At 42.7% G+C, this 288,358-nt stretch overlaps 3 protein-coding genes and 2 non-coding genes across 7 annotated transcripts; 1 reads left to right on the forward strand and 4 right to left on the reverse strand.

Annotated features, from left to right (window-relative positions):
• Positions 1–1,862: 1,862 nt before the first annotated feature.
• Positions 1,863–9,667, reverse strand: Fignl1 (fidgetin like 1). Of its 2 annotated transcripts, none has more exons than XM_052198051.1 (3): positions 9,588–9,667; positions 6,799–6,907; positions 1,863–4,587 (listed from the first exon to the last, which is right to left on the reverse strand). In XM_052198051.1, the coding sequence occupies exon 3, from the start codon at positions 4,575–4,577 to the stop codon at positions 2,544–2,546; it is 2,034 nt and encodes a 677-aa protein (XP_052054011.1). In that variant the 5' UTR covers positions 4,578–4,587; positions 6,799–6,907; positions 9,588–9,667; the 3' UTR covers positions 1,863–2,543. The 2 variants fall into 2 exon arrangements, with proteins under 2 accessions (XP_052054011.1, XP_052054012.1); XM_052198052.1 differs by having other exon boundaries at positions 9,578–9,667.
• Positions 9,668–15,185: 5,518 nt separating this feature from the next.
• On the reverse strand, positions 15,186–103,277 carry Ddc (dopa decarboxylase). Of its 2 annotated transcripts, none has more exons than XM_052198510.1 (15): positions 103,214–103,277; positions 84,598–84,806; positions 80,266–80,379; positions 76,979–77,098; positions 69,062–69,196; positions 67,711–67,854; positions 46,334–46,400; positions 39,319–39,413; positions 35,540–35,607; positions 28,821–28,897; positions 24,752–24,771; positions 21,968–22,066; positions 19,174–19,275; positions 16,272–16,489; positions 15,186–15,582 (listed from the first exon to the last, which is right to left on the reverse strand). In XM_052198510.1, exons 2-14 carry the CDS (start codon positions 84,796–84,798, stop codon positions 16,289–16,291), a joined length of 1,443 nt encoding a protein of 480 aa, XP_052054470.1. In that variant the 5' UTR covers positions 84,799–84,806; positions 103,214–103,277; the 3' UTR covers positions 15,186–15,582; positions 16,272–16,288. The 2 variants fall into 2 exon arrangements, with proteins under 2 accessions (XP_052054470.1, XP_052054471.1); XM_052198511.1 differs by lacking the exon at positions 103,214–103,277 and adding an exon at positions 94,976–95,017.
• Positions 103,278–120,531: 17,254 nt separating this feature from the next.
• Positions 120,532–120,638, forward strand: LOC127696962 (U6 spliceosomal RNA). Its single transcript, XR_007980383.1, has one exon. It is a non-coding gene; the product is annotated as a U6 spliceosomal RNA (small nuclear RNA).
• Positions 120,639–134,979: 14,341 nt separating this feature from the next.
• Positions 134,980–234,258, reverse strand: Grb10 (growth factor receptor bound protein 10). The gene is made up of 17 exons (XM_052198707.1): positions 234,056–234,258; positions 190,345–190,423; positions 173,800–174,019; positions 170,681–170,834; positions 157,897–158,061; positions 154,665–154,821; positions 149,351–149,466; positions 148,636–148,704; positions 148,159–148,296; positions 147,518–147,628; positions 146,569–146,667; positions 141,506–141,583; positions 140,869–140,985; positions 140,112–140,178; positions 139,858–139,945; positions 137,089–137,182; positions 134,980–136,515 (listed from the first exon to the last, which is right to left on the reverse strand). Exons 3-17 carry the CDS (start codon positions 173,991–173,993, stop codon positions 136,369–136,371), a joined length of 1,794 nt encoding a protein of 597 aa, XP_052054667.1. The 5' UTR covers positions 173,994–174,019; positions 190,345–190,423; positions 234,056–234,258; the 3' UTR covers positions 134,980–136,368.
• A 14,394-nt stretch (positions 234,259–248,652) lies between these two features.
• LOC127696940 (U1 spliceosomal RNA) lies at positions 248,653–248,808 on the reverse strand. Its single transcript, XR_007980374.1, has one exon. It is a non-coding gene; the product is annotated as a U1 spliceosomal RNA (small nuclear RNA).
• Positions 248,809–288,358: the final 39,550 nt, after the last annotated feature.

Consider the following 288,358-nt stretch of genomic DNA (forward strand, 5'->3'; position numbering starts at 1 on the left):
TCCAGTATCTTTATACAGAAATCATAAAGGGCTATATCGTAAAGGGCTCAGCTATCTTTCACTGTAACCAATTCTGATAGAGGCTTCATGGAAGAAAGATTCTTTTGGGTTCTGTTTCAGAAGGTTCTGCTCAAGGTATTTGTCAGCAGAGCCTGTGGCAGGGGAGTCTTCACTTCACACAAAGGAAGCAGAAAGAAACCAAGAAACTGGGACAAGTCACCAAGGATAGAACCCCAATGACCTACTTATTATAAGTAAGTCTTACCTCTTAAAGGTTCTGGAACCTTCCAAAATAGCACCACTATGATTGAACATATGAGTCTGTGAGGCACAGTTCATATTTAAGTCCTAACAAGGATAAAGTTTTGGATATTAGGAAATACTTTTAAGATGTAAGAACAGAAGAAATGGCTCAGCGATTAAGAGGTTCTATAGAAAACCTTGGTTTGATTCCCAGTACCCACATACAGCTCATAACTGTAACTCTAGTCCCAAGGGATATGACACCTTCTTCTGGCTTCTGTGATCACTACAGGCAAATTGTGCACAGACATACATAAAGGCAAAACACCCATATGCATAAAGTAAAAATAAAGGTTAAAAAGTTGCCAGGTGGTACTGGCCCCACGCCTTTAATTCCAGCACTTTGTAGACAGACCTCTGAGTTTGAGATCAGCCTGATCAACAGACTGAGTTCCAGGACAGCTAGAGCTGCACAGTGAAACGCTGACTGGAAAAACAAAAACAAAAAACAAAAATCAAAAAACAGAAAACAGTAGCTTAAGTTCTAATGTGACAATCACATATTTCAAAGGGGGAAATTTGCAAAATGTTTTAAAGCAACAAGGTAGATGAAAAATAACAATATACACTATACCAAAGCACAAACTTTAAAAAAAAATAGATTTTATGTGTAAATAAAATCTGATATTTTTTTTGGTCTGAATATATACATGTCTACCATTGTATCTGATGTTTGCTGTAGTCAAGAGGGCACTGAATCCCTAAGAACTTAAGTTATAGTTGGCTATGAGCCACCATGAAGTACAAACTTTCTAAACTCATTCATTAAAAGTATTTCAAATTCCAGGGCTGGAGAGATGGTTCAGCAGTTAAGAGCACTATGCACTCTTCCAGAGGTCCTAACTTCAATTCCCAGCAATCACACTGTGGCTCATAATCATCTGTAGTTTGATCTGATGCCCTCTTCTGGTATGCAGGTGTACATGTAGATTGAACACTCACATAATAAAATTATCTATCTATCTATCTATCTATCTATCTATCTATCTATTATGAGAACACTGTAGCTGTCTTCAGACACACCAGAAGAAGGCATCGGATCCCATTAGAGATGGTGTGAACTATCATATGATTGCTAGGAATTGAACTCAGGACCTCTGGAAGAGTAGTCAGTGCTCTTAACTGCTATCTCTCCAGCTCCTAAATAAATAATCTTTTTTTAAAAAGTTTTAAGAAAAGATTTCAAATTCCATTTCAAGTTGTCATGTTCACAAAAGAACAACTCCAGTGTTAAATAATTATAGCCAATCCATACCAAACAAAACAGTATGTAAAGGAAAATTTCTGAAGACATTTATGATAGCACTCAAAATGATGATAAACTTTAAGTAAAAGGAACTGGCTAAGTACATGCTGGCACAGGCCTTAAATATCACTGCTGTGGGGAAACTGATGCAGGGAGAATGGTTCATGCCAACATGGCTGCATACCACTTGGAGGAGAAAAACAAGCAGACTACAAAAGCATAGTAAAATCATATACATATATGTTGTATACAGGAGTGTTTAAAACAAATAATTTGAAAGAAATTATAGCAAAGTTAAGCAACTCTGTCAAAATGGTAATAAACTAACAATTTTTATTCTTTTTGCTTCTGTCTTAAGTTTCTACAAGAACTCGCTTTACAAAACAAAATGATACAAGTTAAAAACATTTAGTTTGAAATAGGTTTTTAAGTATTATCAGATAAAATAGTAATAGAAAACTTTCCAGATCCCTTAAAACAAGCTACAGTTTTGAAGCAGACTACATTCCTGATACAAGATTATATCTATTGCATTCAATCTACAAGCAATATCTTGCTATTTCTAACATGTTTTTATTAGTTAATTTTGATAGGGAAAAAAGCCCACAAAACAAGTTACAAACCAGCCCAGATCAATATAGTTTACTTTCTGTTGCTTCCTTTCTAGCCTTTGGTAAGATCCAAGAATGCAATGCTGTTTCAAATGTAAGCCATAATAATACTACAGTAACAAAGTTTTTTATTATTACCAGACTAAAGTTCTAATTTGAATTCACTTAGAGACAAAGGTCATTCTATTTAAATGAAATGGGCATATATATAATAACTAGAAGGAAAACATAACATCCTAATATATCAATCCGTAGTCAAGCTGTTATCACTCTAATCTGAGGCACAGAACTCAGGACAGGTAGCACTTGTGTCTGTCTCAAGCTTCCTATGCTAAAGGTAAAGACTACTATTAGATGGCAGCCTCTCCCTTCAATCTCTGTATTCACTTTCCACAACCAAAGGTTTTATTCCAGTTTTCATAAAGCTCCAAGTCTTTTGGAGATACAGTAGGTCGCACAGTTTTAAAAGCATTTTCAAAATCAATATAAGCTATAGGTCGAACTTGATCCGGACTTATGGTAGCAATGTCAGCAGTGTGCAAACTGCGAATAGGACCAAGAGAAGCCTCTCTGCAAAGCTGTGTCATATCTGCTCCAGAAAACCCATCAGACTGCTGCACTATCAGTTCTGTTTCTTCATCACTGAGGCAACACTGCTCCTTAGACATGAGATTAACTACTATCTGTTTCCTGGCTGAAGCTTCTGGGAGAGGAATATAAAGCCTTTTCACCAATCTTCTCCGGGCAGCTTCATCAATCTCTTGGGGCCGATTTGTAGCTCCCACCACAAGTATACGGTCTTCAGAAGATGTAGTTGCTCCATCTAACTGAACCAAAAATTCTGTTTTTATCCTTCTTGAAGATTCATGCTCACCATCTCCTCGTTGAGACAATAAAGAATCTATTTCATCGATAAATATGACAGCTGGCTGCTGACACCTTGCAACAGCAAACAATGCACGGACCATTTTTTCTCCCTCACCTACCCACTTAGAAGTCAATGATGAAGCAGAGATGCTGAAGAATGTTGCTCCAGACTGACTAGCAATACACTTGCCAATCAGAGTTTTACCAGTCCCTGGAGGGCCAAAGAGTAGAATTCCTTTAGGGGGCCCTCGCAATCCAGTAAAAATATCTGGCCTCAACATGGGCCACACGACGATTTCCTTTATTGTGGCTTTGGCAAATTCTACTCCAGCAATATCTTCCCAATGTACTGGAGGCCCATGGTCCATAATTTCACTCATAATAAGTTCAACCATCCTTGGCTCCACATTCTTCAGACGATCATCAGTGAGGTATTCTGGTTCTGTAGACCCTGCCCTATTAGACCTGTGCTTCGCCTTTCCATTCTGCTCACTTCCATCTTGCTTATTAGATACAGGAGGAACAAACTTCCCAAATATCCCTCTCGATCTCCCGGCTCCCAGAGACTTTTTCATAACACCATTTGAAGATTTAGATGTACACTGGGATTGAGGACCCTTTTTTTTTTGATCTGCCCATAATTGTTCTTTTGCAGTTTTAAAGGAAGGCAGGCTATTATCTTCCCTTTGGACACTGTCTTCTGTTTTACTAGGAGCCTTATTCAGTGTTGCATTGGAAAGTATGCCAATGGTGTTAGAGTCATTAAAAACCTTCCTTTCTCGAGGATTTTCACAGCCAGAAGGAACATACGACAGATTAGATAAGAACATATTTAGTCCTGTGCTGGTTTTGGGAAAGCTTCGAATTTCCTTTTCAGTGTTTCCAAATAATGGTGTCATGTGAAATGTTGCAGTGCTTGACTCACCTAAAGATGTTGAGGTGAGACATGTCTTAGTGGTATTAGTTGCCACAGGCAGCAGACCACTCTGAAAAGGGGAACATCTCAGACTACTCCCTGGAATGGTTTGGGTCTTATCTCTGTCATGAACTGAACTGGATAACAGGTCAGCCTCTTCAGAACCTCCACAAACACTAAGCTGAGGAACCTCAGAGATGGTGGGCTCTTTACACATGACTACTGATGCATCAGCAGGTTCCAACAGAGACTCTTTAAATTTCTTGCCAGCTTGCATCATCTCCTGTACACTACTCATTTTGAAAACATTATTTATTGACAATCCAGATTGCCATTTGTCACTGTCAGCCTGTTGAGATCCTGCCAAAGCAAAAATGCTCTCTGCATAGTTATTCAAGCCTGTTACAACATTGTCAGAATCAATAATCGCAGAGTATTTTTCTGTATACCTTTTGAACAGGTTGGTAGCACAGACCTGAGAGATCTCGGAGTTGGCATATGCATACTGAATACGCAGTAGTAGTGCACGGTATGCATCGGCCTTCTGCTTTGGCGTGCATATGCTGGAAGTAACCACACAGTAATTCTTTTGCCATTCGTCCACCTGCACAGAGCTAGAGCTGGACATCTCCATGTCAAAGGTTCTATAACACAAGACAAAATTGAAGTCCAATCAGTATCAAGAAGAAAACAAAAGTATAAAACTCTCTGCTGAAAAAAAAATATACAGGCTGGAGAGATGGCTCAGCGGTTAAGAGCACTGACTAGTCTTCTGAAGGTCCTGAGTTCAATTCCTGGCAACCACATGGTGGCTCACAACCATCTGTAATAAGATCTGATGCCTTCTTCTGGGGTGTCTGAAGACAGCTACAGTATACTTACATATAATAAATAAATCCTTAAAAAATATATGCACAAAAAACTTTAATGGTTCAATTTCCCATTCTTATGAGATAGGTCATCCAAACAAATCAACAAAGATACTTCAAACTTAAACTACACCAGAGATGAAAAAGACTCAACAAATACTTACAGGCTACTGTATCTAACAGGAAAAAAAATTCTTCTCAGCAGCCAATGGAATCTCCTGTAAATTATATCACTTTTTGGATATCATCATATCTCACTAAATACAAAAGAATCAAAATATTCTCTTGTGGGGTGGAGAAGATGATTCCTCAAGCACTGTCCACTTTGTTTTTGAAGACTGGTCTCTCCCTGAATGGGAGCTCACCAAATAGGTTATAGGTTGATTGGACAGTGAACCTCAAGGACCAGCCTGTCTCCTCAGCATGATTACAAGTACCTGCCACCCTATTTCCTGTCCAGATTTCTTACATAGGCTCTAGGGATCAAACTTGCATTTTCATGCTTGTACAGAAAGCACTTCACTGAGACTAAGCTATTACCCCAGACCAGAATTACAAGATGCTATGAAAGTGTGAAGGCAGCTGGGGCGATGGCTCAGCAGTTAAAAGCACTTGCTGCTCTTGTAGAAGACAAGGCAACCACATGGCTACTCAAAACCACTGTGACTCCAGCTCCAAAGGATACCTTCTTTTGGCCACAATACACACACTCCTGCACACACACATATATACCCCTTCTGAATATATAAAGAGCAAAAAAAAAAAAAAAAAATCCCTCAAACTGCCAATCAAAAACTATGCTAATGAACTGAACAGTTCTCAAAAGAAATACAGCTAATAAATACTTGCACAAGTGTTCAACATTCTTAGTCATCAGGGAAATGTAATTAAAACTCTCTTGAGATTCTATCTCCTAGTAGGAATAGTTGTCAACAATAAAACAAATGACAGCAAAGGCTATCAAGGATATAGGGAAAGAGAAACCCTGATTCCCTGGTGGTGGAAATGCTAATTTGTTTGGCCACTAGAAAAAAAATCAACATAAATGCTTCTCAAAAAAACCCTGAGTATTGTACTCTTGGGTATATACTCCAAGAATTCTAAGCCCCCACGCCACAGAAATGCTAGTGCATCTATGTTTATAGCTACACTATTTACAGTAGCCATAAAACAACTTCAATATCTATCAATTGATGATGTATAAATACACAATGAAGTTCTATGTAGTCATAAAGAAAAATGAAATCCTGACATTTGCAGTAAGTCAATGCAATTGAAAATCTTATGCTATGCAAAATAAAACAGATTCAGAAAGACAAATACCTCATTCTCTCACATGCAGAATCTAGATTTAGAAATTGTATGTGCACACACATTTACATGTGTTTGTAGTTCAGAACTAGAAGGGGATCATGAGAAGAGGTTGTGATCTTTAGGGAGTTAAGAAATAGAGCAATGGATCATGTAATAGGAAAGTAGAAAGAGTTAGAAATTGTGTGTATGTGTGCATGCATTTACTATATATTTGTAGAGCATAGAAATAGAAGGTGATCATGAAAGGAGGTGGTCATCTTTAGAGAGGAGGAAACTAGAACAATGGGACAAGTAATAGGAAGGAAGAAGGGATCTAGTGAGAAGGAAGGAACAAGGGAAAAGGGTAGGCAGGTAGGAGACAGCAATGAGGGGAACAAGTCAAAACTAAGTATGAAGATGCCATAATAAGGGAGGGCAGGTAGGTGGCAGCACTGAGAGGAACAAGTCAAAACTAAGTATGAAGATGCCATAAAGAAGCTTTAAATCTTAAGGCTGCTTTCTAAGAAAAACCAGATAATACTAAGCAAGCCACTTACAGTTTTGGATGTTCAGATTTTCGGAAGGAACCACTGTGAGAATCAAATCAGGTGATTATGAAAATGACTTGAAGACTTGTACCCCCTGCTACACAAATGTAGAAACTGAGCTGAGAGAGTTAAAGAACTGACTTACTAGAGAGAACTCTGCTAATCAACGCCAGAAATCAAGGCCAAGTTCCACATGAGCACTATGTACTTTCCCAGGTACTGAATCCTTCTCGATGTTCTCAGCACAGGTTGAGCTGAATGGAACACAAAAATGGTGACATGTTTAATATTCTTAACAATTTATCATGAATAAATACTTGAAACACGATGCTACAAATCTTCCAAATTCTCCCCATCTCTCAATGTTAAAAATTAAAACCTGGGTTGGAGAGATGGCTCAGCAGTTAAGAGCACTACTGCTCTTTCAGAGGTCCTGATTTCAAATCTCAGCAATCACATAGTGGCTCACAACCATCTGTAATGAGATCTGATGCCTTCTTCTAGTGCATCTGAAGACAGCTACAGTGTACTTATATATAATAAATCTTTTAAAGGAGATGTCTTAGCACAAGCCTGCCAACTTAAGTTCTCAGGCCCTACATGGTTCCTGAAAGTAGTCCCTACCATCCACATGCACAGCTTGGCACAAATGTGCCCCCACTTACCACTAAATAATGTAAAAATTATTTTTGTAATGTACAATTTGTTTGCCTGCATACTAAGATTAAAAAAAAATTAAGAAAACCTTTTGGTTTCCTAAGTATTACCATAAAGCAAAAGAATTTCTACATTTGAAATGTAATTCCTATTTATCTGGAAGTATAGCTAAATAACCAATACTTTTTTATGTGAGCTATATTTAATATAGCTTTGGTGGTGGTGGGTTTTGTTTTGTTTTTGAGAAAGTTACTCTATGTAGCCCTCCCTGGCTGCTCTGGAACTCACTCTGTAGACCAGGCTGGCCTCAACCTCAGAGATTCACCTGTCTGCTTCCAGAGCACTGGGACTAAAGGGGTACACCACTACCACCTGGTTTAATATAGCTCTTTTTCTCTGACAATGCTGTGGAAAAAAATTATCACATTATAGGTAGCTGCATATACATCTTTGCTTATAATAGGAAAACTTAATATCTAGTGAAACTGTAATTTAAATCGAAACTGGATCAACAATTCTGAGGCAAGTAAGTAACCCTGCTTTCATCTTATTTTACTCTCCGTTATACAACACCAGAAATTAAGAACCTGAAGGAGAGGTAACTTGGAAAATCAAAGGTTAAAATGATTATATACAATGATTATAATTATCTTTATAGCTTCATTTCAGTCTATCAACTAAAATCACCAATTCTAGTCATTCTAAAAAAAATTGTCCTCTTCCACCACCATCTTTTTATTTAGAAGTCATCTCCCAAGTTTTACTTCCTTTCCAGTCAGTCATATCCTACAACTAGATATATACGAACAAAACAGTCTGCTGCCACTGCTCAATGACAAGTGCTCATTTCAACCACTGTGCACTTGATAAAATTTATAAAGTATGGGCAAGTGAGTTACATTTCAATTTTCTTCTTTAATTTTTCTGATTAAGAATGTTTTGGCCAAGGGGCTGGAGAGATGGCTCAGTGGTTAAGAGTACCAACTGCTCTTCCAGAGGTCCTGAGTTCAAATCCCAGCAACCACATGGTGGCTCACAACCATCCATGATGAGATCTGACGCCCTCTTCTAGTGTCTGAAGACAGCTACAGTGTACTTACACATAGAATAATAAATCTTAAAAGAATGTTTCCACATAGTCCCTGACAAACATTAAAAAAAAAAAAAAAGGTTTGGTCATTCAAACGAGACAGATGGCTTCTGCAAAGAGCTACTTTTCATTGTATTTAGATTTCCTTCAGTACCTAGTCCATGGTATCCACTAAAATAATGATTAAAAACTGGTGTGCCTACTATATGCCAGACATCAGTTTGAACTTTACAGAACTCTAACTAATGGAAATGTAGAGCACAGGATCTGCAGCTGTTTGACCTTCTTTACACACTGGACACTGTTATCTACTGGGGAAGGGTGTGAGTTTGGGTCTGAGTGTCTTTTTACCATGTCAGGGATCCCAGGCTCCACAGCTTTTACCCACTAAGCCATTTCCCAGACCCTGAATTCTGAATGCATACTCTGTTCTTTCAGCAGTGACTCTGAGTAGATCTCTCAAGCTATGTCTGTTTTCACCTGGGGGGAGGGGGAAAGAAGCAGTGTGCACCATTATTTAGCTGACAGGTTGTTGTAATTATTGAAAGCATTATAAATGAGTCCCAAGAACTTAGAAACATAAGAGATTATGAGTTATTATTTCTTCCCTTTGGAAGGTTCCTCCCTCAGGCCATAGCGACAGTGCAAGGCCTCGAACCAGTTATCACAACTGAAAAGTATCCTTATCCCAAATGCTTGGCGTCAGAAGGGTGTCTGATTTCTAAATATTAACGCATACATCAGGTAGGGGACTCCATTCTAAATACAACTCACGTATAGTTAGTACATACATTAGTTACATAACTGTAGATACTATTTTCTGAGCAGGAATGAATTTTTTTAAAAAAAGTTTCATGGTGAGGACGTTATTTTGGGGGTCAAGTTCAGATGCTGGAGCACTTCTGATTTTCGGAGAAAGAAAACACGATACTCAAAATGAGTACACTTAGGTGGGCAAACCTGCTCTAGCCTTCCCAGCAGTCCTAGCGGGAGGTAGCTGCGGCTGACTGACCCCAAACCGGCACGCCCAATGGCGTCCCTCAGCCCGAGCCGCTCTCTCGCCGCGGGCTTCCCAAGGCCACCCTCTCCGAGAACCCGAGTCTAAGGAAGGACAGAACAAAACAAAACCCAAGTAAACGCCCAGCATGGCGACCACAGCCCCGGCCCGCCGGCCTACCGGCGCCCACCTGCGCTCTCTGCCGGGACAGCAGCCACCGAAAAGCGCGCCCTTCGAAGTGCGCCTGCGCGACGTGACGCGCTCGGCCCGCGCTGCGCATGTGTGTTTGAGTAAGGTCGGCGGTGCGCGCGCGGCACGCAGCGTGGGGGCGGGGCCTCGGAAGGACTGAGGTCGCCGCCCCCGCCCGAACGCGGGAATTCGGGTTTCCCGCCCGCGCGCAGAGGGAGACTGATCCCGCCGCGTGGCGATGGTTTTACCTAAGCAGTCCCTTGGCTTCCCGTTCCCTGCAAGCTAAATATGTCCTTTTTGCCGAGCTAGGTGCTGCAAAGTAGGCAGAGGCAGGGAGAGAGGAAAGAAAGCGCAGGATTGTAGAGAGCGGGAGTCCCCTGGGAGGGCGAAACCGACCCGGCGGGGAGGGGAAGGGGAGGTCTAGGCTCGGGGCCGCCACTCCAGAGTCGGCCCGCACCCCTGCGCGCCCCAGTGCATCAGCAGCTATCAATCAGGCTCGAATTCAGGAAGATTTGGTAGAGGTTACAGCTAGCATTAGACGGAATACCAGGATTACCGAAGCGGTAGCTGGCAGGGCTCCAGTAAGAACTGAAGAGACTTTTTCTCTTTAAACTAAAGAAACTCTTTTCTTTTTAAACTAATCGTAGGTAGCTTGCAGTCGCTGATGGAACTTTCCCCTCCTAGCTTTGGGCCCCACCTCGCCCCACCCCCACCTCTCTATTACCAGCCGAGACAGCTTGCAATTTGGGGAGAGGTCACCAAGGGTTAGGTTCTTAATTGTTTGTATAGGCATAACAAGCCACTGGGTCAGGCTCCAAGCAGTCGGGAGCTGATTGTCAGAGAGGGGAGGGGAGGGAAGGGGAGGGGGAGCTCTCTCTCTCTCTCTCTCTCTCTCTCTCTCTCTCTCTCTCTCTCTCTCTCTCTCTCGGGTTTCTTTGTCTCCAACCCTCTTTGCTAAGCCTGCCTGTTTTCACTGGAAAAGATTTAACATTTCTTTTCTTCATCCTATCTCCTCTTTCAAATACTTAACCAAAACTCCTAACCCTGCTTGCCCTACGGCTCTGGGCATTTTCAATCACGCTGAAGACCTTCCTTACCCCATGCAGCCATTCCCAGGCCTGCATTGTTGAGCTTGCCTGCTTTTCTGACCTTTAACTCCAAAAGCATGGTCTCCTCTCTGCCTCTTAACCGGCTCCCTCCTCCAGAGGCTGCCGAGAGGTCTAGCTTGTCTTATTTTTCCCCTAAATTCAAAATTGCCTTTCAGTTTCCTACTGAGTCTGAGTTTTGTTTTGGTTTTTTTAATTATTTTTTTTAAAAGACCGGGAATCCTGCAAAAAGCAACATTATTCCCTGGCATCCGTCTTTTTTAAGTTGGCTTTGTTAGGATCACAACCCAGTGTGTACTGTGGAAGAGTTTAAGGCTTAAGCTATGCAAGTATTTAAACTTGCTGACTGAGAGCACAAACTGCTTGGTAGACTCTTTTTATGGGCAGAAGTTATTGAACTTGCAAGAAAGAAAATGCCACCTAAGCAGACAGAACCCATCCGTGGTGGGAGCGCTTCTTCTCGTTTATGTCTCTATGAGTTTATAAACATACTCAGACAATGCCTGTGTACAGTTCAGTTGGCTAATTTGTTTTGATCAGAGAAATAAAATGATCCCAAATAATATGCATCCTCTACCAGAAAAATAAAATGTGTCTGGGAGCTAGCAAGATGTCTCAGGTGAAGGTAATTACCGTGCAAGCCTTAGTTTGATTTCCAGAACCCACGAAAAAGTGGAAGGATTAAAAACAACTCCACACAGTTGTCCTTTGACCTCTAGGCATGTGTCCTTCTCCCACAAACACACAATAATAAAAAGTTTTAAAAAAATATGTCTGTAGGCAGCGTGAGAAATGGACTGTTGTAGAGATAGGAAAGACGATGGGACAAAATTTTATCTGGTTCTTTCTCTGAGAGTCCCCCAGTATGGTTGGATTTCTCCTGAAATCCACCTCAAACCTGCCTTGGTGAAAGCGGCCCAGTGAAGACTGGAGACGTAGCCAGCCATTCCTTGGATCCGCAGTCCATGGTGGCCGAACGTGAATGAAACGTACAGTCCTAATGAAAAGTTCTCATTGCATGGCGCTCTCCCCACGACCAGGGGCAGAATTTTAACAAGTCTGACAACGTTCTCATTAGCCTTTATGTTCCTGAATGGGGAAACCTTCACTCTACAAAACAGACGGAGCGCTGGTCCTGGGCAGACACAGAGGGTGAGCGCCATAAAGCAGGGGGCAGAGGCTGTTGGAACGGAGCTGACAGGCTGATATCAGCTTACCTCAGCTCACTTTTCTTGTGAGGTTAGAGCAGAGGGACTTAATCAAGCCGAGGTCGTTTGGCCTCTGGCTGCTGTGAATTTCCTGTGTTTAAGAAAAACTGGTCCATGTGTGGATTCTTCTGCTTCTCGTCTGAGCAGGCTGTGGGAGCATGCCATAATTCTCCCTGTTTATTACCTGTCTGCTTTGGGGAACCACACAAGTTTCTTTAAAAAGACCTTTTCAAATCTTACCAGTTTATGCAAGCAACTTACTTTGCTAGTAATTTTGTATTATTTTTCCCATTACTTTTTACAAGGGTATGTTATGCACACAGAGAGAGGTACTCAGGAAACAGATTTTGATACCAAAGAAGTAAACACTATTAATATTTAGGAATTCATATTATTCATAAAAAATTAAATAAAGCAATCCTTAGGCCAAAATGCTATTGGGTAAGTACCATGTTTCCTCAAATGTGGACTTGAGTAGAATACCAGTAATAATACCATTTTTCAGTTTATACCATCGATTGGATTCCATAGTTAAAGGCTCAGTCCTGCCTTCCCTTGAGGTCTTGTCCTATGTCCCTCAAGATGATGATCTGCCACGAGGTGACACCTCCATGACCTTCTGTTTCAGACTTTTCTGTATGCTGACTGGTATGAGGCCAGCCTGACTCGGATCTCCAGTTCTAGGAAGACTGCTCTTTGCTACATTCTAGACAAGAGATGCTCCAGGATAAGTCTTTTGTTGGCTTTCTGCTGTGACCTGATAGTCTAGGGCTTTCTCAACTCCGGGTAGGAGTGCTTGTAATCAGCAAAACCCTGAGGTGTAGCATCTAGCATCACTGCCACCAGAGGTCGCAGTGCTCCAGTGAGCAACTGCAGTGGGCACAGATTTAAATGCACGTGCTGCACGTCCATCCAGGCAGTCTCAATTCTCTTTTGTTTGGTTGGTTTTGATTTTTCAGGGCAAGGTTTCTGTATGTAGCCTTGGCTGTGCTGAAACTCACTTTATAGATCAGGGTGGACTTGAATGCAAGAGATCTGCCTGCCTGCCTGTCTGCCTCTGGCTCCTAAGCACTGGGACTAAAGGCCTGCAGCAATATATGCCTGCCTGGCTTTGGAATACTGAATTCTGTGTGAATAATATATAGTTGGCATCAAAGGCAAGATTTACCCAGGCAGATAAAACGGACCTTGTCCCATAAGCACCATCTGTCCCCCACTGCCGCCTATCCTGAAAAGACTCCTAATTTACTTTTTGTTGTGATAAATAACAGGATCAGAGGCAAGTTGGGGGAGAAAAGGGTGTATTTCATCTTACAACTTACAGTCCATTATCAAGGAAAGTCTAGTCTGGAACTCAAAGCAAGAATATGGAGGCAGTGACTGAAGCGGAGGGGTGGAGGAACACTGCTCACTGACTTGTTTTCATGGCTTCATGGCTTACTCCCGTTGTTTTTTTATACAACTAGGACCACCTGCACAAGCGTGGCCCCACCCACAGCTGACTGGACCCTCCTGCTTCTATCATTAACAGAGAATATACAGCACATCCTGGCATACAGGCCATCTGAGGGGGGCATTTTCTCAGTTGAGGTCACCTTCTCCCAGATGACTCTAATTTGGATGAACTTGACAAAAAATTAACCAGCACATATAGTCAAAGGGAGTCCACGCTGCAAGTGGCCACACAATTTAATAGGAGAGGTGGGTTCTAGAGCCAGGTGGCCTGGACAGCATCCTTAACTTAGATGCCAGTTATCTCTGTGACATTGAAATATGTCATCAAACCTCCCAGTGCCTCAATTTTTTTTCATCTATAAAAAACAGATAGTAATATAGCTTACCTCATGGAATTTTTTAAATGAATATTAAGTTGATATTTTTAAATATGGATAACAGCACCTGGCATAGGTGTGTGGTTTTGTTAACTGGGGGGAAGCTCTTCTTCCTGTTTCTAGGGCTGAGTGTTTTGGTGTCTGAGCACCATGTTGAAGAAAGGCCAGTAGATGGGATATGCTGGTATCGACTGGACACAAGCTAGAGTCATTTGGGAAGAGGAAACCTCTATTGAGAAAATGCTCTCACTAGATTGGCCTTTGGGACATTTTCTTGGTTGAAGATTTATATGGGAAGACTGACCTCACTGTAGGCAGTGCCACTCCTGGGCTGGTGTGGCCTCATTACTATAAGAAAGCAAACTGAATAAAGCAACATTACTCCATGCCCTCTTCATCAATTCCCGCCTTGAGTTCCTTCCTTGACTTCTTTCACTGATGGACCGTGATATGGAAGTGTGGGCCACATCAAGGCTTTTCTTCTCTAGCTGCTTGGCCATGGTATTCTACCATAGCAGGAGAAACTAATGAGACAGTGGATAGGCTAAAAATGAGCCGTAGTTAGACAAGAGTATATCCTTTCTGGGTTTGAACATAAGCTGAGATCTTAGATTCTATTCCGTAAAGATTCAGACAGTTTTAGAAAGAAATACCCCGGCCTTTTAGATAACCCCTACCTCCCCTTTAGGCAGTCTAGGACCCAAGCCCAAGGAATGATGCCACCCACACTGGTGGGTGTTTTTTACCACCTCAAGTAACATAATCAATATTATCTCTCAAGGCATGGCCATAGGCAACCTAAATTAGAAATTCCCTGGAGGGATGTCTCCTCCATGATTCTAGATCCTGTCAAATGGATACTCAATATAAACCACCACACCTGCTAATAACACAAGGGCCTCATGTGAATGCCATTGACAATTCTAAAGTCTCCAAAGGACAAAATTACATGTTGGGACTGGGGAGATGGCTAAGTAGTTAAGAGTACACACTGCTCTTGTAGAAAACCCACTTGGCTTTTAGCACCCACAATTAGATGGGTTATAACTACCTATAACTCTAGCTCTAGAGGATATAATGGCCTCTTCTGGCCTTCTTGAGCAACATGCACACTCACACACAGAGACATACACATACACATACACATACACACACACACACACAAACACACACTTAAAAATAAATCTACAAAAAATAACATTTTTCTAAAATCAGAATGATTCCATATAAAGATCAGAGATTATTTGAGTAAATACCTAGAAATTGAACTCATGAAACCTAAGCAGAACTTGAGTGCTGTTAATGATTCTGAACGGTGACTGACATATACCAGGCTTTCATTAAACACATGATGACAAAATGTCTGAAAGGGTTAGTCAAGTTCACAAGAATGGGTCTGATACAGTGTCAAACAAGGTACTTACTCAATACAGTTAGTATTACACATGGGTTGTTTATTAAGTATTTAGCCACACAGAGGATAAGTTAGCAACCATAGATATAATCTGAAGGGAAAACCATAGAGTGCACTGCAAAGCATTTCTATAAGCTTTTCCTGCTACCAATGAGTTTATGAGCACAAAGACATCTTACTATCAACAGAAATCACAGCCACACAAAGAACAGAAGCTAGAGCCACTGATATTAGCTTTCCACACAGAAAATACTTCTCCCTGGGTAACACAGAAAATGTCTCTTCATTGATAAGTCACTGAAAGGTCACTCAGAGGCTTCTGGTTAATTTTGGAGACACACATGATGCCACATATAACCATGATTTGACGAGGATGGAGTGGTAGTTATTTTTTTCTTTCCAGTTTTCAGATAAACTTCTTTTCAACTTTTGATCTCTATGGGAGAAAAAAAATAGCATGAACTTAGAGGCTAACTTAGAAATAAAGAGAGCTGGCAAGGTATCTCAGTGATAGTGCACCTGCCTAGAAGGCCAAGATCCTGTTCCTTTCCTGATACCACAAAAACAAAAATAAGATAATAAAAATTAGAATTTTCTGTGCTTCTAAATTGACTTCAGAGAAGGAATACGCTGTTTCTGCAGTGGCCCAATACAATAAATCATTTTAACTGAGGAGTTCATGTTACCAATCTGACATCTCTAATGATAAATTTTATAAATTACTCTGGCTGTGATTCTTCTTCTGTGATACGCGGCAATGAAAGCCTGCCTGCCCTTCCTTACCATTGCAGTTTGGGTTTTGTCTGATGGACACATGAAAATCCCATTTACTGTTTTCATGTAGCTAGAGCTTATTTGGATAGTTGCTTTGGTCAGTGCTATTCAGGGATATCTAAGGGGAAAGTATACAAGAACTACACACTATCATATATACTCCCACAGAAACGAATACAAATTCACTCTGTAGAGTCATGACACATCATAGTCTTTCTGCTTCTCCTGACTGACTATGCTATAGTTTTCTCTTCCTCACTGCACAGCCCCTTAGCACTAAGTGGTCATTCTGGGACCGAGCTGGAGTCCTGATGAAGGGAAGACAGAATGCTCGTGGTACAGCTAGCCTACCTGAAGCAGCTCTGCTTTCACTCTTTCTCTGCCCTCAGCACACTGCTTGCTAGATGGCTGATGTGCTCCCAGGCCAGCTGCACGTGGGCAGACTCCACAGTGCGAGCGCACACAGCAAAGCGTAACACGAACTTGTCTCGGAGACGACATGGAACCAAGTGGATTTTTTTGGCGCTGTTTATTCTTTGTAAGAGAGTTTCGTTCAACTGGTTGGAGCCCTGCGGGAATTAGAAAGCAGATCCATCATATAACACAAAGTCTAATAACACCTAGCGATGGTAGGTTATGCAGAAACCATCTTTACTTTTCTTTTATATGTAAGATGGCAGAAAGTTTGATGAAATGACTAACTTGGGCTTAAAGAACTTATAAGATAACTTCTTCCTGTGATAGCATTTCTCCAGGATCTGTATTATCAGAAGTTGACCTTCTTATCCTCCAAGTTTGTTTAAGAAAGATGAAGGTCCCTGGAGGCACTGTCAGCAAATAGATGAGGATAAACTATGTGACCCTGTCTCTGGTACACCAGAGCAGCTTTAGATACATTGGAGCCCACAGGAGGTCTCAACAACAGAGACAATGGAGCACCCCAGGCAAGGCTAGCTGATTCCCAGAAGAATCTCAAAAGGGTATTTGTAAGTTCGGGAATGGGGATTATAGATAATCTCTGTGCAGCTTCTCTAGAAAGAAAATAGTCAACAAGCTGGAGACAGAGAGGCCAGAGCCCTTCACTCCCAAAGTCTGACCAGAGATAAGAGGGCCTTATCAAACAACACACAGCAAGATGTCACTTTCCAGCTGGGCCCCAAGTAGACAGGATGGTAGCTGTTCTCTGCCTTTTTCTTTACTGTTTTCTATAACTGTCACGAAATGGCTTCCAAGCTGCTAAGCCTTTCAGTCTAGCAAAATGTACCAGGGACTGGTTTCGGGTGTCACTCCCTAATCATAAGACCCTTGCAAGGCTGGACCATCTAGTCTGGACTTTAAGGGCCGAGAGATAGGAGGATGCATAAAAAAGAAAGCGTTGCCTCTGCCTGGACCATGGTGGCTGAACACTTGCTGGCTACTGAAAACTGCCCTTGGCCTTGGACAGATTCTCATGCCTCTAGCTTGGGGTCTGAGTGTGATATCTAAGAAAATCTTAACGTGTACAGCGAGGGAACTCGGGCTATTTATATTGTCAGTGTAGATGCTCTGACTGGACAATAAGATCCTATTCAAGGAAGATAATAGAGACATGAGTTAATAGGATGAGCTTTATCAAAAAAACAAAGAGAAAAGAAAAGGAAAGGAAAGGAAAGGAAAAAGAAAAAGAAAAGCCTCAGTGTGAGAGCACACACTTGAAATTCATATAACACAGAAAACAAAAGTCAATTATTTAGGAAAACGTTGTGTGCCGTTTTCAGTTGCTTTAGGTTAGAAAGGGTTTCCATGAAGCAGGACCAGAAAGCAAACAAAAATGATCAGAGATGCAATGAGAAGGCAAAAGTAGGGTTAGAGAGAGATGGCTCAGTGGTTTAGAGTGCTGATTGTTTTTCCAGAGGTCCTGAGTTCAATTCCCAGCAACCATATGGTGGCTCACAACTATCTGTAATGAGATCCAATTCCTGCTTCTGGAGTGTCTGAAGACAGCCACAGTGTACTCACATAAATAAAATAAATACATTTTCTTTTTTTTTTTAAGATTTATTTATTTCATGTGTGTGAGTACACTGTCGCCACTGTCTTCAGACATCCCCTGCTCCACACGCCAAACCCAAGGACATGTATACTTGAGGCATCCCACAGGAGCTGTCAATGGCCGACTTTCTTGGTCATTCTATACATCTTCCTTAGACACTACATTTTATGCTTACAGAAAGCGTGGGCTCCTCTCTGGCACTCACGACGTAATGCTTGGGCTTGACCCTTCTGCACTCTCCCATGCTTAGACCTCATCTCAAAGCTTTAAGAATCAAGATGAAGGGAGGAGATGGTGCGTGGGGTGAAAATGATGTGTCCCAGATTTCTCCTCCTCGTGACTGCTATCTAAGCTTGGACAAGGAGGTCTCCTGAAGACCTTTTGAACTGATTCAGAAACATCCAGTCAAGTGTAGTGGCATGCGACTGCAGACCCAGCTGCTTGGGAGGATTGCAAGTTTCGGGTCAGCCTGGGTAACATCTTGGAGCCCTTAGTTTTTAAAAAGGGAGAAAAAGGAGGCAGGTTCTGGGGATATAGCATAGTATGGACTTGTCCTGCATTCTGTGAAGCTCTGGGTTCCATCCCAGTACTGTAAAAAGGAGGAGAGGAAGGTGAGGAGGAAGAAAACAAAACATAAAACTGTTGGCCTATTAAAAGCCATCTTAGTAATAGCCAGAGCATCTGGTTTCGTTTATAAGACAGTGATGAACAGGGCCTTTTGAGTAACATGGTTGTGTAAGTCTCTGCAAAGATAGCTTACTCCCATGCAGATCTGGGCAGGCTTCCCTCACAAAGAGAACACAGAGCCCAGGTACCCCCTCTGCGCAGGAATTTTGCAGAGGTATATATAGCCAGATGACTGGGACAGTGGGGTTTGTTTATCAACCCGGTTCCCAGATGTGCTGATGCTGTGTGTCCACAGGTGACCTGGTTACTGAGGCCACAGACAGCTCAGCAGAGGATTACAGTTCCAGAGGTATTGGATGGACTCTTGGCATTGGGTCAAGAGGAAAGCATCCAATCACATCAGAGGAAACTGGGCAGCAAGTCCATGAAGGAGAGTCTACTGGGCCAGTCAGCCAGCCAGCATGGCCTGCTTAGCACCACAGGTCATGTTCTGTAGCCCTTGGCAACTGGTACACAACTCTGCTTGTGGATGTCATGAATAATACTTTATCACATTCAACAAAAACAAAGATGGCTGAAATTGGCATAACATACCTTTAGTCGGAAGCAAACCAAGCCAAGAATGACCTCTGAGCAAATTTCAAAGCGAGGGTCCTGGCGTACCAGGGATTCAAACTCATGAGACAGCTCCACATGCTGGAAAAAGGGAAGGGAAACTTGCTGTCTTTCTCATCACAACTTAAGCCTAACCCTGGCCACCAAGTACCTTATAGGGCTGCACATCTATTAGTCATTCACACGTGCTGAGTAATGTCCTGCATTCTCACCAGCGTTTCCCACATAGGTTGAGAAGAAACTCATCTGCCCTATACCACAAGGATTCCAGTTTCCTCAAAAACAAAAACAAACCAAAGTACTCATGGATCTATGTTTTAACCCCCTTTCTTTTATAATTTTATAATTTTATAATAAAATAATAAACATTATTTTAAAAAGTAGTTGAAGATTCTAGAAGGAAAAAAAAGGCCACCTGACCTCCTCATGATAGCTTAGTATACTGTGATAGAGCTTCTCTGGGAAACTGAGGCCCAGCAAGAACAAGTGTCATAGCACAGGCTTTAGTTATACCTGGGCTCAGTTGAGAGTCACATCATCTGTATCTGATGTGGACACTGGGGTGTCCCTTCTGCAGTAAGTGAGGTAGTGATCCCAGCCAGATTCCAACTTACAGATAGGAATCACCTGCCACATTCAAGAGCTGTGTCCTCTGGTGTGATGGTGTGTGCCTGTGATCACAACACCTGGGAGACTCTGAGTCTGAGGCCCACCTGGTCAACATACTGAGCCCTGGGCCAACCAAGGCTACCTACTGAGACCCTATCTCCAGAATAATAAAATAATTAAAAGAAAAAAGAAAGTCTATGTGATCGTATTGAATACACCAACTTATTTAATCTCTAGATGTTTAAAGAATTCAAAAACTGATTAAAACCACATATGAACATCTGACCACTGTCCAAGGGCACACTTAGCTAACTGGAACCTCCTGGCACTCAGCACTGGCTTCCTCAAGGCCCATCCTTGAGGGGAGCCGGAGCACACAAAGCCTGTTCACATAAATGCCACAGAGGCAATTGTCTCAAGTCTTCCCACCAGAGGGCACCAAAGATTCAGGACTAAAATGATCTTCTATTAGCTCACGCCTAGGAACACCATCTTTGACCATTTCTATAGTCTCCTGTGAAGGCTGGATTGGGGCCTTTCCAAAAAGAGGTGTGGTGTGTCTTTAACCTGGCACAGGCTAATCACAGTGAGCTGTCCTGAACTGAGAGTCATCACCACCTTTAACTGATTAAACCACTCGGGGTTTCTTTTTTATCACACACAAGTTGACTCACCCGCCTTATCCCTTTTGCAATTGGATCAGGGACTATCTAGAAATCTACACACACTCTAGGTTTCCAGTTCTTTCCTCCGGGTAGCTTCTCACAATGCTCGATGTTTGCATACATTTCCTTACAACAGTTTTGTGATCTGGACAGATGCCAGTTTGCAGCATGTGACAGGTACTCTGTGAACAAATGCTTTTCTGCATCCTGTCACAAAAAAGGGGCCTGAGACATTCAGCCCCTGCCTTTGGCTGCACATCTGGTAATGCAGTGGGACTTAAGGGGAAAGCTGTCACCACCACAGGCTGGAAACCACAGGCATGCTTGCCTCATCAAGATGATGTTGTGGCTTAGAAAGGACTCAGCTGAAATCATTGGGCCCTCTGCATATGACTAAATGGGTAGACAAGTCCTGGCTCATAGTCAGGCCTTAATTGTTGAAGAAAAAAAAAAGTAGGGTAGTAGGGCTTAGAATCAATTGGTGTTTCCTTAAGGTAGTTTAATGCATATCATGGTAACCTGAATGGCTACTTGGAACAGAAGTTCCCTACTGCTCAGGAAGTCTCCTTAAGACAAAAAGACTAGATGGTATCCATCCCAACCAACTGAAAAGATTTTCTTTGTTTGGGAGGTTTTGTTTTTTGTTGTTGTTTGCTTGCTTTCTTGCTTGTTTTGTTTATTTTGTTTGGTGGTAGTGGGGGAGGAAAACGTGTTCGCACTATTAGTATTGCTCGATCAAAATTGCTGCTGGATGGATCTGTGGAAAACATAAAAATTACACACTGCTTTTAATTAACTTCCTGGAGCTGATAACCTATATTCTAATGAAAGTGTCTTAAAAGATACATAGGATGCGTTTGTGAGAGCCCTAATCGTAAAGACCCAAATTGCAGCCTGATTCTAACACTGTGCTTAAAAACACGCTTTCAGACAACAGCAGATCATGGCCGCCCTCTCTTTCTTTCCAGCCTGAACTTTCCAGCCCAGGTTTCCCCTCCCCCAGAAGCTCTTTCCTATGTAATCCAGACATTTTGACCTCTGGCTCCCCCTCTCCCCCCTCCCTGCATTCTCTCTCTCCCTGCATGGCGGCGGCGAGCAAGCTTTCTCTCCTTCTCTTCCCCCCTTCCTTCTCCCTCCTCGTGGCGCCTCGTTCCTTGGGACCAGTGAACGCGCCCCAGAGCCGCTTCCCAAGAAACCTGCCTTTATTCAAACCTGGTTTGAATTGACTCGGTTCCCTGGCGGAGAATAACTTATCACGTCCATTCCTCTGTCCCCAAAGGGCCTGTCCCTTCTAGAAAACTGTCTATCTCAGCTTGTATATGAAAATTCTGATGTCCTCATGTTTGTGAAAGGGCCTCATGGTGTACTTTACAGAGCTTATCCCTGTCGTTAGGCAATGCATGATGGTGTTTGCTTACAGAGACACCTGAATTCGTTTCTGAGTTTCCTACGACCGTTAGAACATTACGGTCAGATAAACAAAGAAGGCAGTCAGTCACCTTTCGAATGTGAGCCTGCAGCCCCTTGACTCCGTACATTCTGAAAACAAACCACATTTTCAAAGAGCGAAATCTTCGCCCCAGTGGGATCTGCCAGTGCTGAAACAAAATATAAAGAACCCGTCAGTGAGCAGCTTGTAAACAGCAAGGCTCCTTTTCAGCCTCCCGGCCGGCCGGTTTCTTCTAGAAGCTGCCGGTTTCTTCTAGAAGCTGCCGGTTTCCTAGAGAATGCCCGTTTTCCCAGCCAGGATGGCGTACAACTTGATGTGTGAGCTGGGGAGAGGATAGGGAGAAGCTGTCTTCACATCCTGGGGAGATGAGGACAGAAGAAACACAGAACGAGAGGCACCGAACTTTACAATTTTCAATGCACAGATGTCTGCGGCGGCGGAGTATGCCCCGGAGCAGGCACTCCAGGAAGAAATAGGAACGATGTGGTCCTGCCCTAGGCAGCTTCGGAGGGGGCAGGAGGTCATCCAGGCAGAAAGAGAGGGTGCTGAAGTCCTTGTGTGTCTGCCTTTCTCTGCCTGGATGCACTGAAAGTGCACTCTGAAACAGTATCAGCGCCTTTGTCTCGCTGACCTCTGGGGAGTGACCCCTAATACCCTTTTACCAAAGAAGCCTGCCTCTGCTTCTCCTAGCTTTTCCAGACGGTCAGCTGACAGGCTGTTCACACTGGCTCCTCACATTCTTCTTGATGGTGATGGATGATGGTTGGAAATGCAATAAAAGCACGTAGGAAAGGGCAGGCATGAGACACAGGCCTGTCGGGAGGATGGCCTTGCACTACTTCCTGGCTTTCTTTGAAATTCTTTTACTTGAGCTTACAAAGGGCATGCTGGGGGAGGGGAGTTCTTTACTTCTTATCTAGTCCCTAGGCTCCAGTCTTGTGGAGAGAAAGAGCAGTCTCCCTTCTGGGTGGTGTTCTACGGTTGTGAGAAGCACCCTGAACCCCACCGCGGTCTGCCGTCAGAGATACGACTAAGAATTTGCCTTAGATACAATTAAGAATGAGTTTCGTGATGTTTCTAGGAAAGTGAAGTTTATTTTTTTAATACAATCCTGAATTTTTAAATACACTCCCTGAATCAGGAAGTGAGCTACATGAAATTTGAGACAACACCGAATGTATATACGCTGTTTTCTCTATACATATATGCCCATGGTATAATTCCTTTCTGTTTGAGGCACAATCTCATTATGTAGGCCAGCTATGGACTTACTTGGTAGGTTAGTGTGGTAGGCTAGGAGAGCCTCCTGAGTACTGGGATTAAAGGTGTGTACCATCGTACTTTCCTCCCTAGTTTAATTCCTTACTATTAAACTGTTTCTTTATGAAGGCCTCTGGCTTTCTTGAATTATTATGCAGCAGGCCTACAATTTTACCAAGCATATAAAATCAGAATGAGACAATAAGGCCAAAGGATGTGAAAAATGTGCGGATTTTCTTTTTCTTTTTCTTTTCTTTCTTTTCTTTTCTTTTTTTTTTCTTTTTCTTTCTTTCTTTCTTTTTTTTTTTTTTTTTTTTTTTTTTTTGCTTCTGCACAGATTAAGTACCATTGTGGGGAAGGGGATGACATCTGACCTCATGCCAAATTCACTTAAAATAATGGAGGTTCTGCTGGCAATTGCTTACAGACTTGCCAAGCTCTGTTTAACGTAGACTGGGAGCTTTTTCTTTCAAAAGGTCTGGCGTTAGTACCCGCACAAAAGTTGTACAAACCCAAAGTCCACAGCAACGTCAGGATGAAAAGATTTTAAGTGATCTTATTCTCAAACTACTTTTAATATTATTCTCACATTATCCCATAAATTGCGCTTTCTAAAAGGTAACTTGGGTCCTAAATAGGGATGGTGTGTACAAAGTTAAAGGAGAAAATGGAGTGCTCTCCTAGCCATACCCATAGTTGCACAAGTCCTGGCTTTTTCTCCTAGTCCAAGATTCCATGAGACTCTAGCCTGGGGGAAAAATAGACTAAAGATTCCCTGGTAACCTGCACCTGTCAGCCTGCAGCTGTCATCAGAAGGAGGAAGGGTACTCTATGTCTAGGAGAGGTAATCCTGCTACCCCTTATTATCAGTGGCTGACATACTGCCCTAAGAATTTAGACACACTGCTTCGGGCAAGATGCTTTGATAGTGTCCTGCACAGCTCAGCATGCACACCCGCCTCCCCACCCAGCAAATAAGCCAAGGCTTTTTTTTTAGTCAGAGAGGCAGCCCATGAAGTGGGCCCCTTCATTTTCCAAGAGAGGCAACAGATGCCGTGGGCCCCTTCATGTTCCCGGCCTGGCTTGGCTTCTATTCTTGGAAGAAGCCTCCCAGCATGACTTGCGGTTCCAAATTCCTTTCCAGAGCAAAGCTGGGACAACCTGGTGTTTTCAAAATCCAGAAAACATTTGTGGTGAATAAAAAAAAAAATTAAAAAAAATATGGAGAAAGAAGTAAAGTGAGTAGGGGAAAGTCTGCCAAGACTACGCTCTCCTGTCCAAGAAGCTGGCTCTTCTCTGGCTCTACCCGAGCTAGCACTCGCCAGGACGCTGCCCCAAGCACAAGCAGAAGGCAGAGAAAAAGGGCCGCGTGGGCGGTGGAGACAGACCCTTGATGGACGTGGCAGAACTGCTTACTGCAAAGCCACCTAATATGTCTGTCGGAGCACATTTAGAAGCTGCCTCTTGTGGCCTCCTGCTCAGGACTGAGGGACAGGGGAGGGAGCAGCAGCCACAGTAGGGAGCCCTTGGCACCTCAGAGTTTGGATTACAATGGGGAAAACCACTCACTCACCCTGTAGTCCGTGATGAGTCCTGAGAAAAGAGAAAGACAAAAAGCAGCCATTAGAGAGAGGCCATTAGAAGAAAAGGTATCTTTTCTTCCTCCAGGCTTATGTTATGAATGATGACTTTTGTGGCAGACATGAAACTATCCAAGGACTGGTTAGGGCTCCGTGCTCTCTGGCCACCCAAGGGGAGCCCCTGGGTGCAGGGTGCTCAGGACACATTCGGAAGGCTGAATTATTAATGGAGCTGATGATACAAAGAACGATTCAAATAATTAGGGGGTGGAGGGTGCGGTTTTCATCTCCACGTTCAAGGATGTTGGCTGGCATCTGGCACAGAGCAGCTGCTCTATGAATACACTCTGAGTCAAATTCCTTATCCCGGACTCGGTGCCCCCCGCATGGGTTTTTGAAAAGGCCGTTTAGCACTCTAATGGTCTCTGGTGCCTACAGCCCTAGATCCCAGGACAGCTAGAGGAAGAAAGCCCTGTGAGGAGTCACAAACCGCAGTTTCTAGAGTCTCTTGGACACAGCCTAGGGGAAAACACAAAGGCTGGCTGCAGCCCCGCTGGGCACAATAGGGAGTCAGGCACCTTGGAAATTTCTCCCATAAACACGGGCCAAGCAGAGCACTCGTCCCTGCTTTCGAGGCAAAAGCAATGGCAGCATGATAGTTTCAGCTGGACCGACCTAATATACCCACTCTGCACTGCATGGGAGGGCTCACAGTCTGTATTCAGGAGTTCTCAAGTCATTATTTGACTTTCACTGGGCCTCAGGAAAGTCTAGGCCTTCTCTCAACTAGGATAAGGTGCCCATGTTGGTGACATGCATAACTACTGGTCTCAGCCTATCTTTTGAGTAACAGTATCTTCAACTCCCATGCCACACTCTGACCTTTTCTTTGGAGCCTCTTGTCAGCAATGGTGCTCATAAACAAACTTGATGGCAGTGGCATGGTGTCAAAAAATAACCTGATAGTGACTCACAAAGGCCCAAGGTACCTGGTCATAACTGCATGACTCATAAGTGAAAATGGATGTTGGACACCGCCGCCCCGGAGTGTATGTGCCGGAGCTGTCTGATACAGTACTGTTAGTCACATCCAGCTCTTTTAATCAAGTTGTTGTGTGACACTAAAGGAAATTGAAAAGGTAGTTCTGCCAGATGGGCCATCCTTCAAGCGTCATCTTCCCCCACTGTGGGTTAGCGGCTGCCATCTACAGAACTGTAGAGCCTTTCCTCCTTGCAGAAAACACAGAGGAAGGAAGGTACAACTGACAGCTTCAAGAAGATTTAGACACAGTCGCTTCTAGAGCGAGAGGAGAGCATGGGTGGAAATCCACTTCTTTTTGAGTCTGTTTCACTGGGGTTGAGTGGAGGCCAGCCCCAACACCTGAGCTTCTTGTACATTACTCAGAGCTGGCAGAAGACAGTGCTAGCTCCTCCCCACACCAGCAAGTTCCTATGACTACAGTTGTTTACACATCATGGGCTGCTGAGTATGTCTTCCATGTCTACTACATCTTTAACCCTTCATGGTTTATTTTAGTGTAGGCATTTTGTAAATAGGGCCTTTTTGGGGGGTAAGATTTATTTATTATTATATGTAAATACATTGTAGCTGTCTTCAGACACCCCATCAAATCTCACTCATTAAGGAGGGTTATGAGCCACCATGTGGTTGCTGGGATTTGAACTCAGGACTTTCAGAAAGGCAGTCAGTGCTCTGACCTTAAAGCAATAAAATCAGGCAATGCTTAAAACAGTGAGAAATACACTATATTGACAATTGTGGTCTAAATGACAAATGTCTCCCATGGGCTCACAGACTTGAGCATTTGGTCCCCAGTTTGAGGTCATCTTTAAAAAGGTTATGGAAACTTTTGGAGGCAAAGCCTTGCTGGAGCGATTTCATCACTGGGGGTGGGTTTAATAGCCTCGCCCTACTTCCTGTTCTCATTCTCTCTGCTTCCTGGATGTGGATGAGACTGGGACCTGTTCCTGCCTAGCCTTACCTGTTGTCAGGCTTTTCCCACCACAGTAGACACTATCCCTCTGCAACCATAAGCCAAGATAAATAGTTTTCTCAGTTGCTTTTGTTCATGATATTTTATTGTAGCAACAGAAAAGTAATTAATATAAAAATATTTGCATTTGGAACGTTGAATTAGGAAATCTAGTTTAACATTGACTCTTTTTCCACTTTGCAAACAAAATAGATCTTTATTAACGCAGATTATATCTGGAAAGCCCACTTAATGAGAGCAATGATTTCCTTCTTTTGGCAGCAGAGAAGTTAGCATTTTCTGCTATATAAAAATCTCAGGCTGGAGATACAGGCTCGGTTGGGAGAATGGCTGCCCAGCTTGCATGAAAACCTGGATTTGATCCCCAGAATCATAAACTGGGTGTGGTGTAATTCCAACACTAGGGAGGTGGAGGCAAGACCATTATAAGTATGAGGTCACCATCCTTGGCTACACACGGAGTAGAAATACTTGTCAGGGAAATGTGGATTTCTGCTCTCTTGGTGCCCTTCAGACCCCAACCTACACTCATGATTTTGTACTGGAGGCTTTGGCCTACAAAGAAGGAAAATGGGCACATAGAACATGGTACTTTATGTTTTTTGTTTTTTGTTGTTTTTTTTTTCCAAAGAATTCAGCTGCTTTGTATACCAGGATTCAGTGAGGAGACACAGGCAGAATGTCCCCTGCATCTCCCTGTGTCGGGGAAAGTTCTGTCAGTACCTTAAGCCACTGCTCTAATGTCAGCAGGCAGTGACTGTAAAGACATGGTTTAAAGCCAGGAGGTGGCTCATGCCTTTCTTTAATCCTAGCATTTAGAAGACAAAAGCAGGCAGATCTCTGTGAGTTCGAGGCCAGAGTGGTTTATAAATTGAGTTCCAGGACAGCCAGAGAAACTCTGAATCCTGCCTAAAAAAGAGAAAGAGAGAGAAGAAGAAGAGGGGGAGGAAGGAGGAAGGAAGGGAAGAAAAAGAAGAGGAGTAGGAGGTCTGCTGTGGCACTGTTGGAAGGTGCTTGGATCCTTAAGAGGTAGGGCATATTAGGATAGTCTTAGGTCCTTGGAGATGTACATTAAAAATGGATTATGAGAGAGAGCCCACCAGTTTTTCTCCCTTCTCTCTCCTCTGACTTATGAAATGTCATAATGTGAGCACTTGTTTTGCTACGCGCTCCCACCGTGATGTGCTTCTTTCAACAAAGGTTCACATCTACGGGGCTGTCCCATCTTTACTTGAGCTTCTGGAACCACAAGTTAATCGCCTCAGGCATCTCACTGTAGCAACAGGCGGGTGAGGCCGGCTGGCTGACTTATACGGTCACCGTGGCTCAAACACCTCATTGTGTCTGCTTTCTGCCATGGTCTCTGGGAAGCACATGGCTTAATTAGAGGCCACCCCAGTTACTGCGGGCTTCCTGCTATGGCTTCTGAAAGGAGTCTGTGTGCCCCACCCCCTCCCTACACACACACTGCTTCTCTCTCACTGCCTACTTGTCCTCTTCCTAGGCAGTCTGTGCAGACACTGAGCCTCCTTAACTCTCAGGTAATCAGCACCAGGCACGGAGCACAGATCTCCCACCAAATGCAGAAGTATGCATTGATCCAGCCCTACCTAAGTTTTCTTCATATTTTCTCTTCATTTCCTTTCTCTACCAGGTTTCCTCCTTTACTTTTTTTTTTTTTTAATTTTATTTTGCTTTCTTTATGGTATTGATGGATGTTGTGGAAATACTTTTTTGGGAAAAGACGTCGGCAACAGTCGCTATTCTGAGTGTTTTCTGTCTTGGAAGGCATGCTTGTACATGTACCGGGGTCAATGGCTGCAGAGTCCTCCTGTCCTTACTCCACATGTCACTCAGACTCTTGATGATTAGGGGGAAGGGGGGGAGCCTCTGCCCCCAACTCAGCACAGCACAGAAGTTTGGAAAGTAAGCCAGGCAAGCACAGAGCCCCTCCAGTTCTGAGGAAGGTGCTATGGGCCTCTTCAACATTCCAGTGCACCCCTGAAGAAATGCCTAATCACACTGCACCACGAGCGTGTGTGCTCACCCGAGTCCTGGTGACTGTGCTTCAGATAAACAGGGTCCATATTAAAGGCTCCAGTTAAGTCAGTTCTCCTCTTCACCCTGATTTGAGAGAACAAAAGATAAGGTTTGCAAACGCCAGCGTGAATAGAGATACACTAAACAGACGCCTGTACCCCCCCCTTTGGCTATCAGACTTTTAAGAACACGGATTGGAATTTCCCCAGGAATGTCAAGCTGGGGAAAGCAGGGCCAGCCGAAGAGTAACTCAAAAGTCTCCCAGAAGCAGGTTTCACCCAGTTCCGAGGACTTGTCAGACCACTTTTGTAGGAGACAGTGAGGCCGGGCAGTGATGGGCTAGACCACACACTGACCAGGACTGCTTACTTATGCTTATCCCTAGCTCTTTATTTAAACCTGATTTCCACGTCAGGACCCAGAAAATGTGGGGGGGGGGGGTGGGGGGGAGAACACTGCGCCTCTTTGTTTCTCTTCTCAAAGTGGCCACGCTAAGGAAACTTTTTGTTTCTGTTGTTTATCATTATTATGTCTCTTAATTGGCATATTGAGGGTAGGAGAGCAAACCTAGCTTGTGAGAGCTTCCAGGGCCCTTCCAGACTCTGATCCTAATGAACTCACAGTTGCTGGACAGATAGCACCCTCCTGGGCTCTGCACTGTGCTGGCTTCTGTTGCCTCACATTTTGTAGTTGATGTTGCATTTATGTTTGCATTTGCCTTTGATTTCCAACAATCTGTACTGTTTCAGTGTGGCTTTCTGTGTGCTGATTTTAGCCGTATTTTTCCCCGTCTCTGCTACTGGAGATCACACCCAGGGCCTTGCCCATTCTAAGCAAGCCACATCAGCAGTCCATCACGGGGAGCCTCATTTGTATTTCTGATCACTGATGGGGCTGGCTACTTTTTACTAAGAGGCTTTGTATTGGACACTGCATCCAAGTGGCACACATGCACATTAAATAATAAATGAATGAATGAATGAATAAATAAATAAATAAATAAATAATAAAAAGTCTTTTTAAAAATATTCATACTTAGGGCCAGGCATTGTGAGAGTTACATGCCTTTGGTTTTATCCAGCAGGGGTATTTTTACCCTAATGCCTTTTCTGAACCTAATGTGATAACTCTGTTTCTTTTCTTTTCTTTTCTTTTCTTTTCTTTTCTTTTCTTTTCTTTTCTCTTTTCTTTTCTTTTCTTTTCTTTTCTTTTCTTTCTTTCTTTCTTCCTTTCTGCATAGAATACAGTTTATTCAGGGCATGGGGAGGGGAGTTGAGAGAGTAGTAGAGACAGAGAAAGAGAGGGAGGGAGGGAGGGAGGGAGAGAGAGAGAGAGAGAGAGAGGCCGGCCATGAGCACGTGGAGTGGGGGAGGGCGACAGGGAGAGACAGGAAAGCCAGCCGGCAAGAAGAGAGAAAGCGAATAACTGTTTCTTTAACATATAAATGACATTTTCTAACATTCTAACATACATACACATATCTAGAATACACTCATGCTGGACCATTATACTATTTTGTTAAACATCACTGCTTTACTGAAGGAGTTTTGCATCGGAAGACTGGGACCAAAGACTGCTGCAAAAATCATACCACACAACACACATCACACAAGAGATTTATTAACTGAGAATTTAAAAAAAAAGTCTAAGTTTGTGGGGTTCCGCTTTTTCTTTCTGGGCTCCTCACCTGGTTTTCTGAGACTTTATGTTAACTTACGCAACATTTGCCGTTCCCTTTAAACTGCATTTGTGATTGAATCGACATGTATCCTGACTGACTGCAGAACAGCCAAAGTTGAATATTTTACGAGCCTGGTGTATGCGTTTGGGGGCTTTCTATTTACTTTTAAATCAGGTTTGGAAAAAAGAAATTTTGTATATGTAGTTGCGGACATTCTTAATCATGTTCATCTTGCTGTACAATCCCAAAGTTTCTCCAGCCAAATCCTTTCATCGTCAGCTACAACTGACCAGTGTCTGCCTTATTTATTTGCTTCCTTGTCTGTGGTGTCGGGGAATGAATCCAGGACCTTGACTGTGTGAACCGAGGGGCGAACACTGCCTTACAACCCTGGCCTTCTTTTATTTTCTCTTAGTCGTCTTTCCTGAGATTCTTTATCTAACCAGACTGAACAAAGACCGATCTGGCTTTGTCAGTCCTCCTCTCGGCAGCTCTGATAGTAAAAGGACATTGAACTCCATATGAAGGAGTTCAAATATCAAATGAACAGTAAAAGCTTATGAACAAAATAATGAACTCATTAGGAAAACTATTTACTATGCTGTAGTGACTGCCAATTTCAGAAACTTCCATTATCTTGTCCATTTTAATATTTAAAAAAGTCACCCAAAGTATTTATGTTATATTATGGGCAAACTGTTGACGAAATCTCATTAAACAAAAGAGAGACAATTCTATTTTAAAGATTACAAAGCAAAAGACAGAGCAAAGCAAAGCAAAACAAACAAAAACGCCTCCAAACCAACCAAACAATTTGAAAAAAAATCAGGGAGCATATCTGTACATATTTGTACATATTTGTATCTTGTTTTTAGTTAAATCTTAAAACATGCCTGTAAAAAATTAACTTGGGTCTGTGGATTTGCGTCACATTTTGCAGGGTCTATGGGTTGGCCACCTGGAGCTTTTGTATTTACAGATCTCCTGCCTGCCTGCCTGCCTTTGGGTTTGCTTTATTTTGACAGGGCAAAAAATTACTGCAGGGATATGAGGGCTAGCAAGAGATCTTTTTAAAATTATTATTTAGTAGATAGATGCTTGGGACAGTGCGAAAAATCATTGAAAAAGTTCTCGGATTTCACCGTCTGAGTGACTCCCTGCCACCACCTTAAAAGGCGCCATCTCCCCCTAAAGCCCTCTGCAAACACTCAGAGGGGCCCGCCCCCTCCCCAACCCCCCAGCATGCCCCGCAGAGCCCCTCCGTGAAGGCAGCTGGGCAGAGAAATGCCGGATGGGAATGTTGTGTCTAGCTGGTGACCTTTTGCCTTTAGGCTGTACTTTCTGGGCTAAAATTCAGAGCCTTTTGTGGTGTTCAGAGAGAAAACACAGTCAATAACTGTTTGAGTGAAAGTTGAAGCAGAATGACTGCCTAATTTTGGCCCCTCTTCACCAAAACACAACCCCTTTCTTCAGCTTCTTCTGGGCCCATGATGAATGATCCCCCTCGGTTCCCTGAGCACATTTCTGTGCCTGGGAGTGTCAGATACAAGCTGCTTCCTGTATATCTGCTCTTAGATGGTATGCACAAAGTCCAGGATTCTTTCTTACCCTTTACTTAGCCCGGCACTTTAAGACATCAGTCCACCAGGCCTGATAAGGATCACTCTGAACTCTTTCACAAGAGAAAAATCCCTCCCCCTTCTGCCCCCAGCCCTTTCTACCTATCTCTCTATCTGTCTTTCTGAAGGAATCTTGTTTGTTGCACAAGATGGTCTCAAACTCCAGGCCTAAAGTAAGTCGCTTATCTCAACTTCCTGAGTAGTTGAGACTGTAGGTGCATACCACCACGCATTTCTGGATTAAGCCTTAAGCTCTAGCTTCCTTACCCATAAAACAGGGCAGTAATTCCTGACCCGCAGAGCTATTCAGAGAGAGAGATAAGCTGTGAAGTGCTGCAGAAATAACAGGCATTTGCTTAGAAGGTAAAATTCTTAAGCAAAGCCCCCCCCCCTTTTCCCGGCACTGCTGTAAATGTCTGACATAAGGAAGTTTGTCTGTGGCGAGTTCTTTGTTGCTTCTCATAGGGACCAGAAAAAAAGTAGAATTCTGTCCACGAGGCTGGAGAACTCAGTGGTGTGCTGGTTCTTGGCAAAAAGTCTGTTTTTGCCACCTACCCTGGCTCAGCCCTCCTTCAAAAAAAGCTGTGCTGTGAACTACTGTGAAGCTTGTGTTTTCTGGGAGCCTCGTGCTTGGCTGAGTAAGCGGCCTAGTAGGGCTCCGTGCTAATTACGAGAATAACATTTTGAAAATAAGCACGTGTATCAGTTTTTAAATTGAGTAGCTTATTTGAAACAAACTCAAAACCATCCTCCAATGGTTTTTGAATAACCTTCAATTCTTTCTTTCCACCGACTCTGAGGTAGGCATTGTCCGTTCTACCTCTGGGCCTTCGCTCGAGCACACACTTTCTCACCGCTGCCTGTTCTTTCCCTATTCAGATGCCTGGTCAAATGTCACTTCCCCAAAGGGCCTTTTCCTGACCTCCTATCATAAATAACCTGTCAGTGAATGAAAGAGCCAACTCATGGCGTTGTGGGCACTTTTCCTCCTCATAGTTTCTCCTCTGTTCATTCCTCACCCAAATCTCTCTCTCCATCTTTCCCCCAAGCCTTTTCCCTGACAGCTTCCCAATCATAGACCCTGAAGCCGCCATCACCTACATTTTATGTTCTGTCACCTACTATTTTATCTAGTTTCTTAGCTTACATCTGTTATTATTTTATTTCCTGGCACTCCACGGCTAAGACCACTAGAGTATAAAATATTTTTTGTTTAACTTCATACTGCTCAGGCTCAAATGAACTATGAATTTTCTTTCAGCTGCTATCCAAATGTTGACTCTGAATCCTGAAGTAATTAGAAGTTAGGGACTTCAAGGTTTATTAGGTCATAGTGGTGTAGCCTTAGTTAAGAGAATTATTGAATATTTCTTATAAAAGGTACTAGACGACTCCCTCACCTCTTCCACTAGGTGTAAATACAATAAGAAGGAATTGTGTAGGAGAAAATAAACCCTAACTTACATATCAAGTCTACCGGGGCTTTAATCTTAGATTTTCAACATCTAAGATTGTGAGAAATAAATTTGTTATCGACAGAGCCTGTGGTGTTTTTAGAGCAACTTGAATGGACTAACACATGTTATTGGATAAACATACCTCCAAAGGCCCAGAAGATACTTGTCTCCAACCTGTAGCAATATTTGTAGATGGTAAAGCCTTCCAGAGAGGGGGCCTAGTTGGAAATCTTCTGGTGTCACACTGTGCTGCTCCTGTCCTGTCTTTTTGGCATCTTAGCTGGGTGTAGAGCAAACGGTTTCTCCACCATGTGTTTCCTCCATGCTATGTGGACTCACCATAAGCCACAAGTAATGGAATCTAATGACCACAGACTCAAGTTTCTGAAACACTAAACCCAAATGCTTTTCTTCTTTTTAAGTGGATTCTCTTCAGTATTTTGTTATAGTAACAGAAAGCAGGATAGTGCAGAGGGTGGAGTTCTTGCATTCAAGCCTGGTCAGTGATTACATGAGCTCAATCCTCAGAGCCCACAAGATGGCAGGAAATGACTAACATCTAAGTGTTGCCCTATGACTTCCATAAATACTCCTTAGCTTTATGTATGCCTGTATACACACACACACACACACACACACACACACACACACACACACTCACTCACACCACACCACACACACATCACACACACATCACTCATACACACACCACACTACACATACACACACTACAGCACACACACACACACACACACAACTCACTCACACCACACCACACACACATCACACACACCTATCACTCATACACACACCACACCACACATACACACACTACAGCACCCACACACACACACTCACTCACACCACACCACACACACATCACACACACATACCACTCACACACATATACCACTCATACACACACCACACCACACCCACCCACCCACCCACACACACTACAGCACACACACACACACACACACACACACCACAAATTAATAAATAAAATTAGTAAAATGTTATTAAAAATTTGGGTGAAAAGAATGTGAAGAACGTGACAGAAAAGAATTTGATTTTATAGCAGTTAAAGGACTGCAAATAAGCCAGTAAAACAATACATTGATTATTTGGTAAACTGAGGGATTTGACTAAATTTGCCTAAATTGAGTGAGAGCTTTGCCCCTTCCTGTTTTAAAGTAAAATATCATCCATTTAATTACATTACACACAGAGCAACTTTGCAAAGTAAGCATATTGAAAACATTAACCTTACTTACTAACAAAATTCAAGCAAAAGCTTTGCCCTGGTCACGTGAGTGATTAATCAATTTCTTACCCTGATTTTTTTTTTTTTAATTTAAGAAACAAGTTTTGTTTGTCCCTGCAGCAGCCACCATGTCTTAAGGTGTCATTCCATGGGCACTCCACTACTTGATTTTAAAGCTTTTTTTTTTTTTTTTTTTTTTTTACTTAATATAGCCAAAGTGATGACTTCATTGTTTCTAAGAATTCCCAGAGGATTTTAAAGGCACGGTGCTTTATTCTCAGCAAGTACTCGTAAGCATTTAGATTGTTTAAGTCAGAGTTAGATCAAGAGGCTGATGATAAGTCTAAGAATAAATAAATACACAGAAGCAACAGAATTAAATATAAGAATTGAAATTTCCTGGGATTTGCTGTCTGCTCATGAGAGATAAGTCAGATAGCAGGCCGCCTGTCTCCACCTGCTTGTACCTCAAGCTGCTCTGTTGTAACAATGCACTCAGATAAAAGTTTGCAGGCAGAGGGAGATTGTGCAAGAATTCCAGCAGCGGCTCTGAGTTGGAGGCAAAAGATGGACTAAGCAATCATTAGAGCATTCCCTCCATTCTCATGGGGGCCCTGGATGTGTTCTGGCAGGTAGACCTCCCCCTCTGCTGCCACAGAGACAGGGGCCACCACAGGTGACCAGAACAACAGAGAAACTTACCACATGGCCGAGCAGTCAAAATTCACCAAAAGCCACTTGTGGGGATTAAAGTTAAAGGAATCTGCAAACTGTAGAGGAATAAGAAAACGACAAAACAAAACCATTTGCTCATAGCTCTTTATGGGGGAAAGCAAGACCTTGTGTATTCTAATAACTCAGGTTCCAGGCTCGAAGATCACACGAGATTCCCCCGTTCAAAGTACTGGAAATTCAGAATGTTCAGTTTATAAGTGGCATGTCCAGAATATGAGCATTGGGCCCATGAATTCTTTATGTGCATTACTCCTTCAGCTTCCTGAACTATCAAATTTCCCAGAATATGCATGTTATCATGATGACAGGAAAAAGAAAAAAAAATTTTTCAGGATAACCAGAGTTACACAGAAACCCTGTCTCAAAAAAAAAAAAAAAAAAAAAAAAAAAAAAAAAAAAAAAACAAACCCAAAAAACCAAACAAACAAACAAACAAAAAAAAACAAACAAATAAAATAAAACATTTAAAAATTAAGAAAGAAAAAATCTCATAATTAATCTAAAGTTGATTAGAATTTCTCTTTAAAAAAAAAATTAACAGAAGGTTCTTTGGCCAGCATGACACTAGATCCCAACACTTTCCATGTGCCTAAGGGTTTTCCTCCTCGATTTTAAAGATGAAGTCTAAGTTTAGTAAACAGTTGCCAGTTTCTTGGCAGGAGGGTCACAGATAACAACTGCAGTTTTGCTGGCCATGCTTGCAAGGAGAAAATAGATTTCAACTGCCGACAACAGCTAGAAGGCTCCTGGGTCTCAGCTGTTCGCTTCACAAAGGCTGCTTTCTGCCTTTTCCAAATACAGGCCCCGGGTTTCTGTGTTACCGTTGAGAAGCAACAGCGTCTTTGGCGTCGGAGCTTAATTTAGATAGAAGCAAGCCCGGATTTCCTAAAGGGACATTTTTCAAACTTCCCAAAACTTAGCAGTTGCTCCTCTTTATTTAATTCCAGGGACCCTCACTAAGGAGGTAGCAAAGCCCTAAGGACCCGATTGGTGTCAGTGATAGACATGGGGCCCAGCCGAAGCAAGCTTCCATATGGACCCAAGCTGGAGGTGCGGATTCATTTCCTCCCAGGTTTCAGAAAAAGTAATTTTGAGAAGGAGGCAGGAAATTACTGCAAGTTTCATTTGTTGATAAAAGGAAACAAAAGGTTAAAGCGGAGCATTGTTTGCTGGGGATTTTATTAGTTCCCTCCACTGGGGCTGATCTGTTTAAACTTCTTTCATTACGGTACAGTGATATTTTCCTCCCGCTGACAGAGAGGACGGCCCTTATCTGCAAGGGTCGGGCCACAGCAGGATATTGCGGCCGCTTATCTGACCACGGAGCAGCTGAGCCCTCAGCCAGGCAAGGAGAGAGCTGTACCACTAATGGAGGAAAAATTGCAGCGAGTCCTTGTCCCCGTGAGTGCTGTGAATGGTGTCTGCTTTTGATAGGATCTGGCTGCGGTGCCCATCGCCCTGGTGGTCTGACTGTCCGGCACCCCTCTGTGAAAGGTGAAACTTTTGAAGTTGTCAGTTCAGGCCGAAGACGAGCACTGGTAGATCAAGAAACCTTAAACCGGATACCTGAACTCAGGAGCGTCCAGTCTAGGCCCAACTACAGGAAAAGCACAGAAGTGTGACCCTTCTTGCCTCCACTATGCTGAAGGGCAGATGGATTGCATGTCCCTTGTCTGAAATGCTTCCTTATGTTTAAAAGTATTTACACACACGGGGTGAAGTAGGTTAGCCACAGGACCCAAATCTAAACATGAAATATAAGTGTTCTAAGACACAGCTTGGAGGTTATTTTACTAAGTGTTTTTTTTTTTTTTAAATTTCTATGTATGAGACAAAGCTTCATACATAGGATGGAATTTACCACTTTGGCATGATATCAGGGCTTGGGAAGTTTGAGATTTTGGAGCACACTGGATGTTGGAGTTTGGATTAGAAACGTCACACACCATCAATCATTTCCTAGATCCAAATATCCACAAAACTGGTAAGGGGTTTGGCATCACGATCATAGGATCAGAACTTTCCACGTGTTAACACAAGTACTTAGCGATTTTGACCTCTTGCTAACCTCCGAGGATGGATTCAAGTTTAGTATGTATGAAATACTCCGTAAGGGAATACTGACTGCATAAGAGAATGAGTGATCCTAGTGGACATAGAAACCACAATGCTATTGGCTCATCAGCAAGAAGGGGGATTATTCTCAGCAAAGATGGGACAATTTGTATTCCGTACCTTTGACAGTCGCTTTTCTGTTATTACAGTCTTATGAGAATTCAAAACAGTAATTAGAAAATTGATCGGCAAGCCTGACATGCAAGCAGAAAGAGGTTTAGGGGGGAGTTTCTTTTAAGCCCTGATGAAAAATAATGAAAGCATCTAATGCATGCTCAGTTTTCCTGCGCACCACACTCTTCCTAAACCCTTTAAGTGTGATTAACGCAGCCACTCCTAAGGCTCACTGCACAAAGGAGTCATCACTGGTAAATCTACTTTATGATATGATAGAGGATACCTGACCTGCCTAAGGGCACATAGGGATTCCAGTCTGGAAGGGTGAAGCCTGCTTGCTGATCCAGCTCCCCTTACAAAGTGAAGTCTCAGGAAACCTCTTCTTCCAAGAAGAAAGCAATTCTTTTCTGGCTAAAGCACCAACTTCCCTAACTTAGCGTCTCCCTCCTTGGACACACTTCTATAGGAGGCCTCTTAGGGTTCTTCAGTGCATTAATATTCTAGTTGCCAGGTGGAAAAGCTTCCTATTCTATGGACAGCCCAACAGTAGAATTCTGCCCAAGTCTGGAAAGATGGACCGCAGGGCCCATCTGGGTCAAGCCTGTTAAGTCTGCACTGGTTTGTGCTCTGTGGCTCTGGGGAGGAGAGGAGAGCAATCCTGGCTAACTGTTTTCATTGTTACTTCTCAAGAAAGACTTTCATTTGGGATGACAGGATACATTTTGAAATTTTCAGAAGAGTCCATGGGACATTTAAAATGCATGGGTGACTTTCTGTGGAATATTGGCCACTGTGACCGGCCATCTTACTCAGGTATGTGAGAAGAATGTGAACAACTCATTGAGCCAGATTGTACCGGGTTGCGGGTTGACATTTTAAATTATTGTTTGACTGGAATGCATGTATAGCCATTTTATTTTACTCATAAATTTCTTTCATGGCTTTATATGTATAAGTCTAATCTATGATGCACAGCTCTATCCAGGATTTGTAACAACTGGAAAAGGGCTATCTGCCTCAGGAGTGCTTCAAAATTCAGGCTGTGTAACTGGAATGTCCTCAGCCCCTGTCCCGAGGTACTGTATTTATTAAGTTAGTTTTCATTTTTTTTAAATGATGTATATGGGGGCACAGTCTATGTACATGTACGGCATGCAGGGGTGCACAGGTCAGAGGCATCCAGTCTGCTAGAGTTGCAGTTATGGGAGTAGACGCTGGAAATCAAACTCAGGTCCTCTGCAAGAACAGTACACACGTTTATTCCCTGATTAATTTCCCTGGCTCCCTGAGGGCATTTAATTTCTAATAACCATTGCAATTGGCTAGAAAGTAGTTTGATGAAATAAGCCAAAGTGATAAGAGTTGGGGTGTCCAATTCTTACAAAGGGAGATTTCACTGACAACCTCGGGGTAACAGTGCTGCTCAGTGGTAGACTACTTGCCAGGTACACAGGAGGCCCGTAGGCTTGATTTTCAGTGCAAAAACAAAAGGCCTCAATGAACAGCTTACTCACCTCCACACCATTCAGAAGATGCCGGAACTCAGGGCAGATAAAGGCACTGCCTGCATACGCAGCATCAATGTGCAGCCACACGCCCTCCTGGTTGCCTAAGATCAGAAGGGAAAGCTGAGTTCTCCCCTGAGCACACACCCCACCTTGTGTGTCTAGCATACATACCACTTACACATAGCATATCAATAGTACTTGTGGAACAAATAGCTGGATCCCCAAAAGGCCCTCCCGTCAGGAGGCGTGAGAACTTAGGGCAGAGGTACCAACATCTGGTCAACACATCAGCTGCCCAGAGAGCCCTTGGAAAGTGGGGGAAACACAAGCAACCATTGAGCAAAGTACTGAGGCCAGCAAAGCTCCCCTACTGTGCTTACTCACATTCTCTTCTCTTTTCCGTGTTCCTCATTCCACGCAGCACCTTGGGTGCTCTCCCTCACTGCGTCTGCCACCCCTTCTCAAGTCCTCCTTTCAGAAACAGCCTTAAGGCAAGTAGGGCATATAACTCATGGTCTTGGTCAATTTGACCAGATTTGGAATCACTCAGAAAGGCAACGCTCTTGTCTGTGAGGGTATTTCTAAGGAGGATTAACCAAGGATGGCCGACCCACACTAGTTGTGTAGAAAGAGGTCCCAGGAAAACACTGTCACCTTCCGGCCTCAGACGCTCTCTCCCCATCAGCTGCATTTATTGCTGGTGCTGTTCTCTGTCATCTGGCGTCCCACTCTGGCTTCCTCAGCCTTCCCCCATGCACTCAATGCCAGAAACTTTTCTGTTATCTCCAGGTCCTCAACCGTAGACTGGGCCTTTGGAGCAGCCATTTCCTGAACCAAGCAGTGACTGAGACTGTGTCTCTACATAGAGGCAGCCATTGCAGACAATCTAATACATCCCATTTTTATAACATATATGTGTATAGCTGTGTGTACAGGATACACATAGGCATACATTTGATTGATTCTGTTCCTCTAGAGAGCCCCGCAAATGCATACACGAATGTTGCTCTGCCTCTTCCGTGTCCACCATAAACTTAGGTAATTTATCTTAAACTACCCTTGGCTCCTGTCATAAATAACTTATGTTTCTTAACTGAATTTTCCAGCTTTTGCTCTCGCTATGATAAAATACCTTAACAAAAGCAACTTAAAGGAGAGTGGGTTTACTTGGCTCGAGGCTCAAGATAGAGGAGTTCTGACAATGGGAGCTTGAAGCAGACCATCCTGTTCAATCTATGACCAAGAAGCAGAAAATGACAACTATTTGCCCTCAGCTAGCTTTCTGCTTTTTAATGAAGTGCAGGACTCTAACCCAGAGAATTGTGTTACCACTTTTAGGGTGGGATTTCCACCTCAATTAACTTAATCCAGATAATCCTCTAAAGGTCTGGCCAGCAGCTAATCTAATCTAAATGAGGGTACTGGTGTGCCTGGTGTGTCTCCTACCAGAGACCAGAGCCTACCAAGTTGACAATCATCACTCACCTTCTCTCCCACCAGACATAAGAGCCTTAAATCTAGAGTGCTCACATTCTTTGAGGATGAGAACGTCTCCTCAGCAAGCGTGCATGTGCCCTTGGTCACGTAGCCTAAGCTTCATTCTGAAGGTAAGGGGTGGCAGCTACAGCTTTGAGTATACATTAGATGATATCCGTTACTTTGCCTATTCTATCGCTTAGAAGTCAGTGAAAAAAATATTGATTTTCGAGCAGGGCATTAAAGGCACACACCTTTAATCCTAGCACTCCGCAGAGGCAGCTGGATCTCCATGAGTTTGAGGCCAGCCTGGCCTAAAAAGCAAGTTCCAGGACAGCCAGGGCTGTCACACATAAAAATACCGTGTCTCAAAATGACAAACAAAAGAATTAATTTTCATGTGTGGTATAGTAATTTATAAATTGAAATAAATATTCCATGCCTCTTAAGGCCTCTTAAGACTCAGGAAGTAAACAAACTCACAGGTCTCTGGTAGTTCCTGAAATTTACAAAATTTATAAAATGCACCCCCCACCCCTACCCATCCTCCCAAAATTATGTTAATAATCATGGCTGCTAGGAAAAGGAGATTGTCCAGAAGAGCGGCCTACAAATTATGCTGGGAACAGCAGGGCTCAGCGTCTGTAAGATATCAGTTAAGCTGGGGTTGGCTTTTCAGTGATGGAGCTGCCCTTGAGTAATCCATCTTCCTCTGAGAAACTTCTGACCCAAAAGCCTGTAAATGACCCCAATACGGCCAGTATTTCACTAAGTTGGATGTTTGTGGAATTGTTAATTTGGGTCTTTGATTAGTTCCCTGTCTGAGGTGAGTCGTGCTTTTTTGTATCTTATCTGGGAAAAACACCCCAAGAGAAACAGTTCAGGCACCAAATATAGTCATGAGGTAGTTAAGATACGAAGGCTGAGGCTTCGGAGAGGAGAGTAGGCCACCATCTCTGAACAGGCGAAGAGCCTGCTGTCCTCGTATCCGTACAGAATGACGGATCCGCCCCTGAGATTGTCCATACACGATGATCGTTAATGTGTGTGCTGTGAGAAAAATAGGTGATTGTGAATACTGCTGATAAAAGATGTAAGAGACCTTCCAAAGCTTTGATTCAGTTATTCTTCAAAGTAAGACTCTTGGTACATCAAGGTCATATGAATTATAAACTTTGTGGATACCACTATGCCAGGACACTGTCGAGAACTAAGATATAAGAAGACACCCAAGTCATCTGAAGCAAGGGTGAAGGTGTCAGCCTTGCCAAGGGCTCACACGCTCCCCGAGGTGGGTGAAGCAGGAGACACATCCTTAGGCTAACACAAGATGCTCCCCCAGGAGCAACAGGATCATGATGGATGGCCATCACAGCCATTACGCAGATTAACCGTGAGGCCGGCAGAACTTTATACTCCTTTGTAAGACAAGACACGCTGTAATTCGAATGTCTGTTAAATCCTAGCCTCCAGGGTGAGGGCATTGCCTTTGGGAAGTGACCAGATCATCATGGTGGAATTCTGAGATACCAGAGAGACCACTTATATTCTCTGCCATGTGATCATACATAGAAAATGCCACCCATTAGCCAGGCACCAAATCAAAACTAGTGCTTTGTTCCTGCCTTTCCACACACCAGAAGTTTAAATGGTGAATTCCTGTTGTTTACACACCCCGGGGTCTGTAGTGTTGTGCAGAGCATCCCAAATGGACTAAAACAAGATGACGTCATGTTTTCCATGGGTGCTGCTTGGGTCCCACATAGACCTCTATTTATAGAATTTGCTTTTTCCGCTGAGGTCCTCTAACATAGCTCCACAGATGCCATTGTTTATGTTAAGTTCAGGTTATCAGATGAAGGAGTGGGACAAAACAAGATGGAGAGTCTTCATGGGTCAACCACAAGAAGCCCTCATACCTCGGCATGAGGAAGGTAGGGTCTAGAAGGCCATTTAGGCTGCTCTTTCTCTCACACTGCTTCTCCCAATTCCTCGACCCTTGAGAGAAGGTCATGATGAATAAGTCAGTAAAGCCTTAAAAGAGAAAACAAGCCATTTGGCTGCACCCTAAGTGTCTCAGGGCTTGTTTCACAGCACCCAGATGGGAGACAGTTCACTCTGAATCTCAACAACTAAGTGGGGGACAGCTAAGGCTCCTCTAGAATGCATCACCCATAAATCTGGTTCAGTAGGTAGGAAAATAGTCTATACTGATGAATCAAGTTTACAAGCAAAATCTAACCTCTACTCTGGTTTCTGAGAGACGACCTATACACCTCTTTTTTTTTTTTATTTAATTTTATTTTTTGCATGGGGCTTTGGCCCTAGACAGTCTGATACTATGCTTTGTGATGGGGATACTGGGAAATTTTGACTTCTGGAGGAGTTGATCACTAAAGGTACAAGTTGGCCTTCCAGGAGGATCTGAGTAGGACCAAATCCACACAAAAACAAGCACCAAAAGGTTAGGGGACCTCGACTGCTACGGAAATGTCATCACTCAGTACACATGGTTATATATTATATATAGCTAGAGCATTTCATACCCTTATGATTCCTCAGAGTTCACCAGAGGCCCCGTGTGCTCACACTTCAAGACTGTCCTGTGTGTCTTCTCTGCTGATTTTAATCTCTAATCTTCAACCATCCCTGTGAGATAGTTCTCAGTACATTTTATAGTCTTTAGCAGCTTATGGGATCTAAAGGAGTTTGAAGAGTCCTCAGGTTGTAGCTAGTGTCTAAACAAGGGTACTCAGTCGCAAGGACTGCCTTGTGGAGGTTGTCTTCTTCAACTTGGACCAACCCCAAACTCCATCAAGAAATAACTCACAAATACTCCTTAGAAGCTTCTATCTGGGCTTCTCCTGGTCCTAAGAGGAAGGGAGATGGTATTGACAATGCCTCTGTGTTCTGCATCTTCCATGCTTGGCTGGTATCAGCCCCATCATTGAGGTTCTCCAGCACATATACACAGGTAGGAATTATGTGGATGTAGCATGAACACCCAACTGCTAGATATAGGGAGTTACAGATGTCAGGCACAGTACCAGTGAGTCTCATACCACCTTTGACTTCTGAAGCCATTGGCCTCCTATTGCTATTACAACCTGTTTTCTAAGAGCTTGCCTTAATATGCAGAAGCCAGACCAGGGTGACCGTGGCAGCACAACCTCCTTATAGCCCCTCTGACCCTTAGGATGAAGCTGTGGCAGGCTATAGTATACCCATCTCCTCCCTATTACCCTTCCTTGGTGTCCCCATGTGTGTACCTAAGGCCACCACCTATCCATCTGCTATAACTTATCCTTTCCTTAATAAACGCTGCTCCCCTCCCATCCCCAGCAAACAGAAGGCATTGGCTTAGAGACAGTGGGTTACAAAGGCTTAACTATAAGACACTACCACCAGTTAGTAATCGCCCTCACGTACAAACATTGGCCATGCATGAAAGGGTTAGGTGTTGGCCTATTAGCACCCCTAACACTGTCCCAAGAGCAGTCTCTGGGTTTGAACCCAAACTGCAAAGCGCATAGCAGGCTCTGCCCACAGCACCCGAACCGCCTGATAGAGGGAGCTGCAGGACAGCAGGGCAGCCTGAGCTGTGCTCATCCAGCACTGTGAGCATTAATGGCAGGGACCACCTGCTGGCTGTCATCTTCCTGCTCCTGTGGGGAGCCAGATTGAGTTCAGGGATAGCAGCCGTGTAGTCTCTATCTGGCAGAAGACTTCAGTGCTTTAAATCCGATAGCCCTGGGGAATGACATCAGCCGGCTGTTGGCCAGGACATTCAGTCCTTGGCCTGACATCTGAGTCAGAGGACTTCGACTTGCTTGGCTGAGCTTGTGAAGGTCTGCAGCTAACGAGGCCCACAGTTCAGCCATAGCTGTGGATGGCCAGCTAGTTCAGTGTGTTCTCAGCCTGCTGTATGTGGCTGTCTTTAGCCAGTAATAATCACAGTTGTGCCATAGTTCATAACAGGTGGAGCCAAATCCTGAGTGAATGACAAGGCTGTGCCCACCCCGCTTCTCACGGTTGGTGATTAGCCTCACGGTCCTGGCAGTATAAGCAGGTACTACAGGCAGTACATGCCTTTCCTACAGCCTATTGTCTGCAAGAACTCCCCTGAGCTGCACTGTGAAGGAAATATTGTTTTACCATTATGAGAACCATTTTTTCTTTCCAAGTTTTAGATAGGGGAAAATGAAGGTCAGAATTTAAGACATGCAGCTGTAAGCTATAAGCTTCTCTGCCGCTTAAGGTCATGGCCGGGCCCCACCTCCACCATTGTCTTGTGCTGGCCAAGGAACAATGACCCAAGGGAGAAGAGCCTATCCCGAGAAGAGACCACAAGTACAACAGGGGTTAGGAGAGGTGGGAAACGTGCTTGGCCCACACGGAAGGACAGTGGAGCCAAATGCCAAGCAGGTGGCGTGATGTCTGGCACAAGTCGAAGGGCTGAGGTCAGAGAGCTTGCTAGGGACATCTCCACCCGAGCCTTCACGTCCCTGATGAACAGAGAAGGGTGAGCTTCATGGACTGATATAGCCTTGGTGCCTTAGAAACAGTTCCAAGGCCTGCTGAGTTCCCAGAGCTCAAATCAAAGGCGAAATCTTAGAAACACGGGCATTTATTCATTTTGCAGCTAACGCAGAATTCTAGTCTTGATGAGAAAGACAAAATGTCCTGATTGAGGGAAGAAGGAGGCGAGCACGAGGCCAGGAAGTTATCTGAAATGGGTATTTCTTTGTAGAATTTGCTAAATCAATACTAACAGCTATGTGCTCCTTACTGATGGGCATGTCTGAGAAATTTATCATCCCACAAGGCAGTCGTCAGGAAAACCTTGTAGAGTTTTGCTTGTACAAACCTCAGAAGTAACACATGGCATTCTAACTGGTGTTTACCCTCACTGAAAATGCCACACAGCATAGCACAGCACAATAAATTATGTCTGTCTGTCTTTCCTTTGCTTCTTTTGAGATGCAGCTCTGGCTGTCCTGGAACTCACTCTGTAGAGCAAGCTGACCTCGAACTCAGAGATCTGCCTGCCTCTGCCTTTTAAGTGCTGGGATTAAAGGCACACACCAACATTTTCTGGCTTACAATAATTTATTTTCTTTTAAAAAAAAAGATCCTTTAAAGTGGGTATGACTAAAGACTGGATTCAAACACAAACCATTCATGCTGTGTGTATGTCATGGGGACCTTCAAGTGGGAGTAGCTACTCCAAATGTTGAAGAGCTTAGTTTCCTTAATATGGCCACCATATCCTAAACATTATATTAGCACAAAGTGCTTGGACACTTTCTCCCTTTCATAGTATATTGGTGTTGTTAACCTTAGCCATTGTTTAGTTAGTTTGAACTCTGAGTTTGTGGAATTTAAGCCAAAGGGGTTACGTCGTTGTAAATATAAGAGGAGACATACAAATCATGATGATTAGAATTATTGATGATGAGCACCCCTCAAAGTGAAAGGCTGCATTAAACTCCCCGCTCCATGTCAAGAGTACTTTTTCAAAAAGAAAACTAAATTAGATACTTACAGATGGGACCCACTTCTAGGAGATTGTCAAAAGAACAGCAAGATGTGGTTCCCAGTGTAGCAACCACCTAGGAGGTAAAAAACAAACAACCCTTTTATCTCCAGGGTGCTGTGGTTATAACCCAGCCAGTGGCTAGGACAGGTACAATGCTAATGAATATTTACAGGGAGATGGAAACCAATGGATGTGTTTAATCTTTTGATTAAAAGTACCATAGGGGATAAAGAGAACAAACCTATGAACAGAAATCTGAACTGTGGGCTGGGGAGAGGGATCACTGGGTCAGAATGCTTTCTGTGAAATCAAAAGGACCTGCGTTCACATCCCCAGCGCCTACATAAAACCTAGGCATGGTCTCACAAGCTTGCAACCCCAGTACTGGAGGGGCAGACACTGGTGGATGCTCAGGACCTTCTGGTCAATTGGCTCAGCCAAAACAGAGAGCTCCAGGTTCGGTGAGAGACCTGGCCTACAAGAGCAATAGACGGCTGGAGAGATGACTTAGCAGTTAAGAACACTTACTACTCTTATAGAAGACCCAGGTTTGGTTCCCAGAGTTCCCATGGCTGCTCATAACTGTCAATAACTCCAGTTTCAGGGGGATCCAAAGCTACCTTCTCACCTCCATGGGTTCCAGGCACATACATGGTACACATACACAAACACAAGCAAAACACTCATACCCATCATCCATAATGTGTGTGTGTGTGTGTGTGTGTGTGTGTATGACTTTTTAAAACAATGTATGGTAGAGGACACAATATACACACCAATGTCTTTCTGTGGTCTCCACAAACATGTATGGATAGGCTATGAACATGTACATGTAGACATATATATACCTCATTCTCACACACACACACACACACACACACACACACAGCTGTGCAGCAATTTTCTCCAAGATAAAACTATCCACCTTGCAGGGATGCTCCTTAAGACATGGGAAGTTCTAAGGCGAAGTCAAACATTTCATCCTGCAGACAAGCTCTTTTAAGCTCAGGAAGTAAACAACTCAATTGTTCCAGGAAGTCCTTTAAACTGGCCAGACTCAGTAGGCTCCTCCATCTCCAAGCATATATAAACAGAAAGGACTTCTAAGAGAACTCTTGGATGAGATGAGCTGCCTGGAAGAGGCTCAGGCCGGAGGAACCACCTGAAAAGGACACTGCAGGCTGTTGCTTTGCCTGTGCTCCAGGCTGTCATTTAAGCTGGGGGAGGCTTTAGTGATACAGTTGCCTTGAGTCATTTCTGTTCCTGTAACCAACCTTTACCCATACTCTCCTAAGTAGTATACTTACTCAGTAAAACTCATTGGTTCCCTATATTGGACTTTGGTGGTGTTTTTGCTTTGATCTGTCAGGCATTCCCAATCTGGGATGGGTAGATGCTTGTTCAAATCTCCCCAGAAATAGTTACAAACATACACATACCATAAATGTACACAAATTTGAGCTCCGAGCTGTAAGAGTAGGAACTGCTTGTTTTCATGGATGGTCACCCACACTTGACTTACAAAAGGTTTTCAGGGTATGGTGCTTTGGGTAAATAAATAAATAGATAAATAAATAAATAATAAATACATTCATTCATATGAATAGTTATACCTATGCACTACTTTATCAGTTGTATCTGTTGGCACTAAGACCATAGTTCCCATAGAATAAAGAATTTAGGCTGGGCAGTGGTGGCACACACCTTTAATCCCAGCACTTGGGAGGCAGAGGCAGGCAGATTTCTGAGTTCAAGTCCAGTCCTGTCTACAGAGTGAGTTCCAGGACAGCCAGGGCTATACAGAGAAACCTTGTCTTGGAAAAAAAGAATTTAGACATTTACCCCCACTCCCAAGTTTGGTGGTGGTGGTGGTGGTCGGTGGTGGTGGTGGTGGTGGTGGTGGTGGTGGTGGTGGTGGTGGTGGTTGTATGTAAAACACAGCAAGCACATCAGAACACACACTGAGGCCACATAGGATGTGTGAAGGTATGAGTAGAAGGGTTTTCGGAGAGCCATGGCTAGGGTCAGCTAAGACACACCAAAACATTGCTCAGGAGTGGGCTTCAATGTCAGGAGTGGGTGTCAATGTTCTTACTCTGTGATTCTTCTTACACAGAATGGCATTCCTCCCAAAGACTTGCTTCAGTCTTCAAACGTTCTCTGAGAAAGTTCTGTTGGTGCTGGCGATGGTACTAACTGGTATGCTGAGAAATCATGGGGTACTGTGGGTCTTGCAATGGGAAATATGACCTAGAATCCATCCTCTCAGTGCCTTGTGGTAATGTGGTTCATGTTAGCCATTCACATGACCGTCTCTTCCTGCAGACCCACAGTGTTCTTGAAACAAGGTCTTTATGTATGTTGGTGGGAGGTTGTACTTTGTTGGACATGGAGCTGTTGCTGAACTCACCAGGTGATTAGGAAAAAAATCTTGTTTATGAAAACCAAGGGTCAGTCTGGTTTGTAGAGATCATGCTGTTAGGAGAGTGAACTTTCTTCTCAGGCTTGATGGAAACATATAATTTCATGAACCCTTGTGTCAAGTGCATGTCAAGTGTCCAGGGTGTATGACTGTTCAAGTCTCCCCAGAAGTACTGTTACACAATACTCTTTGAACAATGTTTTCACCTCTGTGTTAAGTCTCTCTCTTCAATAATGTTGACTACACTGCAGGACCCAAATTCATACATGGTTATCTCTAAGGTCTTTCTGGCTTCCTTTTACACATGACCACCTATGGTTTGCCCTGAAAGCCAAACCTAACTCCCAAGGAGATAATAGCTCTCTTTCCAGGTAACTTGGCATCTGTGGGTATCTCACCTGGCTGTCGGAGTCCTGCTGCCTACCTAGAATCTGCCTGTGTTAGTGGGAGGTGCTTGGCACTGTGTCTCATAGGCAGTGCCTTTACCAGGGATCTGAGTTTTTCTATAATCAGTTGGAGGAAATGGTGGCAAAACAAGCTCTGGCAGGGCTCTGACAAGTTCTCTGTAATACTCACCTATGTCCATAAAGGTCTTCTCTTCAAAGAACTGTCCTTAGACTCAGCAGAGGCAAACATTTAGATGTAGGTGGAGCTGGAGAGGTGGCTCAGTGGTTAAGAGGACTGGCTGTTCTTCCAGAAGAGCCAGGTTCAATCCCCAGGACCTCTGTGACAGCTTACAGCTGTCCAGAGGATCTGACATGACACCCTTATACAGACATGCCTGCAGGCAAAACCACTAACACAAATAAAAAATATTAAGTAAATTATAAGGTGGTAGTGGTACTTGTCCAAATCCTAGTGTACCGGGGAGGCAGAGGTAGGTGGAGTTTTTTTTTTTTTCCTTAAAATTTATTTATTATATCTACGTACACTGTAGCTGTCTCCAGACACCAGAAGAGGGCATCAGATCTCTTTATAGATGGTTGTGAGCCACCATGTGGTTGCTAGGATTTGAACTCAGGACCTTCAGAAGAGCAGTCAGTGCTCTTACTCGAAGAGGCATCTCTCCAGCCCTAGGTGGATCTTTGTGAGTTCATGGCCACCCTGGTGTACAGAGAGACTTCTAGGACAGCCAGAGCTACATAGAGAAAGTTTCCCCAACCCCCTCTTAATAAATAAATATAAACAAACAAATAAATAAACACAGGCTTTGTGATTATGCGGGTATGATGTCTCAGCAGATCACAAAGTCATCCACTGAAGACAGGTTGTCATCCCTATTCACAGGACCCAAGCCAAGGACCATGTCATGCCATCAGGTATACAATGGGGGCCTGTCAAGGGAAGCACACAACTGTGAGCAGGGGCTTTTCTCTCGGTGCTCACGGGAAGATACAGGCCAGGCAAAGAGGCTGCATTGGGTGATTTTAGTGGCTTAGACTGCCTGTAATGATGTGGTACCTGGCTCAGAGGTAAATATGACAGGGAGACACGAGAACCTCACAGAGGCATGCGAGTGGTGGGTTTGCCACTTAGTCTTGATTCAGAAGAGGTAAGCCCTCTTGGGACATCTTTGCCCAACGATGTCAGAATATCAGAAAAGTAGACAATGAAGACCAGGAGAGGTGACATGGGCCTGCTCTTCTAGCTCTTAGGAGGAGGCAGCTAGACCTCAGATTTGGGCTGTGTCAGCTTAGACTATGTAGGAAGAGCATCTCAGGGCAGGCAAGAAGGCTCAGCACATGAAGCTTCTTGCCACCAGCCTGATGACCTGGGTTTGTTTTCCAGGGTACAATGGGCACAATAAATAAATGTAATATATTTTCAAAAAAAGAAGACCCTGTCTCAAAAGAACAAAAACAAATTTGTGTGTGTGTGTGTGTATGTGTGTGTGTGTGTGTGTGTGTGTGTGTGTGTGTGTGAGAGAGAGAGAGAGAGAGAGAGAGAGAGAGAGAGAGAGAGAAGAATATAAAAGCCTTAGATGTGAAGCTCAGTTGTATTACCTTAGGAAATAAGGCAAGGTAACCCTGGTACCAGAGGTGCCCACCAGAGGTACCAGTGGGCTTCCAGGCTTTCCTGCAGCCTCAGATTCCCCTACATCTCAGCCTAGTTTCTTCACTTCATGCACTCAACATTTTCCACACTTGCCTCATTTGCACAAGATGAGTCACGCCATGGGCCTCAGGGCCTCAGAGATTTTTCTCTGGTATCTGTAATTTAATCCTGATATTTAACTGAATATTAAAATGCTTTGCTTTAGGTACCTGGCTTGGGTTGATTCATCATATGACTCTTAAAATGCTTGTATTATTCGGGGTAAAATTATGCAGTCTCAGTAAAAACAGTTTGGCTTGAGATATTAGTACTGCATTATTTTCTCCATTTTGTGTCTCTTAGAAATGATATATCTGCAGTGCAGCCATTGCTCCATTCCATCTCATTTTCTCCTCTAAACGCTAATTGGCCTAAGAACAACAATTTCTGCTGTTAAATTCATACATGTTAAACATTTGCTTGTTAAAATCAGCTGTTATCCATTACTGAGCGCGCAGAGTTTAGAGGAGGATTTCTGCCAAAAATGATTACTGCTTATCGCCTGAGATGAGTTTGTGGTCAAACATAAATGTTCATTCTTAAATTTGCAGGCAATTATTGATTTCTTCGTAATGAGTTTGAAACAACTGTGCATAAACAATAGCTTTCTACCTCATTCTGCAAGGAGCCTTGATGGAGACTAAAAATGAGGGCTGGTTTTAGTGCTTTGTTGGTATAGGCCTGTTTGCTGACTGTTTCTGGAAAACTCATCGCAATGACCTTAGGCTCACAATCCTTGCCTCATACTTAAGGAAGGTGCTAGAGTAGGTAATTGTCCAAGAGTACACCGGCAAGGACAGATTAACAGGGATACCAAAAGCTACACCTTTGGAAGGCAGAGTTCTGAGTGCTTACCAGAGGCCCCAGTCCTTTCTAGCTGTGGCGCAGTGCTGTGGGCAGGCAGGAGGGAAGATGGCGAACTGGGATGCACGGGCAGTGTTCTAATGGCCTGACCACATGCCGTGGAGCTACAAGTCAGCTTGTCCTAATTCTCAGAAGCCATATTAAAGCTAGCACCTGCTCTGCTCCAGGCTCTGATTACCCCAGCTCAGCATCACTCAGGGCCGCTAACCTGATTTCAGTGTGCTCTGCAGAGCCCTAATCACATTTGTGCAGCAGGAGGGGGGCAAGAGCCAGAGCAAGCCTCTATCTTGAGAGCCTGCGGCCTTCCTGCTGGTGACAGAGCCTGTGTGACCTCCTCCCCTGCTGTCCGAACCCCACCAGCCCTTTCTCCTCACATATATGCCTCGCAGGCATTGCCCTTTGCTGATGTTATTAAGTTGGCTTATTGGAGAAGCCAACTATCATGAAGAAAACAGAAAGACAGACGCTTTATTATAAAACTCAAGCTAGTGCCTGGAAGGGCAGAGTCAGCTTTCTTGGTCAAACTCTGCCAAATATGCCTCTTATTTTTGGGAGTGGGTCTCCAACTCAGGAAGCCTGAAATTCTTGAGGTATACTGAAGGCTACACACCCTTATCCCAGGAGGGCACATGTGACCATTACACATGCACACACCAAATACTTATGACCACTAAGGGACATTAGGACACTAAGACAAGGCGTAGCTACTACCCCTTCCCCATCTGAAGCAGGAGGGTGTATCCCAGTTGAGTCGCCCCAAGCTCCACATTGAAATAATAAACCATTTGTACTGTTCCCAAAAGGCTGTGCTTTTTAACACTGACAAATGCTATCAGCCCTTGTTTCCTAAGCAAAAAATGCAAGGTACCATGAGTCCCTCTGCCTGTCTAACCTCTGGTATAGAGTTGCTTAGCAACAGGCATTATTGATCCTCTTCAAAGATGATTGCATCTTCTACTTTCAACTGTTTATGTAGTTATCATGAAATAGTGCAAAGACTAGGCACATCTGTATTTTTACCACAAGAAACTATTCCAAGAGGAAATAGACCATGACTGGTCAGATATCCTCAGAGTTGGTACAGGCACACTGAGATACAAGCATTTGTTAAATGTATGAATGCATGAATGAACTGTGACCTTTCCCTTTATGCCAATGCATAGGACTGGTGATATCTGTGGTTTCTGTCTGCAAAACAGCAACAGTACCCTCTAATATACATTTTTTTTTTTTTTTTGCAATTTGGGTCTTTAAAGCAGAACTCAAAAAATGGAATAGTGTTTCTCTCTCCCCTCCTGCATAAATACAGGACTTTGTTCGAGTGAGCGGTGCAGTGTTCACTTAATGGTCCTGCGTTTCCCCTCAGCCAATTTCTTCAGTTGAGCACATGAATACAGTTGACCCTCTGTAACTGAGGTTTGATTTTAGGTCGGGTTCCAACAACCTCAAATCAAAATACTAGGAAAAATTCACTCTCCACAAGATAGAACCCACTTTTGACACTGCTTGGGTGGCCAAGAATCTGAGACCACAGACTTAGGGGAAAACTGAATACTACTGTTCTGCTATAGGAATGGAGCAATAAAACGACTCTTAATGACATTGTGCAATACTCATAGATCACTGTCTTGCTCAGCCATCATTAGAGAAGCCTCCTCCTGTAGTAGATGGGAACTAATGCACAGACCCATAATGGGACAGTGTGAGGAGAATAAGAGACTGCTCAGTCCTAAAAGGGAGGTATTCATCAAATTCCTGCCCTCCGGGCTCAGGGAACTATATGGCAGAGGAGGCAAAAAGATTGTAGGAGCCAGGGGGGTTGAACGATACTAAAGGAACAGTGTCTTCCAGACAAAACAGGACTGATACACACATGAACTGACGGAGACCATGGCAGCACACACAGGGCCTGCACAGATCCAAACCAGACAAAATGCCAGAACTGAGACAGAGAAGCAGCTCCCATTTCTGGCCAAAGATCTCTCTCCACTTAAAAACTGCTTGCAAAGGAAAAATTAGTTTCTCCAAAGGAGTCTCACTGAGTATACTAAACACACTTCAGGGCAGTCCTCATGCCTAACAGCAGTTGGTAAATTAAAAATGAACTGAAAGGTATTTTTGGAGATATTTTTTTGTCTCCTATTGCTTTGTTTGGACATTTTTAAAAAAGCCTTCCTGGTCTTTTGCTTGTATTTTATGGCTTTCGATTTTGTGTTTTTAAGGTAGGTGTGTGTGTGTGTTGTACAGTGTGTGTGTGTGTGGAATGTTGTGAGCATGTGTGGTCTGTATGTGAGTGTGTGTGTATGTGTATGCATTTTTTTGTGATCTTTCTTTGTTTCTCTTTTCTTTCTTTCATTGTTCATTCTTTCTTTTTAGTTTTTGGTTTGGTTTGGGTTGGGTTTTGTTTGAATTTTTTGTCTAATATTGCTTTGTTTGGACTTTTTTTTAAAATTTTACTGGTCTTTTGCTTGTATATTATGGCTTTTGATTTTGTGTTTTTAAGGTAGGTGAGTGTGGCATGTGTGTATGTGTGTGCTCTGAGTCTGTGTGTGTGTTCTGTGTTTGTGTTTGTATGTGTGTGTATGTGTGTTCTGAGTCTGTGTGTGTGCATGTGTGTATGCATTTCTTGCAGTCTTCCTTCCTTCCTTTCTCTCTCTCTCTCTTTCTTACTTTCTTTCTTATCTGTTAGTTTGTTCATTTCATTTTATTCTTGTCTTTTTTTATTTGCCTGTTTTTTTTTTTCTTAAGGAACAGAAAAAAGAATGTGTGGAATTAGCCGGGTGGAGAGGTGGGGAGGATTTGGGAGGAGATGAGAGATTCGAAGCTGTGACTTGAATATATCATACAAAAATAACTCTATGCTCAATTAAAAGTGAAAACTTTTAAATATTAGGGGGAAATTCCAGAAGGTTCCAATGAAGCCACTTTAATCTGCTGGGCATAGAGCACCATGTGCTGGATCCTTTAATAAAATGATGTGTAGACATTGTTTAGACATTAGAAATACTTAAAATATGTAGGAAGGTACCAAGGTTGTATGCAAATACCATGGGCTTCCATCTAAGGCTTTTGAGCATTCACAGGCATCCTGGAAACAATATCCTGTGGATAGTGAGAAACAACTGTACTCACAAACCTCTCATTTCTGCACATTTTCCACAAGCCCAATGTATATATTGAATGTAAACATTTCATTACAAAAAAGATTAAACTGAACACAGTAATGCAGGAAACTTGAGAGGGTGCTGGTTAGTTTTTTGTCAACTTGACACAAGCGAGAGTCCTATGGGAATAGAGAACCTCAACTGAGAAAATGCCTCCATCAAATTGGCCCGTAAGCAAGTCTGTGGGGGCATTTTCTTGATTAATGTGTGATGTGAGAGGGCTAAACTCGCTGTGGGAAATACTACCTCTGGGCAGATGGTCTGGATTGTTTAAGAAAATTGAGCAAACCATGAGAAGGAGCCAGGAAGGAGGCCTGCTCCCTGGCCTCTGCTGCACACCCTGCCTCCAAGTTTCTGACTCGAGCTCCTTCCCTGACTTCCTTTCACAGGCACAGAGCCATTTTTTCTTGAAGACTTTTTTTTTTTAACTTTTAACTACACATAGATATGTGGATATGTGCATGTCAGAGACCAGAGGGAGTGTCAGATTTCCTGTGCTCTGCCTGAGGTGGGATCTGGGAATTGAACCAGTTCCTCAGGAAGAGCAGCCAGTGATCTTAACCACTGAGCCATCTTTCCAGCCCTGCCCTTGACTTCCTCCGTGACAAGCTGCGACTGAGTTGAATAAGTTAAATAAACCCTTTCCTCCCCAAGTTGTGTTTGGTCATTGTGTATCACAGCAACAGAAGGCAAACTAGGAAAAGGGGTGTCACACACCATATAGAAAGAAATTAGAAAGCATCAGAAGCAGGACTTCTCATATCCGTCAGCCTTAGAAAGAGTAGAAGGGGGTGAGGCAATTAGCAAAACGTCTGCCATGCAAGCACAGCCATTGGAGTTTGATCCCCAGCTTCTGTGTGAAACAGGGTGGGGCAATACGTGCCTATAATCTCAATATGTGCCGGGGAAGGAGGTAGATCCCTGGAGCTCACTGAAGAGCCAACCCAGCTCCAAGTTCAGGGACACATCTTGTCTCAAAAATTAATAGCTGGGCGATGGTGGCGGTGGCGGCACACATCTTTAATCCCAGCGCTTGAGTCACAGAAGCAGGAGGATCTCTGTGAGTTCTAAAACAGCCCGGGCTACAAAGCAAGTTCCAGGACAGCCAAGAAGACACAGAGAAACTCTTGTCTTGAAAAACCAAAAGTAAATAAATACAAATAAATAAATATAAATAACAATTAAGATGCAGAACAATTGAGCAATTGAAGAAAAAATGTAACATTGACAGCTATTATCCACATGTTCATACACAAGGACATGTGCACATATTACTGCATGTTAAATCACACATATACACATGCACATATACTATACCACACCCAGATTAAAAAATATTAGAAACTCTAGTGTATGTTACAACATGGAAGAATACTGAAGCTCTTATGCTAAGTAAAAATATCTTTCAAGAAAAGAGTTACCTGGAGGAACTTGAAACAATGAAATTGATTCAGGCACATAAGATACAAGACTGATTTCCAGCAACTTGAGAGAAAGAAAGTTACTATCTAACGACACAATATTTCAGTCTTGTGAGAGGAAAGGAGTTTTGTGCATTGGCAAGTGTAACAATTTCACAGAAATTAATCATTCGAACAATCATTAATTTAGTAAGTTATATTTACACACACACAGAGTTGCATGGGAAAATTATAATATTAGCTTTTAGAGTAAAATAGTAGCAATGGCTATTCGGAAAGTTTACAGTGGGTAATACACACCCAGACGGCACCTGGCTTACAGTGGTGCCACTTCAGACTTTTCAAGCTTATGATGCTGGGGCAGTGATACACAGCAGAAAGTTCAGATCTAGTGTACTAAACAGTCCTGAACTACACATTTGGAAGTGGTTAATGTATTTCACACACTGTTTACTTAAAATAATTCAGAGGGTAAGGGGTAGGGGACAGCACAGCAGCAACAAATAGCTTTTCATAATGTTGAGAGGACAGTTCTCCAAGAAAACAGCAGGCCTTATTGATATGCATCCCTCATCAAAATGCACAAACTAAAAATTGATTAACCTGTAGAAAGAAGGAACCCTCACAGTTATAGACTCTTAGTACTCTTATACCAGGAATGGATAGATCCAAGAAATGTAAATATGATAAAGACATCCTTGAATATTTGGGTTAAAGCTTTTATCATAACCAATTGTCTCTGAAATTACTGTAGTGGCATCTTGTAATTGTGTCTATGATATACATAATCTAATTGGCTCACTAATTAAGATTAAGAGTCGTGCTTCTACTGGGTAATTGAGGTAAGAGCTGGCAGACCGTGGAATGTGTGAACTAGTGAGATGAACTCACAGGACCCTGCCAGAGATATGGCCAGGCCGGCAGGACTACCGGGGATCTGGGGTTGGGACATGGTATTGCACCATGGCTGGGCAGGAGAGTTGGCGAGTCAGTCTTCTTTAACACTTCTCGCAACACGAAGTACCATTAATTTATTGGATTTAATAAAATTTGTAAGATACTTCACATAATAATCATAAAATGTGCCGGGTGGTGGTGGCGCATGCCTTTAATCCCAGCACTTGGGAGGCAGAGGCATGCGGATTTCTAAGTTCGAGGCCAGCCTGGTCTACAAAGTGAGTTCCAGGACAGCCAGGGCTAACAGAGAAACCCTGTCTCAAAAAAAAAAAAAAAAAAAACCAAATAATAATAATAATAATATGTAACTTCTTCACATGTTTATATGGAACATTCCCTAACAAAAGGCATAAAACTGGGCCATAAAACTCAATAAATTTGAAAGAATAGATATCATATAAGTTCTTAAATTACAGTGGAATTTAACTAGAAATCAGTTTCTAAAAGATAGCTAGATTATACCCCAAACTCTGAATAAACATAAAACACATTTCTAAATGTCAAAGAAAAATTCCCAAGAAATACTAAAAAGTACTTCAGCTCATAGAAAATGACACTACACTTAAGATAATTTACCAGTATAGTGAAAATGCTTTAGAGAGATTTATAGCATTGAATACATAATCTATAACCTGAGGGATCACCTTAGAAAACTAGTAAAAGAAGAAAATTAAGTGCAAAGTGAACATAAGAAAAGAAAAAGAAATATCAATAAATTAATGAAATGGAGAATAGTAAAAAGTTGATTCTTTGAAATGATCAAATATAAATATGATAGACTCTATCCAGATTAGCTAAGACAAAAAGTGAAGACAAAAATTATTAACATTAAAACTGGAACCATTGCTGCATTGAAAAGATAATAGAAAATATTATGGACTCTGATCTCATAGACATTAAAGGGATAATAAGAAATTCCATGGGCGCCGGGCGGTGGTGGCACACGCCTGTAATCTCAGCACTCTGGGAGGCAGAGGCAGGCAGATTTCTGAGTTCGAGGCCAGCCTGGTCTACAGAGAGAGTTCCAGGACAGCCAGGGCTACACAGAGAAACCCTGTCTTGAAAAAAACCAAAAATAAATAAATAAATAAATAAATAAATAAATAAATAAATAAATGAATAAAAAAGAAATTCCGTGGGCTCAGTGTCCACAAATTTAAAGAAGCAAATGAAATGCATAGATTTCTTGAGAGATTCAATGTAAATCTTACATAAAGATAAATACATAATCTCAGTAGAGATGCATCTATTGAAATTGTGTGAGTAGTCAGTAGCTTTCAAAATTAGAAAGTACCATTCTCAACTGGACTCCTCAGTTGTTCCACTGGACATTTCAGAAAGAAGCATGAAGTGCCATAGCTCATCTATGACATTAATATCACCACAATACCTAACCAAGACAGGACCTTCTGGAAAGGCTACGATAGCCAAGTATCATAAACATAGATGTAAGAATCTGTCATAAAATATTTGCAAAATTAATCCAACAGTATGAAAAGAATTATATACTACAACCTAGTGTGCTTTACTTCCGACAGCTGGAAGAATGTTCAAAAACAAATATCATCTGGCTAAAGAAAATGTATCAAGATATATGATCTGAAGCAAAGTTACCTCTAGGCAAACTAGGATTACGCCATTTCAACTTGATGTTAGCCATGAGTCTCGTGGTAGACTCATGAATCTGAAATAACCAAGAGAGTGTGGTCTTAGAAACAGCAAGAAAGAGCTAGGGAGATGGCTCAGTAGTTCTGACTGCTCTTCCAGAGGTCCCGAGTTCAATTCCCAGCAACCACATGGTGGCTCCCAACCATCTGTAAAAGGATCTGACACTTCCTTCTGGTGTGTCTGAAGACAGGGACAGTGTATTTATATACATAAAACAAATAAATATTTAAAAAGAAAGAAACAAGAAAAATAAAAAGCCACACCAGTGGGCCAGAAATAGGTCTACACATGTCAGCCAAGCAGTGGTTGAAGGAGGAGAAATGGTTGTTTAATGGAGGAAGTATAGTCTTTCAACAGACCACTCTGGAACAATGGCCCATCACAAGGCTCACATATGCACACCCTCAAAGGACTCTAAACATATTTTACTCCTTTCACAAGACTCAGCTGAAAATAGATTATAGATTTAAGTATAGAGTAGGAAACTACAAAGCGCCTAAAATGTAACACTGAGGAAAATCTATCTGGTCATGGTGTTGAATCAGTTGGCTGGAGTCCTTTTGTTCTGTTTATACAGAAATAATGTGTAGCCAAGGAGACAACCTTCAAGTTCTGGGCCCTTTTGTTCCCCTTGGTGTTTTGCAGCAGTGAGTGATGGCCTTAAGCAGGTGGGAGCAGCAGCAGGTGGTACCTTCTAGTGTTACAATCTTCATGCATGCCTTGAATATTGGGACTTTAAGCCCCATACATGCTACAGCTCTTGTGTAAGCCTAGAAAGCTGGGATTTTTCAGCCCTTGCTTGTAATTAGGGTTGATGTTTGTGGGCAGCAGGAATATAAGGGTTTCTCAGCTCCTAACAGCCGACCGTGTCACAAATCTTGTGTAGGCCAAGGAAGTTGGAATTCCTGAACCCCACACTCTGGCCAGTGTTACATGCTAGCCCCGGGGCCTCTGAGACCCTTGGTCCTAACAATCTGACAGCTCTCTGGAATTCCTCTGGCAAACGGGGCCTGCAGTTTTTCTTTTCTGACACTTTATGCCTTTTCTTCTTCTTCCGTCACAGCTGCCCACCACATCACAAAGAGTCCTTAAAGACCGTTTCATTAACACTGATAGCATTGTTTTGTTTTGCTTTGTTTTGTTTTGTTTTGTTTTCATAGTATTTAGCACTCCTCCAAGGAGGGGAAGGTCCATTGCGTTGTACTGGCTAATAAACTTTTATGTGTAACACCAAAGCCTGATCTGTGGAAGGAACGGATAAATTGCACCTCACTAAAATAGCCTCTCTTCTTCAGCCCTTCGTGTCCCACCCTAGCAGCTCTCAGACTGGTCATCCGATTCTTCTTCAGCTGTCAAGCAGCTGCCTTGCCCCCCTCTCCGCCCCGCCCGCCAACTTGCTCAGCTGTCCCTGACACTGCCACTTGGCTCCCTTTGCCATCCTGTTGCTTAGTCCCACTACTGAAAGGAAAGACCACTGGAGAGAGCCCTTTTATTAGGCCTAATGTTGCCACACTAGGGAAAGCGATGCAGAAACAATGTATCGGAGGCTGACAGACTTCATGAGTCTGGAAAGCCGGAGAGAACAACCTGAGAAGAGGCATTAAGGCAGAAACTGCCATTTGTTTGGAACCAAGACAGCCTCGCCTCTTAGCACCAGTCATACCACAGAGACCCGGTTTTGGATCAGTCACAGCCTTGTCTCTTTACCACTAGTCAGAGCAGTTTCTTTACTAGGCCAGTGTGGTGGTTTCCTTTTGGCTTATGTGGAAATGGTAGCAGGGTTATGGAGATAGAGTTTATGGGAGCTTGCGATATCGAACCGTTTCAAACAGCCCTGGCTGAAGCTATCCTTTTCAGTAGTTGGGGCAATCAACTATGGCGGTCTGGTTTAGTTTTAGCCGGATGTCTGTGAGCTGTTCTCAATGGTTGGTGCCGCCATAAGGTAGCTGACTGTTTGACTTGACAGTTCTGTTGCAGCTAAGGCAGCAAGAGAGAGTCTAATTCTGCTAATTAGGTTGTCAAATTGGGCCAGTCTTCTGCATGTTTAGTTATGAGAAAAGGGACATCACAAACAGTGCTTTAAAGACTGTTTCATTAACACTGATAGCATTGTGTTTTGTTTTGTTTTAATAGTATTTAGCACTAATCTAAGGAGGGGAAGGTCCTTTGCATTGTACTAGCTAATAAACTTTTATGTGTAACATCAAAGGTCTGATCTGTGGAAGGGACAGATAAGTGGCACCTCACTAAAATTAGGTATCTGTCTCACCAAAGACAAAGGACCCAAATTCGGAGACTAGAAAAACAAGTTACAGACTGTGAGAAGACACTTGGAAAACACACAAGTCAGTATGGAAACTTTCCGTTCTATTTTTTAACCTGTGAACCTGCACTGTGACTCGAATGTGGAATGTCCCTCACAGGCTTATGTATTTCAACACTTGCACAGATGGCGGTGTGGCTTTAGAAGGTTGAAGGCTATTTGGGACATGGGGCCTAGTTAGGGGAAGTGGGTCATCGTGGGGCAGGCCTTATGGGTTCTTGGCCCGCTCCCTTCTAGCCTGAGCTCTCTGGTTTTTGACTGCTAATGTGATTTAACAGCTGCCTCACATTCCAACTGCCCTCCAAACAGCCCCTGCTGCCACTTGATAGCCTGTGTTCCTTAAACCAGGAGCCAGAATAATTCCTTCCTCCTTGAATTATTTCTGTTAGGTATTCTGTCACGGCAGCAACCCAAAACTGCTCTAACAAAATCAGTGTGTTAAAAAAAAATCAACCCAGGGTTGACATTGATGACTGCCGGGGAGGGAGAGTCAGCTTTCCTTAAGGGTGCGGCCCCTGGTATGTCAACTGTGCTTCACTGGACGGTCTCACCCCCATGAGGATCTGGGCAATGTAAAACAGACTCAGTGGGTTATTTAAAAAGGAAAAAAAAAAAAAACCAAAACAGGCACAGGTTTGTGAGTGGGTTGGGAGGTGTGGGTAATTTATAAAAATAATTAGGGGGAGGAATTGAGGGTGAATATTACCAAAATGCATTGTACAAAATTCTCAGTGAACTCATAAAAGCAATACAGTTAAGAAGAAAAAAGTTAAAAATCAACACAGGAGCTGGAAAGATGGTCTGAGTCTAAAAGCACATACTGTTTCTGCAGAGGATCCAGTTTCAGTTTCCAGCAACCATTACGGAGCAGCTCACAACCACATGTAACTAACCGTAGCTCTAAAGGAATCCAGCCCCTTCTTCTGGACTTTGAGGGCACCTGTACACACACACACACACACACACACACACACACACACCCTTAAAAATGACTTCACATTTTATTAAAAATGTATGGATGGCCAATATTCACATGAAAAGATATTTAACATTGTTAGTCACCTGAGAAATGATTATTATGTCCCTAGGAGATGTTATTACACCTCTATCCATCGAACTACAATGAAGAATAATGGCAACACCAAATGCTTGTGAAAAAGTCAAAGACCCTGAATTCTTCAAGCTGAAGAGTGGAACAATGAGATAGTTTTTGTTTTTTTGTTTTTTTTTTTTAACAAAAAGTACCCCAAAGAAATAGAATTATTTCTCTATCCAAATATCTGTGCATTACTGCTCACAAATGCTTTATGTACATGGGTGGAAAACAGGAGCAACTGAAGTATTTCTCATTAGGTGATAGATGAACAAGTCGTGAGCTACACAGTTTGGTACCAAATCTGTGGTAGAGCAGCCAAAAGGACCTATATGGATGGCAAAGGCACAAAAGTGAGCGAAAAGATGCTGTTCTCAGCTTTTCTCGGACTATGTGACCCATTTGCATAACATCCCCATAGCAGAAACTTGGAACCCCAAACAGATTATGAGGGTAACGGCAAGAAGGCGAGAGCAAAGGAAGGACTGGCAGAAAAGTCAATCCTTTCAGAAACAAAACATTTCAGCATTTTAACTCAGAGAGTAGTTAGAGGATTCTATAGTTACAAAGATAGAACTATATAAGCACAGGAAGCCATTGCCAATTTCCTGGTTCTAACATTATATACTGCAGTTATATTCACACTTGGGTATGAAAGTGTATAAGGTGCAGGATGCCTTCGTTTTAATTTTGTAATCTTAAGAATATTTTTCTTTTATTATTTTAAATAATGTGCTTGTATCTGTGTGTGGATATGTGCACATGAGTGCAGGTGCCCAAAAGTAAAGAGGAAAAGCAAATACTGTGGAAGACGGGACGAGGAAAGTCATTTTCCTCATTATCGCAATGCAAACAACAATAACACTGACACCTGACATCTCACCAGAAATCACCGAAGAAAGGCGATGGGCAGGTATATGCTTCCTCCCCTGGATTTATGCTCAGCTGTGATATTTAGTTTGATCCTTAACTTGATAGGACCTAGAATCACCCTCGAGACAGGCTTCTGGGAATGCCGGTGGGGGTTTATCTTGATTGTGCTAACTGATGTGGGAAGACTCACTGTAACTGCAGGCAGGATCATACCCCTCACAGGACATCTGGGCTGCCAGATGTGGAGAAACCAATCTGAAGCTGAGTATGCATTCATGCATTGCTCTTGACGCAGCACACTTGAACAGTGAGCTCAAAATACAAAACAAGTGGAGCCTTGAGAGATGGCTATGTCTTTAAGAGCACTGGCTAGTCTTCTAGAGGACTGGTGTTTGATTCCTAGCACCCACATGAAGACTCACAACCACTGGAACAGACGATCTTGGTCTCCAGGGTCACTACAAACAAATGGTACTCAGAGTATATCCAGCAAAATGCAAAATAAAATGAAAATCTTTAAAAACCAAACAAAACCAAAAGCACCCTTCTGTTTTTAGGTCAGGAAAATGTCTTTCAAAAGTAAATGGAAAATAAAGATGTTGTCATAGAAACAAAACTAGCAGACCACCCTGTCGATTCACTAAGATAAATTCTAAATATTTTTCACATAGAAGAAAATAAGAAATGTAAAATAAGTGAATGTTAATGACACAGACATTATAGAGTTGTCTAGACTTTTGTTGCCTTGTAACATGGCAATGTCTAACAAAGTTTAAGTGCATGTAGATTTGAATGAAATAATCACACAAAAAGGGGTTGGGGACCTGCAATAAAAAAATAACAAGATAGCCGGGCAGTGGTGGCACTCGCCTGTAATCCCAGCACTCTGGGAGGCAGAGGCAGGAGGATTTCTAAGTTCGAGGCCAGCCTGGTCTACAGAGTAAGTTCCAGGACAGCCAGGGCTATACAGAGAAACCCTGTCTCGAAAAAACCAAATCCAAAAAACCAAAAGCAACAACAACAACAACAAAACCAAGATAAAGTGAAGAGAGTGGAAAAATATAAAAGACTTAAAAAAAATCAAGTATAAGAAAAAAAATATAAGGGCTGGAGAGATGGCTCAGCAGTTAAGAGCACTGACTGCTCTTCCGAAGGTCCTGAGTTCAATTCCCAGCAACCACATGGTGGCTCACAACCATCCGTAATGAGATCTGAGGTCTCTTCTGGCACATCTGAAGACTGCTACAGTGTACTTAGATATAATAATAAATAAATCTTAAAAAAAAAAGAAAGAAAGAAAAAGAAAAACAATAAGAAGTGAGCCAAACAGAAAATAAACAACAAAATGGTAGATAACATTTAAAACCATCAGCAATTAGCTTGGGTATAAATGAAGAACATGGGTAACAATTGTTACAGTACGGTTTTTTTGTTTGTTTGTTTGTTTGTTTGTTTGAGATAGGGTTTCTCTGTGTAGCCCAGGCTGGCCTCAAACTCAGAAATCCACCTGTCTCTGCCTCCTGAATGCTGGGAATAAAGGCGTGCGCTACCACTGCCCAACCATACAGTGGGTTTAAAAACAAATTTTAAGATAAAATTTTAAGAAGAGCAACAATCATGAGGTGCTTACCTAGGACATTCCTAGGTAAACAGGGCTAGAGAAAAAGAGCATTTCCTATCAGCGGGCCACCCTTCAGCAAGAACTGAAACTTCTAGAGATTCCAGCACCATTTATTGAAGATGGGGTTTTTTTTTCTCCAAGGTGGGTTTTGTCTTTATCATCTTTGCCAAAATCAGATGGCTATGGGTAATGTTTTAACTAGAAATTTGATTCTTTCTTATATCTTCCAAAAAGATCAATTTTAAATGCACCAAAGACCTCAATGCTGTACCCAAAGTATCTAGAGGAGACAATGAGAGGCACAGTCCAGGACATAGACCTCTCTACAGGACTCCAGGTGTACAGGAAACACAGCCAACAGTCGACAAGCCGGCAAGCATGAAATGAAAGAGATTCCGTGCTCCACTGAAACCTGAGTGAAGGTGCAGCAGAGAGGCTATGAGAGCATCTTTGCTGGCCATGCATCTGATAGAGGACCGGTGTCTAGAGTATACAAGGGACTAAAAAAGTCTTAAACACTGAACAGAGTTCTCAAATGAAGATATACAAATGTCCAAGAAATATCCTTAGTCACCTGGGAAATGCAAATTAAAACTGCGTTGGTATTTTTCCTTACCCCAGTCACAATGGCCAAGAGATCAAGAAAACAAATGACAATAGGTGCTTTTGAGGGCGTGAGAAAATAGGAACACTCACTGTCGATTGGAGTACAAACTGGAGCGGCCACCGAGGAAATCAGACTGGAGCTTCCTCTAACATCGAGGAGAATTACCATGTGACCTAGCTACATCATTCTAGGACTTTTACCCAAAGGAGTCTAGCTATTATAGCCTACATAGCTACAGAGTCCGAATCTTATATAGTCTTGTATATAATATAAAGAGAATATATATATTCATATATATACATACAAACACACGCGCATGCACACACACACACACACACACACACACACACCTGCTCATCCAGATTCATGGCTGCTCTATTCGGAATACTGAGGAAATAGAATATGCCATCTATCGACTATCAAATGGATAATGAAGATGTGGTTTATACACACAATAGAATTTCATTCCACTTTAATGAAGAACAAAATTCGCAATCAAGTGGATGGAGTCAGATAACTCAGACCCAGAAAGACTAACACCAGATTTTATCTCCCATATGTGGACCCTAGCCACCTTCTTTAGGTTTGTGTGTTTACCTTGAAGTACTTACAGAAACCAGGGTGGTAGAAAAGGACCATTATTGGAGAGAGGGGGGAAGAAGGATCTTAAGGATGAGAGGATAGTAGAATAGATGTGCTGAAGGTGGGTAGAATGGAGCAGGAAAGATTCCATGGGAGGAGAGATGGGGGTGTGGTGTAAAGCAGGAGCTGAGGGAGGAATAACTTGACACTGAGGCGTGTTTAAAAAAGCCTCCTGGAAAGTTGTTATCCCATAAGTTTACTACAACCAATAATAATAATAATAACAATAATAATAATAATAACAATAATAATAATAAATTATGATAATAATGATGATGATGATGATGATGATAGAAAGGTTTAAATGCAGGGTACCCTATACAAGGTGTTAAAGCTACTCCTATGAGCCCTGGGTTCCATCCCCAACACTAAAAAATAAAAGGGATAAAAGAGATTCTTCTAAACATCTTTTTCAAAAGCAGATGCACACTAGAATCTTGCTATTTAATGTGCCTGGTTCTATCCGTGGACATGCTTCCAAAATTCTACAGGAAAGGGGCCCAGAGTCAGCATACCTAAAGCTCCCCTGGGTAATACTGTGTAGCCAGACAGAGTATCCACAGAGCCACAGTCATGACACTCTAATTGCTTCAAACATGACATATTGGTCCCAGGCAGAACATACTGCTGTGGCTATGTCAGGAACATGACAATTCCCAGACTCCAGGTGCATCCCCCCCCCACACACTGGAATGCGTATCTCGGCACAAAGGAGCCTGACGCCATTTGGCTGGTTAGATATTTTTACCTTGGAGGGAAAAGTTACTGCTTGCTCATAAGCCTCACACAAATGAACCAACCTTCTTAGCATCTGCAACAAACCCGGTCAGGAAAGACTGTAGTTATTCTTTTTAAAAATATAATTTTATTCCTTGGCATTTTCATACACGTTATAACCATTCTGGTTACTCTCACAGCGGATTCCCTCATGCTCCTTCTGACCCTTGACATTGCACCTTCCTCTTTAGAAATCTTTCTTATACTCATTTTGCTTTGTCTTGCGACCCACTGATTTTTGACCAGTCTGTCTGTGTGACTATAAGCTTTGAGGCATCCTTGTGCTTACCTGTGGGTATACATGTATCTTAGTTACTTTTCTGTTAGTGTGATAGAACACCATGACCAAGACAAAGAAGGAAGAGTATCTCTGAGCTCACTGTTGCAGAAGTTAGTGTCCTAAATGGCAGGGGCAGCACGACAGCAGGCAACAGGCATTGCAGGAGGGACAGGAAGGTAAGAATTCACATCTTGAGCACCAAGTGTGACAAAAAAGAGTGAATTGAAAATGGTGCAAGATTTTTTTCTTTTCCTCAAAGCTCACTCCTACTGAAAGGCTGTACCACCTAAAGCTCCCCAAACAGTACCAACACCTAGGGACCAAGTGGTCAAATGCCCTACTAGCATTGTGGGGGACATTTCTCATTCAAGTCACTACAAAAAGTGAAGACAATGACTACTCTTCCCAGAACACACACATATACACACACATGCAAGCATACACACACACGTACACATACACACATACACACATGTACACATACACACAGACACACACAGACACACACAAACACATAAACATGCAGAGAGGACCCAGAGGAGCCCACAGTACTGTCTCCACTGAGCACTGAACTTACAAAGAATGGGACCAGGCCAGCTTCCTTGTCCTGCACCAGGGCCTCCTGAAGGGCAGAAGCTCTCATGGAAAAGTTGCCATCCGAAGGGATTGCTTTTAGTTTTATTCCACCAATTAATCCGGCTTTTTCCACAGAGGAGTGTGCCTGCAACAAGAGAGAGCAGTACGTCATGGATGGCACCTGAGTCACGGGTTCTACAGAGCACTTGATCTGGGCTCTTGATGCCCCATGAAGGTGGCAGAGTTGATATCTTCCCTTCCTCCTTTCTGAAAGCACCCCCTTTCCTGGACTTGTTTCCATCCCAGAATAGGAATCTTGCTTTCCAGTCTAACGAATCAAATGCTGCCGGAGTGAGTGCTGGCCCTACATTGATTAAACCTGTGTGATTTGGAATACATGTAGATTTAAGTATATAGCAATTTGCAAACCAAAGAAGACCTTCAGGGCTGTGTGATAAAAATGTACACTCCTTTAACCCCAGTACTTGGGAGGCAGAGGCAGGCAGATCTCTGAGTTTGAGGCCATTCTGGTCTGTGGAGTTCCAGGACAGCTGGGACTACATAGAGAAAACCTGTTTCAACCCCCGAACCCACTTCCCCTCAAAAAACACTAACAAGATAAACTAAAGAAAAAGAAACAATAGAAACAGTTGATCGAGCCAGGCATGGTGGCGCACGCCGGTAATCCCAGCACTTGGGAGGCAGAGGCAGCAGATTTCTGAGTTCGAGGCCAGCCTGGTCTACAGAGTGAGTTCCAGGACAGCCAGGGCTACACAGAGAGACCCTGTCTTGAAAAAACAAAACAAAACAAAACAAAAAAAAACAAAAAACAAACAAAAAAAGAGTTGATTGATGGTAAAGTCAAGTAAATGCCATAAGTGAGCTAAAACTACTGAATTTTTATTTACTTCTAACTGTAGGGTTTGATGAGTATTAAAAGGAACTCTCAAGCCACAAGCTGGTCTGCACTCACAGCAGGCATGATGGTTTTTATCCCTTTTGGAAAAAAAAATAGACTTTGAGAACGTACATGATTTACAAAGCTAGGATTTGGCATCAGGCTGGAGTCTCACTTCCAGTTTTTCCACAGTGGAGCTTTAAAGGCAGGCCACAGGGGCACTGAGCAGTTCTGCACTACAGAAATGGTATCCAGCCAGTTGAGGAGGCTCTCGGTATGTGTATTTTATTTCTGACTAGATCTATCAAGCTCCCACGATAGAGAAAGGAGTTTTTCCACCCTGTGATCCCCGAGGAACAGCTCTTGGATTGGACGTGATGCTATCTGTTCCTTGGATTCAGCTCTGCAATGGAGGGTGGGGGTCCGGGGTGGGGGTGTTGGGTGTCAGGCTTACCTGATCAGATGTGTAAGCGACCAGCTTTTCCATGATAGCAGCTTGTGTCAACTCCGGGGAGACTGCCTGCAGCTGGCGGATGATTTTAGTCCGAGCAGCCAGTAGGGCCACCAAGGTGGCTTCACTGGCACTTCCCTGAGTCCAAGAGAAAAAGGCCAAAGGAAATTTGAAATGTTGCAAAGAAATCCCAGTCTAAACTTTTGGAAGACATATTATTTATGTCCATAGTTTCCTTTAAAAGTTGAGCCAGAAATTGCAAAATTCACTCATTTTTGCATCTCACATCTGCAGGGGCTGGTTTAGCTCTTGTAATTAGTTTGACATTGTTTTATCCATATTATGTCCCAGAGAGCTGACACTCTGATCCTGTAGCATATACAAGACTCTGCAGGTGTTCTCTCATGGGTTCCTTAGGCCTGGTCTGGGACATACTGTCTCCACTTCCATCAGAGGAAGAGATCGATCCAGGGCAACCTGCCCAATCCCTGCTCTGTGTTCCTATGCATGTGGACAGAACAATTTGTATTTGCTTATAACATAGGAATGCGTTTTCCTTGATACGGGGAGGTTGATTTAGAAGGTTTCTCCCAGTTCTTAATGTAACAGGCTGAACTATACTCCCTCCCTCCCTCCTTCTCTCCCTCCCTCCCTCCCTGTAATCCCCACGTACTGAATCCCTAGACCCCAGAATCTCGGAATGTCCTACACTTATAGAAATAGCACCTCTTAAACCAAGCATGGTTTTACACTACACACACGCAGTCTTAGCGCTAAGGAGGCTGAGGCTTGAGGATAACTATGAGTTCAAGACCAACTTGGGTTATATAATGTCTACTAAACCAGCTAGGGCTACAGTTTGAGAAGGTCTCAAAATACCCATAAGAAAAGAAGGGAAAGAAACAAGAATATTAGGAAGCAGTAAAGAGGGAGGGAGAGACAGAGGGGACCTTTAAGTAATAGTTAAATCTTTGAGGTAGACCCGAAATCAATCCGAATGGTGTCCTGAGAATAAGAAATCAGGCAGCAGACATGACCTACACGGAGGTGAAGCCTTGAGGAGGCAGACGTGAGAAGGCAGTAAAGAGCAATTCAGGAAAAGCAATCCTGCTGACACCGCGCTCCTAGCTTTCAACCTTCATGCGGGGCTCGGGAGCAAGGAATGTGCTGTTTCGGCCATCTTTGCTCTGTGCCTTCTTAAGGCAAGCCTGGTGAACCAGCACAAGAGATCCCAAGTGTGTGCTTCAGCCAAAGCTGGAAAGTATTGAGTGCAGCCCATCTTTTGAACTTGAGATCGAGAGAAATGGGTTCAGTGCCCACTGTATTACTTAGCCCATGTAATTTGTAAAATAATCCTATTTTTTTTTTTAGTGTCTTTCATCTTCAGATGGGCCTCTGTAACATCCCACCAGATTTGCAGTGTGACTTGGGTATGGTTAAAGATGAAGCTCCGTCTAGTTTTTCTTGGTACTTCCTAGCATTTGTGTTCAGCATCCCTGGGAAACAAATCCCAGGAGAGACCCATCAGGGTTTTGCTGACACTGAAAGTTTGTAAGACCATGGAGTTTTTCAGATAAGTATACAGTGAATTGTGTAGAGGTGTAAAGTTTTCTTATTAATATTTGACCCCCTTCATCAATCACCATCTCCCACTTTGATTTTTCCCATCTACTGCTTTTACTTATTCTTTTGAATCAAGTCCTATTCCCTGAGGGGTGGGGCTAGCTTTCAAGCTAGGTACACATATTCCTATTTCTGTAGCTGTAATGCATGAGTTCAGATAAACAGACCATGGCCTTCACTCGGCCTCCGAGTGACTCACACATTTCCTTCGGGCTGTACTTCCAACCATCGTCCTGCACAGTTTCAGACTATGCCAAAGAAGGCCAACAAGACTGGCAACCATTTCAGGAAATTCAAGTCTGTGAAGGCAGACAAGCTGTGTCTCCCACTTCTCCTGGGCATCCCATTGTTTTTCTTTCCTGGCTTGCTCATTTCAGATTCCCTGGCCACATTTTAATAGACAATAGATCTGTCTATTAAAAAGTCGATGGTGGGAGACTGGTGTGGTGGTGCATGCCTGTAGCGGCAGAGGCAGAGGCAGAGGCAGGAGAATCTCTGTGAGTTCGAGGCCAACCTGCTCTCTGCTCTACAAGTGAGTTCAGCACAGCCAGGGCTCTCTTTCACACAGAAACCCTGTCTTGAAAACCAAAACAAAATTTAAAAAAAAAAAAAGGATCCTGGTTGTAGTGGCATGCGCCTTTAATCACTGCACTCAGAAGGGAGTCAGAGACAGGCAGATCTCTACGTTTGAGGCCAGCCTGGTCTACATAGTGAGTTCCAGGACATCCAGGGCTATAGAGTAACCCTGTCTTGAAAAATAAAATAAAGTAGATATTTAAAAGATCTGCCCTCTCTTTGGAGCTCTGGACACCTTTATTATAATTCTGAGTAGTTCACTACAGACATGGAGGGCATTCTCCACATTCTGACAGAAATGTCTTTCTTTTTGTCAACAAAACGTAATGTAAGAAATACCAACAAAGTTCAGTGTAAAAAATAATCATCCTTAGAATATTGGATCTCAACATGCCATTGCAAGATTCAATTTGGGCAAATTTGAACAAGGCAAATGTCTCTGTCCATGAGGGAAGGAGGGAGGGAGGGAGGGAGGGAGGGAGGGAGGGAGGGAGGGAGGGAGGGAGAGGAGAGAGGTAAAAAACCCACGCTGATAATCATGCTTCGTGGCAGAGAAACTGGGGGATTGCACAGCTCTGAGCTGCACCAAGCTAAGCCCACACACTAGCTCCTTCGTTTACCTGGAACCGGTTTTCCCCTGTCTTTGTGTGGCTCGCCACCGCCTTTGCTTCAGACAGACAAAGGTTGCCATGGCGAGCCTGCTCTGAGGTGGGAGGGACCTTTTGGGAGAGTCGATGCTCGGGGCTGCTGATGCCCTGAACCGAAAGGTCCTTTCATCTTCTAGGTTTTACAAATGTCACCTCACACAGGGTAAGAAATTGGCAGCTTTTCTTCTACAAGAGCTTTCAAACCCAATTAAGAGACCCATTTTGCAGGTCTCATTTGTCGGGTCTCACAATGATGGTGTGCCATCGGGCTCAGACACCCACTGCTGCACCAATGCTAAGCTGTGATTACAGCTCTGAGGGGATCGATAAGGCAGGCTGCCTCGCGGCCTGTCACTGGGCTCAGTGCTCTTTAAGGCCTCACAAATTACAGACAATCAGCCTCTCGAGCTGAAAAGGGCCAGCCAGCTCCGTGCAGTAAACACAAGGAAGTCTGCTTTCTACCAACCCAACCTAAGTGGGGTGAGCTCACCAGGGCTTTGTTGAAGCCTGGGCTGAGAGATGCCAGAATTAGTCCTAACCTAAGGCTGGGACTTCTCAAAAATGAGATTGTCTTTACTGAAAAGATGGTTTTAACCCAGTGGTAGCATTCAAACCTCCAGACCCCAACCCAAGCAAAGAGCAGGGGCAAGCTGGTGAAAATCCTTGACACTGTCTTTACACACTGCCTTTAATTAGTTTCCGCTGCTGAACTTGTCTGAGCCACAGTTCTTTGCTGTGAAAACTAAGATTGATAATGCAACCAATCCTCATAAGTATTTTGAGGATGAAAATCAATTCAATAAACTTTGTTACTTGTAAAAATTCTTCGAGAAGTACCAAACTAGAAGTTTCATCTTTGGGTGCTAAAGACTCGAAAATGAAACTGTTTTTACTGTAAGACAAGTGACCCAGAAGTACTCTCTTCTGTGGTCTTAGTCTGGTCTTGGTGGAGCACTTAGTTGCCATGGGGAGAGGGCTGACGGTCTTGGAAGACCGTCGCCCCACATCCTACGGACTGTCCTCTGAAATCTCACTCACAGGACTGAAAAGCATAATATGTCATGACTATTTCAGGGGTTGTTTACATAAATTGTGGTACATCATAAATATTGTACAGTAATAAGATTCTCAAAAAAAAAATTCGGACAAGAAGAGGGGTGGGGGAAGGACCAATATGAGAATAACAAGAAGTGTGAGGGAGAGTTATGGAGAAAGAAGGCAGATAAAAATTAAATATAACATGTGTGTGAAAGTGCTATAATGGCCGGGCAGTGGTGGTGCATGCCTTTAATCCCAGCACTTGGGAGACAGAGGCAGGCAGATTTCTGAGTTTGAGGCCAGCCTGGTCTATAGAGTGAGTTCCAGGACAGCCAGGGCTATACAAAGAAACCCTGTCTCAAGAAACCAAATCAAAAAAAAAAAAAAAAAAAAAAAAGAAAAAAAAAGAAAAAAGAAAAGAAAGAAAGAAAAGAAAAAAGAAAAAGAAATAAAGTGCTATAATAAAGCCCACTGATTTATTTATCAACTGAAAATATAAATTAAGAAAAAGTTTAAGCTGGGCGGTGGTGGCGCACACCTTTAACCCCAGCACTTGGGAGGCAGAGGCAGGTGGATTTCTGAGTTTGAGACCAGCCTGGTCTACTGAGTAAGTTCCAGGATAGCCAGGGCTACACAGAGAAACCCTGTCTTGAAACATCCCCCCATCCCCCCAAAAAAGAAAAAGTTTAAATATGGCTGAATAGAAAGAGGTGTTGTCCTTCAAGTCTGATGACCACAAGAAGGTACGAGGGGAGAACTCACTTCAGAAAGTGACTCCCTGTGAGAGTCATGGCATGAGTGTCCATGCACACCTACCATGTACACACAATAGTAATAGTAGTGAGAAATTAAAATATATAAACAGTGAAAAATATAAGAAAAAAATTATGTATTGAAATATGTATTGAATCATCTCAATGTATGCAACCCACACATACAGTGATACTGGACTAAGACTAGAGAGAATTATGCTCTAAAATAGTTACTGTATTTTCCCATTTTACAGTGAGTGCCCATTATTCATAAATACAGAGGGCACAATCATTTTTAAAAGTAAGAAAGTGTAATCAAAGTTGACATGGGAGATAGTAAATTGGCAATGTGGAAAATTACAGTGATACGCAGAAAGCCATGAGCAATTCACTGAAAATATAGAGGAGAAAATGACCAAAAAAGAAAAAAAAGAAGGAAAAAAAGCCTACTGAGTCTATGGAAACTCAAGCCTCTGAAAACTGTTGAAATAGTGTCCTCACGGACATAGGACGGAGGAAATGTCCCGACGTAGAGAGAGAGCTGCATCATTCATGAGGTAGCAGGGTTTACCAAAGCTAAATCTCAGCCAAGATGTGGAGTCACGGTAAAAACTCTGCTCTGGGGTCAGGCCTACTGAAAAGAGTGAGATACTTGCTCGGAAATAAATAAACCATAAGTCCAGGCCATGCCTCGGAAGACAGCTCTGCTGCCTGTGTAGCCCTGGATGGCTGAAGAGTCTCTCTGGAAACTCTGACTTGATTGTTCTTGTCAGGGACGGTAGGCATGTCCCTGGAAAATCAGGGTTCCAGCGTCAGCACCTGGAAAGCCACCAGGGCTTCACCTAGAAGAAACACCTCTGACTGTGTATTTTGGGGACTTTGGGGGACCTGTGCTGCAGCTCCTTCTCAAGCTGGAACAGTATCTGTGCAATGCCTAATTGTAACATTACCCAAGGAAGTTTGGCTGTGCCACACAACCTCCAAAAACAAAAAAGCAATTCTGTGAAGTTATATTGGGACTTCCCTAGAACATTCCTGCTGCCATTTTTAGAAGTCTGGTTCACAGTATCCATTTATACTTCAGTTATGGTAAGCATATATGTACACTTACTTATTACACACACACACATATAATAGTATATTATAGTATAATAATAATCCACATGGTAATGTTCATTCATTCATTCATTCACTCATTCAATAGAATCTCATGTGGCCAAAGCGGGTGTGAATTGACCAAGGATGGCTGTGAACTCCTGATCCTCCTGCTTCTTCTGTTAGTATTACAGGTGAGTCTCAGCCCACCTAACTCTGGTAGTTCATGATTATTAGTTCCCTACTTACAGTGACCTAGATAATGCACAGGGCATAATCAAAGAATAAAAAGAGTGGTTCGAGCCACAGGGACTGCTGGCCTGTCCATTCTAATGCATTAGAATGAACAAGATTTACATTCTCAGGCCCACTGGAGCCCTGCTGAGTTTGACTCTACAGGCAGAGGCTGGGAACCCACTGAGAACAAATCCTTTCAGGGCTCTTCTGCAGACTGCGTGCAACACAGCACCAAGATGCCAGGCCTCTTTTCCAGACCGAGACTGTTTACCTTTCAGGGGAAAGGGGGACTTTGCTAATGTGATTACATTAAGAACCTTGACTTGGAAAGATTACCTTGGATTATCTGAGTGGACCCAATCCTATCACACGGGTCCTTAAAAATGGAGACCCGATTTCACATCTGCAGTCAGAACATGACAGTGAGAGAAAGGTCAGAGAGATGGAACGCAGCTGCTTTGGGAGGTGGAGATGGGAGTTGCAGGCCAAGGAATTCCAGAAGGCTTTAGAACACTTGAGGAGGTGGGGAAATGGATTTTTCCCCTTGGGCTTCTGAGATGACAATCTTGATTTTAGTTCATTAAAATCTAGGTCAGACTTTCAGAACCATAGGATAAGAAGTGTATTTAAAGCCACTAAATTGCATGTAGCACCTTTAAGAAAGAGACCATACATTGGAGGTTAAAATACATGGGAAGTTAAAATAGTCCCAGGACTGCAAACCGAGGACCTTGCTTCCTAGTTCAGTTTGTCTATACCAGACATGTGATTTTCCACAAAGGCATTCTTTCGTCAGCCTTGGTGCTCTCATTCGTAAAGTATGTGGAGCCGTCACAGCTTATCAGTGCTTCTGAGAAATATGTATATATGTATATATATATATATATATGTGTGTGTGTGTGTGTGTGTGTGTATACTAAGGTTTCTTTATTCTAAGGTTAGTAATACTTTATCAGTGTTACAATCATGAGCTTGACATGAGAAAAATAACATAAGGGGCGGGGGGGGGGGTTGATGAGTTAATGTAGTTCATCATCTGTGCTACAAAATGTTTTTTAAAGATTCACATTTGCTGGGACACGGTGGTACATTCTTCTAATCCCAGCACTTGGGAGGCAGAGCAGGTGGAGCTCAAGGCCAGCGTGCTCTACACAGTGAGTTCCAGGCCAGGACTACATAGTCAGTCAGACCTTGCCTAACAAAAAAAAAAAAAAAAAAAAAGGCATAAATTCCACTCATTCACTCTGAAGATCCTGTTGGAATGGAAAATTCACCACGGCTGTCATTTGCATCTGTTGTGTACCCTCATGTAAGCTCTACAGTTGTTTGTGATGAATCCGGAGAATGAATTAAATGTATGCATAGACATAGCAGAAGCTTTAGGTAAGCTGTTGGCATACAGACGAATAACACATACAGCCAAGTAGCACAGACAGCCGTTGAAGCACAGCCACAGCTGTCACTTGTAAAGATAGGATTCTGTGGGGGCAGCAAGACTTTAGGTTCTAGAATCCACAGACACAAGATCTGTAACTTCGAAGCTAGATGCTGAGGGGCGTGTTAGGAGTTGTTTGGGGCCTCAGTTCCCTTGGTTGTCAAATTCACAAAATTCACAGTGAGAAGTCAGGGTGTCTGGGAAGGGCCTAGACATGGCGGCCAGCAACGGATGCCCTAACATCTGCCTATGCTTTAGTCACTGTTTTTTCTACCAGGACAGCCAGTGGAGATGAGTGCTTGTGGGAAACAGGACCAGGATCTACATCCAGTTCCCATCAACTCCAAGAACAGAGGCCCCCAGCTTTCCTGTTCTTTGGAAGAAACCTAAAGGCACAGCACAAAAAAAAAAAAAAAAAAAAAAAAAAAACCTCGTGGGCGCGCTGCTTTCTGCAGCTGTGGTCCTTTGTGGAGCCCACACTCCCAAAAGTCTGCCTTCCCGCTTTCCCCCGCCTTACCTGGATCACTCCTCCCCCTTCCCCAGCTCTTCCAGCCAAAAAGGCCTCTGGCAGCTCCAGCATCTTCCCCAGCCAATCCATCATCACTGTCTCCAGCTCTGTGCAAGCTGGGCTTGCAGCCTGCAGTGGGGGTTGGGGAGAGAGTGAACAGCTAAGCCACAGGGCAGCTGGCCTCTGCACAAAAGACTGACACAGGACAGCATTGTTTCTTCGGTGGTTTTTATTTGATCAATTTAACAAAAAGTTCACATTTTTGCCCCCCAAATCCACCCTTGGTGGAGAATTAATCCCTTGGTTTCTGGGATTTGAGTGTGTCTCCCACATTCATATGTTGAAACCTGAACCCACGATGAGAGTATTAAGAGGTGGGGGAGTTTATGGGCCAGCCCGCCTATGTGGCTCCTTGCTTGTGGACTGGTGGAAAGTGGGTCGTTTCGGGGGTGGATTTGATGGAAACAAGGAAGTTCACCCCAAGAACAGACATTCTTGTCTGTTTCACGAATGCCCACTGAGTGTTGCACGTTCTCTGCTGTGGTCACACAGAAGGCCTTGCTGCCAGATGCCAGTAGCATGTTCTTCACACCCTCGGGTAGACTTCTAATGTTTATAAAGGATTCAGGCTACAGTATTTTGTTCTGCCCCAGAAAATGGATTGAGACAACGCTATGTTCTCATTTCCCAGAGATCCCAGGGAGCCTCAGGGGGTTGGCTCTGCCAGGAGGCCTGGAAGCAGGGCCTGAGCCTGGTGGTGTGGCCAGAACTTTCCAAGGAGTGCATTCTCTGCTCTTCCTCATCTCCTTCCAGATGAGATCCATCAGGGACCCATGAGGGTAGATCTCTATGAGCCCCCTTTGAGTTACCTCACCAACTGAATTATCTCTTCATGACAGGTCAAAGGGTATAAGCTGAGAATGGTCCCTGGATACATCAACTTCCCCAGCCCACCGCGAACACGGTCATGGTTCTAAGAGCTAATGCTAAATCCCAGATTTAAACTCTCTCAAACTCAGATGGGCCTCAAATGCCTGAGCACAGTCTCAGACACAGCTTTTTTCATTCATCCAGATTGGTGTAAGGAGAGTGACCCCATGCCTGCCTGCTTGTGCACGGTGTGCTTGATCATATAACAGGACAGTCTGAAAAGGTCTACTGGAAGACCCTCCTCGATGGCCACGAGCCAATTTTAGAGTTCAGAATGGAGCCGAGGAAATGGGTATTGACTGCTTTCTTCTGCTAGGCAACACCAGACAGCCACTCATCTTTATGTAGTCTTTTATTTTCCCAGTGACTTAGTGTCTGGCCTCTCTACTCTAACTGTACACAGAAGGTGGCTGGCTGGGTACTCTTGGGTCCAGGCAAAAGTGATTTGAGCCTCCATTTTTATGGGTTTTTATCTAAGGGCACAACATGGTGACCAGGGTGTTCTTTTTTATTTTATTTTTTAAATTAATTAATTTATTTTATGTATATGAGTACACCATTGCTCTCTTCAGACAGAACAGAAGAGGGCATCAGACCCCATTACAGATTGCTGTGAGCCACCATGTGGTTGCTGGGAATTGAACTCAGGACCTCTGGAAGAATAGACAGTGCTCTTAACCACTGAGCCATCTCTCCAGCCCAACCAGGATACTCTTGTGCATTCTGGAATTACGACGTATCAATGGCAAGTGGAACTGAGGACTTTCTCCCTGCTGGTCACACGGTTATCCCCATCCTGGTGGGTTCTGCTGCAGCCAGGCTAATGCTAATTCCCAGTAGAGGAGCCAGCATTCCATGTTATGAACCACAGCTATCAAGCAACACAACCTCTGTGTCAGGAAGGCAGGCATTTCCTCACCCAAGAGCACCCTAGAAATGCAGATAAATCAGAGGTGGCTATCAGGTCTCCAGACAAATATGCAGTGGCTTTTGGGACAGCAGAACAACACCAATGAACTCTGCCATGGCAACATTTAATGAAAGGAAAGGGTACACTCAGCCTAGGCCCAGTCTGTTCCCAGGAAAAGAAGGCCCCAAATACCTGACCTAAGAGTAATGGTGACAGTTCAGTAGGAAGGCCACCTCAGCCCTTCCCATGAGCTGTGACTCCCACTAGCCCAGTCCCTGAGGATCCCAGCTGGAAGAAAATCAGGGGCCATGTGGTGAAGCAGTCAGCTCAGCTGGGCCCTGATGGCTGCTGAGAATTCATAAGCTGGGTCCACTTCTACATCCCAGGTCCTTGCTCAATGCTAGTCAATACCATTGGGCTCCAAGGCACAAATATGAGAGATACTCTCTATGTAGAGAATCAAAGACAGTTCCAGGCTTTGGGGAACTAACTCTTCATGGTGTAAGCAGGCCCAGAACCTGAGAGCTGATGGCATCAGGTTCAAATCTTGCCTGAGGCACACAGCTGGGACACAGAGCGCTAGGTAACCTAGGCCAGATGCCTTCAGAGTAGGGAACTAAGTCCTTACTCCATGTAGAGAAGGACCTCACACAGGGAGGGATGAGTAGCCTGTAGGCAGGCATGGGTCTATTTTTAGCACTTTTGCTCTGCCTCCTTGCCCATCAGATAGGCTGGACAGTAGACTGGTGGGAGGCAGATGAATGAGTCAAGGGTAGGAACAGTCTCCAAAGTCAGAGTGCATAGCAATCTTCTGGTCTTGGGGGAATGGAAGCTTCACAGCCTTGAACTGTGATTTTGATTCAAATCAAGTGGTTATTAAAAACAAAACCAACCAAACAAACAGAAACCAAAAAACAGTACTACACCAAATCCTCTTCTCTTCTCTTCTCTTCTCTTCTCTTCTCTTCTCTTCTCTTCTCTCTTCTCTCTTCTCTCTTCTCTCTTCTCTCTTCTCTCTTCTCTCTTCTCTCTTCTCTCTTCTCTCTTCTCTCTTCTCTCTTCTCTCTTCTCTCTTCTCCTCTCTTCTCTCTTCTCTCTTCTCTCTTCTCCTCTCTTCTCTCCTCCCCTCCCCTTCCCTCCTTTCCTCTCCTCTCCTCTCCCCTTTCTTCCTCTCCCCTTCCCTCCCCTCCATTTCTTTCCCTTCTCCTCATTTTCCTTCTCCTTTCCTCCTGTTCTTTCCTCCCCCTTCCCCTCTATCTTTCTCCTTCCTCCCTCTCCCATATTCTACCCAGAATTTCTCTTCCCTTAGAAACTCCCTCCCTGGGATCCAGACTCTGCTTTCTGCCAAGTAGCTCTGCTACCTACAGGTAACAGAGCCACTTGCTCCTGTCCTGTGCAAAGAGATCACTTCCCCATGCAAGAATAGACATCACCACAGTGTCTTAGAGATACTCACCCAGGAGAAACCAATGCAGCCGATAGCACCGCACAGCATGTCTGCGAGCATAGCTGGGTATGAGCTAGCCGTGGGGAAGTAAGCGAAGAAATAGGGACTGTGCCAGTGTGTTACCTGTGGGGAGGAGGACAGTTACTTTGGGACAAAGTGGAAATTCCTCAAGATACCTACAGAAGACCACCTGGACAGTTTCTCAGGTTCCATCATCCCACACTTTCTGTCTGAATGTCACCTCATTATCACTACAGTAAACAGACTCCCTGTTCGTGCTTCAGTATCTTTGCTAGTCAAGAAGGAAATGCTGTCTTCATAAGATAATATGGGAATTATTACACTCGAAGTCTCTAGGTAGGAATGACAGCAAAACCTCTTTGGATTCTTCCTTGGTGCTCTGGGCAAGGAAGCGCTGCACCTGACAACCGAGATTCTAGAGTAAAAAGCCTGGCTTTCTCAAAACCACCCTAGCAAATTCAGTTGCTTTTGTCTATTTTGGTTTTCTGTCTTTTTTTTTTTTTAAGATTTATTTATTTTATATATTTGAGTACATTGTCACTGTCTTTGGACACACCAGAAGAGGGCATCAGATCTTATTACAGATGGTTGTGAGCTACCATGTGGTTGCTGGGAATTGAACTCAAGACCTCTGGAAGATCAGTCTGTGCTCTTAGCCACTGAGCAATTTCTCCAGACCTGGTTTTCTGTTTTAAATACCCAATTTAAAAAAAAAAAAGTTTGAGGCCAGCCTGGTCTACAGAGTTCCAGGACATCCAGAGCTACACAGAGAAACTCTGTTTCAAAAAACCAAAAAAAAAAAAAAAAAAAAAAAAAAAAAAAAAAAAAAAAAAAAAAGCTATTATCTCTCCTGCCTCCTGCAGCACAGAAGGGGTAAACACCTACTCCATGCCAACCCTGGGTTAGGTACAGAGGAAAAGCTCAGATTGACAGGGAAGAGAGCCTCGTGGTGATCTCGGGAATGTCTGAGATGATGGGAACCAGGACAGTGGTGAAGACACACAGACCAGTATTGGCTGCATGAGTAGTCTTTCCCTTGCAATGTGTATGTTGAAACTACATCTCCAGCCCCAAATGGCAGTATTAGGAGACAGGGCTTTGGCAAGGTACATAGATCATGAGAGTGAGGCTTTGTGATGGGATTTGGGCTTGTATAAGGAGATATGAGACTGATCATAGACTAACAATTCCAGAATTTATGGAGGGCATGAACTGTATCCATTTGGAAAGTTTGAACACAAATCCCAGCCCACCACCGAATTTCATTAAACAAAAATTCCACTTTTGAAATATTGAAAGTTGATCTTCTGTGTGGTGGTTTGTAGCAGGCTAAGGAAATATTTCTCTCTGCAAAGTTCAAAATGCTTATATGGTTCTGATCAAAAGTCTCTGGAAAAATGGTCCACTCCTGATTTCCCAAAACCAGAAACTATGTTTCTTTCTGCATCATTAGCCAGGTGAGACTATTTCTGAGTTTTCTCCTCCAGATTCTAGTCAAATAAATGTTTCTTTTTGACTGATTATAAAACAAAACTGTGGTGAGTTTTAAGATCTCTGAAATCAAGATATATTTTCCAGTGTAAGGAACACGCACACAGAAACTACCCTCTGTACAAAGTACAAATTTCTGTAATGAGGCACAGTCTTAGGCTAGTTTAAATATATATTTTTTTAAGGGTATGCCTGTCCTGGGGAAGAGATTTCACAAAGTGAACTGTGGGCAGGGATGGGGGATGGGAGGTGTAGGAGCATTCATTCTTTGCTAGAGTACAAGGAAAGATGATCTCTTCGAGCGAGCGCGGGAGTGGCCTAGATCCTGTCATTATAGAGGCTGGGAGCTCAAATCACTCCATGTAAACATTGAAGTGAGGATGAAAGTATGGGGTCTGCAGGATGTGAGGAGCATTGGGTGTCAGGCAGAGAAGGCGCTATTAGAGGGAAAACGTGAAGTGTGGTGGTGGGGGAGGAGGAGGAGGAGGCGGCCAGAGAGCTAGCTCCCTACCAGGCAGGGTACAAAGCTGCTCTCTGTAACTTAAGAAGCCCTTATCTGAACCCAACCTCCCAAAACTTGAGAAATGTTGAAGCTGCCACGTCTACATGCTTTATTCTAACATCTTGCTACGGTGTGGCTGTGAAGAATCCCTAAAGCGCCTTGTGTTAGAGACTTACTCCCTAAGGTGGAGATACTGAGGGGCCTTGGCTGAAGTGCCCTCTAAGGAGGCCCCCTCCTCTCTCTCTGCAATGTTTTCCAGCCGTGAGTCAATCTCCTCTGCTGTGTGCCTCGGCCGGCCATGATGTGCTGGCTCACCACCAGCTAAAAGCAGCAAGGCCAAAGAAGGGGTCTCGCAGCTGAACCTCCAAAACTACAAGTCAAAATGAACCTTGTCCCCATGTAAATTTGTCATTCCAGCTACGTTACAAGGTCAGAAAGCTGACTAACACGTTGCGCCTTTTTTTTCATAGTCGTTGCAAAGATATAAACATGTCTTTTCTCAGTAAAACCACACACTAGTCCTTTATGTGGCACGAGCAAACCCCGATTAAGAAGACAGCCAACTAGGATAGCTCATTAAAAGCTGGAAGATTCCAGCAAGGCTCATTGCAAGTCTGTCTCCAGGCCTGGGAGTGGGACAGAGCCAGAGGGGGAAAAAAAGTGAGAGTGGAAGAAAATCAGGGTAATCAAGAACAGGAAAGGGGGAGGGAGGGAGGAAGGGAGGGAGGCTCTGGAGAACTTCACCGACTGAGTGATGTGTTCTGCAGAGCAGGAGTGAGGCCCATGAGGCTTTAGGGGAAAAAAAAGAATGTTCAGATAAAAACCAAAACATCTGTAGTGGTAACGCGCTTGTCTTTGCGGAAATGCCTTTATAAAGTGTAATTGCAAAGCCCCATAGAAGAGGAGGCCAGAGACTGCACAAACGCAGAGGGCCAGAGGGCACAGATGGGGCCCAGGACCTCAGTTTCTTTCAGGTACCTGGAGGCTCCACGCTGTCTGCAGCTCTCTCTCTTCACTAGCCACGTCTTGGAAAGGCCAGGGTGAATCCTGACTGGAAAGCACACCCCTCTACTTTCCTCTCTGTGAATAGCCACAGAGCGTGTGGGGTGAATCGTCCCACACTGAATCTGCACAGCACAGCACAGACTCTCCCTTCACCTAACTTCTGGTTAACCGCAAGTAGCAGTGGGCTGGATCTGTAACGCAGGGAGCTAATGCCAGAGCCTCTGCATTTTCCAGCTTTGCTCTGCACAGTAAATACTCCTATAGAACACAGACTCCTGCGGGAAGACGGCATATTTTTCCAGCACTGCGCTCCAGTGTTCCTACTTGGCCTGACATTTGACTGTGCCTCCCTGTACTGGCTTTACGCTGAAAGGCTTAGTTTATTTGCTCGGCTCTCGGGCCAGAGCCAGAATTTTGAGTTATACTCAAAGAACAAATGCCATGGGAAATCTCCTGAAGATGAAACTTGACAAGGGCTGTGAGAGATGTTCTGGAACCGAAGAGCTGACTCTGAAGCCGAGGACTTTGGCTGACTATGTGCCTCCCCAGAGCCTCTGTGTTCTCTGTGCAAACAAGAGCTGAGTATCCATCCACGCTGTCAGTTTCCCGCCCGCCTGTTCCTCAGTCACCTTAAAGTCACAGCCACGTAAGCACCAGCAGGGGTATATGTGCGATGTGCCATTTTTACCAGCCCAGACATCCAACATGAATTGATGATCAGGGTCAGACCCATTTGTTCAAGACCATGTGAAAGGATAGGCTTTTAGGTAAATTGCTTGCTGGGTAAAGTAGTATTCTGGAGACGTGGCACAGAGATTCACAGCAACCCTTTGATCCCTCTGACTATCAGCAATAGCTCAGCACAGCTGCTCAAGTCCAAACAAAATGAAGAAAACGTTCCTCTGTACATGAAAGTTATCCTTTGGCAACTATAAGAAAGATGCAAGTACCTCTATTTAGGATAATTAATTAAACTACTTGCCATCAACCACTAGGAGCTTGTTTTTTTCTTGCTATCAAAGGATAACACGCTCTAGGAACCTGGCCTAGAAGCAAGCACTAGTCTCAGAGGCCTCGGGAGAAATCCATCACACTGCCTTTAGAGACTGTGCAGTCTGGATCTATCCTTTACTATCCCACAATTGCATCATGGACCACCTAACGTCTCTAAATCCAAGTTGTCTCAGCTGAAAGCAAAGCAAGGTTAGGAGTTTCTCTTTAGCCTGCCTGTTGTGGTGGCCCCATGATACCGGAAGTACAGCTCTCAGTGGGTGTTATATAGGCATAAGCCTAGCTGTCATTTTCCTCAAATACATACTTACCCCTGGCATGATTATCTTCTCAATGTCTTTGATTATATCCTCATATGTTTCTGGCTCCTGGGGGGCAGTGGTGGGAATCAGGGGCCGAAGGTAGCCAGGCTCCACATCAGGGTACACTGGACGTCCCTCAATGCCATCCAGATAGTCAGCTATATAATCCACCATCTCCTTGCCTCTCCTCCGGAATTCACGCGAATCCATGTTGAAAACTGCCCACAGAGAGAATAGAAATCAACCAACAAAACCTTATAGCTCTGAACTGGGGGGTGGGGGTGGGGGAGGCAGTGACTCCACATTCTAAAGACCCTCAGTCCCCAGCCCAGCATCCCTTGCCACCTTCTATGTCTGGATGAGACAGACATGCCACTGCATCCACACAGTGGATGCTCATTCTACACCCCACAAGACAGTCAGCAGAAGGCAGAACAGCACCCTCATTTAAAAAGAAATTATTTCAGTAAACTGCAAGAAGCATACAGTTAGGGATCCTTCCAACTGGCTGCCATCGTGGCCTGCATTCGGCCTGTGTGTACCTTTTGTTAGCCTTCTGAATGAAAGCCTTGCACTAGGAGCCCCACTTTTCAGCGTCTTTGAGATGAAGACGATCACGGCAGCCCCTAAGGAGTGGGTAAAGGCAGGACCACAATCTGTGGGAGCTCAGCCCAGAGCCCTGCCCAAAGCTAGATATGTCTTTTCCTGGAATCCCATCTCCTGGTGACCTGCACCCTTGCCTATAATCTGCTTATCAGGATAGATATATGTTCTTCATATTAGCCAAGTCAGACACACAGGCAGCTATCAGAGTTTGTGTTTGTTATCTTCTTCAACATTCCAACAACTCGAGCGAAGCTGACATATGGTCATTTTTCTACCAGGCGCTTACGGCGGCTTACTTGGGCTGCAGATCATGAGACCACCCTTTTGTAGTACATTTCGAGAGCCGTTTTAAACAGTAAAATCACAAGAAAAACAGTAACAATAAAAAGGATGAGGTCAAAACAGATTAGGTGGTAGTGGGGAGAAAGGACTCTTAATTTACATCACAAGAGCTCAAAACACAAGGCAGAGCAGTGCCTTGTACAACCTCAGAGGAATTGTGTGGGTCCTTCCAATGATTCACAAAGTTCCCTGGCTCTACACTTGGTCAGGAAGGCATAGTGAGCCTTAGGTGAGGATTCAGATACAAGTTAGCCTGCTGGAGAATCTGAGTGTCTGGAATTTATGTTTGGTAAAAAATCAAATGTATTTGCAAAACAAAAAGATGGACAACCTGCTCCAATCCTATCATCCCCATTTGTAACATGTGTCTCTCCTGAATAGTTTCTAAATTTGTGAGAGACAATTGAAAGCTAAACAAAGGATACATTTCTAAATCCCTCCCTTAGTCCAGAGCTTTGTAATTGAAGATGGATTTTCCATCAGAGTAAGTACTGGGGATGAGTCAAATCCATTGTGATCAGCAATGGAGCTGACCCTCGTGTCCTGTTCCCAGCACTTCCCCATGATCCCCATTGTCTGCGATGGGAGGGGGGCTGGACAGATTTTGTGATGTTAAATGCGTTCGAAATGATTCATCAGGCACTTTTTTAAAACGGGGAGACAGATTTTCATTCAAGAGTATTGCATAGGGGAAAGAGTTTGACCTCAACTTTGAAACACCAGGGACAGATGGGGAGCTGTAGCCAAAGGGGGATTACTCAGGGCTCTCCAGAGGAGTGGAGCCCGCCATATACATATACTTCTAACTACAAAGGGGAGTTTATTGGATTGACTCACATGCTCAGAGGCTGTTTCTTTCCACAATGGCTGTCAGCAAGCTGGAGGACTAGAAACCAGTTGTAACTTAAGTCCAAGAAACTGGAAGTCTCCGCACAGGATCAACCAACGATCAACCAGAAATCAAAGCCCTTGGAGGTACCACAGCACCCAAATATCACTGGGTGCTGATATTTATTGAGAGGCTGAAGAAGCCAGAGTCTGATGTCCACAGGTCACGACAGCCGCAAAAAACAAACAAACAAACAAACAAACAAAAACAAAAAACAAAAAACAAACCCGAGAACCTGCTAGGGCAGAGCAGTGGTGTTTCCTCTTTTGGCCTTCTGATTCGTCTGACCCAGCCTACTGGTGCTGCTCAGACGCAAAGCTAGTTCTCCTGTCAGTTCACTGACCACCCTCCAAGAGTTTCTGGTAATGTCTTCCCATAAGCACCAAGAAATGTGCTCTGCCAATTTCCTAGGTGTCTCTCACTCCAACCAAACAGCTGATGGCAACCATGAGAGTAGCCGCTAAACCCAGTGAGTAAGAAAAATTACTGAGAACGCAGGAGTTAGTCTCGGGGTTGGGGGTAGCAAGCTGGATCAGATACCAAGGGAGGAAAGAGACGAGATACATATGATTAGATACGAGCAATATCCGCTTTGAGGCCTTCTTTGTCAAACTGGGTTTCAGCTGACTGATGTTGAGCTAGGAGATAGCTGGTATCCAGGGACAACGCGCCTGGTCGGGTTTTTCCTCCCTCCCTACTAAAGGGAAGATGCACAGGCACGATTTATAGATGACCCAGCCTTCATTTAAGAGTTACCATAGGGTGCACATTTCAGCTAAGAGTGCTTGGGAGATAATGGTGATGCATAAGATAAGATATAAATTACAGCAAGGAGGAGAGCTAAACAGGCGGCAGGAGGGAAGCCATACTGATAATGCATTCTGTCCAGTGCCTTCTCACGATGACATTTCTGCATACACACTGGGGCCTGGTTACAATCAGACAGTGTCCGGCCTTTGCTGAGCACTACCATCATTTCCTGTTTCCAGCTCTCATTGTGGGAAAGGGTGGGCTGGGGGGTCAAACTGCAGGGCTGAGGTTCAGGGTCAAGAGATGGCCTACTCAGACAGACCCTGACTCATGTTTAGTGTCTATACACCAACACAGCGTGTGAATTGCTACCACATTAACCCTCATTTTCCTTAACTGAAAACAAAAATCAAGATTTTTGTTTTGGTAATGGAGTACCACCACCATCAATTTTAATGTATTGAATAAATACATAGGACTAGCTTTGGACAGTGGTACTAAGAACTGTCAGTTATGGTAGCTTCCCGTTATTTATATTTTCCTCTTCTGAGATTTCAGTTACTTGCAGTCAGCTGCAAACCAAAAATGTTGAATGGAAAATATATAGCTTGCAATTTTTGCAAAGTTGTACACCCTTCTGAATGGCACAATGGCATCTGTGCCTTCCTGTTCTGTGACACCCCATCCATGAGTCATCCTTTAGTTCAGCGTTTCTCCACTGTGTATACTATCTGCCTGTTAGTCAGCACAGCACAGCAGTTCTTTGTCCAAGTAAGCCTTGTTCTGAGGCAATAACCGCTCTGCTTCATATTAGCAATCTATAGCTTCTTTCTGTGTCTTACTTATTAAATAAGCTTCTGCACAGGTACGGATACATAGGACACATTTCTGCATTTCTGTCCTTAGTTTCAGGGAGCCTCTGTATCTCCCTGTGAATTGCAGGCAATTGTTCTAGCAGCCTTTGATAACAACTTTAAAGCAAGCCTCTTCTCTGTTCCGCATGTTTTTTGTTTCACATTAAAAAACAAAACAAAACAAAACAAAAAAAAGCCTAAAAGTCCTAAAAGTAGAAAACATTTGATCATTTCTTTAGGACAATTTTTTTCTAGAGATATATGGCTTTAGTGTTTTTAAATTATTATACTGTCAAATTTCTCTGAGCACACTGTTTTATCAGGTTACTCCTTTGATGGGGAGTGCTGTACAGTCAGTCACTGAGGTTAATTTTAAACTTAACCCGTCTCATAAGCCTGAATGGTTCTCTTTTAACTGTGACTATTGACATCAACCAGTGCTCTGATGTTGCTTTGGCTTTTGGATTTCTTCATTTATGAATTGCTTATTCACTGCATCCTCCACTTAGATATCAGCAACCTTTGATTTAGCTGCAAGGACCCTAACACATACAAAACTTCTACCCCCATATCTGTTTGTTTATGGTTTGTGACGTTTTCCTCATTTTTCCCTGACCTAATTTGGGATGATTTTATTCTGACTTTTAAGAGTCAGAATAAACAGCTCTTGTAAGAGATTTAATTTTTATGTACCAAAATCTCACAAATTCCCCCTTACAATTTGAATCTCACATGTGATTTTTTTTTTTTTAATGCCTTTAAAAGTAACCATTTTTGCAGTCTCTTTTGGTAGGAAGCTGAAGTCTCTGCATGTGCTACAGACTGGAGAGAGAGGCTCTCAGCCTCCCAGTACACTAGTGGTGTCTTTCTACTGGGAGTAAGAGTTTTATGGACAAGGCAGGATGTGCCAGGGGAAAACAAATAAGCCTCCACAGACTCACTATGAAAGGAAATATTCCTAGTCAAACCGTAACATAATACCTGGTTATTCTTTTCAAACCATCCTGTCATTTATTTGAAGATTATTTTCCACTGAAACCTTTGCAGAAGGTACTTAGAGCAAAGCCTCAAGAGACTCTCACACTCATTTTGGAACTGTCTGATATTCATGGCTCCGAGCTGGGCAAATATTAGCTGGAAGATGTAGACGGTGATAAGGCCAACGGCCTACACTTCTCCCGACCCTGAAAGGGTTTCTGTTGACACAACCTGATTTGTCTCGGCAGCAGCTGCACCGCATAGATTTTGCACGGAGCCCCTGTCTTGGTTGGTGCATATGTGGTGAGCTGGGCACCTCCCTGGATATTTTATCATAAGCGTGACAGTCAGCACAGCTCTATGCTCATGGGCTTTAGGAAGGTAAGAACTTCCAATCAAGCCTTAGTTATGAAATTACTATTGTTGTAACTTTCTGTTCCATTATTGTCCTTTGGTAACTGAGGATAAGTGAATAAATAAACAGATGAATCAGTTCGGCCTTCTAAATGTTTTATTTATGCTCTATCTCATATTGGATCCGACCCTGCTTTATGACAATTCAAACAGCAGCTTATCATATCTCTGGTAGAGCCACAGCTACTGTAGCAACACCCTCAACCACACCCTCATCTGTTCTGTGATCGGATAACTTTAACCATGTCCAGGCTATAGTTTCTGCTCTCTGCAATTTTTCTCCTTGGATTCCTCTGCATTAGCCATTTTCCCAGAGCCCAGTCTAGGTCCCTAGTTACATTCTTACAAATTGAATGGGGGTAGTACAGGAATCCTGTTTCCCACGGGACCTTGGTAAGGAATTTTGGTTGCTGGCCTAAAGCCTGTTCCACTAAGGGACATGCACATCCTGAGAAAGGTTTCTAGCCACAAGAAATCTCTAATAATTTGAAGGAAGACTATTTGAAGCTTCAACCCGACAACAACAACAACAACAACAACAACAGACTCCAAAGTCCCCTGCGCCTTTTTAGACTCTTAAGATGCTGGCTGATGAAATGCGTTTAAATGAATTGTCTGGCCAGCGTTTCTTCCCACTGTGGAGTGTGAGGCACAGGAATAGTCAAAACGGGCTCAAGAGCGGCCTTGGTATGTGCAGTGTCAGGTGACCCAAGGTCAAGGGTGCGTCTTCAATTACCAAGGAGCCTTCAACCTTCAACCTTTTTAAGGTTTCCTGTCAACTTTTGCAAAGGCAAACAGGCATGAAAGCACCCCCAGGAGTGCCGTCGGCGGCAGGAAAGGAGGCTACATGCTGAGTGCCTGCAGTCCAGTCCACTCTGGAAAAACTTTTATTAGGCAGCAGGGAAGTATTGTGCAGGGGAGGGGGAGGGGACGTGAGAATCCTCTCCTCTTCTCTCCTCTCCTCTCCCCTCTCCTCTCCTTCCTCCCTTCCTTCCCCACCACTCTCCCCTTTTCTCTTTCTGCTTTGACTCCTGCATCCCAGCCTAGATGCAGACTCACTATGCAGCTCAGGATGGTCTTGCACTCCTGTTCGTCCTGCTTCCACTTCTCACATCTACAAACCACAACCTAGCTTACTCTACACCAGACACAAATTTGGGTGTTGTAGTGTTTTAAGTAAGAGGGGAAGAGCAGCAACAGGGGCAGCGGCAGCGGCGGCGGCGGCGCGGCAGCAGCAGCAGTTTTTTCCTGGCTGTAGAGGCCACTCTCTCACAGGATCTCGCTTGCATTTCTGCCCTAAGGCTTGCAAGCTTCCCTTTACCGAGTGGAAAGCCTGCTGCGATCTGGAGCAACTCACCATTTCCTTTTCAGTCTTGAGAAGTAGCCTGCACCAACCACAGATTTTTTCTAAAAGTCAGAGCCAGGGGAGATAGAGCCTGCGCTCAGAGCTCAAGTCTACGCTTATGTCTGATTTGGGTGTATCTTTGGATGGCTTGTGTTTCTGGCCACTGGTGAGGCAGGAAAGAAACAAAGAGAAAAGAGAGATCAGCGTCCCATGGCCTTCATCACAGGGATATCTCAATGACCTAAGGACCTTACACTAGATGTCTTGTCACCTGGCAATAACTCTACTCTGGGGTCCAGTATAACCGAGCCACTCCACCAAACCAGAATACCCTGCTAGCAACATCCCGTTTTGGCTGAATTCAGGCTCCGGCTCCTGCTATCACTTGACTAGCATGAGTTCTGAATATCTTAACATATGTTGCAAATGCCCATTGCCTGGCAACAGCTAGAAAAGTGTCCTAAAGCGGCATCAGAACTTGAGACCTGATCATCCCCTGAGCCTCAGGCAAAGTCATGATCCCCAAACTCCTCCCAGGGCATATAAATAATGTACTTCTGAGGCACATTAGTGGGTGAGAGGCACCATTCATTGCAAAAGAAAGCAACAAGTTGGTGCGCCTAGACTGCACTGTTGGGATGTAACTGTGGCTGGTCTTTTACACTAGCCCGTTTGTGCCACTGCGGAAGCCATGGCAAACCAGGCGGGTTAGGCCCCACAAACAATGGTTTTATGAAGTTGCAGAGGCTAGGATTCTGAAATCACATTTGCTTTCATTCGAGGCGCCTATCCCAGGCTCACACTATCGACTTCTTGCAGTGTCTGTAGAGAAAGGAAGGAGGGCTCACCTTAGGACTTCTACAAGGGTGCCTTGTCATTCCCATCTTCCAGACCAAAGCACCCACAAGTCCTCACTCCCTACTACCACCATGTCCTGTGGTAAAATGGAACATACGAGCTTGGAAGTATATATAAGCCACAGCCATAGAATGGGAATGAACTCCATTTCCAACCTGTGAGATACCCATAATTTCACACTCCACACAGAACTGTAAGGATGCTGAAGAGGCTCATGGTGTGCCCGTTCTCCCTACCCTTGCCCTTCTGCACACAAGAAAGGGGTCACCGACTCTTTCCCATTTCCTGTTTCATAACTGTTTTGCATCTAAATATTTTCTTGGCTGACAGTGTATGGAGTTTAAGTAATGATTTTCAGCTCTGTTCTCCCGGAGAAATACTGTTTCTAGTCATATCACCATACTGTGATCCAAGTTATAGAAAACTGAGGGGAAAAAACCTAACATTTGTGACTTTAAAAGAAAAAAAAGACAATATTTGGGACTGAGAGATCCCTTTGTTTTTTTCCTTTTTGTATTTGGCTTTCTCCACATGCCTACGTGCAAAATGAGAACACAGTCACTTCACCTTTCTCAAAACCAGGATCTTACAAGTTACTGTACACCCATCCAATCCACTAGCCAGTAGTCATCTGGTATTAGGATTGGCACTACCAAGGGTTGGATGGAGTGACTGCAGCATCACGGGGCAGGTGCCACCATCAAGGGTATCTGGAAATGATGTGAACTGCCAATGCACAAAACAGATGTGAGTTGCACTGTTCATTTGCATATTGCCTAATCCTTTCTGGAAAAGCTGTAACACTACAGAAAGCTAAGCTCTGCCCTCGGGCATCATAAATGGGCATCTCAGTTGGCTTTTATCACCCATTCAAATTTCAGTTTTAAATGATTAAAAATCTTTTATTTTTTGTTTGCTACTTTTTAAAGTTTAACAAAGAAGCATCTGGTGATTTTAACTTAAGACTTTCTTCTTTCTTCCTGTGTTTTATCACCCCAAGAGTTTGTCTCAGAAGAAATGCTCTCCCCACACTCTGTTTTCTCCTCAATTCGTCCCCTTGTTGCTTCTGTCCTTGACGTCATATCAATAGTTTACCAAGGCTCACGGGCCACTTGCCTTTCCTGTAGGCTATATCCTAGTGAGTGCCTCTCTGTAATAGTCTCATATTGGTTTATTGTCTTTGCAAACACTGACACCTGGCACTGTGGGTTTATTTGGTGCCCTTTGGTACCCGCTTCTGGTAGTCTCAATTTTCTCTCAAGAATGAGGTCAGTGGTAAACACTGACTTCTCAGTTCATCATTATCCCTTGTATTGCACAGTTGCTGGCCTGTCACTGTGTTGCTAAGAACCCTGTATTTCAGGCTCTTCCACATTCAATTCTGAGAATACACTGACATTTGGTTGTCACATTCTGTCATCTGAGAAAGCAAACAAATAGGTATTTCCTAACCTTCTGCTAAGCACATGGCATTCATAGTATCTTAATTAATACTCAGTGAACCCTGTAAGGTGAGGTGAGGATTCTTAATATGGATAACCCGAATCACAGAACAAGCAAGTGTGGATAGGCAGAGTCTTCTCTCCTTCAGAAGGCAGCCTCCTCACAACCAGCCCTTGGCCTGGGTATCCTACCCTGCCTCTGTTGTCTGAGAGGCACAGGTGGACCTCAAAGAGCTCTCCTGCCAGGACTGATGGAGATGTTACCTACAACCCCAAGGACAGTTGCAGTGGTCCTGCCTATGCCTCTAGGTTCCTGCCACTCCCCACTCACAGGAGAAGGAAGAGTAGCTTCAGGAGGAGGACTAAGTCACCATGCTGTCTACTACCATCCTAGGTCCATCTCCATGGGAACAGGCTGGACTAGCTCTGCTGTTCCCTGTTCCCTCCATTTTCACATCAGTTCTGCAGAGCAGTGAATTACCTCCCTTTCAGAAGAGTGACAGTTGGCTTGCATACTCCTGCATAGATCAAAAGTGGTGTGTGCACACAGGCCTGTCCCAGCAGAAAGGCCAGCCTAGTTCCTTACCCCCTCATGCCATACCACCAATGGGATTTTAACCTTCCCTATGAACCTGCTCTACTTGCCAGTGAGATACAACTGTGCCACACACCCCCAGCCCCCAGAGGTCCTTCCTGCCAGAATGTCTAGGATTGGGGGAGAAAAAAACTTAAGATTGTTCTAAAATACCAATGCTCAATCATTTCCCAGACACTTTCTTAAACTTAACACCAGACAGAAGATGAGTTTGCAAAAGTTCAGGGGGAAGTCTTCATGATAATCAATACCTCCAAGAAAGGAAAACAAACAGAATTAGATCCCTGGACATTTCTTTGGCTATGTGGAGTTTTAAAGGAGAATGTAAATTTCCTTATCTTATTAGCACAATCCTTGTGTGGAGGCCCACACACCATCTGCCCAGGGAAAAGAAATCTATCAGAGATGACGAGGTCATATTCTTTGCAGACATCCAGATTCCCTGTCCCTGCTAGTTCTTCATTGCCCCAGGATATCTTGATTTAGGACACTGCAGGGTCTGGCTGGGCTTGGGGAGATCCAGAACAAAGTCTGATTTTCTCTGGCACTCCTCAAAGTTCCAAAGGAGGCCACCTTTCCTGAGATTGTCACCTTTACTTTGATCCTGTTTTGGAGGAGAAACCTAGTGTTTCCTAACAAGAAATTGTGTATAAGGAACTGAACTGGAAGCCTTTGAAGAAAAAAAAAATTAAAAAAAAAAAAAAAAGCAACTAAGAGGAAAACCCAGGTCGCTTGACTAAAGTTACCTTGGAAACTGCAGCTAAGAGGATGTGGAGGGTGGCAAAGATACACTTGTGGCTGCCTTTGCTTGTTTACAACAGAGCTCCCAGATACTGAGCATCTATTGTGTGTCCAGCCCTTTAGGAATGAGATGACTGACAATACTTCACCTGCAAAGCACACCTAGGTCTGCCGCCCCAAAGCTGCCTCCTTGCTTTCTATCTCATAGCTGCAGGAGTCTCCCGAAAGCCTCTCCACTCGCTTTGTCATATTGCCACAATAGTTCAAATAGCAAGGGTTAAAAAGCCATCAGAAGTTCCTAATTCTCTGCTGAACTCCCATAGAAAAGATTTAGAACAGACAGGCAGAGAGAGGCTGGTACCGAATTTCTCAGGAAGTTCCCTTAGCAACCCTGTCACCTGTGCACGGTGGATGCTTAGCCTTCTCAACCAGCAGTATCTCTCTCTCTATCCCTAGAAAGACATCATGACCAAAATCAACCACAGATGCCCACTCCAGCCCCAAGGTCGTTGTCTACCAGAAGTGGGTGCTGGGGTCTGACCCCGAGCCATGGAGACAAAGATCTGTACTCACAGGCAGCTGGAGCCGCTTCCTCTCTATTCGCTCTCTCTCTCTCTCTCTCTCTCCTTGGTGACAGTTAAAAGACACAGAGGATGCGATTGCCATTTATGTAGACAAAGTGTCCGCCTCCCGAAGCCAATCAGCAGCTTTCTCTGCATTATTTACCCAGGGCTTCTCAGGCTCCCTCTCCCTGTATGCTCCTGCTCCACAGGATGGAGCCCAGTAGGGCGGAGGGAACAATGGGGCTTGGAGAGAGGTCCAGAAGTGGGTCCTGGGCTCCCTGTCACTATGTGGAGATCAGATTAGAGACCAGGGCTCCTGATGACTCCTGGCAACTCAAACCCAGGCTTCATTCTAGGGCAGAATCCTGGCTCCGTCCCTGCTGCATCCGCAGGGACCACTGGATGCTACCTGACACGGAGGCACTGAGAATGCCAAACCTAAATCTCACTCAGCTCCTTCAAAGTCCAAGACTGGTTCCTTTGGCCAATCACCATCCAAACCATATTGGGCTCAGTACACTTTTGCCCACTGGATAGGAATGAGGAGAAGCAGACCATGCATCCTGTTAATCAGTGTGGCTTACAGGTCTACCCTTGCCTTCTTTTTAAGGGGTACACATTACCACGTGAATCTAGAACAAAGGCCTTGGCCATGCAGAGGAGGAAGGGTGGAAGAAAGGCTGACTTTAAACAGCAACACCACGCAGAAGCCTTTATCAGAACCAGAGGTGCACATGCACAGAGGATACACACACACTCACAGAGAACATGCTGTACAGAGAATGCATACATGAATAGAAAATGAACACACACATGTGCAGAGAACACATATACATACAGACAGTATCCACACATGCAGAAAGAACAGATGTATATACAGAGAACACACACACATAAACAGAGAGCACATCAGGCTGGTGAGATGGCTCAGTGATTAAGAGCACTGACTGCTCTTCCAAAGGTCCCGATTTCAAATCTAAGCAACCACATGGTAGCTCACAACCACCTTATGATGCCCTTTTCTGGTGTGTCTGAAGACAGCTACACTGTGCTTACATATTATAATGAATCTTAAAAAAAAAAAACAGAGATCACACACACATGCATAGAGGGTACCCACACGTTTGTAGATGGTGTATTCATCATACAGAGTGCACACACACATGAACAGAGTATACAGACTGAGAGCAGAGACATGCACAGAGAACATTCACACACAAACAGATCATACATATGCATAGAGGGAACACTCATGTACATGGGGCACACACAAACAGATGGCACACACATGAAGAGTGCACACACGCATTAATAGAGAGCATATCCGTATGCAGAGAGCACACACGTGGATAGTCAAGAAAGACGTGTAGAGAGAGCACATAGATGCAGAGAAGGTACCTGTGTCCTCCCCTTAGTCTTTGAGCAGGAATTTTTGAGCAGGAATTTCAGATGCTAGTCACTACTTCCCACCTAGGGTGTAGCTCTAGCCCATTGTTCTCCAAGGACCTGCAGTTTCCTGAGAGACACTAGCCACCTGACGCCAGTCTCCTGTGGCGCAAGTGAACCAGCTCTGCAGACCTGTTTCCAGCCTTTGGGGGAAGGGTCTCCCCCCACCTATATATTTCAAGAACCCCATTACACTTTGACCCTTGAGCAGGAAATCTTGTCTTGGCTCCTTGTTTCTCTCGCCATCCTGTTCCTATCCCCAGCTTTCCTTCCAGGTGACCTGGTAACCCGTTCAAATGTAGCCACGGACGGCTACAGGTACCCACCCATGCACAGAGGGCACACACATATGAACAGATACACTCATGTACACAGAGCACATACACACATGTGCAGAAAGGCATGCATGTGCACACAAGAAACAAGCACACAGGTACACAAAAAGTGTGAATGCATATGTGCACATACATCAATACAAATGTATGCATGTGGTCATGCACACGCACACATAAAATGCACATGTATTCAGGCATATTCATACATGGACATATACACATACACAGATGCATATGCAATATACACACGCCGTGTTCAGAATCTAGGTACAGTCCGGAGTCAGGGATTCTCCAAGGAGAGCTGACCATCTGTGATGTGACCTCAGCAGAATCTCTTCACAGGCACCTTTGGGACAGAGGAAGTGGCTTCCGGGACAGTGGAATGTAAAGAGGTGAGGGTGGTGACGCAGGAGGAGCCAGCGTGGCATGGAGGAGGGACCCTGGCCCCAGCACAAGCAGCTCCCTCCACTACCAGTGCAGACAGCAGCCATGTGCACAATGGAGGAGGTAAGGAGATTAGGTCTATCTGCACAGATGGAACACCCCAGCAACTGGTACCATCACAGGGGGTGGGGTGGGGTGGTGAGCCTCACTGAACGAGCAGGAGGCTGACAGCCGCCCCCCCCCAACATACACACATCTTCCAGATTACCTGGATGGATAGAGAAAGTCACAGTGAGGTGGGAAAGGCTGTCACCAAGCCGAACAAATATGCCCATGTTTTTATGAGGAAAAGGAGTCCCCAGCACCAATTTACAGGTGGGGAAATAACGCCTCAGAGAGATTGGGGTACTTACTGAAGATCACATAACCGCAGATAGACATTTGAAGACATAGGCATGTTTAATCTAATTTAAATACTATTTGATGCTTACATGTACGGAAGCACTACGCCAACATTATATAAAATATTTCTATTTTTAAAAAAATTCAGTCAACAAAATGAGATCGGTGACGGCATAGCCCGAGGAAAGTTTGGGGACGCCTAGACATCACTGGGACTGTGCTTGGTGAAAGGGAGCATTCTGAACTTTGAAGCAGAATGTGGGTGTGTCTCAGGCTCATGTGTAGAAATTCTTGCCGGCATTTCTTAGGGAGTAAATTGCAGGTTGGACAGGCAAGAATGAGAATACATAGATGTAAGATTTATTTAAGATTAGAGAGGGAGCCAGGCAGTGGTGGTGTACGTCTTTAATCCCAGCATTTGGGAGGCAGAGAAAGGTGGATTTCTGAGTTTGAGGCCAGTCAGGTCTACAGAGTGAGTTCCAGGACAGCCAAGGCTACACAGAGAAACCCTGTCTTGAAAAACGGGGGTGGGGGGGTGGGGGGGTGGGGGGTGGGGGGAAGAAGATTAGAAAGGGAAAGACTTGGGGTGGCAGGGAAAGCCACTGGGGTCAGGCTGGCAGGCCCCAAGTCTTGTACTGGGATCTGCCTTCCGTGCTGGGGACAGGGAACTCCCAGCTTTTGCATAACAGTCAAGCAGACAAATGCTTGTTTACAGCAGAAGCAAACCAAGAGGAACGGATCTAACAAAAGCAGGGGGGTTATAGGGAGCCACAAGGGAAGATGAGACTACATGGAAATAAGCCAGCGTTGAGTAGGAACAGCCAGAGTTATAAATACTTGAATTCTTCTCTAACAGGTGAACAGACTCAGTGCCACTGTAATAAAAACCCAACACATGTCTCACTCCGAAATAGAAATGGAAAAAGCGGAAGTCCAAGAAAGGCCAGTTGAGTTCAGAGGCAGAAGAGCAAGGGGGTGCAAATAGACTCATGGGTAGTTAAATAGAATAAAGATTCCAGAATTTAAAAAAGGCCCCAGGGTGGAAAATTGACAGGTGCACATTGCAGACCAAAATGGAATGGGTGGGGTGCTAGACGCCGCCACAACTGTGCAGGAGGCTGGACTCTCTCCCTCCATCCTGACCTGTAGGGGCAAGCTTCTAAAAGAAACCAACAGGCATGGCTTTCATGATATGGGAGCAGAAGGATTTCCTAAATGATTTGCTTTTTCAGCTAGCCATAAAAGATAGACAGGTTGGATTATTTTATTTTCCTCCTAGTACTTCAAACTACAGAAGCTCAAAACTAGAGGGAAGCTTTGAGACACATCTTGCAAATTATGGATGGGTGGTCTTGAAATAAAATAAAATAAGAAAAAAGCTGGGTAACAGTGGCACACACCTTTAATCCCAGCCCAGAGGCAGGCAGATGGATCTCAGAGTTTGAGGCTAGCCTGGTCTACAGAACACGTTCCAGGAAAAGTGTTTGTGAGATATGGAATTCAGGATTCTCATGAGCATGTGAATATATCTTTGTGGTTGGTAATCAGAGAAAGGAACCGTTTATTATTAACAGATAGGGTTGAGTCAGCATGTTATAGGGCAACCCTTGTCCTGGCACTTATCTTTAAAGTTTTAAAATCATGTTTATTAGTTTAGGTGGATTTCTAGGTCAATAGTCATGCCTTCTCTGAGTGTGACAATTTGACACAATTTTAGTCTTTATTTTCTGGTGTTCTTTGGCTGTTATGGCAGAACTGGATATGCCTGGCTGTGAAGCTCTCCCAAAGCAACCAATGCTGTTCAACAGATAACTGCTCAATCTATTTTCAAAGTTAAAATAGATTGTTTATAACCTGAAGCAGTGGGAACATTTATTCCATCAGACACAGTGCTGGTATAAAACTGTAATTAAATTGTTTTGGGGGGAAAAAAGCTCTGCTTTCGCTCTTTTGTGGTAGTGATACACTTTTTACTTTTTAAGATATGGCTACCAGAACACCTAAAATTTGAAATTACTCAGGTACCCCGCCCTGAAAATTCTTACTCCTAAACAATACTGAAGAACCTTTACTTTGGAACAATATTGATTAGAAGCAATTAGCAAGCAACCTGATCCTATTGACTTTGAAAGTAATGGTCCTAACATGTTGCTATTAATTATAACTGGGAATTCAGTATCGGATTCATCTTCTTATAATAAATCCTTAAGCGAATCAACTGTTGTATTTGGAGATGAAGCCATATAGTGTTTCTTTTCCAAACTGGTGATGTGATGACTGACAGGTAGTTTGGATCTGGAGGACCCAGAGGACATGGGCTGAGCCCCAGCCATTTTTCCCCCACTCCTACACCGTCCATGGTGTTATCTGGAGATGGTGGAAGCTTAAGGGTTGGATCTATCTGATCTTTGGTCACTAATAACATGAAGGGAATATTGTGGCTCCAGTCCTTTCCTCTTTCATTTATACTTGGCTATGGTGTAAGGGGGTTAGATTTCAGGGATGCTCTATTTACTAGATGCAAGGTTCCATATATGAGTAGAGGGTCCTCAACTGTGAATCTGACTAGCTGTGTGTCAGAAATGTTTTTAGTATTATATCTGCACTGAACAAGCACATGCTCCTTCTTGTCATTATCCCTGTACAGTAGAGTGCTATTGTGAGCAATATTAAATCTCAATCGGGAGCTTCTACCCACCTTTGAGTATTTAGTTCCCGAGTAAATGACACTCAGGGTCTTTAATTTATAATAAGCCTTAATCAGTACTAGAACTGAGCAGATATCTATCCTCTAAGCTATAATGTCTACTTCCCTGTCAATAGCTGCTCCCCCCCCATATAAATTGCTGTATTTTGTCTGGACTGCTCATAGCTCCAATTACCCAGTCTTTGTGGCCATTAATTTTAGATTCTTACCCCATCTCCTCTATCTTCCTTTCTCTCCTCAGACCCCAAGCCCAGAAATCCCAAAGGCTGCCTAGGTCTCTTCTGCCCAGCTATTGGTTTTTGGCACCTTTATTTAACCAATAGTTTTAAATTAGGGGGCAAGGTCACATTGTATCTGTGAATTCTCTGCTTCCTAGGAGCAACTAGGCCTTGGAGGCCAATATTTATCATTGCAATACATATCAAAAGATCAAACAGAGTGTAGTGACAATTTTAGAATTTTGGATAAAGTTTGTTTTAAAATAGCAAAGAACTATTATAAGAATATGTTTTTGTTTTAATCCTAGATACAGGTCACAGGGCTCCTTCTGGTTGTCCACCACAGCTGACTGTGATTTGCCTCCTGCTCTGAGCAGAGGTGTGGTTTTGCCAGCAGCAGACAGTTTCTAGGATTGTGTGACATTTGAAATTGTGGGGACTTTTCAGAGGGTCTGTAAATGCTGGGACCCTGCTGGGTAGGGTAGGTTGTTGGTTGTTGGTTGATTGTTATTGGGTAGGTTGTAGGCTGTTGGTTGTTGGTTGGGCGTTATTGGTCACAGTTTAGTCATGCACAAAGAAGAAACAATAGGAAGAGATTAGACACCCTGAGGGTAAAGGTCAAACTTTCCCTGAGGAACTCACCCCAGCTAATCAGTTAGAGCTGGTGTGATGATCTATCGTTGTCCCTTTCCCCTCTATCTTTTTTTTTCTTTCTTGTCTAGTATAAGGGAGCTGAAATGGCGGGGAAAGGGTGAAGAAGGGTGGAAGAAAAAGAACCCACAAGGCCACAAATGCGGGCAACTATAGATACTAACAACTGCTCACAAGTATTATATAGTATATGTGTCTGAGACATGATTCACAGGAATGGGAAGCACTGTCTGTTGAAAGCCAAATAGGCCACTTTAAAAAAATAAAAGATTTATTGATCGATTTTTGTTAATCAATATATGAATACACTGTAACTCATCTTCAGAGACACACCAGAAGAGCACAGGGCATCAGATCCCATTACAGATGGTTGTGAGCCACCATGGGGGAGCTAGGAATTGAACTCAGGACCTCTTGGAAGAACAGTCAGTGCTCTTAACCACTGAACCATCTCTCCAGCCCAAATAGGCCACTTTTAAAAAGGCACTTGAAAAATTCATGGGTCATGGTTTTCTAAGGGTTCCAGGATCCATCCCTCCTGAATACCAAAACAGTGATATATAGTAAAGACATGCTGGAACTTTTCATTCTAGTGGCATATTTTTAATTTCTCCCAATAATCATATTCTTTCTTCCTTTCTTCCTTCCTTCCTTTCTTTCTTTCTTTTCTTTTTTTCTTTTTTTGTTTTTGTTTTTGTTTTGTTTTTTGTTTTTTGTTTTTTGTTTTTGTTTTTGTTTTGCTTTTTTGGTTTTTTTCAAGACAGGGGTTCACTGTATAACCCTGACTGTCCTGGAACTCACTCTGTAGACCAGGCTGGCATCGAACTCAGAAATCCGCCTGGGCCTGGCGGTGGTGGCGCACACCTGTAATCCCAGCACTCTGGGAGGCAGAGGCAGGCGGATTTCTGAGTTCGAGGCCAGCCTGGTCTACAGAGTGAGTTCCAGGACAGCCAGGGCTATACAGAGAAACCCTGTCTTGAGGAAAAAAAAAAAGAAGAAGAAATCCACCTGCTTCTGCCTCCCAAATACTGGGACTAAAGGCATGCACCACCACCACCCAGCTATTAATATTACTTGAACTTCTATGTGTTTAGAATTGTATTATATGCTTTTTCCCTCCAACATAATACTTTTATTATTTAGTTGGGAATTTCAAACCTACACCCTGATCATACACACTCCCTCTCATTCCTCCCAGGTTCACCTTCCCACCCTTGTTCCCTCCCCCACAAAGCAAGCAAACATGTAAGCAAGCAAACAAACAAACAAAAACTCCACTTGCATTGCCCATATACTCACTGGAGCATGATCAAACTCCCAGTGGCCAATCCTTTAAAGAAAGCTGAGTCCTTACACACACACACACACACTCTCTCTCTCTCTCTCTCTCTCTCACACACACACACAACTTCCAGAAGCCATCAACTGTGAAGTGTTACACTTCAGCATCTTTATCACAGTTTTTAAGGACTCTCTTCAATAGCTTCCTATCCAGACTTTTCCTTTTTGTATTATACTCTTTCTTGAAGGAGTAGAATGTTTGTCATTTAATTTACCAATGCACTGAAATTATTGAATTGAATACACAAATAACTTCGTTCAAATTTGAAAATATCCTTTTCTTCCTCGGCCTTCTAAGGAAGGCTGTCTTGCAGGCAGGGTCCCTTCTAAGGTGGGCCAGAGTTCTGTGAGGGGATTTTTTTTTTCAGATCTGGGAGTGTGAGCTTGGTTGTAATTTTCCCAGGAACCTTGCAAAATAGGTTCTATTAAAACCCCCATTTCCTAGAGGAGCAGGCCTAGGGAATGAAGCGCCTGGTATTGTAAAGGAGAAGCCCTGTCTTCTTTATCTGCCACTGAACTGCAACCCTGAAGTCATCGTGTCTTCACTACCTAAATGTACACAAACATGTGCAACCAACTACACAACTGCATTAGAACCGAAGAGTTTCCCAAGGCTTCGGCAAAGAGGAAGCATATTGTCATCAATAATCCCTGTTCTCAGGAGAGCCAGCCTTTCAGCACACGTTCAGTATCATGGAGCCCAAGAGTCACAATCGAAATGGTACCTTTTCAGCAACTATTGTCTGACAAAATATACTACTTACTTGCTTGGAGTATGGATTCTTCACAGGTCTACTCTGTTGTCAGGATTGTCCAGCTCTGGGAACTTGGTGCTTGGGCAAGTCACTCTCATTGCTGCTTGGAACTGATGCATTTCTCTGCCCTTGCATTTTAGCCTTGTATTGTGGTTAAACATTAATTTCTGATGGTATAAAGGTCAAGGTAGCCTAGAGAAAGCACACGCACATGGGGGTTGGCAGGTAGCCCGTTTTTGGGCTCCTAAGAAAGCTCACCCAGTTAGCCTGATTCACAACAAGTCCTGACAGCATAGCTCTTTCTTACTTCATAACTCTACCATCTAATGCTTTCTCACACAGCTCCGATTTCGTGTTGTTAGCCCTACTAAGTGAGTATATGCTTTTTTATAGGATGCATGTATAAATCTATAACAATAAAAACATGTATAGAGGCAAATTTTTTTTTCATTCTTTTTTTTTATTCAATATAATTTATTTACATTTCAAATGATTTCCCCTTTTCTATCCCCCCCACTCCCCGAAAGTCCCGTAAGCCCCCTTCTCTTCCCCTGTCCTCCCTCCCACCCCTTCCCAGTTCCCCGTTCTGGTTTTGCCAAATACTGTTTCACTGAGTCTTTCCAGAACCAGGGACCACTCCTGCTTTCTTCTTGTATCTCATTTGATGTGTGGATTATGTTTTGGGTATTCCAGTTTTCTAGGTTAATAACCACTTATTAGTGAGTGCATACCATGATTCACCTTTTGAGTCTGGGTTACCTCACTTAGTATGATGTTCTCTAGCTCCATCCATTTGCCTAAGAATTTCATGAATTCATTGTTTCTAATGGCTGAATAGTACTCCATTGTGTAGATATACCACATTTTTTGTATCCACTCTTCTGTTGAGGGATACCTGGGTTCTTTCCAGCATCTGGCAATTATAAATAGGGCTGCTATGAACATAGTAGAGCATGTATCCTTATTACATGGTGGGGAATCCTCTGGGTATATGCCCAGGAGTGGTATAGCAGGATCTTCTGGAAGTGAGGTGCCCAGTTTTCAGAGGAACTGCCAGACTGCTTTCCAGAGTGGTTGTACCAATTTGCAACCCCACCAGCAGTGTAGAGGCAAATTTTTAACAATTTATCTTTTAGAAAACAATTATTAATTTTGTCAAAAAAGGTTTGTCATGTAATAGATCAACCATCAATGTTTTGTAATAGCCAATTTGATTGCTGTTTGAAACAAGGAACAGACATTTTTTACCTTGAAAAGAGAGAGATGTTTAGGTCCTCCCATGGCAAGCTTAAGATGAGGTTAATATAAGATAAAGCCAATTAATATATCCTAACAACCTTTAAAAATCATTTACATAAAAATTCTAAAAGTCCATAGTTAGAAGCAAGGCCTGTAACGAACATTCCATGAACATTATACACTGAAAAATTTAAGATCCTAGCTTTTTGTATTGAAACAGAGACAAAACATTTTTTCTCACATAAGGTAAGGCCATTCCTTGAGGAAAAACCTTCTAATGAAATTGCTTTATTGCTTCTTTAAAGTTAGAAGCAAATGCTTTTATAATTATCAGAATGTAAAGTAAATAACCCTTTAAATCTATAATAATTTTGTATGGAGTAGACAGGCCAAATTTCAGTGCCTTTATAAGTTCTACATAGCCTTATTGACCTTTCATAGATTTGAACTGCATTTTGAACCACACCTGGATAAGTCTGTCAAGAATGTTCTTTTAGCCAAACACTCCCTAGGTGAGACCTGTAAGGCAGAAACAATTTCTCACAAGCTTCCTCACTAGCTTCCCCTGAGGCAGCTCTAAACTATGCATTAACTCAAATGTAAATTCTTCTTTTTTTTTAATCTGCCCAAGGACCCACCTTGAGTTCTTGGCAAGGATGTTATATGGGGTTTCTCAAATGTAACCATCTTCTAATCTGAGCCTTTTATCTAAGACCAGACCCAAACCCACCTGTCCTGCAAGAACATTTTGAGGATTGAATAACAAAAGGAACCTGCAATTTCAGGATTCCCAGAAAAATTCTACTCGTAGTTTCATAGTAGTCAAAGGAGCCTGTTTGCTATCAAATAAATTTCTACTAGATCTCCTTTTTAATCTTGGAGGGTTAAATTTTGCTCCTACCATTGTAGCCAATAAACTTGTGGGAAAGTGGCAATAGGCCTATAATGGCCACAGCTATATCACTCTTAAAATTATCTTAATTACAAAATAAGTTAAGAATCGTGAGCCTTTAACCAAACTGAAAACTGAAAACTGCAGCCAATGACACTGGCAATTTTTATTGTAACTCAATTTTTTCTTGCAATATTAGAGCACAACTACAACTTTGGAAGCAAATGCCAATTTTAAACAATCTATTTTCCTTTTTTTCTTTTTTAATTTTTTTCTTTATTCATATATTTTTTTATTTACATTTCAAATGATTTCCCCTTTTCTGGGTCCCCAATCCCCGCAAGTCCCATAAGCCCTCTTCCCTCCCCCTGTTCCTCCATCTACCCCTTCCCACTTCCCTGTTCTGGTATTCCCCTATACTGTTGCATTGAGTCTTTCCAGAACCAGGGGCCACTCCTCCATTCTTTTTGGACATCATTTAATTTGTGAATTATGTCTTGGGTATTCAAAGTTTCTAAGCTAATATCCACTTATCAGTGAGTGCATACCATGATTGATCTTTTGAGACTGGGTTACCTCACTTAGTATGATGTTCTCCAGCTCCATCCATTTGTCTAAGAATTTCATGAATTCATTGTTTCTAATGGCTGAATAGTACTCCATTGTGTAAATATACCACATTTTTTGTATCTGTTCCCCCGTTGAAGGACACCTGGGTTCTTTCCAGTTTCTGGCTACTACAAATAGGGCTGCTATTAACATAGTGGAGCATGTGTCCTTATTGCATGCTGAAGAATCCTCTGGGTATATGCCCAGGAGTGGTATAGCAGAGTCCTCAGGAAGTGTCATGCCCAGTTTTCTGAGGAACTGCCAGACTGATTTCCAAAGTGGTTGCACCATCTTGCAATCCCACCAGCAGTGGAGGAGTGTCCCTCTTTCTCCACATCCTTGCCAACACCTGCTGTCTCCTGAGTTTTTGACCTTAGCCATTCTGATTTGTGTGAGGTGAAATCTCAAGGTTGTTTTGATTTGCATTTCCCTAGTGATTAATGATGTTGAACATTTCTTAAGGTGTTTCTCAGCCCTCACAAGTTCTGCATGTGAAAAGTCTTTGTTTAGCTCCATACCCCACTTTTTATTGGGGTTATTTGGTTCTCTGGGTTCTACCTTCTTGAGTTCTTTTATATATTTTCTTTAAAATCAATGGCAAATGCATTATTTTTACAGTACAAGGTTTTTCTGCCAGTTCTTATGTTCAAGTGTCTGACAGTGTAACTTAGTAAAGAGACATTATTTTAAATCGTATTTCTTATAAGTCCAATCTCCAGGCCAAGATTCACACAAAACACCATGCCAATTTAGAAGCATCTTAGAGGCCTGTATTTCCTGGGTTGTGTCATGCCACGTGTTGTTAGTTAAGAGGGCTCTGACACTGAACCACCAGTTTTAAACAAACCTTTTCTTAATAACACTATACCTTTTAAATCATAACCAATTAATTTATAACTCTATAGTCAAGATATGTAAAACCTTATACCATTAAGACCAATTAAAAACAAGAATAAAGAGATTACACAAATTTCATAAGTTAAACCAAAGTTTTCCCAAAACTTGGAGGCCTTTTCAAAGTGTCTTTTTCTCCAGCTGTGTTTGACTCCTACTTAAGAATGTGAGGCACCTTAAATTAGCTTCCTCTGTGTAAATTGCAGACTGGCAGGACTGCCAGCAGATAAAGCTTCTTACCATTTTTTTCTTTTTAACATAAAACATAAAAACAACAATCATTCAGCCAATCAAAACAATAGACAACACAAATTGACACACATATGGACAGGTTTTGGTGCACCAAAGACAGACAACAGAGAGGGAACTTGATGTCCCAAAGAGATCAAAATATCTCAACCAGAACTAAGAAGATCTCCAGTAGGTTTCAGAGAGAAAACAGGACGTCTCCCATTTTCCTCTCCTTCCTAGGAGAGTTTTGAAATAGCTTTCCACCATTTTTTTTCTTTCTTTGATACCACATCCTACACATGGAAAAACTGCTTTTCTGAAACCTGCCCGTGAGCAGTTTTTACTTTTGATCTCTCCGGCCACCTCAGAAGCCTCTGACTTCCAAAGAACATTTTCTCCCTCAGAGAGCTCAGCTCGGGCCAGCTGGATAAATTCCTCAGGTGTCAGCCAGCCCTCAGCCGAAGATTCTAATTGCCGAAGTGAAGGGAGCAGTCCGCCCATAGGCTGTGTCTGCGGACTTTAATTTTTCTAAAATTTTAAAGTCAAGGGGCTTGTTTTAGCTCTGGCTTTTTCTAGGCAATTTGTCTTTGAAATAAATCTTGAAGTTAGAGTGACCATTTGTCCCTCCTAAGTCTCATAGTTCCTTTAAGAGGGCTACTTGCTCTCTGTAGCTATCATTCCTTCTTTTTAACTTGAACTCCCCTTTCCCTGAAAGAAGCTTTCAGTTCTCTGATGAAGACCACTTCTTTAGAAAATTAATGGCCCATTTCTTCTGGGACAGAAATGTCAGCTTACCGAGAAATGCTTTTCTCTCATGAGAGGTGAGAGTGCTTCCTCCAAATGGCTTCTTTGCCATGGTGGCCTACTTCTCCTGGGGTAATTTCCATCTGGCGAAGGTCCATACCAAGAGCACCACGTTGGGGTGCCACTTATCCCATCCCACGGGACCTAGTTATTCGGGGAGCCAAGGGGAACCCAAGCCTGAAGAGAAATGGGCGAGAAAGAAAAGCGAAGCCAAGCAAAAGGGTTGTCTTGTCAAGGCTTCTTTAATGAAAAAGCTGAACGCTGTTTTGAACACACCATAAGAGGAAGTAGGGAGGGGCTGAGGGGAATGCTAAAGGCACAGAAAGAGGAAAGGTCATCCAGAGCAGATGTTGACTCCGGCTTGAAGCATCTGCAGTTTTCCTGGAATGCTGCTTCCCCCCAGACCATCCCAGGTGTTCAGCCAAGATAAGGATCAATTGATTCTCATTATGGCCTGGTGTGAAGGAGAGGGTGGTTCAGCTGTGAACCACAAGGTCAGTGGACTCTCAAGGTGAGAGCTGTTGAAAATCTGGTTTCCCAGAGTTTTGTCTCCCACAAGTTGACACAGGCCATGGGATGGAGTGGTCTGTGTTTCACAGTGGGGACAGGAAAGATGTGGACTTGGATCCAAAGAGTCATACTGTCAGAACTGAGGGAGAATCTTCGTGACACTGAGAAGACTCCAGAATATTCAAAGAAAAGAAAGAAAAGGAAGCACACCAAGCATTGGGGTATTCCAGAAAGCACTTCCCTTCCCTTACCTATATGTTAACCTCACTGTGGCTCAAGTATGGAATCCAGACACAAGAGGAAGTAGAGTGGAAATCTTTCTGTTTTCCTAAGGGAAGGGAAGCCCAGGGTTCCAGGAGGGAAAAATGTTGAGATAAGGAAGTTAGACAGGTTTGAGATATGCTAGTGCACATGTATACACATGAGCACATGTACACACACATCAGGAAGCTTCTGGGAAAGGGGGAAACCACAGAGATGGGGTTGTTGGGCATGAAACCCAAAGGTGGAAGACTTTAGTTATGGAGTAGCAGAACATGGCAGATGAGACAGCTTTGGCTCAGGAGAGATGGAAGACAGTAAGCATTCTCTTTGGGAATTAAATTTCCGATGTTCTCTTCTTATCAGAGAGTAAATATCCGTTTGACCTTTCAGTATATGAGCTTCAAATTCAGAAGAGGTGTCTGGACAGGAAATAATGTTATGAGTGGAAGGGATATGACAGGAAATAATAAGAAGCACACAGGTTTAGCAATATGAGCAGGAACATTAAGAACATATCATTTAAAAAGTTTTGCCTCCCAAATAATATTCTCAGCATTCACATAACAAGAGGGGTGCTTAAATCCTTGCATAGCCTCAGGTCTGAGGGGCCTGGAAACAGAAGATCACTGAGGCAGTCTGAGTATGAAGGCTCCAGAATGAGAAGCTTTGCCATCTAAGGACGGAGGACAGGTGTCACAGCTAAAGTAGAGAGAGAAATGTTATCCTCTTCTTCTGCATGTTCTAGTCTTGCCATCAATGTTATGGGTTGTGTGACACCTTGGTGAGAGTTGACACTCCTTATTTATTAGTCCATTGTATTCTTTTACAATTTCATATATGGACCCTATGAATGTGATTCCCCTCCGAGCTAACTCTCTCTTAGTTCCCTTTCATGCTCACTAGCCTCCTTCCCCTACAGATCTCTTTCCCCTTTATATGTTTTGTTTTTGTTTAGTGTTCCATGGGTTTAATCAGTGACATTTGTATCATCCTGAGTTTGGAACTAACCATCAGAGCCTTGCAGTAGGCATACAATTAGATAGGATGTTTTCCTCTCTCAGAATCTTTGATTTCAAATAGACCAGCAGACTCTGTGCTAGGGTCCCAAGAATTTTCCCCCCTCCAAACTGACTGTTCAACAGCCCAACTTCCATAGACCCAATTCTATATACACTGCTGCTGTGAGGTCATGGCTGTATCATGCTTAGAAGATGGTACTTTGTAACCTTTCTCCCCTTCTCTGCCCTTTTCTGGTCTTTCCATCTCTTTCCTAAACCTTAAAGGGGTGGCCTTAATGTGTCATCCAAGGCTGAGCCCTCAACAGTCCTTTATTCTCAGTGTCTTGTCCAGCCACGGGTCTTTTTGTATTTACCTCATTTCTCTGCAAGGAAAGTTTTCTCCATTTAAGACAGAGCAAATCAATCATGTCTCTGTGGGTATAAACAGATACTATGTCTATTAATCTAAGCAGCCGTCTCATGTTACCATGCCACAAGGTCTAAGACCTCTTTAGTCATGGGTTTGGATCAGGTTTACAGTATCAGGCATGGATTACCTCGTGGATAGCAAGCCCCAAATCCACTTAGAGAGTGGTGGCTTTTACCTCCTTAATAGCCATGTCGTGAATGAAGTGATGGGCCTGTCTTGCCTGGCAGGTTTGTATTATAATTTATTGAATTCTCAGATGGGTTAGATGCTGGGTGTTTTAACCAGCACAGTAGTCTTGCACAGTGCCATCTAAAAATCATGAGAGCCAACCACCATGGAGGATTCTTCTAGACCAGCTCCAATTTGATGTCTCTACATCTTGCATCTGAGGTGTATGCATGGAGGTCTACAGGAGTAAGGGCTCATAAAATAGTTCTGATGCGGTTTTGTTTCATGGCCCACTTCTTTTAGGACCTGCATTGTTCAGTCCGGCAGGGTGTCTGTCTTCATAGTCTTTTTTATGATTTTATATGTCGTATTAGCTAATACATTACTGAGTGGTTTTATCACACCCCCTTTATACCATTTGACTCCCTGTTTTTTCCTCTTTCCCACCTTACCTCTACCTGTTTGAAACTTTCTATCCCCAATATACTCATTGTCTGCTCTCCTTTAACCTCTTTGGTACTGTGGCACAATCTCTCCTTCTATCCCCTTTGGGCTTTCTTGGGTTCTTAAGGTGAGGCTGGATATTCATTATTCAGTCTACGTAGTCAAATGCTAATTTGTTCCAGAAATGCTTTCCCAGATACACTCAGGAATAATGCTGTACTAGATATCTGAGCACTGCCTTTTCAGGCACGCTGACACACAGAAATACCACGTTAGCACCATTGACAGGACGGAGAGTTTGAAGGGAGCTGTCTTGGCATTGTAAGATGTTCAGCCACATCTGGACTTTGTTCGTTAGATACCACTTATCATCATTGTGACAACCATAAGTGTCTTCAAGCATTATTCACGTTGTCTGCTGGCAACACGATGATGGCTGAGCACTGCCAAGCGACCTTGCGGTGACCTAGGAAAACAGGAGACCGCTGTTCCTGAGAGGGGGGTGACTGGGCTCCGTGCCATCAGCGACAGCACAGTGTGTGTTACAGGAGCAAAGCTGGGAGTGCAGACTTAACTGAGAGAGCCGGTTTCAGGGTAGAAGGGATGGGGCTGCCCTACAGTACCAAACACGGTGGCTGAATCGCAGAGAGGAATGCCAAGGGAGTCAAATCCGGGCTGAGAGCAGCTGTACATGTGCCATGGCGCATGCGTCGGGTCAGAGGGCATCCCTGAATGCCAGTCCTTGCTTTCCATCTTCAGACAGGGTCTTTCTTTTGTTTGAACTTCCAGGGATTCTCCTGTCTCTACCTCCCATCTTACAGAGAAACCCTGGGATTGCTGCCTGGCATACACTTCCTCACTGAGGCATTTCCTCTGTACTTGCACAGGAAAAACTCAACTTTAATGAAGTTCGTCTTACTTTTCTTCTTCTTCTTCTTCTTCTTCTTCTTCTTCTTCTTCTTCTTCTTCTTCTTCTTCTTCTTCTTCTTCTTCTTCTTCTTCTTCTCTTCTTTGGGATTTTTCTTCATTGTTTGTACTGAGGGGGGGAAATCAGCCTCAAAACCCAGGTCACTTGGATTTGCTTTTGGATTTTCTTCTAGGAGTTTTATAATTTTTGTATTTAGACTTAAAGTTTGTGATGCATTTGGAATTAATTTTGAGAGTAGCGTCAGGGCTCAGATCAATGTCTTTCCTGGTTGGCTGATAGCATGTGGCTGTGCTATCCTGTGTTTGCCCTAGCTCTGCTTGATGGAAACAAGCCACTCTCCTGTTTACATTATCCTAGCCCCTTTGGCAAGGGCCAGCTGGCTGTGTTTGTATGAATATGTTTCTGGGCTGGTGATTTGGTTTCATTCAGTGTGTTATAAATTGCTGACCTTAGCTTACTAGTGGGTCATATAATCAATTTGGAGGGTGTTAAGATCAGCATTTTTTTTTAAAAGAACAGAATCGTGTAGAAAAAAGGAATATTGTACTTAATAGTGAGAATGTTATTTTCTGAAGCTTCAGTTTCAAGTACATACATTTATGTGCAGCCTTTGTCACAATATGTCTTTCTTACTGTAAAGAAAAAGCCCAAAACCCTCTATAAAGAGGTGATACCTCTCTCTCTCTCTCTCTCTCTCTCTCTCTCTCTCTCTCTCTCTCTCTCTCTCTCAGTGTCATGCAGTCTTGGCTGGCCTTGACTCACTATAGAGCTCCAGTACATGGGATCTCACTACCTCTGCCTCTCAGGTGCACGGATTCTAGGTGCTAGTCACCAGGCACACCTAAGAAGTGATCTCTTTCTGTAGAAGTAGAGGGATTCCAGTCTGAAAATTAGAATTAGACAGTAATTATAGGAAGCTAGAGAGAGCAACTCCTAGGCAGCCAGTCCCCCCTATTATTATTTTTTTAATTTTATGAAAATTTCATATATGAGTTACACTGTATTTATATTCTCTAGCCATTGATAGCTCTGCATCTATGGGTGGGACAGTATGAAATTGCCCCCACACAAGCTGGCAAGTTGACTGGTACGCTCCTGTGCAGATCTTGTGCTGGTGACCAGATTGTTGAAAATGCATGAGTTGTGAAGAATTTATCGTAACCTTTCAGGCACTGTCCCAGTCTCATGGCTTCTAACACCTTTCTTCTCCCTGCTTGAACTGTGCTATCCTGGTCCAAGAGGTTTCAGTGGAAGAATTTCAGTATGCCGCCTAGAGAGTGTCTTTGCGGTATTTTGGTGAATGTGGCTGCTTTTTTGGCTTTTGCCTAAACCTTAGGCTAAGGTGAAGGGATTTAGATTAATTGCTTTGAAAAAGGAAGTCTCAAAGGAGCCTGGTGTAAATTCGGTTGTATGGTCACTAAGGTTCACTCTTATGAAGAACATTTTAATGAAAATGAGCAAGCTGAGAAAGGAAAAATGTAAAATATATGGTTGGAGTATTAAACGGGCACCCAGAAGTAAAACAGAGCTGAATCCTATGTTTAAAAATATTGAATTGAAATAAGGGAGTAGTGACCTTGGGGCAAGATCCCACCCAGCTAAATTTAGGTTTAGGTTTGGTAGTATAAGCCATTAATTCCAGGAGGCAAAGACAAGCAGAACTCTGAGTTCAGGGCCAGCCTAGAACCAAACAAGTTCTAGGTGAAGAAAAACTTAAATCCAGGCTTGGTGGACCACACCTTTAATACCAGTGCTTAGGGGACAGGTATGCAGGTCTCTGAGTTCAAAGTCAGTCTGCAGTGACAGTTCCCGCGCTGCCATGGTACAGGCAGTAGGCCTGGGGGATTAATAGAAAACACAGACTCGGATCATTCTGGTGAGGAGAATGCCAAAGCTCTACTGAGGGACCAGTAATATATATTAGAGGCCAAGTGAAAAACAACAGGAAAAAAACAATCCTAGCCATAGGTCAGGCACCTGGGAGGTCTCTACCACACCGGTGGGCAAACAGGAATCAAGCAGAGCAGCAGGATGTTCCACTCTCAGGAAACCTGTGCAAACAGCTCAGCTGGAGGTGTTGAGCTAAGCTCACAGATGCCCAACACTGCAGAGCAAGTTCCAGGACAGCCAAGTTAGGCAGTGAAGGAGTTGGAAAACAGAAAGCTAGTGATAATATAATAGAACAAGGGGAGCATATTCCAGCCCTAGCAAGCAGCAGAACTTGGCAGCTTTAGCTACATGGCTCTGGCTTTAGAGTCCAGAATAGAAGGGACTGCTGGGACAATTGATGTTGGTTAGCTGGAGCTAAGAAATTAGCGGTGATTACGAAGAGACCAGCATCACTGAGGTGAAATCTTCTGGGAAGTATTTTCTGAGAGCACAAAGAAGCTGTGTTCCAGAGATAGCCAAGGTTATTCCTCCTACTGCAGCTGTACTTGGTAATGTGTAAGCGTCATCCAGGTGGCGCTGGTTTTGAAGGCATGAAGGGGTCATGAAGAACAGCTGAGGCTTGGCACTATAAGAGGCCATGAAAGGGCATTGGTGAAGGTGCAGCCTCAGTTGCAGTTGATGGCCCAGTACTGAAGATCATGCAAAGGAGTTGAGGCTTGTCACTAAAAAGAGACCCTACGAGAGGCTACTGGTGAAGCCTAATTGCAGTGGAAGACCCCAGTTTCTTGGAGATGCCAGTGCAATAGGATGATCACCAAGAACAGCAGCAACAGTGGAGTAGGTCAACCTGAGCTTAGAGTGCTATAGAAGGCAGTGCTGGAGAAGTGAGGCCAGCCCTTTGGAGGAGCTCAGAAGATTATGTGTGGATCCCAGACACTGAAACAAGAAGCTGTAAAGTTGAAGTTGCCTTGGAGACTCCAAGATGTTTGAGATATCAGAGCCATAGAATATCTACTGGGGAATGCTGCTAACGGTGTGGAACTGGCCTAGGAACAGAACTTTGTTGCAATCAACCAAGATGAAAAAGAAGTTGGAGATCTGAAGACCACTTTGACATCAGACATGGTGATGGCAGACTTTGGAGTTTGCCCAGCTAGTTTCCTGTCTTGATTTGGGGATCACAGTTAAGTAATTGGATGGATCTCAGAAGAGACTTCTAACGTTGTTGAGACTGCTATAGACTATGGGAATTTTGGAAGTTGGACTAAATGTACTTTTTTATTATACTATGACTAGATATGGCCCCCCATAGACTCATGTGCTTGAACAAGCCTATGGGGGCCAGGGAGTAGAATGTGATGGTTTATATATGCCTGGCAAAGGGAGTGGCACTATTTGGAGGTGTGGCCTTGTTGGAGTAGGTATGTCCCTATGGGAGTGGGCTTTAATACCCTAGTCCTAGCTGCCTTGAAGCCAGTATTCTGCTAGCAGCTTTCAGATGAAGATGTAGAATTCTCAGCTTCTCCTGCACCATGCCTACCTGGATGTCACCATGTTCCTGCCTTTGTGATAATGGACTGAACCTCTGAACCTGTAAACCAGCCCTAATTAGATGCTTTCCTTATAATACTTGCCTTGGTCATGGTTCTATTCACAGCAGTAAAACCCTAAGACACGGTCTTTGATCCACTTGGACTTGAGTTTTGTGCAGGGTGATAAATATGGATCTATTTATGTTCTTCTACATGCAGACATCCAGTTAGACCAGAACCATTTGTTGAAGGTGCTTTCTTTTTTCTGTTGGGAGATGGGAAGAAGGAGGGAAAGGGAGAGGGAGAGGGAGTTGGGTAGCTGAGCAGTCTTTCTTATATGCCAGGTTGGCTTGCACCTGTCAGGCAGAGAAGCAAGCTGTTGCTAGGTAGCTGTTGGGTGGAGCCTAGTAGAATTGCCTCCAATAAGCACTGTTGGTAACTGAAAGGCCAAATGAAAAAGAAGCTTAAGCAAGTGTACCCATGGTGTTTCTTGTCCTGGGTTTCGGCACCAATGAGGGGGCTTAAAAAGAGAGGATGGGGGTTAAAGGAGTGTGGCACAGTGGTGTGGGGGAAGGGGTGCCCAGGCAGGCCCTTGTCCAGGCACCTCTTCTCCCTGAGGGACCACACACATACAGGCATGGTATAGAATAGTCTATTCAGGGTAGAGGATGGGAGTTAGTGGTAGAGAAAGGCAGAGAAAGGCAGAGAGAGAGAAGAGGAGAGAAGAGGAGAGAAGTGGAGGCCATGACCACGTGGAGAGGGGGGAGGGAAGGAGAGCCCAAGGGGCAGAGAGGTGAGAGTATGTGGGAGAGCAGAGAGAGAGAGAGAGCACACAAAGAGCGAGAGGAGGGCAAGTAGCCCCTTTCATAGTGGGTCAGATCTATGCGGTGGGGCATACCTGGCTATTGCCAGGTAGGTGTGAGGTGGAGCTTAGACAGAATACCAACAGTAACTTTTCTGCCCTTGCAGCTTGCATCTGTCTTCTGATGTTATGAATACCAGTTCCTAAGGAGAAGGCTTCTACGTCAGAACCAGCTTGATTTTTTTTTCATGTCCTGTAATCTAAGTGTGCAGCATCTTCAGTAATATGGACTTAACTTTAAGTCTTAGGAGGCAACTGTGTTAGTTTGTCAACTTGACACAAACAAGAGCCCTCTGAGAAGAGGAAACCTCAGTTGAGAAAATGCCTTCATGAGACTGGCTGGGAGCCAGCTTGTAGAGCATTTTCTTGAGTGGTGATTGAGGTGGGGGAGGGGTAGCCCACTGCAGATGATGCCACCCTGGATGGTCCTAGGTTATAAAAGAAAGTCAACTGAGCAAGCCCGGGCAAGGTGTTCTCCCATGTGGCCTCTGCTTCATTTCCTGCCTCCAGATTCCCACCTGTGTTCTCCGGGTGCTTGTAGTCATGGTGTTTATCAGAGCATTAGAAAAGCAAACCAAGAAGTAGCCAAGTGCACTAGCAGTAGCCTGTGTTGTTTAATGGGGTGGGGGTGGGGGTGGGGTTGGGGTGGGGGTGGGGGTGGGGGGCTCTTCAACTCCCATGTCAAACTACTCTAAGGAAGTTGTCCATTACCTGATTCTGTTTTTCTTTTCTTTTTTCACATTTGTCTATGGTTCCTGGGGAAAGCACTATACCTCGTATGGGGTGACTTCATTTATTCACAGACTTATATATACACCTATCATATATTTTTCAGGTTCATCTTTTCCAGGTTTCTTTATTCTGCCTCCTTCCCTCTCCCTCTGGTTTACACGTCCCCCTCTGCCATAAAGTCCTTTGCTTGTTTTTCCGGTTTTCCGCGTCATAGCACATAGTCCCAGTCTTCCTGTCTCTAGAGCTTCTTCTGCCGGCCTCCGCAGTGGTTCATTTCTTAATGCCAGGGACTCAGTAAAGAAACGGAAATAGCTGCTCTGTGGGTGGAAAAGGGAGACGTTTATTCTACACTGCCAAGGCTGTCTGCCAACCAGAGAGAAGGGCGAGGTGGACTAATCTCCACATTAGACAGGAATGGATGAGTTCCTGGGAGAAAGGGAGCCTGTGAGCCGGGGGTGGGGTAGGGTGGGGTGGGTGTGGGGGTGTGGGGGTGTGTTTGAAATATATAACAGGTACTTGTGAGCACTTTGATATATAGAGTAAATGGCGGGAGCCTTCAAGCAAGCACACAACTTGATTTGTTGATCATGTCACAGGCATATGTTAATGCAAGAGCAGTATTCCCCTTTGCCATTGATAAGGAGAATCACTCCTTTTGGCAAGCGAGAACCAGTTTCACAAGTTCCCGAGGAATGCTGGCTTTTGTCTAACTGCCAGAATTTGGGGGAAATGCAGTTTCCTTCAGCCTGGACAGTTTCTACTCTCCCAGCTTCTATAGTAACTGCAAGTTATAAAGCCAAACCGAAAACTTTAGAGCTAGGATCCACAAATAAGAGATAACATGTGGTATTTGACTTTGGAGGTTTGGGTTACCTCATGTAATCTATTTCCCAGTTCCATTCGTTTGCTTCCAGATTTCATGGTTTCAGTTTTCTTTAGGGCTGAATTTCTTTGTGTGTATGTGCGTCATTTTCATTACCTATCCATCAACTGATGGCCAGCTAAGCCGCTTGCATTTACTAGCTTTTGTGAATAAAGTATCAATGAGCATGGCTGAAGGTGTCTCTGGAGTAGGATTTTGAGTCTTTTGGGTTTATGACAGGGAGTTACATAGGTGGGGCATATGTAGATCTATTTCTGTTTTTTTGAGACTGCTCCACAGCGATTTCCGTAGAGGCTGTCCTAGCTTGTAATTCCATCAATAGTGAAACAGTTTCTTCCCTCTTACCCACTTCTGCAACATTTGTTGTCTGTTACTTGCTTTCTTTTCTTTGAGTTTTTTTTTTTTTTTTTTTAAGCTAGTTTCTCTGTCTAGCCCTGGCCATCCTGCTGATGAAATCACAAAGTCATTTTAATTTGCATTTCTCTGATTGCTAAGGATTTTGAACACTGAGTTAGTAGCTTGCTTTATTTATTTATAGAACTATCTATCTACAGATACCAATTTTTTGATTGGGTCATTTTTTTTGCTTAATTTTTTGTTTTGTTTTCTTTTTTAAATGTATATATTCTGAATATTCTCCATTGGACATGCAGCTGGTAAAACACCACCTCCCCAGCCCTCCCCCCCCACCCTCCCCACACACACTTTGTTGGACTCCTCTTCACTGGACTGTTTGATTTGCTGTATAGAACTTTTTTTTTTTTTAATGTGGTCCCTCCTGTCAATTGGTCTCATTAATTCCTAAGTGAATGGAGTTTTCTTTAGCAAGTCCTTGCCTTGCCTGTGTCTACGTCCTGTAGGGAACTTCATATGCTTCCTTGTAGCTTTACGTTTCCACATTAAGATTTTTTTTTTTTTTGATTCGTTTGGAGTTGATTTTGTGTGTGTGTGTGTGTGTGTGTGTGTGTGTGCAGGATGAGAGATAAGGATCAGATTTTATTGTTCTACATATGGACATTTGAGTCCCTCTACATATGGAGTTTTCCCAGCACCATATGTTGTGCTTCCATCCAGTGTGTGTGTTGGCATCCTTGCAGAATATTGGATGTAATTATGTGCACTTAAGTTTGGATCTTCTCTTCTGTCCCATTGATTTACATGTCTGTTTTTGTGCCAATACCATGCTGTTTTTATTGTTAAGGCTCTGTAATATAACTTGAAATCTGGTGTAATAATCCTTTGTTTCCCCCTCAGGATTGTTTTGACTACCTAAGACTCTTTTGTGCTTCTATATAAACTTCAGGGTTGTTTTTTTTTTTTTTTTTTTTCTCTCTCTCTTTTTCTCTCCTTCCATGAAAAAGATAATGGGAATTTTATTAGAACTGCATCAAATCTATAAATTGTCTTTTGTAAAATGATAATTTTCCCAGTTAATTCTCCTTACCCATGAACATGGGAGGTTTTCCATGTTCTAATATCTTCCTCAATTTCTTTCTTCAAAGACTTAAAAGTTTTCATTGTTAAAACCTTTCACTCCTTAGTTAAGCTTAGTTAGGCTTATGCCTAGAGGTTTATATTTTTAAAAGGTTATTTTAATTTTAATCAAGGAGGGAGGAGCATGTGTGTGGGCTTGCATATGAATGCAAATGCTCATGGCGACCAGAGGCACTGGACCCCTGGGGAGGGAGTGACAGTTATGAGTGCCCCAACATGTGTGCTGGGAGTCAAGGTTGGATCCTCTGGAAGAGGAAACCCTTAACAGCTGAACCATGGCGCCAGTAGAATTCTGCTCTTTTCTTCTCTCTTCCCTCTGTTTCCCTTCTCTCCCCTACCTTTTCTTTTTTCTTTTCTTTCTTTTCTTCTCTCTTGTCCCCTCTTCTCTCCTCTCCTCTATTTTCCTTTCTTTTTTTCTTTTCTCTTTCCTCCTTTTCCCATTCCTCCCCTTCTCTTCTCCACTTCTTCTTTGAGGTTACTGTGAAAAAAATCAGTACCCTTTCTATAAACTAACACCACTTTGCGAAAGGCTACTGATTTTTTTAATTTTAATTTTTTATTATATTCAACACAATTTATATTTTATACCAATCATAAAAATGATAGACATGTTATTCATTGAACATAAAAAGATTAAGTCTTTTTGTTTGTTTTGTTTTTAGTAGAGCTTAAAAATCTTGGATCTTAATGTATAAATCCAAAATAAGAACGAGTTTTAGACATTGGAGTTCATTGTGATAAGGTTGTACTTCAATGTCCCTCACATCATCAAAGGATTTTATCTCCATAGTAGCTAAGCTAAGAGTTGACAGTTCTGCTGCACCAAGGAATGAATTGTAGGCACAATTATTTGGATACAGATTTCCTACTATGGTCAAAGCTATTTGATTTGAGTGATTGTCATCATTCTCAGCCCACAGGGACCAGGTTACATTCATTTAAGAAATGGTGTGTGTATTAAGATGGTCTATCTATGAAGTCATTCATCAGCTGTTACAACGAACAATGGTTCTGCTTGGAGGGTGGCACAGACATTAGGTGAGGATAAGATTCTGGTTCATTGGCTGTAAAGCATTCACCTCAGAAAAATAACTTATAAGGTCATCTTCTTCAAAATTGATACAATAATTATAAATATCAAGCAAAACATTCAGTCTCACTCTTTGTTGTTCTCTTACAAGTCACCTCCCAAATTAATTGTCTACAATTCTTTTGGCTGTATAAAATAATTTTGAAATATGTAAGCTGTTCTGAAAACCATAGTATAGTGTAAAAACATCAAATAAATAATCCTACTTATAGAGAGGCTGAGGTAGGGCCATGCTTTCAAGACCATTATGTGGTACACAGCACGTACAAACAAGCAGAAAATATATATGGATTGTACAATATTAGACATATTTCTCCAATTACCAAATTAGACCACTGGGTGACAGTCAACAAATTTCTAATTCCTCATATTTTTGAATTTCAATCATTTAGGATATGTTGGTAATATTAATTTTCATATTAAGAGATATTAAGTGCTCGCTTCGGCAGCACATATACTAAAATTGAAACGATACAGAGAAGATTAGCATGGCCCCTGCGCAAGGATGACACGAAAATTCTTGAAGCATTCCATATTTTTTCATCTGGAATAACAAAAAACCCAGGATAGCTAAAACTATTCTCAACAACAAAAGAAAGTTTGGGGGAATCAGTATCCCTGACCTCAAGCAATACTACCGAGCAATAGTGTTAAAAACTGCATGGTATTGGTACAGTGACAGGCAGGAGGATCAATGGAACATGATTGAAGATCCAGAAATGAACCCACACACCTATGGCCACTTGATCCTCGAGAAAGGGGCTGAAAACATCCAATGGAAAAAAGATAGCCTTTTCAACAAATGGTGCTGGTTCAACTGGAGGTCAGCATGCAGAAGAATGCGAATTGATCCATCCTTGTCTCCTTGTACTAAGCTCAACTCCAAATGGATCAAGGACCTCCACATAAAGCCAGACACTCTGAAGCTAATAGAAAAGAAACTGGGGAAGACCCTTGAGGACATCGGTACAGGGGGAAAGTTCCTGAACAGAACACCTATAACATATGCTTGAAGATCAAGAATTGACAAATGGAACCTCATAAAATTACAAAGTTTCTGTAAAGCAAAGGACACCATCAAGAGGACAAATCAGCAACCAACAAATTGGGAAAAGATCTTCACCAACCCTACATCAGATTGAGGGCTAATATCCTATATATACAGAGAACTCAAGAAGTTAGACCCCAGAAAACCAAATAACCCTATTAAAAATGGGGTATAGAGTTAAACAAAGAACTCTCACCTGAAGAACTTCGGATGGCGGAGAAACATCTTTAAAAATGCTCAACTTCATTAGTCATCAGGGAAATGCAAATCAAAACAACCCTGAGATTTCACCTTATACCAGTCAGAATGGCTAAGATTAAAAACTCAGGAGACAGCAGGTGTTGGTGAGGATTTGGAGAAAGAGGAACACTCCTCCACTGCTGGTGGGGGTTGCAAATTGGTACAACCACTCTGGAAATCAGTCTGGCGGTTCCTCAGAAAACTGGGCACCTCACTTCCGAAAGATCCTGCTATGCCACTCCTGGGCATATAGCCAGAGGATTCCCCAGCATGTAATAAGGATATATGTTCCACTATGTTCATAGCATTTATAATAGCCAGAAGCTGGAAAGAACCCAGGCATCCCTCAACAGAAGAATGGATGCAAAAAATGTGCTATATATACACAATGGAGTACTATTCAGCCATTAGAAACAATGAATTCATGAGATTCTTAGGCAAATGGATGGAGCTGGAGAACATCATACTAAGTGAGGTAACCCAGTCTCAAAAGATCAATCATGGTATGCACTCACTAATAAGTGGATATTAGCCTGGAAAACTGAAATACCCAAAACATAATCCACACATCAAATGAGGTACAAGAAGAATGGAGGAGTGGCCCCTGGTTCGGGGAAAGACTCAGTGTAGCAGTATAAGGCAAAACCAGAACAGGGAAGTGGGAAGGGGTGGGTGGGAGAACAGGGGGAGGGAAAGGGGCTTATGTCACTTTCGGGGAGTGGGGGGCCAGAAAAGGGGAAATCATTTGAAATGTAAATAAAAAAATGTATCGAATAAAAAAAATGTAAAAAAAAAAAAAGAGAGAGAGAGAGATTAAGGAAAAATGACTGTTACTTCCTGTTATTTTTGTTCTTAAAGGTGGAATTATGTCTGTGTGGGTTTGTTGAAAGATTACTTTCTTGCTTTTTCTAGGGTGTAGTTTCCCTCCTTGTGTTGGCGTTTTCCATCTATTATCCTTTGCAGGGCTGGATTTGTGGAAAGATATTATGTATATTTGGTTTTGTCAGGGAATATCTTGATTTCTCTGTCTATAAAAATTGAGAGTTTTGCTGGGTGTTGTAGCCTGGGTTGGCATTTTTGTTCTCTTGGGGTTTGTATGATATCTGCCCAGGATCTTGTAGCTTTCATACTCTCTTGTGAGAAGTCTGGTGTAATTCTGATAGGCCTGCCTTTATATGTTACTTGACCTTTTTCCCTTATTGCTTTTAATATTCTTTCTTTGTTTAGTACATTTAGTGTTTTGATTATTATGTGACAGGAGGAATTTCTTTTCTGGTCCAGTCTGTTTGGAGTTCTGTAGGCTTCTTTGGATTTCATGGGCATCTCTTTCTTTAGGTAAGGGAAGTTTTCTTCTATAATTTTGTTGAAGATATTTTCTGGCCCTTTAAGCTGGGAATCTTCACTCTCTTCTATACCTATTTATCCTTATTTTTGGTCTTCTCATTGTTTTCCGGATTTCCTGGATGTTTTGGGTTAGGAGCTTTTTGTTTTTTGCATTTTCTTTGCCAGTTTAGTCAATGTTTTCTATGGCATCTTCTGCATCTGAGGTTCTCTCTTCTCTCTCTTATAATCTCTTCGTGATGCTTGCGTATATGACTCTTGATCTCTTTCCTAGATTTTTTAACTCCAGGGTTATCTCACTTTGTGATTTCTTTATTGTTTCTAGTTCCATTTTTAGATCCTGGATGGTTTTGTTCATTTCCTTAGCCTGTTTGATTGTACTTTCCTGTAATTCTTTAAGAGATTTTTGTGTTTCCTTTTTAAGGGCTGTTTACCTGTAATCTCCTGTTCTTTCTTTATATATATATATATTTTTCTATATTCTTTGTTTACATTCCAAATGATTTCCCCTTTCCCAGTTTCCCCCTCCCCATATGTCCCATAAACCTTCTTCTCTCCACCCATTCTCCAATCACCTCCCTCCTTTTTCTCTGTCCTGGTACTCCCCTACAATGCTAGATCAAGCCTTTCCAGGATCAGGGCCCTCTCCTTACTTCTTCATGGGAGTCATTTGATATGCTAATTGTGTCTTGGGTATTCAGGCTTCTGGGCTAGTTAATATCCACTTATCAGAGATTGCAACACATGTGTATTCTTTTGTTATTGGGTTACCTCACTTAGGATGATATTTTTCAGTTCCAACCATTTGCCTAAAACTGTATTTCTTTAAGGGAGTAATTTCCTTCTTAAAGTCCTCCATCATCATCATGAGAAGTGATTTTAGATCTAAATCTTGCTTTTCCAGTGTGATGGTGTGTACCCAGGGCTTGCTATGGTGGAAGAATTGGGTTCTAATGATGGCAAGTAACCTTGATTTCTGTTGCTTAGGTTCTTACACTCTGGGTATCTCTAGTACTACCTGCCCTCGCTATGTCTGACTGGAGCCTGTCCTTCCTGTGATCCTGGTTGTGTCAGAACACCTCAGAGTCAAGCTGTCTCTTGATCCTGTGATCCTGAGATCCTGGGTGTGTCTGAGCTGCCTCCAGGACACTGAGATCCTGGTGTGACCAAGCTCCGGGGCGTGTAAAGGCTCCTGGAAGTGGAGCTTCCTCTGGGTGTTGTGGGACTAGCTGTGGAGTTTGTGCTCAAGGTTCTGCTCAGAACTGCCCAAACAGACCAGAAGGAATCGAGACACTGGTCTGGTGAAGTTCCTGTGTGCCTGGGTTCTGCTGGTCTGGCTACTGATTTTTTTTAAGGCATATTTTGTATTCTGCTCTTTCCTGAAACTTTTAGAAGTTTGATGAAATCTTTGAGATCTCTTATGGATCATATAAGATCATGTGAAACTAGAGATAATTTACCTGCTTTTTCTATGTGTATCTATAAGGGAATGAGGCAGAGAAGCAGATAGACTCAATCTTCATAGGCCAAGGTGGTTTTATCAGCACATCAGGAGACCACAGCCATTTTTCAGACTGGAAGTTGAACACATTTAGAGGGGGCTGGGGGACACATATGCACAGCTACATTGCTGCTGGAAAGGTGTCCTATTTATTTATTTATTTATTTATTTATTTATTTATTTATTGTGGGTTGGTGAGCTGAGTGGGATGTTTTTGAAATCTGGGCATACTGTTTCTGCAGGTGAAATGGAACAGTCATTCTGGAGTTAAGCTTTTCCTTCTGGCTAGGAGCTATTGCCTAGGACAGCCTCACTCCATTCTTTATGACCTGAGATTACTGCCTAGCAGTACCATTAATTTCCTTCTCTTATCTTATTGCTCTAGTTAAGGCTTTAAGTTCGAGACTGAAAAGGAGCTGGAATAGTACACACCCCTGTCTCATTTCTTGTTATCTTTAATTAAAAAAACATACACATTTTATTTCAGTTTAATATGTTCATATGTATATTGAGGACTTTCTCTAAAAGAAGCCCCTGAGAAGTAGATTGGCCTGAGAACTTATAACAAAGAATAACACATTCTGGTGTCAGGTTAACATAAAGAAAAAGGTTTGAGTTTCCAATATTATACTAGAAAGGCAGGAATTATGTGGAAGAAAGCAATAGAAGACAAAGACTTTTTTAGATTTGCTTTTATATCATCTTTGTGGTAATAACTGACCTAACTCAAATGTTAAGAATGTTTACTTCTCCTTTTTTTTAAAAAAAGATTCATTTATTTTATATATCTGAGTATACTATTGCTGTCTTCAGACACACCAGAAGAGGGTCTTAGATCCCATTACAGATGGTTGTGAGTCACCATGTGGTTGCTGGGAATTGAACTCAGGACCTCTGGAAGAGCAGTCAGTGCTCTTAACCACTGAGCTATCTCTCTAGCCAGAATGTTGACTTCTTGTTACAAAGGGAAAACCTTTCTCAAAGGTAATTTATGGACCACTTTTAGACAGGAAGGCCAGGATCTAGAAGCTTTTATTTAAAAAAAAAGTTTGAGAATTTTATATACGTGAATAATGCAGGACTAGCTAGAGTCTGGTCTTGTGCTTGGTACCCAGGGCAGTAGGAGTGAGTGAAGCAACACAGAGCTCCTTTGCTAGTCACCAGTTAATATGGCTGTTTACTACTATTTTTTGGTTTTTTTCTTTTTTTGTTTTTTGTTTTGTCTTTTTGAGATAGGGTCTCAGTATGCATTTCAGCATGACTAATCGCTAGTCCCCAATATATCTGAGGTTAGCCTCAAACTCTTGATCTTTCTGCCTTGACCTCATAGGTGCTGGGATTATAGGAGTATGCCAAGCTTGACCTACATACTCCTTTAAAATATGTAGTGCTAGGGATTGAACCCAGGGCTTTAAGTTTGCCAAGCATATGTTACATCACTGAATGAACCATACTAATTATCAAGAATATCCCCCAAGGGCTCATAAATTCAGACTTTGGTCCCCAGATAACTGGGAGATGTTATAAAACTTAAAAGGTATGGCTTAGAGGTAGGAAATTAGTTCTTTGAAGGGCAATGGCCACCTCTCTCTCTCTCTTCCCCCCTCTCTCTCTTTCTCTCTCTCTCTCCCTCTCTCTCCCTTCCCTCTCTCTCTCTCTCTCTCTCTCTCTCTCTCTCTCTCTCTCTCTCACACACACACACACACACACACACACGCACATGTACACGCACACGCACACGCACATGCACACACATACTTCCTGGCCATTGAACCACTATACATCTATACCTCCCCTCTAGGATATACTGGCTTGCCCCAGGCTCATTGTAAAACCTTCAAAACTGTGAGCCAAAATAATCATTTCCTCTTTTCCTAAACAAGATTTCTCTACATAGCCTCCACTGTCCTGGAACTCGCTGTATACGTAGACCAGGCTGGCCTTTGAGATCACCCTGCCACTGCCACCACTGCCACCACTGCCACCGGCTTCATTTCTTCTTTTGAAATTATTATCTCAGGCACTTTGTTACAGTTATGGAATGCTACCATAACAATAGTATATTTGAGCCAGATTTTAAGTAAAATTAAAAATAGTGTACTTCATCGTATGTACAAATTAAAAGCTCATTGATTAGTGCCTGTTTCTCAATTAAAAATGCATCAAGAATCTTTCAAACTTGAAAGAGGCTGAGGAGGTAAATTGGCCTTCCAAAACTAACAAAACAGAAAACACCACTATGCTTTGCCTAAGTAACGCTTGCATCATGACCTCTGCTTTGGCTTAATTACTCGGTGACTGTTCCTTGTCACGGAGCCTTCTGCCCTGAGCCGTGGCCTGGACTGTGACCCCTATTTCAAATTCAGTGGCCAAGGCAAGGCCATCTTTTATTTATTTTTTTAGTTTTACATTTTTTTTTTAAAATTTAATGTTTTACTTTTATTTTCTGTATATTTGTGATTTGACTACATGTGTGTCTGTGTGAGGGTGTCCCCTGGTACAGAAGTTACAGGCACTTGATGGCCCTCCCCCTCTCCCAGATGGGGTTTCTGTGCAGCTTTAGCTGTCCAGGAGCTTGCATTATGGACCAGGCTGACCTCAAACTCAGAGATCCACCTGCATCTACCTCCCGAGCACTGGGATCAAAGGCGTGGCCACCACTGCCTGGCTTCATCTCCATAATGCTGATCACTCACCTTCAGAAGAATCTCCCCTCAGGGCTTACCTTTGCACTACTTGCCCTAGCATTCTGTGCTGTACCCCTCACAGACATCAGTGTATATGTGAGAAAGCACACAGCACTGTCCCTGTTTATCTGTGGGGGATTGGTTACAATATGTCCTATAGATAGAGCAAACCGGCACATACTCAAATCTGTATATTCTCAGGTCCCATATACCAAATGGCATCATATCTGTATATAGCCTAAATAGATCCTCTTGTAAACTTAATATTGTCAACAGAATACCTATAGTACCTAATATAATATAAAAGCTGCATAATAATTGCTTATATATATCTATATCTATATCTATATCTATATCTATCTATCTATCTATCTATCTATCTATCTATCTATATTCCCTATAAGAGGCTATACATATTCAATATCTATGTAACCTTTATGAACTAACTAGAGTGTACAGGTCAGCAACAATGCAACAATTTCAGTTCAGGCTTAGTTAAATCTACTGAGAGTGGTAGATGCACACAGAGGTCTGGCTATAATTCCAACAGATTTTATTACTAAGAGAATTGGCCACAACTTTTATTTCAAGCAACAAGCCTCCAAAGTGACATCTGATTAATCAATATTCAATGGAAAAAACCAAGTAAAAATGTTTTTCCGGTTGTAAAATTTATTGGAAAGCCTTCCGGAAGAGCCATCTGGAAGGTGTGAGTACACGTGTGGGAGGGAGGATTTGACGAGATGATCAGTTACCATCGCCTTGAGCTAGCCATACAGCCCTTTGTCACAGGGCTTGCTGATTCATTTTGTGTACCAACACCAAGGGGTAGTTGTGAAGGTAGCAAAGAGGAGAATTGACAGGAAAGGATTTGGAAAGAGCAGCTCCCTGGAGCAGCAGGGAAGAGTGATTCAACATAAAAAAATGATTGAGCTCCTTAAACCAAACCAAGGGCTTGGGACAATGGCTCAGTGGTGGGGTTCCTGCAAAGCACGTGTGAGGCACTGGTTTTAATCCCTAGAACTATTTTTTTCTTTAAGATTTATTTATTATTATATGTAAGTACACTGAAGTTGTCTTTAGACACACCAGAAGAGGGTGTCAGATCTCATTATGTATGGTTGTGAGCCACCATGAGGTTGCTGGGATTTGAACTCAGGACTTCTGGAAGAGCAGTCAGTGCTCTTAAACACTGAACCATCTCTCCAGCCCCCTCCCCCCCCCGTACTATTTAAAAAATAAAAATAAACCAGACTAAAGCAAAGCAAAGCAAAACAACAACAAAACACCCAGACATAATTAATACATGAATTAGTTCAAGGAATCAAACCTGTAGTTGGAAGGTGTACCCTGTGTTCTAGAAAACAAACAAACCAAGGATAATGATAGCAACCGCCCTTTCTGTGCGGTCTTCCATGGCTTCCCAAAATAGGCCATTTATCCCGAGGATGCCCTCTGGGGCTGAGATTGGCATGGCTCTCACTGCACTTTATTACTGGTGCTGGATCTCCAAGACCCTGATAATAGCCCCACCATTGTGGTGGTCGATGAGATGACACATGAAACCTGTATTGGTTAGTTAGTTAGTTGGTTAGTTGGTTAGTCATCTGAGAACATGTCTCATTAGATTGGCTTATATAGACAAGTCTGTGGGGCTTTTTCTTGATTGATGTGGGAGGGCCTATCTGTAATGCCCAAAATTAACCTGGTAAGTTCCACCTGCCAAAGGACCAGGTAACTTCCTGAAATACTGGGAGTTGTAGTTCTGAAAAAAATAGCAAAATGCAACCAAAGCCTGATGCGAAAGTACTGTGGCCTATAGGTTTGTCTCTATCAGCCACTGCTTATATATGGGGCCATTCAGCTGGAAAATTCTAGGGAGTGGTCCTGATCAAAGTCCATCTCTTGGTCAGTACTTAACATTTAATAAAGTTTGCTTTAAATTCTGCCCAAAATAGTGGAATTGGTTTTTCTGTGGCAAATCTCAGGACTGTGCTATAGGCGATGCCATCCCAGGCCAGGGGGTCCTGAGTTGTTTAAGAAAGCAAACCAGCCGGGCCGTGGTGGTGCATACCTTTAATCCCAGCACTTGGGCAGAAGAGGGAGGTGGAGGGGTGGATCTCTGTGAGTTTGAGGTTACTCTGGTCTATATAGTTCCATCTTTGAAAACCAAAAGTAAATTAACAAAATAAATCAAACAAGGCAGGAGGAGCAAGCTAGTCAGTAGTCAGTGTTTCCCCATGGTCTCTGGTTCAGTTCTTGCTCTGATTCCCTTCATGAATGACCAAACTGAAAAAGCCCTTTCCTTCCCAAGTTGCTTTTGGTCATGCTTTGAGTCTTATCACACCAGCTGGTACCGGGACCATGGGCTATTGCTGTGACAGATCTGATCGTGTTCCCTATCCCACACCTCAGGGGTGGGGGGTGGGGAGTGGGAGCGAAGTGCTGGTTGTGGAAGTGTTCAGAGCTTTGGCCTGGAAAACTTATGGAGTTCTCAGAGCTTAATAAGCTATTGTGGGAGCTGAGAAGACAATGCTCTGCAAAGTTCAGACAATGGAGGCCTGGCTTTGAGAGTCTCTCAGAGACTCTAGCAGGGCAGTTCAGGTGGTGGATTTAGAGGAATCATCTGTAGTGTGTGGTCGACTAGAGCTGAGGAGTCAGCCATGATCAGGAAAAGATCAGGACCACTGAAGTGAGACCTTCACTTGACTGCAGTGGTTCTTAACCTTCCTAATGCTGACCCTTTAACCCTTTCTTCATGCTGTGCTGACCCCTAATAAAATTATTTTTGTTTCTACTTCATAACTGCAGATTTGCTACTGCTATGAGTTGTGATGTAAATAGCTGATATGCAGGATATCTGATAAGTGGCCCTTGTAATAGGGTTGTTTCCTTTGACCCTAAAGGGGTCAAGCCCCACAAGTTGAGAACAGCTGAGAAATCAACTGTGGTTAAGAGGAAGGCAGCAGTAAGAGGAGACCAGAGCCTGGCGGTGGTGGCTCACACCTTTAATCCCAGCACTTGGGAGGCAGAGGCAGGCAGATTTCTGAGTCCTAGGCCAGCCTGCACTACAGAGTGAGTTCCAGGATGGTCAGGGCTACACAGAGAAACCCTGTCTTGGAAAAAAAAAAAAAAAAACAACCAACCAACCAACCAACCAAAAAAAGAACCCAAAACAAACAAACAAACAAACAAACAAACAAACAAACAAGCAAGCAAAGAGGAGACTAGTATCATTGAAATGAAATCTTTTGAAATTATTTCCTCAGGGTTAGCACACAAAAGCTGTGGTCTAGAGAGTGCCAAGGCTGCATCTCACACTGGCGGGCAAACTCCCTAAGTAACTGTAAGAGTGTCTTCTAGGTGCTCCTGATGTGGTGTATTGGCACCGTGAGAGGCCAGGAGAGGTCATTGTGAAGGCTCATCCCAGAGTCTCGCCTTGAACTGCAGGATTTAATTTACATTGTTGAATTTTGGTTTTGCTTTGATTGTGACTATGTCCTGGTTCATTCCTCTTAAAGTATGTAATTTATTTTTCATTTTATCAGAAGCCCACAGTTGAGAGTTTGGACTTCTTAATTTTTTTTTAAAAATTTATTTATCTTTATTTTATATGCATTGGTGTTTTGCCTCCTTGTGTGTCTATGTGAGAGGGTCAGATATTAGAGTTACAGACAGTTGTGAGTTGCCATGTCGGCACTGGGAATTGTACCTCTGTTCTCTGGAAGGGGCAGTCAGTGCCCTTAACCACTGAGCCATCTTTGTAGCCCCAGGAGTTTGGACTTTCAAAGAGACTTTTTTTTTTTTTAAAGTAGAACTTGGACTTTTAAAGTGTTAAAGACTTTATAAAGTTTCTGCTTTATTTTATGTTGTGATATTAATATTAACATGGATTCTTAGGGACAAACCAGAAAGGAAAGTTTATGGTTTAATAGTGATGAGGATGGGCATCAAAGTGAAAAAAGTCAGCTATGTTGACTAATGTTCTGTCAGCCTGACAGAAAGTCATCTGAGAAGAGGGAACTTCAGATTGAGAAAATGCCTCTCTCATACTGTAGGAAAGTCTGTGGGGTGTTTTCTTGATTGACGTGGGCAGTGCCATCCATCCATCCATGGGCACATGGTTCTGGCATGTATAAGAGAGCAAACTGAGCACGGTAGAAGTGAGACAGTGTGGCAGTCCATCATGGCTTTTGTTTGAGTTCCTGCCTTCAGTTCCTGCCCTGGCTTCCCTTCATACTGGACAACTGTTAAATGAAAGAAACCCTTTACTCCCCAAGTTGTTTTTGTTTATGGTGTTTTTTCACCATAATAGAAAATGCACTGAGACAAAGCCCGATACTTTCTGTGAAGCATTTTTCACTGTTCCCAATCTTTAAGAGTGAGGTCTTAAGTGCCAACGTACAAAGTTGTGTGACTGAATTTTCTACTTCAGTGTCTTTATGGTCACCGAAAAAATATCTTTTGAAACAGAGTCTAATATAGTCCAAGCTGGTTTCAGGCCTGATTGGTAAGGTTAGCCTTGACAGAACGGTCCTCCTGCCTCTGCCTCCCAGGTGTTAGAATTATAGGATTATAGGGATGTGCACCATTTGGCACAGAAGATCTACTCTAACCACTTATGAAGTTGTGATAGCAAGGTTCACATGGTGCTCTGAGCATTTTTTCCTTCTTCCCATGTGTGCTGTGTGGCCTCTGTTGTCCTGTTTGGAGGGTCTGATGAGGCCATACACGCCTTGGCTCTCACTATCAGACCTGTGAAGCAGTGCTGTATCATGACGGGATGGAGGTGTGGTGCATTATTGCCCTGCCTTTGAGACTTGTTTTTGTGAGGGAAGCTTATAGCAAAGACAGATTCACGTATGTGGGGTGAGCATGTGGAGGCCTGAGGCCGACATCAGTTGTCTTCCTTGTTTACCCTTGACGTAAGTTTGCTGAAACCGTGTCTCTCACAGAACCCAGGGCTCACCAATTCTGGTTAGCCTGCTTGTCACACAGACTGTCATTGCATTACACATAGGAGGGACTACAGAGCTGCCACACTTGCCTGAGTTTTATTTAGGTTCCATAGACATCAACTCTGGTTCCTCATGCTGACACACACGCACTTTATCCACGGAATCTCTCCTTAGTCCTAGGGACTCGTGCTCTAAAAGTACATGAACAAGTCTTCCAAATGCTGCAGGAGACAATATCCCTTTTCTCTGGGTGGCCAGGGTAGGTTGAGGAGGAGGCATGAAGGTGGAGAGCTCTCCTGTGAGTGCTTATGATAGCAATGGCCAGGGTGTGTATCCATTTTCTTAATTTGCTAATTCCTTTCAGTAATATTATATTTTATTTTGTGTGTATGAATGCTTTGCTCCCATGTATGTGTACCGTGTACATTCCTGGTGCTTGAGAAGACCAGAAAAGGGCATCTGATTCCCTGGAACCGTAATTAACAGGTGGTTATGAGTTGTCTTGTCAATGCTGGAGCAAAACTAGAAGAGCAGCTGGTACCCTTTATTGCTGAGCTGTCTTTATAAGGCCCCTTAGTTTCTGATTGACTAGAAAACCCATGCCCTTGATGTTTTAATGCCTTGTCAAATGTGAAGGTTTGATTTGAGGCGTTTGTTAAACTTTGAGGCTATCTGACTCTCTGAAATCTTCTAAGGTCTATAATTCCCTGTGTATGCCTGCTTGTCCATTGTCCTGGGTCTATAGGTGTCCATGAAGAGGATGCTCCGGTCTGTGTGGAGGCCAGATGTTTAACCTGTGGGGAGGGTCATTCCCCAGGTGCTATCTACTTTGTTTTGTAAAACAGGTTCTTAGATTTGATCCAGAACTGATCAATTAGGCTAGGTGCCAGGGAACTGCAGAGATCTGGTTTTGTGTCTTTAGCACTGGGATTACAAGTGTGTGCCACCACTGATTTCTCTGTGGGTTCTAGGGAACTCATATCCTTTCTTTTTCTTTCTCTAAGACAGGTTTCTTTGTGTAGCCTGGGCTGTCCTGGAACTCACTGTGTAGATCAGACTACCTTCAAAGTTAGAGATCTGCCTGCCTCTGCCTCCCGAGTGCTACGGTTAAAAACATGTGCCACCCCCACCCAGTTGGAACATGTATCTTCATCTTGTGTGGCAAGCATTTTACCAACTGAGCCATATCTCTCCAGCCCAGGCCCATGATTCTTTCTCGTGGGGAGGAGGGACAGGTAGAGGCTGGCCAAGGTTGTCTTGGCGGAACTGAGCTGGCTCCACATCTTGTCTAATTTACACAAGTACTGGGGATCTGAAATCTGATTCTCCTGTGCTCATGGCGGCACTCTTACCACTGACTTTCCCCGCCCCACACCCAGTTTTTAGATATCGGCGTAAGCATTAAAATGACAGGACACGGAGAACGCTTTATTAATGTTTATTTCTAATAACAAGAAACAGAACATCAGTCCCTTATTTGTACAAAAATACCTGAAAGTTTACACAATTAGGTTCACGAGCCAAAGAGCTATGAAGCACAGAGTGAAGCCAAGCACGCAGGGTCAAGGCTTTGTCTGTCAGTTAACACCCTCTGCAGTCCCTGAAAACGATTACATGTCAGGGCATTTTTCCTGTCGCTGCGGTTTGCACTATGACATCACAAATCTACGATGAGCTAGTAGCGCCCTCGGAGGCACAGCAATTGGACAGGCTGTCAGGTATTTAAGTGCAGAAAGGAGCAGACAAAACATCTAAGCTGAGGCACATATTTCTTCAAAGTTTAAGCAAACAATAAAAGAAAAAAGAAAACACGTTCAGAAACTCTTAACACCTAATAATATAACAGAGTCTACTTATTAAAACACTAAAAACTCAACGCATTTGGCATTTTCCTTCTCAACTTAATCCAGGTGGTTACATGGAGTTGTCATTTAGAAAAGAAAATCACGGCAGAGATTACAAAGTCAAACAGGCTCCAAAACACCCCTGAGCTGTCCCCTTTACATTCATGTCAATTCAATACAAAAATAAGTCAATTGTCCTTCAGTCTCCGATTAGGGGGGCTGGGAACCCGCTAACCTAGGGACCAGCTGTTTCAGGTGGAATTCCCAGCTGCCTGTGTGGGCTGGCGAGCTCAGGGCACTGAAGTCTGCTACACTCAAGGCGAGTGGGTCGCAGCCTTCAGCAATTCACTTCAGCAAGGGAAGTACAAAACACTACGTCAAACCAGCTGCGTACAAAATTGTGAATCAGAGTGAAGCCTATGCTTCCTCTTAAATAAAATGCATACTTATAGATATGAGATACGCATCCTAGCTGTCTACTGTAGAGGCAAAGAGAAAAGGACTATGCACTGTGGGGACTGGTCTGTGTAAACTGGAAAAAGAAACCAGGGTTGTTTGTTGTCAGTTTGTAAAAGTTCTGACCTTAACTCAGCAAAACAAAACAAAACAAAACAAAACCGAGTATGGTAAAAATGAAATGTCTGTTATCTTGTCTCTAAGGGGAAGATCAGCGGGAGCCTGCTGCCAGGTATGAACTTGAGAATTCTCTCATTGTCAACTGAACGATTAACTGGCTTTGAAAGAAAAAGAAATGCAATTGAGCACTTATATGTAAGAAAATGGTTAACTAAAAAAAAAGGCAAAAAAGATTAAAAAGATAAAAAGGAAAAAAATTCTTCATTTGTTGTAATAACATCTTGTGGAAACACGGTTGCGTGGTCTGTGAACTACAGTGTTTCTCTTCTGTGGGCCAGCTGGCCGCTGGCCTGTTTTACAAAGCGCTGTCATATCTATCTTCCACTATGCCGTCAACCGCAGCACAATCAGAAGTGGCTCCCTGGGGAGCACTTCAATGAATCGGGACTGGCAATCTAGTGGCTAGCTCAGGTGTGTAGCAGACTTTCTGTGTGGTGTCAAGAAAGGGAAATATGTTCACCACAGTTGTCTGTGTGTTTCTCAATGGAATCATGTCTGCTACTCTCAAGCCTGATAAATCATCAAGGGGACAACAAAAGGTCCTTCATGGAGCTCAGGGGACCCAATGATAACTCCGGCCACCATCTGACTCCTCTCTCTCTTTCTTTCTCTCTCTCTCTCTCTCTTCTCTCTCTCTCTCTCTCTCTCTCTCTCTCTCTCTCTCTCTCTCTCTCTCTCTTTCTCTCTCTCTCTCTCTCTCTGAGGAGGAGGAGGAGGAGGAGGAGGAGGAGGAGGAGGCGAACATCATGCTCCTAAAATCTGTCCAATGTTCACACCACTGTGAGGTACTTCTCACCCTAAGCCAGCAGAGGCAGAGCCTCTGCATACCCTGCTCCTGCTGGCTTAGGGGGTTTTCAGTAGGGTGCAGAGGTCATCAAGCGAAGACTCAATGCCTGTGCCTCTGCAGTGTTTCCTTCTCTTTATCACCATAGATGCTCAGAGTGACAGAGCACAAGGCCAACAAGTTGGCATTTTTTTCTTTCAATCCTTTAGCCCCACCCCCACCCCGCCCCTGTGGGAGAACTGAAATGACTGAGGCTACTGCAGAGGGTAAAGGCAGCGATTATTCTACAACAGTGGGCGGCTGTGAAAATGGGAGGCACAGGGCACCCCAGATGGACTGTGTGGCATCCACAATGAATACCAATGTGTTCCAAGAAGGCTGGCTGACATCAGTCTGAAGCTGAGGTCATGCAGCTGTGCTGTGCTGGGGAACAGTGAGTTTTCCAAAGTAATGAGGTCTCCGGCACTATGGAGAACAAGATACACTAATAATAAACGACCAGACATCAGCACAACAACAACGATGACCAGACTGTGGCAGCTTGACTGCGTCCACAAAACATGCTTGGTGTCAACTGCGGTTGACACCTTTTATTTTATTATTTTATTTAAAAAAAAAAAAAAGCTTTTCAAGTATAATGGGAAGGACTGGGGTGTCTATAATGTAGGAGCCAAATCCACACTGTTGTGACCTGCAGAGAGCAGGATGCCATTTGGAAAACTTTGGGGACCCATTTCTAGGCCGAAGCCTGCCAATTCAAAAATTCTTTGTCTCATCTGGGTTGCAAAGCCACATCCTCTCCTACCATAGGCTGAGTACAACATTGACAACGAAGAAGGAGTGCAAAAAAGTGATCAATACAAAAAGTAAACATCGCGGTTTGAATTGTCAAGGTTATTCCAGGGCAAGAGTTCCTTTCCAATAATTTCTCTGCGGTTTTCACCCTATGTGGCCTAATCAGAATCGTCATTCCAGTTTCTCCCACACTTGCACTGGGTCTCCTCCCTCCCCCAAATTTAAATGACTGACGCAGAGGGAGGTGGTCCTGTTTGATCCGCAGCGGCAAAACTTTATGAAGTCCAATAACTAATTGATGTAGGTCGGTTGGTACCGATCAAAAAGCCATGTTGTTCTGAGTCCTTGGGTGGGAGTGGGTGTGTGTTCTCACCCTCATGCAGACTCTCTTCTCCGTGCCAGTGTTGCTGCCTCTGGCCTCTGAGCGACAAGGAACTTACAAGGCCACGCGGATGCAGTGGTGCTTCAGCTTGCAGGGCAGAACACCTCTGTTGAGCTGGTAGAAGTCGACCAGCTGGATCAGATCAGAGAACTTGGTGTTCCCATCATCCAGAGTGAAGAAAGTCTGCCCGTCATCCTCGCACTGCAGAGACACAAAGCACTTGCCATGTTAGAGGGTGTGATCTTGGGGTACAACCTGTGGCCCTGCAGGGAGACTTAAACTACACTGGACTGTCTCATAATTTCTGTGCTTTAAAAAGGAAAGCAAAGGGGATGAGGAAAGTGTTCTGTGATGGCACCGTGGAATGGACCAGGGGTAGAACTGCTTTATGATCCAGTGACTACGTGGACAGAAGAATATACGCTCCCCTTCGGAGCCACTTAACCATCAACAAGTTCCTTTATGATTCTGAGCAGCCATGAGATACATCCACTCAGGTATGACCATTCCTGTGCTGAGAAGAGCCAATGTCAGATCTGCTGTAAGAGTCCAGTAGCCCTAGACATTCCTACTTAGTTTCACATAAACTGAGGGCTCAGGGCACCAGCAGACACTAAGCAGCATTCCCTCTAGGAGACTCTTGGAAACTGCTTCTCTCCACGTGAAGCTCTCAGCTCCTATTTATAAGCTTGTTATGTTTAAATTGGAAACTGCATTAGAAATAGAACCAGGGGACTTGGAAGGAAGGACTGATCTGAAGGCATTGGTACTTACAGGTAAGATCTGGAAGTTTTTAATCTTCTGGTGATGGCACAGTGTCAGTACGAATGCCTTTGGATTACTCTGGCTGTCACGAAGGAGGAACAGCCTGGGGAGTAGAAAACCAGCAATTTATTATTGATTCCTTAAAAAATCTAAAATGAATTGTCCATGTATGAGCATACATGTATGCATGTGTATACCACCTAGAACTGACTGAAAAAAATGGGCTTGCAGCCATGACATTTTGGTGTTCTGGCACCTGAGTGACTTTTGGTGGCTACAATGGATGCAGCAACCAGAAGGTAGTCTAGAATGTCATTCAACTTTGAAAGGAACCAGGGGCCCTGACAATATGGCTGATTGTGGCAAAGCAGGGAAACTACAAAGATGGAACTGAAATGTTCTGTGTTAGAGAGTCGGAAAGTGTTCAAAGGTTGACAGGGACATTACCAAATTATCCAACAAAGAGAAGCTTTTCCCTAGAGAAGATGCTGAGCACACAAGGGAGAAGTGGAAGACTAGAAAGTGTCTACCTGGGGATAGAAGCTTGAAAAGAAACAATAGTTATCATTGCAGCAGTGCCTTACTCTTGGTACTCTTTACCAATTTTAGCATATGTGAGCACAATATTTACTCTTTACTAAAGGGAAAATATTACTTCACGGTACAGGAATCAGACTGAGACCATCTTCATCCAGTGTCAGATCACCACCATGGGGATAGGACAAATTGTCCTCAGATGTCTCCAGCCTGGAAACGCCGAGGAGGCTACTCCACCATTTCCTGTGTATTCCTGTCTCATATATATGAGCCAACCCTAGCCATGGGACAGTGCCTGGGGTAAGTCCAGACAGCACTTGTCAGATCTGGTGTCTGCTCACACAACGAGCCGACTATAACGCCTATGAGAACCTTAGATGCAGTACCCAAGGTTGTGGATTTTTTCCTTTTATTATGAAGCATACAATGAGGGGTACCCCAAAAATTTAAATGAGTGAGTGGCAACTATATCAGGGTTAGCTTCTTGGATTTTATAATACCACTGTGGTTATATAAAACCACACAAAGCTTCCACTCAGAAATCACTAGGAGTAAAAGGACACTGAGCTATAATTTACTTTTAAATGATTAAAATAAATAAACAATGGCAGAGTGAACATGCTGTCTTGTTAACCACTGGTCCTGGGTAAATTTATATTCTAGAGTTGACTGTATTTTTCCTAAAACTTTTTTACAACTTCTAAATAATTACAAAATAAAATTTAAAACAGAAAAGCACAAAAAAGCCTAAACTCATGCTTTCCCATACCTTCACCACATTAGGAAGGAAGAAAGTTTCCAAGCCCTGCTTGGCATTATGAAGAAGAAATGTCTTAAGACATTAGACCAAACTATCACCAATAGTGGTGTCACCAGCTTGTAAAGTGTGATATTTGAACAGAAGGCAGTTAAATAGTACTGAGAAATCCACATCGGCTTATTATTCCATGGCTTGGTTTATCTAGGCTTACAGGGAGAATGTTATCCTGGACCTAAGATATGTTGCATGTTTTCCTCATATTTGGAATCCATAATAACTATTTATTTTTATCTGCATCTACAGGGAATAAATAAATAGATGAAATAAATCATGTGGCACCAGTCCTATTTGTTGCAGTTTTTTTCGAAACAGGGTTTCTCTGTATAGCCCTGGCTGTCCTGGAACTCACTCTGTAGACCAGGCTAGCCTTGAACTCAGAAATCTGCCTGCCTCTGTCTCCCAAATGCTGGGATTACAGGCATGCGCCACCACTGCCCAGCTGAACCAGTCCTATTTAGTAGGGAGGAGAAGGACTAGTAGAAGACTAGGGACAAGGAGGATAAGAAGGGAAAAATATGGAAAAAAGTACAATGGTAGGTATATATTAAAACTCTGTAGTGAAGCCCATTGTTTTATAATCCACATTTTTGGGGGTGGAGGAGGAAGATCACCATGGATGCTATTGTTCTAGAACACGGTTCACTGCAGCAAGATGACAAAATGCCACGAAAAGAACATGGTTACTCACTCACTGAGACCTGGGAGCTGAGAGCATTCCTTTTGATCAAGACAAGATGGTGGTCTCTGTCTCAGTCACTTCCCTACCTACTCTTTTTGTCTGTACACAGGGCACTGGGATGAGATGAAGGCAAGGGCTGGGAGAGGCCACTGTGATAACAGCATTGTAGCAGCTTTTACCCTGAGGGTCAAACTCTCTTGCTGGCTCTGGCTACCTTGTGACAGCTAATAGTGTGAATACTTGTAGGTCAACCTGCTACATGCATGCATTCAGTCACCTCCTCACTCTGGTCAGTGGCTGCCTTCATCCACATTCTCTGCTGTCCAGAGAGGTTTAGTAGTGTGACAACCTACTTGAGCAGTCACAGCTGTGAGATGCAAGCCTCTTGTGGCTCTAAACCACGGCCATCTGAGGCTGCTCTTCATAAAAGGGAATTTATAAAGTGCACAAATAAAAGGGTCTTGATGATTTCTTTTTTTCTCTTTGTTTACTGCTTTAAAAAGTAAAAGTAACCAGCCTTGTTCTTTTCTATTGAAATTTCAGTGAAGAGGGGGAAGGCACATATGCATATATTTACAGGACAGGAGGGTTAGAAATCACCTTTGCCCTTAACTTGGCAAGGCTATCATACTTTGCTCCCAAGGTAGTTTCTGCAAGGAATTGTGAGTCCTCATGTGAGGCAGAGCATGTTCAGCAGTGAGACCTCAGCAGGTCATAGATTCAATTAATTCAGTTTTCTTACCCGTCCACGAGACCTTGTTGCTTGATGATCTTGTGAGATTCCTCGCGGGAGATACGTCCATGGAACCAATGCTGAGTCCTGTGAATCACTGCAGGAGAGATGCAGAATGGAGGGTAAGACATGGCTCCTATACAGAGACCCTCAAGAGCCCAGGAAGCAACTTTAACAATCTTGGAGCTCATCTCCAGTTTCGTGGTAGCACAGCTTAGAGAGGCTCAGAGAGCAGGGTTCTTTGCCTTTACAGATGTGCTCACCTGAATTCAGAGTCGAATGATGAAGGGGGCTTTGGCTGCTTAGAATATTCATCCGTGTGCTTCGCTTCTGCAAAAGAAATGCTTACGTCAGCAAGGATGAGAAATTGACATACCAAGTCACCCACTGTCCAGGACAGGGTGGCTCAGCAGTGTCCCCTAACCCTTAGCCTGCAATGACACTACCTGACTATGGAGAATAAAGAAGTTACTGGCCAAAATAGTAAATCAAATACATTTTGGATATTTCTAGCCAACTGCAGCTGTGGTGACATGCTTTTTATCCAGATTATTTAGGATGCAAATCCTGGGGACTCGGCAGAGCAGCACAGGCTAGCACTTAAGCTCAGAACACTGCTCTCCTGAGTCTGCACTCAAGACTTTTGCCTTTTTCCCACACTATGGGTGAAGGACTAGGAATGTCTTCTAAGTAGAGCCCTGGGCAGGTGTTCTACACATGGTCTTTAAATTTCAGGTTTTTCAGGAAAACCTGAGATGGGAGATAATCTTTCCCCTGTGGAGTCCTCATGTGAATGTCTGGCCCCGTGCCCTCCACAAACAGCCACTAGTAATTTATCAGCAGGAACAGCTCAGGATAAACTAGTGTAGAAGGCTGACAGCATGGCGGACCTTTGGGGCCAGCTGCTTCCTACACTTTCTCCCACACTCCCTTCCACCAACACCACTAGAGCCATTCTCCTGGCAAAACTTCGGTGTATGTGTGTAAGCAGTTTCAACCAGACTGGGGTTAGTGTCTTACACGCCAGGCATGGCCCTCTTCCAGGGCAGCACTCTGGGCTTCAGCCGGGTTATCAATCACTCTTCCGATTTGTCCAGAAAAATCCATGGCCACAAGAGAATTCTCAGAAACACTGCGCTGCAAAGCAAAGGCCACAGATTCTAAGATACAGGGGAATCAGCCAGGGCAACATGAGAGACCACCCTCTGCCATGAAACAAAGATAAAGACACCAGGAAGGGTGCTACAGAATTCCCTGTGTTAGGTTGGAAGCTCAGTTATCTAAGTGGAACCACACTAAAAATGGCTTTGGATTTTGTTTAAAAAGAAGGAAAGGAAAGAAGGAAGGAAGGAAGGTTGATCATCTCCAATTCTTCACTGAAGACCATGCTTGGGGGCATTAGTTTAGGGAAGAAGACACTTCTATGATATAGCTTGCTCACTCTATCTCCTGGGAATAAGTACCAGAGATTCTTTAGGATTACATTTTGATAACATGCATCTCTGTGTTTTGGGGGAGCAGGAGTGGTCATATTCTCAGTATACCTTCACTAGAGAATGACTTTGGCATCCATGGGTTCCAGATCAAAAGCCAAAGGCAAGGCACACTGCGGTGATGCTCCACAGCCTTGACTGCTGAGGGCCCTGGCTCCACTTACCATAGGTGGGTTTGCGAAAGGAGGGGGCAAACCCTTCCTCTGCGGGATGCGATAGTTTTGGTACAGGAGCATTCCATACTGAAGAGAAGAAACTAGAGTCAGTACCAGCAGCAGAGAGCTCCCACATCCCCAGCCCACAGCAAACCCCACAGCTGGGACAGCACTACTGTAACACGCTGGAGATGGCGCAGAAAGAAACACAAAGGAAGGTAGCCCGTGACCCACAGTGCACACAGCCAGTTCTAGAGCCAGTCTCCAGAGGATAGAGGTTTTGTATACTTTCAACAGCCCTCAAAACACTCCCAAACTATTTCAAAACACGAAATTGGAAAATTATGATAGCAAGTGAGCAGGCACCAAGAAGAGGAAATAAACTTCTGAAGTGGCTACAACATCCTCATCCTTCCTTCATGAGACAAAAGCTCTTTTGTAGGCTTTGGTCCTATAGGAACATTCCTCCCTAAAGTACAAACATGCACAACATGACAACTGTTGAGTGTAAGTCCACTCCTGTGAGAGGACAAGAGAGCAGACAGCTCAACACAAGAGTTTGAAGTGAAAATCACCAAGAATTCCTTCCTACTAATGAGATACTAAACTATAGAGTCAAGAATAAATAAGACACATCATGAGAAAATTGCTAAAAATCAAAAAAACAAACAAACTAAAAACTCCAAAAACCACCAAAACAAAAACAGTTGACTTTTACATAAATGAAAGTCAAAAGACAAAGGATAGTGAGAAATTACTGCTACTAGTGAGCCGTTCCTTCAATAGAGTAGGCAAGACTATGAGTTTTTAGGTCCACACTAGAGCTGAGTTCTTCTAGTTCCTGAAAAGAATGCATATTCAGGGGAAAAATTCATACTGTAAATATGCAGATGATTAAAATAAAATCTGAATACATAAAGTACAACAGCAGGGTGTCTTAGGGGATTTTAATAGGCAGAGAATGATTATCCACAACAAGAGCATTTCAGATAGGTGGTAAAGGACATGGAGAAAGCGCTTATGTCAGCCTGACTGTGGTGAAGGGATCAAATAACATGGCTTTTTAGTAAGTTAAGAAGATGCATGCTGTTGTGCTGGGGTACCCACTGGATAACAGTGGCCTCTGAGTCATTCGAATGGCCTGCCTGATATACGTGCTTAACTGAGGGCTCTGAGCCAGACCACAGAGCCTATGTTCAGAATGTGACTCTTGCTGGGTCTGGGGCCTTACTAGGGACTAAGGCAGGCCACATAAATAATGGGTCTATAGGGCCAACAATGCATAGAAATTGGGGTCTACACTAAGGCCTGGGTGAGCTTCTCTGGTCAGTAAAGCTTTGGGTAAGTTATTATACATTTTAGTCCGCATGTTCAAGTACTATATATGTGCCCGACTCCTTTCTTCTGGGTTACATTCAGGCTGTTAACGCACACCTATTATTCCTTTCACTATAATAATGCATATAGGAGCTTTGCTGAATTTGTAGCCCTAGCTCATTAATGAGGGGAGGGAGATCTAGAGGGCCTCTCATCACAATTCCCGGTGATACTCTAACTCAGAAAATCTAAAATATGTACTCTTTTGAGCAACAATATAGCATCTCAAGTAGAAAATCCCAAATTTGATTTTGGGATTGAATGTGATAGGTCAGGGTTAAAACCTAGGCAAGTGTGTAGAATTACTTCAGGCCATGTACAAAATATATGTATGAAACAAATGCATTTCATGTTTAGACAAATTTTCCTAGGTCATAAAAAGCCAAAAACCAAGTATTTTGGACAAGGGTCATTCCATCTGGGATTATACAAGTTTGGGAGTATAATACTCTTAAATTTGCCTCTGAAATTCTGCTGTAATTGTAATCTGTGGTACATTTATAATAACTCAACTGACATATCTTCTGATTTTCTTTTGTCTTTTCTCCATGATCTATGAATTATTTTAAATAGATCATTTTTATATGTAGGTATATAATAATACTTTATTTGTACTGGACTTTTTAATGCAATTTTTTTACCTCATTTACTAAGGAAGTAGACCATTTTCATATTTATTGTTTGTAGTTTAAAGACTACAAATTTACACTGTTTCTACTTAAGAATATAAGGACCTACATGGTGGTAGTTGTATTCACATAACCTCTTTCAGTTGTTAAGCCATTAGCCATTTATGTACCAGCTGTGTATAGAGTCACCGTCTTTCACTTCCCTTTCTATCTTAGTTGACTGGGCTTTGAAGATACATGTAGAGTCCAATTAATGCCATTTCCTTTGTGTGCCCCACCAACATTTCCTGCTTCATTGCTGTGCAGCCTTTCACTTCCTATTCACATCAAATTAAATGTGACTCTCCCAAACAGCAGAGGATTAAGGTAACAGTGCACCGTTTTGTTTCTTTGTATAAAGAGACAGCAGCCATGTCTCCACATTCAGAACTTGCCATGTTAGGAAATATCCTTCTGGGCTGGCGAGAGGCCTCGATGAGTCAAGGTGCTTGTCACCAAGCCTGGATTTGGTCCCCAGATCCCACATGGTAAAGGAGAAGACTACCCCAAGATGTCCTCTGACCTCCATACACATGCCCACACTCATTCCCCTAGAGAAACTAATTAATAAATTAACATAATAAAGAACCATAAGCACATCACTGAGGCTCACAGTTTAACATTACAAGTGGGGTTGAGTTTGGGGATCTAATGAAAGGAATCCATTTGCTTTGTGAGTCTATTGTGCATTGACAGATTTCCTTTATTACCTAGTTTCCATTCTGGCCATTAACCCTGGAAGACCCAAAACGTTGAATAAAAGGACAGATCTTTTCTCTACTAACTTAGTGAGACATATAGGTTCTTCAGTGAGGTTGTAGACAAATTTACTGCTTTATGCAAGGGTACAAAAAGGTTTAGAATCATGGTCAAAGAACGCTTCAGAGAATGCACTTCGACTCCAGAAATACAAGACAAAGTTAAAGAGATGTTTTTGAACAGGAGGAAACTATAATCTCCTGGAAGGCACACCCTATTTAGCATAGATGTTAAGCAAAAGTAATCTATTAAATACAACTAGACTCAGCCCTTCCATGGGTCCTGGATTGGACAGTTCTTTTCCCTGGTTCAGATGGGGCAAAAGTCAGTATAGGCTTGACCAATCCAGCTGGGGATGAGATTGTGTTCTTACCCCTTCTTCAGGTCATAGAATCCCAGGCTGTGGCTACTCTCCTTGCCAAGTTCCAGTAGGCCAAGGGTAAGGAATATGTCTTTGCTGTTATAAGCCACTGAGACTGGAGATGCTTCCTAAGTCATAATACTCTAATATACCTGATTTAAAAAAAAATCAGGCCTTTTATTTGCTCGTTATATTGGGCAGTTACAGATTCCGCCCAGAAATAGGGAAAAATTTTGCTATAAAAATCTTTGAAAACCACTAGCTTTGGCTTTTGGGAAAAAAGTGCAAGGAAAGGTCTAAAGCCACAATGCTTACGTTTTAGATATGACAAAGAAATGCATTTGGGGGAGGGGAACCTCCAGCTGCCTAACTACCATCTATGCACAAAAATTAACTGAAACATTCCACTTGGTCTCAATAAGTTATAAAACAAAGGGCATTTTAACATTCTTAGGTGAGGAGGCCATCAGCTCAGACTGAAGGACTACAAAGCTGTACTTTCCCTATGAGCACAATTGGCTTGTGGTTCAATTTGTCCTACTGGCCTTATCTTTCATTTTTGCCATGAACAGGAGACAGCTCCTTTCAGTAACTGAGACTGCCTGTGGGAGGGAATGCTTGCATCCAAGGGAAGATCTCTTAAAGAGAGGTTGAGGACACTAAGCTACCCAAGCCATTCTGTAGTTCTTGGTCTACTGCTCTCCCTGGCAGTCGGAAGGCTTCTCTGGCCTCTTTAGACCCAGTACAGCCTTTGTTGTGCATAACCTTCTCACTGCTGAGAGGACTTTGATCCATGCATTAGCTGCTTCAGAGCACTGCAATGAATTTCTTCTTTGTTTCCAGCGTGCTGGTTCTACTGTCAAAGTGCTTTTGCAGAGGAGGCTCCTCATGCCTCTTGGTGGTCTGCTGTCTTGCAGAACATGAACCTAATTGCCTTTTCAGGGTGGGGTAATTTAAAACCAAAGCAACCACAATGACAGGCTCTTGTGCTAACTCAGCAAGACATTTTGTGGGGGAGATTTTTTTACATCAGTTTAAGAAACTTTCAGAAAAGGAGGGAGAATAGGAGAAGTAGGTAACCATTACAACTTTCTAACCCTTTCCAAGAGGAAGGTTTCAGCCCTGTGTCCAAGAAATGATGAAGCACAAAATCTGACCCTATGTCCTGCATTGTCACTATGTAAATCTGTGCCACTGAGCATGGCAACGCCTTTCTGCTACACAAAAATGGAGGCCATCCGAATGCTGCTATATACTTATGTTTTAACTAACAGTTTTTATAGAACATTGATCAACTTTTTATTTATTCTTGCATTCTTTTTTTTTTCCTGTGTAAAGTCTAAGCCGGCCTCAAACGCAGTAATCTTCCAACTGCTGGGGCTCTAATGCTGGGATTCTGCTCTAACACTTCTAACTGCTGCATTAGATTCTAGGCATGCGTACCTCACCTAGAAATCTCAATATTTTAACACATACAATGCATTCTTTTCATGGCTGGGTTATATCCTATCAGTTTGATGACAGACTTTGAACACGCTTAGAACTGAGACTTGTCTACTGCAGGGTAAATTTCTTACCCCTTGATGCTCAAAGGGCATTGGAAACATCTAGAGGCATTTCTGGATGTCTCCACTGATTGGGGCATCTTGTAGGAGAGATCTACAGTGGTCAGAGCTGTCTTTAGCTAAAAAAGAATCTGTTTCTATCAACACTTGATAATGTTTAAGTTGGAAAACCTGGTTCTACCTTTTCTCATGGTCTGAGATCTTAGATCTGTAGAAGAATATACAACTACAGTTGATAGATCACATTTGTTGAAACGCCATAGCATTTTTGTGTCAGGATAGACCCACATCCAGTTGCTTGTTCTGCATGAGGTCAGCCAACTGTACCCTTGAGTTATGTACCTTGAGGAGTCTGAGGGCTGTTATCCAGCAAGTACGGATCTGCTCATCTTCGGCACAGAGCAGACGAAGCTCCTTTATCTCGGTCTTCGCTTTGTTTGGCTACAGGAGAAACAAAAAGCCGACTAGTGAAACTGTGCGAACTCACACATCCAATGTTAGAGAAGGCTGTCCTTAAACCTTAGAAGCTGATACACCATGGTGAGATCCAAGTACAACTAGTCACTGGTGATCTAGCTCCCACCTCTCAAGTATCCATGAAGGTTAACTAAATGACAATGAGTATAAAATGATTACAACAGGTCATGCATAAGAATTCAGGAGATTGTAGTCATCACTATGATCAACACTGCCACAGTCTCACCAAGAGGAAAATGAACATGGTCTTGGCTGTGGTGTGTGTGTGCATGTTTGTGCAAGTATGCATTGCTTGCACCTATGTACACATTCACATCTGTGTGTTCTAACTACAGGCATACATCTGTGTCCGTGTGTCAGTATTCTCATATACACACATAGCGGGTAGGCAGTATTGTGGTCAATCCTCATACCCAGAGGCTCACATAGACAGTACACTCAGTAGCTGCAGACAATAAGGTGTCTGGTCAGGAGTCCCCTCTTTAACCAGCTTCTGCCTCTCCTTATTATGACCAGGTAAAAGCTGCAGCCAGTGTAGGAGGTTAATGGCTACCTGGCCTTAAGTCACTGAGGCCTCTTAGTGCTCTACAGAGCATGTGTTTACCTTCCTCAAACAACTGGGCTATTAAAAAATAAAACACAAAAAACAAGACAACCCCCCCTATCAAATCCTAAGTGCACAGTGAGGCCAGAGTGTTAAAAAAAAGGTTTTTGTTTAGAGCAGAAGGATCCACAACCAAATAAATACTGGCCATGAGAAAATTCTTTTGCACAGCTTCCAGTCCTAGCCCACAGACAGCATCCTGTGGAGTACCTTGATGCATATCCCATATTCATTGGGTGCGTTGTACTGCTTCTTTGCAGCAACCACATAGAAGATGCTGCTTTCTTCCAGGTCAGCCAGCAGCTGCAGGTGTCTGGGTTCCTGCAAAACAGCAGTTAACTAAACTGTGAGGTCATATTTTCTGGAAAAAGTCTATACATTTTCCCCCTGGTCACACACACAGAACTGAAAGGACAGCATGAAATCTGAACAACAGCATAAGCCACAAATGCTAGCTTTATGTTACAATAGACTCACTTTGTTTTTATGAGCTATGCAATTCTTAACATTTGCTTCAGTAGAGTAAAAACCATACTTTGCTTATGAATACAGGACAACAATCCAGCATCTATCGTATGGCCAGGTTGGATCTAAGTTCCAAATTATGAAAACCAAGTATTCCCCTGATTGACTGAGTCAGACAGGAGGGTCTATATTCAACCCACAGTAGGGACCCAGGGCTGACCATCCAAGAGGAACAGGAGCTGTTGTGTGATTCCATCCAATTTCTGACAGGCCAGCACACTGGGCCCTGTGTATAAAGTTATTATATAAAGTGATCATTAATTAGCTAAATGAGGGTCAAGCCCACTTAGAACACCTAGGGAGAAGTGGAGTGTTCTAAGACTTACTTTAGAAGTCCCCTTGGTGGAATAATAGAGGCCAGATCTGCGCAGGCACACATACAGCTTCTTCCAAGACTTACGTCCCACCTCCTTCACCTGCAAGAACCCCTGGATCTCAGGGCAGCTGCTGGAGTTCAGGAAATTCTGTGAAAGAAAAAATTTTAAAAATTAGGCAATATGCACATAAAATAAAGGAAGCAGATATCTTATTACATATAGTTGACATTTTCTGAATCACTGGGGAATCACTTTGGGGAAGGTTAGGCAAAATTTTCTTCCTTCAAACTTCTTAAAATCCCAACAAAACTGGTATTGTGTAGAATGAAGCAATTAGTATTGAAACAGAAAGAAGCAAATGGCTCCCACTGTGGTATAGCAGGAATGCTGCTACTTTCTTTAAAAGATGGAGCATTTCAAGAATCTGCTCCTTATTTCAACCTCCAGCAAGTCTATTTTAGCAAGAATGCAGTGTTTGTTTAGTACCTGCAGAAGCTGCGCCTGGCCACCGTTGGCCTGCTGGCACCAATTGACCATCTGATCCGGGAAGAAGTTCTGAGAGACAAGGAGAAATGAAGGTATTATAGTCGCATAACTGCCAATATTACAATTTCTCCAGGTATGACCATGATCCAATTGTATTTTAGATAACAGTCCTTCTCATTCTTTTATCAGTACTTGTACAAAAGAAAACCAAAGCAAGCCAATAAATAAATAACATGGTGACGGAAGTTCTGCTAAATTACCCAGAACTATTAGATTTCTTTCTTTTCAAGAAAACAGTGAAGTGAATCCAGAAGCAGAAGTGGGCACTGCACTCCCCCCCCCTCTGCCCCCAGCTGACCGTCAGTCTGCTTGGTGACTCAGGTCATGAAAGCTCCTTTCCTATTCTGTCACATGACAGGCACCTCCCCACAAATGAAAAAAAAAATCAAGGAGTGATGTCAGCATGCCAACATACAACAAAGACAGTATCTGCTATTTGCTGAATATTTGATTAATTTGTTCCAGTGTGACCATATCTATCCTTGGAGGAAGGAGACAGTCACCATGACATCTGGTGATGATTGGGTCATGAGACCTGTTTAATTAAATAGTGACTCAGCTTCTTAAACCCATGTACACATAAATCTCAACTCACCATCTGACAATCAGGTTTTATTCAACCAAAGTATAAATTCTAAGATTTCAGGACACTTACCACTGGATTCTTAAAGAACTCATACTTCGCATAATTCTTTCTGAATAAGAATTTACTCTCACTTGGCATGGTGCTCTCCACTTGGACCACGATCTCATGGTCCTCCAGGCACCTCTCTGTAGGGAGAAGCATCACATGTGAGATGTGAATGAAACTTCAGGGCCATTTCACAAGCTCAAAAGCTGTTTTTTTTTTTTTTTTTTTTTTTTTTTTTTTTTTTCAAAAGCTGTTTTTAAGCACTGAGATGAGTCTGACGGAGCAATACAAAATTTAACTCTCTAATTTGCTGACAGGTATCTAAAAGAGGTCTTAAAATTCACTAAAACACAAAGTTCGGGTTAGTACTGGCATGTGTATATTTCTTTTACAATTGGAATTGACACAGCATTAATGACAGAGCCACAAAAGACTTTACCCTTATACTACAAAATTTCAACTCTCATTTAAAGACAAAGGAAAAGCAAAGACAGCAGGTATGAAGGACTTGCAAGAGGCAGGGCAGGTAAGACCACAGGGCATATAGGTAGTACGACCAGAGAAACACCATAGTATCTCAGAGGGATATACAATGTCCTCATTGTTCACAGCTACTCAGTACTGGTCATAGCATGGAATGAAAGCATCAGTTGGGTTTTCACCTCCGCCTTCACCAGGTAGATTACATACACCTCTTAGAACACCTAAAGTAAGGATCTGGAAAGACTGGTTAGCCCCTTTTCTGAACCTCTGCTTTTACAGGGGGCATGAAGAACTCAGCCTGCTCCCTGCTGATGTGAAAAACATGTTCAGAGGAGCTGTGCGTTTTTGCTGCGGAATGGACATCAGCACTCCTCCCACAGAGCTCCTGAAAAGCCATAATGAAGGTGGTAGTGACACAGAACTGACCACATAAGACAGCAGGGTAAACTGTATCAACAGGTCTACCTCAGGCTATTTGTCAGACCTGATGCCAGTCAGGTATTCACAGCTTAAGTGAACAAGGGCATTCTCTATCCTGAGTCCCCACTGTCTCATGAAGCCAGGGCTGAATCTCTAGAAAAATCTCATTTTTGAAGGAAGGGAGACGTAGGAAAAGCCATTTTAAAGAATCTCAGAATTGGTAGAAAGAATTTCTATTCACAAAGGAGAACTGTGGCTACGGGCACTGCTCTATGAGGACTGCTCCTATTACTAAGAGCAGATTCTGGGCCAATGCATCTTTAGCTGCCTCCTTTCGAGAAGGAGACATACTGGCAGAAACATATTTAAAAGCAGAATCTGTTCCCATTGGCAGCTACATATCTCATAGGGCATAAAAAGCCATGCTTGATACAAACCTAGAACAGTTTCCATTTACTTCAATCTGGGAGAATTCTCTCGGGAACACAGGAATGATTGTGTTTATACAAGGGTTATATTTCTTCAAGACGTATGCGAACAACCACATACAACTTAAGCATTAACTAAAGCTGATGCATGGTTTAAAAAAAACAGTCAGGCTTAAGTTCATTCATTTTAAACAGACTTTCTCGTCCAAAAACACATCAGCAAATTCTTCAGGAGCTTTACTCAGAGAAAATATTCTAAACAAATTTAAAACAAAACTCAACAACCCAACAACTTATAGGTGGTTGTTTTACAGGATAAAATATTTTCACCATTTAAAAAACAGTAAAACAGAAAGGTAGCAGCCAGTGGCTAGCTCTAAATCAAAGTGTTGTGCTTTCCAAAGAACCCTGAGGAGGCGACCCTGTGGGGAGCTTTCTAGCTAAGGCCAATGCTGTGCTCTATATAGCTCTGATCTTAGCAGGACCTGCCTGGGAGAGTCCTGGGGAAGCTGCACACATACTGCACGTACACAGGGGAGGGGTTGTTGCCTGGGGAAGGAGGCAGGGGAAACTGGGCCCCACTGTGGTTTCAGGTAACCAGTGACTGCCAAGCTAGCCCATGTAGCCTTGAAAGATCATGCTTTCCCCCCTGCTAGTCTGTGGACCCCAGAGGGGCCTCACTGTGGCTCCTCATGCAAGCCAGCTGCAGGATCAATTCCAGTTTCCTTCCCCAGGAAGCTGGGAAACTGTGGAGAAACCCTGCTGAGCCCTTGTTCAGGGCCTTATAGCTGGTGGCCTCAGACTGCCCTGGAATGTAGGCATAGATTTATCACTGACTGTTCCCACACATGGAAGGCTGAAGAAACTCCAACAGGTAGGGGATCTTATGGGAAGTGCTTATCAGGAGATAGTATATGAAAGAATAAGGGGACAGGAGAATCAGCTCCCCTAACCTCCCAGAAACTGCAAGACACTGCAAGTTTACCAGTTGCTAGGTATTTTGTGAAAGAAGGCACCTCAGAGATAGGTGCCACCAGAGGTGACACTGGGGACTGGGAAGAACCATGGGCTCCTGGCTCACAGGCTCTCTCCTCTGCTTACTCACAGGTACAAGAAAGACAGGGAGGGACACTACTGTTATTGCTTCTCCACCAGCTCACTAGTAACCATAGTAGGTCATTATAGGCTCTTCTAGCAAAAAGGGAGCTGGCTCACACAGGCTATCTTTGCAACTGTGTCTACTTTAAAGACTTCAATGTCTGGTTAAGGTTCCAGTACATCAGCTGCTAAAATCAGCATAGTAATTGTTTTGAAGACCTTAATTTGAGGTCACTTATGAGCTAAAACTCAGAATGCTATCCTTATGCTCCTATTTGTTTCAGTTGTGGGTCATAATCTGTTTTAGAATTTGCCCAAAAGACTTGTATACTATACTGTTTCCCTGTGTGTCCTCCTCCCTAATAAGAAGGCTCAATATAGAATTGCCCAAGAGAGGTATTTCCATGGAGACAGTGATTCCCAGGAATGTCGGGGGCAGGGTGGTTCCCACTGAGCATAGGTGAGGCCCCAAGCTTCAGGCCAGGACCCAGACACTCACTCTAGAGCAACATCCATTACAAAGAGCCTCCCACAAGTCTGTGGTTCAGCCCTAAGCAGCAGGGAGGCTGATGCTAAGGAGGGCTTTCTGAGGGAAACCACCATGTCTCTCCACCAGTAGGACCCTGACAAGAGACTGCTGTGCAACTGTGGCAGAAACAGGGTTTTCTTTTAAAGGACTAATTATCTATGTTCTTTGTTGTTTTAATTAAATGATAGGTTGAATCACCATCATCACCACCACCACCACCACCATCACCACCACCACCACACATACACACACACACACACACACACACACACACACAGAAAGAAACAAGAGAACTAGAAGGCAAAAATGGAGAAAGGTTGCTCTCCTAGCTCAGATGGTAAGTGTGTTCTACTGTCAGTAACAAGAGAGGAACCAGTGTGGAAAAGATGCTCATGAAGAATTGTCTGAGCACACATCCAGTCCTTCTAGATTCTCGCCCTCAGGAGGCTCATTCATTTCTTTTTTGTCAAATTTTAACCCAAAGGTTCCTGTTTCTTTTAAAATAATTTAATTTATTCTTTCTTTTATATTTTCCTCATTTTAGTTTGATTTCAAAAATGAAATGTTATTCGTTTTAAAGTACACCAGTGTTCTTTTAAAGACTGGCTGAGAAAAGTGCAAAGGGACAAAAATGCCACCATCAGAAGGTTATATATGCATGGGTGTCCTCTTTTCTACTTCCTCAAAATAAGGAGCTCTTGTTCTAGTTCTTCCGAAAGACTTACTGTGTAGTTTATGTACTGTATGGTAGGTAGCTCCACATCGAGGAAACCCTTGAACTGAGTGCAGTTTCCAGGCCGTCCCTGTGTGTAAGACCTCTGTGTGCATCTGTACAGATTTTCTCTGTGCATGCCATTATACCCACAGACTGTACACTACAAGTACCTGCCACAGTGTAGTTCAGTCACTATGGAGCAGGTGAAGGAATATGGCAGAAGGTAGGTAATTACAATTGGAAAGGCTCCGTTGTCACACAGATAGGCAGTAGATGGGAAAGATGAATGTGATGGTTAATTTTCATGTCAGTATGGCTACATTTAGAGTCATTTAAAAAACATGCCTTTGGGCACAATGTGTGAAAGGGTTTCCAGAGGGGTTTGAGCCAGGAGGAGGAGACCCAGTCTCTGTGGAGAACTCCCATTCTGAATGCCGGCAGCACCGTGCCATAGACTAGGGCCCAGAACTCAAAGGAAGCAAGGCAACCTAGCAGTCATCCTTCTTTGCCTCTTCTCTGTAGATGAAATACAACTCTTCTGCCGCGGCCTATCCTATCCTAGACTCAATCCTCAAACTGTAAGGCACCCCTCCCACCCAAAGCCCCCATCCATAAGCTTTTCTGTTGCAGTAATGGGAAAAATAACAGAAACAACCCACTAGAGTTCTGTGTGATTACAGCAAAGCATTACTTGTATCTGAAAGTCCAAAGAGAGGTAGAAATCGTGACTCAAGCTCATATCACATTGTCTATGCTTAAAAAACTGTATATTATCTGCTGGAAGAACACCAACCAATTCAATGAATATTTTAAGCCAAGAGGTTGCAATCCACTTTACTATTGTTTCAAAGGGTTATAAAAGCAGAATTTAAAACTGTGAAATTTGACATTTCTCTTTTAAGACATGGAAGACATAGGAAAATTATAGCTTAATTGAGTGAAAATTCTGTTTTTAAATACCTGCTTATGATTTTGCAGGCTTCAGACTTTATGCAAATAAGATTTTAGGCAAAAGTCTGACAAGCTTCTTTACCTGAGATGAACCAACTGAGTACAAAAAAGGGACCTAGTTTCAAATGTTCTACAGTCTAAAAAAGCTCTTGTTCCAGACAAGATACAGACATGTGTGTGCCTGTGCAAATGTGCATACACGGTACATACATCGTCTCACAAAGATGCTATGTAAGCATTAAATGTCTGAGACGCCTCTGTAATATTATCGTGACTCCCTCCCTTCCTCAGAGGAATCATGGCTCCCTTCTTCCTGTCATCCGAGTGAGCTATTCTTTGGCTTGGGCAGCTATAATCCAGTGGTCGATGGGCTCTAACACACAGGTGGGCAGCATGCTCACTCCCTCTGGGCTTTGGACATCTAGAGAAGAACCAAGTCGTAGAGGACTGATGACCTAGGCTAAGCCTTTGGGAGGCTACTGCTCTGAGAACTGAAGGAGAAATTCTCAGTGTATCAGAGGGAGAGGACTTGGAAGGAAGAAAAGTGATATATTAGTAGAAAGGAAGGGGCTGGAAAGAATGGAGAGCAACTATTGGCCACCAGCCAACACAGCAGGAAATGATGAGACATTTACATTTGGCTGTGGCATACCCATTTGACCACACACTGAAGTACTCAGGTGGTGTTCCCAAGTCAGGAAACTAGTTCCCTACCTAATCCCAGTTGTGGGTGGTGCTCCACCAGAGTCCAGCTGTTGTCATCCACACAGTGACTTCTGTAAACCAGCAGCTGGCACAGGTCCCTGGCTGTCATGTCGGTTAGAATCTCCATCACTCTGCAGGTCCCATCTTCACTAAAGACTTTGACATCCTGCAACACACAACCGGGACAAGTGCATGTGAATCAACTCTGCAATTACAGGAAGGAAAAACAGACAAGATAAAACAAAAGTAAAGACATGAGTGTCAACACATGGACAAGTGGGGTTTCTGGCTCCACAGATGTGGGTCAAGGGCTATGGGATCCCCTTTCCTCTCTTTGGAGGAACTAGGGAACCTCATAGGCATAGACAGTACTCAGCCAAGCTAGTCTAGCTTAGGGAGTAACTCACTAAAACACTATAGGTGGTTCTAAGCTGGACAGTTTAGACTTGTATAAACTCAGCAAATGTCTGAGTTGACCCTCCTTCTACCCTAAATTGTAATAACTCTTTTCTCTCTATCCCTAGAGTCCATAGGGTCTGCAGCTCCTGTTAGTTCTACACTCTTCATAGCTCCTGAGAGACAGGAGGAAGCTGAGATAAATGAGTTTGGGATATGCTAATATTTAGACTGATAAAAAAGGGCATGGAAGAATTCAGTCATGAAATTGCTTGGACTTTCTCCTACAAGATTGAATATAAGCTACAGTTTCCAGGTCCTATTCAAATCCATGGAAACCAAATAGTTCCCGGGGAAAAGGCATAGAAATCTTGGGAGATTAAAAAAAATTCTACCTTCTCCAGTTGATGGGGATGCAGTCTTTAGGAGATGTATTTAAACAAATAAAAACAACTATAACAAACCCTAACAATAACAACCCTCTACCAAGGACCTCAACAGCATGGAAAGAGGGACATGGTGGCATTTTTAATTGTGACTGCCTACTGCCTGGTAGATTGTTCCTGGTGTTTTCCTACCTTCCCTGGGAGGCTGGGCTCACTGTTTAGCAAAATCTGCCTTTGCCTGCTTGCCATCTTTCTTGCCCCTGAGGTAGGAATCACTTCAATAGCCTACTCATGCCCTTGCTAGCACTGATATAACCACCTGTGGGCTCTCTCCTCCCACTTCTCTGCCGGGGGACTGGGGCTGAGGCTGATGAGAACCATGACACCAGCAATGAAACAGCATGACTGGCTGCAAAAATCTCTGGGTGGTGAAACCTTAGCAGGCCACTTAGGCTGCTGGAGCTTTCTGACCCCCCCCCCCCCACTAATCTTTGTCCCCAACTGCCACCATCAGTGGCTACTTTAGTGCTGAGTCTGAGACTGTTGATTGTCCTGATAAACAACCTCCAGTGGCCCAGTTCTCTGGTCCCTTTCCTAGTTCATGTGCTTGGAAGGATGGCTCTATGGAAGGGAGTCAAGCCAGCACTATGGAGGTACTCTGACTCTGGGTAGGAATTTTATCTACATCATCTTGTAGAAAAGGCCTCAACTGGTGAAGGACAAGGTAGCACAAGGCTGGGGAGAGGAAGGTCATATTCCTCTGGCCTTTGAACTCAAATATTGGGGTAGAGATACTTTAGTGGTTTTGGGAAGGACCCTTCTCTATATAAAACAAGCTAGGGGAACCCAAAGGACCTCTCTACTCCTGCCACTTCCTGACTAAGAAAAATCTTAGGAGTTTGCGTTGAAACCCTCTTTTACTTTTAAAGAAAAATACCACTCCCTCTTTTGGAATTTATGTCTCAGTTAAAGTTTGCCTGGACCAGCAGAGCAGATGCCTACACACAGCTCACATGACTGACTCCGTCTAGGAACTAACACTTAATTCAAATCAAGAAAATATGTCTGTGGTCTCTAGGCAAGAACATTCTTTCTAAAATGCTTTAACATAAAAGAAACAGAAATTTGGAAAGTATAAATGCATTTGGTATTCTGGTTTGCAGTGTACAGGGCCTCCTAAGTCAGTGAGGCTTTCCACTCCCTAGATTGGTCTCCTAATGCTCTTCCTTTCCTAAGCTTTGAAACATTTATGTGGTTACAGCAAACACTGTCTCCTCCAGGAAAGTTATGTGGTGGTGAAGTATGTGTCTCATGTCTCCCCAAGTCTACTCGCCACTCTTCCTGCCCAGATCAGCCGTGGCTCCATGCTTCAAAGTCTCTTTTCAGCCCACTGCATTTTTCTTTAAACTCTTTCTTTTTCCTTCAAATGCTCCAGTCAATCCCTCTCCCTGATCTATATATAGTCTGGGCAGTACAAACTAACACGTACTCTGTCACAGGTTTATCTCTCCTGCTTTGAGATTGCTGCAAAAAGCTAGGTTGGCAGGACAGGGCAGTACGTGATGGGCAAAAAGCTAAGCCTTGCCTCCCTACCCCTGAACCCCAAAGCCTGTGACAGAGAACAGACAGAAAAGTACACACCTCCCGTTATAGACTCTAACTGACACACCATTCTTTGGCTATTTCCCCCAAATCCACAGGGCTTGCTGCCCACAAGCCAAACAACCTCCAAGACAGAACTCTGGAAAAACCATTACACATACCAGCAGTGTTGATCTGGGTAAATGTTGGAAGAAGCTACAGAAGGGACGTTTTGTAGCAAATATATAAGGCACAAAGCTAATGCTGTGCGCAGCTCCAATGTCCTTCCATGGAATATTTTAAAGAAGGGTTCTAGATGAAGCATTTTGTGCCACACTGTCATCTATCCCTTTAGCAGACCTCTGAGTTGTGCTGGGGCTCATTAAGGAATCAAGTAAGGGTTGTATATTTCATAGGTCTATGCAAGAACCTGGGCCAAGAGCTCCTGGGAGCAGCCTGGGCCTCTTAGGCACACTGAATGCTCTCATTTCTTACCCAGGATGGATACAGAAGGTTCTCTCAAAAAGAGCAAAGTTCTGAGCCCCTAGCAACTCATTTCAGCAGGGTGAGAGCCGTAACCCTGGCAGCTATTTTCCATGGGAGGGTTGTCCAGGGCATACATGGATCTGCAGCGCTGGACGGGGGTGGGAAGCTAGAGAGGCAGAGTTCTGTCCTGACATCTAGGGAGCTGCCTTAGCCTCACCTTCTTCCTCTGAACCCTGAAGCACTGTTTTGACAATGACTGAGACACAGAGCCTGATGCTCCATGTCTGCAACTTTGGCAATGGCAAGATGTGTTGGCCTGACAGTTAGGGCTGGTACTAAGCAGCAGTTCGAGAATCAGAGAGAGCCACAACTCCCTTCAAAAGTTACCCGACCTTTCTGAGCCTCAGCTTCTCCATCTGTGGAGTGGGCATCCGTGCCACTGGATTCACAGGTTCGGCTGGAGTCTGGTTCTTAGATTGTCTCCTTGAAAATCTCGCAGTGGTCTTTGTCCACAGACCGGGACGGGTGAGTTTCGACAGGTGAAATCCTGGAGGGAACTTGATAGAGAGATGGGGAGGAAGGGCACTAAATACCTGTTCACCAGCACACCCAGTTCTTAGAAAGCAGACCTCAACTGGTTAAGGTGCAATGGAAAAACATCACAAACAAACAAACCAAATATTTAATTGCTTTAAAAATAAAACAGTAATGTGAAAGAGACCAGGCACAATTACATCAACAGCATAAAACTCTTCAAGGGGGATGGAAGTGCTTTTTTGCTGGATTGGCCCACTACACACTCTGCTGAAAGGGCCCTGATGAGGTAATAAAATGTTCCATTGTTCCCAGACTTTAGTTGTCATTTCTTATACATTCACCATATAGAGGAAAGAACAAACACCCCTTTCTTTGCAGACTTAAAAGAAAGGTGTTTAGGAAGAAGTGGTGTTGAGGCTCATCTGCTCCGTGGCCCCAAGCTACAATCTGGGATGTCTGGCTTTTTGTCTTCATGGTCCCCAGCAGGTGAGCAGTATGGGGGTCCTTTGGCTTCTCTGTTCCCAGTCTTGGCACAGATTCTTACCACAGCTTCCTGTAATAGACCTTGCTGCTGCTGGCTGGAACCTAAGGAATCTTGTTACTGAATTCAAAAGATCTTCTGACTTTGGCAGTTAAAACTGTGCCAGAGGCTCACCTTATAAAAATAGAAAACAGGACACTCGAAGCTCTGTGCCTCTCTAGCCCCCCTCACCAGCTGTCTGCAGTGCAAGATGTCCCTAAGTAGACGGCCTGTTTGCTGGAGTACAGGCTGATGCCCCAGCATCAAGATGGTCCATTCTTCCCAGACACTACACAGTAACTGTAGCAGTGGTGGGCATCTGAAAGCAAAAGCTTTTGAACCCTGAGTTGTCTTTATCTATCATGTCTGTTTAAATGACTCCTATATCAAAAGATCAAAAGATCTATCAAAAGGGTCAAGGCTAGATGTAATCAGAGGACCAGAGGAGCTCTGGGGAGGGCATGTATGGAATACTCAGGGAATCCTATACTAAGGCTCTGAGCAGTGACTGTTTTATTTTGAAACTGCAGGACCTAGAGGGACAAAGGTAGAAGAGTCATGCCCATGCAGGCAGAGGAAAGCTAGCCTAAGGCAGGCGGCATACCAGCCTCATCAGAAGCTTTTCTGTAGGCAGCAGAGCTTTCTTAGTGACAAAAATAGTTAGTCCTGGGGCAAGGGTTTGAACGCAGGACTCTCTGCTCTAGTTGGCCTTTTTCCTCCACCAACCAGCTGCTCCTTGGCACTTTGAATCCTTCTTGCCACAGAGGCTCCAAGATTTTTGAGCTGAGATGTTTCTCATAACCACAAATAGAGGGAGGAGTGGGAGACTGCCTCATGACTTGAAGTTTCAGGATGGGCTAAATTAATTTTAGTGAAAATATAATTTAATTGTATAAGTTACAGCACTGGTCTGTCTAAGACCTGAAGCTGCAGCACAGGACTCCACTCCCTGGCCATGGTGGCTCTTCAACCATAAGAATACACACCCCCGCTGACTGTCCTTCAGCTTATTTTGAAAGTCTATGCAGTTTCATAGAATCTTACCAAGTACACTTTTCAATAAGGTTTGCAAATATTTTAAGTCTTTGGAAACCCCTTACAAATGAGACAGTTTTAACTATCACTAAAAATAGATCTCAAAAATAGGGCTCTTGGGAGACTTCTCTACAGTGAAAGGGTCTCACCGGCCGAGTCTGCTCTGCACTGATCCTACCTCAATAGACAGGATTATCTGGATGAATAGATTTTGTTTTACTTATCTGTGTATTTAACTCATCTGAGATGCATAAACTGCTATTTTTTGACAAAACTGATTTTTATATTTCGGCACCAAATCATATCAAATAAAACTGAAAACTACTTAGGAAAAAAAAACCTGTTAGTGAACCGAAGATGAATCAAACAATGCTCCCTTACCTCTGTGACCCCCAGAGCTGCCTGGGACAAAGGATAGCACTAAAAGCTACTATATGAGCTTTTCTATAATTGTGTGCCTGTGATAAAAGTTCATTTACAGACATGGTACGAAATTAACAGCTCATAATAACAAACAATAACAGCTCATAATAAAACAAAACAATTCTAAGGATGTACTGTGGTAAAAGTTATTCAAGTAAGTCATTGCTCTTAAAAACATTTGATTTACTCTTACTTACCTTTTTAGTTAAAGAAAGTATTTTACAGCTTCTTTGTCATTTCCATGTGGCCAGGATCACTGTTATTGGGCTTTAGAACTCTTATTAAATAAAACAAGGGTTGCTTGAACTCAAGAATTGTGATACCAAAATATAGTCACGTTTGCACATGAACATATGAATATACCTATATAACAGCAATATGCACACATACCCAAATACATGTATAAAGATGATGTATAAAGACAAAGACATATATTAGCTTTATATAGAAATGACATGATTCCCATATCAAACTGGAAAAATACAGTAAGGAACAAAGGGGAAATAAACTCGGCTAATCACCGACAGTTCACAAACTCACAGAACATTCTTCTGCACAGATATTTATAAATAGAAACCTTGACAGAATTGTAATCATACTGCACACACACTTTTAAGCTGGGTTGTACAGCTTCACATTACATCAGAGACACTTCGCCATGTCATCATGCTTCTTCAGTGCCTCAGAGCTTACAAGGCACTGTAAGGAGTGAGGACCTCTCCTGCACTGCCTGCTGCACCCCTGCTTTTTGTTCTTATTATACAATTATTCAGATTGTCATCAAATATATATCTTAGTGCATATGTTTATTTTCTTAAGATAAACTGCTTGACATCATGCCTTGCTAAGACATCTTTCTATTAAGCTTAAATATTTTTCAAGGACTTTATTTGGCCAGACATTTTGGGTAAAATGCTTAAACTTTTGAGGAACAAGCAAATCATCTCCAGATCTTCAGCTTCCCCAGTTCGTGGGTATTTCCCCTGGTGTCCACTTCTCATACCTGCCACGTGAGACAGAGACTTTCAGCCCACATGTCCTAGGCATGTTCCTAGGCCTTGCTACTTGCTGCATGTATCAACACCTGTGATTGGATGTTCTTAGCAGTACAATTAGGATGATTCAACACACAGCATATCATACAAGCAGTGTATGAAAGCACCTCACAAAGAGTTTGCACTTAGCAAGTGACTCCAGACAATCACTGAATGTATTAACTGATACCACACACATCTTCCTAGATGGCTATTTCTAGGATTAAACATCAGGTAATCCAAGCATAACTTGCCACTGAGAACGCCACTGACAACACCTCTGGCCTGCTCCGCAGATGAGTTTTCTGGGGAGCAAGGAAGAAACTCAAACCAAGAAATAACTGTGTGTGCTAATTCCTTTAAGCCAAGGAAACAAGGGTCTGTTGAGTAGAACCTTAGAAGGCACAACCTCAAAATGGACACAGACCCAAAACTAATGGTACTCATTTTACTCCTTTCTTCTAAGTGGTTGGCACTCTCAGAGTCAAAGAGATTTTCAGGACAGATACAAAAGCAAATGACTCTGCCTCAGATCTCTTGGTTTGTCCCTTTGCTCCAGACAGGCTCAGTAAACATCTTCTAGAGTTTCTTGAAACTACAGAAATAACTAATCAGCACGATGGACTGTCTGGCCCTCTGCCTTCACATCCCTGGCCACTGTCGCCCCATAGTCCCAGTGATGTGAGGCCACTAGTAGGAATCTAAAACCAGACTGCAACAAGTAACAGGCCAGGCCAGGGGCTAGGCCACCAAATCACATGCCCTCCCATTTCGTTCCAAGGGATGTGTGTGTGTGTGTGTGTGTGTGTGTACATACATACTCATGAAATAATGAGTCATTTAGCCCAGCAATGAAACTGTTAGGATCTCTACCGACCCCATCTATTAAGTGACCAAAGACATATATGTACAAAGACAGTCACTTTAGCATTGTCTATTATAGTAATAAGGAAAGAATTTCAAACAATGAAAATGTTAATCAGCATGGTGCCTCTATTTGACAGGACACATAACACTGTGTATCAAGTCTATGAAAACTATACAGAACTGTCCATACTGCTCACCTCTGTGAATTAGACTGTAGTTAGGACTTTATGGAGAGAATAGCCCATGTTTAACAACAGTGGCAAAACACCTACAAAAGCAGCTTAAGGGAAAAAGGTTAGCGCACAGTTTCTGATTAAGATCCAGTGACAGCAGCTTGAGGGAGTTGGCCATACTACATGGATAATCAGGACCCGAGAACAAGGAAGAATGCACTCTACACTAGCTCACACCCTCCGCTTTTTATAACATAGGATTCCTTGCCCAGTGGATGGGTCTTCCCACCTCAATTAACACAAGGTAAGATAATGCCCCAGAGGTCCGACTCCTAGAGGACTCTAGATTTTGACACTAACTATTACAACCTTACTCTCCCTCTCCCTACCTTATTTCCTCATTAAGACAAGGTCCTATGTAGCTCAGGTTGGCCTTAAACTCACTATGTAGACAAGGATGACCATGAACTTTCCTATTCATGTACCCCCCCCACCCCCCGAGTGCTAAAAATACAGGTATAAAGCACACATGAGTTTTAGGTAGTGCCCAGGATTCACCTAAAAGTCTAGCCCAGATAGCTTCTTGTAGTGTTCGCTTCACTCTTTGCTTTTATTACAAGCATTTATTGTTTTTGTAATTCTAAAAAGTCTGCTGTACTTTGGCTGTGGTTTGTTCTCTTTTGGTTTTTTGTTTTTTGTTTTTGATTGGGGGGGGGGTCCTGAATCAATACAAATGGAGTCTATCTATATGAAAAGAGCTAGACTCTAGTGGGTTTGTTTTATCTGAGGTCCGTTCCCCAGTGAATAGGTGGCTCTTAAAAGACCCACAGATCATTTCTAAGTGCCGTGTACAAAGCCTCATCTTGCTGGGCTCTTCTGGGTCCTTTCACTGGGCCTGGCCAGTGTCAGTAGCACAGACATAACTACAGCAGTGACAGGGTGGTACATGGGGTGCATATGTCCAGGAATGGAAGACAGCTCTTTGCAATGCATAGCATAATTCTAGTACAGCTGCCTTTATTAATGTCAGCAAAAGAGAGTGAATTAAAAAATCTTGTAACAACTTCCAACTGCTAGACTGAAACTTCGCCTGAAGTTGTAGCATAATATTTTTATAACCTAGAAATCCCAAAGAACTTAGGAATATACAACTACAAGTATAACATTTCTTTTAAAAAAAAGAGGTATTTTTTATTTGTAGTTTATTAGACTTATCATAAAACAAACCTAAAATGTAATTTAAAATTTTATAAAAGTTTAGGATTTTGAGTTGGACTGGGTGAAATTTTGCAAGTTATTTCAGGTTCATTTGCAGGGAATGAAGTGAGAAATGCATTCTAAAACTGATTCTCTCAGCTGATACTCCAAGGACCTATTCAATGCCAGGCACTAGGATTCTATGGGTTTGCCCCTCCAAGAAATGTCTTTGATCCATGGATCTTCATTTAAGTGGGTGTGGGGTGGGCAGACAACAGAGGCAGAAGCCAGGCCTGTCGGATGTTAGAAGGTGAAGGGAATGAAGTCTTATTGTCGCAGTTTGAACTGAGTGTCTCCAAAGGTTCATGTGTCCAGGACTTGGTCCCTAGACTAGTGAAATTTGGAAGCGTGGATGCTTTGGGTGGTTCTGCAGCCACTGTGGGCATGCCCATCAAGGAGACATTGTGGTATTGAGTTCTTTGTGCCTCACTTGACAGCAGCACCTCCACCCCAAGGAGGGCCATGTAATCATTGACTAGACCCTCCATAACTCTGAGTCAAAATAACCTTTTTTATCTTTACAGGTTGGTACCTCAGGTTTATTTTGCTGAAGTGGTGGCAAGCTAACACATTTATTGTTGTTAAAACACTATTTTGTTGTGACTCAATGACCAGAATTCATATTTATATTCCAGAGTTAAATGAAAAAGGAAATACCATCGCTTCCTCTTTCAAATACTTATGATATTGCTGCCACTGCCCTGGTTCCTTTCCAGGGCTTGGTGGAGAAAATGAGGATGGTGCGAACAGCACCACTTCCAGGGATGAAAGCTGAGGAATGAACTGCTCACATAGATAAATCCACTACACCAGGACACTATAGAACTGTTAGGAACCTACTGCTTTGATTCAGCACAGAATGTCTGCGGATGAAATTACAAGAAGGAAACTACTTTGAAGAAAGGTGGAAGATAAACAAGTAGTCATTTGCATGTAGTTCTCTAGAGAACCTGAAGACATGTAATTATTAACCTTTCCAGACGAGGTCAACATCTGTAGTCTCTTTCCTAGAAATGTGGGGACTTGGCCCTCGTAGCCACAGGAGGGTGTTTACTTCAGAGGGAACTCTGCTGAAGACACTCAAAACACCCTTGCTTGCTTGCTTCCCTCCGGGATTCTTGATCATTGTTATGTTTGTTCTGACTCCACTCCACTCAGGCTGGTTAAAAGAGTGAGGCGAATGTCTGGGAGGACAAGTGCCCAGACATGGAAGAGGGAGGAGGGAGGTGCCATGCTGGGCAAAAAGATGCCTCGCAGCACAGGCACTGAGGTGAACAAGGCCCTTGCCTCAACCAGCAAGGCAGTTTTATACTTGGACTAATGTCTGCTACAAGAGTAAAGAGGCTAAGGTTTAAGGCTTGGTAGTGGTGGTGAACTTTTGCCAGTTGTATGGGATACCCTCAGCTAAGACAAGAAGCTTTCAACTTTGTAATTTCATGAGACACATCTGTTCTAAACCAGTAGGACCATCAGAAGTGCCTCGGAGTGTGAAAAAATAAAGCATCCTCTCAGCTGCTTATAAATCAAGCGTGGCCTACCTTAAATGTTTGTGATTTTAAGTTTCTTCAGTCTGGGGACTGTTTGTATATATACAATGAATATATATATACCTGGGAAGGAGACAAAGTCTAAACATAAAGTTTATTTTTCAAGCATGGATTAATCCTTAGCCTGAAGGTTCTTTTATACAATAAAACAATAATTTAATAGTTAATAGTTTAATGAAGTAGCAAAAGTGGAGTCTTCCACTTGTGGCCCGAAGAAGCATTTTAGATTTCACTTTTGGATGAGAAATGCCCAGGCTGCATCTATGAAGAGCTGTGGGTGTAACAAGCTGCTGTCCCTGCAAGGTAAACTGTGGATTCTAAGGCAAACACAAGGAAAAGTGCTGTTTGAGGGCAAGCAAGCGAGTTGGCAAGCCAAGCCATCGCAAAAGGGATGCTAGCCTGTTTTCTGGTGCTGAGATAGAACACTGACCAAAAGCAACTTGGTGGGGAAAGCTGCGTGAACAGGTTCCAGCCTATCGCTGTGGGAAGTCAGGCAAGAGCTCAGTATGGCAATGACAGAGGAAAATTCATTCAGCTAGCTTTCCTTATACAGCTCACACACGTGTGCCTCTGGATGGCGCTGCTCAGGCGTGGGCTGGGCCTTCTCCATCAATCATCAGTCAGGACAATCTCTCACAGACATGGCCACAGGCCAATCTGATCTGGGCAATCTCTGAATTGAGCCTCCCTTCAGATGACTCTGGGCTGTGTCAACTTGACAGCTAAAGCTAACTAGGACAGAAGCTAATCAGGTAAAAAGTTCACTAGCTGGAGGCGGTCCCATTTTCTAATGAAATTTAAAGCTGAACCATCAAATAAGAATTCACAAATCAATTTTCCCAGGAAAATGATTTCTGGTTTCTAGCAGACTCAGAGACTTTTTTTTTCCTGAATCATCAATATTCAAACAATAAGCCCTTTCCCTTGCTGGTCTCTGATTCTGCAGAAGGATCTTATCACCTTGGTCCCTGTGCAGGGAAGGCATAGACTCATTCCTGTAGCTAAAGGTTGGTGGTTCTTTTCATAAGATAAAATTTAAAGGTTTGTGTTGCAGTACGCTTTCAAGATAAAAGAGATCTGAGGCTGTAGTAATCAGCTAGGCTTCTCAAATTTATAGAATTTATATAAGATATTTATAGTGCACAGAAACACTAGGCTGGGATTTCACATGAGATTCCTGGGATGATTTCCTGTCTCACTTTTAGCCAAGCACATGGTCAGCTCTAGGTCACGACTCCCTGCTGTGATTTCATCATTTGTTCAGAGTTGAAGAGAGACATGAAGGTACCGTCACGTCGTCCAAGCAAGAAGGATTATGCTCTGGCTCCTGAGGCTGTAGTGCTCAGGGCTCTGAGCACTTAGCAACAGCACTAATCAACTGAGACAGCCAGGGGTCGCCTTCACTTTAATCTTGGGCAGTTTAGCACCATATCCAAAGTAGGCGCAGTGGGAGCTGTTTTTATGTCTTTTTATAATATGTAATCTCTAATAAACTTAAAATATGTAAAGCATTTTTTAAAAAAAAACCTTCAAAAAACTCTAGATCAACTTGAATTTTCTTTGTTAACTTTCTAAGACTAAGGAGGAAATGTGAATTCCCAAGAACGTGGGAGAAAATACAAAATTTCCCAAACTATGGAATAAAAGTGTTCCCTAACCTGGAGCCTTGTGCTTGCTAGACAAATGTTGCACCACAGAACTATGCCCCCAGCTCAAGCTAGTGGTTTTGCCTGGCTGCTTTTGGTAAATTCACAGGGATACTCCTTATGAGATGGTGTACGAATGTTCAGTTTTCTCAGAGTTGGTCTGCTACTCTTTGCTGTGGTAACTTGCTTCAACAAAGGTCTTACATGTGAGTGGTCTTAGATATGAATTCTATTCTTTTGACATTTTAGTTGCTGACTGTGCAAAGTGGCCTTGCCCTTCTTGGGCCTTGGCTGATATTTGAGCAAGTCTCTGGTGGTCTGTTCTATTCCATAAGAGGAAAAGAGGGTAAAATAAGCACCCAGAATCGCAGCTGTGATGTTAGGTCTTGTATTAAATATAGGAAGCAGCTGCACTGTGCCTACATTTTCCTATGTGAATTAATGTCACAACTGGTCTGAGAGGCTAGTGTCAGTGACACCAGCCTCCTCTGACAGACAGGGAACTGAAACTTTCCAAGGTGCTGCTACTCTGAAAGGGCCACCAGCCCTGTCCTAATGCATGAGTCTGGGCTCACCCTCTACGTACTGGGCTTGCCTCTTAATACAGAGGAGACAGGCCACCAGCCGGGGCCTCTCTGGAGAGCTGTGAGTGAGTAGGAGTTCAGAGGAAAAGGGATAGGTGTGCCAAGCAGATGACTTTATCTTTGACACGGGATGAGTTGCTATGTCTTATGCCAGACTGTCCCAGGACACTGGCATTGTCTGTGTCTCCCAGACACCCCGTCTCAGTTCCAGCTACCGCTCAGGGACTTCTCTGAGCAGCCACAATTTGCCTCAGGCTGGGGTCCCAGCACTTAAACCTCAGCTAGGTCTAGGTCTTGATACTTCTGATCTCAGAAGGCACCAGAAAAGCCGATACACTAAGCTATGGAGACACCAAGAACAGCAGGACTAGTGAAGGTGTGGCTGAGGCCTCAGGCAGATGAGCGTCTACTCTTCACATGGTAGCCAGGGTTAGATTTTCCCACTGTGCAGAGTCTTCAGGTGGCAGTGAACTCACAGAACAGCAGGCAAAGCCTAGGAAGACCCTGTTGGCCATCAGTAAATTCACAAGAGGAGTCCTGTGTAAGGCCATCATTTCAGTTCCAGAAAATTAATTTTTAAAATTAAGCAAAGAGAAAAGAACTGTTTGGAGCTGAGGCGCCATTAATGATGGGGCACAAAATATGAGTCTAATTGTGTTTAAATAGCAAATGGAAATACATGCTCTAAGGAGTCATTATGTGGTCATGGGAAACTACTGGTCGAAAGAGAAGTCTGCCATTGCTGAGCTTGTTATGACTTCAGAAAACGTCCTGTCTACACACTACCTAGCATGAATCAGACCTTCTCTTCCAAGTTCCCTTGATTTCCCACATTTCTCAGAAGTTCTGCCCTTGAACAGAACAAGTCAGCAATAACTCTATCTGCTATGTCCGGTATGTCAGCACACTACAGATAAGACCTCAGTTTCCCCTGTCACCACTGCATGTGTTCAAGTACCTGGCTCACCCCCTGAGGTGGAAAGGTTGTGCTTAATGACAGACTCAACTTTGGTCACACCAGCTCTGTCTACAGAGACAGGGCATAAGTTCCACAACATGGAACAAGGTCAGGGAAGCTTTTGCTTTCTGCCCCAGATATCCTACTCCATGAAAGTTAAGTGTCCTCATGAAGGAAGCCAGCCAGGTTTGGTTTTCTGTAGCTAAATATATCCTGACAGTGGCTGAGACAACTTGGAAATCCATAAATCGAGCAGCCATGTTAGTGCCATTGTCATCTGTAACTATGTAGGTCCTTAGTATATGGGGTTCCTCACAGTCTTCCCAATAAGGCTTTCCCACTAGGCTGCTGAGTACACAGACCCTCAGACAAGCTGTACTCAGGGATTGTTTGTTGGATGGGAACAAGCTGGACTTAGATCACTCTACACTATCAGCCCCTGGATGGGATGACTTTCTTCAGTGGTATAGCCATTAATAAGTTGCTCATGCTTGGTAAATAACCTTGACCCTCAATAAAACTCAGTGGGTGAGAACAAAACAAAAAAGGATGGTGAGATGGCTCTGTATATCAAAGTACCTGGATTCTACTCTGAGGAATGGAGTTTGGACCATGGATCTATGTGAGAGAGGAGAACTAGGTCCTTAATTTGCCATTTGGTGTCCACACTCACTGTACTGAATGTGTGCCTCCTACTAAATAGATGTAATAATAAAAATTAACAACCACTAAAACACAAGAGAGTAGGCTAGGACTTCTGAGGAAGAGGAGACACAGAAAGAGTGGGATATTGATCAAAATATACAATTTACATGCATGAGGTTATCAAAGAATAAATACAAAACAGAACTAAAAACAGCTACAAAGAACAACAGCCTTCTAAAAGTGAGAAACACCCTCCCTGCTCTCACTGGTCCCAGTTGGCTTGAGGAATCTGACGACAAACACGCCAGTGCACTGTTCTCATGAAGAGCCAACTCTGATCCCAAGAAAAACATGAGCAGGCAAAATTCCCGGGTTTCCTTATTCTTACAAATTTGGACAATCGGTGGGGAGGAGGCTCATTTTCTTGCCAGCCAAGGCGAGGGCCAGACAGTACTTTGGTGGTCTACTTCAGGACAGGAAACTTGTAAACAACTTTGGGGACAAACCATACACGATCATCAGGATCCTTACTCAAGGCAGAAGGTCACCAGGGAGGTAGACAGCCCAGATGCACTTCAGCATGTGACCCTGTGCAGAAGCCAGGACAGTGCTGGCCCTGAAACAAGGAACACTGACCTCACCTTCTAAGTCTGACAGTGCTGTAATGTGGGCGGCTTGAGAGGCACTCAGGGGGAGCAGTGTTCCAAAGCCAGCGAGTATTAGAAAAAAAGCCCAGTGCTGGAGAGCCTAGTGCTGTATGCTACTAGACTGCAGGGAACGAGCATGCTGGCTCCTCTGTGTTCGAGGACAGCAGAGGTGGGCAAGAGGGAAGAGGAGTAGCTCTAGTGGGAAAACACTTTTAAATTGCAAGTTTGAAAGAGGCAGAGGTGGCAGGACTCTAGGCCTAGATGCTAGGTCAGACACAACTGTATGCTGACACCAGCCTCAGTTTCCTCCACTGTAGGTGACAGTGACATCTGAACTGATTTACAGGACCGATCAACACAGTAGCTAAGTACCACAGCAGCCCATACACTTGCTGCACGGAGCAGAGCCTCCATGTAAAGTCACCGTCTCTGTTCTGTTCTTTGCAGCAGGCAGGGTGCAGTGTGCTGCTGAGCCCTGGGCCATCTTGTTCCCACTGCTAAAGGAGTTTGAGATGACACGACTTCCCTGCTCACATCTCTGATAATGGAATGGCTGTCACTGGGGACTTTCCCCCATGGGGCAGTGACTAGTACTTCATAGTACCACTTCAAAGGAGAAACAAGTTTTAAAAGGACAGTTATTATCTCCTGGGTCAAGTAGCCATTCTTTGGCCTTGAGCAGCCCATATTCAAAGTTAAGACCTCAAGATGGAAGTTCTGATTGAATCCCATACTGAAGCGTATGTGCACAGGAAGGCCCAGCGGTGTGCCACAGAAGAAGACCCGGAAAACCTAGTCACACAATTTCCTTAAAAGAGCTAAAATCATCCTCAAGCATCAAATCATTAATTAAAAAATAACAGCAGCAGCAGCAACAACAACAACAATAACAACAAAGCACAGTTAAGATTCTTTGAAACACAGTGATGCATTCCTCAGTTTGGTGAGAGGCTAAAGACATTTGGACGCCAAGCCCGAGGACCTGAGTTCGATCCTCCAGTCCCACATGGTGTAAAGAGAGAACTGATTTATGAAAATTGTCCTTTAATTTTATGTATTCATCATGGCACACATGCTACACCCAGGAATAAATAAATAAATAAATAAGTACATAAATACATAACTAAATGTTTTTGCAAAACTACCCTGATACATTGCTACTTAGTAAATTGAATTTTGACCAATGCATTAAAAGGACTCATGAGAAAAAAAGTTCAGTATCAACCCGAAGAGGCCATCTTAGAACTTCTCTCCTTTCCCCACAAAGAAATGCACCACTATGTTGTAGTCAGGGACCACTTACATGCTTGGCAGGCGGCTGGCTTGGAGGAGGTGGTAAGGAGCTAGGAGCAACCGAAGGAGGGCTCGCAGGGGCCCCAGCAGCGAGCTCCGGAAACGGGTTGGGGATGGCCGGAAGAGATGAAGTTCTCAACTGCTGGTCTTCCTCCTGAAGGCGCCTACAAGGAAGGAGTCAAAAACTAGTTTGCCATCCTAGCACACACCTTCTGGGTCTACGCCCCGGAGAAGGAAACTGCTGGGATTCTGTGGATGCTGGTACAACCATGTTCATGACAGCCTTATTCACAGTGGCCCAAATCGAAGTAGTCTAATTGTCCAACCGTGAATGGGCGTGTCTCTGTGATGAAATAGCATGTAGCATTTAAAAGAGAATTACCCAAAAAATAAGGGAAGGGAATTCTGACTTATGCTATAAATCCAGTATCAGAAGGACACATACTGGAAGACTCCATTGTGCAGGGCATACAGAGTAGTTGAATTCAGAAAGTAGAATGGTAGGGGCAGAGGAGAGGGTAAGTGGGGAGCTGCTATTTAGTGAGTATTGTTTTTGTTCTCTAAGATGAGAATATTTTGGGTACTGGCCATCAATCCCAAATGTTCACTAACACTTTAAAAAATAGCTACTATTTATCCAGCTAAAACAACTGTTTACAAAGGTTCAACCTCTACCTGTTATCTGGCTGTTCAATTACTCAAAAGTCTTTTAAAATAAAATGATCCTGTCTTTTGGCTGATAGAAAAAAAATAGCTACTATACAATGTATATCTGGGCTCAGCATACTATACTCTGTTAGTATCTATTCAATGTATACCCTGAACGCAAAAAGGTTTTGTGAATAAAGGCAGCTTCGAGAGAACAGGACTTCCTGAAGTCTTTGAAATGAACACATATCTAATCGTAGGAGGCTTCTTGTTTCCTCACCTGAATGTAGAAATGATCAATTTATGAGCAAAGTGATTAGGACTATAGTGTGTGAAAATCAAAGCTTCATGTGTTGATCTTTCTAGAATAGCCTCATGGATTCAGCTTCTCCTCTGTATTCCTTGGCACTTCTTCAGGGTCATCTTTCTTTCCTTTCCTCCCTTTGAAAAATTCAAAGCTCACTTGACACATCATTAAGCAATAGATGATGAATTGGGTATAATTATGAAAATAGCAGAGAAATCAAGTTCAAAGTCAAAGCTAAAATGATAGTAAATGCCCAGTGCTTTTCTTGGTAGAGTCCTGCCAGTGACCTCCTGACTCCATTTCCTAGGGCTTCCTGGAGAGACACTTCGTTCCACACACCCTCCTACCAACAAACGGACCAGTGAGGCTCACCAGTGTGTAGAGCCTTCCTTTCAGGATGGGCAGAGTGGGGTCTGCTCATGGTCTGACCTTTTCTCTTATTTCAGCACACCAGTGGACTACCTTTTATATGTTATCTTCAAGTAATTTTTTTGAATATTTTTACAGTCTGATAAGATCATTGATCCATGAGCCTCCCCGAGAGAATTTGCTATGTGATTCACTGTGTGATCAGGGTTAGGCCTTACCAACCATTCTCTGACTTCAAATAAAGATCCGCCTAGCCATTTTGTGTGCACCAGGAAACAGTGCTCTGACTTGTAGGATACCACCTCTCTCAAGGTGAATCGGTATTGTGAAACATGGGGAAGTTGTTCCTATAATAGCCTGATGATGTGGCAGAAAGCATATTTTTACTGTTAACAAATCCTGATCTTCCTGTAGCAGTTTCAGCTTTAGCATCTTTGATCTACAGAACCAGACAGGACTGTTTCTGATGTTCCAGCAGCCCATAAAAGCCTCCGTCTTTATTAGGGTATATTGAAAATTTATAAATTATTTCAATTTTTAACCTCATTAACTTTTTTTAATGCTATAACATTTCACAGATACTGCCCAGAAGTGTAATTAAGGGGCATTATGCAAAGATGAAAGCAATCCCTGTTACAGAGGCTCACATCAAAAGAAGAAGTCCCTGAGGCTGCAAAATGAAAGTGTCTGTGGAGAGAATCTGGGATTCAGGGCTGTCAAGATGGCTACAAAACTGCCAGGACCTGGGAGGTGGAGGTGTCTTCTCTAACTCCACATAAAAGTCACACATGCAGAGCATGACTGCTTCTTGCTCTGCAGTGCTGTCCCTAAATACACCATTTGTCATATTGGGGCTCTATCACTGCAGGCCTGTAGGCTCTTCATGGCTTTCCTATCAGGGCAGACTTGGCAGCCATGTTGCTCTCTCCCTTCTGCCCTGTAACTCTCAAAGAATTGCATGACCTAAACCAAAATGGACCCTTTCTTAAATGTTCTAAACCTTTCTCTGCCCAGTTGCTGGGAAAAATACAGAAGTCATTTAAAACCTGCTCCCTGCCTTCACTTTCCAACTTTCCACTTTCTCATTAGCTTGAACTCAGCACAAAGATCTGTCACCTCTCAGGAAGTTCCCTCAAGGTTCCAGTACTCTCCTTTTGCTACCACAGATACGTTTTTCTGTTCTGTCTCCTAGAGATAAGACCAAAACAGGACCACGACCAAGGTTTGGAACTGCACACTTTTGAGTAGGTCCTGGAGGACACTGCAGCTGGTCTATAGACCCCACTCTGAGGAACATGAACTTGGGGTATGGTTATGGAATCTGCTGTAAATCAGGAGCTCAGGAAAAGGTGTAATGCTAATTCAGGGAGCAAGTTCATACTAATAGCAGCCTAGTGTGTCACAACACTTATTCCACTTCCTTCTTCTATCTTACTACTTCATGCCATTTCACTATCACAACATGAAGGATAGGATTCCTTCACATGACTTCATTAGTGTTATAACTGTTCTGTCATACTATTAATTATTGTTGACATATTATTGTATATAATTTAAAAGCCAAAATTCACCATTGTTATGTATGTGTAGGGAGAACTACAGTAAACAGAGGTGGAAGTACTCTGTACTCCACTCAGTACTGTGCTCTGGCTTTAGGATTGTGGATTGGTTTCTTCAAGATTATAGGGTGACAACTGTAGCTGCTACTAAGAGAAGAAACTCATTGAACCTGATTTTACAGTCACTGCCCATCACCATTTGGAGAGCAGAGTCACTGTCTGCAGACGGCACATTTTCTGGCCCACCTGAGAATGTGCACAGGCTGCGAGCGTTGCATCTTCTGCCTCGGGGACGCCTGTGGCTGACCCCGGGAGCTAGATGCTGCTCCCTGGTCGCTGTCATGCTGGCCACTCTCAAGAAGTGGCGCAGTATCCGTATCAGACTGCATGTTGCAAGCTGAGTTAAGGCTTTCCACGGATGAGCTAATATCGTTGTTCATTAGGACTTGAAGCCCAACACCGTGCTCTGTACATAAAAAAAGGCAAGAGAAGAAAAAAATGTTAGTGAGGGTGTAGAGTTCCACCAAAATGGTTATCTTTAGGGGTGATCAGGCCCCTAAACCAAACAGTATCTTAAAAATATTATGAAATCATATTAGTTTACATAAAATACATGTTAAGTCTGTGTGTATACATATTACAACCCAAGCTAATCTGACTTGAAAGTCTTCTCCCTAAGGTTAGCTTTCATAATTCCAAAAGGTGCTATAAAAGCTACTAAGGGAAGAAGGTGACCAACAATCCTACCCAGCTATAACACCCATGAATCACAACAATGATCAGCATGGCAAGATATTAGCAGTGCAATAGTGGCACCCATATCTTGGTGGCAACCAATGATTTCTCTAATTTGACTTAAGGCCAGTACTGGAAACCTACGCATTTCCCAGTACAAGTGAGATCATGGATATTAGAGAAGCTTTTTTTTTTTTAATATCACTTTGCTAAACCAGCATAACTTCTAATTGGATTCTACTCATCATTACACCTACAGGTAACTATAGCTCTCACCTCTTTGCAACAAATGGAAGCCATTACAGAAAACCTAACTAGACAAAATATAGAGAATAACTCATCATGGGTACTCAGTTCCTACGGATACATCTACAATACCACTCTTGTACTTAAGGGATCATTGAGGAAGAAGGGGTGGAAAGATGGTAAGAGCCAGAATAGTAGAAGTTGGCTGTGAAGGTATTTTGTAAAGTGTCAACAATAGGGTAAGAAGTGACCTAAGCTGACTGTATCATAGCATTTCACAAGTTGGAAGATATAGCCAGGTATGATCTTTAAACCCCATACAAGGCTGTCACAGTATGTAAGACACTCTTATAGAGGTCAATGCCTCCAAAGTATAGGAAGAAACAGGAGAAGGCATTTTAAACTTGCTTGTCATGCCCAGATTGCTCCTCAGCCTCCATGCCCAAGACAACACACTGGAGGTTTCTGTTCGAAGTCTCTTCAAGTCTAATACAAAGTTAGCAATATATACATCCCCTAGGGAACTGTGAGGGTAAAGTCACGTGTAAGAGTCTGATACAGAATAAGCAGCAGCTCCATTTCACTTGTTTTTTCAGAAAAACAACACAAACAGGCAACTGATCTATTAGTCACGGAAGCATCTTTAAGAATGAAGTTTCTTGTCCCCCCACCCCCCAGAAAACATAAGCTGTAGAGAACAACAAATGGGCTGAAGGATCTTTCTAGATCTAGCTGGGCCAGTAAATTCTGTGGTAGTATGCTTGTCTAGAATGTATGTGCACCAGGATTTTGTTCCTCAACACTACAGTCTTAGGTGGCCTTTCTTTGTGCCTCTTGTTTCTTAAGACTAAAGGATGTGGCAACAAAAGATACTAAAGCCCACTAGAAAATACCTGGCATGATGTAAGAAATGGAAAGAAACTGTACATTCTAGGAATTAGTACCACTCTGGTGGGTGAAGGGACAAAGCACAATTATGGGAATGTATAGGCATAAGCAGGACACTGAATGGCTTAGAGATGTAAGAGAGACCCTGGTGGAGCTGCATAGTGGAAATGGCCCATAGTGTACATCTAGGCAGTTCCGGTTCCAAGGTCATTAGGAGAGATAAGGCAGGTGCTGAAACTAGTGGTGGTGGGCCCTAGCAGTCTGACTGGTGCAGTCACTGCTGGAGTAAGAGCAGAGACCATGTGCAGGAGATGCCGACAAGGAAGGAACAGTGGGCTCAAGAGAGAAGCAGTTAGGTAGACACAAGCATACAGATTGGTAATGAAGTCTAGGAACTATATATAGATAAGGGAAGATCTTGATACAGCACAGGTTCTGAGTGGTTACATGTTAACACTATAGTCAGATATTAAATGGACAAAAGTACCAAACTGGTAATTAATAATGACCGAAAAACCAAGATATCACAAAGGGGATTGCTGAGGGTCACAGCAGAGCACTTGCCCAGCTCGGAGTTGCCTGGTTAACAATAATCTCAGACTCTAGTAGGGCAGGTCGGGGTTATACTTTCAGGTTCTGCTGTCTTCTAAAGGGACATGCCTCTTAAAGGCCTTACCAGAACAGTAGCATTTAATCCACTTATGAAAGGAGGGAACCAGAGGACCTCAGGGGGAACAGAAGTTACACCAGAATTCACAAGTCTGGCACTTATAGGGGAGTTCTAGAACTTGTGCCTCCTGACACATCTACATTCAGGGTTAGTTAACATACTAACAATTATTTTGTTCTCCAAGCAATTGTTTTGTTAACAACTAATGAACAATTAAGAATTACCCACGCTTCTACTCAGAAGCAAGCATTTCTATGTTGATAGGTCATTTAAGAAGCAACACTGGGTGAAACTCAAAGTTCATGATACTAAAGAGAGAGAGAGAGAGAGAGAGAGAGAGAGAGAGAGAGAGAGAGAGAGAGAGGTGGTGGTGGTGATGGTGATGGTGGGGGGCTTAGGAGGCTCAGGCCCATTCCATTCACTGACTAAAACAACCCCATGCAGACCAAGTTTTGCTCCGTGCAGAGCTACTTCCTAAGTATTTAGACAGAAAAGTGCAGACTCTGGAAAAAGAGTAAGACACTGAGCCCTCCCTATTTCTACTGCCTCCAGTCCTAGAGAAACCCACTGGCAACACGGTTCCTGGTCCGACAGCGCTCCCAGGCTCTGAGAAAATGAAATAGCTTGGTTCGTGCTGGCAGATTATCATTCATGGCTATTTTTCCCTGGGCTTGCTGTAGTCTTTGGCTGTGCCGACCCCTGGTGGCAGTCCCTGGTGTCTCCTGTCTCTTTCTTTCTTTCTTTCTTTCTTTCTTTCTTTCTTTCTTTCTTTCTTTCTTTCTTTCTTTCTTTCTTTCTTTCTTTCTTTCTTTCTTTCTTTCTTTCTTTCTTTCTTTCGGGGTGGGGGGAAACAGGTAAATTCCTGGGTTGATTCTCTGTAGTAGAACCAAAGCCAAAGCATTTCTGATACTATTCAAATATGATTCATATAAAGCAGGGAGATTGTAGAAGAGAGGCATGTGTCCAGATTGATGTCCTCTCCTCTGGAGTGGACACCTTCTTCATCTGAATATATTGTATTAGATGGTCTTTGAAAGGATACCAGGCTAATCTGATAGCATCCAGTTATCAGGTTACAATCCTCACCAATCAAATACAGGTACTATACCCAAATCTTCAAGCTTTTCAGAGCTATCAGAATGAAAATAAAGATTCAAAGTTCTAAAATGGCTTACTCAAAAAACAACTTTAATATGTCCTATGAGGACACAATTTATATGTTTGGATTTTTTTAATTACTTATAAGACTTTACTTGAAGTTTCCAAAATTCAAATGTAGACTAAAAATGAACTCTTCTAAACTTTTTTTTAAACAGCTAATTTTTAAGGGTCTACACTAATTTTATTTTTTAAGTACTGGAGTAAGATATACTAAAATTATATTAGTTCTTTTTTAGAAAATTCTATGTATTTATTCATGGCAAGGCATGGAGCTCAGCAGTTGTGTGGAGGACAGGACAGCTTCTTGTTGATTTGCTCCTTCTAATTACAATGTGGGTCTGGGACTGGACTCAGGTTCTCAAGCTTGGAGATGTCTTTCCCTACTGACCTACCTCACAGGCCTTACGTTCAGTTCTTGTAAATTTTCTATGAGCTTATATTTTTCTCAGTGAGGACTTTGTGTGTCTTTTCTATCCTTGTGGCCAACTGCTAAACTGTTTTGTACTCCCATGAATCTGAGCAGATTCATTTTAGAACTATAATAACCCATTCAGAAAAGTTTTTTTCCCAGTGAACAGAAGTGGAAGGAGACAGACTGATATGTCGATTGTCAATGTTAATCTGATGAAACAGGTTCCACAAAGGTTACCCTTCAGAAAGAATACTAGGAAGGAAAGACGACTTTAGATAGACAATTTCACCTCCAATGAATTTGTAAGAATGTGTTTCCTGAACAAACATGGCTGCCAAGTCAAACTCTTAGTAGCTGTCTCCCTTCCCTAAAGAGCCAAGTCCCAACTGGGCATGGACTTTGCCCCAAATATTTGAGGTCATCTGATCTCAAATTCACATCTCTTCTTGCTTCACTGTCATTAACAAACTCAAGGCTAGTTTTGTTTGGAAATACATGTAAATTTAGTTAAATAAAATCTTATTTGGTTCATAAGCCATGACTGGCAAATATCTCTCACAAGCCAAGTGAGGTGTGCTGACTGGAAAAGGCAAGGAGAGGGAAGAGGACTGGCAGAGGAGGATCTCCCTTCCAAGCGCATGCGCGTACCTTAGCACCTTAACAAATAACACACTTCTTGGTTCATAGCACCATCTAGTGTCTTTTCTACGAGAACTGGAGATTAAGGGTGGTTCTGGGTTTTCTTCTCTAAATTTGTCTTAAAGACATTTGCATTATGCATATATGATGAATCCACTGTGGTGGCCAAATATTCACAAGAAGCCCCTGCCCCTCCCCCCACCTGGAAACACTCAGCGCCTTCCTTCCTTGTTTGCTTTGTCTGTTGGGAAATGAGGAGTTGTAGGCAAGATTGTGTGTTTACGTGACTTAATGACAGGAAAGAAGAATTAAACAATAAATATGTCTACCTGAGAAATTTCGGATTCTTCATTTTGGGCATTTTTGCTACCATTTTCCTGGACTTGAGTCAGAGACAGAGACACAGAATATATTTGGTCTTTCTGATTAAGTGTGTGACCAGAATTGGTGACAGCACTTTGTTAACTGAATATGCTCCCCTTGTCATCCCAACAAGAGGCTCTTCTCTAAGCACCTTCTGTTTTTGTAAAGCCTTTTAAAAACTCAGTTATAAATCAGTATATATGCTACATTATTTGTGTTTTCTGATTTGTCATTTTGTGGCAATTGCTAATAAGGCTTAAAGACAGAAATGAATACAACATTCTTTCAAAATACACTTGAAGCTAAAAACAACGACCTAGGGAACAAGACTTTACTATAAACAATAGGTTTTGGTACAGAACAACTGTCACACTCCAATCTGAGGGGTCAGAAATCAATCAATTAAACATGTGAGAAATGGGAAGCAGTAATTCACTAATATTTTATTATTAAGTATTTTTAATAACTAGATGAAAGATGTTAAGATCCACTTTAGCTTTTCTATGGTTCATTTTTTAAAAAGTAAATGAAGGTACTATTAGGGTCCTTTAAGACTTCATATATCCATGGATTCAAGCAACCACAGAGCAAAAACATTTGGGGTAACAAAATCTATACATCTACATTAAATATTTGCAGATGATAGTTTCTGTGGGATCTTGAAAACTATGTGCACAAATCTATGAAAAAGACTATACATATCTAGAAAAAAAGTGAAGGGAGTGTTTGAGGTGGCCAGAGTCTGGGGACAGAAAGTAAGAGATGGTCCTTATGGATTTAGAGTTGCACCTAGAGAAGAGTTCTGTGGCTAGACCTGGGTAATCGCTACACACCAAGATGACTACTTTTGCTTTGGTTTTTGAGACATGGTCTGGCTATCTATTTCAGTCTTGCAAGTGTTTGAAATACAAGCATGCACAACCACACATGGCTCTAACTGTTCCTACATTAAAAAAATAAAAAAAAGAAAATTTAAACTTAAGACTTTTAGATGTCTTGCTGCTTTCCTTGGGTAGGCCTCTGCCAGAATGAAGCAGTGTTCCATGTTCAGACTTCATAGACAGAACCTGCTCTAGCCTATGTTACCTTACTTTCCCAGAGTATGCTCACTCACTGCCCAGGGTTCACTTGTGCTGGGTTCTTGATCCTTGTGAGGAGTCAACCCCTAAGAATCACTTTATCCTCAACTTAGAGTCACTTTCCCTACTTTCCCCCCCCCTCAACTTGCCCAGAAATGTCCACTCAAACACGCCTCATCCCATGATGAGATTGAGACAAGACAGGCATGGATGTCACTTATGATGGCCATCATAGGTCTAGACTCAAGTCAGACTTCATGATGGCCTCAGGTGAACATTGCTGATACCAGCATGGCCAGGGAGAAATTTCACGGGGAATCCTTGAGAAAATCAATTTAAGGTAAAGAAGGAAATCCCCAAGTCAGAAGACAAAACAGGAACAACCATGAGGCAAAGGAATCTCAGCAAATAGTAGAGATAACAAGGGTGACTGAGACTGTCTTTGTTGGGGAGCCTCTCCAGGTTGTACTGCAAGCACTGGCTGGTTACGGAAGCATAGAAATGCTGTCTGTTTCATAAGTGAGTTACAGTTAGCATGGAGTTCTCTTTCTCAGAAAAATGGATCTTGAGTATAAAAGTAATGTTTATTCACTACTCAGGATAGTGGCAGGAAGTGGTTGTTCAATATGGTCACATTATAATGGTGTGTGCAAAGCTCTACTGCCAATAGAGCCTCAATCAACAGAACTACAATAAAGAGAAAGTTTGTCTACTCTTAAAGACAGGTGGAGCCCACAACACCCTGAGGGCAGCTAGTGCCATAGGCTAAAGTCTAGGGCAAATCAAAGTTGAAGCCAGATATCTCTGTGGCTGTGCAACTACAAACCATCCCACCCTCTGAAAACAACAACAACAACAACAACAACAACAACAAAACAGTATGCTTTGTACTTTTATTCCTATGAGATTTATTTTTAAAACTATGTTTCAGGGAACTGCAAAATAATTCCATTTAAAAAAATAAGGAAAGCTGCTTATTTTACTCAATGATTCCATTCATTAAAACTTAAGAACTGGCACCTAGTGTTTAACAAGTGTCCCACAGTAAGGTGTCCTTCCTTGGATTTTATAGTATCCTCTCACAGTGTTCAAGGAAGCACCTGGACATTACTAAGTCTCTTCCTAGTTGTTTAAGGTGACTTGGATTCTGCACCAAAGACCCATACAACATAGAAAAGGAATTTTCCACTACCACAATGTTTCAGCCTGCCAAATGAGAATCAAAGACCTGAGCTGCAAATTACATTTTAGAAGCTCAGATACAGCCATGCAATTTCTATTTTTACTTTTAGAAGATACCTTGTATGTATGCACAATCTACAAAATAACATTCCAAGAGAACCAAAGATAAACTGTATCTTTCAAGTCTTCCTTACCAATTTAAACTGTTTCTTTTCAACTTTCTAATTTCAATTCCTACTTTTTCTATTACATCATAAATCAGACAGAAGCCTGGGTACAAGAAACTTTATAAATAACTTGTCACTTTAGAAGGTTCCCATTTTCCATCAACCCTAAAAATATTAGTCTAAGCACACTGGACTCGAAAAAGGAAACTCAAGGTTATGGTCCAAAAGTCTGTCACTCATGGGCATTGAGCTCTCAAAGAGTCAATGTTTTAAAACCAAACAAGACACCAAGGAATCTTTATCATTATATTAAATACAATCACTGTACTCTTAAGAACTTAACTCCATAAATTCAAAATCTACCCACCTACCCAGTGCTGCCTCACTCAACACACATTTAAGTGAGTTCAAGCTACCCATCCAACCTCATTTAATTTCCCTGATACAGATGTTAATCTAAACAACCTCCATGTCTCTATACTATTCATAAAGCATTTCATATTTTTATATGTTTGCCACAAAGAGTAATTATTTGAGAAGAATATTTTTATCCTGACTTGAACATTATACAAAGTATACATGTACTGAAATATCACATGGTACCTATAAATATGTGTAATACTTATGCTAATTAAAAAAAAATCCCTGCCACTAAACATAACGAAGACTTATGCAACAAGCATTGGAGGAGTATGGTGCTAAGAGCAGCAGGGAAGGATATAGAAATTGTTTTCTTATAACTTTTGGAAAAGTAATTCCATCTATGAAGTTAAACCTGCTCTGGCTTAAGGGACAGCTATCAGGGAGTAGCATGTCCTGTAGAAATGTGAGCATAGACTCCCAGCTGAAAGGGTCTGCTCAAGAAGGGATGTTTTTGGCTTCAGCTTAGGGGGAAGTGGGAAGGGACAGCAGGCTTGTATCCTCAGATGAAGGGATTATTGGCAGAGTAAAGTTCTTTCTTGGTCTATAAACACTCTCCAGAGGCCAGCACTCCTCCCAGCATGGGTCTTTCAGTGCTTAAGAGAGAGAAGTTGACGCCACCTCTGTTTACAGGCAAGGCAGTCGTAGAAAGGGCACTCGGCTCTCAGAAGAGCCTCAGTATTAAGGCATCAGAGGCTGAAAGCCATCCCAGGAGAGCCCAGAACCAAAAAGCCCAGGAGACTAAAGCTGGCTTCTAGGACAGAGACTAGACTGCAGTGGCACTAGCATAACAGCTTCAGACCAGGGCTGGGTAGAATAGAACATCCAGAGCCATCTCCTAAGATGCCCAAAGTGCAGGACTACTTGGGGTTCTGTGGGTGAAAACATGCTCTTGGATTGCATTGTGAGGTATGAATTCCACTCTCTAGGGCTGGGCTCAGGGAATACTAGAGCTGAGTTCCTGCTAAGGTCTGGAAACTCTAGGTATGAGAGCCCATTTCCATGGTGTTGCTGTGTGGGACCTCTGGTAAGTGATTAGGTCAGAGGGCTTTGTATTAGAACTAGGATTCAGCACATTTGCCCTTCTTACAAGCTGCAAATCCAGGCAGAAGGCAGAAATGAGGAAGGTTCTGCATCTGCGCAGGCTTCCATCTTGGACTCCAGGCTTTTGAGGTGAGTGCAGTGCACCTTTGCTACTTACATGCCCCCTAAGCTGTAGGACTGGCTTGTAGCAGTCTGAAGGGATTATGATAGTTACTAAATGAATCCTTGCTCTTTTCATAATAGTTTTTATGTTATAAAAAAGAAATACATGACCCTAAGCAGCACCTTCTTAAAGTAACTGATTCAGGAGCAAAGGCTCTCCTCAGAGTCAGAGTGTGACAGACATGTATCCTGATAGAACAAGTTCTATGCAGACCTCATAAGCTAGATGCAGATAGGGAAAAAATGTTACTTTTTTATTTCTGTCCTTCTCTGAAAGGCTGCAATTGGTAACGACAAGGACAAAACTAGGCTGTCATTTTCTCAGTACCTTTTCTAGCTATTTCTAGTATTCCTGCCAAACCAGTCAAGTTGTCATTTTTCTATTTCTTTTTTCCAGGTAGAAAAATGGGGTTGAGTCCTTCAATTACCCAATGGAAACTAACAAATAATCTATGGGTCACTTGAAAGATAAATGCTTTCCCCTTGGTTCCCAGATGGTTAAACCATTTGGAGAGCAACAGAACCTTTGGGAGGTGCAGCCTTCCTGGAGGAATCTCACCCCTGGAGGGGGGGGGGGCTTTAGGGGTTTATAGTCTCAGCTCACTCCAGCTCACTCTTTGCTTTCCATGTTTGGCTAAAATGATCATTCTGCTTCCTGAGTTCTCATGGAAATTTGATCAACCAGCTTCTTGCTCAGACTGACTGTGGCCACGTTGGTTATGGTATTTTATAATAAAGAGTAAACAACACACCACCTAAATCAAACTTGGACACATCACCTCATTACATGTTCACTAATTTTTTTAGTTCCTTTTTCACCAGACATGGATTTCAATTTTCTATCTCCCTTTGTCATTAAACTTGAATTTCTGGATGGCTGGAACTAACTCCTTTCATTTTTGCCTTAACATTTAACTGTGTGTCTGGCACACAGTAGGTATTACTAAATGCTAGTTAAGTTTATCAAGCTACAGTCTTTCAGGAAGTTAAACATCCAGTCAGAGTTGCCACTCTGTGGTCAGCTATATCTCCACTCTTCTATTCCTTAGAAAAGTGCCACAGGGTAGACCATGTGGTAGACAAGTACCAACTCTTTCCATTGTCCTTCCATTAGTAGCTATGTTACAGTCATTCACTACACAAGGTATCCCCAAAAGAAACTACAAGTTGTGCAATAGAATTCCAGTTATTTGGCATGAAAGTATACTGTTTGAAAAGATAGCCAAAAAGATAGATGAGTTAAGGACCCGTGTGCCAACTTCATCTTGTAGAATTATTAAATCAAAGACTTCTAAAGTCTAAAATAAAAATTGAATCTAGAGTCAAAGTGACCAGTCACATGTGTGCTAAGTGTTAAAGCAGAAAATAAGGTAATTAGCAGATGCTAGACTCTAATAGCTACTGATTGGTTATCTCGGCTAACAGTGCTTAACTTCACTGAAATGTCTTCTCTGTGAAGACTCACTGCAGACCAGTATCCATCAGTGTCTTAGAGAAAGGCTTCACAGTAGAGTTAGCATTAGCTATCCTAAAAGATGTGATCTGAGGCCCTCTTCTAGTGTTTCTCAAGACAGCAATTCTGAATGGTAGAACACTTTTTATTCTTTGTAAAACCCTCTAGTTTAGAAGAGATTTGAAGATATTCTTTCATCATTGATCATAATTAAATGAAAGAATTACTTATTTCTAAATTGTTCCCTGCTCCATTTGAAAGGGACTTTATTGGACAAAATGATCCACATTATATGATTGGTAAGTTAGAATAGTGTGAGGCTTGCTGCTGCATCCCTGTTCTTAACATGGTCTTGTTAAGCAATAGATACTAGTACCATGGAGGAAGATGGCATACATGAATAGAAGTCATGGAAGAACTCCACAGCAAGCAAGCAGAATGAAAAGTAACCCTGCCAGGGGACCAGGAGGAGTTTCTTGGCTAAAGCCCTCTGTTAACCTTGGAGTGTCCTGACAGCTGAAGGAGACATGAAACACCAATGGCGCCCAATGATCTGTTCAGAGGGACTAGACAAAAGAGAACCACAAGTTCTCAGTAGCTTCTAGTGCTTATGTTTTTAGAACAGAGAAGTCACTTAAACATACAAGTAGAAAACAGCCAAGAAATCATGTCAAATCTAAGAGTTTATAATTCCTCATGCTATCTGATACCAGAAAAATCACCATGACATACCAGTGTCATTATCTGGTATGGTAAGAACTATTTAATTTTCCATAATGCAGAAGGAATGTAGACACTAGTGATTTGGTGGGAAAAGAACTAGAGGTGATTCTCCCAATTTTTAACATCGTGACTCTAACAAAGGTGTTAGGCATTAGGAAGAAGTGAGGACAATTCCGACAATTCCACCCTTAAGTATATGCCCACGAGACTTGAAATCTAGATTTACATACTCACATGTTAATGGCCACAAGAGCCAAAGGTGGAAGCAAACTGAATAATCATCTATCTACAGACAAATGGAGGTCAACATACCAGAATATTATTTAGTAATAAAAGATATGAAGCTATAATATAAGTGAACATAGACAAACCTTAAAATCAGAAAGTCAGCACATGAGCTAGAGTTTATGAGAGGTAGGAGTTTTATTACTTAATTGGCTCAGAGTTTCTGCTGGAGTGCCGTGAAAGTCTTGGAAATAGATACTGATGATGGTTGTACAACATTGTGAATAAAAAGAGCAGCACTGAATTATATACTTAAGATGACTAGAATGATAAATTTACTTTTATATATTTTCCCCTAAGAAAGAGGTTATTCTTAAAAATTGTTAGAGTAGTTTTAAGTATTAGAAAACGAAATAAAATGTAGCCCGTTCTCTTAGTGCACCTAAGAAATACATGGAGTGTTTTTAGCAACTGCCACGTAAAAATAAGCAGCTTATGTGAGGAATGAGATAACCAAACGGGAACGACAAATCCTCTTTACCAGAGAGAAGTAAGAGGTCAAGGAAAGGCATAGCTAATCTTTTATTCTATACATTAGGTCCCTTGTAAGGAACCAGCAACTCTGGGTCCTACATATTTTTAATTGTAAAGTTGGTATCAGAAATTAAGGAAGCAAGAAGGAGCAACATAGTGTCTTGGTCCTAGTCATCCCAATATTCCAAGAACCTTATACACTGAATTTGGTTCTGGATGTGGGATGTGGGATGTGGGACAAGAGGATTTGTTTTGCTGAAAGCAATAGGAAGGCACCCTGCAGGCTCCTGTTGGAATCCCCGCTTGCTTGGAGACAAACTGATCCACTTTCTCCCAGGAAGTGCTGCACTGCCAAAGAGCTGTACACCCCAGGACTGCTCACCAGACTCCCAAGTGCTGTGTGTGTGCCAAGAGGGAAGATGAACATTGCACTTGGACACACTTGAAAGAGGGACTGTGCTCTTGTATTCCCTGGAGCCTCCCTCAGAGCGTCAGCTCCTGTCATTTCCACTAGGTTGCTTTCCTTAGCTTTCGTGTGAAGTGAGTGTCCAGAATGAGAAGGAAGACAGCACGCTGGACGCCTCTGCAAACTGCCTGTGTAGGATCCTTGCTACATTTTCTACTCACAATGTCTTTTCTATTTACAAGAACTAAAGTTTGTGTGTTTCTTTTGTTTAACAGAAGACAATACTACTATACGTGGTACATGCATTGTTCCCTCACTCCTGGGGAGTAAGCTGAAGCACCCTTCAGTGTGAGTCATTTATTTATACAGAAATGCTTATCTGCGTGCACTGCTCTGTTGGGTTTCAGGATGTCTTAGTAAAGAGGCCTTAGCCTGAAAGCATAAAGACTCTCACCTCTAGTTTATTCTTGTCATTCAAATAAGAGAGACTTCTTTCATTTGTTTCTTTAATATTGTAACATGTTTTCTGTATCCATATCTCTAGCTTATGATGATAAACCAACTTGTATAGTTAATCTTAACTTGGGTGTAATACTTCTAAAAATTAAAGAATTTGATTAATTAGTGATTAATTCAGATTTTAAGAAGTGTTAAACTATGAAACCGGCCTGTAATTTTGACTTCTAGTACTATTTCACATAGATTTATAGACATGCTTCCAGCAGGAGTATTCTGCCTATCTCTCTCTGAAACAGTCTGCAGAGACAGACAATATGTGTTCCTTCAAAAGTTTGCAATATTCGTCTGTAAACTCTGTACATGTTATTGAAGGAAGGAGTCTTGATTACTGATTCCCATTCCTCTAGAGATATTTAAGATTTTTCATTTCTGATGTTAGCTTTAGCTCAGTGGTAGAACACTTGCCTAGTGTGCCTGGGCCCTAAGGGTTCAACACCTAACACTACACATATACAAAGATCTGTCTATTTCAAGAGAAGATATGCTTTTAGACTGTTGAAATCATTTATCTATATTTTCACATTCATGGCTCAAGATTTTCTTCTTTCTAAAACTCCAAGCTGTTACTAATAGGGTTTGCTTTCATACAAGTCTGTGCACTGTGATATAATGTTCTTCTATTTATTTATTAACACAAAAGACTAACTTTGCTTTCATTATTGTCTATCAATCCATTTTTGTTTCATTGAGTTCCTATTTTAACTTTCTTAATTGCTTTCGTTGAAACTGCCCAGACTTATTCTTATATATGCTTTTCTAACTTCAGCAGTCCTTCTCTTTGGAGCACAGAGGTTAGATTCTACACAGCGCTTGAGCAGCATATGGACACACTTTCTCATTGGCACACAATCATGCCCATTCCATTCTAAATGACTGGCATTTCCAGCATGATTTCTTGTGTAGGCCATGAGTGAAATAAGGGTTTGTTTTAAAGTTTCTACAAACATGTTACGTGTTTTGTTTTGACATTTGATTTAATCATACTAGGTCAAAGAACGAGGCTTGCATGAAATGGATTGCTTAAAATTTACTGCAACCTTCCATATATGGTCAACTTTTCAAAAACTTTACACAGGTTTAGAGAAGAATCTGTCTGGTGAGTCTAAGGGTTGAGGTGAATCTTGAATGTGTCTGTGAATACTGTTATGGATATGCTTGGAATTATCTTACTATCTTGTATGTTCTGTATGACTTCATTTTTCCTTTCCTGTCTTATTTTTTTCTTCTTTTTCTATATGGTGCTATTTGATTTTTTAAGAAAAAAATTCTCATTTTTTTCCTGCTTAATAACTATAGATATATGTTCTTTTAGTAAGTATAGTCAACTTTTAGCTGCATTTAGTATTTTCAAATGCATAATCAAGTTTACCTTTTTACAAGTTGTTCCACATTTTGCTTCTCCTAACTAGATTCTCTTCAGGTTTGACTCATACTCACTAAAGACTCTCAAAGTCTAGTAGATGGTGTTCACTTTATCCTTGTTTCCGCCATTTGCATGGTAGTGCACTAACACTATCATGCTTGTTTCTCTTTACTGCACTGTTTCCTGCTTGTCATGTCCCCCCAATGTTCCCATTCCCCTTTCCTGAAGTAACACTTTTGATAACCTTTTTCAATTCAAGAATAAAACCCTGGGCAGATGCCTGATAAGCAAGAGCTCTACCACTCAAGTATGTTTCCCCAGCCCTGAATCCTTCTTTCAATAAAGCTTGCCAGTAGTCTGTTTTCTGAAGAATTGCTTGAAAAAGTTTCATTGTGTCCTACTAGAAAGGATACATTGGTATAACATTCTAGATAGTTACCTTTCCCTCGGTGCTTTGAAACTAAATCAGATTATCTGACATTTGTTGTACCCGAGTTGGTTATCAGTCTTGTGGTGTGTTAGAACATCTCTTTCTTCTCTTTAGACCTGCGTTGGCTTCATTACTTTGGACTAATCTCTCTTTGTTCTTGTTGGTTCTGTGGCTACACTCCCAGGCCTTTCCTTGGTTCTCCTTGGTTTTTCTGGTTTTACATGCTATGTGAAGGGGAGGACCAAGGGAAGCCATTGCTACAGGTGTGCTTAAAGGTTAAAACTGAGAGGTTATGTCCTATTTCAGGTGCTGTGACACATCAAAGTCATAGCTTCCACTGGCTACTACATACCCCATAAGAGAAGTGAGATGAAAGCCAACTCTAAATACTGTCTATGAGTAGTTGAGAGTAGAATGTAAAGACAAAGGAAAAGAGATAAGCTCTTGAGAATTCCAGATAAGAACGGGAATATCTCAACTTCAATGAAACCATTTGTCAGTGGTAGGTTGTACTGAGTAAAATTCAAACTTGTCCTAACAAACATGTACTCTTTTATTTATATTATATTTACATCTTATATCTATATCATATATCAAATACACTTACTATTTGAAAATGTTCTGAAGTGTGAACCTCTGTTTTTTTTTTTGTGTGTGTGACAATGTTTCTTTTATGAGCTGCCTAATGCTTGAGAAAATACTTATTTGATTCCATGATACACCTCAGCATTTATTTTTTGCTAAATGTCATCTTCTTTTTCAAGAAACAATTTAAAAATATGATTACTTTAACTCCTACCAGCTCAAAACCCTATGGTGTCTTGGACTTACACTTACCAGCAGCCCAACAAAGGGCCATGCATGGCCGGCCCATTGTCACCTCAGGATCAGATTCTTTGTTCTTGATGAAAGTTTCCCTTTATTAGATCTAGTTTACCAAATTATGTTCATATTCATTTAGAGACATTTCCTTCTTCCCCACAGTGATGCTCTCAGAAATCCAACAGTATAGAAGGAATGAGAAAAGGGAAGAGAGACTATATCTCTCTTCCAAGAGTATATACATGCTAAAGTACCATAGCTGAGAAAAAGAACATGAAATGGCCCAAATGCACAGGATTTTGCTGTGGAGTTACTCAACAGAAAACTCAGGTGTTCCCAGAGTGAAAGGATCCCAAAGTTAAACGAGAGGATCCCCTGGAGAGGGACCTCAGTAGGCAATGGCAAGTCACCTTTATGCAGAATCCAGTGAGAGCTGAGTACCAGATAACTCACACAAAACAGAATTTAGCCTTTGACTCACTGAAGTTTGCTCATCCAAAGAAAATATATGGGGCTAGAGAGATGGCTCAGCAGTTAAGAACAGTGGCTGCTCTTCTAGAGGTCCTGAGTTCAATTCCCAGCAACCAAATGGTGGCTCACAACCATCTATAATAGGATTTGATGCCCTCTTTTGTTTTGCAGGAATACAAATAGAACACTCATATATATAAATAATAAATAAGTCTTTAAAAAAAGAAAATAAATAATTCTATGTATGTTAGATCTTTTGACCTTAAGAGAAAAGGAAAATGCTAGAGTTTTATTCTATTAATTCCAGGAACATTTTAGAAAATAGGGTTTCTATACCCCTAGGATTTACAATTATATATTCAACTAAGCACAAATTGAAAATACTTGGAAACATTCTAATTGTATTAAACACACAGATCTTTTTCTGTATCATTGCCTTCCTAAACAACATAGTGTGACAAGTATTCCAACAGTGTCACACTGTCTCAGGAATGATAAGCACTGTAGCAGTGATGTACAGTATATGGGGGAGGAGCATTAATTCGAGTTTTAATACACTTTGCAATAAAGACTCGGTCACCTTCACACTTTCCTATCTACAGGGGAACTTGGAACCTTATGGATACCAAAGACAACTATGAAGTTCTCAAGCAGTTGCAAAGTTCATCTGTTCTTACCTGGTTGGCTTCTTGGTTGTGGCGAAAACCCAGACTTAGCTAGGTTTTCGGATTTGGACGTTGACTGCCCCACTTTGTCCTAAAAAATAAAAAAGAAGAAACGTTAGAGTGAACGGAGGCACTGTACCCACCTGGCTCCTTATGCTCAGTCCCTTCTTCCCTTCTGATTTATTTATTTATTTATTTATTTATTTATTTATTTATTTATTTAAAATACATATATATATATTTTGAGACAGGGTTTCTCTGTGTAGCCCTGGCTGTCCTGGATCTTACTCTGTAGACCAGGCTGGCCTCAAACTCAGAAATCCGCCTGCCTCTGCCTCCCAAGTGCTGGGATTAAAGGCGTGCGCCACCACCGCCCAGCTAAAATATATAGTTTTAAGTGAAAGTTGAAAAAAGTGCTGTGGAAGGCAAAGCAATCATGGCAAATAGTAATCAGTTGTCAAAGGGAGTTTAGAAGCTGTTTTGGTTTTTTTTTTATTTTTGTTTTAGAATTCTCTGAAGAGTAATTACAAAGGACTGCTGTTAATTACTCAGTTCAGGCAATGAATGTCAACAATCAACACTCTGTGTGCGGAGCACACGCACTTTCTAGAACTGCTAGTATCCGACGCTGGTCTTCCTGGGACAGAAACATCCAGAAAGGAGTCATAAAGTGCTCCTTGCAGAGGACAGGGGACTCTCGGGGGGGGGGGGGGAGCTTGCGGAATGAGGACAAAGTCTTAGGCAAAAATTAAAACAGCACATATATAATTCAAGAAAAATAGCTTCATTGAAACACTTCAAGATGGTGAAATAAACGTTAAAATATGGGTAGAAATATGCTATTTTATATCTGTATGCTTACAAAAAAAGAGCAGTGATTAACTCTTGGTAGTCAGATGTCAATGATCTCTTATAAGTCTATAAAAATCTGTGAACATTTTGAAAACACATGTACTACTTCTGTAATTAGAAAGGTTTTGAACTGTGCCAAAAGCATTTAAGTCTACTTAATATTTAGTCACAAGCAGGGCATAGATTCCACTTTGATTGCAGTGGGATCATATCCCGATTGATTCAACATAAATGAATAATATCTGAGGTGAAAAAGGCACTGGATATATCCAACCACTCCACATTGTACTTGAGACATGGAATACTACAGAGGAATTCTTGTTTCTCTTGACCCAGAGACTCAGCAGGAACTGTGGCTCATATCCACTACCCAGCACAGCAAGACAGCACCATACGACGCAAAATTAGTCTAGGAAATGATCCAAGTTTAAAATTCAAAGTGTCTGTGCTGAATGCATATAGCCTTTTCTCAGTGATAATGTCAAAAACTTATTAAGCAGAACAATCATTGACTGAGGGAAGATCATCACAACTGATTAATAGTAACCTTGTACCTATCCATCGTTCTCAGCATGCCAAGCTGCTATAGCATGAGATTCTTACTCGGCTAGTGTCAAGAATATTTCAGAATATATAGTTGGCTGTTGATGCTTTTGATTATGTCTCCATGAATTCAAACAACTAAACTGAAATGGTTAGGCGGTAGAAATGCTTCAGTCTGAGATCCTATGGACACTGAACAAACACAGAACCCATCTTGATTTATCCAGTTGGCAGCATTATATTACTCACAACAGAAAATGGAGCACTGCAAGGGTTGCTGAGTTACTTGGGAATTGACCATAGGTATCAAGTTGCCTCTAGGACTGTAGCAACTCCAACAATATGAATAGGAAAGGGAATGAAAAACAGAGAAGTCATACTGGCCTCATTTTCCTAAATTTCTGTAAGTTTAATCTTTGCTTAGACCTATTTCTTCGATGAACTAGAGCCAAACTCATGTCTTAAATATGAAGTTTGCTACTCTATTAAACTCACTGAGCAAATCTCAGAAGTGTATCTTAAAGTAAGCATGGTACACTTGACTTCTTGCTCAGGTTGGGGTGGAATTTCACAGACTGACCATTTACTTTCATCTTGAGAATTGTTTTTCCTTCTATTGAGAAAAAAATTAAGTCCATTTGAATTTTACTTTAATTTTCTTTGATTTGATGAACTACTCTTTATCTGACATTTATTTTGGTGATTGCTAAGAAGACAGAGATTTCACAGATATTACCCAACCAATTGTATTTGCTAGTTTTCTGTTACTATATCAAACATCCAAGATAACACTTATGAGAAAAGGTTTAATTTGACTCCATTTTATCTGGTCCACAATTGGCTAGCCTCACGGCTTCTGGACACCAGGAGGCAACAGCAGGGACTCCATGGTGACCTGCTCATTTCACAGCCCAGACATTTAAGAAAGTGGAAAAAGAGAGCCAGAAACAAAGAAGTAGCTTCCCTCAAGGGCATGTCCCCATCTCGTTCCCTAGGCTTGACCTCCCGAAGGGTCCACAACCTTCTGAAGGTTCCACCACCTCCCAATGGTGCCACCTAGAAGAGTAAACCCTTACCAAGAGCCTTTGGGCAACAAATCACTTGCAAACTACAGCACTATTTGCCACCCAATCCTTCCTTTTGCTCTAGGTTGCTGTTTACATATGAAGTCCTGCTCACACCTGCACACCCGCACACGAGAGGATACCCAACCCCGCCCCCACTGGTCCTTCTTAGCTCCTACTCATCAGTTTAGCACACCTGTCTGCTTTGGGGCTGACACCGTGCATTTTCCACTCACACAGGCTGCCAACAGGTTTTGTCATCAGCAGAGTATTTCCTTTCTCACTTCTTTTACATGAACATCTTAGTCATTTTCTTCCAAGCAAATTTCTGAGCCAGGAAAGATTTAATACAGATTTAGAAAAGCCATAGACCACATAGTTTCATTCATACAGGTTGTATGTCTGACAGTGGCTATACCAGACAACCCAGGTATGCAGGGACTTCAAGCAGTTAGCTTTGTATAACTACACTCTATGATGCTTGTACAATGATAAAATTGCAAAAGAAGATATTTCTCAAAATGTATCCATGGCCTGACTTTAATTTTAAAGTTTACTTGAAATATTAAAATGTCTCATCTAAAATATGTCCTTGAATGAGTAGTATCACTAGTGGAAATACTGCTATCGCGCCACTAGTTGGAAGTAGTTTCCAAGAACACTGGGAAGCATGTACCAAGGTATACAAACCCATCCTTTCCAGGAGCTCAAGGACTAGGTTCTAGTGGCTCAGATCTCATACAGTTGTGCTTAAATATGTTCCCTCACCACAGACATGGCCCTACCTGAGAGCACCTGGCTGTGTCCTGCAAACACTCAGGACTGAGACGCTCTCATGCACTCAGCATAGCACTTCTTTTGAGAAACCTCAGACATCACAAGCACACTGGGCGACATGGACCCACCTACTTAAAAGACAAGCAGCTTGCAAACAGAACTAAGGCATAAAGGCATAAACTAAAGTATAAAGTAGATTTAAAATGCAGTTAAATCTGTGATTCAGATAGAAAATTATTTGGTATAAGTATATAATCCAATATTACACAATACTTACCATAAACATTATCTATAGCTTATCTACAGTTTCCCTGGGCATTTTCTACTTCATCTGGCAACACTCATGATGTCTCAAACAACTATTTAAATGTGATACAATCATGAAATCTTACTAAGAACTGCATGTGTTTGTAAAATCCCAGAAGAAAAAAAGACAGCCTTTAAAATTAAGAATTCTGTCTCTATAAGAAGCTAAAAAGACTGAACTGAAGGTGAGTGAGCCTCGGCTGAAATGCCTGAGACTAAACAGTTTTTCACATTAAAAAATATTTTGGAGTATGTGTGCCTAGACAGATAGATCTTAGGGATATAATTCAGGTCAAAACACAAATTCAGTTACGTGTCATACACACTTTTCCTCACAGTAAATATATGTCATACTTCTTCTAATTGTATACAGGGGCAGGGGGCAGATTTTCCAATTGTCTCATATTTCTTTCAGTGAAGTTTTTAATTTTAGAGTAGTTCATATTTCAGGCTTTTCAATTAGAAACAGTAAACCTGTGTATTAAAATTATGGCACTTTAAAAATGAAATCACACCCACAAAGGCAGAGGAATAAAGTTACCTACTGATGGTGGCATCGACACCCACAAGGTCAAGAGCAAATGTCTGCCCACCATTTCGAGGCAAACAATGTCACACTGCCAAGAGTGAGGGAATGAACAGCAAAGTCAGACTAAAGGTTTCCTCTCCAGGTTAGTTTCTGTTTATCTGTATGTCTGCTTCCTAGCCTCCTGGACTCCACCAAGATAGAACTGGGCAGGAGAGAGAGAGGGTGGCCTGTGGGCACAGTCTGCTTACTCGGGAGGCCCTGGTGCGGGCTTGAGAGGAAAGCTGGGGTTCTTCTTTGAAGGACAGGTTAACAGTAAATACATTTTGGGCTACGCTTCTTAATTGCTATGCTGTCTGCCTCCAGAAGAGGATTGCAGGGTTGGGAGTGCGTTTCAGAACTTCTTTAACTGAAGCCATACAGGGCACTTTCTTAGTTAATGCTGGACCTTTTCAGATTCATGTGGTTTTTGGAATAACTTACTAAAGTAAAATTTGTAAAAAGGGAACAGGAAAAGCCCACCTTCTCTTGGGTGGCCCAATCTGGGACACTACATTAAATGGTGGAGTGGGACTCATGTAAAAGTCTAGAAAAGGACAGGGAAGATGGTCAGCTCCATTCTGTTTTAAGATAGCAAGACCACCTGGGCTGTACCATCAGATCATTGGATCTTTAGCTTCATAAAATGGTGGCCAATGGAACAAGATAAGCCAAGGAGGAACAAAAGCTGGGAGGAAGCCTGATGGTCTTAGGTTTCATAAACCATATATTAGTGTGCTGTGTGAAGGTCCCTTTGGAATTCTTGCTGGCCAAAGGATGGAGATCACCTACTGGTCTCCTGACTATTGTCAGCTACTCTCTCCCTTCTGCCCCAGCACAGTGCTGAGACCCTAACGCAGTGAACAGATGGTTTCTACCATTCTATTATTCTTCCACTCTGCTGATCAAGAGCCTAGAGCTTCAAAGTTTGGGGAAGTGACTCAGGGAAGGAGGACACGTAGCAGAAGTGGGTGTGGGGCCTGATTCAAAGGAAAGATCAGTACCTGCTGGGTAATGGCCATCTGAACACTAGCTGTCATCCCCCAATAATGTCTTCGGTTACAACCAATCTTTTGAACATCTATACACTTTGGGGCAGCGGCTGGGATGACTAGTACACCATGCTAGTCCCCACCAGGTTATTCTGAAGATGTTACATGAACTCCAGCAGTCCTGGATTTTATCCTGTTATTCCAAATGCAGTTAAAGTTGTAGGAATAATCAAACTTAAAGTCTAATATATAAGGCTGCTACCCAGTGACAACTATGTAAAGCCTATCTGCTGCTCTGTAATCTGCTCTCTCAAAGGTAGAAAGTCATCCTTATTTCTCTTAATCTCCCTTCAAGTGCCAGACACCGATATATACTTTCTATATGTAGCTTATTATACAACCTACAAACACATCCATGTTTTTTTTTGTTTTAAAGAATTAATGTAAAAACCACACAGTCTCTTTATAATTTCTCATTCACATGTCCACTGCTGCGATACAGTTCACATTCATTCTCATTTAAACATTTTCTGCAAAACATACTGTTTGGTGGTCTACCAGCACACGGGTTGTGGTGGGAAACAAAGGGATTTTGTCCTGGTATCTAGTACATAATCCACAGGTGTAAGCCCATCTGTTCTTAACAATAGAAGATGTCACTGTACCTACTTTCCCTACACTAATAGACAATTTGATGAAAGCTGCAATCGTGGCACTCTAGTTCCTATTCTGGTAAGATGTACAAAATCAGCTGCCTCAATGGCTACAATGCTCACTACAAATGATCTGAAGCCACACTTTTGTCCCACATGGCCCTGCCTATTTAGATGACACACATAACTATGTAAAGGCAAAGGAAGGGAAATCAAAGACTTGGGTCAACCAGGCATGAAGCCCAGTTTCCAAGAACCCAAAGGAGAGAAGACAAGCCCAGCATGCCAGCTGTCTCTATCAAGGAGGGAGGGCAATAGGTTTTCATCTGCAACAGTGTGAATTATACTTTTTGCTCATAATTCAATTTATATAAGCTGCTGAGTCTAACATGAAAATGTTTGGGCCATTTCTGGCCAGACTTCAAAAACTTTGTCTCATATATGCATATATGTGTATATATGAATAGATATGTGTTAAGATGTGTCGTTGTGTACATGCATGCATGCTCTAGCTCTCACTTAGATCTGTCTACTAAACTACTATAACCTCTTAAAGGCACAGAACAACCCTAATAGTTAACATTTGGCATTTCCTCAACATAACTACCTCCAAAGGAGGCTATTTTTGACAGCATCAGAAAGAGCAATTTTCAATGGCTTAACTTGAGCCCCGGTTCTGCTACATTAGACATACAGACATCAGATTCAGTTATTCATGGTAGAGTTTGACAAGGTTCAATACTTTAAAACACCTGCAGTGAGATGCCACATAGTTTACGCTTGCTGTTGTACGTGTACAATCCAGTGAATGCTGGTATCAAGACAGAGTACAACTCTCACCATGTTCTAATTTTAGAATATTTCCATCACTCTCCAAAGAAACCTCATGTCCAGAGCCTGTCAATCTTGACAAATGGTTTTCCCAAAATAAAATGTCTTTGCCAAGTCAGTTTTAGATCCGGTATTCCCACTTCAAGGAGGTGGCTTGGCCTTACGGTGAAGGATGCCAGCTCTAGAATTTCTGTGGATGAGCAGCTACATGACCTTGAAGAAGACTCCACAACCTCAAGGGCTAATATGGAGATGGAGATTTAGTGTGAGCATGCTCATAACAGCCCCTCAAAGCACATGTCAGCTGCTGCTTTCACTACAAGCACTGCTGCACTGCCGCCTCTCCTAAACAACCTCCATAACCAGTTCATCGCACATCTTCCTCCATCTTCTCTACCAGTACCACCTTGACCATCATAGCTCCTCCATCCTCTTCTAGTGTCTCCTCTATTCTACTACCTCTAACACTCATCTAACCCCCTTCCTTTACTTCCTCTTCCTTCTTTTTCCTACTTTTCCTTTCTCCTCCTCCTCCTCCTCCTCCTCCTCCTCCTCCTCCTCCTCCTCCTCCTCCTCTTGGTATTTAAGACAAGGTTTCTCTCTATAGCCTTGGCTGTCCTGGAACTCACTCTGTAGACCAGGCTGGCCTCAAACTCAGAAACCTGCCTGCCTCTGCCTCCCAAGTGCTGGAATTAAAGGCATGTGCCACTCTTCCTGCACCATTTCCATCTCTTATACTCCTCTTCTTCTAGCATTGCTTCTAGTTCCTGACTACTAGCATTGCTACACTCTAAGCTTCCACTGTAACTCCCAAGGAACCCCACTGTCACCTTTCCTCTTTGAGTTTTAGTACCTTCAATCCACCATGGCCATGACTTTTCCTCTCTACCTAATACCACCTCCAGTACCCTCAACCCCTAATAAACCACTTACCTTGTGAAAAGACAACTGAAAAGGATACCAGACCTTGTACCTTTAATTACATAAGGCTACTTTGTCAGATCTGTTAGCAAGTAGCACCTTAACCTACTGTGAGCTCTACAGTAACTTCAGGCAGGAAACTGAAAGAAGTATCCACAGAATCTCTACCCACATCCCAAAAATATCTAAGCAGTGAGAATGACAACTAAATCCCTTAAAGTATGTAAGACTACTAGTCAAAGCAAAATAGGGGCATGGATATATAATTGGAAAACAATGAATTTCTAAACTGAATTAAAAAATATTTTGATTCTGACCTCAAGAAATTCTGGCCCCATGATTTAAAGTTTTGGAAAAGGGGGAAATGGCAGGTTTTACTCTTGGAATATTTCTCCCTATCTCTTTCCTCTCTCCTGCCACTGAAAATTACTACATATAATGAGTTCAGGCTAAAAGGTCACATAGACCTTTGGAACTGAAGAATCACCTAGCTATATATACACTTTCATAAACATAAAATAAAAAGGAGCAAGGAGTTAGTTAATAAAAATAAAACATGGCATGTTAACAAATGTGGGGCTCAAACTCGGAAAGATCACAGTGGACACTCTGGTCTTCTAGTTATAGGGACAATCCCTAAGCGTCTCAGAGTTTCTACTACCCTGTGTCTAAAATGGAAATGACCACAAAGGTGGTGCCATCGAAAGGAACCTACATTCTTCAGTTCCTAGCCTTGTATGTTCACTCCTGATCCTATAACCCCTGTAACATCTATACTAAATCCAGATCCCAAACACACAATTAGAACAATAAACCAGGTGGCGTTGCCTTCAGAGCAGAGTACCTGGCACACAGCAGGCATACCATGTGCCTATGCTCTGCCTCTAGTTTAGTATAAGGAAAGTATGCACCCCCTTCCTTGAACTTGCTCAACAATAATCTCAGAACTTGGAAAGGGCTCTCTCACTGTCCTGGCTGACGGAGAAAAAGCCTCAGGGTTTAGTGTGCTGTAATCCTTGGTAGTGGTTCTTCCTCATCTCTAAGTCCCTGTAGAGGGCAGAGGGCCAAGGGTAAATGGCAGCTCATGGCCAAGAAACCAGAGGCAGTATGAAGTTTGCCCAGAGCTTACCTGGACCAGGTGTGATTGTTCTGCAGAGGGTGGGTAGGTGTGTGTTGGAACATGCTGAAGTTCAAGGTGACGGTGGTTCAAGGTGATACTTCCTGAAGATTTGCTGTGGGTTGAATATGAACCATCCTACCCTACCCCTGGGCTCATGTATTTGGATACTTGTTTCTTAGCTCATCTGGGAAGGTTCTGGAATCTTTAGGGTAATGGAGACTTGATGGAGGAAGTGTGTCACTGGAGGTAGGCTATGAGGTTCAAAAGCTCATTTCACTTCCTAACTTTGCTCTCTGCTTCTTGTCTATGGATACAATGTAGCCCCTCTGCTTCCTGCTTGGCATGCTGGGCTGTAACCCTTTGAACTGAAAACCAAATAACCCTTTCTCTCATAAAGTTTTTGTCAGGGCATTTTATCAAAGCAACAGAAAGGAACTGCTATAAAATCTATTTTGTCTTTGAATAAAGTATGAGCCTCATATAAAAATGAGCATAAAGGCCAGATCTTAGGGCTTTGCTCAGGGTGCCTTAGCTCTGTGGGACAAGCCAGCTTGCCGCCATCGTGGGAAGGATGGTCAGGTTCCTCAGTGTATGCTACAAGAAGTTCTTGTCCTTCACATAGGAAAAAAACCCGCATTGTGGTATGAACCAAACGTTCGTAAACAAGCAGTGCGGCAAACATACTGTGACCTAACACTTCCCTGCTTGGCTATTTCCTCACCTGGAAAATAGGACCAGGGCATTCCCTTTCAGCTCTAAGACAGGACTTGCACAGTTGATACAAATATTCCCAAGACTCTATTCTTAGAACCACAGCTAAAATAGTATTATGAGCTGGGTACTGTGGTACATGCCTACAATTCCAATGTTGGAGAAGCTCAGGCAGGATCACAGGTTCAAAGCCAGCCTGGGGTACATAGTGGGATCCTGTTTCAAAAAAAAAAATCCTAGGAGTATGAACAATGACCTAAGCCCTGTCAGTCAGCACTGTATTACTTGTAGAGATTTTTCAAGCTGTAATGGCCCATTAGAGGAGAGTGGTGGAGACTAACCCACACTTGAGTCCAGACAAGCTTCCTGCCTGTCTGACATCTGGTATGATTGAAGGGAGCTGCCTTTACTTTCTTCATCAACATACTTTATAGTTGGACCATCAAACCACACCAACCCATGTTGAGTGACACCTTCACATCAACTTGTTCTGGCTCAGTAGGTCCTAAAAACCTAGGAACCCCAGTTTCATTTGTAGACAAATTTGGACAGTAACTCTAATAAATATACTTATTCCAGAAGATCTGTTGGGAAGACATTGAGTTGAGGGATAAACCAGTCCAGTCACAAAAAACAGGACAGCCTCTCTGGCCATCCTGGAGGAGATGGCCTCCTTTTCTGTCATAGCCTAATATGGGCTGGGGGAGAGGTGGTATTGGGCAAGAGGCCAAGGGGAAAATCATGGAGGCCTTCTCTGTTCTTTTTAATAAGCTGTACATACTCTTCCATGCCTGAATAGCAGTTATAAATGGCAACAGCCTGGCTATTCATAGGGCCACTCCAGCTTCAACAGACAGCAAGAAGGAAGAGCCAGCTGGCCTCCATCATAGTGGCCCAGCTGCCAGGCTGTGTGCTTCTACTACTGCCAACAAATGGAATGACACTTGCAAGAGAAGATGGAGGACTGTGGGAGTGAGTGTATGCACATATAGATGTGCTGTGTGTGTGTGTGTGTATTGCACTTAAACTATTCAGACACAGGCCATCTGTAGCTACCATAAGCACTTATCTTTTCTACTATTAAAGTTGCAAAACATTTCCCTTCCTAGAGACTTTCCCCCAAATTATAAATTGATTCTACCCCAGGACGTAAATGGCAGTTACTTACCTGTTAGCAGCTACATTTGAAATGTTTTCCTTCTCCACTTAAGGCTTTTTTTTCAAGAATGGGGTTGAAAGGTTAATGAGTCCCTAGCTCCATTTGTTGACCTTGTTCTGAGACCAGTATGTGAAAGGACTGTTGAAGAGTGACATTAAGCCCATGGGCAAGTTTTCAGCTGACAGTATCCCAAACTACACAAGATGGAACAGTTGAGAACAAACGAGTTCACATGTTAATTTCATAGTACTCTGCTTCCTGTGCCATTCTTGGGGACCCCATTGGAGGAATGACAATGAGGGCTCTGTCTGCTCAAACATTTCCTGCATAAGAGAACAAGTGCTGGGATGCAAACTGTAGTGGGAATGTCCAAAGTGAAATCCAGTGGTTCACACAACTGATCTGCTAAGGATATGATTTGACATCTCTCTTACAAAGACCTACTGAATTACGAGATCCTCCATGCTTGCAATGACTCTTCCAGTGGTTACTGAGCTGGAAATTGTAATTACCCCTAGACCCTTTCTAATCAAGTACTTATCTTACTTTCTAAATATTTTCTAAATATTTTCAAGAACATTCTGTTTCTCCCTTGTTAATATAATACAAAAGATGACGTGTGGTGTGGAGGGAAGGATGGAGGGAAACTCCAGTCACTTCTTCAGGATCAGCACATGATCAATGTGTGCATTGACAAATGGCTGTGAAGCCCACGTGGAGACTTTTGATAGAGTGCAAGAGCTCATCAATGAGGCATGAGCTCTGTAGAAGCCTTGCTCAGCCACACACCACACACATGAAACTCAGTAAGCACTACATGTTCAGGGAAAGAAAAAAATACAATAACCATAAAGGTATTCACACCTGCACTTAAAAGGACCCGTGTGACTGTGGTACAGAAACATACATACGCAAATGAAACAGTTACTAACTTAAAGGCCACACACCTAAATAGGAAATTAAATAAATTCATGTTTAAATTATTCTCCTTTAGCAAAATAAGTAATTTAAGGTCTCTTAAAATGTATTATTTTTAAATAAACAGTTGCAACTGCTTAATTTTTCATCTATCAATATATAATGATTGCCTATTTAAAACATACCATTTTTCTTTGTCTGGTTATTTGAAGCACTTAGAGCAATTATCCAGGCACCCCCCCACCCCTTCTGCATCTGAGTAAGTAAGGATGTTTTACAGCAACCAAACTCAAGCAAGTGAGATTGTCAAAATAAACCAAAATAAACACATGCTTCTTCCAGGTGCCAGAGAAGAAGGGATGCCCCAATTCACTGAAATGTCACAAACCGTTAACACAGATGCCATGTGTACTGCTTGCCACACTTGAAGAATTACAGCACAGTAAAGGTACCCAACCAGGAATCTATTTTAAACTTTCTCGGAATACAGAAATCACTGCAGACCTCTGTGCCCAGCCGGCTCTGCCCATTGCCAAGAGCCAGCTGCTACCCACCTTCTTAAGCTGGGCACAGGCCTAGGCTGGGGCCCCCACACTGCAGAGCACAGGCTGGCTGCAGACAGGGCTCAGTGTGTACGTGCAGAAGGAGGCCAGGCCTCCTGTCTACATCACCGATAGATTATTTTTAATTCTTTTAACCCATCTGAGGTAAAGACAGATCCCAGAAAATTAAGTTGTTTCTATGGATTCTCTGACATTCACCATGACACAGGTTAAAGGCTACATTTTGTCTCTGTGAAAATGGAAAAGTACACATATCCCTCAAATATCGAGAGTCTGATCCAAAGACCAATAGAAAGACTTTTCGTATGTTAGTAATAAAGAACATTCATACAAAACTTACTTTACATCACAGGCGTATGGAGAGTGCAATTCATGACAGGGTAGTCAATTTTGATAAGAGAAGTGAAAAGCTTTCTAGGTTCAAAGCCCTTGACATTTCAAAGTTACTGACAAAGAGTGTTTTGTATTTACCGAATTTCCCAGACTCATTCTGTGTTGAATGAATTGTATACTCCTCTTCTGACCATAAACCCCATCCATCATGTTTGGGCCTTTCATATTTCACACTCTTCTGCAACTCATCACACTATCCTCAAATGCTTGGAGACCCCTTCCTGGGTCTCTCATAGTATACTGGGCCTGACTTCTTCCTCAGGACATCCCTGAGTCCCCTGCCCCGACAGTCCACCGTCTGCCAGCTTGTTTTTCCTGTATTTGTTCAATGGTTATTATCACTGCTCATAATTATCTCATTTGCCAATAGCTCTGTCTGCCTTTTCCAGTAGAATTTGTGAACCTACTTATTTGTCTAGTGAGGCCCAAGATGCCAACCTGACCCTCAAAATGTGTTTAGAACATGGAAGATGCTCAGTATCAACTTATAACCTTTTATTAGCTTCTAAAATGTGGTCATCTTGATGCTGAGTAACTTCTAGGCATTTCCGGATGCCTATGACAATTATCACACTGTGGACTACTTTAACAGAGGAACAGGGAAGGTCTTTGATTTCACCGAGACAAGAGAATATGAAGTTCCAAATTTTAAAGGTGAAGTCTAGGCCTTTTATGTGAGACAAGTCAGACTCTGGCTGCTATTGCCCTGCCCTACTACGACTCAATTGCTATCTCCATCATTCAAGCAGAAAGCAGGACTACTAGATGCATGCAACAATTTCGAAGCTTCTGTATGTATAAAAAATTCACCTATCAGTGACTCATTGACTGAATTATACATCTGATCCAAGCCACAGCTATTAGTGAACAGGGCTAGATTTAGAAAATTATTTGTATGTTGAAGATTTTAAGAAGAATTTTTTTTTCTCTATTAAACCCTAGAGATTTATCTAATTGCTGTAATTGCAGATTGCTCAAGACTGGAACCCACTGTAAATCATCCTGTTTTCTGAGAAATTCTGGAACTGTCATCTAATTTTCCAGGAACACTGAATACATACTGCCAAGTCTTGATGCTGGATTTTTATAAGAGTAGACAGTGCCTTCAAAAGCATTGAACATGTCCTTAAAGTATGACCGAGGAGAGAAGAGAATAGTCAACATTGGTGTGTTCCTGGTGTCCTGGCTCCTAGGGAAGCAGCCTTGGGCACAGCAGCATCAAGAACAAACACTCAGCAAGTCTACAAAGTAAGGCATTGATTGGAGTCTGTGCCACTGCCATTTCTGTATGTACCAGCAGGAAATGGAAAACGCCAGGGGGAGGTGATTGAAAAGTAAGAGCGTCTTTGTGTCTTTACCCTTCCCTGGGCCATTATTTGGCCCTCAAAGTCTATCCTGTATCAAGCTGACAATGACAGTTATAAAAGAACTTAGACAGCCTCTCCCTTGGGATATGGTCCTCTGAGTTCCACAGCTGTGTTCTCTTGGGAAGAAGGAAAGAAGAACCACATAGCATGTGGGGGGACGGGCTGTAGTATGAGTCTAAACAAGCCAAAGCCAACTGGCCACATGATAATCAGGCCTGTGATCCATGGATGTAGCACAGAGCTTCAATCAGCCACAGCCTCTTTAAGAACAAGAAGATCAGTATGTATGAGGCAGAAGGAACTGGATTTCTACATAAGACTTCACCCAGTAAATAGACTCGTAGGTTGCTACCAACCTTCACAGTGGCTACAGCTTCCATCTTCTTTTCTGGCATGTAACTGATTTTGGCTTTACATCAGATTCAACAATTAGAATGAATGGTATTCCTAATCTTCAGCTTTCTCTGCATATTTGCTCCACTTGGGGAGCAAAAAGATGAAAAAGACTTCCCTCTGCACCCATGGCACTATAGGCAAATACTTATTTATCATTGTAGTCTCTGATACTTCAGAGACTAAAGGAGAAGAAAGACATATCCAAAGAAGTATGAAAACATGATTAAGGCCAGAACATGTGAAAAGACTTCAGAACTAGGGTGGTGGGAAGGCCCAAGAAAGACGGTGCAAGTATGTCAAATGATGTGAGTACAGATACACATAAATCATGGCTCATGCCTGTAATCCCAGCCCTTGGGAGGCAGAGGCAGGCGGATTTCTGAGTTCGAGATCAGCCTGGTCTACAGAGTGAGTTCCAGGACAGCCAGGGCTACACAGAGAAACCCTGTCTCAAAAAACTAGAAAAAACAAAACAAAACAAAAAAAGAGTTCCTGCTCAAATCTAAAGAGACAAAGACAAACCCTCAAGACTCTATCCCTGCATATAAAGTAAATGTTGAAACTATAGTCTGTTTCAGAACTTGAAGGACACTGTAGGAAATCTTTCTAGTAGCTCAGGGAGAAAACCTGGAGAAATGGAAGAAATAAAGATGAACTTTTCCCCTGAAATTCTACCTTAGGCCTCTGAGAAGAAGAGCTATGCTGTGGAAAGGAACTCATCTGAGACAGGCACCTGACAACCAAGCTGAGCAGCCATCTTTTAAGAAACCATGTGTCCCTTTTCCATGTCTCCTCCCTTGCCTTGCAGACTCATGTCTCCAACTGAATGCCCTACTGTGTGCCAGCATTCCATCGGGCCATTTGGAGTTTTTGAAGAGGCAAAGTAAAAACACCCAGTTCATTTGAATACCTAATTTTGGGAATCAGTGCATACATTTGTGCTATGACAGAACTGTCAGGAAGAGATGCAATGATTTTTTGCAGGAGAGCAGGGCGGGCCAAGGCTTTCTGCACTGTGGGGTCTTCGACTTGCCTCTAGTGCTCCCTTGGTATCTGCTAGCAAAGGAAATGGCAGATAAAGCAGAAAGTATTCTGGCAGCCAGTGAAAGCCATTGGAGCAAAGACCAAGCATGAAAAGTCATGCCTCTTCTCCTCAGATCAGTCACTGCTCTCATCTGGCTTTTGTACAGCACACCAGCATGTGTGAATAGTGTCTATACTGGGATACTAACACACACACGCACACACACACACACACACACACAGACACACACAGACAAATGAGGGGGAAAATCTACCAAGTGTTGGTGAGGATGTGGACAAATTGGAGCCCTTCTGCATTGTGTGTGTAAATGTAAAATGTTGTAGTTGTTTTTATTTGTTATCCCACAAAAAGCAAAACCTTGAATATATAGAGTATCATACCATGTTCATAGACACTGAAGAAATGTCTTGTAAGCCTAAACATTTACAGCTAATTAATTTTTTAAATGCTACCAGGATTTCTTGTTAATAGCTGTAGAATAACTATAGAAGTATGCCAATAACTGGGGCCCATTTGTCTTCCTTGATTTGAGGGCCTATTGACAAATTTGTCTTGCTGTCGTGATTTCATGTGTACATGTAAATGTTAAATCCTTCTTTGTTGACTGTCATTATAGATAATGTATGAGAGTCTGTTGGTCTATGCTGAGTTGTGACCTCATAAATACTTAAATAATCGTCATCATAAAGTTTATTCTTCTTTATTAAAACTATAGCTTTGAAATACAGTTAAGACAAAGTCAAGAGTTGGATGATACTAAAGTCAATATTTTCCTTTGAAAAGTCAATATTTATACTTCTGGATCCTACAAATGAACTTGAATATGCCTTTGTTCTTTTGGTGCTATGTTTTATTTTTATATTTTAAGGGCCATTTGTATCAATTAAATTATTTGCATAAGTTTGAATAACATTGTGCCTAGTCTGAAAACTATGTTGGGCATTCCTCACTGCCCTCTGGAGACTGGCAGAGTGCAGGTGACATCTGAACCCTAGCTACCACAGCTAACTATGAATCCTGTTCATGATGGACTTTATCTGTATGTGTACACACTCCTATCCTACTGTTGGTAAAGTTGACAATCCAAATGCTAAGCAAGTAAGTAGTTGACTAAATGACACTCTGGGACGAAGCCCGACTTATTTCAGTTTTCTTTCAAGACAAGTCTCACATGACCTTTGGCAGTATGCTCAGTGCATGGCAAAAATCTCTGCAATCAACATGAAGTTTTGTCTAGTATTTATAAAGCTTTTCATTCCCTTGATTTTAAAGCATGATTGAGGGGGTTGTCCCACAATCCGAAAACAGGGTCTTGGTGGAGTTTGGCTTTGTTTGATTTCTTTTTTGTTTGTTTCTGGTAGCTCAGGGTGCCTTCACATTTGTGAAGGAGCCACTGATGATCTTAGCTTCTTATTCTCCTGCCTCAATTTTCGATGTGCTAGGATTATAGGCTGGTACCAGTGTATCCAGCTTTAAATAGCATAATTGTTGACAGGCAGTTTAAGTAATACAATTTAACTTAAAAATTAAAATTAAAAAGAAATTTAAGTCTTAAATTAGTACCACAAAAGGTTGTACCTTCCATAAAAGCTGGGAAAGTCTATTCTTTATGAAGAGAATTGAGCAATGTTCATGTTCTATTAAGATAATCACATTCACAACAAACAACAGAACATTTGTGTTCTCAATCTTAATGAAAGGATAAAAAGAAATGGATACTTTAAACATCAAAGGGAAAACAGAGAAGAGACAAACGAAGAAACATTTAAAGCAGAGACAATTTATGACAGAAGATAGATGGCTTGTGGCAATGAATGTCAACTGCCCAATTATCTCTTGTTCAAGACATTATTCACAAATATTCTAACACTGAAAAAATATTTGAGGCAAACTGCAATAGAAAAGTTTTAAAGAGACCGAAACAGAGCAGGCACAAAAAAAAAATAAGCAGGAACACAGAATCATTTAGTAAGGCACAGGGAAAGGCCAAGAAAAACTAACTCAAATTTGAAAGTGTTACACTAATAATTAACATTGTAACTTATAGGAAAAGAGACAACATTAGGCCTTTATTCTTAAACATTCAAAATTTAGCACTGAAGAGCGGCTTTGGGGTTAAGAACACTTGCTGCTCATACAGAGGTCCTGGTCTTGGTTTCCTAGCACACACCTGGAGGCTTCCAACCATCAGTAACTTTAGTCCCAGTGGGTTTCAGCTCCCTCTCTGGCTTCTGTGGGTACTGCAGGTAGGCAAACCATGCATAAAGTAAAATTAAACAAACTTTAAAAATAACAAGTGAAGTGCATGTTTTAAGAATGAGGCTAAATGTGATAGGGCATGCCTTTATTCCCAGTATTCAGGAGGCAGAGACAGGAGGCTCTCTGTGAGGTTTGAGGCTTTCTATAGCAGGAAGGATATGAAGTCTCTGTGTTTCCCACTGAGAAGGCCTATTGTGATGCAGAGGGCTTGTCCCTAAGTCAACACTCTCTGGAGACCATAACATCTCCAAGTTCTTTCCCACCTTTCATAGCTTAAATGATAACTCTCTTCAGTCTCTGTAGCTTTTTCACTTACACTGACTGGCAAACCAATTTCCTAGATTTGTACCTACAAACTTTAAATGTTGTCTTCCTCAAGGTTTCATCTGTAGGATTCTACAATGGAAAGATTAAAACTGGGATAAACAGGGACTTTGTTTTAAAATAGCTACACTGTGAACAGTAAGTGGGAGAGATTCTGAAGACTTTAGAGATTTTAGTGGTCTTGTTGCTCTAGATCACTAATGGGTGAAGCCAGGGAAGGATGAGGAATCAATCGTCTTCAAGCCAGAAATAACAGGTACAGAATTTAAGCCTCAAAGTTGGCCAGGGCACATGCTCTTGATGGAGAAAAAAGCAGAGAAAAAAGTCTGGAGTCCCACATTCCTTCCAAATCCACAAAACAGACAAGGCTTTATAGTGAAATAAGTTTGGGTTTATACAAAGCCAAATGCTTGGCTTTCCCTTAATATGTCTTTGAGCCTTTAATCTAGTAGGCAGTTCTCTAAAGTAAGGTGAGAGGAAGTGCTTTTTCCATGATTTAGCTTCCTTCCCATGCTTTGTGCTTTCTCTCGTTTCCTCCCACTCCTCTCCCCTCTCCCCTCTCCTTACTCTCTTCATACTCTACCCCTTACAGAAGGGTGGGCTGGGCCAGTGGGGTGGAAAACCTATTGTGAGGACTTTACCCATTCAGAGTCACCACTAATATGTGAGTTGGGAAGCCAGGGAGACAAGACAGGTCCCTCATCTTACAGGGTTACTCTAGGCAGAGACATCAAGTGAATCCTTTGCCTGGACACAGAGGATGTAAGCCTGAGGATACAGACCCTACCTAGGTCATCTGGAAGATACACATGAGAGTGTCTAATGTTATGTCTGAGCACTTAGCAGGGCATTTCTGCTGAGAAGTATAGGGAAAGTATGGGTGACAGTATGGGAGGGAAGTCATTCTCAGGGGAGGCACCTCACTTAGCAAAACCCCTCTGGATGAGAGCTTTCTGTTACATGTATCCAAATATTAATAATATTTTTCTTCAGTGGAAGGGGTGGGGTGGATCTCCCTTATATATCAGACTTTGAGGCACAGCATCTGGTCTCATGGAGGGGGTTTGAGGTGTATATAATATCGACTTCCCCAAGGCACATGGACTTGGTGCTCCATGCAGCAGTGTTGGGTTGTCCTTGTTTCCTCTGATAACCTTGCAAGTCAGGCATCTACTGTCTGCATTTCTCCTGGCCTTCTAGTCCTCCAAGCTCTTAGGAGAAAAGCAGTGCCTTCACAGCCTAAATATCTTCTCGTTGACCCAACAAAACAAATGAAAAGAACTTGGCTACATTCTTCCTGTGCCCTGAGAACTTGTTTCAGGCTGAATTTAAAAGTCTTACTTTCTTTAGCATAGAAACTTTCAGGTAGCCTGGCATTTCACCTGTGGCAAGGTTAGCACTTACTACTCTTACCTCAACAGGGAGGAACAACAAGTGGAATAAACGTAAGTTTACAACACGTGACTTTTGCTGAGTAAAGCACACGAGAAGGCTGATGTTTCAAATGAGGAGTGCACAGGCGCCAAAGCATCTGCACTGAGACAGAGGACACCTGTAGGCAAGGTCCTGCCCATAAAGGCTCTAACTTGAGAAAGTGAAAAATCACTCAAAAGGAGAACGCCTTTTGAACTAAATGTTGCAGAGGCTTCCTGCTCAACAGTGACTGTCTAGGGAAGTGCTTTCTCCAGGATAGCACAAAGAAGCTGCCGCAACTGCGCTTTAAGTGGACTAGGCTCTGCCCATGACTGGTAGAACTAAGCGGTTTACCAGTTAATGCTGCTCCATCTTTGCAGGCAAAAAAATTAAGATTGAGGACTCCATGGAATCTTGTTCCATGGTTTCAGAGAGTTTTGAATGCCAGGAATGTGTTCCAGGGTAGGAGTCATTGTAAGAAGGCCCCGAGAGGCCATTATATGAACTTGGGAAGGTAAAATAATAATAATAATAATAATAATAACAATAACAATAAAATCTAAGTTTCAGTGAGGAGCTTCTCTCCACCCAAGATATTGTAGATGCTGAGACAACAGGGTAACTTGGTAAGACAATCTGGAGCCATGAACCATGAATGAGCCTGAACAAAACTTATATGGTGCTTCTGTGAGAAATGTTACAGCTTTCTTGAGCTCATAAATATGCCAACACCATGTATTAGGGCCATTTTAATAGAAAATTTACATAAAAACAAACCACTCCCTCCCAAAATAAAACAAAACAAACCCCAATACTGACAACTAGGGCATAGTACAAGCATTGGTTTCCAGTATAGAATCCTTGTCTGATTTCTGCTGGAGTGCATGCTTCCTATTCCTGCATGTGCATCTGTGACTGACCACAAAGGTCTACAATTGGACCTTAATAGATCTGGAAGCTTCAGAAAGTAGTTGAATTTACAAGCATAGAAACCTTAAATAGGAAGCAACAGGAATATCTAGCTTCTGAATGTTTGGGTGCTGCCCCTTCTATACTCTGGAGAGGGATAATTATTGATGTGTATCAATTCACGGGTGATCAAACAGACCGGCACCTTGCACATATGTAGCACAGCATGTTTGAATCGGTGTGCTGCTGCTGCTGCTGCTGATCCTTGTCTGCTCTCTGTTCCCGTAAGAACTACCACGCTACTCTTTTTTTTTCTGACATGTACTCCATGCTGTTATCTACTTCCCAGCACACCAGTCCCAACATCTATGCATGTTCCAAGCACCAGACCACACTGTATGACATCAGAAGCTACAGAGATTGTGCCTGAACTGAGACTGCTGGGTGTGATCTATGTAACTTATCTTAAAATGCCACATTAACTGCTTTTGACTTGACACTGAAAGCATACCTGATCCAATGAGTCTAGTTTCAGGTCAGATAGCACCTTAACAAATGGGCTCACAGAGATGAGGAGCCTTGCCAGTACCTCTAGTAGATTGGCACTGTCTTGGAAGATACATATTATTCCACAGCAGAGCGTCCACACAGCACCACCTCCACTATAGCCATTTCCCTATCACACTGCTTTAGGAATAATCCTGGTTAGGATTTAGGATAAGGTATCGAACCAGGAAACAGGTATAACAATATTAACCAGTTTTCCCTAAAGTTTAAGACTTTCCACCCTGGACCTAGACTTAAGAAAACACACTAGTCAGTTACCTCAGCAACTATAGTGTGTGGAGTGGTGCTTCAGACCAGCCAGTGAGGCTCACAATGGACAGTTATGGGAGTTGTGAAAGCTGGGCATGATAGTACATACTTGTAATTCTAGCATTCAAGAGTCACTGGCAGGAAAACCTTTGTCTATGTAGTAAGTTGGGATGGTCTCAAAGCAACAAACAAAAATATTCCAAAGATTTATGGCTAAAAAAGTCTGGAAATTACTTCCTCAGATCAGTGTTTAGTGGGGCATACACTATTCACGATTCGCTGACATTTGTGAGGACTCAAAGTTCTCAGTCAGAGTAATAAGGTTCAGAGTCTGCTGTTGGTAGGTGCTTGCTTAGTGTATGTAAAGTCTGTGGTTCAATGGCCAATACCAGAAAAATCAAATCAAATAGTTATGACAGTGGACAAATTCAGACCCAGCTCTTGAAGCTCAGATAAAGAACAGGGCCTGCCACAGCACCAGGCCTTTCCTGCCAGGAGGCCCCATTCCTTAAGCTGCTATTGATGACCACATTTCAAGCCAGAAAGGCCAACTGTGAAAAGCATCTTCATTTCCATGCTGTGTCCACATCAAGCAGTCCTGATCAGGCTATTGGAATGCAGAGGCTTTGAGGAAGAGCTCCATTTGAATGATGTAACCAGAAAAGAAAACCACAGGAGATACAACTTGGTCAGATGATCCTAGTAGGGCTAGGAGTGGCTATGGATGGCCTTCTGCCTATTTAGATGTGTCTCTTCAACCCCGAGAAGGCATGCCAAACCAAAAATAGACCTACACCTCAAGGAACCTCCGTGCTGCTCACAATAAATTCATGTGGAGAAAGACTCTGGTAACATTAAGGGACAGAGAGATCCAAGGGGGCTTTTACTGTTGGATTCCAGAACACCAGGTAAAGCCTACTTACTCAGGGCCATCCTCTATAGGAAGCTGAAGACACTACAGGAACAATCTAGAAGGAGCAACTGAAAGCTAACACAGGTATTTTATAACTATTCCCTGGGCCTCAGACACCAAAGCCCTAATGCCCATACTCATCTGTGCCATTAGGAAGAGGGCCTCTGTCCTGCCAAAACCAGTCTGTCTCTCCATATAGTGTGTCAAAAAGACAGAAGGTGGCTTTAAATCATTTTTTAGAAATGATATAATTTCTAAGTCTTATATTTGGAGATTTCTACCTCCATTAGATCTCTTCTTTTCCTGGATTCTGGTTGAATGCCCCAGAGGCACTTCCTAATGCCTCTGCCACATATGTATCTGCAGATTTAGAGACTTGATTTAAAATAAAGTGTGTTGGGGCACAATAAGACAATAAGTCTTAAGATGAAACAAAAAAATGTGGAAGGTCACCACATCAAACACTTTTGTCTATTTTTCTAAAAAAATGGATGTTAAACTTTGCAGTTGGAAAAACAAACAGTACACTTTTTAAGTCTTACAAAATGAACTAATATACAACCCACCACAATGACCTCAGGGCTGGTACATAGCCGCAGACACTATACAAACACTTCTCCTGGGCATTGCTCACCATGACCCCAGACAGCACCTATAGCAGGCTCTGGTAATGTTCCACTGCAGACCAACATGTCATGGCCATGGGCTGACCTTGACCATTCTCATGGGAGCCAGGCACCCACTAACTCTAGATGGAACTCCATCATCTGTTTTCCGTTTAGTAAAGAGAGAGCATATCTCATTCAGCCTTATAGTTAGACATGACATAAAGTTAACATCTCATTAAGGAATATACAAACCTGGACAAAAACAGATGTCTTAGCTTATTCCAAGATTTTCTAGAAACAAGGTACCTCTTGATTCTTGCTTGGTATCTTTGATATCTTCTAAAAATTCCTGAGCTAACATAAAGTGTTCATTCTGTCTAGCGTTCACACACTAAATATTTAGAGTAATAACAGTAACTATTTAGACACGCAACAAACCCCAACTTTCACAACAAAGATATTCAGCCTGGTTGGCCACAGGGAAGCCTAGGCCTTCTTGAAAGGAGACAGAATAAATTTAAAAAAGCAAATTCCACATTGGAAAGATACAAGAGAATTCCATGATTTCACAAAGCAAGGTACTTAATAGGATAAAATAAGAAATACATGAATAAGTAGGAATAAAAGAAAAGGCAAATTTCTAAAAAGTGATCATGAAATTTTAGAATGCTATGGCTACGACATTGGGGCAGCTTCAACGTGAAGCAACAATCTAGGAGATTGTTAGTACTGCATCTAAATCTAGGAGATGCAGTACTGCTTGGTGGCAGTGCAGTAGCTCAGCCTGTGTGGGGCCCTGGATTTGAAAACTTGCATTTTTAAAATACAGATGTGGTCTGGGCAGATAACTCCATTGATAAAATACCTGCTCTGCAAGCATGAAGGTCTACATTTGGATCCCAGAACCCTTGTAAAGGGTCACACATGATAGTCACCGATTTAGTGAGAGATCCTGCCTCAAAAAGTAACAGGTGAAGCACCTGTGTGCATATGTGTGGTACGTAAACAGGAGTATGTTCACACGTGTGCATATGTATGAGCCCATGGAGAAGAGGTCAATGTGAGATGCTTTCATCAATTGCTCTCTCTCTTACTTTTGGTGACAGTCACTGTGGTGGTATGAGTGAAAATTGTCCCCCACCTCCCCAGGCTCATGTATTTGGACATTTGGTGCCCAATTCATGTCTCTGATTTGAAGGTTATGGAACTTTTAGAAGGTAGAGCTTGGCTGGAGAAAGAGTGTCATGGGGGTATGGAGTGGGTAAGAGTTTATAGCTTGGTTCCACTTCTAGTTCACTTTTCTGGCTTCCTGTGTAACAAAATGGGATCAGCTAGCTTTCTGCTCTGACTGTCTGCTTCAGTGCCTTCCTGGCCATCATTATGGACTCTCCCTCTGCAACCATAAGGACAAATAAATGCTTCCACTTGTTTCTGGCCATGATATTTTATCATGGAACAGAAAGGTAAGCAATCTCACTCACTGAACCTAGGACTCACCAGCTAGACTGGATGGCCAGCAAGCTCCAGGGACCCTCACTGCTGCCTCCTCAACCCTAGGATTAGAGATGTGCATGGCCAGGCCTGCTTTATAAAGTAAGTGCAGTGGGTCCAACCCCTGTCTGCACAGTAAGTATTTTACTGACCGAGTCATGTCCCTCACCTTATTATCATTATTTTTTAACAAATAATATCATTGAAAGAAAAAAGCCTAAAATCCAAAGCACAGTTGGCAAGAGAAAAAAAATCTCCTGCTTGCTTGAGGATTTTGGTGATAAAGTATGAAACAATAAAGACCCTTAGTCTTATGCACAGTATATGCTATGCATAAGCCATATTCCAGCAAACTAGTAGCTCAAAAAGAAAAAAAATGAGCAAAACAAGGCCATTCCCCTTACATCAAAGGCAAAAAGCCCACACACACCATGAGTCCTAACCACCCCAGGGGCCAAAGGTCACATGGTGAAATAATAAACAGAAATGCAAAGGGAATGGGGAGTGGGAAAACAGATTTTGAGAAAACATCATTGTTATTTACAGATGAAATGAAGGACAATCAATCAGAACCAAGGTGAACATTCAATAAGGTTGCAATCTGGGAGCAGACTGCAAACCCCCTCCCACCCCACTATTAATGCAGTAATTAGAAAGCTGATGGTAAAAAAAATCATTTCATTTATAAAAGCATTAAAATAATATTCTCCAGACAGATATATACATGAGATTCTTTGAAGAGAATGGAAGGCTTTTATGGAGGAATCTGAGAGAGCAGATGTAGAAATGCACTCTCTTCACAGGGTGGAGATACTTCTTTTACTACTCCTATGGGACAGGGGAACACACCTCACTTCACACCCAGTGTTCAGAGAGTTCCCTTGCTGAGCTGACACTTTACATCCTCAGAACACATAGAAAACTTCAAACAACCTAAAGTGATCTTCTAAAATCCTCCTTTCCTCCTCCATCAATTTTGTTCCCATATTGGGCATCCATCAAAAGGTATCATTGACCCTCCACCATTCCTATATGCCTTTCACCCAATCATCCAGCCTAACTAACCTTAGCCACAAAAGCAACAGAGGGCCATCCATTTCTACCTTTACCTACCCATCCCCCAGCACCGAAGAGGCCATGAGCTAAGAAGCACAGACATGCCACCCTTACCCATCTTCTGCTGAGATATCAAAATATCTGAGCCTGGATAATTTATAAATAGAAGTCCATTTGCTCATGGTTCTATTGGCTGCCAAGTCCAAGTGCATGGCCCTGGCATCTGCTTGTCATCTGGCAAGGGCCTTCTCGGTGCATGAGAACATGGTGGCAGCACCACATGGTGAAACCCAACAATATCTTAGCTTGCATCTAGCCTTTTCTTGTAAACTCACTAATACCACCATGGGAGTCTCCTATACTCATCTAAATCTTAATACCCATCTAAGGGCCTCAGAGCCTACTACTGACATAGGAACTTAGAGATTCAGTTCTCAACAAAGAAACATGAAAAGGACAACTTCAAATCATGATATTTTGATATTTTGAATTCACCCAAACATTCAATGGATGTTGTCAGGCCTACTCAGCAGAAAGGAGCCCATCTGCCTGTGGCCTTGAGTGGCTCTCCTTCCCTCCTCACACCTAAACACAATGGGCCTATTACGTACTTCAGGCTAGGTCACAGGAACACTGACTACATAGACACTGCTTGTGTGTAGCTTTCAGGAAACCTGGAATAACTTAGCCCCCTATTTTCTTGACTATTTTGCCCATCCAAGTCTGGATATATACATCATAATCTAGAGGTTGGAGAATCTAACATGAAGGCATGGGAAGGCCTGCTGTCTTCACTGTTCCAGGCTTCCAAGATGGCACCTCATTACTCTACCCTCCACAGGGACAAACATCTCTACATGCATGAGGAGCAGAGGAGAATAGACCTACTCACTCAGTCCTTTTTGTTAAAGTCCTAATCCCATTCAGAAGATCTTTGATCTTGTGATTTACCTAGCTCCTAATAACTGCAACTTCTAATGCACAAGTTGCAACACAAGAATTTGGGAGTCACACATTCAGACCTTAGTGGTGCACTTATCCATAAATCCACTAATTGAAATTAAAATGAATACTTTTAAATGGGTAGATTTCATGGTGTGTAAATTAGACCTCAGTAAGACTGACTGTGTGTGTAAAAGAAAAGGAAAAAAAAAACACTACACAAGGCTACTGTCATGAAGTTAATGGGTAAAACAGGGAATTCTGTGTCCTACAGCTTCAGGCCGCCATATTCACTCCTCTCCTGAGTATCACAATACATTGAAGAACAGTGAATTTTCTGGAAAGTACTGCCACAAATAACCTGCATTAGCTTACTGTTTCTAAGCTTTCTTGTCTGGGGACCTTCAAGAAAGTGTTGAGTTGCCCAATATCTCAACATGACCAGGATTTCTTGATAAAAAGGTGACAAGGAATGGGATCCAAAGTCCAATGGGTTGTATTAATACATTCATTGGGCAACTAGAAAGGCATGAATACAAGAATTTAGTAGTGTTTTTATTACCCAGGGAGGTATTTTGGTGTCAGATTTTTTTCTAAAGGTAGCACTAAACAAAGTAGAGGAGTGGATTAATAAATTTAGAATGTAGTAACATGTTCAGATAGGATGAAAGCTAATTTTTGTCACTTCCCTTAACAGGGTTAATAATGAGACAGCTTAGACCTACCTTCCAGGATATGGCAGACTTCATGCTGACATGCAGTCTACAGCCTCAGTGGGTCATCTCTGTTGTCCTGTAGACACTGTCAAAGGCCCTTCCTAGTCCTTACCTTACTAAGAGGTGAAGACAGTGTGCAGGGCCCCTAAAGAAGCAAGGTGTTAACGCATATAACTTCGAAGCAAGCTACTCAGTGGTAGAGGGCTCAGGTTGAGCGCTTAAGGCCTGTGTTCAATCCCCCACATGGCAAGGATGATAAAGAAAGCACCAGCTCAAAGAAAGGCACGGAGAGTTTCCTAATCCATTCCAGATTCCAAAGGCTTATGGGTTTTCTCAGAGTTGTACATTCTAAACGAAGGAAGACCTACTACATAAAACCTACAGGAATGCAAGTGAATTTGCAAACAAGGCACCTCAAATATGTATAGCAGAAAAACAGATTTACAGTTTAGCACATTTAAGAATGCTACTTACAACCATGGAGGACTAATGACAGAAAAGGTTTCACAAATATTCCTGGACTAATAGCACTATTAATGATGATAGTCCTTAAAGGGTGAAGTACCTTTAATAGAAAATCTCTGGAGAGAAAAGCACTGGGGGGATAACTGGAGGGAACCACACTAAGGCCTCCCTGCACAAAGCCTGGTCATCAAGTAGTGCACTGGTGGGAAACCCAGACCACGGCCCCATACCACGCCTAACTGCAGCACATTTTAACGGGGCCCTGAGAGACCGTGCACGCTAACTTTAAGGAGTACCACTTTCAAACAGTGAAACAGTGTTAAATATTAACAGTTAACAGTATTAACATTTAACTTGTCAGAACTGAAACTTGCTAGCTCCCTTCAAGACAACAAATAAATATTAATAGCAGTCCTCCCTCCTTGCTATAGCTTTGATTTCTGCGGTCTCAGTTACCTGTGGTCAGCCAACATCTGACATTAAATGGAAAATTCCAGAAATAAGTAAACTGTGCCTGATTCACAAAGAAAGTCTCACCACAGATGTAATTGTGGACAGGCTCAGTACTGCCATAGTCTGGATCTAAATGTCTTTCAGAGACCTGCATGTTAAAACAGTTGGCCTTTACCTGGGAGCTATAGAAGACATTTGCAACCTTCAAGAAATGAGGCCTATAGGGAGATTTTAGTCCTTGCAGAGCCTCAAATACTCTCTTCTCTTTCTCCCCTCTCATTGTCCATCACAAGGTGAACATTTTGCTCTGGCACACACTCTTCTCACCATGATGTACCATGTTGCCATAGGTCCAAACGAATGGGGACCAACCACCATGGAAGGAAACCTCTGAATCCCCGAGCTAAAATGAGAGATTCCTCCTTTTAGCTGATTCTTCCCAGTATTTGTTAAACAGTGATAGAAAGCTATCTAACTCAGCTCCTATCAAGCCTCCTCTGGGGACCTTAGGGTGCGCTCTTGTGCCTGTGTCTGTCTGCCAATCATCCTGACCTATCTTGAGCTATCCTTCCACTCTTCTTTCATCATTTATTTTTCATTATCATATTTAGCTACTTTTTTTTTTTAAAGTGCTACAGTTGCTGTGATAAGATGTTTGACCAAAGCAACTCATGAGAGGAAGAATTTATTTTTGGCTTACAGCTTGAGAGGGTACAGCAAGTCATGGCGGAGATGGCACATGGATGGGCAGCTCAGTGCTACAGGAGCATGCGGCAGCTGGTTACATTACCACCAGAAAGCAGACAAAACTGCAGCAGGAACCAGGTCTAGATACTACCTGCTATCAGTAACCTACTTCCTTTGTTTTCTGGAGGTTTCACAATCTCCCAGTGCAATGGTACCAGCTGGGGACCATGTGCTCAAACACATGAGCCTATAGGGAGACATTTCACATGCTAACTGTAGCTAGTTTCAACCTAAGTTTGGAAGAACAGACCAAGGAAACATGTTTGATTCTTCAAACATCTATTGAATGTTGACAGGAGAGGGTCTCACCAAACACTATCAAGGTACTCCTTGCAATGTTTGCCCCACTTAGGGGCTAAACAGCTGCCACGACATGGCCATGGCTATCAAAGGCAGAGAGCCCCTGGACTGGCTCCAAAGTGGAGAGAAATCATGTGTAGGTGACTTAAAGTCCCATTTATACCATCGGGATTTTCTTTCCTCCCTGCTATCAAGTTTCAGCCTGAAGCATCCTGAGTTCACCCCTGGTGCTTCCTGATGCCTGCAGGAAGCTCTCTACAGACTAGGAATGTTCCTAAAGCAAACAGTCCTGAAGCCCCTGCCCTCAAAATGCAGGAAGGCAGAGCCCAATAAATGTTGATTAGCCACCTCCCAACCCCAACTCACCATCTCCTTACTCTTTAACTCCCACCAGCCTTGAGGGAACAAAGCCCACTTAGCTGGAAACATGGAAGGAGAATACTGGGGGGAAAATCAAATAATCTTCTATAGAAGGGGTTCAGGCACTGATGGCTTCAGGAATGAGGCAAGACATTGGGTTGTGTCCACCAGCACACACAATCCTTGACTGACAATGGCCTGTAAGTTTAAAATACTATACTTGAACAGCATGTAACATACAAGCAAGCCTACAAAGCAAGCCTGCAACTCAGTACACTGTGAAGTGTTAGCCTTATTTTCTCAGCATATCATGGCTGACTAGAGCTCTGTTTGCTGCCTCAGCCAAAGAACATGGGAGAACATTCTAGCATGTTACTAACCCAGGAAGCAATCACATTCAAAGTAGGGTTTCTGTTGAATGCATGTTGTTTGCATATCATCATAAAGTTGAAAACTTACAGTCTAGATTAGAAGTGGTAACTATTATAATTCACTTATGAAACTCTCAAAAAATTTAAATTAAAAAAATCGAGTCAAACTCTCTCCAGCCATGTACCCTCTGTAGTGTATTCTATGGGTTACAAGCAACTATCATCTATCTAGCTGACTGGGGATGTGCACAGTGGCTGTGCCAACTGCCAGCTTTGCCTTTCAGTGTCCTGTACTGGTGGAAGCTGGGACCCTGGGGCTCAGGTCGACTCCCTTTTTAAATGGGATGAAATAGAGAACAAGATGGCTCATATGAAGGCCTCTTATGACACACACTCCCAGACTTCCCAGAGTCCAAAGGGCTCAGACTGCTTCCACACCACCCCTCAGTCTGCTGTTGTCTCTCTAGTTAGGCAGTAACTCCGCCAGAAGAAGTTGCCAACCTTTTGCCCTAATACCCCAAAGCCCACGTGGTTACAAGGCTCAGAACACAGCATCTCTTCTCCAGCTTCATGTCCATTAGGAAACAGCCATGGGGATGGTGAGATGATTCATCAAATAAAGGCATTTGCCATCAAGAACAGCAACCTGGGTTCAATCCCTAGCTACCCCATGGTGAAAGAAGAGGACTTAAATTGTCTGGTGACCTCTATACATGGTCTGTGCATGAGTCACCCCCAAAATAAAATAAATAAATTAAAAAGATTAAAGAATCTCCAATGGGCCTCACAGTGATGGTAGATCCCATTTCTGATGCAGTAAGGGCCAAGTGGAGTCTGAAGATGTGGGCTGATCTGTATGCGCTCCAAGGTCACACCCCTTCCCACCTTCCCCCCAATACTCTGCTACCCTGGGTATCATCAGACCTCCGTTCCCCAGGTCTACGATGGCACATTCATCTGTGCTAACCCAAGAAAGCTTCATAAAACATTCTTTCTAAGTCATGGAACTGTCTGGATTTTGTGGGACAGACCACAAAGGTCTGTTGCCATAATGTCACCTAATTCTCAAATTCAAAAGATGCCCTGTTCTCTGACATTTCCAAAGCCCAGTTCTGTGTGGTAATTACACGACACTGAGAAGAGTAACTGATGATGGGAATCCTTAGGAGAGGGCTTAAGAACAAAAATAACACATTTTAATTCTACCAATCTGGCACCACTCCCACGCCCTTCAGACTGGTAGTGAAATTGCCATTAATTCCATCTGCTGCCTTCTCCTAACCGTTAGTACGCAGTTCTCAATACTGCCAGGCAGGAGCTATACTCCCTGATTTCTAGTCCAGACACAGGGAGGGGCAAGCAGCACAACAGGAATTCAGCCATAAGTCCTCATGGGGACGCCATTCCTACCCCCACAATTAAATGCATAGTTGTGTGGAACCCTAAATGGGAAGTACCATTTACCATCTTGCTTCTCAGGACTGATGGAAAGGAAAATCTCAATCACCCCAACCCCCAACCTATCATCTTGCCCATCCTCACCCCATTTGCTGAATATGGGGGCCTGGACCTAAAGGTAATGCTCAGGCCCATTGCCAAATACCCCACCCCAAGCAACATCACCAAAAGCAAAGAAACAGGGACATGCAGAAAATGAAGGCCGAGGCTGAAGGCCTTGGCTACCAACAGGTCAAAATCCCTGCAGTCATTCACTACGTTTCAAATTCAGACAAAACAAAAATGAAAAACACTCACTTTTTACTCACTGGTCCAGAAATGAAACTATTTGCTAATATAATGTCCCCAGCCAGCAGCTGCCTGGGTGAATGCTGTGTCCAGGCCTCTTATCAATACACTGGCAGTGGCTCCCGCCATCAACAGGAAAATGGCAGCTGATGAGAAGGGCAGTCAAAATGTAAACAGGTGATCTGACTGCTTCTCTGAAGATCTACGTCAATGGGGAAGGAATAGCGGCTATGGTCATGTGGACATTTTGTTGAGCTCAATCAAAAACATAGAAATGACGACAAAATCTCTGTCACTCAATTTTAATTAATCGATATTTTCTTTCATTGAAATAAAAGGTTTTATGAATAAAGATTTACAGTGACAATGTACATTTTATCTCAGGCTTCTATATAAGCCTATTTTCCATCAAGGTTTAATAATGACCATGCCAACCTTAGTATCTTATTTTTAAAAAGAAAAAAGGTTCAGTTACCCTAGATGCCCATGCCTGCTTTCAGCCCAAGCTGGTTCTCACAACCGCTGTCTACCACTTGGCTGAGAGCAGACGCTACGTCTCCACGTTCCAATTACAGGTCTACGTGGGTACAGTTACTACTTGTTACATAATATCTTAAAATCGAGATTAAAAATGGTTACATAAGACTATCCTACAACTACGGTCCACCCAGGCTCGCGCGATCCCGGACCGTAGGCGAGCCGGTAGGCGAGCTGAGAAGAGAGCGCCGGCAAGCAAGCGAGCCGAAAGCCAGCCAGCCGCGCAACAGCGTGCTGAACCCGGGGGCCATTCGTGCTCGCGAGCTCGCTGGAGCTGCCCACCACTTGGACCTTTGTAGATTTCGGGAGGTGAACCCTTTCTAAACGCCCACCATGACTTGAACATGTTTCCTCTTACCCGGAGACCCCTGGAACGCTGAGGATGGCGGAGCCCACCTGCGTACCTGGAGAGCTGGCAAACACAGACTTCGCCACACGGGGTCGCTGCGTGCGCGCTACCGGAGCCAGTGGACAGCTCCCGAGCCCGGCAGTACCCCAGCGCGTGGACAGCGCTCCTCATGGACAGCGCTTGCTCGGCAGCTCGGCTCGCTTGGGTTCGCCACGGCTCCACCCCAGCTAAGGGCCTACTGCTCCGAAGAAGTGCTCCGGAGCTGGAGGAGCCAGAGGCCCAGCTAGGCACGCACCGACACGCGGCAACGCGCACTGACACGCATCAACACGGGCCGACACGCGGCAACACGCGCCAACATACGTGTTACATGCGCCAACACGGGCCGACGGGCGCCAACGCAAACCGACACAGCGATCGAGCTCCTAAGCGAACCAACAGGGCCGTGCCGCTCCGAGGCAGAGGAACGCGGCCGGCCGGCACGCGCCAACAGTAACCGGCACGCGCCAACACAGGCCGGCACGCGCTGGCACGCGCCAACACGGGCCGGCACGCGCCAACACGGGCCGGCACGCGCTGGCACGCGCCTCCAAATCGGCACGCGCCAATACAAATCGGCACGCGCCGGCACGCGCCAACACGAGCCCGGCTTGCGCCAACGCGAGCCCGGCACGCGCCAACACGAGCCCAGCACGCGCCTACACGAGCCCGGCACGCGCCCACACGAGCCCGGCACGCGCAGGCACGCTCCGGAACGCGCCAGCTAGCGCCGGCACGCGCCAACACGGTTGACAGGCGCCCACACGCACAGACATACGCAGACACGCGCCGACACGGGCCAACACGCTAAGCGAAGCAACATAGCCTCCCTAGAAGCCTTCCCAGCAAAGGGGCTATGCCTCCCCAACCCCCAAAAAAGTGCCCGTCTGGACCCACCCCCCTTATAGCACAGGTGCTGGGAAGCCTGTCCTGCTAAGCTAGTTAGTCCCTAGTCCAATACCGCTCTCCTCGGCTTCCAGAGAACTGACTGGACACCCCTGACGACCGGGAGGACGAGGGACGCGGCTGGTCCTTGCGCACTACGGGAACCCCAGGACCAAACCCATGTGACGCAGCCACGCCCCGAGGCCCAGCGGGGGCCCTCTGCTGCCCAATCCCCGGATCCCTGGTTCTCATGGCAACCCTGAAGAACCTCTTGCTCCTAGCTTCTCGTTCTCCCCTCCCCCACTTCCCCCCTTCGCTCTGATGGGCAAGAACAGGAAAGGCGCCCGCAGCTCTCATGACGCCAAAAGTCCACCATGTCCCCTGGTTAAACCACATACAGAGCTCAGAAATGGATGGTGAATTACACCAGAAACACCATTTTCTTGACCAGCAAGAGGAGGGGAGCTCTGAGTGACCATAACCAGAGAACCTCAGTATCTAGAATCATTTTCATCTCAAACCTTTCCCTAAAATATCAAAGCAGGAACGTCAGAAAGGAGAGACTCCTTTTGGAAGCCAACAAACACCCACCATTCTATCTCAGTGAGAAAGTGTGGTGCCATATATAGAATTAGCTAACAAAATAATACTCTATAGCAAGCATCTGCTATGCACTAGTTCTGTCTCTCTCACACATATACACAGACAGACAGACAGCTGCAACAAAGGAAGAGGATAGGAAATACTTGTTACACACACACACACACACACACACACACACACACACACACACACACACAGCTTGTTAGTATCCTTGGGAGATTGGTTCTAGAACCCTACAGGTTGCAAAATCTACAGATGCTCAAGTTTTTTTTGTTTTTTTTTTTTTTTTACAGTTTATGAGCATCTTCCCCAATGTACTTTAAACCCCTAGACATCCCTAGATTTATGTCTGACACAATATAAATGCTTATAAATACTATATAATGACATGAAAAAGTCTGAGCATAGTCAACAGAAAAGCAATTTTTCTGAATATTGTTAACTCAATTAGTGGATGCAGAATCCACAAATATACATCAAACACACACACACACACACACACACACACACACACACGTTTACAATAAAGAAAATAAAAAAGAAGGTTTGGAGAGATTATTTCTGACTCTTACCAAGGTACAGAGCTAGGACGCAGGAGATTTTGCACTGTCCTCTAACAGACAGAAACTGCAGATGGCGATAGAAACAGTGGCGGTTACCAATAGACGTCTGATTCTGAAGCTGAGGTATACTACGCAATAGTCACATCTGCAAAGGGAGGAGGGAGCTCTGAGAAGCCTGTCGAGGCCCCTTCTGAGGCCAAGCAGAGATAGTGCGGTAAGGCAAGCAGGCTCAGGTCCCTAAGAAGCACAGGAAAAAAAAAAAGAAGAAGAAGATGGGGAAAACAAGATGGTCCCTACGCAGCAGAGGCGTCAAGGTGGTCAGGCTACAGAATTCTTTTAACTGTAACGTCAATCCAATAAAAGCAGGTTTGAGGCAGTTCTGAGTGTGGCCACCAGCAGTGCTGAGCTCAAATCAAAGACAGCAAGCCCTGGTCTGAAAACGTAGCCTATACTAGCTACTTCTTTAGGGGAGATGCTGATCAAGGCAAAGACCACTGGGGACAAAAGGACTGACAAGCCAACCTTTAACTGAAAAAGGGAAGGAACACACTTCAGCTCAGGCCAAAGCTTAAAGCACAGTCCAAGGAGAGAAAACCTGGGTTCCAGGGACATGTTCAGTTTGGACAGTCAACTCATATAGGTATCCCTGGGCCCCTCTGCTTGACTGCTCGAAGTTGGGCTAGATAGGGTGGAGGAACTCTTTTGTCTGAACGGGACACCTGCCCTGCAGCTTCCCAGCCTAGAACAGCAGGTCAAGTGGGACAAAGCACCCAACCCCAACTCTTCTCTATTAATTAAAAAAAAAAAGCAAGGGGGGCAATTTAATGATGACTGAAGGAGAATCCAGTGAAGCCATGCCCGGGCCTTCTAACATTCTAGACACATGGCTTTTGTTCCGTTGTACTATCTAAGCCAGTGGAGAAAGGGTAACTAACTTATCAAATGCTTAGGAGCTGAAATCTAACTGGAAATCAAGGATGAAATTTGATAGACTCAGTGGAAGTCCAAAAAACAAAAACAAAAACAACCAAAAATCTCAGAAGTGAGAACTACTATTACTCCCGTAAACATAGAAAAGGCAGAATCCAAAGCCAAGAAGCAGCATTGGAGGTCTTAAGGGATAGTTAGACCTAGAGATTTCACCCCTCAACCGACTTCTCCAGAAGCAGCAGGTCAAGGCAAACCTTTGGTCCCAGGCTAGAAAACAATGGGTCTAGTGAAAGTTCCCAGGCCCAGTACCCTTCAGAGCCATGGAGAACTCTGAAGATACAGGTATCAGGGGTGCCTCACATCCTGGGACAGAGGCTCAGTTAAACCCACCATACTGTGCTCCACAGGCTACTCAGGCATATGCTTCTCAAGTGGAAGAACAGGAAGGGCCTCAGGGGTCTATACATAGCCTCTAAAATGAGACAGGAGACCCTAGCAGAGGCAGGAGCCATTCTAGCTTTCCATGGGTAAGCTATGGGCATCAGCCTCCATGGAACCTGTCCACCATTTTGTCTACCCATCACTGATCTAAAACTTCTTTAACTACACCCTGGTAACCTGTGCATGCATGAGAACCACTGTCCTGTGTACTGAGCCCCTATAGGCATCAATGGAGCACTGGCCAGCTGACAGCAAGAGATACCCATTAGAGAGAGGACCTTGGACTCCAGCTTCCCCAGCCTCACAGTCAGCCCGAGTCAGTGCTGCATTGCTGCAGTCCTGTCCTCAGCATCACTCAGGTTCACAGTGGCTCACTAGGCCCCTCCTTCCCATCCAGCTCCAGACCCCACTTCCCATTAAATCAGATTCGAAGAAGCTAAATAAAATAAATGTGTAAATGGGAAGAAACTAGGCAGGAAAAGTTCTTTAAATTATTATTTCTAAATGAGATAATGAGATATTGCACAAATGACCCCAAACTGTTACGCTGTGCAAGAAGAATGCTTGCTCTGGGTGTAATAATGGGCCAGTACAGGTGCACCAGTTAGAACAAATCTATCGCTCTGCTCTGTGATTTGGCACTGTGGCAGATGTTGGCGAGAGGGGCCATGTAGAAAAGCTGTATCCACCGCATTCAAATATATCCTGAACCTAAAACATGCCCTAAATACTACTATATAATCTAAGAGGGCTCCCCGTGCTGCTATTGTCCAACATGTATGAAGCCCCAAATTCAACCTCTAATACAACAACAAATAAAAGAACAAAGAAGTCCTTTAAAGTTAAAAATGAAAATACAAGCAAAAGTTAATAGGAAGGTTACAGATAAAATTAAGGATATTATGTACAACATAAAGCCCAATGACACGTATAGAACTGTAAATCAAAACCTTTATCAAGAGATCCGGCGAAGGCGCTGAGCTCAGGTGGTATAGTACTTACCTCACAGGAGTGAAGGCTTGGATTCAATCACCAGAGAGCACGTGTAGAAGGCTAAAAAATCAAATAAGTAATACCACTCTTGGAAAATAAAGGAAAGGAATGAAAAGAATTGACTCAATTGTCCAAGACTTGGGAAAAAAAATGCTTTTTGCTTGAAAGAGCCCTCAGCTTACCCTGCTGATTCCTCCAGGTCACAGCTCCAAAGGAATTCAGCGCACAAAATGAGACTCCCTTAAAGTTTCCAGACACAACAAGAACAGAGCCAAACCACCACCATCTCCCAAAACAAACACTTTGGTATTCTTTCATTCAAAAAAAAAATTAAAAATTAACTGAGCTTCATTCTCAGCTCCTGGCTTCCCTAAATCAGTAGCTGGGTTCAACCATTTGAGGGAAAACTAACTGAAATTTAGAAAGGGATTCAACAAATGATGCTAGAATGAGTACACGTCACACACACAAGGCACCTCTTCTGAGAAAAGCTGATGTAGACTGCTCTCCATTAGATTTGATAAACCAAAAAATTAAAAAAAAATGAAAAAATCAAAGGCCATGTGAAGGATGATGCAGAAGGGAGACACAGAACTGGCCATGTAGAATGTGCAGGTGCCCCACTGACTGTAGGCATGGTCAAACGGTACCTAAAAGATTGCTTGCAAACAAAACAAAGCAACAACAAAAAAAACAAAACAAAACAAAAAAACCTGAGAGATTAGCTAATGCATCTAAAGGTATGATCTGTGTCTGTTTGGAGGGCAGTAGACAACTACATAAAAAATACCTAGGCCAAAAAAGAAAAGACAGATAAAAAAAAGACACCCCCCAAAAAAAAATCCCTACAGCAAAAAGTAAAATATTGCAGGGCAGTGGTGGTGCATGCCTTTAATCCCAGCACTTGGGAGGCAGAGGCAGGTGGATTTCTGAATTCGAGGCCAGCCTGGTCTACAGAGTGAGTTCCAGGACAGCCAGGGCTATACAGAGAAACCCTGTCTCAAAAAAATCCAAAACAAAACAAAACCAAAAAAAAAAAAAAAAAACCCCAAAAAAACAAAGCAAAAAAACCAAAACCAAAAAACCCCCCCAAACCCCCCCAAAAAAACCAAAACAAAAACAAAAAAACAAAAAAACCCAAAAACAACAAAAAAGTAAAATATCCTATGAGTTTAGGATAAAGTTTCCACCCCAGACTATACTGCCACAGATGTGAGTGGCACTTATGGGACTGTCCCCATTCTGCACATGCCTTATCTGGCCAAAAGAAAAGTACTCAGGACAGAACAACAAGGCAAAATCCTCACCTTCTACAGTAAAAGAAACTGTAAAAACCTAGGGGGTGGGGTGGGGGTGGGGGTGGGGGTGGGAGACAGAAGCTGGGGGGGCAGGGGTAGATCACAAGGGATTTCTGTTTATGAAGGTAAATGTGAGGGGTTGCATTCTAGGAAATCGAACACCAATTTAACTTGTTGAAACTGCTAATGCTTTACCATTCTGATTTAAAAAAAAAAAAACAAAACCCCAAACCAAACAATGAACCCCTACCTTCTCTGACCTGATAACTGAGGAATTGAACCTGTGTCCCTCCACACAGCAATCCAGAGCCAGGGGACAGCACCCCAGCCTTTGTGCACTTGCAGCCCTGCAGGCTACAAATGAGAGAGAAGGGCCAGGCACAAGCTGCTATCTAGGGATAATCCAACCAGGAAGGGAGGCAGGCCTTGTATCACCTTCTCCCTCCCTCTGTGCTCAAGTCACCACAATGAGGAGGTGCACAGCACAGCGCATAGTGTTCCCATCTCTCTAGGAACATTCTGGAGTGGTTTCTGTAAGATCCACACAATTTTCATCGAAAGAGAGCAAGCAGCTCCCTAGAACTGGCAACCAGGAGGCTCTCAGGGAAAAGTACACCACAGCCTGTGCTGGCTCAATGGATGCCAATGTGGGAAGATGGGCTCTGCAGGCTTCGCGATGAAGCCAGCCCATAGAGACACTCAGAAGACTCCCAACTCACCTGGCTCCGCCTCCTACCCAATACCCTAGCACAAAGACCTTCTTGGTGGCAGTCTTCCTAAGCAGGCCCCAGATTCAGGGCAGGGCATTGTCCTCAGGCATGAGGCTACTGTGCAAACATCTAAATTTAAAAGCAGCTCTACTCAGTACTTTTGGTTATTATGAGTTTCCTGGAGCAGAGAATCCTAAAGCTATTGCTAAAAGTTTTAAATGTGGTGGGCAGGGGATTATTTATTTGTTTGGTTTTGGATTTAGATTATTTATACACCAGTGAGCCATGAGATATGTTAGGAACGAGACACAAGTCTACACATAAAATGCATCTGTCTATTATATTCTATATATACACACTGTCTGAAGATAATTTTATACAACACTTTTAGTAATGCTGTGCCTTAGTAACAGGTTTCATAGGGTAGGGATGAATGTGCATTTATTACAGTATTAAGGTGCCACTCAAAAATGCTCAGATCTGTGATTTCTGATCTTCAGATTATAGATGGTCAAACAGTATTACATATAAAGGCTTTTATACTGAAGTGTATCTTAGTTGTAAACTTACCTGTGAACTCCCAGGGATGATACCTTAAAATATTAAGGTTAAGATCTAGGGTTATATCTCCACAATGAACACCTTTTTAATGAGTACCAAGTTCTGAGTTTGATCCCCAGCACGTTGAGAGAGAGAGAGAAAAAAAAAAAAACAAGGCTACATCATCTTCCAGTTCATAGCTATTGACTCCCATGGGATAGCAGGGAAGGCAGGAAGGCCCTGCAGGTATCCAGCATGGTTTTACTATTGTCAGAAGCTTACACAGAGCGACCAGAGCACGTGTTGGATCACGTGGGATCAGCCATCCAGACTCCACTCTGCAGCTTTCTACCTGCTCTGCAGGCGCAAGTGAGAATCCCAGGCCTCCAACTGAGCATTAGCCTCTAGCACGCAGTGACAATGACTGCAGGGTGATAAGGACGACAGGGCTCTTTCTCTGCCATGTGCCTTGGGAGCGCCTTGTTAATGGCAGTTACTCAGGCCTAATTACTTGGCTCTAAACCCTGCAAGGAAGTCAGCGAGGGGTGGGGCTGCCCACCAGCACAGCCCTGGAGTGGGGCTGCAGCCACTCCCAGGGGGACGCGGTCAGCACGTCCAGGGTAAGTGTATGCGCACATTTCAGTCCCCGCTGGGATAAAAGCCTCTATAGAGCCCAGACGCAAATCTTTAGAGTCTGAAGACAAAAGTTAAAGGCTTCTTATGCCTGCAAACCAGAGACCCCTTTATATATGCACGGACTTTCTGCCCATCTGAGCTTATACCTTATGAGTTTATGCTGTTCCACAAACTTCCATTCTCCAAAGGGGCTCAGTTAACCTGTTCAGACTCAGAACTGTAATGGCTTGTAGCACCAGGAGACACAAAGGAATTGCTGGTCAAGCAAACCATAAAGGAAATGCCACGGTGAGAAAGGCAATTCCTCTGAGCACATATTCCTATTGCCCCAGTCGATGGGAGCAACAAGGAGTTCTGTTTGGCCGGGCTCAGATCAAGTAACAAGCAACTCTAATTTAGGATCTTAAAAAAAAAAAAAAAAATCAAGAAAAAAAATCTTTCCAAAATCTACTGAGAAGTAAATGGCTAAAATTAAAGAACACTCTAGCACAGGAGGATAAAGAACACCTCCTATTGTCCACCTCCAGAGCAGGAAACAGAGGCACCCATCTCTCTCTCTCTCTCTCTCTCTCTCACTCATGCTTTTTGATAACTCTAGAAAATGGTTTTGTGGTTGATATCTCAAAGGACAATCATGACATTTTCACTCCATTTTTATAAACAAGCTTTCAATCTGCCTTTTCATTAGCACACAAACCCTGAAGAATATATCCCAAGTCCCAAAGCACCTATTTGCCAGTTCCCCAAGGTAATTTGACTGCCTCAAAATTTCCCCATAATCTCCCATATTTCTGAACTCTTTAAATAAGGAAATAATGACTGTACTATCAGATTTTGTAGGATGCAGCCAAAACAGTGCTTACAGGGAAACACTTAGCTTTAAGCCCCTGTATTAAAAAATGAAGTTTAAAAATCTGTGCTCTAAGATTTTTTTTTATCTAACAAATTCTTAAAAATTTTTTTAAAAAAGTCACTACAGCTTTAGGATGAAACTGAAGTCACAACAGATGTCTTTGTTGAAGCGAAGTTCAGTCTCTGAACACTGTAAAGTCTGTGACTTCGACGGAACACTGAAATCAAAAAGCCAAAAGATGGGAAAAATGAACTTCTACAGGCAAGAAAAAAAAATAAAATGGTGGGCAAAAACCCAAAAAGAAGAAAAAAAGAAGAAAAGAAAAAAAAAGAAAAGAAAAAAGGAAGGAAAAAAAGAAAAAATGCCCCCCCCCCCCAAAAAAAAACAGCTTCACTAACGGAAAAGATTTAAATTTGAACATGTGACCAATCACCTAAATGAAAAACAAGTAATATGTGCTCCTTTCAAAGCTCTATACTGCTGTGGGTTTTTGTGAGGGGAATTTCTGTAGGGAGGAGGACTTGGTGCTGGAGGTAAAGCCAAGGCCTCAGCATGGCTCTACACTGCGGCTCCGTCTGCCCTCCATGTTGTTTTAACGGACTGAGAAACAGACACTGGATTCTGTACAGACTTCCCTCCTATGAAGGTGCCAGCACTAACATGTCGGACGGTCAGCACTGAGCCTCCAGAGGTGGACAATTGCTCCCAGCGTAGTTTCTTACACGTTGAGCAAACTTTGAAGGTAGGTTTTCCAAATTATACCATTTACACAATGCTAGTTGTTGTTGTTGTTGCTTTTTTAAAGATATACCAATCAAGAATTTGTACAGCTCTAAAATGAGCTAAAGGCACATGGATGTCTTGGTTCAACCAAAGTTTGGCTTAGAAACACTATAAAGCCTCTGACCCAGCGGGTTCAGCAACATCCTAAGTTTTGAGCTGGGTCTTTGGTTCTGATTTTGCTCTTCTTGCCTACTGGAGGCTAACTGGAGAGACACAGCTGCTCTGGCTTCCAACCATAGCAGTAACTACCATATAAAGCCCTAGACAATTAGCCACCAAAAATCTGCCCTGCTTTCTGGTTCCCTAGTCCACCTACAAAATCCACTTTGACCATCCCAATATTGCCTCAAAAGCAATATAGGCCAAGTAATGTGTAGTAAGTGATTCAGACTCCACACAACATTTTAATTTTAATGAACAAAGTTACCATATCAAACTCATGAACATTGAAGTTTCTTTTCAAAATAAATGAGCATGTAAATATATTAAGAAGAAGAAGAAGAAGAAGAAGAAGAAGAAGAAGAAGAAGAAGAAGAAGAAGAAGAAGAAGAAGAAGAAGAAGAAAACCCAGTGATAATTGCTTGGTCTACGTGGCATTAATCTTGGAAGGCTGGAAGCGACTGGTCTATGAAACCAGGCCCCGTCCTCCATTTGCTCTGCTGTGTGTCGGGCAGGGTGTCCCTCCTCCACACCATTTCTTCTAGAAGTGGACGTGCTTTTGCAGACGTGTAAAGCTCAGGAGGTCTCCCGCGAGCTTTGTCCTTTGTTAGCTGGAACGGCCCGAGGCATACCAGTTAACCTCCTGAGCCTTGGTTTCCAGACCTGTAAAATGGGGACCTTGGGGGCCGCGACGTGGATAAAAAGCAACAGGACTTTTAAAAGTGCCTTGTAAACTGCAAAATGCTACCTAAGTATCAGTGGCTACACTTCTCAGTTACGACAATGCCTGCTGGGCTGCAACTCCCTCTGTCCTCAAATTCCCGGGACTGGCCCGTGCAGTCCTCTTTCAAATGCTCCCAGTAGAACTCAAAAAAGTATGTTCGGTAATCCTAAAGTTTTTATTTTTTTTAAGACAAAAATTTGGTAGGCAAGAATCATTCCTGGGAGCACATTTGATCACAGCACTCTTGGTGAAATACTCTAAGACTCCCTCATCCAATGCCTTACACAACTCCCTCAGCGGCAGAAATCCAGAACTGGAGGTCCACTTCTGTAAAATAGGAACCTCACTAAAATGTTAGTCTTAGTCTGTGCCCGCCGGGGTGCGGGCGGGGTGGGGGGGATGCTAAGTTCTGGTAAAGCAGGGCGAAACGTTAAATTGAGCACCATTTCTGAAACTCAGGGGCTCCAAATGGCTGAATCAGCATTTTCTGAAACAAAGTCTTCTGGGCCTGGCCTTTTAAACAGCCGCAAGGGGAAAGTTGTGCAATAACACATATTTACTCACTAATGCTACTTGTTTTGGACTTTTTCTTTGCATCTCTTGAATGAAACAGTTACAAGAAAAGAGTTTTTCAAAAACATCCCTAAGAACCAGGGGCTTGTAAAAATCACCTGTGGCTCTCCTACTTTTCGGTCAAAGCAAATGAAAAGAAGTTCGCGCGCGCGCGCGCGCGCGCGGGGGGGGGTGTTCTTCCAACACCAAGAGAAGACAAATAGAATATTTTTTTTTTTAAAAAGTGAAGAATACCCTAATTTCCATAACGCACATGCCGCCGGCCCTAGCCAGGCAGGCGTTTGGAGAGGCAATCAGCAAAGGCGGAGAGTTGCATCAGAAATTTCCTTCTGCAAACGGTACCGCTCTTATCACGTTTCCACCGCTGGCGGGCTGCTAGTTCGCGAGCCCTCAAACTTGGTGTTAGGCCCCAGCGTCGGGTAGCGGGGCCACTAACAGACCCGAAGAAAGAAAGGGGTGGGGGTTGGGACTTGGTGGGGGGGGGGGAGGGACAGATCCTCGGTCCGCGGCCCGGGCCGCCCTCGCTTGGGACTTGGGAGCGTCTGGCACCGCTGCCCGGCCCGCCTGGCGTGCGCGCCGAGGCCCGGGGCGCAGCGGGAGCACCCGCTCCCTCGGTGACCCTCGGGCGCCCACCCTCCCTACAGGGCGGTGGCCCCCGAAAGCGCGGTCTTCACCGCAGACCCCGCCCGAGCCCCCCGAGTCGTCGCCGTCGGACAAGACGGCTAAAGAATGTGCCACCCGGGGGCCCCGCGCCTCCCCCCGTGGGCTGGAGCGCAGGGAGAGCGTTGCGGGGCATCGCAGCCGCGCGCCCGCCGCCCCGTCCCGCCATCCCGCGCCGCCCCGCCGCGGGCCCGGGGCGCCGCAGCCCCCCAGCCCCCCGAGGCGACGCCCTTCCGCCCGCCGCGCCTCGCGGGGCCCCGCGTCCCGATCGCGGGCGGCCCCGAGCGCAGACAATGACGGCGCGGGGAGCCGCCCGGCCGCCGGGCCCCGCGAGGCGCGGACCACAAAAGTAACTTGCCGCCGCTCCCCGCCCAACTCCTACCTGTCGGGTGGTTCCTCGTCGCCTCCGCGTGGCCGCTGGCCACACGTTGCACGAGTCACAACAAGAGAAAGCCAAAAGGCAAAGACGGAAACTGGACGGTCCCAGTCGCCGTGCGTGAGACGGTGCGCGAAAAGTTCGTGCTCCCGTGGGTCTGGGAACGCGAATCCCGCCCGCCACTGGTCGCAGCGCCCTTCCCTTCCTGCCGCCACCCCGCACCCCACCCCCTCGATGGGCTTTAAACTCTCCGGGCCCCGCCCGCCCTCCCCGCCTCCGCCACCGCCTCCGCCTCCTCCTCCCCCGACCGCTTTTCCTGCTCCTCCTCCCGTCGCCGCCCGGACCGCTCGGCGGCCGCCAGCGCGGGAGGAGCCGCGGCCTGGGCGCAGGGCGTGGCGCGGGGGGCGCGGGCTCGCGGGGTTGGCGTGGCACGATGCTCTCCCGCCCGGGCGGGCGCGCGCCCACCATGCTTGCAGCGCGCGGGACCCCCAGCGCCACGCCACCGCCCGGGTGCGCGGCCGCCCCGGCGGAAGAGCGACCGGACCTGTCCCGAAGGGCCATTCGGAAGGGAATTGTTCGAAACTCAGAAAGTACTCCCCAAGCGCACACTTCAAATTCTTCCTGGGCTGCGGCCGCCCGACCCCGTCGTGGGCAGCCCCGGGCCCGGACAAGGAAACTCGGGCTTGCTCACGGCGGGTCGGGTCCGAGCCTCACCTTTCTCAGCCTCAGTTTCGCCAGCTGCGTGTGAGTAGCCTAAGAAGGGAAGCCTGAGAGGCCCTTCATTGTTTTCTTGAGGCAGCCGAGCAAGCCTCACGTCCTTTACCTCTAAAGTGGGGCCCTCCTGAAAGTAAAGCCTAGACGGGCCGTGCCCGGTTTCTAAAGTGACCCACAAAAAGTCAACGGGGCTAGTGTGGTCGCCCCTTCGAAATAATTCTCAATGTCTATGTTGTGTCGCTTTTCTAGAACAGATAGGATACCAATAATTACACCTTTTTCTTGAATTTCGGCTTTGTAAAAGCAGCCCCGACCGTAAATCACCGTAGTTGAGAAGACACGTGGTGTGAAACATTCGTGAGTTCTCCTTCTCCCTCACTCAGGCCTCTGAGGTTGTTCCTAGAACAACTATAGAAAGTAGAGAGACTGAGTCTTAAAAGTAACTTCTTAAAAGTAACTTTTAGAAGATCGAGAAGCTGAGAGGGAGCTCAGGGCAAGGATTTGAAAGCTGTGCTGTGCGTATTGTCCGACGCTCTTTTTGAGCACTGCTCGGTACCTCTTGCTTCTAACTGAGCTTTTTCCGACCTCAGATTGATGTAATCAATGAAAAGTTTTTCCTTTCCTATAACTGAACACCTACTCTTGTTTCTGGTCGTTGGGCCAGACTCAGAAACCCACAAGGTGAAAATCCAGAGAAAAGGATGTGTGACTAAGTCTTAGATTCCCGGGGAAAGGAACACAAGAAGTCTTTTGTAGACAAAGGACTCCAACTCGAACCAAAGCAGAGAAAACTGGGCTAGCTTTTCCCAAGTTGATTTGCTTCAAACTTTTCAGTTTTCCTGCCGGGTCTCACCAGCGACCCATACTGCACCTGACACAAAGCCTGTCGGGTCAGAGAACTTTTACAGATGTTTGAAAGTTTCTACATACTTTCGCAATACTTTTTCCCCCCTGAATCGATTTGTTGGTAAGTTCCAGACAGTGTGGACCCTTCAGCCCTCTATGTATTGATGTTGCCTTCCCAAACATGGAAATGTTTTCTTATATAACAACCACATACCTTTCAAATCCACAGATTTATATCGCTACAAAACATGTATTTAATCCAGGTTTAAATTTTTTTTCAGTTTATCTGATAATTTAGAGCATTGCTTTTTCTTATAAGACCAGTTTAGTGATCTAGGCAGAAAGTTTAATCTGTGTTTTTCAGGCATTACTACCAACTAGAATGGTATGGAGAAAAATATCCAGTATTTTCTTGATGTTAAAGTCCTGGACAGGCCCGCACCCTCAAATTTCCTGGTTCCCTGTGGATCTCAGCCGGTAGGACCCATATAGCACTTTTCTGAAGGAAGGTTTTGTCCTGTCTTTCTTGCGTTAAAGTTAGCCCCAGTGGGGAGGGAGGTCCTGGCCGGTTCTGTGAGCAGACTACATTACTTCCATCTCATATCCAGACTCCCAGCGCCCCCTGCCCACACATTTCCCCACAGAGGTATTACAGACCCACACAATTATAAGGTTAGCAGTGTATACGTGTGCCTGGAGAACCCAGCCTCCTGGGCAAGACAAGATGGCTTTGTAGCTCACAAACTTCCCAAAGGAGTAATATATGAACCAGACTTGGGTGTTAAGGCAGTAAAACAGGGCTCCCTGGTAGTGAGGAAATCAATTATCCAGGTAGGAGCTTCAGGAGGCCCGTTTAGCTGAAAGTGGAGAATCTGATAGACTCTAATTGTAAATTAGTAATGAATTGATTAACATCTGTCTCCCTTGCTGATTGTAGGAATAGTGTCACTGGTAGCTATTTGCCTTTTGCTAATGTCCTGCAGGCAGCAGGGGGCCCCTGGTCAAAAGAAGGTACTAAATGGAATAAATCATTGGAAAAATAGCAGTCAAATGAATGTCTCTCCAGTGTAAATGAATCGAGTGATCTCTCAGCCCCAGGCATCGTCTCAAATGTTGCCAGTAGCTTTGGCAGAGGGAGAGCATGGAGGGTAGATGGCATCCTGACAGATGCTAGTCATACCGCTCCGGCCCCACTGCACATGGTGCCTTCTGGAATAGCTTAGAAGGCAGGGCTGGAAACCAGAGACCAGCCAGTCTGAGGACAGTCCAACAGAACACCCTGGTGGGTCAGTGAGTGATCTGCAGTCGTAATGAAATCACAGTGTGTTATGATTTGTATATGAAACGCCACTCACAGTCCTGTCTCTCTTACAGGCTCCTGTATTGAGCACTGATCTTTAGCAGTGACATTGCTTCAGGAACGAGGTGGTGGACACTCAGGAGGTGGAACTTGCATGGATTCCGAAGTAGGTCTCTTGACATATAACTTTAAAGGTAATACCTGCTTCTCATCCTATCTTCTTTTTCCTTTCTGATCACCATGACTGGAGCTTGTGTGCTTTCATTGCCGTGATGGAAGGAATCCTTTGAAGCCATGAACTCTTAACCCAAAACAACAACAACAACAACAACAACAACAACCAAACAAACAAAAACACCCCCCCCCAAAAAAAACCCAAAACCCAAACCAAATCAAAAAATCCTTCCCTTGTGTTTCTAAGGTATTTAAAATCATAGGGACACAGATTCCGGCATAGTGGCTGCCCCAGAAACCCAGAAGACTATGTACACCTGGTTTCTAAATCCATGTAGGTGACACAGCAAACATCTTCATGGGTTGGTCCTGTTTCCGGATCCTCCTCCCTCAGTGTCTGTAGCGCTGGGGTCAACACATGAGTCTCAACTCCCAACTTAATGCTCATTTTTAACCTACCATGCACACATACACGTGAGTAGTCCACATGCTTCGGGTCTCTGAGCTATTTAAGACAGAGAGACACAGCTTTCCCAGGCTAGAGATGAGAAATCCAGTGGCATTCAGAATTTTTCTGACTGAGGCAGTGACCTCAAAGGATCTAGAATCTCAAACTTGGAAGGTCAGGCAAAGAAGAACCTAACATGGCCCAGAGACTTTTGGGAGCTGGAGCTGCTGCAGGAGCATGGGAGGGTAAGGCTGAAAGGGTAAGGGGTACCTTACTTATTAGGCTCAGGTATTCACACTTACCCTAAAGCCACTCGAATATAATGTGTGTTAGGGACTGTCCCCAACAGCCCTGGTTTTTTGATCTCTAACAGGAGGATAACACCTTGAACAAGGGGTTTGTATCCCAGGCATGTTATTCATTGAGTAGACTGACCAGCTGAATCATCAGGTACTATACCTGGAATATATATAATAGACTGGAAGTATCGATGGGGGTCAGGACATGGGAAACGACATGAGGACCACAGAGTGGGACTTGGTAGGCACAAATAGGACCCTCCACTTCCCACCTTCTAGGCTTGGGACAGTATGATGTTCTTTGGACTGTCTATCGAATTCTGTTTTCTGACATCTTAATATAAACTCTACTTCTCTTCAAAGGACTTTTCAAAGTGAAATGGGGGAGCTTCCTGACAAATATACCCCGAGTTCCATCTATTGAGACAGTTTGCTGACGGGAAAATTCACTCTTTGTAAAAAGTACGTGTGTGTGTGGAGTTTAGAATGGTACACAGTTGTGTAACCGGTAAAGATAGTGGACAGTATTGACCCCAAAAGGTTGCTTCATACCCCACCCTTGCAGTCAGCCCCCACCCTACCCCACCCCCTGGGCCCCACATCAGATAACCACCCACCTGCCTTCTGACCTTGTGGTTTTGCTGTTGGAGACGGACAGAACAGCACAGAAAGTCAGTCCACGTAGTGCACATGATATTCACCTGTGTTGTTTTCCGAATTTAGATCTTGTTCCTTTTAAATTCAGATTAGGATTCCATGCTATGTCTGTTTCTCCACTCTTTCACTGGTAAGGAGAAATTTGGGTCAGTCTCCATTTTAGGCAATTATGAATAAAATTGCTAGAATTCTTCGTGAAAAAACTTTTTAGTGGAAATACAAGTTTTCATTTCACCTGGGTCAACAGCTAAGCAAAACAGAGAGGTCTTGTGGTGTGTTTTATCAGAAACTTCCAAATTCTGTTCAAAGTAATTATACCATGTGCATTTGCACATGCTCCTGACGCTCAGCACCCTTTTTGGTTTTAGCCTCCACATTGGAGGGTAACAGTACGCCTTTCCTGCTTTTAGTTTGTATTTCCCTCATAGTTAATGTGTCAAGCACATTTCCTCATGCTTGCTTGTTGGTTCTGTCTATTATTTTGTGACAGGTCTGACCAAATCAGGTTTCTTTTGGGTTGTTTTTTTATAGTAAAGTTTCTTCAGTGTATGTACATGCTTTCCTGATTCTCTCTCCTTCCTCTGTTCCCCCTCTCACCTTTTTGAGCATCAAAGAGAAGTTTTTGTATTTTGGAGGCTCTAAATCCTTGACTTATTGTTCATGCTTTTGTGTGTATGTGTGTGTGTGTGTGTGTGTCCCATTTAAGAGATCTGTGCCTCACTCCATTTTCGAAGTTCAGTAGTTTTAGGTCTTACATTTTACACTGTTACCTGACTTGAGTTCATTTTTTAACAGGTGGCTTGAAAGAATTTGGTGACTCCAGATAGTTTGGGAAAACTCCATCTGACCCCTTACAGAGCGGAGTAGCTGAAACACTGACAGGTAAGGACAAGGGTCACTATGAAAAGGATGGCCAGCACTGGCATGGTGGGCTAGCATGCAGTTGAGGAGAGGTTCTGGATTAGACAGGAGTGGTTGAGTGCCGTGTGGTGGGACTGGAGTATTGCTTGGCCCTGAGGATGGGACATGAAGGAGGAGAACACTCCTTGTGGGAGTCAGGGAAGGTCTCAGATAAATGGCCTGTACAGTGAGTTGACAAGGGCTAACACATTTCTTGGCTTTGTGGGTAGGGATTGGGGTAGAAAAGAACTCGGTTTATACTCTGTTTAACATTTAAAGAAAGAATTCAGAGCCTGGTTCTTTGCTACAAAAATCACACTTGACTGAATAGCAGAGCTGGTAACAGGGCCACCACTATCTATCACAGCCTTGCATGAGAAAGGTTGCTGAGGTGACTTCACCCACATACCAGTTCTCAGAGGAGTGTGCATGTGAACACCAAACTGCTTTAGGAATCTCTTAGAAGTGTTCAGCTGGAGCCCAGGAGCCTTGCCACAGGGCCCCGGCAGCTAGGTTCAGGCAGCCGGGACCCAGGCTCTGTCTTTCTGGGGCAAGGATCTGAGGAGGTCACTGAAGGATCCCATTGAGCTGTATGTTTCTCAAGCTGATTTTTCCATATAGAAATGGGGACCATACATATTAGCCTTTTTGATGCTCCAGGACACGGGAGACATCAGAGTCCACAGGGCAGCAAACAAAGGATCTGACACAGACAGGAAAAGATTGCAAGGAGAACCACTGGAGGAAGATCTCACTCTGGGGCAGGGCTGGCACCCCACAAGACATCTCCATCCAACTTGGAAAACTGATCATCCATTTACATGATTTGGACAATGAGGCTGACCAGTCCAAATCCCAGGAATTTCCAGTTTTGGCTGATCAACTTCAAGGTCCTGGCTTCACCTTAATGCTTGTCCCCAGTAATGTAGACATGGCTCAAAAAAAAATCAGTTACTCTAGTCACTATGTCCAAGGAACCTAGGAGAAATTTTCCTTCTACTCACCATAGAGGCTTCTAGGAAATTTTGTTTTACCTCTTGTCTGGAACAAGGTCCCAGTCTATATCCTGAGTGGAGGAAGTTAGGCTACGAACATATGGGATTTTAAACTTGATGCAGCACGAAAGAAGGTTCAAGTGGTGACTACACAACCAAAAAGACCCAAACAAATGTGTATGATCTTTACAACAGTGAAAATCCAGGGTCCCATCTTAGTCAAAGGTAGCATTCTAATAAAATTTTACATGCAGTTAGAACGTGAAGACTAGCATGCAATTACAAACTCTAGTTTTTATGTAGTTGTGCCTCTAAAATATGAGATCCTTTTTAGCCTCAGAACAAAAAAATCAGTTCAACCCCCTATTTCAATTACAAGTTAATGTCATACAAACTTTGCTTAATGAAATATATTTTCATCCATTGCTCTTCATGGGCTTAGTAACGTAATTCTCAGGGTTATTAGATGGACCCCAAGTAAGGGCAAAATTACTTAAGTGGTAAAAATTGTTCAGAGCTACTGAAGTTTTAGTATCATTATACCTTCCACAGTGTGTAAGGTGGGTGAGGGAGAATGCATTTTTAAAGAAAGGACTTAAAATCAATGTCAAAACTCTTAATAGCAGAAACTGCGTCTGTTGGGTCGTATATAGACTCATGAAGAGGATTAATATTTCTGCAAAATGGTTCTGGAAATGTGCTTGATAAAATGTAGCATGGCTGGACTTAAAGCATGAGCAGCGGTTGTAGGTGGAGAACAGTGCTCTGAGGGTCTGCGTCCTTGGGGACCTTGTGCCCTCTATTGGCCAGCAGAGCATGTCACGTGCACAGAGACTTGTGCTTTATGGTCTCTTGCCTTCATTTCTGTGTAGGGGTAACCAAGAGGTCTTGTGATTGGCAGCATGCTTGAATCAAAGATGCATTGACTGTATATGGAAGGTTTTTCCAGGAAAAATTGTGTTTTCTTATCTTTTATCTACTTTTTATCCCATCTTCTCCTTTTTCCTCTTCTTCCTTCCCTAGACAAGCACCTTTGAAGTGTCTACATCATCTTACACATGGACAAATATTTTATGTAAACACTGATTTTTACATGTATGTCTCAGTTAATACTTACAATATACTGTGAGGTCAACGCTACTAGAGTCTTAGGTTATAATCCAGGAAGCTAATTTGGAGAAGCTAGATATCTCAAGGCCACTTAACTAAGAGCTTCTGTATCCGACTTGACTAACTCTGTACTTACACATCTTTTTTTCCTCTACTCAGAGCTGTCTCTCTTGTTATTTTCTTGCCATTTTATTATTTTTATTATGTAATCAGTTATTTTAACCCATAACCTCATGAGGTATCATTTAGGTATAATTCTGTGACTGGATTGTAATATGATTAATATTTTCCTCTTCAGGAAAGGTGTTTTTATTTATTTTTGGGTGGTACAATGTGATTTTATTTCTATTTAGACTTGTGTCCAAGGTTGAAGATTGATAATAAACAAGATATGAAGTCCAATACTGAGCAGGATTTTAACTTATCTCCCCCTTCTCTCTTGTGTTTAGAGAATTTGAGGTCTTGGCTGTGAGTGCCATCTTTGGAATTCTGACCTCTTGGAGCCAACAGAGACCACAGACTGGGGACTGCACTTTGTTAGGTAGCTTGAAGACCCATCCAAAATAACGTGGAAGGAGGGCTCTGAATATGCAGGTAAGCAGTGTGTTCAAAAATGTCCAAAAGAGGGGTGTTTTACTGATGGGCCACATGACTCCAGGTGCCATTAAAAACTATAATGTATGTCAAGTGGATGGAGGCAGGTAGTAAGGCGGTGAGTTTATGGAATTCCACTTAGATCATGGATTCAGGCCCCAGACAAAATGAAGACAGGGCCCTTATCAAGCAGGAGGATACAGGAACTAGAACATCAAGCTTTGTATACAGAAAAGCTAAGTACTGAGATGTGATTGACTGCCCTGGTACAAGTGGCCTCCTTCAGTTTACTCTTAGATCAAACTGAAGCCCCGCATCCTAGGGGGTATGAGAGATGGTCAGTGGGGCAGAAAGTGGAACCAATAGGAAAGCCTGTACTCTACAGCACCAATAGCCTTGGACTTGACAAACATGGTGAAATGCTGACTTTGAACAAGGTTATTGGATAGGCAGGTTAGATATGCATATTGATAGTCTTCGCAATACCTCGGGGTGCTGCAGCAAGATCCTTAGTGGGGACTATAATGACCAGATCAAAGGTATCCAGGAGTATCTCAGAGGGAGAGTTTCATGGACCCTCCAAACCACCAAGGGATCCTAAGGATTCGAGTATAGTTGAACTTCAGTTCAAGGAGACTGGGGTTTTGTAGAACAGTTGGCACAGACAGCAATTATCAGGTGCTTTTTTTCCTGAGCATATCATCTCTGTGTATCCATAAGCTGCTCGTAGCTATTGGGAACTTCTGCAACAGGGGCCACCACTCTCAAGGGAAACTCACTGGGCACCATGGAGATGATCCTACTGAGACTATGTGATTTGTCCTGGAAAAGGCTTTGTGCTTTAATGTCAGATAGGAGTAGATGCAAATTCTGACTTTGCTGCTTATGGACTAAGCTTGAACAAATTTTACAGACTCATTGATGCAATTTCCTCAGGATAATTCTTACTTGATTCAGTTGATTTGATGGGTTTTATATTGTATGTGGTTGTGGCCCTAATCATTCAATAATATAATGTACCAAACCACCCCTATTTAGTCACATATAAAGAAGATGTGTGCAAGATTGTGGATCAGAAATTCAGACAGAACAGCAAGCATGGCTCCTTCCCTCTTACCTGGACTAGTTATCTTTCTCCCTGGTGTGACAGAATTCCTAGCATAGCAGTTTAATGGAGAAAGGGTTTATTTTGGCTGTGGTTGCAGGACAGCATTGTCCTTCAGGGAGGAGAGCATATGGCTCAGGCTGTGGATGTGGTGAGTACAGCCGCTGTGTTTCCCACCCCGGTGGATCAGGATGCGGAGGACAGAAGCAGGCATAGGCATCTGCAAAGCCCATCTGCTATGACCTCCCTCCATTAACTAGACATCAGGCTCTTCCCAAACAACTCTTTGGCTGGGAACTGTGAGTTTCAAACAATACCACATTCTACTATGTGAGTCCACTCATAAAAGGGAATACCTGAGGCTGGGTAATTTTTATAGAGAAAAAACGTTTATTCATCTCACAGTTCTATATGTTTGCTGTTTCTGTGAGAAAACTAACCCAGCATTTCTGGGATCTACTTTAATCCCTTTGGAGTGGAGCTTCCAGTGACTTCCCATTAAATCCTACCTCTGAAAAGTACCATGAGGAATAATTCTTCAGTACATCAACCCTGGGAAGGTAAAACACATTCAAACTACTTCCAGGGGTCAGCAAGATAGCTCAACAGATAAAGACATGGTGGAGCCCAATAACCCAAGTTCAAGCCCCTGGCATCCACATGGCAGAAGGAAAGAGGTGACTCCTGGAGGTTGTCCTCTGCCACTGACGGCACACCTGCTGTGGCATGCCTGCCTCCCTCCCCACTGAATGAGTAAACAAATGGGAAAGCACCAACCCACTTCCAAACCACTCTCTCAGCCTGAACACCTAGGCTAGGGTCTTAGACCCTAAGCTTTGAGAGTTCCCAGTTACAATGAGGGAACTTCTAAGTTAGTGGGACAGTTGCCTCATCTGATGCCAGGACCATGGCAGGTATCCATAGTTAATGGAGCTTTTATCATGACCATCATCTGGAGACACATGAATCAGCTCAGTTCCTGTATGGCCTCCTGGCAGTGTCCCAGTTCTGCCTTTTTTCTTTGTGGCCTGAGGAAATAGCAATCTCAACTTCCAAAGGCGTTTGGAAGGATTCCTTGATTGTGTGTACACGGGATTCTCAGTGGGCCTGCCTACCACCATCAGCAAATGGTGGCACAGAGTATGATCTGTTCTCATCAGAACTCATGTTGAAGTTTAATTCCAGATGGAAGAAAAGCCAGTGGCACATCAGTTTCCCTGATCTCCACTGCGTGGCCTGCCATGATATGAGCTTGTCCGCTCCGCCGCACACTACCCTCCATGATGGACGGAACCCACTGAAGTCATGAATGAAGTAAGTCTTTATCTCACCTAAATTGTTTCTGTCAGGTGTTTCCTCAGAGCAGTGAACAAAATAAGTAATATACATTGGTGCAAAATTAGTTCTCCTGAAGAGTTGGCTACAAAAAAATAAATCAAAAGAAGCAAGCTTCTCTCCTTGTCAGCTTGTATTGCCCCCCTTTTCATGTGATCTCCCCCACATACTTTGTCTTCTCACAGTTAGCAACCGCCTGACATGTGATGCAGCTAGGTAGCTCTCATCCAATATTGCTCCATGCTGTCTGAACCTTCTAGTCATCAGAATCGTGGGTCAGGTAAACCTCTTTTCTTCATACATCACCCAGCATAAGAGATTTCTGATGACACATTTCCAGGACCATTGTTGTTCATGATCACCTTGCCGGGAAGGGATCTTGACCTATGAGGCCCTCAGTTGCTGTCTTTCTGGGGAATAGGAGACACAGAGCAATAGCCCAGACAGTCAGATGACAGTGCAATGACAAAGAATGCACACCTGACTCTCCTGCGTAGTACAGGACACACTGTCGCCATCCCCACCCTGTTCCATCCACAGTTTCTTTGAAGGTCTGACCTGGGTGGCCTGCAAGGTGAGCTTTGAGCTGGTCTGCCTGCTTCCCACTTTATCTCAGAAGCACTCTCCACACCCATCCTGGGGGTGAACATCCAGCCCTTGTGACATCCAGCCCTGAAGTTTAGCAGCAAGCTGGCAAACTCCATGGTGGCTTTGTTCCAAAGACAGAAAAGTAGAGAGAAAAGCCGTGTGGCTCAAAGCATCTTCCCCCTCCCCCTCCCCAATAACCATCTGTGAAAAGATGAATTTCCCTTATGTTTACAAGTTGACAGGAAAAGTTAAAAAATACTCGAAATGTCAACTATTTATATAACCTTTGGCCTTTTCCCAATACTGTGATGTGCATACTTCCATCTCAACAAGAAAGGAGTGAGTTTCCTGTCTTGTTTGGTTTCAGCTGCCTCCAGGCACCCCTTTCTATGAATTGGTACCCTTCACATGCTTGTCTGTTGGGCATTTGGCCGGTTTCCAGCTTTGGGCTGCTATGAATAGCATTGCAATGATCACCCTTGGGCAAGCTGTGTGTGTGTGTTTTTTTTTTTTTCTCTTCTAAAAAAACGTATTCCCCTTAGAAAACTGCTATCTTGCTTTCTTCCTTTTAGTAGAGTCAAGAAAGAATGATTTTCTCAAGTTACCTTAGACATAAAGGGCTTGTGATGGAGAATATACCTGTAGTATAAGGCAGAGCTTGGTGTTCCTGGTAGGTTATACTCCTGTTGACTCTACGCTTCTCCTCATCCCTTCTCCTGTTGGCTGGTTCCGCCCGCACGTGTGAGGTGTCCCATACACCTAGCTTTCTCCAGGACATTTTGTCTCTTCGCACACTGACCACCCAATTTCCCCACAGTTCCAATGTCCATTTTCATCAGGGTTCATGTTTACATGCCAGAGTTCATATTCCTAAACAAAGCCATCTCTTTAGGCTAACCCAGATTTCACACAAGGCTAGGTTGTAGATAGAGCTTCTCATGAGGTAGTAGGACTGTAACAGGAATGGAACTGAATACAGTTTATTCTTCATTTCCAAATGGAATCTTGTTAAACCATTTTCCAGTCCTAGTGACTATTGGGGTCTAAATAGGAAATACCCTTCAGATACTCACGCTTTGACTACCTATAGCTTGTAGTGCCATCTTTTAGGCGTTAGGTGTTGGTAACCTCTGACAATAGGCAGCTAAAGATGTGCTTTTGAGTATCATATCTGCTCCTGGCTCTCATGAACTCTGTTCTTCTGCTTCTGGAGCTCATCATGATATAAAAAGACTCTACTAAACACGCCCTCCACACGAACTCTGTCTTGCCTGCCATGATGGACTGGATCTTCTGAGACGTTGAATCAAAATACATCCTCCCCATCTTAAGTTGTTTCTTTCCATTGTCATGGTCATAGCAACACAAATGTAATTAATACAGTGACTTAGAGCCAGCACCCTGCTCTTGAAGATCCTAATGGATCGGTGATTGTATCATCCTTACCTGGGTTCCTTCACGCTGTAGACAAAAAGCAAGGTGGGGTGGTGTTTGCTGGGGACAGAAGAGTCCTAACAGCCTGCTTTTGCCTTCAACACTGCATGAACACTGAAAATCTGTCACGTACATTGTAATTACACACTAGCATCTTCCCATTCCTTGTATCAGTCAGTGTACAGATAGAAATGGTGGAGAGTGTACAAGGCAGTCTGGCACGTGCATGCTATAACAAAATACTTGATCCTGGATACTTTCTCTTGAAAAAAGTTGACCTTATAGCTTTGGGTTCCTAAAAGTTCAGCATGATAGCAAATGGCATCTTGACAGGATAGGGATAGGGAGTTGATCACTCAGTGAGGTAGGAAGCTGGACAGCCAGTTGAAGAAACCACTCTCATTAGAACTCACTATGCCATGAGACTGTGAAGGATAAACAGCATTCATCCTTCCTGAGGATAATGTCACCAGTTACCTTATTATTTCTCACGAGACCTTGCCCCTCAAAGGGGCCACCACCTCTTACTATTGCCATTCTGAGAACCAGAATTCCAACATAAACCTTTGGGGGACACACTGGAACCAGATTCAAAGCACAGCACGCTCACTCAGCCTACACTAGTACATGGTCTTGAAGGCACTTACACCAAGGCCAGGTGCACCGCCAGCAAGCTCAGGACTGTCCCCAGAAGATAAAGACACGCCATTCATTGGTAACACGCTGAGCTTTATCCAGCCCAGTACAGTTAACTGGTGAGAACTGATCTAGAGTTCTCTGTGGGACCTTTCAAGTTTATATAAATATTGAATGATTCTATAGCAAGCATCTGACTGTAGGTTTCACGGCCGTTCCCTATATTTGTTGCAGTGTCTGTGGCAGATGACCTCATAGGCACCCCAACCTCAGGGCAGGCTGACCACTTCCACAATTTGTAAACCACTTCTCAGTCTAGGACTTCCTCTTATAGGTCATTCATGTCAATGACAAGAAGCCTCAAAATTCACTCTTGAAATGGGAGTCCACACACAGGTATGACGGATGAGTCTCTTTCTCCCACCCATCTCTCCCCAGTCTCCTAAGCTTAGTAAACTCATATGGCCTAATAAAATTCCATGGATTTGGTGGCTTAAAAAGAGGGATTTTATTTCTTCACAATGAAGGGAGCTGAATGTGTACGTCAACGTGCCACTAGTTCCTCCCGTGGCTTTTTCTTTGGATTGGAAATGACTGTCTTTACACAGTCTTTCTTATATGAGAAGATTAAAATGGCCCATTGGGAGCCGTATCAGATAGAGGTTTCAGCCATAGCACTGCCAACCCTAACTCTTTGCGAGGTAAGATCTCCATCCTGCTTTTGACTATGTCTTTTCTCCGTTATCATTTCTCCAGGTTCCAGAACTGGCTTCACACACTCTTGCCTCAGCTTAGAGGTTTCCTTTCCAGGAAACAAGGCTGGCACCTTCCACAGAGGGTTCTAGGACTCACCAGGAATCAACACAGTCTGGAAGACCGTAGTATCCATGAGCAGAGCAAGGAGAGATTGTAAGAACTTCCAAAATGTAGGTGCCATACAAAATCCACAAAATATCCATGTTTTGAGTACTCAGAGGAGAAACATTGTAAATTACAGAAGACACATTGTAAAATAAATGTATATTTGTGAGAGAAAGAAGGAAAGATAGAAGGGAAGAGGGAGGGAGAGAATGTGTGTGTATATGAGAGAGAGAGGGGGAGGGAGAAAATGCGAGAAAGATGGGAATGGAGAGAGTGAGTGTGTCACACAGGGGAGGGGGGTATATTACCTCCTTGTCTATCTCACAATTCCTCTGGAGCCGCATCTCTTCCTTGTCTACTGACAACTACCACCAACACAGTCTCTGAGCTCCAGACTTACATTCTCCACCATCAGGCCATGCCGCCATCTTGTTCTGCACCTACTTCATCATCACTAGTTAGAGGGTCCAACTTACTTCTTTTTCTGATTTCCAATGCAGAATCCAGGACAAGAAAGACACAGAACATACCGTTCCAAGCCACGGAGAAGAGAAAGATTTCTCAGTGTCTACCTGGCAGACTGGCAGCATCCGCACCTCTTTTTGGTGATAGAACACCAATACTCTTTGCTACCACAAATTATGCAGCTGACTTTCCTGCCTTTGGAGGAGTCACAGGTTAGCATACCTAGAGTGTAATGGATGAGCCTCACCTTGGGAAAATCACCCTCATGATCATGAGATCTCCCCTGCCAGGTAAGTATGTATCCACACCTCTAGCAAGCTTGCTAGAAATGCATACTCTCAGGATCCACCCAGGTATATAGAATCAGTCACTTTAGGGGATGCAGCTGTGATCTGCTCGAATGGGTCCTGACATGCTGGACTGAGAAACACTGGCTGACAAACAAGTCTTGGGATTCAACCTAGACATTGATGGGCCTGCCTAGCCACATAGTATTTATGTCTTCTGTGTTTGTACCATTTACAGCAAATCCTGTTTAATGTCTGTCTTCTCCTCTGAGCTCCGGGGACCTTGATTCCATCTTATTTACTTTCCAAACTAATATGTACACTGTGTCCAGCATTGAGCTGAGGCTCAGATGCCTTTGAACTGCCATCATGAAGTTGTTTCAAATGATTAACTTAGTGCTAGAGATGTCCCTACCTATGCAACAAATGACACCCTTAACCTGAGTGGTCTCCACAGCTACCATTGAGGACAGTGAATACAGTTAACACACCACACCTTTTCAAGAGAACAACCCCAGGGAGAATCTCACCTCCTGAACAATGCAAGTATAATCCCTGATAAGAGATTCTCATTGTTCTTGGTATATTCTTAAACCAGTTTTTTTTTTACTCATCTTTAAACATTAGGTGTGCAATTTTTCCTGGATCTTAAGAAAATGGCTTTGTGTGGCAGCAACCCGTAATGAAGGAATGGCATTGGTCCCTACTTCTCTGCTTTTGGAAAGTCCTTGGAAGCCTTTGCCATCCTAAGCTCAATAAAATATCAGAAAGCAGGTTGTAGCCACAGAGTGGCTTAGACACAATGGTATTACTTAGCTATAAGAAGATACATGAGGGCTCTTTCAACGTCTTCTTTATTTCAAACTCATAATAACTTAATGAACAAGGTTATTGTTAACCTATTTGGCTGTGGTTTATATGAGAGACCACATTCCTGTTCATTTCTGTAGCTCACTGGGCTACTGGAGTCACCATACGCAAGATAGTAACTCTCAATGCTAGTGGGGGCACAATGAAAAGAGAGAGACTAGGGGAACCATTATTCAGCATGAGTATTTCTTGCCTAGTGCTTCCATTTGGGGTGGATAGAGATACCAGCTTCATTCATAGCCAAGGTGCTGGGAAAATTAAGATCAGGAGCTGACTTGTGAATGAGCAGTAGAAACTTGAACACCAAAGCGAAGCAAATGTCCAGAGTGGTGCAAGATCCACAGAGAGAGAGAGAGAGTTCCCATGAGCGAGAGAGAAGAGCCGCACCCCCCACCCCACCCAGGAAGCTCTCCAGGCTCACTCACAAAGTTTTCCTTTTTTCAAGGTGCATGGGAGTATTCTTCTATGTATTGAAACTTAAGGAAATTGGTATGAACATAGTATGGAACTTGCAGACAGCCTGGGCTCAAACATGACTTTTTGTTTCCATCTTAGGTAGACTAACTTTTCTGAACTGATGTTTGCCTAGTGCCTGGAATAAGAACTGTGCTCAGTAAGTATGAGCTTCTCATAACCCACACTTTTCCCACTGTCTCACAGCCGTCTGAATATGCGGCACAGTGCTGTAGAAATCCATTTCGAACCTAAGATTCAGGGAGAGGGAGTGCATGGAAAGACTTTATAAATTGTAAATGGCAGTTGGGTCTCTGTGATTGAGATACTGAAAGTATAGGGGATACAGCGTGTCAATCACATGCATCTTATTTGAATGTCTCTAATAACCTTGGGTTTGGTATAGGCAGCAGATCTCAAAGTCCTCTGTAGATTCTGGAGGTTAGCTATCCTTCTTACATCAGTTGTTTTCAAAGTTATAGTCCCCTGTACAGCAGGGTCAGCATTATTTGAGAACACCTTAGAGAAACATGTTCCTCAGGTGACTGTCTCAGAAATTCAGGCAGGCAGCTGACCTTAGGCAATTATTATAAACAGAGGAGCCACCCCATACCACCCCTGCAGATAAGCAAGTAGTAGCCAGAGGCCTCAGAAGAGCACATAAATAAAGATCCAGCCCCTAGGAGTCAACTTCCAGTAACATACCAAGGCCAAATCACTTGTCTGTACATTCTATAGGACATGGTGAGGGAAGTCCAGGGCCAGGACCACTCATTCCAAGAAATTCTTAACCCTTGGCTTTGATCCAGAGTGACCTCTGATTGCCTGAGTGCTCTGATTAGACCCTAGGTTGCCAGAATACATTTGCTCATCCTCCATCAAGAGAGAGGAACGACTCCTAGGAGTGTCTTACACACATACACAGACGGACGAACACAACCCAGCCTGAGCTACAGTCTTACTGTGTACCTCATCGTCTAGCCAGGCTTTTGAGACTGACTTCAGCATCCTCACAGGAGAGAAGCAGAGACCCTCAGGAGTTTCAGGAAGTCCCCTCACCTCCACTCTAGTCTCCCTCCCAGAGGAAGGCTTCACATTGCTTCTTATCTCTCTTTCCTGGTCTTCCTTGGACTTGGAAGTCTTTACACCTACCTGTGCAGTGAGGAGACAAGTTCTTCCAACTCTCCAACAATCTGGGGAAGCAAGGATGTCACTGACTGAATTCTCATTCATGTTTTAGTATTTGAAAGATACACTACTGGTTGGAATTTCCGATGTTTCAGAAAATTGGAGAAAATAGAAACTTTTTAATGGTAAATACCAAGTTTATACAAATCCTGATGCCTTTATAGTTTTTATCAAAAATATATAATGTAAAAATAAAGTGAAATCTATTTCATTATGATAATTATAAACCATAGTGATGAAGAAGAAAAGTTCTTTTTTCTTGGTTCTTAGAAAATACTTCATATTAACACTGTATTCAGTGTTTTGTTTTTTAAGAAGTACCAGACCAGGTGTGGTGGCCTTTTGTAAATACAGCATTTAGGAGGATGTTCCCAGAGGACTGGAAGTTTAGGCAAGCCTCTTATACATAGCAAGTTCAAGAACTGATCAGGTAGGAGTGGGAGAGATGGCTCAGTGGTTAAGTGAGTGGTTAAGGCTGCTCTTTCAAAGGACCAGAGTCCAATTCCCATTACCAACACGGGAGCTCACAACTGTGTGTAACACAAGTTCCAGTGGATCTGACTCTCACATAGACATGCTGGCAAAACACCAGTGTTCATAAAAATAAAGAACAGATTTGTAGGCTGTATTGTACAGATGTGTCTGAAACAACAAAAAAATATCTGACTGCTTATACATTCTATGAACTCATTATCGCCAGGTTGATTTTAAGTCTTTACAATACCTGTGTATTATGCATAAAGGTTCCAAAATAAAAATTCTGATTCATTAGCTTTGAGGTAGAGTCTGAGTTGGAAAATTTTTAAACATTTCATTGACCAAATTTCAATAACAATGCAATAAAAATGCTTTTCCTACTTGCTATGATTTTAATGTGATGGCCAAATTAATGAGTTAATATTTGGAATTGAGATCTTTGGTAGGTGTGTCAGACAGAGACAGACTGGAAAAAAATACATATAGAGAGAGCTGTGTTTCTTAAAATGCTTGTTTTCAAAGTAAACAGTCCCCAGGCAGCAGGGCCAGCATTATTTGAGAACACCTTAGAAAAACAAATTCCCCAGGTTGTTTGCTCAGACACTCAGCCAGGCAGACTATACATATAGGGGGCAAGGGGCTTTATTAGATTGGCTTACTCAGCTGTAGGAACTGAATGCCTTTGCAATCCTAATCTGGAACTGAAGTCCTCAAAAACTCCTGGGGAGTTATGGGTCTTCTCCAGTGCATTCTGGAAAGGCAGAGAAGCTGGTATCCAGTGTTAGCAGGGAAATGTAGTGACAGTAGCAGAAAGAAATGTGCTTGCTCTGGAAGATGTCAGGCAGGCATGCAGGCAGTGCTGGTTTTCCTTGGTTCTTTACATCTGAGCCATAGGGTGGAAGGTATCACCCTCTGGGGAGGAGGGTTTACTTCCCTCAGTCCTATCTGGAAATTTCCCTATTGACATACCCAGAAATGGTTTCCTAATTTGACTCCAGGTCCTCTCAATTTGGCAATTGAGATTCGCCATGGTGACAGGTGTAATGAGTGGTCTTGTCAACTTGGTAGGGTCTAGAATTATCTGGGAAATGGGCCTCAGGTCACACTTACGGGGGATTATCTTGGTTATCTTAACTGATGTGGGAGACTTAATCTCAGTTGTGGAGGAGGCAGTTCCTGGGCGGGGAACCCCAGGCTGTGTAACACAGAGAAGACAAACTGAGCACCACCTTGCTTCATTTTTCGTTTCCTCTTGGTAGATATGATGTGAGAAGCTGCTTTAAACTCTTGTAGCTTTGACTTCCCTGCTGTGATGGTTTTCCCTTTGAATTGTGACTTAAAATAGAGCATTTTCCCCTTAAGGTGCTTTTCTGAGTGGTTTTTTTTTTATCACAGTAACAGGGAAGAGACTAAGATGGTAGGAAGCTAGGATTAGCTCATGAAAGTGGGGAACTCATGCTTGCACCAGGGACCGGAAGAGGAAAAGACCTCACCTGGCACGTGTGCTCTATCTTGCTTGTGGCAGCAGGAGGTCCCTAGCATTCTGATTAGACTTCCCCTCCAGACCCACCAGATAGACAATCTCCTGTTCTTTGCAAGTAACTGGACTCTTAATATTTTGTTATAGCAAAAAATACCACCACCCCAAACCCCTAAGATACAAATTTATGGATGAATAAAATTTAATTGCTGCCGGTGTTTCAGAGGTGCTAAGCACTTTTCCCCCAGTCTCTTGAAACAACACAGGGTACCATGGTTTGAGGTTCCCTCCTCTTCCTGGAAGCAAATCTGTGCGATGCGTGATATTGTGGTGTACTGTCCCACTTCGTGCAGATAACCAAGACTTTGCAGCCATGAACTTTCTCCCTTCTGGCCTTTGCTCTGTTGTCACTCTTTCTTCTAAATACATTTTAACCTGTGTAACATTTTTATTTGTTCAGAAATGGGCAATCAATTAGCTCTCAGTGTATCTTTAGAAAAAAAAGAAAGAAAAGCCCTTAGAGTTTACCCATGTTAGTTAGTACACCTCATTCCTCAGTGTGGATGCAGATCCTCTGTGCTGTACTGCTGATGATAATTGCCTTGACGATTTGATGTCAGAAAAATTCATGTTGATTTGCTTAATTTTCTGAAAATTGTTTTCCTTAAACATGAGACTCTATGGAGAGTTTTGTTTGGATGTCTGCACTTCAGGGTTGTTTGTCTGTGACATAAAGGTAGAGGCTGCAGCTGCTGCTGCTCTTTACAAACTATCCACAGTTTCAGTCCCCTGTTGTTTCTGTCTTAAATGGAAACTGACAACTTCTTCATGTAGGGCCCACAGCCAGCCAGTATCAGCTGTGGATGCTCAGGATAGCATCTCTCCAGCACTTGATGGGATATTAGAGCACCCGCTGGACCAGAGACAGGCAGCAGAGATGTGAGGGCCATTTGAGTCAGATTTAGGATGCGGGCGGGACTTGTGCGGAGACGTTCAGCTTTTCTGGGCTTGCTGCTTCTCATTGTTTAAATCTGACATGTCCTCCAGAAGCCATGTTTGACATGGCTCCAGAAACTGGTGACACTGGGAAGGTGATGGAACCATTAGGGTGTTGCTTTGCTGGAAGTATGTTGCTGGGCTTTGCTACTTTATTTGTCTTTTGTCTATTTCTACTTTGTATTCTCTTTCTCTCCTTCCTGGGTGTGAATGAAATGAGATCCCTCTGCTTCCTAGCCAGGGAATGATCCCGCTAGTGTGCTTTCGCTGCTCTGATAGATTCTACCCCATCTGAACTGTAAGACAGAATAAACCCTTTCTGCAGTCCCTTTGTCATGTATTATCAGAACAGTAACTAATGTGCTGCCTGCCGTCCCCACACGTGCTCACTCGGCATCACAGTAGAGGTGGAGGGCTGTATGTGGCAGAAGAGTAACTCTTCATCATGTTTGTTCTTTATCCACTCAGACACTCAGCTGAAGTTGCCCTCTGGGCATCCATGAGAAGCAGATGGTCAACATCATGACTACCTGAGGCTTGGAACAGGCAAGGAGCAGCAACATACTTGAGAACCATTAGCTCCATTAAAGCAGAAGATACTATTTGACAGTTAAATCGTTTTTGAGCATGACTAACTGTGTCAGGCTTTGCTCCAGAATATACAAACGAATCCCTGACTTAGAATGAGGAGCTAGAGTAGTGTAGAGTGTCTGCTTAGGGGGCAACTAATGCATTCAAGGTATGGTACATTCAAGTTCTTATGCAGCTGTACCATGTAGAGTGTCACACCCCTTACACATTTCATCCCCCACCCCCATGAAGGAAAGCATCTCTCAACACTACTCCTTGGCTAGGGGAGTAAGTTCATCTTAAGTACAGATCAGGGGGCAAACTCTGCTGTCTGCGGAGGGGAGCATGGTCTCCGAGTGACTGATGTTTGGTTTGCACTGTGTTTGGAAAAGCCAATGGAGTCTGTGCTCTTTGAAAACATGCCGCTCACTGCCCCCCTCTTCTCTGTCCATTGATCTACATAACTTCTAAAGACAAGGCATGTGACACTGGCCACACAAACAGAGACTGCTTTGATGAGAGGAAAGGGACTTTCTGCTCTTGTTTTTCTGAAAGAAATGTGTATTTTTTGTGTTTTTTACTCAACGGTTTAGCCTTTGATGCCGCCTTTTGTCCAGTAGGTGCCACAATCAAGCACTAACTCCAGAGTGTCCATCTTGCCTAGTCTTCCACATCCTTATGCCAGATCAGCTCCCTGCCCTGTGCTCTCATGCCCTCCACTGCGCCTTTAGGCTCTTTCCCCATGTTGTGAGACAGGCAGGGTTTCACCTTGTAGCTTCTGAAGAGCAGCCTTCTCCACATTATGTAGTACTTCTCGGTGACATTTCTATATTTCTATAATCTGAAAAGCTTTTAGATTAAAAATAATTGTTGAAAGAAACAAAATAAAAAATTTGATATCAGTTGAAGGACTCTTAGATATTGCTGTATTCTTTCAATCTCTCCAAAGGCCTAGAAAGTATTAAACTGAAAAGGTAGGATGTGATAGGATACCAGTGAGAAAGCCACGCAGTTTCTATTCACACGTGGCTGTGGTTTGAGGGATAGAAAGTGAGCAATTTCAGCCTCAAAAGACAGATTTGAATCTAGGACCAAGAGCCAGAAAGATGCCTCATCACTTAGGAATACTCACACTTAACTTGGGCTTCTTTCAGAGTACCAGCATTGAGCACTCACAGCCATCTGTAACTACAGCTCCAGGGGGTCTAAGGCCCTTTTTGGCCTCTCATGCATTTCACTTACCTGTACACACACATACACTTAAAAATAATAAAATAAAAAAGTCATTAAGTCTGAGATGAACCAGGAGCCTTCAGTGCCCTCAGACCCCAGCTCCTTATCATGAAATAGGAGCAAAAGTCCTCTAAGGATTATTGCGATCATTTAACGATGTATGTGAAAATGGAAGATATGTAAGGAATGCTCAGTAAAAATGACATTCGCATCTTAGGATGCTACCATAAAAGTACAAGTATGTTTTTTTTCCTCAAGAGTCCTGATTTTGAAGCCAAGATTTTAGCACCAAGTTAAACCACCTTAGGCAAATCAATTTATCTTTTGGGTCTGTTTTTATTTATTTTTTATTTGTAAAGTAATACACGTCAGGGAAATTGTTATAATTAGAGTTACTAATATACACAAATTAATTAAAAGTGCATATTAATTTAAAATTTTGCTCTCTTAATAAAATACCAGTGTGGTGCATTTATTATTCATTGCAATCCAGATATTATTCTAGGTACTTCAAAATATTACATATAATAATTACAAATTAAAACATTACAAATATTACATATTAGTTCTTATATGTATAATGCTACAGCTAGAGATATGTATAAAGAGATAATTACTTTGCCCAAAGTTGCACAGTTGGTATGTAGGAGAGATTGGATGTAACACCAGACAGTCTGGCTCCAAAATCCTTACTTTGATCTGTAACATCATCTCAGTATAAATATTAAAAAGACAGAATTTTATTATTGGTAGATTACTAATTTGATTGACTGGGATAATTTTTTTACATATCCTAAAATATGTACATTAGATTTTTCAGACTGTTTCATCTGTGATTTCAGCTCTCTAGAAGTTTTACTGAGTAAAAAACTTATTTAAGTAGAGTAAATAAACCGGGCCTCAAGTAAAACACCACATGCTCTAATAAGCAGCAGCAACAAAGCCTGCGTGGCCAGGGAAACCTCCATACAATGCAGCTAAATGTTATCATTGAAAAAATACAATTAGTTGGGAATTTTGAACTGGTAAGGACTTTACCACATAGCCTGTCAGTATGTTGGAATGTGTATTTGATAGGCAGGAAAAAGGCTATTGTAGACTCAAGCTAGAGATTCTTCTCCGTGAATCAGCTCCTGTGGTCCCTGGAGGTCCATGGGCCACACAGAAAGCATGTACCACCATATTTGTTCTTTTCAAAGGGGAAGAGATGCCATATTGTAAGAAGTATTGGTGCATGCATGCTGATAAACTGTCAACCTGTTGCTATGGCTGGAATATGTTCCCCAGTGCAACATGTTAAAAGCCTTGAATTTTATATATTCATGTGTTTGGAAATGGGACCCTTGGATGGCAGTGAGGATCAGAAGAAGTTGTGAGGGTGCAGTTCCTGTGGTGGCATTTGTTGTTTTATAAAAATGAGTAAAAGAGAGAGCCAGGGTAGCATCCTTGCTCTGTCTTTCTGTGGTTATTATGCACCAGGAAGGGCCTCCCCAGAGGCTGAACAGATCCCAGGACCATGCTTTTGGGTCTTTTAACTTCTAGAACCATGAACAAGAGCCATCTCTGTTCTTTATAAATTATCGTATATCAGATACTTTATTACAGAATAGAACACATAGTCCAAAGATTACAAAAGAAGGCGATTGGCTGTAACATTGAGCAGAAAAAGGCCTTTGAAGATGCAGGAGATGAGTCATCTGGGGTTTCCACCACCATTCCATGTCTAGCTAGATGGGAAAACTGCCTTGGCTGCTTACATATTCAGCATCGTTTTAAAAGGTGGCAGACTATTTGACCAACAAACACTAAAAAGAGATTTGGGGCTTCTGTGAAGTTAGTATGAGGTCACTCACTATTAAAATATAATAGGGTGGCTTAGATCATGCCTTCAGTGACAGACACACAAATGACCAGTATCACATATCACCTTTATTTGCAGACAGGCCTGTCCTTTAGCCAATTCTGGCCACTGTCTGATGTTAGCATTGGGATCAGCTTTAGAAAGACCTGGACTTGGGAGAAGATTCATTGGTTACAACTATTGAAAGAAAGACAAAAAGATCCAGAGTCTGTAATTTTCCCACCCACATTAAGTTATTTGGATAAAACTCTGCTGTCATAAAAGAACTGAACTCACTAAAAATAAAATACGTCTGAGAATACTTTCTCAGGTTTGACTGCTCTTGTGTGAGAAAAAGAACAGAGAAATTTGGGGGCCTCTGCGAAATGCGGCCCTGTATCAGAAAGTGTTGGCTTTTGTTGAAATTTATTGCTGGAGATTTATCGACTTGTGAGATAAATATTGACCAAATCAAAGTCAAGGTTATTACTTATCTTCAGGAATAATAAATCTTGGTGTTTTCAGTGACACAAAGTCAATATGTACTTTGCTGCATAAATTCCAAATGAAGAGTTTCATCGAAACATCTGTAAATCTCTCTCCATCATGATCACAATGGTGGCTTTAAAATTTTCACTATTAAAGAAAGAGTGGTGTAGAAGTCTGGTGAACAATCTGTTGTTCATTCACTGCTGGGAAGCCTGGTAGCCAAGTGCCCCATTTCAGTGTGACGAAACACTGGCCAGCTCCATGGTTATTAATTCGTTCCTGAAGTCACTATTTCCACCTCAGAAGAATCAACATTTTCTCACCCTAAGTAGGAGGTGGAATGAACTATAGATTCCTGACCTCAGGAACATTGCAGCATGAAATGTTGTTACTTTTTAATATAAGCAATAAATGGATTCCAACAAAATTGAGGGGACAAATTAAATGGAATCAGACTTGGCACGTGCACAGGCTTTCTTTCTTTATATAGATATTTTTATTTTCTATATTCTTTGTTTACAATCTAAAAGCTTTCCCCTTTCCCAGTTCCCCCCCCCCCCATATGTCCCATAAGTCCTCTTCTCTCCATCCATTCTCCTATCTTTCCCCCTCCCTTTTCTCTGTCCTGCTACTCCCCTACAATGCTGGATCAAGCCTTTCCAGGATTAGGGTCCTCTTCGTCCTTCTTCATGGGAATCATTTGATAATGCTAATTGTATCTTCAGTATTCAGAGTTTCAGGGCTAATTAATATCCACTTATCAATGACTGCATTCCATGTGTATTCTTTTGTGATTGCATTACCTCGCTCAGGATGATATTTTCCAGTTCCAACCATTTGCCTAGAAAATTCATGAATTCGTTGTTTTTAATAGCTGAATAGTAGTCCATTGTGTATATATACCACATTTTCTGTATCCATTCCTCCATTGAGAGATATCTGGGTTCTTTCCAGCTTCTGGCTATTATAAATAAGGCTGCTATGAACATAGTGGAGCATGTGTCCTTATTGCATGCTGGGGAATTCTCTGGGTATATGTCCAGGAGAGGTATAGCAGGGTCCTCCAGAAGTGTCATGTCCAGTTTCCTTAGGAACTGCCAGACTGATTTCCATAGTGGTTGTACCATCTTACAATCCCTCCAGCAGTGAAGGAGTATGAACAGGCTTTCTTGAGGATATGTTTACCTTCCCAGTTCACCCCATCCACATAAATCAGCAGTCAAAGGGTAACTGGCTCTGTACAAGTTCCCTGAAAAAATAGTTGGGGCTGCAGAAATATGGAAAACCATTCATTCTTCCCTTGGGAAGTTCTTCTCCAGGGAGTCATATATTGGATGATTAGCGGAAGGATATCTGCTTTGTCAGGGTTTACAGCTACAATAGACTGCCTTTACCTGGGATCTCCATGAAGATGGATCCATCTGTGTAGGTGTTTCTTTCATCAGACTTGGATGCCACTGCGGGTGCTCAGCTGCAAAATGGGAGTCCAGCTCTTGGGCACTGCTCAGTGCCGCTCCTCTGCAGTACTGTATTTTCCATATCTGGCTGTTCTTTAGTTCTTACTTATTTGTGTATTTTCAGAGATGACCAAGTTCGCAGCCTTTGTGTGTATCAGGCAAAGGTCTTAACACTGAGCCACATTCCCGCCCCTTGCAGTCAACTTTCAACCTAGTAGTCACACCATCTTCCAAAGTTTCAGCCTGACACACTTATATTTAAATCCCTTGATGTTGATTCATGCCTGTTAGTTTCTTATAGACTAAGCCAATAAATTATAGTATGGCCCCCTGTATCTGCAGATTCCCTGGCTACAGACTCAATAACCTGGCTTAGAAATATTTTAAAATTAATTTTAGAAATTTTCTTGGTTGATTATGTTCATGTGTGTGTGTGTGTGTGTGTGTGTCATGTGCATGCACACACATATGCATATACCAGGGTGCATGTGTGGAGGCCAGAGGACAATTTGTGTGAATTACATAAACTCAAGTCGTCAGGCTTGGTTGGAAGTACCTGTATGAAACCATTTTGTTGGTTCTAATTTCAGAAAGCTTCAAAAGTCAAAAACGTCTATGGAACATTCTGTTGAAGGTCAGAAAATGCTGTATATTGGACATAGATTGACTTTTTGTTATTATTTCCCAAATAACATGAGAGAAATTGACATATCGCACACATTGCATTAAGTGTTATGAAGAATATAGAAGTGATTTGAAGTATCCAGGGGAATGTGGCTGTGTTAGGTGGAAATACTTCATTGTGTATAAAGGGTTGGATACCCATAGATTCTGGAATTTACAGGGATCCTGGAACCAATGCCACTAGATGGCAAGGAATATCCCTCACACAAACTGGGGGTCTTGAAACAACAGATTTTTTTTGGTTAGTGGTATGAGTCTCAAATCAGGACTCTTCATGGCCATGCCCCTAATGCAGATCCTTCCCTGCCTCTCCCAGTTTCTAGTGGTTGTGCAGACACTTGTCACTCTGTGATGTGCAGCTGTATCACTTCTATCTCTTCTGTTTCAAGGCATTTCCTCCTTGTGAGAATCTGTTATGTTCTCTCTTCTTACAAGGGCATCAGCTATTGGATTAGGGCCCATCATATTGCAATAGACTTCATCTTAGCTTAATGATACTCAAAACAAACAAACAAACAAACAAACAAACAAACAAACTCATCCCTGTAAGATAACATTCAAAGGCACCAAACTCAGCATATGTTTTGAGAGACACTGTCCCTTCTACCACCTCTTTCCAAGACTGAAACTGCATCAGTGGACCCTTGACTTCAGAGGTCTCACCTTCGCCATCTTTTCCCTTATGTCCCAAACGTCCTCTAGCACTCTCTTCTCTATTCTGTTTCTCACATACTACTGACCCTGTACTGTTTTCCCATCTTGGGATATGTTCCCCTGAAATAGACTTTCTTTCCTTCAAAGCTCAACTCAGAGACCCATCTTTGACCACTAATTGTTGTTGTGTTCCTGTGCTTGCCTCACAGACTCATCACCAATTGTAATAGATTTTCGACTTATGGCATCTCTCCTCCATGGTGATGTGTTGCTGAAGAGCAGGGACCCCTTGCCTCTCATGTGAGAACTTGCTTGGACACAGTGGATCCTTCAATTTGTTGATGAATGACTAGTAAGTTTCCTCTGGCACAGCCTTGCATGTAATCTGTAGAATTGTTTCTAACTCTTGTTTTATTGCTTCATCAAAACTGCCACACACCTAGTCTGTATCTACCACACTAAACAGGTCAAGCCTCCCTGGAGATTTTAAGGAAACTGAGAAGAACTTTATGAGCATGTATCTTGACCTTAATTTTATGTTTTTTATATTAAAAAGAAAATACATTGTGGATTTTAACTTGCCTTTTATGTGTAAAGTTTCAGAGTGTATTTTGCATTATACTTCTGTGAGCTTTATGTATTCCTGGGGGTTTTAACCAATTGTACTGTAAAGGTACCCAGGATCCACAGCAACTCAGTTAATAAAAAGGCTTTCCTGAATCTCATTTCTTTAAGAGACCTTACATTTACTAGAAGGTGGGCTTAGCAAAGCAATTGGGTTTTGAATGATACACCATTAGAAGAGCAATACGTTCTCACTGTCAATTATCATCAACTCTAAAATGACATTGAAGCCAATGACATCCAACTGCCTCTTCTCAGTAGTGGGAGCATAGACACTCTAGGTACAGCTTGTTCAACAGTGTCTTTTGGATTCTTCCAAGTAAGTGAATTTCTCATTCTCTCTGGGCGCTGTAATTCTTATTTGTATGTGGGGAGCAATGTTGGAGGTATGGTTGGCCTCCTATGATATTATGGTTGTTATTTGATTGGAATCTCCTTTTGGAGCTGATTAACTCACTAGGAGGAATGAAGGCTTTCTCACTGGTGTGTTGTTTTGTGATAACAGATTGGTATAAAGCAAGGCAGCTCCTCGCGTCGTCACAGTCTCCTGTACCACGTGCTCCTTCCACTTCTGTTTACTCTGGAGCAGCAGAAAACCATCACCAGAATATGCCCTTGAGCTTGGACTTCCCAGCCCTCAGCACCGTGATCTCAAAGAAATTTCCTTCTTTTCTGTATAAGTTACTGACTTGGATATCCTGTTATAGTGACAGAACATTGCCTAAGACAAGCAAGGGGTCAGCCAAACTTATTTGTAAAAAGCTAGTTAGTGTATATTTTTAGCTTTGTAAGCTGTATAGGCACAGTCACCAGAGTGAAACTGGAGGTCATATACAAATGAATGGACAAAGCCATCCTCCAGAGAACTTTATGCAAAAGTAGAACTAGGAGTAATTTTCACACCACACAAATATTCTTTATTTCGTATTCTCAACCATTTAAGCATATAATGATAGTTCGTAGCACATGGACCATATAGAAAAAGGTATTGGGCAAGTTTGGCTTGTGAGCTTGCTCAGTAGCGGGTATAAGGGCACGAGTCAGAGTCATTGCGAGAATTAGTGGGCATATGCTTTAGCTAATGAACCAGGCTTAGCTCCCTGGTGCTTATTCAACAGTGGTAGTCATGTGTCTCTGTCCTGAAGGGAAATAGTTTTTTTTTGACACAGAGCAGGAGTTGGAGGCCCAGTGACCACTTAAGTATAATTGGAGAGCTGCTACTTCAACACACACACTCTTCTACTAAGGATTTTAGCAGTTTTCTTTCAGCCATTGATGGAATATTCTCAAAGCATGACATCTGTAGTCATTTTGTCTTATCTCCGGCATAGCATTGTGTCTTATTCTCCCTCCTCTCCCTCCCCAGTTCTCTGTTTTCAAGGACACCTGACTCTTTATTGAATTTGTGTGAAAGAGAAGCAGTCTTTGGTGTAGAGGCAAGAACAGGCTATTCTCTAAGTATATATGTAGGGGAGGAAAAATGATGTGGAGGTACTGTTAAAAGGCACAGACACAGGCTCTGGAGTCAGTTCTTCCATTTCCAGAGTTATGTGACTATTGGATCTCCTCATATTAAGTCTGTTTAAAATGATATTTCTAATGATACTTTGTCCTAAGACACAGAGTACTATATTACTTTAATAAGACTAACCAATGCTTGTGGATATAGGCTAGGGCATGCACATTTACATACTGCAGGTAACAGTAAAGGTTATCAGATCAACATCTGTAAAACTGTTGGTTGATTTAATCCATTTCTGTCATTTGGGGATATAACATGAGGTATAAATCCAAACCAGATAAAATCATAAGCATAGGAAAGGTCATTCTCTGATGACAATTAACATTTCATTATAGAGACTTGGAAAAATAAGTAAAATTTAAATTTTGAATTTATACATATAAATTTTGAAATTATTTTGAAATTATACATATAAAGATACTCAACTAAGATAAAAATGTTTGTTATGGAGGCCTCCCTAATCAGGGAGATTAAGTGTTTAAGCCTTAGAAATTTGGAAGAGATGCCAGAAATCAGTGACCATGGAAAGGCTCAGTGAACCTAGAAGAGACTGCATCGCAGAAATGAATTATGTCTCTTCAGCCTCTGCTTGCACAGATGTGAAATACAAATTCCAGTTGTCTAAGGTACATAATCCATGACACTTTTTTCTGGAACAGCTTATAGACTTGTTCTTATCTGAAACCTCAAGAGCTTGGACTATACATCTCTTCTTCTAGGTCTCCACTAGAATGGTCCATTAAGTTCTATCTATGACATTCAAGGGCTTTCTAGTCCAAGCTTATAAATTCTTCCATATCCCTCCTATAAATGAGTTCCAAAGGCCTGAGAACCACACGATCAGATTTACCAAGGCAGTGGGCCCATGTCTCCATCCCAATGTGTTAGTTTCTTTTCCATCATTTTTTTCTGATAACATTAACTAAAAGGGAGGTTTATCCTGTTTCAGATTTCTGGGAGGTTATGCCCAGCATGACAGAGAAGGCATGGAATCAGGAGCAGGAGGAAGCAGTTGGTCACATTGGATCTACACTCAACAAACACAGAGTAATAATTCCCTGTGGTCAGCTAAATTTCTCCTTTATATTTGGTTTGGGATCCCTTCCCTCACACCATGAAATGTTACTTACTCACATTTAAGGCAGAGCTTTCTACCCTTATTACCAAATTGGGATAATACTTTTAATATATACTTATTAATTTGTTTCTCTGTTGACTCTAAATGAAATCAATTTGGTTATTGATATTAACCATAACACATAGTATAAAAGACATGTTTTGGAGTGTTTTAGCATATTTGCACAGCAAGGCAACCATTAGTAACCACAGTTGGTTACTAAAGCATGGGTCATCACTTTCAAGGAAACCTATATTAGCAGGTGTTCCCCATCCTTCTTCCAGCGCATGGAAACTTTGCATGAACTTTTGCTCTCTTTGGCTCTGTCTGTTCTGGGCCTTTTGTATAAATAGAATTATATAATACTTTAGCTTTGTCTTTTAACGTTTCAGTGGTAGTGTTGGGGATTCTGTTTTAGTGCCAGCTCCTGGAGGCTCTATTAAGGTTGGGGGCAATTTCAGGACTCATTTGGATGGTTTCTTGACTTTTGATGACCACTGATTTCCACTGAGTCCAAAATCTTGAAAACTGATCTTTCTTAAATTTTGTTATTGCTTTTTAGTCTCTCTCTCTCTCCACTCTATATATACACATTCACACACACACACACACATACACACACACACACACACACACACACACACACACACACACGTGTGTGTGATATACTCACATATATCATATATGCACACATACATTTGCACACATATACACAAATATACACATATAATCATGTACACACATACTTGTATATCATATATACACTACACGTATGTGTGTGTGTGTGTGTGTGTGTGTAGTGTTTCACATTGAGAGTTTGCTTTAACAACACACTCTGCAGATGAGGAAGAAAGACTGCTCAGAGATGACATGAAAAGAACAAGGGGAGAAAAGTGTCAAATTTTGTTAAGTAAGGTCGATGCTAGAAAGCTTATGGGAAGCTTATTTAAGCACCAATCCCTCTTCAGCCCATTTTACCTTAGAAGCCCTTCCTATGCAGACTCTTCGTCCCAATGTCTATCTTCAGCATTCTTCTACCTTATCACCATTTCAGTACACCATAATTCCTTATGGTTATTTATTACCATTTGCATTGTACATATTTTTAGCCTCTTATGTGAACTCTATGCAGCCAGAGGATAATGTTTCAGTCTAGTTCGGCAGACTTGCCATAACACCTAGCTTATAAATTTTTCATGTATATTTGTTGCACTAAGTTGATTTCTATATATAATTAAATTTACAAAGTTCACAGTATCACTCATCTATCTTCCTCTTTCTTTTAGTAGAGAGGAAAAGGAAAGATGAAATATTCCAAATCTTTTGCCTGAGGCATATTGTCAAGACATTTGAAGCAGGCACTGGGACCCAGACTCTAGATGCCTTGCATCTGTCTGCTTCTTGGTTTGTGTCTCTTGAACAAAACTGAGCAACTGAACCTTCTGTAGTGATGGAAATATTTTCTATTTGTGCTGTTCAGTGTGGTTGCTATTAATCATATGTGTCCAGTGAGCACTTTATCATGAGACTGGGATCTCTACTATTTGATAGAAATCAATTTAAATGTAACGTCAGATTGCCACCTGTGATAATCGGCTACCATACTGGATAACACAGCTCGAGTTCGTGAAACATGAAGATCTGTTACCTTTCAAACTCTAAACTGTACATGTTCAATAGACTGGCCTTCCGGAGAAAGAATGCCAAGAAGGCAAAAAGGAACTGTCTCAAATAAAAATCCAAGTCTAAAATGAAGGGGGAAGGTAAAGCAACAATGTCACATTTCAACAAGGGCTGCCTACATGAGACCTGACCGATGACAACATGCAGGCAAGGTAACATGGAAGGGGGCAATCCCAGGAGGCCTCATCTGTAAGCAAAGAACTACATGCAACCAGTGACTGCTGAGAGAGGGCGAATTAGTCTTTCCTAGTCTCCTAACTGGTTGTCTAGCATAAAGTGGTCTGATTTGAAATCATGAACATACAATAATACTAAATAGATGCAGCAGGTTACATTTATATGTTTATATATATATATATATATGTGTGTGTGTGCACATGTACATGTAACAATATATGTAACAATAATAAAGAAAAAAAAGACCATAATTTTAAAAATGGAGTGAAGTAGGGTCATAGAAAGGGTAGGAAGGAGGAAAGGGAAGCACAGGAAATCACACAATTATATGTAAATTAATATAAACATCTAGTTAAAAAGAGAAACAATAGAAATGGTCAGATGAAAGCTATTGCTACCAAAGAGGAGGCTTTCTTAAAAATAATCACTTATTTGTGTATTTAATGAGTATTTGACCAACAACGTCCTGTATTTCTCTATGTCTTGGTAAGTGTATGTTAACATTTATCCTCACTGTCTCTGTGTGTGTTTTCATACATATAACATATACATAGATAATTTTTCTATTAAGACTTAGTGCAACTTTATTCTGCAAGGATGAACAGTCTCTTCACATCACTGGTGAGCTTGGACTCCATGACAGTGATCCTGTCATGCTAACTGCTTTCAGTGTTAAGGTCACTTGAAACATCTCCCTCATCCTGCTCAGTTTGTCTCTCCAGTTTTTCCCAAAGTTAAGCGTGTTAGTTTCTTGGGGCTCCTGTCAGTAGCTAGCAGGGACTGGGCAACTCAATCAACAGAACTTATGTCTCACAGGGACGAGAAGTCTCAAGTAGAGGGCTATGCAGCATTAGCTCCTTCTGAAGGCTGTGAAGGAGCTCATAGATACTGCTGTGTCTGAGGTTTATTGGCTGATATCTGACTTCATAGTCACATGATGTGAAGAAAGGATAGAACAGGCAAAGTCCCTAAGCTGTTGGGGACTTTGGTGTGTATGTGACCCACACTCTTCCTCATGCACAGATGGGCTCTGCAGATGTGACCCCTGCCCTCTATGTTAATTTGAGGCAGGGATTCAGGCACTTGCACTAGGTACTCAGAAAAGATACACATGCCGGTTATTTATTCATCAACTTGACACCAGCTAGCATCACCTGGGAAGGGGGACGCTCAACTGAGAAAATTCCTGGGCCGGTGATCCCGAGATATATAAGAAAGCAGCCATCCTCTGTGGTCTGTGCTTCAGGCTGTGCCTCCAGGTTTCTGCTTTTGAGTATTTTCCCCTGATGTTCCCCAATGGTAGACTGTGATTCGGAGTTGCACTGAGAAAGAAACCCTTTCTTTCCCATGTTGCTTTTGGTCATCATGTTTATAACAGCAATAACAGGCAAAGGAACAGAATAGAGTCCTCTCTATAAACAAGATATCGAGGGGGAGCTTTCAGGTTAAGAGTGACAGGAAATCTCACCTATCCACCCTGCTTTCAGCTCCCTAGTCCACGTGAAGTTTACTTTGTGTCCTTTCTAGAGGTGGCTGAGCTTTCTCAGCCTCTTACCCAAGTGCCATTTAGTTTTTGACAAAAGTCATATAACAAGAGTTTATGTCTAAAACTGAGGTCTTGCCTGAGACTCAGAAGGTGAAAGGGAGTGAAGAGAAAGATAAGTCGTGGTGAGCTGCACCATCTTTGGTGAGCACCTGTTCAGAGCTAGGGGCCACACTGAAGCTCTGAGAAGCCCCCACCCCATCGCTGTATTCCCCTAAAAGAAGAGGGTACTGTCCAAAGAGCAGGTATTGCTACATAAGGCCCACAGGCCAGCTCCAATGAGTAAGACAGGCTTTGTTTATCATTCCCTCCCCACCCAAACCACATTCAAATAAGCAGCAAAAACCTCCAGACCTTAGTCATCAGGCGAGGTAAATTACAAACTTCTAAGAGTGTGGCTTCTCTGAGATACCACATTTTCCTCGTATAATGAGCCTGCAGTTTGTGGCAAAGAATGACTTAAGAACAAGTGAACTCACTGTCTAAAAGGAGAGTTTTTATCACTATCAATTGCTCTCTGAGTGACAGGACTGTTATTTCTTTCAGTAGGATAAAGGGCTAAAATACAGAGAGAAAACCTAGAAATAAACACAGCTTGCATAATGGCAAGGTTTTGTGTTGCCCACGTCAAAAGAGCAAGTTCCTGGGTAAGAGACTCCCTTACTTCTGTTACAGTAACTTTGTAGCTTCTGAGGCTCTTAAAGCAGCTGCCAGGGCTACTTGGCCACCAGTTTGGGGCTGCTGGGTGGCTGAAGCACTATCTTTGCAAACCAGGGGCTCAGAGTTGAACAGCAGAAGCTGGCAAACGGATGAGGAGTTCACATGCAAAGTCTTCAGGTGGAAATATTTTTCCAGCATACCTTGAAGGCTCCCGTGGATTCATCCTTTTGGAGCGTGTCACTCAAGGTTTCCCAGAAAGGACATTTGAGGTAGGTATGGCCCACTGTGTAGGAATAACCACACAGAGGGAAGGAAAGGTGCTCTTATCAGAGGCAACATGACAGTAAGTTAACTTCATTGTCTGGAATATAGGGCACAGCAGGGAGGCCAAAAGTAAGGGGGAGACAGGCTCACAGTGTCCTGAAGCATGGAAGCAAGAGAGGAAATGCCTTGCAAGGGTGTTACGTAGAGGCTGATGTAGCCAGATTGAGAATTTAGTAAATCACCAGCAGAATGTCTAAGGTGCACGAGGCACAGAGGATGCCGGGCCTTCCAGTAGAAGGTTATTTTAGGAATCTAGGTGAAGTATATCTTGCCATGACATTGAGCCACAGTTTGAATTTGAGGAAGTTCAGCAACTTTCCTTTTACACTGTTTGCCCAACTGTTAATTTTGTATTGTTACTCGAAAATTTCTTAGAGGCAGCAACAGAAGGCACATTGCAGATGGCAGAAATATTTTTCACAGCTTTTATGGTGGATAACAATATACTTGACATTTTTCTCATTAAATATGAGCTTTGCTGTATGATTAAACACGCCAGGCATCTGTGATCTAAAATTACAAATGTGAAAAGCAACAGCTCAAATGTTTCAGTCAATAAATATACAGTAGACAGTCAACATGCAACAACTCCATCATATGCTCTCTTCAAGGAGCTGCTCCGCTGACATTGACAATGCTGTTGGCCTCACCTTCACACCAACAAGAATAAGGAAACCAAAGTCCTAGACTGCTAATTACAGCCTGGGAGTCCAATAGGAGTGAGTGGTTTCCATTAGGAAATCTCAAGGCTAAAGGCTGACAGAGCTGGGAGAAAGAGAGGCTTTACTGAGGCAATTAGGGGATTACCAAGAGGGTCCCCAGGGGACTAGAACTACACTGATCAATCCACCATAACGTAAAAGCATGCAAGATCAGTGCACAAGTCCAGGGAGCACCAGACTGTATACACATGTATGAGCTGAAGCACATCTCGTCAGTGTGCACGTGTATGTGTCTGTCTGTCTCACACTTTGCTAAAGGAGAGGTGCTTCTGAGTACTATTCTCATATCCATGTTAGCTACCTAGCCAGGAGTCCCAGATCCTTTGTCATATCTGCCACATGTAGAGAATCACAGGGAGACTGTGGCTGCTATCACCAGCAAGACACAGAAAGAAAACCAGCATGGGCAAATCCTAAGAGGCTGAAAGTAATACACACAAGGGAGTGGCAGTTGAGTGGATGACCATATCCCAATTGAAACAAGGATTGAACGGGAAAGAGGCATCCCATTGGCCTCATCTACATATTCTGGAAACAACGCGTGGCATGTACAGTGTACGAGGGAACAAGGGGTTCTACAGAGAGCCAGGATGGAGATAGAGGAATGTGAGAGGGGCAGCCAGACCAATGGAAACCATCAGCAAGAATGTCAGGCCACCAGAACACACTAGATCAAGGAATTCAGAGTCTATCCACAGTATAAGCCTATTTCTGAGTTAAACTGATAGCAGAGTGTGTCTATTGGGGCATTAGAGCTGTGCTTAGACTGTCAGCCTCTCCAGTGCCATTGTTAAGGTGCTCCCATTATGTGGTGCTCAGGTTTCCATAACAAGCACACAGGCATCCATCTTCCCATGGACCTAGAGGCTGTATATACAAGATCTGGGTGCAGTCAGGGTGGGATTTTCCTAAAACCTAGCTCCACCTTGTGCCCTCACCCGTTCTTTTCATTGTCTATGTTCTAATCAGTTCTTAAAGACGTCAGACAGATTAGAGGCTCTACTAATGACCTCAGTTTAATTTAACAACATCTTGAATGACTCCTTTTCCCTCCAAATGCAGTTATACTCTAAGATACTAGTGGTTATATTTTTAATGAATGAATTGATGGGGAAAATTTTAAGTCTTAATCAGTAATTTCACAACCCCTGTGTGCAGCCAAACACAATGCTATATACCTGCAATCTTACCACCGAGGGGACTAAGGCAGGTCATAGCTTTAAAAACAGTCTGGAACATACATACATACATAAATACATACATACATACATACTTATATACATACACATATATACATATACATACATACACACACACACATATATATATACATATATACACATACACACACACACACACACACACACACACACATATATATATATGGAGAGAGCCTATTAGAGTGAAAGTAGGGGATGGAGAAAGATAGAAGGATAGAGGAGAAGGAGGAAGAGAGAGATAGTTAGATTTGGAATTTTTAGCTGGGGTTGTACCTCAGTGACAGTGTTTGCCTACTCACACAAGGCACTGGGTTTGGATCCCAGTACCATAGTGAAAAATAGATAAACAAGACCCAAGGGACCCCAGATCCACCTTCCATGGGTTTATTCAAGATGGTCAGGTCATCATTTGTGTAGTTAGTCTTCACTCTGGGAGATCAGAATTTAATACTAAGAGCTCTGAAAGTTTCTGCAAGGGCCTATCAGGATTTGAGACTTTGGGAAATCAGCAAGTAAGGGAGAAATGTTATCTAGACCTATAGTTAAGGCTATCAGGAGAAGAGGGGGTGGGGATGGTCCAAGTCCCTTTTCTCCTTGTGATATATAGAGAGAATGCTGAGGAGTGGATTGTCCTAGATATGGTGGGAGCTCAAAGAGCCAAAGATACAGTCTTCCTACCAGACCTCACCCAAACTACCTACCCTCAATAATCCATCAAGAGCAATGTCTGGCTGCTCTTTCTGCATTTTCTCATGCCTCCTAAGTGGGGAGAGAATAATGGTGAGACACGTACATGCTTTCAGGCATGTTTTCATTGGGTTAAAGTTTCTTATGAGTGGCCCCACCTTTATCTTGTGGTTGGCTCACTGAGGTAGGGTTTAATTTAACTTGTGACCAAATGAGTAATCGCGGGTTTCTTAGCTCCTGAAGGCTTCAGTTGCAGTCTCATCTGAGAAGCACAGTTATGTCAGCTAGGCTTTCAAGGGAGCCCAGTACTTCCCTAATGGAGGAATTCTTTGTTGCACATTGTCTTATTTCAGTGAGAACCCAGGATTGGAAGAGGAATCAGGGATGCAATGTGTAGATCACCACTTATCCCTGAATTGTCAATCATTCTGTTGCAACATGTTATTATGACATGATAATTGAATTAGGTTACATGTCAAATACTATCAATTTACCCATTAGCAAAAACTAGCTGCTTAAATGTTGCTTCCTTTACCATTCATGGATAATTCACTTCAACAAACCTTTCTCACAGCTATCATTGGGAAAAAGAGATGTTCTGAACATGCATGTTCAAGCCCAAAGGAAGAAAAAGGCGTGGCCATGCTCCAGCCATCGGTGACAGAAGACCAGGTGAAAGGACCAGGTAAAAGGGACTAAAGAGGTAGGCTGCTCTCCTCAATTGTGTTCTTCTTTCTTCTATTCACATTCAAAGTGGGCTGCTGATATATTAAGTTTAGCATGATTTTTATCCATTGAAACCTCTATGATGACCTCTGTTTAAGTTGTACTGATGTCAAAAAAATTCTTTGCAATGGCCTGTAAATGAGTGTTTTCCCTCTAATATGTCCTTGATCTCTGCCTCTGCCTCCTACTTTTATTCATGTTGCCCTGAGTGTGACAGGCAAGCTCCTGAAACTTGCCCTCAACACTGGCTCCTTCCTCAGTCAGACATGATGCCTGCTAAGTCCTTTCTTTCCCATGGCTCCTCATTGAGCTAGCTCTGCTCAGGAGCCCTTCCCATCTTCAGTTCTTATTTTACATACATATCATTATCTAACACATTCTATATTTTCCATACAATTTACTTATTTTGCTTTCTGTTATTTCTCTTCTTTTAACTCCTCATTCATGATCTTTTTTCTAGTTTAATGACACATTTGCAAATATACATAAAATACACATATATAAGCAAACATATAATTTAAAGTTCCATTTCTACACATATAAGAGAAAAGCAGATTTATTTATCTTTTTGGGTCTGGCTAATTTCACTTCACAAAATGATTTCCAGTTCCATTCATTTTTTGCATGTTTCAATAAGTTCTTACGGCTTGAAAATAAACACCATGATGGTAGGGATTTTTGACATTTTTGAATATGTTTTTTCACTCATTCCCTGGTATTTCTGTTATTTAAGTAGCAACCACAGAGTGAGTTGAATTTTTGAATGTTCTGAGATGGAAGAAACCATCAATCCTGATCCAACTGCAGATCCAACAAGTTGGATCCAATCCTGATCCAACAAGTTTGCTTGTCCAACTGCAGACACCAAAAAACTTAAATCTAACTACAGCAAAATGAATTGAAGTTTGTCCAAGACAGTTATCTAACTCCCATACCTCTGTAACTCCCATGGCCTCAGTTATAACAAGTGTGGACTGTAGACAATAGTGAGAAGAGCTTATTCCCTGAGCACTGTGTGGTAATCATTGTATCATAAAGGTTTCAGGATGTATTTTCATGGACACAGTTTGGGAACAAATAAAAGGAACAATAGGTCTAGGTGAAGATTTCTGAATGAGTTCTTAAAGTAAAGACATCTTGTGAGATTGAAAGAAGTAATATCATAGAAACAAGACTATCTAAAGCACAAAACTTGAACTTTCTGGGAGAAGAGAACTTTGGTGATTATTAAGAATAAGAATAGAGAAAATGGAGCTTGTTGGTCGAGATCTCTGGGTCAAGAATGAAAGTGCTCCCCTCTGTTCTTACTATCTGGTACCAGGGCTAGACCCTCAGAATGGCATGGGTAACATACATGAATGTGTATGAGAGGAAAATTTGGCTGTGGCTTAACCAGTGCATAGGAGAGATAAATCCATTAAGTCAGTGGCCAAATCTGCCTTTTGACAGCCATGTTCCCATTGCTGGCTCAATGCCTGGCATATCATAGGTACTTGATATATAATATCTATATCATATGATACAGATGACATGTCATAGATCCTTCTAGAATGAGTTTATGCCAAAAAGTCAGATTTCAATGCCATTGTTTCTTCCATTTCTAAGCTTTTTTCTCAAAATTCTCTAATGTAGAGGTGTAGACATTAGTAGCAGTCTATAAAATGTGTGTGAGCACAGGAAAGAGTCTGAAGTGGGTTGTAGCTCATTTTTCAAGTATCTTTGTTTCTCTCTGGTTTGCTTGGTAGCATTTTGTCTGAATGACTACTTTGTCCGTGGGAGAAGAACGGTCCTCATGCCATTGGAAATAAGGGCCATTTATGTTCATATTTCAGGTTAGTCTCCCTTCCATGTGATCTCATGGAAATTACTACAGTGCCTCAAGCCTTATATTCCCCATTTGTAAAGGTGTAACATGTTTCTACTATCATAGGATTGGCTTTGGAATTAAGAGAGATAATCCAAGAAAAGACCTTAATGCTGTGCCACATGTGGGAGGAATCCAGTGAATAGCTGCTTATTGCTGGGGCCTGTGCAGAAGGTGAGCAGGATGTAAAATAAACTCATCACCTCCTTCAGGCAGACAGGAAAGAGAGAAAAGAAAAACCATGTCTTGTCTTGCTAGGTGGATGCTGGAGTTGGTCAGAATTAGTCTTATCTGGGATCAAAAGAAGGTATGAAATTATTTCCTAGGACTTTAAAGGCTAAATGAATGACCAGAGACAGAATCCACAAAATCCCAGTTCCAAATATGAAAGATGAGTATGTTTGAAAGGTCCAGGCACCTCTTATGATAATGTCCTCAACCTTCCTAATGCTTCAACCCCTTAATACAGTTCCTTGTGTTGTGGTGGCCTTCAACCATGAAATAATTTAGTTGCTGCTTCATAACTGTTATTTTGCTGTTATATTATGGATTATAACATTAATATATGATATTCAGGATCGCTTATGCAACAGGACCACTGTTCTAACCACTGTTAGGTGGTGGAACTCAAAGTTCCGGGGAAAGTAAAAGCAGGGAAAAGCCAGAGTAGGACCAAAAAGGTAATAGAAGGATGGGCTGATTCCTTGACACTGCCTAGAGTGTTGTCACCTACAGGCTCCTTGCTGGCTTGCCTTGAGTCAGAATTGCTTAAAAGTTCAGAGACAGGGCACACAGTGAGAGAAAGCAGCAAGTCTGTCCCCAGGAACTCTCTGGTGAGCTCAGATTTAAATGACACATGAATAAAACATAGAAAAATGGCATGGCATAGTATTCCATGGGGAATATGAGGGAAGTGTGAGTTTGCAACATAACTTTAGGAATACTAAGGACTAATATACCCTGAGGACACAGACTTTCCTAAAAACTACCAAAGGGGCTCAGACGAAGAGCAAGAGGTGGTGGTGGTGCAGCCTGGATTCTGGCCCAGTGATGCTGCTGGCAGAAAAGACATATGAAACCAAATAGCAGAAAAGAACAGCAACAACAAAAGAACTCTTTGGCCCTAAGTTAAGAAAGTCAGTACCAGCACTAACATGGGCAAAAAAAATGGAGCAACATGGGGATGGGGGAAGGATCAGGGAGAAAGTCCAATCCATCTCATTGATGGATGGGACCTCAAATTTAATGTAAAAACCCAACATTTAGACGTCTACATATTTCTTTAAGAGAAAACCCTTATTTTCTTACAATACTAGATGGTTTGGTATTGTTGGACGCTTCATACTGGATGATGAAATCTGAGGTGCTGCTGACTTTGGTTGGGAATCTCTATTTCCCCAGAGTCTCCCTCCCTTCCCTGTCCACTACTTGGCTCCTATAGACATTTGAGTTTATGACCCCTTACGTAAGTGCTGTAAGTCCATCCAAGTCCCTGGCTCAGCTCCCAGGGGCCTGTGAGACCTTGTAAACATTGAACCTCTGTGGGTGATCTTAAAGGAATCCTAGAAAACTGAATTGATGTTATGAAATGAAAATGAGTGGCATCGTTGCAATGTTCAAAAAGCAACAGAAAGTGCAAAGGGTCCCTGGGTAAACAGGGGAGACATACTGAGCAGAAATACAAGTTTTATTTTCATAAGCACCAGAGAATAATCTGGAGTGGTGTCTCTAGAATATGCCAGAGACTCCTTCTTCACATGTGTCCAATGATTTGGATGAAGTGACATCTATCAAATCATGCATATAACACAAAACTGGGAGAGACATTTAAGCCACTCCAAGGGAAACCCCTTTACAACACTCTAGACCCAACCCCACCAACTGCGCAGACCAGCACAGCAACAGGAAAGTAAGTTTGGGTTTTGATCAGAGTAGGTCAGTAGGACTTAAGTTTTGGCTTCCAAGGATGCTGATCTGGTCCCTGACTTATCAACTAAAATTGAAATACATAGAATCAGGAAATGATGTCTGGTCCACTGCAGATGTCTTCCAAATATGCTATAAGTATACACTTCAGACATTTCTAAGATTTAAAAATGTTGCTGGGTTCTTAGAGCACTTGCCTAGTCTGTGCGAGGCTCTGGGTTCCATCCTCAGCACCCCAACTGTTATATCAGGTTGATGGAGGTGATATAGAAGTAAAAAATGAAGACAAACATTTCTAGAGGAAGAATATAATTTTTTCTTGTAATCATAACTGAAGGGCCACAGTCTCTCTGCGGGAGTGGAGGTTGTGGTGTGAAGGTTTCTGGGTTTTATAGGGTGGAAAAGGGGGAGGTTGTGGGACATAATAGTTCATCTACAGGTCTTCTCCCCTGCTGTCTGGAACTGAAAGATAAAAGCAGGTTTGGTTTGTGGACCTCTTTATCAGAAGTTTCCACAGTGTTATCTTTTAAGTCAATGTTCAGAGTGTCTCAGCCCACCTGAAGCTTTTAGGACCTTATCCCTTCACAGAGAAAGAAGCATTTCTATCTCATGTAGTATCCCAGTATTTTGTTATGAAAAATAAGTTTCAGCTTATAGAGACCTTAAACAGTACTGCAGTGAATATTTGGTTATTCACCATTTGCTTATTTTAACAAGTTTAAACATTGATTTTTTTTCATTCAAGTACATGTACATGATTATGCATATCTACATACATGTCTGTATCTAGTCATTTGTATGTATGCACATACATATTATGTCTCTACACTTTTCTGAGATATTTGAAGAGGTTACAGCCTACAACACGCTCGTCCCTGCATCTTCTAAGAATAAGAATGACCTCTGCAGGCAGATTTCCGAGTTCGAGGCCAGCCTGGTCTACAAAGTGAGTTCCAGGACAGCCAGGGCTACACAAAGAAACCCTATATTGAACCCCACCCTCCCAAAAAAGAATGACCTTTAAATAAGCAGGTGTCCAAATACATGGGAGAAAGTAGACAATGATTCCTACACACAACATCTAGCCCTTATGTTATGACTAGGTCAGAAAACCTTATCAATACCAGGCAAGAAGGTATTCTCCTGCCTCCTTTTATTTCCTATTGCTTTTAGGGAAAAGGACATTTTCCCTAACATTTATAACCCTCTCTCTGAAATCTATCTTAAAAATCAGATCATTGAGAGTTTTAGTACAATGATTCTTTGACCATATTTACCCTTTTGCTAAATTCCTCCTAAATCAACCATTTATCTCTATGCACCCAAATTTGTAACCCAGGACATTCATCCTACAAACTAGCTTTTATAGTGTTGGAAGTTACTATGCGTGCTCCCAGAAGTGAAAAATAATAATTGTGTCTTATCCAGCTGTGAACCCTTTGAACTACAATAATGAGTGGCCTCGCGAGACATCTCCACTATATAATGGTTTGAACATCAGGTTTGAATCACTTTCTGATTGGATTTTAATCCCACTCTGTAAAATGAAGCCCATACCTGGTGACATTGTTGGAACAAAAACAACAACAACAACAACAAAAAGTAAACAAAAAAAATCCCTGTATCTAGGCAGGTCATAGGTGCTAGAGTAGAACTTATTATGTTTATTCTGCTGAATGGATATACCATTAAACTGACTTCGAGTGAGTTATTGTTACACCCATAACGTGTCTCTTAACTGTCATGAGAGAAGCTTTGTAGTAGATGATGATCAGCATGGGGACGTAAACCTGGTAAGGTGTAGAGAATTAACAGACTATGGAGGATTAAGCCTTAAATGGAGCATTTATGCTTTACTCTTTCAAACAAAGGCTCAGGGATCATTGTGGAACAGCAGGTGGAAAGGTATAAGAAACAAAGATGGTGAGTGACTTCAAGTGTCTTCCAGACACAGCAAGGCAGCTAGCTACACATATGGACTCACAGATGTTGTGACAGCATACATAAGCCCTGTGAACCTCAAGCTAGACCAAATCCCAGCCTAGACAGGGGAGGGAGAAATGAAGTTCCTTATTTGGCTGAGGAGAAATGCAGTTGGTACCTGCTGGGAGAAGGAGTGTCATTTTCTTTAAGAGTGTTGCTATTGGTAGGTGAATCGTGCCCTGGTAGAAGGCTACACATTCATGGATATATGGGCACCACCAATCAGTCCCTTTGTTTTTGGATGAAAAACAAAGGCATAGCTTGAGGTTGTGTTTGAAAGGTTGTACTCTTGTCTTGAAGTGTTGTGTTCCCCTCCCACCCAGTGTTTTCATAGTTTGAGGGTTAACATTTAAATCTTTGATGCATACTGAATTGACTCTTTCAAAGCATGTATTATGTATAGATCTATATTCGTTGGGAAGGCTATCTTTTCCCCAGTGGAGGATTTTGGCTCATTTGCTATAGACCAATTTTCTCTAGATGTATAATTTATTTCTGAAGTTTCTTTGTGCCCAGTTTTTATGCCACAGTCATGCTGTTTTGGGAACTATAGCTTTGCAGTATGTTTTCAGATAAGATATTGTGACACTTCACCTTTGTTTCTTTGCTTGAAGTTTGCTTTAGCCATTTTGTCTATTTCTGTGTTCTTGTTTTTTTTCTGCCTCCAGTTCTCATGAGTTTTAGGATTGTTCTTTCTGTTTCTGTGAAGAATGGCATTGGTATTTTGATGGGAATTATAGTGAATCATTAAATTTTCCCACAGAAAAACCATTTTAATGATATACATTTTTCCAATTAGTGATCCTGGGTTGTCTTTCCAATTTTTAGTGTCCTCTTTTCTTTCTTTAATCAGGGTTTTATCATTTTTTCTTGTGAAAATGACTGATTTACTTAATGAAATTTATTCCTAGGTTTATATGTGTGCATGCACTTGCATGCATATGTGTGTGTATTTTAAATGGGAGTTTTAAAATTTTTCTTTTGTAGTAAGTTCTTTATTGGGATTTAAAAACAGTAGTTGTCATTATATTTTGGTTGTGCATACTGCATTTGTTTATCAGTTCTAGCAGGTTTTTAATGATATGCTTGTCTCCATATAAAATCATGTCATTGGTAAACATCTGCAATCTTTCTCCTTCTTCTTTTCTATGAGAAATAAAATGAAGAAAGTGGATATCCTTGTCTTGATCCTGATTTTTAAGGAAATTTTCAGTGTTTTCCAAGGATGTTGATTGAGTCTGTCACATAGCCTGCAGTGTGCTTTAATTCCATGTTAAATTTTATCTAGTTTTTTTCTGTTTGTTGATATGATCCTGTGTCTTTTGTCCGCCTGTTGATCTCATGTATTTTGTTTCTGTACTTATGTTGAGTCATTGTGCATGCCATGGAATGATGCTATCTGATCATAGGCTAGAGTTTCTTGATGGGCTCTTAGATTTGGGTCACTAGGATTTTGTAGAGAAATTTTGCATCTATGTTCATCAGTGATGCTGTGGGGTTTCTTTTTCTTTTGTTACCACCACCCTCTCTGATTTTGCTGTATCAGCAGTACTGTCCTAGAAGGAGTTTGAAGGACCCCTTCTTTTTCTGTACTCTGCAGTAAACTGATAATAATTGGAATAGGCTTTCTTTCAAAATGTGGTCAAATTTAGCAGTGAGGTGTCTTGTCCCTAAAGTTTTCTGTTGCTGGGAGATTTGGGGTTTGCTACTAATTTGCTCTTGCGACTGAATGGTCAGTTCAGATTTTCCATGTCCTCATAGTTAGTTTTCTGTGGATTGTATCTATTTAGAAACTTGTGCATTTATTTTAGGTTTTCTAATTGGTTGGCATATATCCCCGGCATATATGTTTATATCGAACTTATTTATAATTCAATGATAACAATCAAAATATCTCATTTTTATTTGAAGTTTAATCTACTTGAATCTTTTCTTTTTGTTGTTAAACTAACAAGTGGAGTGTTGATTTTCTTTTTCTTTTAAAGAAATGTTTGCTTCATTGTTACTTTGTAAATTTTTAGTGTCCCTTTTTTCTTTTCTACTTTTTGCTATTTCTATACTTCTACTAATTTTGAGTCTTGTTTGGTTTTGCTTCTTAAGTTCTTTAAGTTGTAATCTTAGTTGATTATTTGACCACCCTTTCTCTGGTTGTTATTATTAAGATTCCTCTTCATTCTACTTTCAGTGTAACCCCATAGGTTTTGGCATATCATATTCCAGTTTTCACTTCTTTCAAGACTTTTTAAATTTATATTTTGATGATCTCATAGACCCATTGCTCATTTGAGACCATATTTAACATCTGTGTATTGGTGTTTTCAAAGTTTGTTGATTACAGTTTTAATAATCAAATAATTAATTTGATTATTGTAAAAGAGGTCCTGAATTCTGTTTTTTTTAATTGTTGACAAGTATTTTGTGCTCTAAAACATCCATCTTTGAAAGTGTTGTCATCTGTTGCTCAAAAGAACAGGATTCTGCTGCAGCTGGATCATGTGTTTTATACATGCCTAGTTGATCTATTTGGTGTACAGCATTGTTTAGCTCTGGTTTTTCATCTGGCTGATTTGTACATTGTGTGCTGAAGTCCCCTGAAATGGTAGATTATTAATATTTATACCAACAAGTATAATGAAACGTTGTAAACGATTGAGTATGAATAAAATGGATGAGATGAGGTTACAGTGCAATGTGGTCCCCTGCAAATTTAATCTAAGGGCCTCCTGATGGTGCATGGGTCTTGTCCCTCAGAGGTACTTGTGCTTTCCTTTGTTCGAGACAGAATCTCACTATGTTGCCCAAGCTGGTTTCAAACTCTTGGCTTTAAGTGATTATTCTTTTTTTCGACCTTTCAAGCAGCTGAGAATTGCTGCCATCATGCCAGTTTCCCCAAAAGTGTTTTGATAAAGGTATAGTTTGCTGTCCATGCAAAGCAAGTGACCTTTTAATGTTTCCACTCGGCTAAAAAGTAAATCATGAAAGAAGAGGAAGAGAGAAGCAAGTGAAAGACCCAGCACTTAAAATTCTTCCTAATAATTGCAGACTTTATTCCTTGGCCATTTGGCTCCATAGCTGGCTTTGTGGTTAATAAATGTCTCTAAGGCCCAAGACACCACAGAACCAAAGAAAAATGTCTCATAAATCCTTTGTCCTTAAAAGTCATTTTAAAATTATTTTCTTTGTTATATTAAGCAAGTTAAGTCTAATTCTGTAAGAAAACAGGGTTCACTTCTGGGCATCCTATACCAGGCAGGGTTTTATTTTATCTTTTATTTATTTATTTTTTGACTGTAATTCTGAAGAAGGAACAGGGAAGGGGTGAAATTAGCAAAGCTGTATTTTCTCATACAGACCCAAGAAGAGATTAATTTCTGTGGTGGCCTTCACTGCTTTGAGTGTGGGCTTTTGTAAGGTTAATATAAAATCTAACTTATGCCATAGTTGCTAACATTCCCAAGGTTTTGCCAACTGGAAGCTATAAAAAGTGCATTCCCTTTTCTGTTTTGTTTGGTTTGGAAGTTACTTGTGAAGCCTGTTTTTGCTCCTTGTGAACTCTCTCCTATGTTCTGGCCAACAAAGGGGACAGTTTCCTTGAGAAACTAGGAAATTCCATGAGGTGTTTCCTGTCGCCTCCTTCATGCCCTCCAGTGAGCAGGAGCTGCCTGGGAAGCAAACACAGACAGCCTTCAGGGAAACCAGTCAGAGGTTTCCCCTTGCAGTGGAGGATGGGAAGCATTGCAGGAGAAGATTTTAATCAAAGGGTTGACTCTTTCTGGTCTGGGTATGTGGCTCGATCAGCAACCACCCAGTCTTGACCCAGGGAGCAGTAGGGGTAGTGGAAAGTCTGATTACAGCCTTCAGTCCCTGGTCATCACTCCCCCTGCACTCTCCAAGGTGTCAGTTTCAGCAACTCCAAGAAATTGAATGACATGAAAATTAAGTCATTAAAAGGTACATAAATATTACATGGAAATTATTCATCTATATTTATTGTATAGCATTATCATCTCTATCATGTGTGCTACATGTGTAGTGATGAGTATGGTGGACTCATTCCAAGGGAAATGGAGGATAGGTGAAAGAGTTTCCCAGAGAAAGCATTAAGTCACTATAGAGTAATGGAATGGTGATCTTTCCAAAGTACATTAGTGAAATAAGGAAGACATGTGGGTAGCTGTGGTCAGGGAGAGCCTCTGGGAGGAGGTGTTATGCAAACTTGGAAGGACATTTTATAGGTAGCACATGGGGAAAATGTAATTTCTGAACTCTGGGGGTAGCAGAACAAAATAAACCAAACCCAAAATAAGAAAATACAGAAACCAGGTATCCTAGCAGTGTTGGGATTGTGAACTACAGAATTGTTTCCATGAATATGGAGACAAAAAACTAAACAGACATGTGCATCCTGTACATTTCTCAATGCATGTGTAAGTGCATGTGTGTGTATATATGCTTGTGATATGGTATGCTTAGTTTCCACCTTAGCTCCATTTGCTGGTAATTTCCCAAAGGAATTTGATTGTCATTAGTGTGACAGACATGCCATATTTTTCCTTCTTTCTTTTTTCTTTCTTTCTTTCTTTCTTTCTTTCTTTCTTTCTTTCTTTCTTTCTTTCTTTCTTTCTTTCTTTCTTTCTTTCTTTTTCTCTCTCTCTCTCTGTCTCTCTCTCTCTTTCTCTCCCTTTCTTTCTTTGAAAAGCATGATCTTTTATTGAAAAAGGAAGTAAAACCATTTTATAATAAAATTGAAGATTTATATGGAAAATATTTCTGATAAAATAGAAGTGATATATAGAAAAACATTAAAATTGACAATTTTATGTCAAATTAAAGAGTAAAGTGGTACAAATAAAAACATTGCTAACATAATTGAAAAAGGAAGTAGAAACATTTTATGATAGAATTGAAGATTTATATGGAAAATATCTCTGATAAAATTGTAGAAAATGCAAAAAAAGTTAAAATTGAAGATTATCATGGAAATTTTTATATAGATATGATAATGGTAGGCATAAAAGTATTCCTAAGTTGATTGAAAATGGAATTGTACTGTTAAGCTTCTAGGGTATGCTCTCTCCAGCTTCTTTTTGTAGGCACTCAGAGCTATGAGTTTTCCTCTTAGCATTACTTTCATTGTGTCCCATAAATTTGGGTATGTTGTGCCTTCATTTTCATTAAATTCTAAAAAGGTTTTGATTTCTTTCCTTATTTCTTCCTTGACCAAAGTATCATTGAGTAGAGCATTGGTCAGCTTCCATGTGTATGTGGACTTTCTGTTGTTTTTGTTGCTATTGAAGACCACCCTTACTCCATAGTGATATGATAGGAGGCATGGAATTAGTTCAATCTTCTTATATCTGCTGAGGTCTGTTTTGTGACCAATTATATGGTCAATTTTGGAGAAGGTACCATGAGGTTCTGAGAAGAAGATATATTCTTTTGATTTAGGATGAAATATTCTGTAGATATCTATTAAATCCATTTGGTCCAAAACTTCTGTTATTTTCACTGTGTCTCTGTTTAGTTTGTGTTTCCTTGATCTGTCTGTTGAGGAGAGTGGGATATTGAAGTCACTCACAATTATTGTGTGGGGTACAATGTGTGCTTTAAGCTTTAGTAAAGTTTCCTTTATGAATGAGGGTGCCCTTGTATTTGGAGCATAGATGTTCAGAATTGAGAGTTCTTCCTGATAGAGTTTTCCTTTGATGAGTATAAAGTGTACTTCTGTGTCTTTTTTTCAATGACTTTTGGTTGAAAGCCTATTTTATTGGATATTAGAATGGCTACCCCACCTTGTTTCCTGAGACCATTTGCTTGGAAAACTGTTTTCCAGCCTTTCACTCTGAGGTAGTATTTGTCTTTGACACTGAGATGCATTTCCTGTATGCTGCAAAATGTTGGCTCTTGTTTATGTATTCAGTCTGTTAGTCTATGTCTTTTTATTAAGGAATTAAGTACATTGATGTTAAGAGATATTAAGGAATAGTGATTGTTGCTTCCTGATATTTTTGTTGTAATTTTTATGTTTGTGTGGTTATCTTCTTTTGTGTTTGTTGGAAGATTACTTTCTTGCTTTTTCTAGGGTGTTGTTTCCTTCCTTGTTTTGGCATTTTCCATCTATTATCCTTTGTAGGGGTGGATTTGTGGGAAATTATTGTGTAATTTTGGTTTTATCATGGAATATCTTGGTTTCTCCATCTATGATGATTGAGAGTTTTTCTGGGTATAGTAGTCTGGACTGGCATTTGTGTTCTCTTAGGGTCTGTATGAGATTTTCCCAGGATCTTCTAGTTTTCATCATCTCTGGTGAGAAATCTGGTGTAATTTTGATAGGTCTGCTTTTATAAGTTCTTTCTTTTTTTTCCCTTACTGCTTTTAACCTTCTTTCTTTGTTTAGTGGATTTGGTGTTTTGATTATTATGTGCCTGGAGGACTTTCTGCTCTGGTCCAGTCTATTTGGAGTTCTATAGGCTTCTTGGATGTTCATGGGCATTTCTCTCTTTAGCTTAGGGAAGTTTTCTTCTATAATTTTGTTGAAGATATTTACTGGCCATTTAAGTTGGAAATATTCTCTCTGTTCTATACCTATAATCCTTAGGTTTGGTCTTTTCATTGTGTCCTTGATATCCAAATGTTTTGGCTTATAAGCTTTATGTCAATGTTTTCTATGGTATCGTCAGCAACTGAGATTCTTTTCTTCTTGTATTCTGTTGTTGATGCTTGCATTTATGACTCCTGAATTCTTTCCAAGGTTTTCTATTTTCAGGGATGTCTCACTTTGTAATTTCTTTATTGTTTTTACTTCTACTTTTAGGTTCTGGATGGTTTTGTTCAGTTCCTTGACTTGATTGTTTGTGTTTTCCTGTAATTCTTTAAGGAATTTTTGTGTTTCTTCTTTAAGGGCTTCTGCTGGTTGACCCATATTCTCTTGTATTTCTTTTTTTTTTTTTAAATATTTTTCTTTTCTTTTCTTTTTTTAAATATTTTTATTTTCTATGTTCTTTGTTTCCATTCCAAATGATTTCCCCTTTCCCAAATCCCCCCTCCCCATATGTCCCATAAACCTTCTTCTCTCCATCCCTTCTCCAATCACCTCCCTCCTTTTTCTCTGTCCTTATATTCCCTTCTCATGTTAGATCAATCCTTTCCAGGATCAGGACCCTCTCCATACTTCTTCATGGGAGTCATTTGTTATGCGATTTTTGCCTTGGGTATTCAGGGCTTCTGGGCTAATTAATATCCACTTATCAGAGATTGCATTCCATGTGTATTCTTTTGTGACTGGGTTACCTCACTTAGGATGATATTTTCCAGATCAAACCATTTGCCTAAAAGTTTTGTGAATTCATTGTTTCTAATTGTTGAGTAGTATTTCATTGTGTAAATATACCACATTTTCTGTATCCATTCCTCCTTCGAGAGGCATCTGGGTTCTTTCCAGCTTCTGGCTATTATAAATAAGGCTGCTATGAACATAATGGAGCATGTGCATTTATTGCATGCCAGGGAATCCTTTGGGTATATGCCCAGGAGAGGTATAGCAGGGTCCTCCGGAAGTGTCATGTCCAGTTTTCTGAGGAACTGCCAGACTGATTTCCAAAGTGGTCGTACCATCTTACAGCCCCACCATCAGTGGAGGAGTGTTCTTCTTTCTCCACATCCTCGCCAACACCTGCTGTCTCCTGAGTTTTTGACTTTAGCCATTCTGACTGGTGTAAGGTGAAATCTCAGGGTTGTTTTGATTTGCATTTCCCTAATGACTAATGATGTTGAGCACTTCTTAAGGTGCCTCTCGGCCATCCGAATTTCTTCAGGTGAAAATTCCTTGTTTAGATCGGTACCCCATTTTTAATAGGGTTATTTGGTTCCGTGGGGTCTAACTTCTTGATTTCTTTGTATATATTGGATATTAGCCCTCTATCAGATATAGGGTTGGTGAATATCCTTTCCCAATTTGATGGTTGCCATTTTGTCCTTTTAACAGTGTCCTTTGCCTTACAGAAACTTTGTAATTTTATGAGGTCCCATTTGTCAATTCTTGATCTTAGAGCATAAGCTACTGGTGATCTGTCCAGGAATTTTCCCCCGTGCCCATGTCCTCTAGGGTCTTCCCCAGTTTCTTTTCTATTAGTTTTAGTGTGTCTGTTTTTACATGGAGGTCCTTGATCCACTTGGAGTGAAGTTTAGTACATGGAGATAAGAATGGATCAATTTGCATTCTTCTGCATGCTGACCTCCAATTGAACCAGCACCATTTGTTGAAAAGGCTATCCTTTTTCCACTGGATGTTTTTGGCTCCTTTGTCGAAGATCAAGTGACCATAGGTGTGTGGGTTTATTTCTGGATCTTCAATTCTATTCCATTGGTCCACTTGTCTGTCACTGTGCCAATACCATGCAGTTTTTAACACTATTGCTCTGTAGTATTCCTTGAAGTCAGGGATACCGATTCTCCCAGAATTTCTTTTGTTGTTGAGAATAGTTTTAGCTATCCTGGGTTTTTTGTTATTCCAGATGAATTTGAGAATTGCTTTTTCTAACTCTGTGAAGAACTGAGTTGGGATTTTGATGGGGATTGCATTGAATCTGTAGATTGCTTTTGGCAAGATGGCCATTTTAACTATATTAATCCTGCAGATCCATGAGCATGGCAGATTTTTTTCATTTCTGAGGTCTTCAATTTCCTTCTTCAGAGACCTGAAGTTCTTGTCATATAGATCTTTCACTTGTTTGGTTAGAGTCACACCAAGATACTTTATATTGTTTGTGGCTATTGTGAAGGGTGTCATTTCCCTAACTTCTTTCTCAGCCTGCTTATCCTTTGAGTATAGGAAGGCAACTGATTTGCTTGAGTTGATTTTATAACCAACCACTTTGCTGAAGTTGTTTATCAGCTGTAGGAGTCTCTTGTATTTCTTTAAGGGATTTTTGTGTTTTCTCTTTAAGGGGTTTTTACCTGTTGACCCACGTTCTCCTATTTTTCTTTAAGGGAGTTATTTAAGTCCTTCTTGAAGCCCTCTAACAGCACCAACTCTTGCTTTTCTTGTATGTTGGGGTATCTGGTACTTGCTGTGGTGGGAGAACTTCATTCTGATGTTGCCAAGTAGCCTTGGTTTCTGTTGTGCTTGCCATTCACCATCTGGTTATCTCTGGTGCTAGTTGGTCTTGCTGTCTCTGGCTAGAGCTTGTTCCTCCTCTTGGCCTGTAAGCCTGTGTCCTTACTCCTGGGAGACCAACTCTCTTCTGGAAGGATCTGTGCACAGAAGGCTGTGTAGCTACCTGGGCTCCCTGGTGCAAACGACAGTGGGAAGACTTCTGTCCCAGCTGCTCCACTGATCATATGCCCTGTGTGCTCCTAGCTGTTTCCCTCCAGAGAGAAGTTGGAGATCTCACTTCTGTGCTCAGAAATGAAAGTGCTGCTGGGAGATCACTCTCTCCGGGCAGGCTGTGCACAGAAGGCTGTGGAGTTGTCCAGCTCCTTGGTGCAAATGGTGGCAGGCAGGCTGTATCTTTCAAATGCAATTTTGCTGATACTTTAACAATTGTGTTGGATTGTTCCTTGTACGGAATTAAGCTGAGAATTTTCCAGAATCTCTTTCTTTGAGTAGCTCTGGACTGGGTTTGGTCAAAAGTACAAGTTGGAAGAGATCTGAAAGCAGGAGTGCTGTGGTAGTATGGCACTGAGGCTGCTGTGCTTGTATGGGACAAAGCTCGTAGAGAGACCCTCTCAAATCTTTACTCCAAGCTTGCATATTGAGTGAGTCCTAAATCCAGTATCAAGTCTCACATTCCTATAATGCTTATGTCTGCTTCCTGCCTCACTCCCTGAATGTAAGTGGAAGGCTTACCTTTCTGGGTCAGAGAATCAGACCTCCTTCCATCCAAAGGCTTTGGTTTTATAGGGATCTCTGGTCTAGATGTTTTAGCATATGGTAAATCATTCTGGCTCGGCAAAGTTGCCACATCCTCCTATGTTTTGTTCAAGATCCTGATGCAGAGTGCTTCTGGGAGAAGAATCTGAATTTTATATACAGCTGTGATAGCTAATCTTAATTGTCAAGTGGCTACATCTGAAATCAACTAAAATACAAGCCGCTGAGTGTTCATGACTGATTTTCTTAACCAGATATTTCTGATCATCAAGATGATTTGCCCTAAATATGTGCAGTACCTTCTAGTGTCAGTCCTGATATAAAAATACATGAAGAAGGAATCTTTTAGCCTGCTTGCACTCACTCTTGCTGGCAATATTAGAACCAACTTCTTTGGACTTCTGATTTAGAGTGAAAACTAGCACCTTTCTGGGAATCTTTCAGGACTCTTTAGCACCAGATTTGAAGCATATGGACTGACTAATCCCCAAGGTTCTCTACTTCTCCAGTGTCAAAATATG

The sequence above is a fragment of the Apodemus sylvaticus genome, chromosome 11 (genome assembly GCF_947179515.1).
Source record: "Apodemus sylvaticus chromosome 11, mApoSyl1.1, whole genome shotgun sequence".
NCBI lineage: Eukaryota > Metazoa > Chordata > Mammalia > Rodentia > Muridae > Apodemus > Apodemus sylvaticus.

Coding starts and splice junctions, on each gene's coding strand:
- Fignl1 (XM_052198051.1), bottom strand. CDS start 4,577: ATGGAGATGTCCAGCTCTAGCTCTGTGCAGGTGGACGAATGGCAAAAG.
- Ddc (XM_052198510.1), bottom strand. CDS start 84,798: ATGGATTCGCGTGAATTCCGGAGGAGAGGCAAGGAGATGGTGGATTAT. Junction 67,855..69,061: donor TCGCTTACACATCTGATCAG/GTAAGCCTGACA, acceptor CTCTTGTTGCAG/GCACACTCCTCTGTGGAAAA. Junction 35,608..39,318: donor ATCTTCTGAATGGTGTGGAG/GTGAGTAAGCTG, acceptor ATTCCTCTACAG/TTTGCAGATTCCTTTAACTT.
- Grb10 (XM_052198707.1), bottom strand. CDS start 173,993: ATGAACAACGATATTAGCTCATCCGTGGAAAGCCTTAACTCAGCTTGC. Junction 170,835..173,799: donor CAGCCTGTGCACATTCTCAG/GTGGGCCAGAAA, acceptor CCTTCCTTGTAG/GCGCCTTCAGGAGGAAGACC. Junction 149,467..154,664: donor CCACCCACAACTGGGATTAG/GTAGGGAACTAG, acceptor TTCTCCCTACAG/AGAGGTGCCTGGAGGACCAT.